This window comes from Mytilus edulis, chromosome 4, assembly GCF_963676685.1.
Source record: "Mytilus edulis chromosome 4, xbMytEdul2.2, whole genome shotgun sequence".
NCBI classification, from domain to species: Eukaryota; Metazoa; Mollusca; class Bivalvia; order Mytilida; family Mytilidae; genus Mytilus; species Mytilus edulis.
Genome location: NC_092347.1, coordinates 75,810,553 through 76,080,855, shown reverse-complemented (window position 1 = coordinate 76,080,855; position 270,303 = coordinate 75,810,553). Strand labels below are relative to the sequence as shown.

The 270,303-nt window shown below is 32.4% G+C and overlaps 6 protein-coding genes across 8 annotated transcripts; 2 read left to right on the top strand and 4 right to left on the bottom strand.

Annotated features, from left to right (window-relative positions):
* Positions 1-53,427: 53,427 nt before the first annotated feature.
* On the top strand, positions 53,428-58,391 carry LOC139520555 (uncharacterized). The gene is made up of 2 exons (XM_071313327.1): positions 53,428-54,516; positions 57,234-58,391. Exons 1-2 carry the CDS (start codon positions 53,598-53,600, stop codon positions 57,797-57,799), a joined length of 1,485 nt encoding a protein of 494 aa, XP_071169428.1. The 5' UTR covers positions 53,428-53,597; the 3' UTR covers positions 57,800-58,391.
* A 29,308-nt stretch (positions 58,392-87,699) lies between these two features.
* LOC139521531 (uncharacterized) lies at positions 87,700-89,361 on the bottom strand. The gene has a single exon (XM_071315007.1). It carries the CDS (start codon positions 89,359-89,361, stop codon positions 87,700-87,702), a length of 1,662 nt encoding a protein of 553 aa, XP_071171108.1.
* Positions 89,362-89,465: 104 nt separating this feature from the next.
* Positions 89,466-90,626, bottom strand: LOC139521530 (uncharacterized). The gene has a single exon (XM_071315006.1). The coding sequence runs from the start codon at positions 90,624-90,626 to the stop codon at positions 89,466-89,468; it is 1,161 nt and encodes a 386-aa protein (XP_071171107.1).
* A 6,602-nt stretch (positions 90,627-97,228) lies between these two features.
* LOC139521529 (uncharacterized) lies at positions 97,229-155,369 on the top strand. The gene is made up of 19 exons (XM_071315005.1): positions 97,229-97,289; positions 97,896-98,078; positions 104,268-104,324; positions 108,197-108,247; positions 108,650-108,949; positions 113,342-113,596; positions 115,081-115,818; positions 117,253-117,383; positions 122,376-123,575; positions 126,506-126,556; positions 127,870-127,942; positions 134,462-135,034; positions 140,264-140,746; positions 141,672-141,865; positions 149,725-150,121; positions 151,612-151,752; positions 153,612-153,763; positions 154,356-154,533; positions 155,080-155,369. Exons 1-19 carry the CDS (start codon positions 97,229-97,231, stop codon positions 155,367-155,369), a joined length of 5,508 nt encoding a protein of 1,835 aa, XP_071171106.1.
* A 15,603-nt stretch (positions 155,370-170,972) lies between these two features.
* On the bottom strand, positions 170,973-203,516 carry LOC139520540 (protein mono-ADP-ribosyltransferase PARP14-like). Of its 3 annotated transcripts, XR_011663914.1 has the most exons (18): positions 203,493-203,516; positions 202,430-202,514; positions 196,861-197,952; positions 195,853-196,027; positions 194,911-195,010; positions 191,650-191,764; positions 189,357-189,953; positions 187,088-187,579; positions 183,847-184,011; positions 183,359-183,430; positions 182,787-182,963; positions 179,734-179,955; positions 178,199-178,392; positions 173,776-174,190; positions 173,151-173,302; positions 172,466-172,643; positions 171,327-172,183; positions 170,973-171,130 (listed from the first exon to the last, which is right to left on the bottom strand). XR_011663914.1 is itself a non-coding variant. In XM_071313271.1 (17 exons), exons 2-17 carry the CDS (start codon positions 202,494-202,496, stop codon positions 171,894-171,896), a joined length of 4,503 nt encoding a protein of 1,500 aa, XP_071169372.1. In that variant the 5' UTR covers positions 202,497-202,514; positions 203,493-203,516; the 3' UTR covers positions 170,973-171,893. The 3 variants fall into 3 exon arrangements, 2 of the variants coding, with proteins under 2 accessions (XP_071169372.1, XP_071169371.1); XM_071313271.1 differs by having other exon boundaries at positions 170,973-172,183; XM_071313270.1 differs by lacking the exon at positions 203,493-203,516 and adding an exon at positions 202,729-203,329 and having other exon boundaries at positions 170,973-172,183.
* Positions 203,517-211,234: 7,718 nt separating this feature from the next.
* Positions 211,235-256,280, bottom strand: LOC139521528 (uncharacterized). The gene is made up of 14 exons (XM_071315004.1): positions 256,203-256,280; positions 249,286-250,377; positions 247,942-248,116; positions 246,047-246,185; positions 240,278-240,392; positions 235,967-237,526; positions 231,911-232,252; positions 228,453-228,508; positions 226,994-227,221; positions 225,100-225,321; positions 221,414-221,447; positions 220,676-220,815; positions 216,868-216,994; positions 211,235-214,045 (listed from the first exon to the last, which is right to left on the bottom strand). The coding sequence occupies exons 1-14, from the start codon at positions 256,267-256,269 to the stop codon at positions 214,035-214,037; spliced, it is 4,308 nt and encodes a 1,435-aa protein (XP_071171105.1). The 5' UTR covers positions 256,270-256,280; the 3' UTR covers positions 211,235-214,034.
* Between the last annotated feature and the right edge of the window lie 14,023 nt (positions 256,281-270,303).

The window sequence follows — 270,303 nt, the reverse complement described above, 5'->3', positions numbered from 1 at the left end:
CAAGGTTTATGAACACAAAAGGAAGGTTGGGCTGATGATTTTGGGAGTTTTGGTCCCAACAGTTGAGGAATAAGGGGCCCAAAGGGTCCAACATTAAACTTTGTTTGAGTTCATCAAAAATTGAATAATTGGGGTTCTTTGATATGCTGAATCTAACTGTGTATGTGGATTCTTAATTTTTGGTCCCATTTTCAAATTGGTCTACATTAAGGTCCAAAGGGTCCAAAATTAAACTAAGTTTGATTTTAACAAAAATTGAATTCTTGAGGTTCTTTGATATGCTGAATCTAAACATGTACTTAGATTTTTTTATTATTGGCCCAGTTTTCAAGTTGGTCCAAATTGGGGACCAAAATTAAACTTTGTTTGATTTCAACAAAAATTGAATTCTTGGGTTTTTTTTATATGCTGAATCTAAACATGTACTTAGATTTTTTATTGTGGGCCCAGTTTTCAAGTTGGCCCAAATCATGGTCCAAAATTAAACTTTGTTTGATTTCAACAAAAATTGAATCCTTGGGGTTCTTTGATATGCTGAATCTAAACATGTGCTTATAATTTTTATTATGGGCCCAGTTTTCAAGTTGGTCCAAATTGTGGTCCAAAATTAAACTTTGTTTGATATCAACAAAAATTGAATCCTTGGGGTTCTTTGATATGCTGAATCTAAACCTGTATTTAGATTTCTGATTATAGGCCCAGTTTTCAAGTTGGTCCAAATTGTGGTCCAAAATTAAACTTTGTTTGATTTCAACAAAAATTGTATATATGGGGTTCTTTGATATATGCTTAATCTAACCATGTATTTATATTTTTGATGTTTGGGCCCGGTTATCAGATTGGTCCAGATTGAGGTCTAAAGGGTCCAAAATTGAACTTTATTTGATTTCATCCAAAATTAAATTCTTGGGATTCTTTGATATGCTGAATTTAACCATGTATTTAGATTTTGGATATTGGACCATAATAGGTAATGTCCAATTTAAAATTTAAAGTTTTTAAGTTTAAGTTTTTAGACCACATTCATTATGTGTCAGAAACCTGTGTTGTGTCAACTATTTAATCACAATCCAAATTCAGAGCTGTATCAAGCTTGAATGTTGTGTCCATACTTGCCCCAATGTTCAGGGTTCGAACTCTGCAGTCGTATAAAGCTGCGCCCTGCGGAGCATCTGGTTAGGAAATTATGACAACTTTATTTTGCTTTTAGAAAGTAATATAAAAGAACTGTGAAAAGTAGCAGAAATCTAATGTGAATTCAAGTCTGAAAAAAATAGGTGGCTGTGTTTTTGCAGACCTAGCTTGATATTTATAATTTTGTAAGCAAAATAATGATTCCAATAGAATAAATGAAATAGACTGAAAATACGAATTTTTCTGCTCGGTTGTGTGTGTTCCTGACCACCGCCTCTCAGCATAAATCCCCCCATTGCCATCCGTTGTCAAATTTCGATACTGATTTTTGTCTAGCCTGCAACTTTTGTCGAAAAAATTACCATTTTAGATTACCATTTATCTTTCGATGTAAACTTCTTAAAATTTCAATTTTCCAAATGTTGACACCTCCAAATGGATAGATGGTCGATAAATGACAGCGACAACTATTACATAAATATACAGACATAGAATAATGTTTATGGTATACATTTATAAGATATGAAGGTATTGAGCTTTCACAAAACCAAAACGATGAGTTGATTATCAACGCTTATATCAATAAATTCAATACGACAATGTTGTCATCAGAGCTAAACATGTCAACGACTTTATTTATCTCAGTTTATTTCACTTATCTAACTTTATTTGATATATTGGCCCTGAGAATGCTGAGTGGTTAACTATTCAGTTGCGCAAACTTCTGTACTAACAGTAACTTTCGTAGGAAAAACAAAGCCATTTTCTCAAATGCTATGCTGTTCCTTAAAGGGGCATTAGCTGTCAAATTCATATTCACCGATTTGATTAATTTTCTCATATATGATTTATAAAATACTTAAATGTACATCAAATTGCCATAAGTCGGAAATAACCAGAAACAATGCATAGAGTCAATAACATATTAGCATTCTGTGTGTATTTTAATCTAGACACTATCTTATTAACAATCAAGATGACCTCCGAAGACTACCGACATTCACATAACCCAAAATAAACATTAATATACATTGAAACTGATTGCGACTTTTCTATGATGGCTTAATTTGATGATTAAGGTTAAAAAATAAATTATTCATCGTATTTACCTGTATCGAATCATTCAATGAATGAGGTCTTTTTAATAACTGGCTTGTAAATGAATCATATATAGTAATTCACCAACAAAGTTTCTTAGCCAAATAAACTCATCATAGATACCAGGATTAAATGTTGTATTTAAGCCAGACGTGCGTTTCGTCTACATAAGACTGACCAGTGAGACTCGAATCCAAAAAGTTAAAAAGGTCAAATACAGAACAAAGTTGAAGAGCATTACGAACAAAAATTCCTAAAGTTTTGCCGAATACAGCTAAGGTAATCCTTTCAAGAAATTTAAATCAACACAACACTGATGTAAACAAAAATGAAAAGTGATGAATATAAACAACTAAATGACTTTTTCTGTGATGGTCAATTCCCTCCAGTGTTTAATAATAATTAAAGAAGATCATTTAGAAGGAAGACCAAGCAATCTGAAATTAAAAACAATGAAATATTTCATATACATGTTGACAAAAAAACCCAGGAGAAAACATTAAAACAGATTAAGAACAAACTAAAACAGGAGTTGTACCTATGCCATAATGAAAGTGGATGCCATCTTGGGCTTAATAAGACCTGTAATCTGGAAAATATTACTTCCCAAGAATCACAGACATTGTCAAGAAATATATATCAGTTTGCAATGAATGTCAGCATTAAAGTAATAAAGCCAAATATGTTATATTTTTTTTGTAAATTAAATCATTTGGTATTAAACAAGACTTTTATGCAATTTGGACATGAATGCACTGTGAAAAAATACCTGACAAAGGTCAAAATAGAATATCTTTTCAAGAGACACTTTTAAACGGAAGTGGACAATATTTTATAATAACACTCTTTCCTGGACAAAATTTCACAGGGCATATCCAGGGCCCAAACATGTCTAGTGTATAACTATTCAAACGAGAAAACCAACGGTCTGGTCTATATAACTAGAGGCTCTAAAGAGCCTGTGTCGCTCACCTTGGTCTATGTGAATATAAACAATGGACACAGATGGATTCATGACAAAATTGTGTTTTGGTGATGGTGATGTGTTTGTAGATCTTACTTTACTAAACATTCTTGCTGCTTACAATTATCTCTGTCTATAACAGTACTTTCTGTGGAAAATGTTATTGAAAATCTTCAAATTTTAAGAAAATTGTTAAAAATTGACTAAGAAGGGCAATAACTCCTTAGGGGGTCAATTGACTATTTGGTCATACTGACTTATTTTTAGTTCTTACTTTGCTGTACATTATTGCTGTTTACAGTTTATCTCTATCTATATAGGGCAGATAGATCGTGAACTGATCATCAATTTTACTTCCTGTCAGATTTGCTCTTAATGCTTTGGTTTTTGAGTTATAAGCCAAAAACTGCATTTTACCCCCATGTTCTATTTTTAGCCATGGCGGCCATCTTGGTTTGTTGGCCGAGTTACCGGACACATTTTTTTTAACTAAATACCCCAATGATGATTTTTGCTAAGTTTGGTTAAATTTGGCCCAGTAGTTTCAGAGAAGATTTTTCTAAAAGATTACTAAGATTTACGAAAAATGGTTAAAAATTGACTATAAAGGGCAATAACTCCTTAAGTGGTCAACTGACCATTTTGGTCATGTTGACTTATTTGTAGATCTTACTTTGCTGAACATTATTGCTGATTACAGTTTATCTCTATCTATAATAATATTCAAGATAATAACCAAAAACAGCAAAATTTCCTTAAAATTACAATTTCAGGGGCAGCAACCCAACAACGGAATGTCCGATTCATCTGAAAATTTTACGGCAGATAGATCTTGACCTGATGAACAATTTTACCCCCATGTCAGATTTGCTCTCAATGCTTTGGTTTTTGAGTTATAAGCCAAAAACTGCATTTTACCCCTATGTTCTATTTTTAACCATGGTGGCCATCTTGGTTGGTTGGGCGGGGCATCGGACACATTTTTTAAACTAGATACCCCAATGATGATTATGGCCAAGTTTGGTTAAATTTGGCCCAGTAGTTTTAAAGGAGAAGATTTTTCTAAAAGATTACTAAGATTTACGAAAAAAAGGTTAAAAATTGACTAAAAAAGGGCAATAACTCCTAAAGTGGTCAATTGACCATTTTGGTCATAATGACTTATTTGTAGATCTTACTTTGCTGAACATTATTGCTGTTTACAGTTTATCTCTATCTATAATAATATTCAAGATAATAACCCAAAACAGCAAAATTTCCTTAAAATTACCATTTCAGGGGCAGCAACCCAACAACGAAATGTCCGATTCATCTGAAAATTTCAGGGCAGATAGATCCTGACCTGATGAAAAATATTACCTCTGTCAGATTTGCTCTAAATGCTTTGGTTTTTGAGTTATAAGCCAAAAACTGCATTTTACCTTCATTTTACCCCTATGTTCTTTTTTTAGCCATGGCGGCCATCTTGGTTGGTTGGCCGGATCACCGGACACATTTTTTAAACAAGATACCCCAATGATGATTGTGGCCAAGTTTGGTTAAATTTGGTCCAGTAGTTTCAGAGGAGAAGATTTTTGTAAAAGTTAACGCAGGACGACGACGGACGACGACGACGCACGACGGACGCCGGACGCCAAGTGATTAGAAAAGCTCACTTGGCCTTTCGGCCAGGTGAGCTAAAAAACGAGAAACACTTATGAACACATAAACAGACGACAACCACTGAACATCAGATTCCTGACTTAGGACAGGTGCAAATAATTGCAGCGGTATTAAACGTTTTAATGATACCAAACCTTCTCCCTTTTCTGTAACAGTAGTATAACATCACAAAATAAAGAGGCACACTATAAAATATCAATTGGAAAGATTTGACTCAATCAAAAATATGTTTGTTTTCAATAATTTGATAACAATTCAATCGATTTCTTTGAAATGGACGTTATTTGATTGTCTCCTTTCAACAGTTTCAAATTAGTAATTTCTTTAAGAATTGAATATTAATGTTGTGTTTAATTTGATCTAGGCATACTGAAATACAAAGTAAATTAACTAGGTTAACTTATAAAAGTATTCAAATTTAAAATCACTTTATAGATTTGACGAATATTTATTTATTAAAACTGTGTTCAATATCATATCGTCAACACATCAATCTGGAAGATGGACTGGAATACTTTATACCAGAGACATTCAGCCAAGTGCGCAGAAAGATAAACCAGATATTTGCAGATTTTAATTTATTCATAAAAACAACCTTCAATACATTTGCTGAAAATCTACAATATAAAAAAATAATAAAAAACTTATAACTAACATTGTTACCAGTTAACTATAATTTTAAAATACAAAAAATTACGATCCAAAACGCTTAGTTCAATAGGTAAAATACAATTGGCAAAAAGGGGGATATATGTACTAAACTGACTTGACTAGAGTCTTTTTTTTTTTTTTATCAAATATAACATATGACGTAGAAATATATGTGATAACACTATTTTCTGATAAAAATACAACATGTACGATAATTCGTTGCATGTAAGATGTTTGGATATGCTTTCTCGCGATTTTTACCACAACCAACATAAATATTTGCCCTAATTAGGATGTATAGGGAGTTAGGGCATAATGACATAATTGATTACAAGGACAAGGAAAATGGTAATGTTCTTTATTGTTTAGTTAAAAGTTCTTTCAGGCCATGCTATAGGAAATATGAAAACAATGTGTAAAACAAAGTCTGCATGCGCGTAGCTACGTTTACTTCAAAACGCCCGGGCGTACACTTGACTTTTGAAAATAAAACAAATATTCGACATAGAATAAGAAAAACTGGTCAAAAGCACATCAGCCTTGTGCTTCTTTTTTTCAATGGATTGTAATTTTGAATAAAAAGGGACTAAATTTACTCAAATAGATCATTTAATATATTTGTTCGAATCTTTTGTAAAAGTCTAAATCTACTATGAATTCTACGTACTTTTCTATTATTTAAAGCAATTCACTATCTGTTCAGATTCGATATGCTGTTTGTATTTTTGTCGAGCCAGTGATTTATGTCCCAAAAGCGAGACAAAGCGGCGTCAACATTTAGGTTCCGAATGTGGATAAAGTCTTTTGAATGAGTCGACTCTCCGTGTTTTACGAAAGTTGGACAGAAACTGTTTATGATCAAAAGAGTATTCAGAGCAATATAATAATGCAATTATATCTTTAATTTTCCCACATTTTAAGGACAAAATGTATTTCTTTCTGCGATTAATAAGTGGTCGCAGTTTGGGCTTACATTTTGTTATTTCTCAATTACATAAACTACTTGTTGAACCTTCATCGAATTTTATGAAAATGCCGAAGAAGCTTTTTCTATTACTTATGTCTAAAGCTAAAATTTTGAAAGCATGTTTTTCGTTCATTTTTCTATTCTTTTCTGATAGACAGCCGGATAGCCGGACTCTTCTTTACGCAATTAATTGTTTTACATGCTCAATTTATAAATCTTCATAGATCATGTAGATTGTCGTGAAATATTCCAGATCAAGAAAAAATATCAAAAATAAATTTATAGATTTTTTTTTAAATCCCTTTAAAGGAACGATAAATTGATTCACTTTTTGTGGGAAGAAATCCTGGGTGTTCCAGAATTTTTTTATATTGCACCTCTTAGAAATATTTTTTTGTGTTCATTAAAAGGTGCTTTTGTGGATTGTATGCTCACTCACGGCACCATTTAAACTTATTTAAAAGTAATATTGGTTTGGACGTTTTCTCTAACACCAGTGACCATTAGGCTAGCTTCCAGTTTAACACGAATAAAAAGTTAACATATTACAAGATTTAACCAAAACAAACAAACAATAGATTCAAAAGTATGTTGCTATCAATGATTGTTGACTGACAGGAATCATTACGGTATCTCATTCTTGATAGCTTTCGGGGGCTTCGTCCCTTTCGAACCCACTACTAGCAGGTGCTTTAACATTGAGCGGTTGGCACCCCTCATATCCCTCGCCAATTTTCGGGCGTACACGTAAAAATGACTCAGCTACGCCACTGGTCTGACTAACTATCTTTGTCAAAAAATGAAGATTGCACACAGACAGGGATAACTCCAATGATATTGTTGGTATAACACTCCACGTCTAATAAGATTAATTCACAAATATAAAATATAACAAAATAAAAAAAAACCAAACTATTTGTCAAAGTTCTCAACAAAAATGTTCACATTCTTATAGTTTACAAGTTATGTACACATACTAAACTACTTTATTAGCAGGTCCAGTTAAAAATTTCCTGTCCTTCTAAAGACTCATCCGAACTACGCGGACGCGACTATCACAACTAGCATATGCCTGTTCAATAACAACAATAGGCCAGTCATTACGGTGCAAGCTAATACCATGCATTAGAACAATGTCACCTTCACTTAAGTTTCCATTTTGGACACACTTGGTAAAGTTGGAAAATATTGAGTCCTCCATCGTTTCCAGAGTGAGTTTGTGAGTTATTGGGTGCATCTCCTCTGAGCTTTTAACAAATCTTTTGTCACAAAAAAAAGATCGGATAGTTTGGTCAGTTTTAAAGATAAGTAGAGTTGAAGAGGTGAGCGGTAATAAACTGTCAGATTGTGTAGTATACGTTTCGCTTTTCCCACCATCATCACCCAACAGTCATCTTTGTGCAATTAGTGGGATGGATTACAAATCTAATTGGTGTTCTTGGTACTGAGTTTGAGTTCACTTAGAGCCCAAATAAAGTTCGTTCCACGTTGCGACAGACGGAGAAGGGCTGTTTCCAGATAAATGTACGGCCATTCTATAATCCACTAAATATTTCTCCATATCATTATCTTCATGCCTTCATATTAAAGATAATCTCTATTGGACATCTGTGGAATATCTGCAGTGATTGCATTTTTTCCTTTCGAAATCTCATTTAAACTCCAAAAGCTGTTGAGCAGGTTTGGTCCTGTCTTCGTTTAGAGAATATCCTTGTTACTAAGCGGACGAGTCAAACAAAACTCTTATACGATCCTTCTTCGGATGGTACGTATACTTCATACAAATAAATATACCACATTTCTTTAGGAGTCTCTGTCTTTGGTGCTCTTTCTGCATGATTTTTAATTTTTTATCAATAATGTTTTATGAAGTCATGTTGCATTTTAACAGTATCTTTACGCATACTTGTATCAAAAGCTTTTGCTCAATTTTAAGCTTGTAGACGAATAATTGGTAGCAACGGACGTGATTGCTTAAAAAGAAGTGAAGCAGTCAAGTTTTGATTTGCACCTTGTTGCATTTCATCAGAAATTAAGCGCATGAACTGTTGTCTTCAATTGACATACATTGGCGGTTATTATCAGGCTTGCTCAAGTTTGAAAAATGACGTTGATAACTTTTCGTTAACATGAATACTATTCGTCATATGGTTCAAATATTGATGGCTTCCCATCTGGTTGTACACAAGCATTTACTGCTTGATTATTCATGACATTTACAGTGCTAGGATAATTCACCCCATCCATCCAAGTCTTGCCTACACTAACCCATCCCAACTTGAACTTCTTGGCAACGGTTGATTATGACTAGTACATTTTGAGTTGCAGTACTCTCTGTCCCTTGGTCATTATTTGTTTTCTGGACCTGATCTTGACTTGCATAAATGTGCCTAGCCGTAGTGTGATCGGTACTTTTGCACTCAGAACATGACACATTCATGTAACCATTACGAAAAATGTGCCTTCCAACACAACATTTAAAGCACTTAACATTTGTCTTCAGTAAAGCGCTCCTGTCTGTCTACAATTATCATGTGTCTAAAAGCACGGCATTCATCCTGTAAATGGTCGTTATTATGTATTGGACATCGGCAGAATTTTCCTTGGTATGATGCTCATGTTTTTCTTGTGAAACATTTGTCTTTTTTAACAGCAGACTATCGTTTCTTAAATGGTTTGTCTTCATGCTCGAATACAACATATGTGTCACTTCCAAACATGAGTCTATGATCGTTTATTAATGACACCATGTCATTGATAAAGTCGCAAAAGTATGGGAATGGTGGATACAGGACGGAATGCTCTTATAGTGTAATCAAATAGCTCTATCTCTCCATTTAGTTTGCAGGTTAATAGGAAGTTTGATAATTGAAGGATTCACACTGACGGATGTGTCGACATAATCTAGCAGTGCTGCATATTCTTGTGTTTCTTTTATGGAACTATTTCGGATAAAACATCACCGGTAAGTTAATTTTTTTCAAATTTTTGTACGTTGATTTCGGGAAAGCATGTGTTTTGTTTCTGCATGGCACTTTCGATAATTTCTGGGTAACCCTAACGTTGAATCAATCTGTTTCAAGCACGTGATTGCGCATTAGTTGAATTTCCTGCATTTGTTTTAGATGTAGATTCGTCGTGATGAATCAGGTCCTAGTCATTTGTTCATTAGGTCAAATTCTTCAGCAGGACTCGCGTCGATTGCTGACATTTTACATTTAAAGTGTCTTGCGATAACAAATAATCCTTTAAACGGTCAACATATTTTAAAAGTATAGACATTGTCAAGACCTTTTTCATCAAAAATTTAAAAAATGTCCTCGCCTTAGTTTAAACTAAATATTCTGTTGTTGTTTGTGTCTGGTAGTTGTTCGGTTGTCTCTTTGTTGCACAACTTGATTTGCTCAATTTGATTTGCACTCGTCAATGTTTTTCTAGTTACCGGTATTGGCAGTTCCTCGTTCATGTGACCATCATTATGTAATGAAGGTTGTGTGCCAAAGTTGTTAACAGCTGGCGCACTGTTGTGTACCTCGTATTGGCTATCAACTTGGACGTTGCTCAATTTATGCTTATCAGTTCGTTTTTCAGGATGCACCAAAACGTGACGTAGCAGTTACATATGCTTTATGTTAACTCAAGTTAATAAGAAAGTGTTAAACGAGACAGGGACACAGAGTTTTGCAAATATTATGTCATTTCTTCAAGTCTTGCTTTTTCTAAAGTAGTGTTTGCTTCTGATTGTGCTTTCAGTTGCATGGGGGTTTCCTTTAAGGTAGCACAATACAAAGATTGTTTTACTTCCAATCACTAACCTTTGAAATGCTGTAACTTTCTTATGAATGCATAGAACATAATTAAAGAGGTATATGTCGTGTACAAGTTACGATTTTGTACAGGTTACAACATGTACAAATATTGTGTACATGTTTTAAACTGTACAATGCAAACATACAAGTAATAACATGTACAAAAGTACTTCGTACATGTTATAACATGTACAAAATATTGCTTAAAAATGTTTTTAACCTGTAAAAAATTTGAAAGTATTTTTAATCAAGATATTGTAATTTATTTAATAATATTAAAAGAACAATAATCAAAAGAACATAAGATGCATTATTTACAGCATGCATTAATTACTATATTTTCATATATTTTAGAAACCAGTTTTTTTTACTTGTTGCTTCAAGACAGAGACATGTGACCCATTGCGTTGCACTATCTATGATTAATATTATATCATTATGTTGACTGTTGTAAACCTATTTTGGTATGTTTACCTATTGCGTCTGTTTGTTTTGAGTTTTGTTCACACATCGTTGTCAATATGATGGCATTGTATGTGACTGTCATACAAGTAAGAGGTTTAGATAGTTATATATAAAACCAGGTTTAAGGTAGCACAATACAAAGATTTTATAACTCCAACTCCCAAGTTTTAAAATGCTGTAACTTTCTTAATAAAGCTTGAAAATTTATAAAAGTGGTAGTTTTGGATAGCTAACAGATTACTCTTTCAAATAAATGCAATGTTAGTATTATGCTTTAATTATGTAACCAATTATAATGTTAACTGTGTCTAAAATATTTTTCACCAAATTTCCACTTTCAAATGAAATTAGCTTCTGCATAGGTATCCCTAGAGGGTTGATTTTATTATATGTTTTTCCTATGGCCATTATCTACAAAAGTGTGTCTCAGATTTTCAGATAGAATGTATAGAACAAATTTTATACCTCATTAATCATTATCTTCTTTTATGTGATTAGGATGTTTACACTAATTAGAGATTTGTGAGAGAATGGAATACCATAGAGACAATCTGAGACACCCTTTTGAAGCCCAAAATGTGTTGATTAAGATTTCGTTAAAATTTTCAGTATAGTTAAAGAGATGATAGAGCTAAATTCATTCAAGTGAACTTACCCAGATTTTGCCACTAATTACATAATAATGGATTACATGATGATTGCATAATAAAAATATTGCATTCATTTAAAAGATACATCTTTTATCTATCTATATATACCTCTTTTATTATTTTCTATGCATTCATAAGAAAGTTACAGCATTTCAAAGGTTAGTGATTGGAAGTAAAAAAATCTTTGTATTGTGCTACCTTAATCCATCATTTTCTACATAAAAAAATGTCTACATTAAGTCAGGAATATTACAGTTGTTATCCATTCGTTCATGTGTTTCCGTTTTGACTTTACCATTTGATAAGGGAATTTCCGTTGTTTGAATCTTCCTTGGAGTTTGGTATTTTTTTCACACTCATATCTTTAATTGGGACTTCAGACACATTTAAAGTTGTATGTGAAAATAATTGAACCTAATTTAACTCAAGTATTCCTTTATTTCTCCAACTTAGCCGCACTGTTTATTCACATTTACCATGATCACACCTTTTCTTTTTCACTCACGGACAGGGCCCTTGTCAATGGATGGAATTCGAATGATAATGTTACCACCTTGGGAGAGAACAGTTAATCTAGTATTTGTGTTTTTGTAAAGGCATCAGCTTGTATCTGTCGCCAATAAACGACCCTCTTTCGTGCACGTTTGGTGTAAATATTTGAAATTTAGAAAGATCCTTACTAGTATTGACACGAGGAATATAACTACCAGAAAGCGCCCTCTTACTAGGAAGTATAAAAGTAGATGTACACACTTACATGAATTGGCAATAACAATGGGCACTAATATAATGATGAAAATATTAATGAGGTTAATAGCATTTGTTGTGATAATAGAAACATATTTCTATTTTCAAATTTTGTACAAGTTAAAACCATTTTTAAGCAAAATTTTGTACATGTTATAACATGTACGAAGTACTTTTGTACATGTAATGACTTGTATTATAGCATTGTACAAATTATAACATGTACAAAATGTTTGTACACGACATATATGTAGATAGATAAAATATTAATCTTTTAAATGAATGCAATATTTTTATTATGAAATCATTATGTAATCAATTATTATGTAATTAGTGGCAAAATCTGGGTAAGTTCACTTGAATGAATTTAGCTCTATCATCTCTTTAACTATACTGAAAATTTTAACGAAATCTTAATCAACACATCATGGGCTTTAAAACGGTGTCTCAGATTGTCTCTATGGAATTCCATTCTCTCATAAATCTCTTATTAGTGTAAACATCCTAACCACAGAAATTAAAGAAGATAATGTTTAATTAGGTGTAAAATTTGTTCTATACATTCTATCTGAAATCTGAGACACCCTTTTGTAGATAATGGCCATAGGAACAACATATAATAAATTCAACCCTCTAGGGATACCTATGCAGAAGCTCATTTCATTTGAAAGTGGAAATTCGGTAAAAAATATTCAAGACACAGTTAATTAACATTATAATTGGTTAATTTAACCTTTTTGGATTCGAGCGTCACTGATGAATCTTTTGTAGACGAAACGCGCGTCTGGCGTATATACAAAATTTAGTCCTGGTATCTATGATGAGTTAATTACATAATTGTAGCATAATACTAACATTGCAATTTGAAAGAGTTATCTGTTAGCTATAAAAAAAACTACCACTTTTATAAATTTTCAAGCATTATTAAGAAAGTTACTGCATTTTAAAACTTGGGAGTTATACAATCTTTGTATTGTGCTACCTTAAATCGACATACTCTAACCGAAGATTTGTATACTATACAAATCCTTGTCCTAACCTGTTTCTGGCTGCCTCTAAATAAGACTTTTATCGAATCATTGTAGAGCTAGCATTGCTAAGCTTTGATTGTCTGATTTTTTGGCTCTTAACTGAGTTGCTGCCATTAGTTTCTTTTTCAGTTCTCGTTTGATTTTAACATTTTTTACGGGAGCAGTGGGGACTTTTTCACCGGTAAGCCATATTTTGTTTCAAAGCTTATTAAAGAATAATTAATTGCAGTTTCAGTTTTATGCATGTTAACACGGCGTATTGGCTGATGTGCTAAAATTTTACATTGACTGTCAAGGGTACATTTTCGTTTCAAGTAATGAATTTATTCATCTATTAAGTTCACCTATTTGTTCATTGTGTGTGTTTCTTCCAGACAGGCAGCTGACCTGGCTGTGTTCTAGTACCTTGATTCCCTGGATAGCATTATAGAGTTAAGTCTGTCATTGTCCCTGCTTACTTTTGCTAAGGTTTGTGATTACTTGTCTACCTGTTTCAAGTATAATATTGTTCATATGTTTTTGGTGTCAGCTGTCCTGTCCTGTTTTCCTTCTCTCCATCGCTCAAGTTGTCGTGCTAATAATGGATCTTTTCACGATTCTATCAAGGTCGCAGATATTCAAACCATATACATTGTGTATGTAGATAATTTGTTCATAAAAACATTCAATGCATCTGGAAGTGACAGATCGCGATGCCACATACATTTGGTGAAAAGCTACAATATATAAAAGTAATAAAAACTAATAACAAAATTGTTACCTACGAACTATAACTATAGAATAACAAAATTTACGATTTAAAACGCTTAGGTCAATGGCAAAAATATAATTGGCCGAAATGGGGGATATCTGTACTCAGCTGAATTGACTAGAGTTTTATAAAAAAATATTGTCCTCATCTAATATTACATATAAATATTTGAGATATCAAAGTATCGGACACAAACAAAATATTACGAAGTTTAAACATGATTATTTTAACAAATGCCGTAGTGTGTTGACTGTTTGGATATGATTTCTTTTGACTTTTACCACAAATAATATAAATAGTTGCTTTAACAAGGATATATAGGGCATAATGGCATAATTACATAATTACTTAGATCGTTATTCACCAAGGGACCAGGAAAATGGAAATGTTACTTGTGTTTTTTTTTATTAAACTATTTCAAGCCATGCTACAGGAAACATGCTCACACCGAAGGTACAGAAAAGATCATGAAGTACTACTGATCGTCCAATTTTTCAATAAAATAAATGTAAAGTTTCAAAAAAGAATAAAAAACCATGTTATGTAACTTATGAGTATACATATGTTCATGGTTACATGTATGATATTAAAAAAAAACAACAAAAAACAAACTCCAAAACAATGACATTTTACTGACTGTCAAACTCGTTTATTGCCCCATGAGTCTTGTGTTCATAAAAAGTCACGACATAAAACTGTGTCAAACTGGTCAATGGTTTAATGTGTAATGTGTGTACAGGAGACTGACGAATCACTGTCAGATTAAGTTGTCCATTGTCACATGTGTCAAATGTAAAGAGGTGACCATGACATGCATGTTACTAACAGTCAATCTATTTCAATAATGTATTGTGTTACTTTGGTTGAATAGACTTTGATACATTTCTTCCAGTATAGTTTGTCTGTGGTCTTGTGTTAAATTTTTATACACTTTAGTTTCACGTGTCAAGTGTACAGAAAAGCATATGGGTACCTTCTCTCATGATGAAATTGGCATACCAAATATCTGTCATGTCAATTAAAGTCAAACTGGACAATAGTTGTATGTTTCATTGTACTATAAGACAGCATGTCATGTCACTTACATGTAATTGGTTCAAGATCTCATGTGTAAAATGCACTAAAGGGACCATGTCGGACATTTAAATAATAAAAAAAACGAACTCTGAGGAAAATTCAAAACGGAAAGTCCCTTATCAAATGGCAAAATCAAAAGCTCAAACACATCAAACGAATGGACAACAACTGCTAGAATGACCAGCGACTGACAGTTTATTGGTCAATGTTCGTATGTTTCGTTGTAGATGTATGCACTTTAATGAAATTCGAACAGGTAAATAGTTCAATAGACTGCAATGACAGTCAATTGTTCCGCAGTGGTATGTTTTATTGTGGTAGTTTAAGGCTTGTGGTAACCTGTAGTGGGTAATGGATGCTATTAGTCGTAGCTTCATATACAACTCTATTCGGTTGTTCAATCTACATACTGAGATAACACATTTCAAAGTTCAGTGGTTGTTGTAAGTGAAAGTGAATAGTCTCGTTTGTGTTTCTGTATTAGTCACGTGATTGAGAACAGATTATGATAACATCTAAAATTGTTTACTGGAGATAAACTAACCCGAATAATCCAGTCGTTATATTACGATCACTTCGATCACTCCATAACCTCGAGAAAAGTAGTGGATAGAGGGCGCTGAATTATTCGAGTTAGAGATAAACCGCCCCATTCTTGACGTATACGACACAAGATTAGGTGAATATTGGTAAATAAACGTTAGAATGAGATTGTTTGAATAATTCTATTGTTTTTTTTAAATATTTTTATATATCTAAACTATTAGGAGAAAAACAGCCTACATTTACGAGTGAGAGTGAAGGGAACAGTTGTTTCAGAAAATTATACTTTCGATTTAGATATCACATCATACAAAGGTTTTAAGGGGTTTTAAAATTTCCTTTGAACATAATTGCAAGACTGAGTGATGGCGCATTTACTTACTACACTTGAACTACACTTGACATCTATCAAGTTAAAGGAGTCGGTTAGAGTTGAGGATCAAAACTGGGGAACTTTGTAAATTCGTTGAAAATGTAATAATTTAGAAAATTGACATTTCTGTTAAAATAATATAGAAGAAAATGTCATTATGTATAACTATAAGAAATTCCCCTGAAAGAGTGTACATTAAAGATGAAAACATCAAATAAATGATTTATCAAAGCGTCTGAAGGAAAAACAAAAGACTTAGATAGGCCTGTACGAGGACAAAACGCTTTGCTAGTACTGAAGTTCTTATTCTACAAATACGCGTAGTATGTACCCTTTTATTTTTGTTTAAAATGATTTCAAAATGCAATGTTTGAATATGGAACGCGGCTGATGCCTTATGATAACAATAACAGTATCATAAAGGGAAGAGTTACATCATGAAGCAAATGTTCCATACTCAAACGACATTTGGCTTTAATACTCTGTCAATTTGCTATATCACTAAGCTACATTTATATACTATAAAGACACTTTGATACATCATGGAGTTGCCTTTTCATACTATTCTGTCTTTCCACTTTGAAGATAATATTTCATACTATGAGTACTTCTTGATATAACATGGAGCTATCTTTTCATACTGATTTGTCATTTTACTAAACTATTATGTGATATTGCTATGTCATAAAGATACATGTTATACTATAAAGACATCTTAATATAACATTAAGCAACTTGTTCATACTATTTTGTCATCTCAATATATTATAATGATGTATACCATACAATCATCTCGATATAACATAGAACCATTTTGTCTTACTATTATGTCATATAGCTATCTTATAAAGACATATTTTAATATCAAGCACACAATTATTAAGACCATTTCATCATACCATAAGACCGTTTCATCATATCATAAGACCATTTCATCATATCATAAGACCATTTCATCATACCATAAGACCATTTCATCATATCATAAGACCATTTCATCATATCATAAGACCATTTCATCATACCATAAGACCATTTCATCATACCATAAGACCATTTCACAATACCATAAGACCATATTGGCCTGAGGCGAAGCCGAAAGCCAATACAGCTGGTCAAGGACCAATAACAAGACCAATACATTAAAGTAGATACATGACATCTGTCAAAAGATTTTCACCTGGACGGACGTGTTTACTATATGTCCTGTAGACCAAGGTGATAAAATGTCGACTACAAATGTACTTAAATTATAAACTGATGAGTTAAGAATGGAAACTTCCGATCAACTACCAGAGGAGATTACAGCAGTCATTTCTCTAGTTGAGAGTCAAACCGTCGATTGGATACTAACCAAACGGAATGGCAAATACTCCATCAAGATAAAATGGCGTCAAATCGAAAGACAGAAAACTGAGACGAAAAAGAGGTCATCAAAAGCACGTCAAGATAGGAATAACCGTCGACGACAAGCTTTCCTCTCCCGCAAAAAACTACAACCATCAGGAGACCAAACTTTAAACACCGAGGAGCTGGAAACAACCGCACCACCCCCAAATGACGAGATCTTGGAAATACCTCCGATCATCACTGATATGGAAACAGGTACACAAGACACGTCTATAGACATCAATCCATCAGCAAGCCAGGACTCGGCTGATGAAACGTTGATTGACACACCGACACGTACAATGGAAATAAGGAAGTCTTCGGAAGAAGATCCCGCCCGAGAGGGTGCCGAGGGTCGATCAACAAAAGAACAAGAAAAAAGATACGGACAAAAAAAAAAGAAAGAAAAAAGAAACAACTTGAAGCGTGCAGCTATACCAGAAGGTTAAGAGTAAAGAAAATCTGCCTAGATCTACCTCAACAGATGTACGTGTTAGATATAGATAGTCTATTAGTAAGAAGCGATGCGCTTCAACTGGACAACTTTATCTATAAAGATCAGAGAGCAGATACGTACAACTACATCAAGAGAAGTTTTGACACCTGGTTAGACGTGCGAAACATCAAGAACTTTCTATATAGGTTAGAAAGAATAAAAGAAATAGAAAAATTTAGTAAAGAATTGAAACTTAAATTATTATAAATAAAGGATGAAATAAACCCCATGGCCCAATTTGTTATACCTTAAAAAAAAAAAAAAAAAAAAAGAGGTAGATTGATGGTATACCGCCATCTTGGATTGTACAATCACAGTACAAAATCGGTCTGGTTATTTGCTCTAATCTGCTATTTTTGAGACAGATTTGCAACATAATGGTTAAAATGTTTGTTTATATAAGGAAAACTTGGTGATTTATTGTATTAACCAAAATATTTGAACAAATACCATTTTCTTTTGTTTTTAGAATCATTTTTTCAAATGAGTAATTTAAGGGGAGATAACTCTTTTAGTAAAAAAATTATACTGGACTAATAGGGAAAATTTTTATTTTTACTTGTAGCAAGAAAACAAGTTCGGTGACCCCCTTTTTTCTTTTTATTTTCTAAAAACATGTAATAAAACCTCTCTTCTCACAATTTATTTCAAAATTCTATTTCATAGAATTTTTTTTATGCATACAAAAATTTTCAACGACTCATAGCTTGAAAAATAGCACGGTGACCCATACATTTTATTATATTTTTGAAAAAAGCATAGTAAAATCTTCATTTTGGCAGATTATAAGAAAATTCTGTCTCAAAAAGTAATACTTATGATCTACCTTAATACGCGTAAGAGTATCTTTATTTATTAAATACAGTGTTATATATATTTTTTTAATTTCATTTCACAAGAAATTCTAATTCACAACACTTAAGATCTACCTTAATACGCGTAAGAGTATCTTTATTTATTAAATACGGTGTTATATATATTTTTTTAATTTCATTTCACAAGAGATAAACATGTTTACCTTGAAGTGGAACTATCCAAATCATAGTTTCTTTATATACGATGCAATATATAATGACCTGGTGCCGTCTCGAGGTGTCTTCAGCATTTTCTCATCTGATGAATTTTTCTACCCTTTCCAGTTACTATAAAGTGTTACAACTAAAATTTAGACGCAACACATAAATAGTAATTTGAAAGGTACGCGTACTGCCATTGCATATAAAAGAGGGACGAAAGATACCAAAGGGACAGTCAAACTCATAAATCTAAAACAAACTGACAACGCCATGGCTAAAAATGAAAAAGACAAACAGAAAAACAATAGTACACATGACACAACATAGAAAACTAAAGAATAAACAACACGAACCCCACCAAAAACTAGGGGTGATCTCAGGTGCTCCGGAAGGGTAAGCAGATCCTGCTCCACATGCGGCACCCGTCGTGTTGCTTATGTGATTACAAATCCGGTAAATAGTCTAATTCGGTAGGTCAAATTCATGAAAGGGAAGGGGATTGTAGTTACGACGTGAGGAACATATCCGATATCATTTGTGAAATGGTTATTCCATAACGGTCAACCAACTCGTGATGGCGTCCGTAAAATTTACGAAGGGATGATTTCAACTTCACCATTTGGAACTCTTGATTTAATAGCTTCCTTGTGAGCAGTAACCCTCTATCAAGAAAATCATGATAGGAAATGCAAGCACGGGAATATCGTATCAATTGAGAGATATATACCCCGTATGCAGGTGCTGCTGGAATGTTGCTACTTAGAAATGGAAAGTTCATATGTTATGCAGAAACAAATTGAATATATTTAAAAAAAAAAATGATGTAGGAGTTGAAAATGATACAACTATCCATGAGCCAAAAAGACCAAAGAACGAAGATTTGCACAATTACAGAATGCATATGCCTGGTTCGGGTTTAAAAATAAGTGACAGTTTACAAAACATGAGTTCTAAGCGAAAGTAAAAAGTAAATCGATTTGTATACACCATGATCGTGAAATTATGAGAGCGTCAAGAAATGAACTTTGTGATAATCTGCTCGTTCCCCAAATCTGAAATAATTCCATCGTCTGCAAAAATTATGGTGAGTAAATGAAAATTGCGTCTTCCAAACAACTGTTTACTTTCAATTTTTATCGTGACTTTCGTTTATCGTGACTTTCGATGAGAACTCGGCCAATACAGAAAAAAAATCTATATTGGCAGAGTTGACACCTTATATTGCAAAGGCAGTTTTCTTCATATGAAGTCCAATAACAGTGTAGTTAATCAATCATGAAATTTATCGGTAATTTGTACATTTTTCTTTTGATGTGTTCCCGCTGATAATGTCAGTATCAGTGGACTGGCCCTGATATAAAAACTATTGGGACAGTACGCTTAAGGATCTTCTTTCCCCTTTCATTCACAAAATTGCGCTTGATTTTTTTGGCGAATGAAATACTTGTCATTGTTTGAAACTTTCACAAAGTTTGTTTAGCCTTTTTGAACGATTGTTGTGAAAATGTGAACAAAAAATGTATGAAAAACCCGACAAACTTTTTAAAAAAGTGCGTTATCTAGACAATCATTGATATATGAAGCTTTCCTTGCTATTCACAAGGACGTACAACTAAAATATCGTCCATGCTGTTACAATCTGAGTTTTTATTCATACAATACCGATACATAGCCTGGTGGTGTTCCAAGTATAGTTTTCTTTTCTGTTTCTTGAGAAGTATTTGTTTTACCTGTTCAGTCACTATAAGTGTTACAATTCATATTTAGACGCAACACTTAAAAAGTGACCAAAAAGGTACCGCTATGATGAGAAGCTAGAAAAAAATGAAATGAACACATTTTTGACATTTTTGTGGGACCATCATATACAATTTTAAAAGATGAGGTATCATTGTCAAAATAAAGACAGATATTCATAGAACAAGAGAACAAAAAAGTGAACATATTCAAATGCCTATCTAGGAAATCTTTTAAAAAGGGGGTAACCGGGGACACCCCACTAGAACCATGAACTTCAAGCAAAAGTCAAAATCTATAACGTCAAATTTACCTTTGACCTTAAATTGAATTTCAAGGTCATAAACCAATGACTTCAAATTAAAATATTCTAGGTTTTTAGTTTTGTATGGTTGATGAGTTCTATCACTATCAACATATTACTTTTAAAATGTAAAAGGGGTTAAAAGTCCCATTTAATGTCTACTCACCATGTCAGCCAACATCTACGAGTTATGTTGCAAATGAAAATATTTTGTCGGTAGCTTGTATGGTTTATGAAAAGAAGAGAGAATAAGCCAAATTCAAAATTTTGAATATGACCTCGACCTTGTTACAAAATCGCATGATCACCAACCACCGACTTTACAACTCCTCAGTGCTAACAAGCGCCTCCAGTCATTGATACTATGAAAGAATTTGATTGAGGATCAATATTTTTAGAAAGGATGATAGGTTTGTTTGATTTAAGATCTTTACCTGTTCTTACAATTTTATTGTATTATATTATGTCGAGAGGAATGAGGTACACTAGTTCTTCTAGCGTCATTCAGGTGTCATTCATGTAGTGGATCTGCTTCAATGATTGTTCGTTTTGTCAAATTTGTCAATTTAAGATGTCAGTGGCATCAAACTCATTTATTATTATCATCATATTTTGAATGATGTTTTCGATTCTGATAATGTGCTAAGCTTACAGTTAGTGTACTAAGACTAAGTATAATAAGTATTTAGTTCAAAGATTAAAATGGTCTTCATAGAAACAAATAAAACTGTAAATGATGATTAAATCCGTCTGATAAACACTTTGTATTTTTGTTCGGTAATTAATTTGGATGAAATAGATGTTTTTATGATACAAATCGTATAAACATGTAAGTACAAATATTTGGTACAATTATTATTTGTATCAAACTCGATGAACTTTTATTTATAAATAAACTCATCATAGATACCACGATACAACAAATTTTATATAGACGCTAGACGCGCGTTTCGTCTACAAAAAATCTCGTCGAATCAAAGAATGTTTGAAAGGCCAAATAAAGTACGAAGTTGAAGAGCATTGAGGACCAAAAATTCCTAAAAGTTTTGCCAAATACAGCTATGGTAATCTATTCCTGAGGTAGTAATATCAAGCGATGCACAAAGTCTTTCGTTTATAAGCTTGAACTAGTAAGAAGTATAATCAGACGTGTAAGTTTTTTTCCGTTTTCCGTTTGTTTCAGTTTAGGAGCATATAATTTTGTGTTGTTGTAGTATTTTTTAAGATTGGAAATTTACACGAGGAAATATCAGCATTTAATCTTTCTTAATTGTGAAATTTTCTACTCCTTACATTAAGTAACTTTTACAGAAACTGTTGAGGAGGGCCAATTTACAGAGCAAAAAGATGATAAAAGTTTCTAACATTCCTCCTGGTTCCTCAGAAGATGCCATTACATTTTTCTTTGAAAACACTCGAAAGTCAGGAGGTGGAAACATTGAGGGTCTTGATTATGATGAAGACAGTCACACTGCTATTATTACATTTGAGGACGAAGATGGTGAGTATATTCAGACATGTAAAGTAAGCATTTTACTGACTATAATACTGGGTGTAGTAAGATACAAGTATACGAATCATAAAATCGTATGACACGGTCCTGTGAGTAAACTTTTTCTTCTAGGGTTTCAACTTAATATTGTGGTAAAAACATGAAAATTTCCTTTTTTTATTTTTTTTTATATTTATTACATGTGTAACCGGAGAGCATATATCTACTCTACAAATTTATATCGTCACTACCGGAATTCGAACCCCGGTCGCCTGCGTGACAGTCAATGCGTTAACCCACTGAGCCAAAGAATCGATTCCCTAGCTCAGTTGATTAAGACTGGTTTTATATGTTCTACCAGTACTAAGGAGGGGAAGTAACCCCGCTACGCATGTACGAAAATAACGCAAGCATATCTTCTTCGCTTTGCCTGTCCGTCCTTTGGAAAACTGCTTGTCTTTCCGTCAGTTCGTTTGTTAACATATTTATCTGTCTTGTGAACAAGACGAAAGGAAACCCCGACATTTTTGTTTTGAAAGGCTAGTGTCAAATAAACCCTTGCAACGATCCTTACAGGGGTCTGTAGGTAGTCGTCCGATGAAAGACAAACCCTTGTCCTTATCTACTATACCCTTTTCTTATTGAGTCTAAATTTCTAAACATTTATCTATGCGATCCCATCTTACAGAACCTACCTAAAGTAATAATTATTACATGTGAATCAGGACCTGATAACCTTCTGGTGCACTCTAGTTTTACCTGGTTTGGTTAAGGTTGGTGTAAATCAGTCTTTTCAAGGCAGTGTATATTTCGTTGACTTGAATTTGTTGTTTGTGTTTTCGTCGTCATTCGTTTTTTTGCCGTGCCATTGTCATTAATTCTTGGCTAAACAATTTTGAGTATCCCCATGGTAACTTTCGCCTCTATTTTAATTATTTTCTTCAATATTTGCATGACCTTATAGCTATTGAAATTAACAAACAACAATCAATCAGTCTTTATTAGATATCAATAATTATGCATACTATATTTATATACAAATACTTTCTTATTAGAAAGATGTGTTTATATGTTGAATATGATTTTAGTTGCTGAACGTGTTCTCAGCCGAACTCGATTGCTGTTTAATTCAAAGGAAATTGATGTTGAATGTGTTTTACCACGTCCACCTAGACCAGATGGACAAGCACCAGCGAAGAAAGATAAAGGTGACATGCCCACTGAGTTTGTGATAGAAGTAAGGGGAATAAGACCAACAACAGTTGAAGAAACCATAAGATACTATTTTGGAAGCCGAAGAGTTGCTAATGCTGACATAGTTAAAATGCAATATTTTCAGGAGAAAGAAATGTACCTGATCTGGTTTCAAGATAGAAGTGGTATGATATTTATTGGTGATAAGGATATAAACAAAAGTTCTCTGAACAGCAAATAATGTGCATGTTTCGATAATAAAAGAAAAAAGAAAAGAAGTCATGTATGTTTAAACGTAAGTTTGCCCACTTGGCGTAATGAATCATTCCCTCAATTATCGTCCATAACTTTTAAAATGATTACTATTTTGAAATTACTGGTCCATTCTCATATATAATTGCTTCTATAAACCAAGGTGACATTGGTATATATATTTTTTTTTAAAGTTTGTGCCTTTATATGTGATACCCCGACATCCAATTCACCACTAATTTTCACCATGACTGAAGATAGTACATAAAGATTATGCTCATATAATATTGCAATACTGTATCAAAACTCACTTATGTTTGCAACCGTGATTTATCTTTTCCAATGTGTTTTAAGTCCTTTAAAGATACCTATTGAATTTTTTAAAAAGTTTCTTTTTATTACCCAAAAGCTACAACACTGCATATCGATATTAGAAAGAATTAATAAACAGCTAAGTGAATAAAAGATCTACGAATGTTACAAAAGTGAGCTAAATTTATGACATATTTCGTCCTCTCAACTCTAATCTTATGATTTTTGTTTCAATTTTATCGTTGTGTTTGTAAACATCATGAAATAATATATAACTTTGTCTTCCTCTGATATGCAGATAATACACTTTACATGAAATGACTGCATGTGAATTGGATTTATTTTTCTATTTGTTTTATATTCAAATGTTTGTTTATTTAAAAAATATCCGCCTAGTCTATATCTTTAGTCTACTAATTGTTCTTTAACGACACCAAACACAATTATCAGAAAGACATGATCAGGTTATTTCAACCGCATTCGGATTTGGCTGTTGACATGTTTCCGTGACATCATCTCATTTTCACGTCATCAACCGGAAGTGTCCTTATTGCTGAATGATTCAGACAGATATTAGGAGCCAGGCTGCAAACATCGGTCATGGCCCTCCTTCTCAGCCAAAATATTTTCTTTGAGAAAACCCACGGTTTCCAGCTGACTAAGGGGAACTGGATTGATTCGTTTAGGGCTTTAACAAATTTGTCAGGATAGTAAGACGTACCTATTCAACCTTGGGCCTGACACTTCCAGGTCTCTTATAGCCCCTAGCGTCTTTATTTTCCGTAATGAGCAGTGAAACTTGGTGTCCAAAACTAACAAACGGATAGAAGAAACTTCAGTCCAACCATAGCTGATCACCACTACCTTATAAACAATGTGTCTCAGGGAAAAGATGATAGAAGGCTTCTGAATCTCCTCCTTCTATCTTCAGATGACTATCTCTTTTATAATATGGGCTTAAGTATCCAATGCCTACTGGTATCTTCAACGGCTTCTTTTCCAAACATATGCTGGTGGACTTAATGTATTGCCCAAAGGAGGTTTTTGATTACCTCAACATCATCTAGAACACGAGAAGAAGAAATGCCATGACATCTCCTGGTCGGCCACCACATCCGCTATCTCTGAAAAAAAAACTACATGTTTCTTTCTCATTCATTCAACACAGTGGGTTGCGTAATCGGCTACCTACAACTGGATGGTTATCTGCTCAGTGACTGTCGCAATACTTATCTGTCTTTGTGCCTTCTTCCATTTTCTATTCCCTCTGAATAAAAGAGGTGGCAATTTACCTATGTCATACTGGTGGCTCCCTTTCCTTAATACGAGATAATGTTCCTGTAAATGTTCATGTGCTGGTATTACTCACATGGGTTCCTTTAATGACTTTAGTATAAATAAAAAGAAATCAATAAAATGTTAACACAATGTTTATAGCCACAAGAATGGTTGGGAATGATTTTGGGGGTTATGGTCCCAAAGGTTTTGGAATAAGGGACAAAAAAAGGACCCAAATACGGATTTTTGTAGGTTTCAGTCAATAACATGTGTTTAGGTATATACATCTCTCTGAAATTATACCACAAGTTTTAAAACAAAACTTTACGACAAAAGAGATGATTTCAGCTTTCAAATTGTGAACTGTCCATTTCTAAGTAGCAACATTCCAGCAGCACCTGCATACGGTGTATGTTGATACGATATTCCCGTGCTTGCATTTCCTATCATGATTTTCTTGATAGAGGGTTGTTGCTCACAAGGAAGCTATTAAATCAAGAGTTCCAAATGGTGAAGTTGAAATCATCTCTTCGTAAATTTTACGGACGCCATCACGAGTTGGTTGACTGTTATGGAATACCCGTTTCACAAATGATATCGGATATGTTCCTTACGTCATAACTACAATTCCCTTCCCTTTCACGAAGGTGACCTACCGAATAAGACGACTTACCGGATTTGTTATAATATAAGCAACGCGACGGGTGCCACATGTGGAGCAGGATCTGCTTACCCTTCCGGGGCATCTGAGATCACCCCTAGTTTTTGGTGGGGTTCGTGTTGTTTATTCTTTAGTTGTCTATGTTGTGTCACGTGTACTATTGTTTGTCTGTTTGTCCTCTTCATTTTTAGCCAATGCGTTGTCAGTTTATTTTCGATTTATAAGTTTGACTGTCCCTCTGGTATCTTTCGTCCCTCTTTTTCCACACTACAAAGGAATGAGTATGCTTGGTTTTGACTTGAATCATTTAGCAATAAGGGGCAAAAATGGGGGAAAACAAGGGTTTTTCTGGTTAAAGGACAATTTTGACAATTTAAAAGCAGTGTAAGGGAGGTAATCCATTTCCATTTAAAGAACACTGTTATGTAATGTTTGATTACTTCCCTTAGAGGGGGGTGGGGGGCTGTATCTTTTTTTTTCATTTCAGATTTCAGAAATTCAAATAAAAATTTCTTCATTGAATAGGCAAAAAAAATAAAATAAGTTCATTAGACCACATTCATTCTGTGTCAGAAACCTATGCTTTGTCAACTATTTAATCACAATCCAAATTCAGAGCTTTATCAAGCTTGAATGTTGTGTCCATACTTGCCCTATAAACGTTAAGCCTTAATTTGACTAAAATTGTTGCATGTGTGCACGATTAATCGTCTACTACGATCTGCTAACTTTTACAACAAATTGATGAAAATGCGCTTTATTACCACAGCCTCGTTTTCACTTGTTCCGAAGGGGTTCAAATAAACCCAGTCAAACAGCAAAGCATGATATCACAAGGAACATAAATCGCGTCGTGATTGAGACGAAGGAAATATAACGAATAATAATGTCAATAACACCGAACGTATTCGTTCTCCAACTATTAACACCATATTATGGTGGCCAGTTAAGTAAGGTGGCCGATTAAGGCCATTTCGCGTTTTCGCCTTTCATATTCTATAAGGCAAAAAAGCGAAAACGCGAAATCGCGAAGTCGAAAACGCGAAATCGCGAAAAGGTGAAGTCGAAAACGCGAAAAGGCGTTTTTGACTTCGCGTTTTCGCGTTTTCGACTTTTCGACTTCGCGTTTTCGACATTGCTTTTCGCGATTCGCGTTTTCGACTTCACGTTTTCGCGAAAACGCGAAAACGCGAAATGGCCTTAACCGGCCACCATAGGTTATTCCTTTGAACGTTTCAATTTTTAACATTTCCCCTTGCACAAACTATATATAACTGATAAGTCTTGATAAAACACAAACCATTATTTTCTTCAATTGTACATTTCAGCCATTGAGGCAGTTATGAATAAAACCTTGATACTTGAGGGGCAGATACTCCATGTAAAACTACATATTCCATCACCTCAAACGAAACCGTGTCCAAAGTATGATAATAAAGTGTTCATTACTTGTATGTGTCCTGAAACCACTAGAATTGGACTGGGAATGTTTTTGGAAGCTAGATCTAGTAGTGTTCCAGAAGAGATTATTTTTGGTGAAACAGTTGGCACAGCATTAGTAACATTTGACCAACCACCAGGTAAAAGGTTTATTCGATTGTTTTTTGGTGATTGCCTCACTCCGCATCGGCACAAACGACTACTTGTCAGCGAGAGCTTTTTAGACTTGGAAATAAAACACCACTTCAATAATATTATGAAAACTTAAAATTATTTAAATTAAAAACAACAAATTAAAAACTTAATATATTCCAATTTCTTTAATAAAAAAAACCCGTAACAACTGTTTCAAGATGAAATTAATTAAATAAATAATACTGTTCTTTACATTGAAATTTTATTTTCCTTATGTCGAAAAGTATATATATTTAATAAGAATATATTATATTGCAAACTTGCAATCGGAAAGTATACACACTCAGTCTGGTTGAATTTCGTTTTTTGAAAGATACTCGAGTTTTATTCCAGCATGACATAAACGGCATGTAGACATATCATACTTATCTTTCCTACATATTAATTTATTGCAATTTATTGTCATTCCTTTTACGCCAAGCATTTTTATATGTATAAACATATTAAATTATATTATGGTATTGATTTAAAATTAGAATATGCTATCATTCGTTGATTCCTTATCTACAACAGTGTGTCTGTAAATGTTTGTATGACTCGGCAACGATAGAAGAATTTTAACTGTATCGAGAATTTTCTAATTTCTCATTACGTAAAGTAATTTTTGAAATAACGAGTTTTTGATTATGGTATTCTGTAAACAAATTTAAGCAAAGTAATGCTTGAAATTGGAGTTTAATTTTATTGTAATACAGTGTATCTGTTGTTCCGTTGGTTTTCTCTTATATTCGATGTGTTTCTCTCGGTTTAGTTTGTAGCCTGGATTTGTTTTCGCTAAACGATTTATGACTATTGAACAGGGGTTTACTACTGTTGACTTTTTCAAGGCATTTTTAACCAAATTTTACCATATAAGAATTGAAAACAAAATATTATTATTTCAAAGCATCCGAATCGCTTTAATGGTCATACCGTCATCAGGGCGCTTTAAGTCAAATATTTTAAAGACGATGATGGATTGAAACCGAAACAGTTGAATATTTATAAGACAAACACGATCTGTACAAATAGCCATAACAGTTCAATAATATGAAAGTTCCCTGTGGGATGCGAAACCTTCTATATAATATTGCAATTAATGAACGGACACTTTTTGGACGGTATGTTATTTATAATGTCAGTACCAAATTACTGACTACTGAGTTGATGAAACGCTAAATTAAAATTGAGCTCTTTTGGAGTTTTTGGAGTAACGTTCAGTCGATTTTGAATTCAAATTATCGTAGTTGTCCTATTAAAATCGAAATAAATCATGCAAGAAATAGATTTATTGTTTCTCTTTTTAATTGGCCGTGAGATATATAACAATTCTATTAAAAAAAGTTCACATATCTATTTAAATGGTTTATTTAAATGGTTCTTGAAAAAAAAAATCTAATTTCAAAATGTATTTACTGCAACTACAGTATAAAGCTATCTTCTATAATGTAAAGGGATACATGCTATAGATGTGCTTGGAACAGCGATGAGATTGTTTTGTACACTTTCCTTGACAACATATATGTACGTTTAGGCGGTTACAGGCATGGTGCGAATTGCATTTTAATGTAATATATTACAATTACTTTAACAAAACAATGCATTAAATTACAATTACAATTACATGCATTTATCAAAGTACTGCATTATATTACAATTTCTTTTGCAAATGATTTATAGTAAGTGAATCAATCATTTTGAAAAAGTCACAAAAGATTCTAGCAGATTCAATAACTGTTCCGTATATTGAATTTAAGAATCAAGTAAAAAGTCTATTCAACTCATCTATTATGTTTGAACATCATAGGGGTTTTAAAGTATATATCTCTGTGTTTTTCTCTACATAAAAATTAAAGGGATGAAGTTTAATATTATTATTGTAACTGATGTAAACTTCACTTTTATATTTGATATACATTTGTTTATTTAATTCCAATCAAAATATTTTCTGAGAATTTCTTTCCTACTCAAATAATAAACAAAGAGCTTAATTTATGACCAAGTGTCAAAATGGTGAAAAGATTGATTGTAAAACAAACTAATTAATGTTTTATGACAGTGGTCAATTTTCTGTTATTTAATCATGACAAGATTATTCATTGCTCTTTTGCCAACAATGAAACACTTTACAGTAATGCTTTTCAATTAAAACAAAAACAATATCAAACAGATTTTGTTCTTAATCAATCGAGAAATCTTAAATTCTGCTTTAGCTAAGTCTCCAACCATTTATTAAAGATATATATGTGAAAAAAGTATTGCCATGTAATGCAAAGTCATGCATGAAATTACACAACTTTTTTCTCAAGTAATGCATTAAATTACCATTTAATACATGAAATGCAAAAATTACTGCATTACACATTACATGCAATTACTAAAAAAAAATGTGAATAAACTCATCATAGATACCACGATTAAATTTTGTACTTTTGCCAGACGCGCGTTTCGTCTACAAAAGACTAATCAGTGACGATCGAATCCAAAAACGTTTAATAGGCCAAAAGGCCAAATAAAGTACGAAGTTGAAGAGCATTGAGGACAAAAATTCCCAAAAGTATGCTGCCGCTGCTGTAGTGGGGCAACATAGAAATTTCTCAATTAGGAATCTAAAATATCTTTATTGTTTTGTTTTCAACCGATTCTCATTGTTGATAGCCATATATATAAGTCACGATATGAGGCAGATTAAACTGTATCTTCTGTATCCTTTATCTCCGATTGGAAAGATGTGTTCAATTTATTCACCAAAGGTTGAATTGTCAGTTACAGAACATCATTTTTATAGATAAAAAGACGATTTGTTTGTCCCCATTTTTCCTTTTCTCGTTTTTTGACGCTGATGTTCCATTTTTTTTAATAAACTGTTGTTCATCCGTAGTTAAAATGATACCACCAAGAAATTTAAGAAAAAAAGATTGACATAGAATTAAGGCTGTTGTCATTTCTGTCATTGCTTGAAACAAGCAATAATTAATTTTATTTAGAAAAATTAAATTTTAATCAAATGATCCCCTTTCCGTGGTATATTTATATATAAATAAATTGATGATGCGTTAATGCCAATTTGACCCCTATTTACAATAGAAAATCATTTGTATATATTTTGGACTCGGAGGTGCGATGGGGACGCTGAAGTGCGATGGTCACGCTGAACTGCGATGGTCCACGCCGAAGCATGATGGTCCTTTCGCTGAAGTGCGATGGTTTAGCATGACGTTCGAATGTTGTGACGTTTTCATATACAACGTAAGAACAAATAAATCATGATAAAATCGCAGAATCGAGAACAAGATTTGTTAGATTAAAGTTTCATGCAATCAAAAGAAATGAAAAAAGTAACGAAGGATTCAAGTCCCGAATAGGTTTGAGTAGTGCTAATATAACAAGAATATTTTTAAAGATATGTCAAACCAAAAAGATAAACTTGGTTTACATATGAGCTAACCAGTATTCTGAAGAATGCCACAAACGTTTTGTACGACAAAAAATAAAATGTCTTGATCTCAATATTAGTTTTGACTTCTCTCAAGTATGCTTTACACGACTTTGTGTGGACAATTTAATTATGAAATAACATACTAGCATTAGCTATGCTTTTGCTATATCATGTTGATTTGTAAGAACTCCGTCACTGTAGACTTATTTTATTGTGGTGACAATGTTTAATTTAATTTTAACAACATGCTAGGCCGAAATTAGCCTGACTGCTCCCTACGTGTACTTCCCTGCATATATACATATTAATCTCGTCAGTGGCTCTAAAACGTGATCAGATCGATTATCACCTGAGATCACCACCAATGTTTGGTGTGGTTCGTGTTGTTTAGTCTATAGTATTCTATGTTGTTTCCTGTGAACTATTGTTTGTCTGTATTTTTCTTTTTTAGCCATGACTTTGTCAGTTTATTTTTGATCTATGAGTTTGATTGTCCCTTTGGTATCTTTCGCCCCTCTTATTTTATATAGATCTACACGCCGTGAATACCATATTTTCTGACTATATACTACTGCGTACTTATATAAGAATTCGTTAATTCAAAATTAGATTAAAACAAAATTTTATGAAGAATTGGAAGTCTTTGTTTTGAACTAAAACAGATATTAAAAGTTCTTTCAAATGCGAGGATATCAGCTATTTTGGTCAAATCTAAATAATATTATTTCATAGAAACGTCTCTTGTACATTGCTTTTTATTCTGTCACAGGCAGACCATCGCACTTCGGCGTAACCACCATAGCACTTCAGCGTAGTAATCAACAAGTTAACGTCATAATGTCACCATCACACTTCAGCGATACCATCGGGGTCCAGAGTACCATCGCAATTCTGAGTCCTTCATATATGCAACTCAATGGTATGTTACGACTGTACAATGTACAAAAGCAGCACCAGTTTTGGTGAAATGAGAATGTATTTCGTACAGTGTGCCCATACACAAGCCTAGTGTATTATTTGAGATATCTGAATTCCACACGAAATCTACGAAAGAGGTCTGGTGGATCGTTGGCTTGCTGAAAATGATATCACATCTAAATAAAATATATTTTCATTAATAAATATCATAATAAAAAAAAAGCCATCGGATTCTAGCAGCAACAAAAATATGACGCATACCTGTAGCAATCAATAACAACAACTGAAAAAACGAGTTCTGATATGGGACATGGACGAGAAAAATATGGTATAGTTTGTGGCATTTGTGGGCCCTCAACCTAGCTGAATACAGTGCTATGTTAGAACATTACAAAAGTAAATTGATCCAAATTAGTCGGGAAGTGTCTTACTCCTCGTATCGGAACGAAACACTCAAATAAAAAAATAAAAAAATAGATTTGAAAAAAATAGGCAACAGTTGTTTGAACGATTAGCCAAAAAAAAAAAAATGAGAAGCTGCAAATAAAAAAAAAACCACCAAGCCAAGGGAACTGCATGAACTCCAAAAGGAGTTTGTCAGTTGCTATTAATGTCTCACCTGCGTCGTATCGGTCAATCGATTCGTGGTGATGAAAATCAATCTTATGTAGTGTTGAGATCAATGGTTCTATCTCTTAACTCATTGAGGGAAGAGGTTAAGTAAAGAGAAGACACCTCGGTTTATTAAATACGGACAGGCAAAAAACGCTATGTGATTGTTTTCTGTCAACATCGCTGGAAAGATTACAAAACAAATTGATAGGGTAGACCTTCTAGTTTCAAACTTCGATTAATAGTCTTTAGTTCATTTGAATAAATTATAAGCAAGAAATCACTGGAAAATAGGTTATTGAGTAACAGAACATCATTTATTCATCTGAAAGTAAAATGAAAGAACTTGTCAAGAAGCTTTTCGTTTATACTTGATTGAACATGCACTGTATGAATTCTGCTTTATTTGATTTAAAACAAATAAGCCTATATAGTTCACTAGGAGTATCAATTGAAATATTAATCTACTGAATTCCAATAAACTAAAAAAAAAAAGTTGAGCATTGTGATGATCTCATCACTGGTGTATTTGTTGTTGAAATCCTTTTAGTTTTTGTTATGACCAAAACATGTATTTCGTATTTACCATTTCAATTCTTTCTGTTTTATACGACGGTAAAGTCGTTCCAAAAATGATTTATAGTGACGTTTAGCATAGAAAAATCAAAAGTTTTAGATTACTGAAAATTGAAAAGATTAAAACATTTAGTGTATTGTTTTCGAATATGAAAGAATCCATATGTGCTTTACACTGTTGTTTAAAATATTCAATACACCATATCGTAAGGTCATCTATTACGGTTAAGGTGGCTAGGGACTCTTAATTAAAGTTGATAGAATTTTTCGATAACTTGTCAAAATGTTGTTTTTATTATGCTTTTTTTTAAAAATATATTAAAAAGCATGGGTCACCGGACTTTTGTTCTCGCTACAGGTTGTGCAAAATTGTCAGATTTTGTATAGATTTTTTTCATTTTTAGCCATGGCGTTGTCAGTTTGTTTTAGATTTATGAGTTCGACTGTCCCTTTGGTATCTTTCGTCCCTCTTTTATGCGTGGAAACTCAAATTAAGTGTGATAAAAAGAAAACGTACTATCAGAACTTTAAGATAAAATGTGAGAAGATTGCTCTTATAACATGCTTTCAGATAAGAAAAAGAAAAAAATAGGGTCACCGAACTTGTTTTCTTGCTACTTATCAAAATTGGTAAATTCAAAACACTTTCTATTATAAAAATTACTTTATCTGAGTTATCTCCCCTTATTTGGCAATGTTGAAAAAAATCTAATCAAACACAAACAAGGTGCCTTTGAGAAATTACAGCTGTAATTATGATAAAACACACAATTTTTTTATATTTATATCAATAGTCTTTTAGATAAATAACACACAACTCTCAAAATTTGCACATTTCATTAAATATCTGGACCAAAGTTATCTGCTTCTTCAAAATCCAAGATGGAGGAAGACACCCGAGCCACCTTAACTGAATGGTGACAAGTAAGAAAGATGTTATGTCGAACACGACGACTTCCAGCTATATATCATTCTAAATAATTTTCGTTGTAAACTTGTAACCAATATAAAGACGATAGGTCTCCATCGGTCGTCGTCGTCTCCTTCCATAGTTTTAAGAACGATCCGACGAGAGATCGCGGAATTAATGAACAACGAGCTTTCGGAAAATGTTCGAAACTTGCCCAACTATATTGAAGCCACTACAAATAAAAAAAAAACCCAAACGCAATGCAAAAGCCATTACCACTCCAGACAACGCAATAATGTATGGGTTGGATGTAAATAAATTGTATCCTAGATTACCATGAAAAGAAGCACGAGAAGTATGTAAAACAGCATTACAAAATCGCTCTGATATATTAACCCCAACTGAAGATGTTTTAAAAAATGATGGACTTAGTCGTTGAAAATAATAATTTCAGATTTAACGGAAAGCATTTTTAAAAACTTAAGAACAGCTATTGGTTCCCATCTAGATTGACAGTGAGAAGAAACAATAATTTCAAAACAGTAATGTACAGCTGTATTCATATTGGAGATATGTTGATGAATCTGGAGAATATTGGAACACAATAAATAATTTAAAAAAATCACGAATTGTCCAATAATTTACATCCGCGAATTGAAACAGAAGTGTGTTACTCAACTGAATAATATAATTACTTGATGTGTTTGTAAACATATAAAACGAAAAGCTTAAAGCAGATCTGTATACAAAATTGACAGATAAACCAGTACCTGTGATTCATTCAATGTTTCAACTGATTTTTGAAACCGGTATCATTCCGTCTGTTTGGAGACTTTGTCCGATTCTAAAAGACAAATCTTCAGATAAAAGAGGGACGAAAGATACCAAAGGGACAGTCAAACTCATAAATCTAAAACAAACTGACAACGCCATGGCCAAAAATAAAAAAGACAAACAGAAAAACAATAGTACACACGACACAACATAGAAAACTAAAGAATAAACAACACGAACCCCACCAAAAACTAGGGGTGATCTCAGGTGCTCCGGAAGGGTAAGCAGATCCTGCTCCACATGTGGCACCCGTCGTGTTGCTTAAGTGATTACAAATCCGGTAAATAGTCTAATTCGGTAGGTCATATTCATGAAAGGGAAGGGGATTGTAGTTACGACGTAAGGAACATATCCGATATCATTTGTGAAACGGTTATTCCATAACGGTCAACCAACTCGTGATGGCGTCCGTAAAATTTACGAAGGGATGATTTCAACTTCACCATTTGGAACTCTTGGTTTAATAGCTTCCTTGTGAGCAGCAAACCTCTATCAAGAAAATCATGATAGGAAATGCAAGCACGGGAATATCGTATCAATTGGGAGATATATACCCCGTATGCAGGTGCTGCTGGAATGTTGCTACTTAGAAATGGAAAGTTCACAATTGGAAAGCTGAAATCATCTCTTTTGTCGTAAAGTTTTGTTTTCAACCGACCCTCATTGTCAATTTCTAGATGTAAGTCAAGATATGAAGCCGACTTAACTGTATCTGTAGTATCCTTTATCTCTAGTTCGATTGGATAGATGCGTTCCACATAGTCACCAAATTTTGAATTGTTTAGTGAAAGAACATCATCTATATAGCGGAAAGTAGAGTTAAAGGATATTGCTAACTTCTTATCTTTCTTCCTAAGAAGTTCCTGCATGAAGTCAGCCTCATAATAATAAAGAAACAAGTCGGCGAGTAGAGGGGCACAGTTTGTTCCCATTGGAATGCCGACAGTCTGTTGAAAAACACGTCCTCCGAACGTAACAAATATGTTGTCAATCAAGAAATCAAGCATCTTGATAATATCAGTTTCAGAGAATTTTTTGTTTGAATCAGAGTGATTCTTTACAAAGTAGGATTTATCCCTCCCTAAGACAAGATACTTGTATCTACGTTGGCCATTCTTTTTTATGAAGCAAAGTAATATCAACTCTTTCAATTTGTCTTTTAGTTTGGAATGTGGAATACTTGTGTACAGGGTAGAAAAGTCAAATGTTTTAATACTGTTACAAGATGAAAGAGAGTTAGATTGTATGTACTCTAAAAGATCTTTTGAATTTTTAAGTATCCACATCTGATTCACGCCACCTCTAGAATATGCAGTTTCACAATAACTTTGAAGCCCGTCTTTGATTGCTGATAAAATAGATGTTAATAATTTAGAAAGAGGTTTCGTGGAGCACTTGGAAGACCCAGCAATATACCGTTGTTTGTAAGGACACTTATGTAGTTTAGGTATCCAATACAGTGATGGAAGATCCAGTTCTTCATCTTTGGTTGAAATTCCAAAGGAACATAGAACAGACCTATGATTATCCAGGATTTCCTCTTTGGTAAGTGTCGTGAGGGTATATGTTGAGTTACCAAGTGAATTGTCAATACCTAATTCGTTTATCAAGCAGTTGATGTAGTGACTTTTACACACAAAAACGATGTTATTTGGGGCTTTATCTGCAGGGACAACAACATATTTGTCATGGAGGTCGGATAGGTGTTTTGCAACATTTGGGTCTTTAAAGATTGACGTAGCATGGTTATTGATGGACCCATTCAGTTTCTTAATTCTGATTTGTATCAACGACCTCACTGCCTTAATCCATTCGGAAAGAGTGTCTACGTCTTCCTTCTCGCGCTTAGCCCATTGCCTGGCATAATCCTTGACTGAATCCATCAAAATTTTAAAGTTGTATTTCCAATTGATGGATTTAGGCTCACGATATTTGGGACCTTTCGATAACACATTTCGTAGAGAAGTGTTATTAACAATGTTAAGGTCACCGGTAATAACGTGGCCAGCAGGATTATATGTGAATTTGGAACTAGCACAAGTGCAATCAGGAGGTTTAGACTTGAAGTCGTCAATATCGAGATCCTGCAAAACGCGTTTGTAATTGAAAATTTTAGTTGCAATAGGTTTGGTATAGGTATAAGAAATTATTGGTACAGACTGGTCTTTGAAATAAGGAGGTATTTTCGATTGCACTAATTTATGATGAAGGATATTGCCTAGGTTGACGCCATCGAGACCTTTGTTGGCAAAGGAAAGATTAAGAAAAGATCTTTTCTCTTTTTCATCTTTTCCAATGTGTACCTCTCCATTACCGAGGAATTAGTTTACTTTCTTGCATATCTAAACTTTACAGTGCATTCATAAACAGTTGATTATCATCATATCTAGAGTCCAACGGTATTTTAGCAGACGAACAAACTGGTTTTCGCTCCGACCGATCGTGTGAGGATCACTGATTGTTTATATCCTATAAACTTTTCATTATAAGTATATGTCTGTTAAAGGATTATGTACCCTTGTGTTGATTCAATGCTAAACATATTGAAATTTTTATAGAAAATCCACACTCTTTATCCTCGTACTCTCATACCTGGCAAATTGATAACTGATGAATATAGGACTATAGTATGCAGTGCTAGCATTGAATTCTTTAAAACAAGTATATTGATGTAGTTATTGGTTAAAACAAATAAAAATTTGGACCAAATCAAGCACACCTTTTAATGTGTGCTCGAATTTAGTGACTCAGCACGAGGTATTTTGGAATTTACAGGTTGGTTAGGACTTTTTTTTTTTAAATTAACACTAACACATTATAGAAAAGAAAGTGAGTAATCTATGTTTAAAATTTTATAACATTATTATTTAATCTATGTATTAAAGGCTGTGGATTTTCTTTAAAAATATTATTTTATTTGCCACAAAGTACTCTTTTTCTATTAAATGCAATGAAACAGTAAATAATCATGCTTTGCATCAAGTTTCCTCTAGATATATGTACAAAAATATGCCTATCTCTATTTTTTATTATATCTGTAGTTTTGATACAATTGAAGTTTGAAAACTTCGTACAAAAATGGCTACATAAGGGGTCATAAACCTTAAATATTATTATATGCACTACTACTGTACAGGACTGACTTTTCTATGGAATCATTCATTGTTATAATTAATGACTTTGTGCTTATAAACATTTTGTATTTAAAAAAAAGTGTTTTGCTTCTCGTCTGTACATTATTATAAACAATGTAAACATTAATTTTAATTAGAACCGAAACATGTAAAAACGAGAACTTCTCGAAATATCAGACCGTATCCGGATTCGTGTTTCTTTTATAATGTAACATTTCCGCAAGGTTGGACGCCCAAGGTCGATTAATATTTACTTTATAGATGCAAGACGAGTGACAGCTAGTTTGAGGTAAGTTAAGTTATTAATATTTTATTCTTTAATGCATAATATCAATAAAACGTTGATGACGTTTGTGAGCATTTCCATTGAACTGATTTTTCACTGAATTTGCAGAAACCGCGCAAACATGCATTTGTCGATGATGTGACATATTCACTTATATTTGAGTCTGTTGCACTTGATTCCTTTAATCATTTCGGTTAATGTTTTCTAAGACTTACCGGATCCTTTAAATACGATTAGGTTTTGTATTGTTTATGTATTTGGGGGAAAAGGGGGGCCCTTTCCCCCACACTGGCCACATAGAAAAAAATGTCATTTATGTTCAGTTCACTACGTAGACATAGACATAGATAATTTGAAATGATTATAATAGCAATAAGTTTCTCTGAAATGGAGTTCACTCTGATAATCAGAGGCATAACCCCCTTTGAATGTGTCGGGAGCTATTTAAGAATTTCTGACTTGGCCGTCGGAACACAGAGTTCAAAAGGAATTAATCAGAGGCGTAGCAGGGAAAGTATTTAATATTTATACCGCAAAATGTCCTTTCTAGAAGGGTTTGTGCCATATCATAAGAATAATTGGTATGGCAATAAGGTGTTCAAAAAAAAAAATTGGTATGGCGATTGTGCTGCAGTAAAAGTTGCTACACTCCTGGCCCCCTAAAATAAATAGCTGTGACACATTATGGCCATTTAGTCTAGATTATTTTGGCTTTAGCCATACATCTTATTACTTCAAAGAAACATTTAAATTTAATAATATGTCTTAAGGATGTATTCTTCTGACGTTTCAATCTCCTTGAAATCTCGTTCTGGAATAATTTCTTAAGTATGTAATACAAGTAGAAAATATCAATGAATTTAAAAAGTCTTATAATTAAATTTAACTCTGTGAAAAAATTTTCAATGAGTAGTTTTTGAGTAATCAATTTTTCAAATTTTATTACCAATCAAGTCAGTCTTCAGCCAAAATTTTGAGAAAATGGACGAGGGATACAACAAATGATTTTACCAGAAATATTTACATCCAACATACTTTTTTCTTTTCAAATTTTTTTTATATGTATTTTTTTCAATCCTTTATAACAAAGAAGTTGAAAAAATATGCAATTTGTACTTAAAACGGAGAAAAATCACAAACTTACAAAATTTACAACATGGTAAATTTGACACAAAAAGGCATCAAAATATGACAAAACTTTCTTATATTAACACCTACCTATAGTTTTTTTTAGTCAAATTTATTCAGAGTGGTCGCCTTCATCTTTATTCAAAGTATGACAAAAGTTTAATTGTGGAATTGGTATTTTTTTCATGATTACAGCGCCCAAAAAGGTAAAAATTGATGAAAAATGGGAAAATCATCAAAATGGGTACTTTCAAAGGGTCGTAGCAAAAAACGAAGTGCACCACCATATGATTTTTTCTACACCAATTATTTTTTTTACAGTCATGTAAACCCACAAATCAGGTTCAGAAAAAGAGTTTGAATTCTAGAAATTTTTGGATCCTCAGAGGTGTACATCCTTAAAAGTGTTTTTAAGACAGACAGCTAGATACCAGAAACATACTATGTATACACATGCCAGAGTCTGAGCTTGATTTGCTATATGATGTAAAAACTAAACTGACGAAAAAAGGTCATTTATTCAAAATCATAAAATGCAAAAAATATATTTTGCAAATAAAACATTTGACATAAAAGTTCATATTTAATATGAAATAATAATACATAATTAATACGAAATTACATCAACTAATATCATATCAATTGAATAAATGACAAAGAATAGCAAAGGTGGGGAGAAAAATCTGCCCCATAAATAAACATATATACATATCTACTTCAAAAGATAACATAAGGGAGGTATGAGGGTGGGAATTTTGAACAAATTGTTTGATAAGAATCACAAGTTGACACATCAAATGCTGATAATAAAAGGAAGTGACCATAATGCACTTACACGTGAACTCGGGCTGACCCGCAAGATCATTGACCAATAAGAAAGATGAAATCCAATCATGCATTGGTCATAAGTGAAATTTCTCTGCACGTGGAAACATGTTATCTAATTTCTACAGTTTATAGTTTAATTAAGTAGGACACTCTGACCCTTTGACCAGACTAGAGACATCATACATTCAGAGTATTAATAGCTCACTCTTTTATTTAAGTCGGTTAGTAATAACATAGATGTAATACATCTATGTTAATAAACCAATTAAAACAGAATTATCTTCTCTGCTGTCTTAAATTATTTTATTCCGCTTAATTTTCAATTAGCAAATAAAATTGGTTTTATTCTTAAGAAAAATAAAAAAAAAAAAAAAATTGACAATACAGAACTTTGTTACCTTATAATGCCATATTGGATAGGGGCAGATTTTCTGGAAAATGGTATGAAAATATGGGAAAACCTATGCATGTTTTGAAGTGGCTGTTCTGTTGCAATGATGTTTTTAGTATTTTTCATACCATTTTCATCTCCAGTATGAAAATCTGCCCCTATTCAATATGGGGTCATTAACCGTGAAGTCCTGTATTACATGGAATAAAATTGTAGCTGTTTTAAGTACATGTATGTACATGAATGCCAAAAATTTATTTGAATTTACAAGTTTTTTTTTATATACATGTATAATATATGTAATGTTTCTGTATTTATTCTAGGAATGAAGGGCAAAAGGATATAGCAGTCTTTATATAAAATAGCTCAGGAATCCAGTTGGAAAGAAGAGCTTTTCAGTATTTCCTGTGCATTAACAGGAACTTCTATACATGTTTTTTTTTCTGGAATAGTTATTCAAAAGGGCAGTGAAGTGAAGGATTACATTAGACAAATATTGCTGAAGTGGTAAATTCAGACCTAAGAGATGTACAACATTTCTACAATACATGTTACAGCTGACTTTAGCTACTTAATCACATTGATATTTGTGTGCTTTTCTTTTTTCTTTACATAATTACTACAGCTCTATTAAAATTAATATTTTTATTCTTTGTCACAATTATTATTAAAACTATACAGCATTTTAATATGGTTTTTCATAGTCTAATTTAAGCTTGCCTTGTACTTAAATAAGTTGTCTGTAGATGTTTACACTAGGTTTTCAGGCATTTCACTTCACTTGATTGAAACAGCATTTAATTTTTTTGTTAAATTATGGCCTGAAAATACATTTAACATTTTACAGCAGTTTTCACAATCAGTGAATGGCTGTTTATCACAGTAATACATGTACATTTCACGTTCTTTTCACAATGGGCACATAATTTATCACGACTTTTTCATGATGTACATTTTTGTTTTTCACAGGGTTTCAACGGTCTCTTTACCCAAGTTTTCAGTTGACACCTCTTCACGGCCGTATCACGACAAATAAAGGCATACTGTACTTCATGTCACGGTCTTTTCACAATGGGCACATAATGCATTATCACGACTTTTTCACGGTGTACATTTTTTTCACAGGGTTTCTACGGTCTTTTCACCCACGTTTTCAGGGGGCACATCTTCACGGCCTTTTCACAAACTTTTCACAGCCTTTTCACGAATTTCATTCCACAGCATTGTCACGGATAAGTTTCACGGCCCATCGTAAATTAACCGTGACAAACATTTTTACGGATATTTTCACGGCCAATATACGGGGCATTAGTCCAGTAGTGACGTTTAATAGTCTAATTCGGTAGGTCACATTCATGAAAGGGAAGGGGTTTGTAGATACGACGTAAGGAACATATCCGATATCATTTGTGAAACGGTTATCCAATAACGGTCAACCTACTCGTGATGGCGTCCGTAAAATTTACGAAGGGATGATTTCAACTGCACCATTTAGAACTCTTGGTTTAATAGCTTCTTTGTGGGCAGCAATCCTCTATCAAGAAAATCATGATAGGAAATACAAGCACGGGAATATCGTATTGATTGTGAGATATATACCCCGTATGCAGGTGCTGCTGGAATGATGCTACTTAGAAATGGAATGTTCACAATTGGAAAGCTGAAATCATCTCTTTTGTCGTAAAGTTTTGTTTTCAACAGAACACTATTTTATCATTTGCTTATTGCACAAGATACAAAATTGTCAAGTTATAAGTGGACCATTGGACAACATTCATATAGCAAAACAAAGGAAGTCATCATTTTATGCTCTTTATTGAATTATATTGTATTTACTAAAAAGTAACAGCCAATTGGTATGAAAGATAATTGGTATTTATACCGCTTGTAAAATTTTATTGTAGGTATAAAGAAGTTACAGACAGAATGTATTAGGAGCCCATTGGACGGCAGCCATCTAAGCATACACACAGTTCCTATAACAGACTGTATTGTTGTTAGCGGACTCAAGAAAAATATATCATCATGTGATTTGTTATCCTACTTTGACAATAAAAAACTTTCAGGGGTCGAAGGTGTCAGAGAAGTTAAGTTAGTTGAAAATGAAAGGAAATGTCTGGTGTACTTCACTGATCCTGACAGTAAGTTTGATAGTAAGCCGCTGTATATAAAATAAATTAAGTCCAATGTTAAAATTTTATTGAACATAGTGACACTAATGTAAACATTATGTAAAATATAGGTCCTAACATTATAATACAAGGTTACTATGAAGTTCTGTACTGGTAAAATATTTACCTGGATGATAGCTTATGTGATTTTAACTATTTACCTCTTTCTGAATGATCAGAACAAAAGTATAGCTGAAGATATTAAATGACTTGTAAGAATGCTTTAGTAATATTAGTTAACCATTTATCAATAAAAAAAAGTATGAACAAGTTCCTCAATGCTATGTATATCTCAAAAATCGTTCTCATGGACGCAGAAAAAATCGCAATCAAAGAAAATTTCGGACCAACCATACAAATATTTCGGACCTAATTTCCATTTCAAAAAACAACGGCAGACATTATCTGTTAACCAAGCTTTGTTCTTTACCTATAAATAAATTAAATAAAATTTTAGAGGATTGCAACACAATTTCATATTACAGTCCTAAGTATGAAATTGTCCAAATAATAATGGCATATTGTTATTCTAAACTGTTTCCAAAAATTGATCGCCCTGAAGATCATAAAAAACATTTTATTAAAATAAAGTATGTCAATAAAGGTTTTGATTTTGTAAATATTTCCGGTATTTTTAACGACCATTCTGTTAAAGACCAAATTCCTGGATATTTTGATAATACTGAACTCCCTCTCATTTGTTATATTTACAAGAAATCTACCCGAAAATATGTGTTTAATTATAGCCAATTGTGTAAAGATGTAAATATCACTGAAAATACACCTATGTCGTGTAATTGCAGTAATTCAGAATACACCTATGGACCAATTTCCCATGTTATAACAGGAGACCTTAACATCGTTCGCGACCGAGAGTTAAAATCATTCCTCAGTAAAGGACCTAAATATCGTCCCCCGTCAACTATTAACTGGAATGAGTGTCGTAATATCATCAACGACTCACTCCGCGCCTACTGTTTGAAATGGGTAAAACGGGAAAAAGCTGACAAAAAATCTTTGGACTCTTTTATTAATTCAGTAATGAAGATAGTTGATATTCGAATACAACATTTTAAAGAACATTTTACCCTCAACAAAAACTATAAAAACCCTATTTCGCGTATCAAAAATAAACTAACAGAACTAGCCAAGGAATTTGTTTTTGTCCCGGCTGATAAAGCTGCTAATAATATCATTATTGTTTGACGTAAATTTTATATAGAGGTTCTGCAAAAGGAAATCACGAATTCACCAACATTCCAACTGACTTCATTTTCAGAAAACGACATCTGTAACAAACATAAACTTTTAGCTACTTCTTTACAAGCAGAACCAAACACAATGAAAGTCCCAACTATGTACTGGCTTCCGAAGCTGCACAAAAAACCTTACAAATATAGATTTATTTCATCTTCCAGCCATTGTTCAACTACTAAATTGTCTGTTTTACTTACTAGTACACTTGGTACAATAAAAAACCTGATAATAAATTGTTCAAATAAGGCCTTTGAAAATAGTGGAATTAATTACTTTTGGAGTGTCAAAAACTCGTTGGAAGTACTTGATAAATTGCATGCATATATTGGTGATTTTGAATCTGTTCAAAGTTTTGATTTTTCTACCCTATATACCACTTTGCCTCATATTCTTATTAAGAAAAAATTCACATCCCTAATTAACTGGGCATTTAAAAAGTCGGAATGCGAGTACATATGTTCAAACTCTTTTAGATCATTTTTTAGTAGCAATAAACAAAAGAACTATGTCAATTGGACATGCTTTGATACTATTTATGCACTTGAATTTTTACTTGATAACATTTTTGTTCGCTTTGGAGATTCCGTATATCGTCAAGTTATTGGAATTCCAATGGGGACTAACTGTGCACCACTTATTGCGGACCTGTTTTTGTATTGTTATGAGTTACAATTTATGACTAAAATTAGCAAAGACCCATCAAAACAACATTTGATACAAAAATTTAACAATACTTTTAGATATTTGGATGCTATATTGGCTCTAAATAATGACGACTTCAGTATGTATACTAAAGAAATTTATCCTGTAGAACTTACTTTAAATAAAGCTAATGATAACAATGACCACTGCCCTTTCCTCGATCTTGATATCTATATCATAAACGGGAAGCTTAATACAAAAATTTATGATAAAAGAGATGATTTTTCATTTCCTATTGTTAATTATCCATTTTTAGATGGTGACGTTCCCTTGTCACCATCTTATGGTGTTTATATATCTCAACTTGTACGATTCGCTCGTGTATGTAACAATGTATTAGATTTTAGCGAGAGAAATTTATGTATTACTGAAAAATTATTACACCAGGGTTTTCGATATCACAAACTGGTCAAAACATTTACTAAATTTTATCACCGGTATAAGGAAATAATTCGTAAATATAACTCAACATGCAGACATCTTATACGTTCAGGTATTTCACATCCAAAATTTTATGGAAATATTCTTTATAAAGCACAAAAATGTCAGTATTCTCCTCAGAAACTAACAAAACCTTTAAATAGACTTATTAAAAGGGGATATAGTTACGATACTGTTGTCAGGTCATTAAAGATTGCATATTTTGGATTTAACATTGATTCACTGATAGGGTCTTTGCATCGGAACTAAACACATTTATTTCTAAATAAAATAGTTGTTGGCATGACACGGGTTATGTTCTTCTCATATATTTTATGATAGTATGATACTAAACCCCTAACGGGAGGGATTGTACCTGATATTCATATGATGAAGACATAATCTTTCAATCAGTTTAATTGAGGTCTGGAGCTGGCATGTCAGTTAACTGCTAGTAGTCTGTTGTTATTTATGTATTATTGTCATTTTATTTATTTTCTTTTGTTACATCTTTTGACATCAGACTCGGACTTCTCTTGAACTGAATTTTAATGTGCGTATTGTTATTCTTTTACTTTTCTACATTGGCTAGAGGTATAGGGGGAGGGTTGAGATCTCATAAACATGTTTAACCCCGCCGCAATTTTGCGCCTGTCCCAAGTCAGGAGCCTCTGGCCTTTGTTAGTCTTGTATGATTTTAAATTTTAGTTTCTTGTGTATAATTCGGAGTTTAGTATGACGTCCATTATCACTGTACTATTATGCATATTTTAGGGGCCAGCTGAAGGACACCTACGGGTGCGGGAATTCTCGCTACATTGAAGACCCATTGGTTGCCTTCGGCTGTTGTTTGCTCTATGGTCGGGTGGTTGTCGCTTTGACATATTCACCATTTCCTTTCTCAATTTTATTCCTGTTTGTTCAACTATATTCTGTTCAAGTTTTCCGTTCAACATAATGCAATAGTTAAAAAAAGATTCTGGAAATATTTCTGATATCAGCAACTTTTGATATAAAGAGTTATTAAACCATGACAGTAAAGTCTAGCAACGAAATAATAAAATTGAGAATTGAAATGGGGAATGTGTCAAAGACACAACAACCCGACCATAGAACAGACAACAGCAGAAGGGCACAAATAGGTCTCAAATAAAGCGAGAAATTCACGCACTCGGAGGTGTCTTTCAGCTGTCCCCTAACAAATATAAATACTAGTTCAGTAATAGTGAACGCCATACAAAACTCTAAATTATTCACAAGAAACTAAAATTAAAAATAATACTAGACTAACAAAGGCCAGAGGCTCCTGACTTGGGACAGGCGCAAAAAATGCTGCGGGGTTTAACATGTTTATGAGATCCCAACCCTCCTCCTATACCTCTAGCCAATGTAAACCTTCTTTTGTTTTGATTTCAAAATATTGATATATTTTTAAGAAATTATCTATGCAAGCCATAGATTTGTTGGAAATTTTCACGGCCATAGACAGGTGAAAAAAAAGCAACAACTCTATGGTTTGGATGATTCATTTCGATTTTAATAGGACAACTATGGTAATTTGAAAAAAAATATAGCAAGGTTGAGTGTGCCGTATTTGTAATATTCTTTTTAATCCCTTATAGATTAAAGCTTAAAAAAAACCAATAAATCTTTTGCGTGTTTGATAGAATAATTTCTATAGGTTGCATTTCTGTAAATATTGTCAATGCATTTCCCATAAAAACTCCCTTTACGGCACAAACTGTATCGCTTTTTTATGAAGTTTTGAAAAAACAATATATCCGAAAATGGAAATTTTATATGCACTAAATTTTTTTCAAAGGTAAAAAAACAGGGCTGTGCGGCATATTTTCAATGTTCATATGCCCTAAACTAAATATTTTAACTACCACTACCTTCACTTTAGAATTACCACAGATTTCAATATCATCAATATGCATATGTATATTTTTCTAATAACACTTCCAAGTGTTGTCTCTATGAGATGAAACCTAGAGATCATAACTGGGAACCAGTACGTATACAAAATTAATTTTCTATGAATATCATATATCTCCCAAAAAGAGACGTGGTTTTAGAAACAGCTGTATTTACAAAGTGCAACCTATAACAAATTGAAAATGTGTTTTATCTTAATAATTTTCAGCTCAAACATTGAAACATTTTTATTTTTTGACTACTATTTCCCCTCCAAATCTACAATTAGAATGTCATAACTAAGGAGTAAACCACCTATTATACTTTTGATTGTTTTTGTTTTAGGTGCTTTTCGTGTATGTAACAGAGACCACGAAGTTGAAGGTCAAATTCTTAAAATACAGTTGTACTATGAATGTCTAGGTCAAGCTGTTTTAGATTGTGATAGATCAAAATCTACATTCCTACCAACACTTAGGGTTCAAAACCTAAATCAATTGAAAATTAAATTCTTACTCCTTTCTGACACACATAAAAAGGATTTTGAAAAACAACTTTTAAGACATCATGCATATGTTGAATGGCCAGATATCAAAGATATACAGAATACACTTGAAGTCAACTGTAGTTTAACTCATGAAATCAAGGACTGCAGAACATTAGCGAATACATGGGCTAAAACAGTGAAAATGGAAGTTGAGAAATTTTTTAGCATCTTGATGGTGAAAGAAATTAAAACATGGCAGCAAGCTTGGGAGGACGTGGTGAAAAAACTTTATGAAGTCAACGTATCTGATCCTAAAAGTCTAGGCGTATTTTTGTGTAAAGAAAACTGTAGGATAGACATTGTAGGCCATACGATTCCTGTTGAAGAGCTATCAAAAAAGATTGACAATATCATTAAATATGTCGCTGCTGAGCATGATAGGCAAAAAATTCAAATTACGGAAGCGGTTAGTTTCAACAAGGTTAACATTCGTTTGTTATTTTTAGATTTTTATTCGCTGCCTAAATTTGAAAAGGAATTTGAAGGGCTTTGTGTTATAAAAGCAAATTACAAAAAAAATATGATGATCCTCACAGGAAAGACATGTCATGTTAATGCAGCTAAGGCTAAGCTATTTGAAATTATACGGCAATGTGCTAGATTAGTGTAATTCCTGGTGGTTAAATAGAATATTTGACAATACCAGAGACATATGTAGGACAGCAAATTAATAAAGAGGAAGGGCGTTTTAAGAGTATACATTTGGATTTTCAAGCCAGGGAACAATATAACAGTGTTTTCATAGTAGTGGTGATTTGAGTGCTCATACTGTATTGAAGAACTATGCTTTGAGATGTACTGATATATGGAATAAGAAAATCAAGACTGTATACATGGATTACATGAAAACTTTAGTTAAAATGATTATTCAAATTATATTTTTGAAGCAGATGCAGAAAATATGAATGAGAAAATCGTTGACCTCTTTACCACAAAAGAAAACATTAGAAAAACGTCACAACTGTTAAGTTCAGAGTTGTTGAAATACATTTGAAATCAATTTTACTTTAACTGAAGAAGTCGATAGACAACAAAAAACGCCAACATCTAAAAAAAGCAACATTTCTAATCCAAAAATTGTAAACGGCACTACCGAACTAGTAATAAAGCACAAAGAACGTCATTGGATATGAATTCTTATATAAGTCTTTGTATAATTAATCAGTCAAAGTGGCATGTCACCTCGTCTATTGACTAATAAAATAAGATAACACTGTATTGTAATGAGGAATTTTTGTGTTGAAGAAATGTTTACGCTCTATGAATTTTTTTTACAAAAAACAAACAGTTTTTAAATCACTTTGATTAGTACATAGAAGTATGTAGTTAAACACTTTGGTTTAAAAAACAATTTTATTATACTACAAATTCTGTGTTTCATGTTCTGAATTCTATATAACGAGAAAACGTTAACCTTGAATAATATAACTAACCTTTACTAATACACGTAATTATCCATGAGGTTACTGACCTGAAGCGATTGATTTTGAGAAACATGTCAGAAAAAAAATGTAAAATCACAACAGTACACAAATTTTCCTCTGTATGGAAATACTATACGAATCCTTAAAAGGATTAAGATACAATAATACTTTGCTAACTATAAAAACAAATTTTGTTACAATAGTTGTTTATTTACCATCTCAACATTTAATATTACGCATGTAGAATGAAATATGTATACAGTATGATCGATTTGTTTAAATAATTAAGAAAATATTTATAAATTTTAGGAATCAACATTTGAACTTATTTACGTTTATATCAACATAACCACATTAATATAACGGAATTTGATGCGACTGTCGTATTAGTGAGATGTTTAGCGCTATAAAACCATGTTCAATCCACCATTTTCGACATTTGAAAATGCCTGTACCAAGTCAATAACAGTTGATGTCCATTCGTTTGATGTGTTTTATCATTTGATTTTGCCATTTGATTATTCCTTGGAGTTCAGTATTTTTGTGATTTTACTTTTTTTGTATTGTTTGCTACATTAAATTTCATAGGCATATCTGTATTTATAAAAATATTCATAAACCTAAATTTTTATTTATTTTATATTAACATACATAACTTTCGTTTTTGTTGTTATAAGTGTAACTTGAAACAACAGTATATTATACGAAGACAAATAAAGATAAAGTTATATCTTGTATTTTTGTCAGGATTTTTAAAACTCAGATTTGTTGAGTAAATTTAAGACACAATTCAAAATGTTCAGAATATATCAAGTCAAATATGTATAACCAGGAAGATTTGGACTATTTGCGATTAGAAATAAATCCAGTTCAGACAATATATTTTAAGTGCTTTAGTGACAATTTATTAATCCGTTTATCAAACCTTTTACATTTCTTTGTGTCTAATTAATTCTATTGTTAAATATGTGTTTGTCGTGATGGAAATCACTCTGACCATGACAGTTAATCCGTTGGACACTAATCCTTTTCTGTAGTAACTGTTTTTTATATATGCTTTTGTATGTTATGTTGTAGTCAGTTTAGGTCTTAGGTCTGGTACTGTCCGGACCTTGCTAATAAAGTTTAAAGTATTGGTATTTCGTCTTTGAATCACTATAACACGGAAACTCCCGGTTATATATTGGTTGAGGTACCCGCGGCACGATCTTGAGCTAGTTCCCCCAAACTAGCAAATAAATAACTTCAGAAGCAGCAATATATATGGAAGGAACCTGGAATTACCAGCCTTGCAGAAATGGACACCCGTTTCCGATGAAAAAAGAAGATACCTGTTTGGACTTTCTGTGCAAATATTGCGGTAAGACATTGAACGTTTTCACCTACCATCGGTGTTATGCAGCTAACACTTACAAGTGCAGACTTCATAGACATTTTGCCCGTATGTGTAGTTTTCACGCTAAGTCATGTGAAAACCCAAAACCAAAGAAGAAGTCGAAATCAAAAATTCAGAGAGACTGTGAACGAATGAGGAAGTTTATTGAGAAGAAACAAATGTCTCAATTTCCATTTCAAGAACTTGAGGACAAGGAACTCTCCGTTTTTAACGTGCTCAAAACAGGACGAATCCGCGAAACAGCACATTAACAAGTTGAAAGTGTCTAACCGAAACTTCATCAAAGAAATCGCTGTACTCAAGTGTGAAAATTCTAAATTGGATACTGTAGTGAAAGAAAACGTGATGTTAAGGAACAGTTTGGACAAATTGAATTCAGATCGTGTACAACATGTTAGGTTAATCCAAAAGATCGAACATGAGTTGGCCGAGCATATCAGTAGAACTGAAAATTTTGAGAGGGAAATAGTGCGGTTGAATGAGGAAAACCGTAATTTAACCAACACCAGACAACGCTTAACAATGGAGTACAAAAATTCTGACAGACAGTACAATCGCTTCTTAAATGATATGGAAGACGAAATTCAGAGACTTAAGGAAGAGAACGTAAATAGTAGACACGAGATTCAACATCTAGACATAAAACATTCAAACCAAGATGTGCGTTCGACCCTTGCAATTTGCTCGCGTGGCAATTCGCAGCAACGTCATCGGCGAGGAGGAGGAAGATACCCACGACGATAACAAAATTCATTCGGCAAACTCGGAGACCGAGTTTAGGCGGAGTAGTGGCGATTATGACCAGGAAGATTTGGACTATTTGCGATTAGAAATAAATCCAGTTCAGACAATGTATTTTAAGTGCTATAGTGACAATTTATTAATCCGTTTATCAAACCTTTTACATTTCTTTGTGTCTAATTAATTCTATTGTTAAATATGTGTTTGTCGTGATGGAAATCACTCTGACCATGACAGGTTAATCCGTTAGACACTAATCCTTTTCTGTAGTAACTGTTTTTTATATATGCTTTTGTATGTTATTTTGTAGTCAGTTTAGGTCTCAGGTCTGGTACTGTCCGGACCTTGCTAATAAAGTTTAAAGTATTGGTATTCCGTATTGGGAATCACTATAACACGGAAAACTCCCGGTTATATATGTACAAAAAAAGAATGTCGAGAATCTGTCAAGACAGTATTCAAAAAGAGGGACGAAAGATACCAAAACGGACAGTCAAATGTCAAGAATTTATTAAGAAATTTTAAGATCATATTCCGAATGTCAAGAATTTGTCGAAGAAATTTCATACAAATTGCAAGAGGTATATGAGAAAAACACCCCAGGTACGCATGCTATATTTGTATAATAATTCTTAAAATTTAAACAAATTACAATATATAATGATAATAGACAGATATGATACCATAAAACGAAGTTTGTCGACGTTTCTAAAATTCTTTGTACAAAATACAAACGCATACGACATGAAGTTGAGAGAAAGTTTGATCCCACGTGTGATTTTTTTTCAAGAATATTTGCATACAAGCTACTCTGTACATAGACAATTCAATTATGCAATAAGATAAAACTTCTTGTGCTTCTTTAAGAGAAAAATTGGATCGAAATTTAGACATTTAATTAAATATTCGTTTATTTAAACAGTTATAATATATGGATAGACATACTTAGTACCTAACTTTTATGTTCCTAAAGATAAACACAAGCAGATTTTTGTGAAAACATTTGTAAATTCTTCTTTATTTAAATGTGTTATAAATTTGTATAAGACTTCTCTGGAAATAAATATTTTTTTATAAATATTCAACTTCTTCATCGGAACAAATAATCTTCTTTAGAATTCAAATCTAATGTTATTTTTGAAAAAAAGTGTAGACATAGACTTGTTTAAATTTTAAATCAGTTTACATAATAATAATCCGACGTAAAATGCACGTCGCGAAAAAATAACAATGTACGTCAGGAACGTCATACTACCATATAACTGTATTTAACGTTGATTACAATTATTATTTTGGGTTAATAATTAAATCTGCTCAAACGGTAACAACTGTCATCCGCCCAGTGGTCAGCAGTTCTGTGCTGACATGAATTTTCATTGATATGGTCATATTCATAAAATAACTGTTCACAAAACTTTTGAATTTTTGAAATACTAAGGCTCTTCTACTTCAGAATTAGAAAAACTTGGCTGTATTTGGCAAAACGTTTAGGATGTTAGGTCCTCAATGCTCTGCACTTTCGTAATTTATTTGGACTTTATAGCTTTTTTGGATTCGAGCGTCACAGATGAGTCTTTTGAAGACATAACGCACGTGTGGCGTAAAAAAAAATTAATCCTGGTATCTATGATAAGTTTATTTACAACCACAGGGTCGATGCCACTGCTTGTGTCGTTTTATTTCCCAAGGTATCACTAGCTCAGTAGTCAGCATTTCTATGATGATATGAATTGTCATTTATATGGTCATATTTTTAAATTGACTGTTTACAAAACTTTTGAATTTTTGAAATACTAAGGCTTTTCTATCTCAGGAATAGAAAACCTTAGCTGTGTTTGGCAAAACCTTTAGGAATTTTGGTCCTCAATGCTCTTCAATTTCGTACTTTATTTGACCTTTTTAACTTTTTTGGATTCGAGCGTCACTGATGAGTCTTTTAAAGACGAAACGCGCGTCTGGCGTTGAAACATAATATAAGTATTAGTTACCCTATGAAAAACTGTTGGTTAGTATGTAGATACACTATGGGTGGGACTAAATGCACGAGAAAGCTCTGCTTTCGAGTGTGTTTTAGTCCTACCCATCGTGTATCTTCATACTGACCAATCGTTTTTCATTAGGGTAAATAATATGTGCCATGGTTGGTTTTAGAAAACAATAGATCCCGTGCATTCGCTGCCCAGTATTTTTTTGTCCTGTCCATGGTGTATCTACATACTGGCCAATCGTTTTTCATATAGGGTAAATAAAATGAGTAAAGGTTATTAGGCCCGTGCATTCGTGGCACTTAACCTACACTATGATGGACGTGACGGAGATAGATTTTTTAGAGGCACACTGGGACAACACTGTCGATGATGTTACTTTGTCGCAAATTTGCAATGATATAGAAAATGAAAACACCGCAGTTGAGAAGCTAGAAGATTTAAGTTTGAGTCAAGTTATGGACATGTATGAGGTCAACGCGGAGATGGATAAAATGATAGACACGCCGGGTAGTTTCGATTTAATGGAGGTTGAAATAACTCCTGAAAATGTTATTGAACAGCTTGAGAAGGCGCTTGATAGTTTACATACTTCGCGGTATTCGTTTGTCGACGATGCAAGTGTTGAAACTTTGATAAAATCTACAGAGAGCAAAAACACACGGAAAAATACCAATTGGAGTATAGCGACTTTTAATGACTGGAGAGGAGAACGGATGATGAAAACAAATTGTGCTATCCCTGAATTGCTGAAGTTCACGGCTATGGATATAAATCAGTGGTTGAGCAAATTTGCAATTGAAACTCGCCGGAAAGATGGAAAACCTTACCCTCCAAGAACACTGTACATCTTATGTGTCGGTTTATTGAGGTGTCTCAGAGAAAATGGTGTCAATTTGAACTTTTTAGATGAACGTGATTCCAGGTTTTATGACTTCAGACGCGCGCTGAGTGCAAGAATGATAGAGCTTACCGCTCAAGGGGTGGGAACTACAACAAAACAAGCCGAGCCCATATCTAAAGAAACAGAAAAACATCTCTGGGATAAGGGCCTTCTAGGGAAGACCACCGCAAAATCCATGACCAATACCATGTTCTACTATAATAGTAAGCTATTTGGATTACGAGGGGTCGACGAGCACAAACATCTAAACACAGACCAGTTCGACCTTGGAGTAGATCAGAGAGGGAAATACATAACTTTCAACGGGAGGGCTAGTAAAACATACAAAGGTAAGACGATTTTCCTATAATTGTGTTGATAAAATGCATTTGATATACCATTGTTTATTCGTTAGGTTACTAATTCGCCGAAGCGAAAGACTTTTCGAACTGTCTGTGTTTATCGGTGCTGATAACAGGAAAATACCGAGAAAACGAAAAATTGAAAAATGAGGGGGGGGGGGGCATGTACATGTATGTTTTTGAAAAATAAGACAAACAAAAAACCCGCCAATTATTGGGAAATAAACTTGAGTAACAAAAAGGTTAAATTTTAAAAAGAAAAAAAAATGAAAAACATCTAATTATCCCCCCTTTCCCCCCCCCCCAAATCACACACATTGTATAGGTTAGATCAGTGGTCGGTCCCTTAAATTTTTTAAATTATAGAGTATGTGGTAAATAAATTATAAGCAGTATTGGTAACTACAAAAATATTCCTAGTGATGATAAAATAACCTCGTACTGTAATTTTAATCGGGTGAATGAGCAAGGGGTGGGGATGGGGGGTCACTTCGGTTAAAAGTAGGTACAGGTGTGCCGGTGGGATTCATATATTTATCTGTTTATGCTAACAATTAGTATCTATAGTGCGTTACAAGATATTATGGTTCACTTAGAGGCTGTTTATCACAATGCCAATTATATAAATGCAGTATTTAAACTAGAATGTTGTTTTTTTTGCTTTATTTTTAGAAATTATCTTGCTATGAATAAATGTAACATTTTTCAAAAAGACACCCTTCATGCCCTTTTAAAAAGACAAAACTTCTGTAAAAAGTCAATAGTTTTGTTGACTTTTGCAGCCCAAACCTTATATTGGATTATACTTAGTACGCTAATGAATGATCTGAAAACTATGTTAAAAAGTTTAATTTGTCAATTATTTTTCGGTTGTTATTACAAAAAAATCATAAAATAAAATACGTCATTATCTCCAAGCCCAATTTACCCCCTAGTACTTATTTTGATTTGGACTGGTCATTGTTATTCAATTTCCCACAGTTCAATTGGACATGGATATAAATTTTCAACTTTACCTATTACATTTCTATTTATTTACACACGTTTATACAGTAATTTAATTGACATCCAGTGAGCACGCGGACGAGTTCATCTTTTTTATGAATGAACACAAGGTTTTGGAAGGATATTACTTTTTCACATATTTTTCGTATTAATACAAAGAATCTTTAAAGTATCAAAATAGCACATTTGTGATTTTAGATATGTATTTTAACAGTGCTTTGCATGTATTTTAATGTGCCTTAAAGTTTGCTGTTATACATCTTGTCTGCATGTTTGTGTGTTTAATGTTGTGTTTATGTTATTTTATATTATGTTTGTATTGTTATATGTAAATCGAAGCAAAATAAAACTTTCTCATTCGTATTCGTTTTCGTCAGAAATGGAAGAAACTTTATAGATTATCCCTTTGTATCCATTTAACGAGTTGCTATTTAGAAGATAAATACTGAAATACATTTTACACAAGTTTACGCAAGGTAAACAGTAAGCTATCAGGAAATGCATTTTTCACTACGATTTTGCTGTTACAATTCCGAATAAAACAATGTTATAAAGGCGATTTGATCATATTAAGACCGAATTCGTCTACCCCCCCCCCCCCACCCGGCAGAATGAGATTGTCATAAAACAAATAAAAATCCTTTATGCATTTTCAAGAAAATTCAATTATAAAACAAACGGTTGTATGCAGGAGGGGCACCAATAATCCATATCCCTTTAATTTATAAAGAAATATCCCATATCTCTAAAAAAAATCATCGTCAAGTTAGTATACATCAAATTTCAGAAGCAAATTGATCAATATCCTTTTAAATAAAATATAAAATAATCTGTATCCCTAAAATAAAAATGGCAAATCATCAATATCCCTTAAACCCCTATACTACCCACAGACACTTGTCTCAGAATTTTGTTTCCCTATATACAATTTACCCAAATCTTATATTAAGGTAGAAAAGGAAACAAATTCTGAGACAAGTGCCTATGATACAATTTTCACAAATAGCTCGACAACAATATTCATTGTTTTTTATTTAGGCCGCATTTCTTTCTAACCCAAATTTTGTAAACGTTGTGTCGCGTTTGTTGTTGTTTTCTAAACGCTACAAAAGTAGAAACAAATACATCGTTTAATTATTCTTTACTGACCCCGTTTGAACTTTCAATAAGGCATGCACATGTTGTTGGTAAACAGACTTTTAAAAACGTAGAAACATCGTTTAATCAGGTTGTAGTACGAAGAAACAAATGTAGCGTTTGTACTGACAAACGACAAACTGCAGACGCATTTTTATCGTTTCATAGTTCGTCAAAGGTTATGCAAACTTTGCAAACGTATGTTTGAAAGAAATGATCAAAACATGTGCGCGCTTAGCCGTTTGCATCGTTTGTGTTAGAAAGAAATGCACTCTTAATTTGTTGGATTTTTTTGTGAATTTAATCGATGACTGCGGTCAGGCGCGGATCCAGAGGGGGGGGGGGGTTCCGGGGGTTGGAACCCCCCTTTTTTTGGACGATCAATGCATTTGAATGGGGACATGTAATTGGACCCCCCCCCCTTTGTCCTGGGTTAGGAACCCCCCTTTTTTAAAATGGCTTGATCCGCCCCTGGTGGTTATAGACTACTGACTTGGAAAGTAGATATATATATCTTAATGAACTATATCAATGTTTACTTTTCTAATTTTTTTTTATTGAAGGTGGACTAAACCAACGCCATTTATCCGCCAAGAACATCAAACACTACTTCCAGAATGATGAGCTTTATGAGATTTACGAATACTACTTCCAGTTGGTCGGCAGTTTAAAAGGAAATTGTTTTTACAGAAGACCGTTAGATTCGAAAAATGGTATAAAATTTGGTGAGCAACCTATTGGTGTAAACAAGCTTTCCTCCATCATGAAAACCATGTGTGCTGACGCAGGCGTTGAGGGATATTTCACCAATCACTCAGGAAAACGTACTTGTGCCACAACGTTGTACCAAGCTGGAATACCCGAGCAAGAAATCATGTACAGAACTGGGCACAGGTCGGTCGAAAGTGTAAGGAAGTACAAAAGGGCTGCTGAGGATATGCTCAAAGATATATCAAATGTTTTGGAACCGGAGGCGATACCCGTTAAAAAAATGAGATGTGAAACCGTGACCTCTCCTTCCGTGACTTCTGAGAATGAAACCGACGTAATATCAAATATTAATATACCATGTCACGGTGCGCACAGTAATTTTAGTGGATGCGTGTTTCACTTTGGAACTCAAAAGTAAATGAAATGCTTATTGTGGGATTAAAATGTGTTTGGGATTATATATTGAGGTGATACTTATGTTTACTATAAATTTATGCTGGTGCCGATTACAAGGAAGTAATTTATTTTGTGTGGTTATTATAAAGTGCGATTTCGTTATATTTTCGAACATGCGTGTGATGATTAAAAACGTATTAATAAAATTGAATAAAAGTCCCACTTTAGTTTCTATTTCATTGTTATTTTCCAATCCTTCAAAGTTGACGGGGGTATATAAAAATCACCGGGTCAGTCTTTATGTCCGTCCGTTAGTCCTTCCTTCCCCCTTTCGTTAGTGAGTCTGTCTGTCTGTCTGTCTGTACGTGAAACTTGTAAGCACCCATAAACAGATGCATGGATCTTAATGAATCTTTAGAAAACAATTCATATATTATACTATGTGAAGATTTGCACGAAGAAATATTAATTCGGAGAAAGAAGCGATCCGGAGTTTGTAAACATTTCGTTTGAAAAAGAATGAGGTATACGTATACACCACTGTTAACAAAACTTTTAATTGGTTAACCAATTGAAGGCTTTGTATAAAACAGTGGGTTTGTATGTAGATACCTCACTGTTTTTTCAAGGGAAATTTGCTGCAACTATGGTACATTCCCTGGTATCTATGTTGAGTTTATTTTCAAAAAGGTCTATTTCTTTCGTAAAGTTATAGACGAATGAATTTACCATTTTCTAAAATAGTCTGAAACGTTAAAAAGACCATGATAGATATAAAAACATTTTAGCTGCATATAAACCTTCAACTTTAGACGAACATTGTACCGTCTCGAGGACAATAACCTATTGTTCTCATAGTCCTATTATTTTATACAAGATTTGAACAGCTAATCAAATTTAGTAACAATAGATTACAATGCCTACTAGTGAAACATTAACTTACAAAACTGTTTTCAATTGGCATGTTTTTTTTTATCAGATTGTTATTTCTTTTCCATATTTCAACTTATTTGTTGGACAAGATTGGTTGTATTTATAGTTGTTTAAGTCGTTATTCCTTAATGCCTGTGATTTATTCAATAAACAAGAGTTTTCAATGTGGTAGATATACATCCCAAATGAATAGCTCTGCGATTTATTTATATAAATATATTCTTAATTCATGTTTTTAAATTGTGTAATTCTTCTGGAACTTATTAGGATTGTTTTTTTGTCGATAACCTTGATTTGGCTGTTCAGTTTAGAACTTTTTTGATCCGACAACCTGAATCCGCCTATGCTATTCTGCACATTGTATAAGGGACGAAGTAACACCAAACATTCAAATTTCAGTGCTTATTATTTAGTTAGGTACACAATATATTATAACTTTTTTTTTAAATATTTTTTTTCTATTTATTCTCATTTTCGTTTAAGGTATAGCAGTAATGCCTGGATACAGTTTTCAGGATTAAAGTTTAAATCCTAGGATTAAAGATTAATGCCACATATTATTAAGACAATAAACTTACTGTCTAGGCCTTAGCGTATTGCCTAAGATTTAAGCTGTATACCTAATTTCACTTATTACCGCTAACATATAGACAATGTATCTAGAAGTTTGGATAATTTCCATTGTTGTCAACGTTAACTAAAGAATTTCTTAAAGAATGCTTATTACAAAGTGTAATTAATCTAAAAAATGAAATCACAAAAATACTGAACTCTGAGGAAAATTCAAAAAGGAAAGTCCCTAATCAAATGGCAAAATCAAAAGCTCATCCCATCAAACGAATGGATAACTATTGTCATATTCCTGACTTGGTAAAGACTTTTTCTAATGTAGAAAACGGTGGATTGAACCTGGTTTTATAGCTAGCTGAACTTTCTATATATTGACAAAGATGCGTGAACAAAACAAACAGACACGATAGGAAAAAATGTCAAAAATAGGAGTACAGCAGTCGTGTTATCATCTTGATCACACAAAAAAAACCAAACAAATGTAACAAAGAAGAACAAAAAGAGATACAACAAATTAAACAACATCATTTGCTTTTTTATCATAAAAATTTATTTATCTATGTTAAATTCACCTATTAAAGATTGAAAGATTTTAAGTACTGGAACCGAATCCTTACCATGACAGACACAGACAGACAGACAGACTAGATTAACTTGAACCCTTGCGTAGAATCTGGCGTTTGAGATCACACAGATAGATATAATATAATTTTGATGTTCAAAGTATGACTGGAAACATAAGTTCACAGTCACGTTAAATAGATATCACCAAAAACAGACTTAACAGTAAAATATTATTAATAAGACAAATAAAAGAATACTATAACATGTTATTAAGATGATAAACAACGTGAGTACGCATAATCTATTCTTCCAGACAATCGTGTATTATTGGTGAAGTTGATACGGAATATTTATTAACAAGGTGTCGGTACTTTCGGGACTTTATCTCAACATTTCTTAAAATCACGAATTTCTGTAATTTTATCATGTTGGGTAAAATTACTATAGTTTCCGGAATCCCTTACCTACTTCGTAATCGGTTTTTGACTGAATATGTTAGTCGATTTCCGTGTACTTAATAGTGCTATAAGAGTAGGATAAATCATAATTAAACGGTTCTATTTCTATCTTAACTTCAGTGTAGCTTAAGTAGATATAAACCCGTGAGAAATTAAGATCAAATCAAACTAAAACATAGTTTTTGAGTTCATTCTATTTAACCCTTTCTAAATAAGGAGTCGCATCGAGAAATTGTAGAAAATCTTCCGAGTCGTGTCAAATCTTCTCAGTCCAGTTAAAATGAAACCCTTTCTATGCTAAAAAGCAAAAACTATCCATTGATTGACACAGATGCATTGACGCAACGTCAGATATTGCTACCATTTAGCGTAACAAAAAAATGACGTTAATTTGGAAACGTGCACTATCAAATGTTTTCTGCTTTCCTAGTTGGGTAAATACAAAGTATAACAGACAAGTAGAAATGCCGTGGTATTCCGATCCAATATGATTTTATAATTAACATAAAATATCATTTTTTACTGCTAGTAATTATGTGTTTTTTGGAAATATTGCTGCATTATATATTCAACCCGAGTATGATTTTATTCAAGCAGTTGTACAAGAGACAATACAATGGCTTAATATTTATGATACTGAAGTGTTCTTACTTTTTGATTGTCTAATAGATGTGTAGTTTGTAATATGTGCATCATTTCGTTTTGTTGAAAGCAGGACATTTACATTAAATGCGGAAGGAACCCGCGAATGCAGTTCATGCCGTCCCTATCATATTACGGCGACGTCAAACACTGTTAACGGACAACCTTGCAAGACATTTTCATTAATCCGTATTTTTAATAGACAACCCTGTCAGGTATTTTCTACACAGAAACTATGTAGTTTAATCAACACTTAAATGAAGATACAGTTTTATTACCGCAGTGTGAAAACGAAAAGATGAAGTTTACAGAAGACTGGTCGATGAATATGAAAAAATAAATGAAAACATCCCATTTGAAAGTACAAAATATCATAAGAGTTGCTATAAATATTTCAAATGTAAGCACAACTTATCGTCTTCTGTTTTGTCTGTACAAGACTTTGTAAAACAAGGACAAATTCTACCGACCAGTCTCTTCTCATATATCAACGGGGGCAGTAGATCAACACAGACTCATTCTGATTTGTCTGTTTGTATATTTTGCAAATGTATAAAGCCTGTAAGCAAGTTACGCAACTTCATAATTTTTTTTAAGGTATCATCTGAGAGTAAACCCAAGCTGTATTAATTGTTGCTACACATATATCCTACAATTATCTGATTTACAAAACAAGTCATGAGAATTTTACCAGCAAAGCTTAATACTATCGAGCTTGAATCACTAAATAATTACTACAAAGTTTGAAATCAGAAAGTAAAAAGCTATTCAGTTCTGAACATGAAACAGCTTTTCTAACATTTCGACGATTAAAAATGACTTGACTATACACAAAAAAAGTATTCTTGTTCAAAACTTTACTTGATCAGTTAACCGGACTTAATTTCTGCCCGAGGATTGCCGCAGAGAAAAAACTACACAACATATCACCTTCAACAAAAACTAAAAATATAATTTTGTCAATTTATAGTTACATGTATACAGCCTCAACAAGGCCAAGGTACGTTCAATTTTGTATACAGTAACTCTATTTAGTTGTGTGATGCCTTAAAGGCGGAAAATTAACCGTTTAAAATGACTGTGATATACAGTCTGACAAATTTAAAGATCTGAGCATGCAGTGACTGCGAAACTGGATGCAAATACTGTATACTGTTAGTATTTTACGGAAGCAGATAGGTATTGTAAAGTTGTAATCAAATCAGATGAATATCCATTATCTAAAGACAGTTAATAAAGAGTACGATATACATATTGACAAAGTTCTTAGATGTATGGTTTTGGCAACACATATAGTAACTATACATAGACATTATTTTTACTCTTTTTCATTTAGTTTATCATTACAAATGCACCATATATATGGACACACCTTTGATAACTATTAACAAGTTTTGCTGATCAGAATATTAGAAATATTGAGATGAAGCATACATACTACATGATGTTATTTCTTCTGGGGGTCAAACCTTATACAATATAATGTCGACCTAACTACAGAAACCATGAAAGTTCTCCGTATGACTTTGGTTGGATAAAAGGCAACATCGGTCCCGCCCGATGCCAATAATATTATTTGGTATGATGTCATACGACTTTATACAAGATTTGATCTGTTCACCCCATAGGTATAGGTATAGGGGGAGGGTTGATATCTCAAAAAACATGTTCAACCCCGCCGCATTTTGCGCATGTCATAATAGGCAACATTCGAGTTCGATGCATTTCCGTCAAAAACTCTGGTTTTAGTGAACATCATTCGTGCGTTTAGGGGCATCGTCACTTCCGTTCCAATATTGAGCGAGTGGTTGGAAACTATAATGCTATATAGCACGAATTTATTGGAAAATCAAATTCTCGTAAATGACAATCAGCACTGCTGTAATTAGGAAATTGTAGTTAAGTAGTTACAAAACAAACATTATTTCTAGTTTATCCTGCATAATGACGATCACTAAGACGCTTGATGTACTTCAATAGTGCAGGGATATGGTAAATGACGTCATAAAGGCGCATAATTGACGAGTTTTTTTCCGGTGAAGGATGAACCCAAAAGTGGTCTATTTAGGAGCGTCTGGTCTGTGTTAGTCTTGTATGATTTTTGATTTTAATTTCTTGTGTAAATTTCGAAGATAAGTATGACATCCATTATCACTTCAAACGAGTATACATTTTGTTTTGGGACCAGCTGAAGAACGCCTCCGGGTGTGGAAGTTTCTCGCTGCAATAAACGGCGGCCAACCAAAGTTAAATCACATATTTTGACGTACAATGAGTGATCATATTTTCCTTGTGATGATTCATAGCAAAATTGTCTATTTGTTGATATTAATATACTACACTACAAACTGATATGGAGGTATTATAAGATTTAAATAATACAAGGGCGACTACAGATACATTTGTGTGACTTCATGATTGATTTTTCAAAATCTGAGAGAAATGTACGAAACAAGGGTTACCGTTAAAATCGTCCAAAGTTAATTAATACTATGATAGTAGTATATTTTCCCGACAGTAATACAGTATTCTTATTGTATTGTTTCGTTTTTGCATTTGTTTTGACTCGATTTTTCTAATGGAAGTATCCGTGAATAGAAATTGCACCTATGACTTTTAACCCCGATTTAAAAAAAAAATGCACCATAATTTCTTTGGACGACAGGGATATTTAGAAAGTACACATTCTAAGCTTTCCAGTGATATATAATTTAGACGTATGTTAATACGGATGTTAGGTAGATGGGTCAATAAAAAAAGTGCAAATTTCGACGAGGTAATATTTTGAAAAATGATGTCATTGTTTAAAACATTTGAATGTTGCCCTCTATTCTATAGTATGGTAACAACGATATTCAGAAATATGAAATGGGGAAAATGAAGAGTTCCTTTAATTTTAACAATTTTAGGTCATCCTTTGATGGAATTGTGTCAATGGTGTTACCAATTTAAAATATACATTTAGGTACTAAATATTATTGTTAAACATCAAACAACTGTTCCAATTTGTTGTTTATGTTTAAATTACGACTTATTGACATTATTCATATAGCTCTGCATTCTATTCAAACATAAATTTCAGAATACATTGTCGTAAAAAAGTTGGCTGTCCTAATTATGGCCGTTGTAAATACTAAAAAATACACTTAAACTGAATATATGTAAAACGTACAAGATTAAAAGATAATAATATACCTAATCCTTCGTATGCTGCTAATAAAGCAACAGTCTTTATAAAATCTGTTAAGCGAAAAAAGCGTAAAAATAAAAACTTCTTTGATACTGACTTAAAAAAAACCCGGGAGAGACTCATTTCTTAAGGGAAGCTCCTATCTAAATTTCCCTTCGACCCAATTGTAAGGGGTCGTACTTCAAATGCTATAGAGAATACAATAAATCTCGGAAACGAAAAAAGAGAGAATTTAAACAAAAGATATTGGACAGTCTTGATGGGTTAAGGGAAGATAATCCAAAAGAATACTGGAATTTAATCAAGTCACTAAAAGATGATAAAAAGGAGGGTCCAGAAAAAACAGTAAATACAAATGTTTGGTATACCTACTTTAAATCACTTATTTAAAAAATACCAGATAAATATAAATCTAGAATCAATCAAATTGACAAGTTACTCAAAAACATGGAATTAATCCACTTGTTTAATGAACTGGATTTTAGGATAACCTCCAAGGAGGTGTTAGACACTATTTGTAAGTTAAAATGTGGAAAGGCAGTCGTTTTAGATGGCCTCCCAAATGGAATACTGAAGAGTGGTGCTAGTATTTTGGCTCCATTATTTCAAAAACTTTTTAATCTTGTATTTTCTTCAGAAATATATCCCAAAAAATGGTCATCAGCATATATTTGTCCAATTTTTAAAGCTGAGGATCCATCTAAACCTGAAAACTACAGAGGTATTGCAATTAATATGTGCAAAGGAAAACTATTCAATTCAATACTAAACAAAAGGCTTGATAAATATATAGAAACAAATAATATCATAAATCCATGTCAGATTGGTTTTTCAAATAAAAGTAGGACATCAGATCACATGTTTGTATTACAAACTATAACGGATAAGTACACTAGTATGAAAGGTGGGAAACTTTATGCTTGCTTTGTTGATTTCAAAAAAGCGTTTGACAAAGTCATTCATTCTGGTTGAAAATATAAGCTATTAAAACATAATATAGGTGGTAACTTTTATGCAATCCTGAGAGACATATACAATAAAAGTGAATTATATGTTAAAATGGGTGATGTGCTTACTCCTAATTTTTATTCTCAAATTGGAGTAAAGCAAGGGGATGTTTTAAGTCCAAATCTTTTCAAGATTTTTATAAATGATTTACCGGATGCATTTAAGGAAAGCCCAGATGCTGTTGATATAAACGGTCGCAGGATTGACTGCCTCATGTATGTAGATGATATTGTTATTTTTTCTAGTTCCGAGGCAGGTCATCAAAAACGACTTGATGATTTATCAAAATTTTGTACTAAATGGTGTTTAGAGGTCAATCTATCTAAAACCAAAGTTATTATATTTAACAAACCTGGTAAACTTTTAAAAGAATATTTTTATTTCTAAAAAGATGCAATAGAATGTGTTAACAATTATAAGTATTTAGGTTTAAAATTTATATCTAGTGTACTTTTTAAGCAAGGAAAGGAAGAATTATACAAAATATTACTAAAAGCTGTATTCAAATTGCAAATATCTTTATCATCTTCCAATCCAAGTATTTCTACTCTATTACATATATATGACCATACAATAAAACGCATTTTAATGTATGGCAGTGAAATTACAGGTATGTTTAAAACTAGCTCTGCAGCATGCCAGAAAGGGAGTGAATATTTATTACAGCACATTTATATGAATGATTTTTTTTTAGATAAATCCAATTCAAGATATATGAAGTATATATTAGGTGTTAACAAAAAGTCTTCTAACCTAGCTGTGCTAGGAGAGCTTGGTAGATTCCCTTTATATTTTTCAGTTATATTATCAATGCTAAAATATTGGTTTAGAATAAAGAATATGAAAGATAGTTTACTGTATGATACCTATATGTGTAACAAAAACATGTTTAATAATAATATTGAATGCTGGTATTCATCCATACATTTCCTTTTTAAAAAGCTGAATATTCATAATTTGGAGGTGAAGCTCAACTTTTTTATCAAGTCAGTTAAGCAAAAACTTTGTAATAGTTTTGTAAAATTTTGGAACACAAAAAGAACAGATACACAGAGTAGTCAATTAGATACATATTTCAAACTTAAAACTTGTTTGTCGAAAGAAATGTATCTATCTATAAACAATTTTCAATTAAGAAGTGCCATATATAAAATAAGAATCAGTGCTCATGATCTCAAAATAGAAAGAGACAGGTATAAACATTATATATAGAAAGAGACCAAAGGCTTTGTAAGAAATGTACTCTAAATCTGGTTAAAGATGAACAACATTTTATAACTAGTTGTTCAGCATACAAAAATGATAGGGAGATATTTTTCAAGGAGATAACCTGTATTTGTCCTAATTTTATACATCTTTTAAATGAGGCAAAATTTGTTTGGTTATTCAATAATGAAAATTTGTCTGTACTTAGGGAGCTACATTATTACATGTTAGACGAAATGTTAATTAATGTATATAATAACAATGATAATTGTAATGATTTTATGGTTCTGATCCTGCCTGGAATTAAATTTATATGATATTATAGAATGAAGATAATAACATCTGTCTGAACTTTTTATTTTTTATTCAATGTTTCATTTTAGTTTATAAAAATGTTTTTCTGTTACAAATCATGATGTATTGTGTTATGTGTACTTGTTATGCTGCCCATCAAGGCATTCTTCTCTTATTCTTATACGATATAAAAACACTTTCATTTATGAATAAAAATTGTTGCATTTTTATATAGTAACACCACTGACCCTTCAGTAACTCCAATGGCATAAAAGTATCATAGTTGACAAAAAGAAAAAAGATAAAAAAATACTTCTTAGGCTAAAACATCTCAAATTATATAACATAACATCCATTTCTAAAAATGTCAATAGTGTTACTAAATAGTGTCATTGGTGTTACAGCATACATCTGTTGTGAAAACTTTGTATATGTAATACATGATATTGTTAAAACATTGTTAAATAAGTATTGTTTTTTCATAAATAATATGATGTTTCGCTTGTTAAACATGAAAGAAACATAAAACATAAAACAATGCTGATTGTCATGATATATTCAGTGGTGTTACTAAACTGTCCAATGGTGTTATTTTATCAAAATAGTCTCACCATTGACAGTACCACCAATGATTTAATGTGTATTTTAAGATTCAGTTACGAAATAAATGCTCCATTCCCCTATTCTATATGTTGTTACTGGTGCATGTTTCTTTAATAAATATATTTCATAATTCAAAGTTAAGGAAATGTTTTCTAAAAATGATTTTTACAAGGGTACACAATTGACATTATTTTCATTTATGATATAGCTTTTACTTACTTTTAAGATTTTTTCGCTAAGTTTTCAACATAATTGTTTGTTTTCTTTTGCATAACATGCTTACAGGTAACATTAATGAGGGAGAAACTGTAAATGCCCAAATCTTGCGAAAGATAACTCTTATCCTACTAATTTGTCCTTTGGTTACACCATTGACTTAAAAAATGTAACATTTTCTTTTGGTGAAAATTATTATTATAAAATCAACATACACCTCCTAAATCATTAAAAATTGTTTGTATGTATCAAAATGCAATAAAAAGTGATAAATCATAATAACAAATGATATGAATAATAGTCCTATTTCAAGTCTGAAAGGATTTATAGTAAAAAAATAACAGTTAATTCTGGCTATCTCCAAGGGTTTAAGAAAACATTAAGGATGTTTTTATAACATTTCATACTGTAAACTGTATATTGTGTATCACAAAACATTCATATCTAACATATGCAAGTGTTATTTTGATATATTTTCATGTCTGTGACTTAAAAAGACCCAACTAACATAGTTTTGCATGTTGTTTTGATAATGACCCAGGTGCATTAAAAATGTAAATTTGGCTCTCATATCACTCGCCTATAATGCACTGATAGTTAATGATAACGTTTGTTTATAATTTACTTTTAGCAGGTCAATTTTAATCAGAAACAAAGATAAATATTTCTCGTTCGATCAAATGGAGTTTCAACGTAGATTGCCTGAGAGACAGTTACTGATCTTACGAAAACAGTTGTCTGCAGTACGTATTCAAATCACTTTGTTATTTGATTTTTTTTATTCATTACTTGTTTAACAAGCATACTGAAGCCGAACGTCGTTTCCCGACCGTTCGGACATTTGATACAAATGAACATAATAGATACCAAAGTACGAGGCGTGATTACAGTCAATCAATCATTTACCTCTTAAACTGAAACTTTTTCGAACATACTACTTGCTAAAATCTAGTTCTTTCATAATCATGTACAAGGTTTTTTTTATAACGCACTAACAAAGTAGTAAAGTCTGGTCACTTTAGTAAGATAATGTAAGTTGCTTTATATGTCACTCGGCGTGCTTCAATTATTTGACCTTAAATGGACACTTAGCACATAGGTTTTTTTTCCGGCACTGCAAATGGTGAAAAACAACGAGGAATTCATACTATTATCTTGCTTTTGATAACATTCATTTAAAAAAGGCGACGAAAACGTCGTATTTTATTGTTTTTAATTGTTTATGTTTCATATATTCCATCACGTCACTGTCACATGATGAATGATTGGCCAGTAAGAGTATATTTGGGCTTAGTTTAAACAATATCATTCACCCGGGTACTGTTGTGTGAATATTAATCGGCCAATTTGATTAAAGCACTACAATTGATGAAACGATACTATCACCTGTTTCTGTAGTAACATGCATATATTTTTCATTTATTTAAATCATTTGTTATTTTCTTAGATTTTAACGTTCGTAAAAAATGTACTTAATGCTCTCTTATTTAATATTAAAGGAGTAGGTCCGGTAAGGGCCTCACATTTCAGGTTAATCTGATGAAAGATTTTGTTCACTTTTTAAACACCTAAGTGGCTACTTAACAGTCGATTCAATTAGTTTGTGTGAAAGATTTAAACTGATTTAGTCATTTCAGATGCTCATATTCAAGCTTAAATATGAAAAATCTACCAAATATGCCATAATATGTCACTTTTCAGATAGTTTTTGTCAAAATGAAAGTGGCCGCATCCGTGTTCACTCTTACCCTTTATATATGTTATGTATTGTCATCAACTACAACCTACATTTAAATATTAAGAATAAACACGAATGCGGCCACTTCCATTCAAGAGGAAAACCGTCTAGAATTCAACTCAGATGCTAAAATTTGAAAGATTTCAGCAATCTATCATTGTCAAAAACAGCCCATATGTATGTAGCAGAAGTATTATACTTTCCAATAAATAGGTTAAAGTTTACAATATAACAATTTTGAAAAACTGATATATTTTGGGGCTAAAAAGTGGTCTTACTGAATCTACTTCTTTGAATTGATAATCTGCCGGTCTTAAGAGTTGTATTGATAACATACATGTGCCTTTTTTTTTCTATTGAATTACTTATCCATGTTATTGGAAAGTCAGCTTTAATTTTCTAATATGCGATATCGTGTATTGTGTATTTGTATGTGTGCAAAACAGTTATGAACGTTTCTATTTCATTCAGATATTAGACCTTGCCATTGGTATGAAAATAACTATTTGTGTTCAACTAAAATATTCAATAGAAGAAAAATGCAATACGGTATAATTATAACATTCGTAACATGTTTTTTACTCCCCATTCCAAAAGGTTGATAATAAATCTAAACCAGACAGGTTTTGTTTTAATATAACATAAAAGTAACAATAGGCAACAGCCCACCAGTATAATAAGCAGTTATAGCAACCATACGACTTTCAGCCACGAGAAAAACCCATACCGCATTGTCGGCTGTAATAGGCTCCAACATGAAAAAAGTAAAACAATTCGAGGGAAAAAATAACGGCCTTATTTATGACAAAATAATGTATGAAAAAGCCCAAATGCAACAAACATGACTTGGGGTAAGCCTATACATAATGTGAAGGGTTCAAACATGCTTTTGAGTGCAATTGCAACGCCAACATGATTGCTAAAAAATGTACCTTTTATGGCATTATATGTTAATCAAATAAAGGCAACAGTAGTATATTGCTGTTCGAAACTCATAAATCGATGGAAAAAAACAAATCCTGGTTACAAACTAAAACTGAGGGAAACGCATTAAATATAAGAGGAGAACTACGACACAACAGAAACACAACATTAAAATGTAACACACACAGAAACGAACTAAGCATTAGACATAATCTGATGAGAATAACAAACATAACATCAAAACTAAATACATGAATTTGGGATAGAAAAGTACCGTTACACGTCTTATAGCAATAAATAAGTATAAAAAGTAAAATCACAAAAATACTGAACTACGAGGAAAATTCAAAACAGAAGGTTTTTAATCAAATGTCAACACTAAATGAAAAAAACGCATCACAGGAATGGACAACAACTTTCATATACCTGACTTTGTACAGGCATTTTCACATATAGAAAATTGTAGATAAAGGGGGAGGGTTGTAGATCTCACAAAACATGTTTAATTCAAGTTTGGAGCATCTGGGCTTTGTAAGTCTTGTGTAATTTTTAATTTTAGTTAATTTGTATATTTCGGAGTTTAGTATGGTGTCCATTATCACTGAACTAGTACACATTTTTGTTTACGGACACATAGCACGCCTCCATGTTCGGCATCTTCTCACATTGTTTGACACATTCCCCGTTCCATTCTCAATTTTTTACTCAATGAGTTTAAGTCTCTCAAACGTGTCTAACCCAAACGTGTCAATTCCCATTTTGCTCAAACTTGTCCTCAAATACATGCATCTCCCGATATTTGTTTAGGGGCCAGTTGAAGGACGCCTTCGGGTGCGGGAATTTCTCGCTACATTGAAGACCTGTTGGTGACCTTCTGCTGTTGTTTTTTTTCTATGGTCGGGTTGTTGTCTCTTTGGCACATTTCCCATTTCCATTCTCAATTTTATCTCCCGAACATGGTCAATTTTACATCCCCCAAAACGTGTCCAATGATTTACCCAACTTAAACTTAATATGTATTTCCTCTTTCAAACGTGTCAGATAATTGTTATCTGACAAAACATATTCACTTTAAAAGACAAACGTCTAATAAGTTTTAGCACTACTATAAAGCCTGCAGCAAAATCAACGACGATGTCATTTTAACTGGTTTTAAAAAGACTAAAACGTATGAAAACCACTTTTCAATGACACTAATGTAGAGCTATTTGAGGCACAATTCCCGGGGAGTATCACGGTTACTGACAAATTAGAAGAAAAAAAATGCCGACCTCGCTAACTTGCGAGATGGTCAAAAGGGTCACAGACTGAAGGATGATAACAAGCATTACAAATTGCATTTTTACGAGGAATTCTGCCCTTATCACCTAAGTCAAACATATTGCAAACAAAGTAAAAAAAGAAGACATGACTGGGCGTTCTTAAAAGGGACTATTTTTTTCTATCTTTCCGCAAGAAGACATATTTGAGAGTTCAGTGATGTTATATAGACACGTTTGATAAATTGGACACAAAATTGGATGAATGGACACAGCTGAACTGAGTGTTACATAATTATATGCTTATTCTTTATATATTTTAGATGACGTACTGAAGTAAACCAAATAAATATAGACATGTTCATCTTGCTGACGGTCCTTCAGGTATGAGTTATTTTGAAATCGCATTAACTTTATTTGAAGAAATAAGTAGCACATGCAGTTGTCGATCAAATTCCACGTTAAGAATCAACCAATGAATGTGTGTACTACGTTAAATACTAGATTTCAACATGTTCGATGGTAGAGTTTTTTTCTTTCATTATATATGATATATAAGACTGCTTCATCGGAAAAGATCGTCAATTACAATCTCTCTTATGACGTAAATTACCAGATATAAGTGGCACGTGTTTTCCTTCACATTTAAACCTTTCATGCATCTTCAGGATTGTCATTCTGCATGGTAGTCTAGCAATAACTTATGTTCAAAAGGTACGTTATCTCAGTGCCCCATATGACTGAACAGAGGTTGATCGAATAAGTTTTTTTTTTTATTTCCCGAATATTCTAGCCGTATAGCATCAAACCTTTTGAGTTGTAACTAATTATTGTATTTTGGAACAGGCTTATTTTGGACCGAATAAATGGTGGATATCCAAAATTTTCAACCGTAAAATGTTATTTGTCCGAAGTCACTGCTTCAAATGGACCACATTTGTTTACTCACACCAAAGGTACTCCGAATGATCGAAAATGAACGTAAAAGAAACTCTGACTGTAGTACTAACAAATCAACAGATTGAACACTTACTGCAGCTAATTTCGTTTGTGACTTACAATACCACATATGCACAAGCAATGAAGACTGATTCTGTAAAATTATTGGTGGCCCTTAAAAGGTCCATTAGTAAAAGCTATCCACGACAAAAGTTAATTTACTGGTGAATAAAAGGGTTATTCATCGCACAACGTTTTGAATTAATATTTAGGGTTATTCGACATTTATTGCAAAACTTTTATACTAATCCTGTATGAGTTTTCATACAGTCATTTTATCCGAAATCAGGTATGGATGATAATTCTTTGTATTTGGTAAATAAAGGTGTTTAAAAATGTTTCTTTTTCATATAAATCCTGTGTTTTGTCTTCGTACATTCGTATTGGGTATCGATCAGCTTTTTAGGGGTTAGAACCGACACAAACGGTCAACCAATTCGTGATAGTACCATACAGATTAAGGGATCAACGAGTTTTTCTTCAGAACTCTGTTTGAGCAGTTGATTGAAAGGAAAACACATCCTATAGTGACGTCGTATGATATTAACTTGCAACAGCGTAAAATATAGATGATATATGAAAATGGCATCGAGAGTACATTGTATGTTAATGCTCGTAAATGATATGCTGACAATAACAATTGTATATTAATCTAAACGTTTGGCATATAATCTAGTAGTTTGAAGTCATCCATCTGTGTCAATATTTAAGAAATAAATCATGGAAGCCATAGATTTTTGGAAATTTACACATGGCCTTGGCCATGATATTCGAATTTTATCCTGAACGTTAGCGAGGGATAAAATTAACGAATATCACGGCCCAGGCCATGTGTACATTTCCAACAATCTATGGCTTCCATGAATTATTTCGATTATCATAGGACAAATACGGTCATTTATATACACTGAAGCGAGGGTCGGTTTGGTGTGTGTGTGGCTGATCTTTTTTACTCCCTGATAGATAAAGCTCAAATATCTTAATAAATTCGTAGCTTGCATGGGTTATTTCGTGAATAACCGCTAGAAAAAAAAACCTGTTAAATTCTTCTAATTCTCAAACCCAATATTTACCATTTTTAATCAACATGATTTTCTAGTAAGCTTCCGTCAAATCCAAAGTAGACATTTCGTTACTATGGATGTTGACTTGTTGAACTTATATATGCAAATAATACAATAGAATAGAAAATAGAACAAAACCTACCACAAAAATCAGTTTTTATACAATATCATACGAATTTCGATGGTTCACGTAACAAAAAGCTTTCGACTTTAGCGGTTTCATTTGTATGACGTCATGTTTTGAAATCAGACTTAAATGCGCCAAAAAAAATTATAGACTTTCTCGGAATTTTATTTTATTTTTATTTTGTTGATTTCTCCGATCTCTTGTGCATTACTGCTTTTTTATTATGCATCCGAATAAAAATAACAGTTATTTTGTCATTTTTTAATTGCACTTTTTAAATCAATAAAATCGGCAAAGGGTCTGCAAATAGGTTCCAATACATGTAGATTTACGTGGGAAGTATATTGTAACAGCCATTATTATGTATATCTCTGAGTCTGCGCTAAGTATAGATATTCAGAGAATTTCATCACAGTGTTGTATACAAACCGAAAGAAGCACGTAATATTAGAATGAAGAACAAGATATGACACATACCGGCTTTTTTCAGTACTTTGTGTAATTCCAATTTCACCAGGCATATAAGAAATAAGTACACATAAGATTGGAAAGAACATCACCAGTAAATCTAAATGTGAATTTAAGAACTTTACAAGATGATTTTTTTGTGAAGAGTATGTATGAATTCTGCTTCATATGAGTACAAAGTAATTCCTAAGTAGTGCATACTTAGTACCAGACTGTCTGCTGAAATATCACCGCACCAAAAAATTATGTTGTTATCTGCGGAGACAACAACAACTTATCATAGCATTGTACATATAATTGCAACATTTTGGTTTTAGAGTTATCGATGTAGCATGTGTTCTCTCAAAAAAATAAATTGATATAATAAAATAAAGATAGATTTGATTAACCTTACCAAAAACATGCCTCATAGAACCTGTATGGTTGCCTTTCTTGCAATACATCTGTCAATTCGTTTTCAATTGTTATATGACGTGCTTCTGTCGTTTTGTGAACAACATCGTGATAACATTCTTGATACGTCTATACTTAGCGCAGAATCAGAGAGATACGTAATAATGGATGTTACAATATACCTTCCACGTAAATTAACATGTATCAGAACCTATTTACAAATGCTATGCCGATATTTTGTTTTAAAAACTGAAATTGAACTACAGAACTTTTATTCTTATTCGAATGCATACCAAAAAGAAATAATTCACAAGAGATCGGAGAAATTTACAAATCAAAATAAAATAAAATTCCGCAAATGTTCATGAATGTTTTTGGCGCATTTAAGTCATTTCAAAACATGACGTCATACAAATGAAAATGCTTATTAAAAAAGCTGAGGGTTTTGCGTTACGTTAACCACTGAAATTGGTATACTTTTACACAACAATGATTCCGTTTGATGTAAGTATTGTTTTATTTTATATTCTAATGCATTATTCGCATATTTACTGATTTAGCAAGACAAAATGGCGTCTTTGAATTTGACATTAGCTTACGAGTAAAACATGTAGATTAAAAATGGAACATGTGTAGTTTGAGAATTAAAAGAATAAAGTACATTTTTCTAGCGGTTATTTCATGTGAGCTACAGATGTATTAGAAAGTTTAATCTTTATCTAACAGGTAGTAAAAAAGAACAACAGCAACTACGGCATTACCCCCCTCGCTTCAGTTCGCTAACGCTCAGGATAAAATTCGAACATCACGGCCAAGGCCATGTGTAAATTTTCAACAAATCTAGTCCGCCTTTTGAAAATATGAGTACGATATTAGGCCAAGCGTTGATAATTTGAACTTAAAACATTAAAGATCAACGGAGGATCTTAATGCTCACCTCAAATCACATATCCTCTTCATGTCGGTCGGCATTTAAGGCCCTTATACATTTTTTCTATTTCACACGGTTTTTAGCTGCTGTTCTTATTGTAGCCCAGCTGTTCTATCCCAGTGATGTTCTACCAGTCTCTACAATTCGTCTCCAGGTGGTTTTTGGACGTCCAAATTTCCTCTTTCCCTTTGGTTTTCATGTCAGTGCAACTGAGCATATATTGTTGGTATCCATCCTTAGTACATGGTCAATCCATCTCCCAACGCCATTCTATTATATAATCACTTAGCTATTTTGTTCCAGCTTTTATGTGGAGGATTTCGCTTGATACAGTATCAGGTCATCTTATTTTTAGTATCTGTCTTAGACATCAGTTTTGGAAGGTGTTCAATTTCTTCTTGTCTTGTTCAGTTGTTTTTAAGGTTTCACTTTCATACAGTAGGACTGATATGACTAAGCTGTTAAATAACCTGACCTTTGTTTTAAATGACAGTACCGATGATCTCCATATTTTTCTTAGCCTGCTAAATTGGCCTTTAGCTTTCTTCAACCTGTTGTCCATGTCATTGCTACAGCCAGCTTTTGTTGTAACTATTCCGCCTAGCTATATATATATAGGTAAGTGACAGTATCAACATCCTCTAGGTCCTTCTCATTTAACTTCACTGGGTTGTTATTTGTGGTGTTCATCGCATTACTTTTGTTTTAGAGGTGTTTATCTTAAGTCCTATTTTGCTGGCATTTTTTTGAAGTTTATGTGTTTTCAGTTTTATGTGTTGGAATTTGGAAGACAGTAGTGCTAGGTCGTCAGCAAAAGCAAGGTCTTCTAGTTGGTGGTAAATTTCCATCTAATTCCTGTTTCATTATCTTTAATCCTTTGTTTCAAGACATAGTCAATGGTTAACAGAAATAAAAAATCAAACATCACGCATCTTTGTTTTACTACTGTTTTTAGATTAAACCATTCTGATTGTATTCATTCGTCTATGACTACACACTCAAATAAATCATAGCAGAGTTTTATAACTGTGATGAGTTTGTCTGGGATGTGGTAAGCTTTTAAGATGGACCATAAGCTTTCTCTGTGGATGGAATCAAACGCTTTTTCAACGTCTACAAATAAACTCATCATAGATACCAGGACAAAGTTGATGTACAAAGGAGCATTCAATTCAGAACATTGTTCTATGATGTTTCTTAAAGTGATAAGTTGTTCGTTGTACTTTTACCCCCTTCTGAAGCCAGCTTGCTCTTGTCTCAGCTCTTCATCTATTCCTTCCTGTATTCTTTGGATAATGATTTTTGTAAATACCTTACTTAGCACAGAAATTAGTGTTATGCCTCTGTAGTTATCACAGCATGTTCGATCTCCTTTCTTTACTATTTTAACTATAAGATCTTTATTCCACTTTTTTGGCATTTCATCTCCAATCCATATCATATTGTAAAGGTTATGTAAATACTTGATGGTTGTTATTGTATCGGCTTTTAGTATCTCAGCTGTTATGCCATCTATGCCTCCTGACTTCCCATTTTCAATGTTTTCAAGACTATTTTAATTTTATTGTTCATGATTAGATAATGGATTTCCAGACTTATCTTGGATGACTTGAGGTGGTTTCTGTTTTTCATTACAAATTGTTCTTGTTACGTCATATACCGTTTTCATCATACCACTGCTTCTTCTATTAAGTTGTCTGTCCATTGCTTTTTGTCATTTCTCATACTTTTCCTCACCTCCTTGTCTTTATCACTATACGTGGCAGTTAAGCTGTTCTTAGATATAGGAAGATGTGGTGTGAGTGCCAATGAGACAACTCTCCATACAAATAACAATTTAAAAAGTAAACCATTATAGGTTAAAGTACGGCCTTCAACACTTAACACGTTTTGATCTACTGTTGTTTGTTCTTTCCTTTAGTTGTCTTCTCTCATCTACAAGTTTCCATGACTCATTGGAGATCAAGTGCTTTTGACCACGTTCTTTGAAACCTAGGGTGTTAGTTGCTGTTTCTTTGTAGCATTTTGTTATACCTTCCCAGAATGTTTCTATGTCCTCTAGTTCGTTTAACAGTTAAAATTTGTTCTTAAGCTCAATTGAGAATGCTTTTCTTACTTCTGGACGTTGTAGTTTGGTGGTATCGAATCTCTTTCTTGAAGTGTCTGTTACTATTTTGTATTTCTTAAGTTTTATTCTTAATTTGCATTTGAGGAGTTCATGATCGCTGCCAATGTCTTCTCCTCTCATTGCCCTTGTGTCCAGTATTGAAGTTCTGTGTTGTCTAGTAACCAGGATTTGATCTGTTTGATTTTCTGTTTTCTTGTTCGGTGATATCCATGTTACTTTGTGTTTGTTTTTATGTGGAAAGATTGTGCCAGTAATGACTAAGTTGTTTCTTTGACAAATATAAAGGAGGTTTTCTCCATTTTCATTTCTCTTCCTATTCCATGTGTTCCCATAATGTTCTCATGACCTTCATTGTGCATCTCCACCTTTGCATTAAAGTCCCCCATTACTAAAAGGATGTCATGTTTATGTAACCGGTGTTTCTGTTATGACTCTATCTAGCTGTTCTATAAAGTTTTCTTTTGGTTCATCTGTAGCATGGTTTGTCGTTGCATATACAGTGATGATACTTATGTTAATGGTAATTGTGTGAAATCTGGCATACATTAATCTCTCAGTGATTGACTTCCATTCAATCAGTGCCTTTTTTGCTCTGTTTGACGGCATCATTCCAGCTCCTGTCTGATGTAATCCATCATGCTTGCCTGAGTATAATAATACTTTACCATTTTGAAGTGTAAGCTTTCGACTGTCTAGCAATCGGACTTCGTTTAAGGCTTATATTTCTATTTTGTATCTGTCCATTTCCCTCTCCACTTATGTAGTTTTACCTGTGGCATACATAATTCTTACATTCCAACTGTCTAGAAGTATATTATCTTTTGGTGTACACAAGGGTGTCAGCTTGTGGACTTCCCGTGGGCTTTCATCCGCCAGCGTCATGTCCCTTAAACCATGTTGTACAGCAGATGTGGTATCCTCATGCTGATTTCTAAATGTATCTTGGGTTTCCGTAATCAGCTTCTTTTTACTATGCCTGGCGATTAGCCATATGAGAAACCTACAACCTGTAGACTGGAGTTTTGTTGTCTAGGTTTTCCTTCCCATAGACGATTGCCTGCAATGGCTGACGAGTTTCATCTTTCCGGCTTTTTTTTTTCTGGCTCTGCTCCGATAGCCTTTTGATCTTCCCAGATCTAACCACAAGGCAGTGGTACTATTTACCCATAGTTGGGACAAGGTTAATGAGAGCAAGGGCGTGTCCACGCGCTGATGGGCCTACACACTGCATCTCCGATATCATCTACAATAATGCCTACGATGCTAGACCTTAGTTACCATGTGCTGTTTCGGGAGACATTGTAGAAGTCTTGAATAGTGTAGAGGCTATGTACTGGCGGATGATCTTAATGCAGTTATTAGAAAATTGAGATTCCTCTACTTACGACCCTTATGTGAGATATTGCATGTTTAAAACTGATGATTGATTGTTGAACAAAATAAATTAAAAAAAAAAAAAAAAATCAAAATTTAAAGTCTGAACACATTATAAAGCCATGTGTTGTTTGTTTAGATATACGTTATTTCCCCATGGATGAAAAAAACTGTTTCCCTGGTTGAAATTTTAACAATTCAAAAACTTCCGAAAGAGTTTCAAAATTGAAATAAGCAACAATGTGTATCAATTTAAACGCACATATAAATAATAGAATCAAAGTAATTGATCAAATGTGCAATTATATCGCATCTTCTTATTTCTATCTACATGATCTTCTTTTTAAAAACTCCGAGAGGAATCACAAATTTTATAACTTTGAGACATTTTCAGTATAGATATTACAAAAATGAAAACTTTTATGAAAACTTAGAATAAGCTGCAATGACTCTTTGATTACATCTATCAAATTTCAACGTGTTGTTAAGGTGAATCATAACGATGCAAGGATTCCCTTCTGACACACACATGTGGATTTTTCATTGTAGTACCGTTGTGGCGAATTTTATGTTAAGATTGAGCTGTGCATTATAGGTAAAATTTTCCAATATCAGTTATAATTTATTATAATCTTATCTTTTCTATAGCTACTGTTCCTGAATGAGGCATTCGACTTCTCATGTCCTTCGCATTCTCAATGGAAACTACGAGCCAAATCTAAATGTATACCTGCAAAGAATTATACTTGCTTATATGACGTAACTTTCCATGTTAATGTGTACAGAGATAGATGTAACAGACCTAGAATTTTAGCTCCTGGTAAAACATTTTTAATTTCTATAAAATCAAAAAATAAAAATTACACGCAAACTTAAGATATTCAATCTTAAAAACAGGATTATTTGATTTATTATACTGAATGTCCAATTATTATTGTTTTTAACATATTTATTTTTAAAGTATTTTCTATGACGTCACGTACAAAACAACACTACGAGTAATAGAAAAAAATAATATTTTGACAGTCATATAATAAAATCTGAACCAACACACAGAACTTAAGCATTGCATTTAATAACTTGATGTTAATTCAATTCATTGCTCTTTTCGTTGTCGATTTTTGAATGGTCAGGACGAGAAGGTAACATTAAAAAAAATTGTCACCCGCTTAGCCACGTGATAGAGTAAATTAACACCCTCGTATTATCCAAACAAAACATGTCATTTTAACGTAAATTATAATAATGTTTAATGTCGATTAACAGAATTGTAGAACAAAATTAAAAAAGATTTGAAGATATAAATATGATCCTAACATGTTTAACCCCGCCACATTATTTATGTATGTGCCTGTCCCAAGCCAGGAGCCTGTAATTAAGTGGTTGTCGTTTGTTTATGTGTTACATATTTGTTTTCAGTTCATTTTTTTTATATAAATAAGGCCGTTAGTTTTCTCGTTTGAATTGTTTTACATTGTCTTATCGGGGCATTTTAAAGCTGACTATTCGGTATGGACTTTGCTCTTTGTCGAAGGCCGTACGGTGACCTATACATGTTAATGTCTGTGTCATTTTGGTCTCTTGTGGACAGTTGTCTCATTGGCAATCATACCACATCTTCCTTTTTATATTAATTCATTGAATAATACCATTTATTATACCTTACATATATTACAAACAATTCTATTGGGTAACATATTATCACGTGACATGAAAAAACTCAGTTAATTTTCATTTCATGGCAAGGAAGGACGAATAACCCTTACAATTACCACCAGCGGTGAATAACCCTATTATTCACAGGCGAATTACCTTTTGTGTGTCTAGATTTGCACTCGAGTTATCTCCCATGAAAATGACGTCACAGACGTAAATTAACAATTTTGGATATTCACCTTTTCAACGGGCCATAATTGTATATTATTCAATGGATTAAAATCATATTTGTATCTTCAAATACATGTATTAATTTTGAACTTTATTGACATATATTTGCAGGTTATAAATACGTCTTCCAACCTAATTTAAACAGAGCAACATGTAGTATCACTCGATACCAACCCTTTATATTTGAGACGACCGGAAATAGCGACTGCATCTTTTTAAAATCACTTTGCAACAGCGAAGGTCAGACGACATATGAAATAGGCAACACATCATCCGACAGAACATGTATTTGTAATACCTATAATGGATATGCTTTTGTGACGAATGAAAGAAACCAAAGCTACTGCAATCCATCACGTGAAGATTGCTCCTGCTATTTGGACATTTCTCCGAACAACGAAACGGTTGTATTGAAAGGTGAGTATATCTTACTTCTTGCAAAACAAAATGAAATAGTTCCGATATCAAATCATGTGTTTTACAGATTAAGATAAATGTCTTTCAAACATACTATGAATTTACTCAGTCATATGTTTATTTGATTCGGGCTATAAGATGCATCATCGTGCAGTTCTAAAATGTAACCTTGTCGTTTGTGGATATCAAATCATTAATCTCAATGAATTATATTTAATCGCAGAGGTTGTCATAAGAAAACAATAAAAAAAAAAATTATAGCAAGCAAATCACTGCAATGTGGAAAGACATATTTTACTTATTACAATTGAGAATGCAAATGGGGAATGTGTCAAGGAGACAACAACTGGACAAAAGAACATTATCTTATTATTGTTCAGATTAAGTTTTAGTCAAATTAAGAACGGAAATGTAGAATTTCCTTTTTTTATCTTAGTTTTTTTTTTTTTTTTATAAAAAGCAATTCTTCATAAGAGTAAAAAGTAACAAAATAACTACAATACACCAAGGAAAATTCAAAACGGAAATTCAATTATAAAGAGCATAATCAAAGGCTCGAACACACCAAACAAACTATGGGATGTATGCGCCAAGACAATATGATATTACCAATTAAACATTCTTACGGTACATAACCTTTCTTTAAATTGCCAATTTTCAATGAATGCATTACAGATTTTCTTCTAAAATATCACTTTGGTTTTCTTAATACCTTAAATGATAATATTATTTGGTACCTCTACCATACAATTATAATGCAAAATCATGGTCAAGAAAATCTATAATAAAATTCATACATGTATTTTAGTTTAGGTTTAGTTTTTAGTAAATCTATTTGTTTCATGAAGCTAAAATGAAAATCATTATTAAAACTTCTGTTTAGTCATATGTTCTTTTCTTCAGCGATACGCTTTTGGTGCTTATTGGTTGAGTTTTTGGATAAACAACTACATAGCGATCTCTGTTTATAAACTAAGAAATATAATGTGTATGCAATTGACCGTTTGATTTCCAGTTGTTTTCGAAAGTTCAGTGGTTCTATCAAGGCACTGCCAGCTCCTCCAGCAATAAAAACTGGTCATTTAAGAATAGTAAAAAACTGGCGTAATTTAACAACAAAAGCAATCATTTTTATACTACTAATATTTTAACTACTTATGAAGTCAATGTTTAACTAGCATCGTTGCGAATATATACGATTTTTAAATTAAAAATTAACTGTAAGTTAATGCAACTGTAACATATAACTTTTTACAAGAAAAATACGTACTTTTGTGTTTTAAATTGGTTTTTAAAATTAGCAAAATCTTTCATAGCACTGAAAGAAATATGTTTTTTAGTTATATGGTGATTTACAAATGAGTGACAGAAAATTACTGTTGTTTCCACTCAATTTGATCATCTTAACCTGCATATCTGGACTAGAATACATCGTTTAAATAACAGACTTTTAACCGCCGTTCTTAAAGTTTTTCATGTTTCATAACATAACATTATTATTTAGAAGAAAGGGAAACTTGTAAAAGTTGTCCATCCTTTACTTTTCAAAGTGCACGTATGAATATTTGACGAGCGAGCAAAAAAGCCAGTACAGATGATATTTTTTTTAATTGTACATTCTATAGCCGTTTTTTAGGTGGATGTATAATACATTTAAATTTACGGTCATTGTCACGCTTCTTTAGATCGCAGTCGGGATCTAACACTCATATATAAAATTACTCAAAGTAGGAGTTGAGTACAGTACTCGTGTAAATTTAGCAATTCATTGCCGAACTATTGACCTATCATTAATTTAAGTTGGCAGATCTATTCAATATCGTTAGTTGTTTACCCTAAAATTCCCAACTAAAAGCTTTATCTGTTCGGACATTTATACTGTCTCATACAAAACTCATGTTAATTTGTTTTCTCCAAATTCAACAATTGAGGGAATAATTTTGCGATCAATAATCCCCATTGTATACTAGTAACTGCTGTAGGTAGTTTGTATATGTTGATATTTATTGTTCGTCATCATTTATTCGTCTTGGTGAAATCATCGATCTAGTTTAAGATTTGAAGAACATTTTTTAAAATCACTTCACAGTAAATATCATACTCTAGTAATGGCTAAAGCCTCGGTCACACCTTGCCGGTTAGTACGAACGAATGACTAACGAATAAAAGTTGTCCGTTCACGAAACTGTTATTCGTTGAATTGTATTGACCAAATAAAACGGACGCATAACAACGAATGCATAACGGACACACATCGAATGTGCAACGAACGAGAAACGGAAACGTACCGGACAGAACGGATGTCGAACGTACATCCAACGGACGAGTACCGCATAAAACGAACATCTAACGGAAGCCTACCGGATAAAACGGATGAACAAGATATACGGAAAAATAAAAAAATAATACATGTTTGTAAATTACATAAATATTCAGAAAGTTTCTGTATAACTGGTTTTGGTTTGTTCTTAAAAATGCCGCCAAAGGGTAGTGTATTGCCTGAATAAGTGCTGCTTGATAGTGAAGACGTGCTCTTACTCTAAGATCTATTATGAATAATAAGAATTCATGACACTAAAGAAATCTGCCATACAAATAATTGGCATTTCTGAAATTTTCAATATGCATTTATCCGTTTAGAATTCGTTAATCATCCGTTTCATCCGTTATACGTCCGGTAGAAGTCCGTTTCACATTCGTTCAACATCAGTTTTATCCCTTTAACGTCCGGTAGAAGTCTGTTGGTGAATTTATTTTCCAGACCTCCAACGGATGTATAACAAACCAGTAACGGATACAAAACGGAAACGAAACGGACGAGTACCGTACAAAACGGACGCCTAACGGATGTTCAACGTACATTTTATCCGTTGGAAGTCCGTTCAAAGTTTTGAGCATGCTAAAAAATTTCACCGGACAGAACGGACGTCGACGGATAAAACGTACGCTCAACGGACATGCAACGGATATGGACGGACGTCTAACGGATAAGAACGGATTGAAAAATGTTATCTGTTAGGCGACCGTTCGAGCTATCCGTAAAGCCTCGGTCACACCTTACCGGATAGCACGAACGGACGACTAATGGATGAAAATAAAAGTTATCCGTTGACAAAATTGTTATCCGTTGGGAGTCCGTTGATGTACTGACCGAATAAAACGGACGTGCAACGAACGTGTAACGGATGCATAACGGACACACACCGGATATGTAACGTACGAGAAACGGACACGTACCGGACAGAACGGATGTCGAATGTTCATCCAACGGACGAGTACCGCATAAAACGGACACATAATGGAAAAGTACCGGATAAAATGGATGAACAAGATATACGGAAAAATCAAAGGCGACAATAATAATACATGTAAATCGCATAAATATTCAAAATGTTTCTGTGTAACTGGTTTTGGTTTGTTCTTCAAAATTCCGCCAAAGGGCAGTGTCTGGCCTGAGTAAGAACTGCTTGATTGTGTTGATGTGCCTATACTCTAAGATCGATTATGAATAATAAGAATTCATGAACCTTAAAAAATCTGACATACCAATAATTGGCATTTCTGACGCGAAATTTTTAATTGGCATTTATCCGTTTCAGATCCGTTCATCATCCGTTTTATTCGTTATATGTACGGTAGAAGTCCGTTTCTCGTCCGTTCAACATCAGTTTTATCCGTTAAACGTCCGGTAGAAGTCCGTTGGTGAATGTATCTTCTAGACCTCACACGGATGTATAACGGACAAATAACGGATACAAAACGGAAACGAAACGGACGAGTACCGTACAAAACGGACATTTTATCCATTGGACGTCTGTTCAAAGTTTTGAACATGCTCAAAATTTTCCTCCGGACAGAACGGACGTCGACGGATAAAACGTACGCTTAACGGACATGCAACGAATATGGACGGACGTCTAACGGATAAGAACGGACGTCTAACGGACATGAACGGATTGAAAAAAAAGTTATCCGTTAGGTGTCCGTTCGAGATATCCGGTAAGGTAAGACCAAGGTAAGGTGTGACCGAGGCTTTAAGGTGTGACCGAGGCTTAACAATTTTTTTATAAAATAGTTTTGATATGCATATTTTATTGGACGAATTGTCTTGTTTATATCTTACTGCATTACAAACTTAATGCAAAAGCTACTTTGAAAAATAACACAATAATAATGTTTAAAAATTGAAAGGAGAGAACAAATTAAAACTATCTAAATGCAAGTTATAGTCACAAACAATGAGACATTTTAAAGATAAAGAGAAAAGTGACAAATAAATAAACTTACAAGACAAACAAAATAAATTATCACATATTCATAGCTATATATTCTTTTCAGACTTGAAATGCCATGATGGAAAAAGCTTTAACAAAAGCTGTTTGCAGGGAGACGCGTGAGTAGTTCTGATTAATAAGTTTTTTTTTTATTATTATCCATTCTTCAGGTTGCACTTTGTAAATACAACTGTTTCTCAAACCTCGCCTCTTTTAAGGAGATTTAGAATATTCATAGGAAATTTATTTTGTTTACATACTGGTTCCCAGTTATTCTCTCTGTGTTCCATCTCATAGAGACATTACTTGGCAATGTTACCAGTAAATATACACGTGCATATTGTTGACATTGAAAAATCTGTGGTAACCCTTCATTCGAGGTATGGGTAGTTAAGAAATTAGTGTTAGTTTAAACTCTGAAAAGTCCAGGGTATATAAACGTTGAAAATATGCCGCACAGCCCTATATTTTTACCTTTGAAAAAAAATTGTAGTGCATATGAACTTTAAATTCTAGGATAAGATTTTTTTCAAAACTTCATAGTAAAAGTGGTTCAGTTTTAGCCGTAAAAGGAGTTTCTATGGGAAATTGCATTGTCAATATTTACAGAAATGCAACCTATATAGGGTAAAAAAAGAGAACATTCAGAATTTAACTTAATTTGCTTTATCTCACAGATTTTAAAGAAATTAACTCAAATATGAAGTTTAATAAATATTTCATGAAGATTGATAGAATCCTGAGCCTTAGATATGACGACTCAGCATAAATTCACAGTTTACAGTGTGCATAGTTTACTTAAAGTCCTGAATACAAAATTAATCCATAATATTTGCATATATGTAAGTCAAATTGTTAAGAAGAGTTTATATTTACTCTTCGCAGTCATTGACACTCATCGATCCTTCCTAAATATTATTTATGGGGTGTTTGTGTCCTGTCAATAACCAAAAATGAAGCCGTAATACATAAATCTGCTTTTTTGTCACTACGGCATAAAAAATACAAGCTAGAAATACAAAAATATCTCAAGAAAACTTACAATAGTGTGTTCTATCCTGAATATGTACTAAATATTCCAAATTGCTAGAAACAGCAGAATAATTTAGGAAATTTGAGGCCCCAGGGTAAAAAACATAGAAAATTGCCTACCCCCTTGGTCATAAAACAAATAATTCAACTTGTAAATGCTATGATTTTATGATTTTTAAGTTCTTGATATAGAAAACAATAACTATGATTGAAAGTTATGCAAAAAACAGATGTAAGCAGTCATCTCTTTAACATTTTAAGTGAATTTATATCTCAGACTGGTATCGGCATACATACAACTATTGCAAATATGGCTTTGTTTGAACAGTTCTAGTATATTGTGTCTATGCTGAGCCGGACTCAAACTAGTTTAACCAGGTGACTGCAATCGCAATCTCGATGAATATATAACGAACACAACTTGTTTGATAAATTGTAATTAATATATTCCACCAGAAAGGTTACAAGTAGTCAGTAGATTGGTAAACTGAAAGAAATAAAAATACAATATTTTACAATGTGTACGAATTAAATATGAAAGTTAAATACAAGATTATTAATCGTGTCAAAAACGAAAGTAGAATTCACAGTTCACTTCTCGGAAATAAACAACTCACAGTTCGTATGTATTTATAAATCACTTATCTAAAAATATCGGAGTTAAACAGAATAATTTATCACAGTTTATGAATGAATCAAACGTACTTGACAGTGGTACGTCTCGATTTCCTCAGAAAGTAGAAAAGTCGTCCATTTTCCATGCGTTGAAATATTGAAGCGGACGGTGTCACATAAATTAAAGGTGGTCGATAAATGCGGTGATTTAAGAAAACGGTCCAGTTCAATTTGTTCCGGATAAAAATGAAAACATGTAATAAACATTAAATGTGGAACAGAATACTCCCCGTCTGATGTCTAACTGATATCACTATTTCAAATATATCACACACTTGAATATCTGATTATTTAAGTCCAAAGTATCACTATAAAATTAATTATACACAGTCATTCTCGATGAGAAGAATCATGTCCACAATCGGTCGTGTGTAGACGGATGCTTTTCCATTTACGATTATACGTACTTCTGCTTTCCGGACATGTTCATCGGAACCTTTAAACGATTTTAGTATAACTCCTATTGGCCATTGAGTACGGCAAAGATTTTTGTCCTTTAGGAGAATAACGTCTCCCTTGATAAGATCACGGCGATCTTCGGTCCATTTTCATCGTGGTTGTAGTAACGGCAGGTACTCTTTCCTCCAACGGGACCAGACAACACTGGCCAGAGCCTGTACACGTCTCCATTCGGCTAGACATAGATCCCGTTTGTCGAATTCTCCAAGCTGATCTGAAGTGAAGATGTAATCGGTCTTTTGTGTCAATAACATAGCTGGTGTTAAGATTAGCGGATTCTCTGGATCTGTTGATACTGGTACCAGAGGTCTTGAATTGATTATTGCTGAAACTTCTGCCATGAATGTATTTAGAACGTCATGCGTAAGACTCCTTCCAGCTGCGTTGATAAGCATAGAATCAAGTATTCTCCTTGCGATACCAATCATTCTTTCCCAGGCTCCACCCATGTGGGATGAATGTGGCGGATTGAAGATCCAAGTTGTACCAGAATTGTACAGAAAGTTCTTGAAGGGTCCATCTTCGACGTTGATTGAGTCAATCTTAAGATCGTCGATTGCGCCAATAAAGTTTGTTCCACGGTCGGATCGGAAAATCTTAACTTGACCTCTGATAGCGGCGAATCTTCTGACGGCGTTTATGAAGGCGGAAGAGCTCATTTCCTCGATTAGTTCGATGTGAACAGCTCTAGTCACTAAGCATGTGAAAAGAATTGCCCAACGTTTTGAGTTTGCGTATCCACCACGTGTTTTACGTGAAACAATTGTCCAAGGTCCAAATGTGTCTATTCCAACGTTGGTAAACGGAGGTGACGGTTCAAGACGGTCCTCTGGAAAATCAGACATGATTTGACACTCAGTTTTTCCTCTTAGTTTGCGGCAAGTCACACATTTGTGAATGAGAGAAGAGATCAAGCGTTTAGCTCCGACGATCCAGAATCCTGCGGAACGAATCGCTCCATCTGTGAAGTGGCGACCTTGATGTTTTATCTTTTCATGGTAGTGTCGGACTAATAATATCGCTATATGATGGCGTCCAGGGACGATTAATGGTTTCTTTTCACGGAGGTTTAAGTCAGATTTGGCAATACGGCCTCCTACTCGTAACAGTCCTCGTTCGTCCAAAAACGGATTAAGGTTAGCTATCGGGCTCCGCTTATGAATTTGTTCCTGACGTTTAATGCAATCTATGTCATCTCCATAACCTTCATATTGAGCGGATATTAAGATGAAATTTTCGGCATTCAAAAAGCCTTCCGGAGAAGTCACTGGTGCTGCCTGTTTTGACCCGTGTAAACGGGAGAAACGTTCTAAAAAGGCTATCGCTCGCACAACTGATGTCCAGTTGGAGAATCTGTTGAATCTATCAGTTCCTATACCTTTACGCTCAGGTGTGGCAAAGGTTTTTGCAACATTAACAATTGCACGTATTTCTCCATCTTCTTCTGGGTCTATTAGCTGATATATGTTCTCAGAATTCTTCTGTTCTGAGAAAAGAAGTTGTCTTGGTCCTAATAACCATTCACTGCTATGAATTTCGTGAGCAGGTACGGACCTAGTTCCCGAATCTGCGGGATTACGGCTAGTTGGTACATAATTCCATTGATTTGGAGAGCTAAATTTTCTTATTTTCTCTACTCGATTGGCGACATAGATGAAGAACCTTCTTGTCTCGTTACTGATGTAGCCTAGGACTACTTTACTGTCTGTGTAGAGTTTTACGGTGTCTATGTGTAAATCTAAATTATCCATGATGGTCTGTGTTATCTCGACTGCTAAAACTGCAGCAGATTGTTCAAGGCGTGGGATAGTATGACCACTTGTTGGTGCCACTTTAGCTTTCCCAAGAATGAATCCTATGTTTGGTTCACCACTACAGTCGTGCGTAGATATGCAACAGCTGCTATGGCTTTTTCTGATGCATCAGAGAAGACATGTAACTCCTTCGTGGCGGTTTTGCTGAGATATGGCACGTAGGTACGTGGAATGCGCAATGTTTCGATAGCAATTAGAGTATCTCTCCAAGATTTCCACTCATCTGCTGTCTCATCAGTGAGAGGTTGGTCCCAATCGACGGTTTCTGGTACTATTTTCCTTAATAGGAGTTTCCCTTGTAAAATCACCGGAGCCAAAAATCCCAGAGGATCGTAGAGACTGTTTATCGTTGATAAAATTCCTCTCCGAGTGATCGGTTTGTTTTCTGATGATAATTGAAATAAGAAGTTATCAGTGTTTACGTCCCAGCTGAGACTAAGACTACGTTGTAGAGGTTTGGTGTCGCATTCTAAGTCTAGATCTTTAAGATTTGAAGCCAAATCACTGGCATGAAATGCAGACATAACTTCCGCACAATTAGAGGCAAACTTGTGAAGACGTAAGTTTCCATATTTTGCTAATGCTTGCTGTGTGTCCTTCATGAGCTTAACAGCTTCCTCTTTAGTAGGACATGATGCAAGACCGTCGTCGACATAGAAGTCTCTTGTGACAAAGCTAGTCACGTGACTGCCAAACTCTTGTTCTGATGCTTGAGCTGCTTTTCTGAGTCCAAGTGTAGCAACGGCAGGTGACGGACTATTTCCAAAAACATGAACTCTCATGCGGTATTCGACAAGGTTCTCTTGTAGGTCGTTGTTTATATGCCACAAAAATCTCAGATAATTTCGGTGGTCTTTCCTTACTACAAAGCAGTGAAACATGTGTTGAACGTCTGCAGTTACAGCTACCATTTCTTTCCTGAAACGCAGCAGTACTCCCAAGAGATCATTGGTCAATTCTGGACCTGTAAGCAGGACGCTGTTAAGTGAAACTCCGTTACATTTGGCTGAAGAATCAAACACACCTCTTATCTGATCAGGTTTCTTCGGATGATAAACACCAAACAATGGCAAATACCAGCACTCCTCAAGTTCGTGCAATGGTGGAGCAAGCTCTGCATGATTGTTGTCTAGGATCTTACTCATAAATGTAAGAAAATGTTCCCGCTTAACTGGGTTTCTATTCAGACTGGTGTCTAACATATTCGCACGATGTAGAGCTTGTTGTCTGTTGCTTGGCAACGGCTGTCTTGGCACTCGGAACGGTAACGGTGCTACCTAACTTCCTTCCGAGTCTCTCACAAATTCGTTGTCCATCTGCTTCATGAACATTTTGTCTTCATATGACATTCCAGGCTTATCATCGTCCTTTGTTTTTTCAAAGAGTGGCGATTGTAAATCTTTCTTAACGGGGTCTGTGTAGTTTTCCCGAATGTCAAATTTGCTTGTACATGGTTGAAACGTTGAAGGTTGTCCTGTAGGTAAAATGTTGGTTATTTTGACATTTAACTCGAGAGGCACATGCTGCTTGTTAATGCAGGTTTCTCCTATCACTACCCAACCAAGTTTCAATTGTTGTGCATATGGAGTTCTGGGTGGTCCTATGCGCTGATCGAGGACATGGCCTTGTATCTTGTAGCCCTTGTGGTCCACTTTTCTTGGAGTCCGTACGGTAATTTTTCAACAATAGGATTTATCCCGGACGAGGAGTCAAAATATGCTAGCAAACATCCCAGCTTGGGATTTTCCTTGTGATATTCTATTTCTGATAGAATGTCAGACAGTTCGTAGAGACGTGCGTTGTCCTTATTTGTTAAGGTAGGGAATTTTGCAAGTTTAATCTTGAGAGAGGCTTCCAACATTTCTGGAGCACCATACCGCTCGTCAAGCCTCTTCCATAATCTTTGTATACCTATGGTAGGATTATTAGCGTTCGACGCTCTTATGCTAATGGCGTGTTTAGCAGACTCTGGACCGAGCCACTTGATCAGTAAATCGATCTGTTCTGAGTCAGAGACTTGTAACTCATCAGTCACGTTCTTGAAGCTTCCTTTCCAAGTATGAAAGGACTCTGCCCGATCGTTAAAGCTTGTTAATCGGGAGAAAAGCAAGTCCTTGCGTAAAAGGAATCTAGTTATCTCTGATGTAAGGTTGATTTGTTGCTGGTGTGAAACAGGGATCTCTTCTATAAAGTCTTGTTTTGTGCGTAAGACAGGGATCACTTCTTTAACACCCTGTTTTTGATGTTCAGTAGGGCTCTCATCTGAAAGGCCTAGTTTTTGTATGCCGGTTACTAATCCCAGATCTGGGATAAAGGTAACTTCCGGTGACTTATTATTGGAAGGCAAGACAGCAGATGTCTGTGACAGCAAGTTGGGTGCCACGGATGGCACGAACGCTGGTGCGTCGTGACTCAGCTCGATCTTAACAGGAATTTGTCTTTTCCTTTGAGGTTCTGTTACTTCCTTTACAACAGTTGATTCAGGAAGTTTATTGACGAAATCTTGCACGCGCTGGAGCGGGTCTTCCGTTTCGTCAGGGAGATCGCTAACTGCTTGGCTGCCGTCGTCTTCCAGGATACGAGCCTCGGCTTCTGCGGCTGCAGCTTCTCTTTTTGCTTCGAGAATGTTCATAGCGGCCTTAAGTTCGGCTTTTTCTCGGACCGCACGTGCGGCTTCCTGTTCCATTTGAGTTTTCATGCGAACGGCCGCCTGTTCTTTTTTAGCTTTGATGTGCTCTTCCTCCTGTTCAATTCGAGCTTTTCTATGTGCGGCCTCTTGTTCCGCTTCGGCTTTTCTATAAGCGGCCTCTTGTTTTGCACGGATAGCTTCTTGTTCCATTTCGGCCTTGATTTCTGTTTGTCTATATAGGGTCTCTTCCTGTAAAACGGCCTCCTGCTTAAGGAGGGCAGCTTCTTGCTCGGCAAAGGCTATCTTTGATATAACGGACTCTGCCTTGGCACGCTTTCTCCTAGCTAGGCTCGACATGTCGGAGGCGTGTGAGCTCCCACTGTGCGAGCTTTTCTTGCCTTTAGATGTCCTCGTTTTTGTTGATTTAGCCTTTGTCAAGGTAAGGCGATGTTCGTGCAAAGCTTCAATTGCCAGGTCAACTTTAGACATTCGGATATCCGTTGATAATTTGCAGGTATCAATGTCTTGAAGGCTGTCTAATGTTTTTGTACTTTTGAGAAATTGCAAGTACTCGTCTGTGAGCCTGCGATAATTAGTACAGGCTTGTACAATTTTATCTTGTGCTGTTAACAATTGCTGGAGGTCGTTAGGAGCCTTGGTTGTTTCTAATAATCTAGATTCTAGGTTTGACCATAGGGCCTCTAAGTCGTTATAGAACTTGTCACGTTTTTCTATAAAGGCTCCCTGTCCCCTTTCGGTAAGTTCACGTACTCGATTAGTCTCGGCGCTTTCACCTAAGTTTGTTGTTTCAGACGGATTTTCTTCTGGTTCTTCAGTGACATCTCCCTCGGGGGGCTGAACTTCTTCTTGTTGTTCCTTGTGACTGAGATCCATGATGTAAATCAACTATTTGTAGGCAGTGTTAGTTCAACGTTGTTGGTTTGCTGCCTAGGACGCACAAGCTGTGTTGCGTAGTCTCAAGGTAACAGCTACGAACGATGCTCCGTTGTATTTCCTGTTCAGGAGATGTGTAGGCAAGTTGTTGTCAATTTACTATGCTGAGCCGGACTCAAACTAGTTTAACCAGGTGACTGCAATCGCAATCTCGATGAATATATAACGAACACAACTTGTTATATAAATTGTAATTAATATATTCCACCAGAAAGGTTACAAGTAGTCAGTAGATTGGTAAACTGAAAGAAATAAAAATACAATATTTTACAATGTGTACGAATTAAATATGAAAGTTAAATACAAGATTATTAATCGTGTCAAAAACGAAAGTAGAATTCACAGTTCACTTCTCGGAAATAAACAACTCACAGTTCGTATGTATTTATAAATCACTTATCTAAAAATATCGGAGTTAAACAGAATAATTTATCACAGTTTATGAATGAATCAAACGTACTTGTATGTCTCGATTTCCTCAGAAAGTAGAAAAGTCGTCCATTTTCCATGCGTTGAAATATTGAAGCGGACGGTGTCACATAAATTAAAGGTGGTCGATAAATGCGGTGATTTAAGAAAACGGTCCAGTTCAATTTGTTCCGGATAAAAATGAAAACATGTAATAAACATTAAATGTGGAACAGAATAGTGTCAGATATATGATTACAGATGATTCTGTTGTGACAAGAATTCTAAATTGACCATTTGAGGTAGAAAATGTGAAATGTTATTGACAAATAGGCATACAGTTAGATGTGGAGTGGAGACAGCGGCTGGATTGGATACTTTATATGATATTGAATGTTGTAATGATTGACTGTTAAACATTACATTTATAGTATTCTGATTTGCTTTCAATATGTTATTAAAACAGTTTTAAACAGGTTCTATGCATTTCATATCAGACAATATGGAAATAGGTGAGCTGGCAATAATTAAAGTCTCCTTTTCAAATACTTTTAAAAATTGAAACAGGGGAGGGGGTATAAAATGTTTCGTAAACAAAAATTAGATTATAAACACGGATTTGTTTCAGGCTATAAATCTGACAAATGAGTATTATTGTGAAAAAAACTGATTTTAAAGAGTTTTCTATTTGAATAAATGTTTGTATAGGTTGCGCTTTGTAAATACAGCTGTTTCTCAAACCACGCCTCTTTTGGGGAGATTTAGAATATTCATAGAAAATTAATTTTGTATGTATGCTCTCTGTGTTCAATCTCATAGAGACATTACTTGGCAATGTTACCAGTAAATATACACGTCCATATTGTTTACATTAAAATCTGTGGTTACCCTTCATTCGAGGTAGGATAGTTAAGAAAATTAGTGTTAGTTTAAACTCTGAAAAGTTCAGGGTATATAAACGTTGAAAATATGCCGCACAGCCCTATATTTTGACCTTTGAAAAAAAATGCAGTGCATATGAACTTTCAATTCTAGAATAAGATTTTTTTTTAAAATTTCATAGTAAAAGTGGTACAGTTTTAGCCGTAAAAGGAGTTCCTATGGGAAATTGCATTGTCAATATTTACAGAAATGCAACCTATAGTTATTTCATATAAAAGATTGTTTGTTCAAATAAGAACTTACATTTTATAAAATTTCATGTAATTGAAAAAACATCTGGATGCTTAAATAAGATACCTTTCCCCGTTACGCAAAATACGATCTACGATTGTAAACAATCAAGAACATAGGGATTACATATTTTGAATGAATCGAAACAAAAAAGTTCCAAACTGAACAGAAGAATAATATATTCATATAGATAAATCTGAAGAGCTCTGTATTCATTTGGGATGTATATCAACGCAGGTTGTGTTGTAATACGTTAAATTTGGGCACCTGTGTAGTTATAGGATTGTTATTGCTCACATTGCACAATAATATTAAGTTTGGATGCACAGATATGCAGGATATTAAGTTGTAAATACCTAAGTTGTATGTTTCATTGGTCTCTCTCTCTTTCTCTCTCTCTAATAACTTTTTTTTGTAATTTTAGGTCCTCAATGCTCTTCAACGTATTAAATTATAAGCCTGGTACCTTTGATAACTATATATATGTTTGTTTATTGATAGGTTGAATAAATCACAGGCATTAAAGAATAACGACTTTGACAACTACAAATACAACCAAGCTTGTCCAACAAGTAAGTCGAAATATGAAAAAGAAATAATTATCTTATAAAACCATGCTTATTGAAAATTGGTTTGTAAGTTTATATTTCACTAGATATTTTTATTATATTTGATTAGCTGTTCAGTCTTGTATCAAATAACAGGACTCTGTGATATAGATTTATATAATAGTTCTTCAAAAACTGGTCATTATCGTGAATGGTTTGTTGTTCATGAATCAACGCTTATCCATTGGATCTATAACAAACTTTTGTGTTAATGTTTTTCAAAAACTAACGCCTGTTCATAATTAGAAGGTATTGTAAGTGAGTTTATTTCATATCGGTTAAGAATAATCTTCTATCACTTGATAAAAAGGGGCCACATGCCATTCATTATTTTTCAGTAATAAATTCAATCGGTCATTAACCGAGCAAAACGGACTAGAAAGCCGGTCGTTAACAAACTTTTACAATATAATGACCGGTTGGGCGTGGTTTCCATCGGATGATTACCGTTGCGACATGGTTTCTTTGTTCAGAAGAGAGATGTACCTTTAATAAAACATTACCTGTTTTCAATATTATATTTAAGTTGTTGAATTGTTTACTATATGTTTTCGTTAATTATAAAATTATAGAGAACTTGATTAAGTATTTATATACTGAACAATTGCACTAAAATGAAAGGTAGTATTACTAAGACTGGTCCTCACTCTTTGTCATAGAAATAATACAATTAATCGAGTTTGCTTTAGGCATTTTGAAATTATGTGAATTTTCCAAAACATGGTTTCTCAATGAAATAAACATAATAGTTCTTGAAAAACTGGTCATTATCGTGATATATGGACTGGAAATGGAAATGGAAAATGTGTTAGAGGATCAACAACCCCGCAAACAACATACAGATAGTGCATATGATAAGTATTATTCCAAAAATTTTAACAAGAAGCCTAATTCTAACATATCACGATTTTCTAGCATAGGAATTTGCGAACTAACATTAGTAAAAGTATGTAGTAAAACAGATGAAATCATATCATATCAATTTATAAAAAAAAATGAACTTAAAGAATGTAATCATTTTTTGTTTCAAATATGTGGAATAACCAACAATAATCCGATAATAAACGACAAAACTCGCTTTTATTACACAAAACATCGACAATAACATACAAAACAAGAACAAACAAAAAGTTGAAAACTAGAGAATAGGGACAACAGAGGATTACAGGGATTTGAACATTAACAGTCAGGTCCTTACCATTAACTCATATAAATTAACCATGAAACCTCGTGGCTACCAACTCATACTATACATTTGTCTGTTATGTATATATAAAGGTACAAGCCTTGTGTGTTTGGTGTACCGATGTATATTATATATTCAATTATATCTATAAAATAGACTTTTAAATCGTAAACGATTGGTAGCCCAGATGTTTTTGTCGATATGTTGATGTTAGTAACACGTATTATAATTCATGGACGGGTTCGATTCCCAATATAGGCATAAAGAAATTACAAAAATTAAAGGTAAGTTTTTAAAATAATTCCGTTAGTGAACAGAAATCAGTCAATTAGTCAATTCAAACTTAATGAAAGAGGAACGAAAGATACCAGAGGGGCAGTCAAACTCAAAACCGAAAATAAACTGACAACGCCATGTCTAAATATGAAAAAGACAAACAGATAAACAATAGTACACATGACACTATCAACGTATATTTGTTCCGAATAATATTTGTTCCTTTGGGAAACAATATTATAATAATATATGTTCTGCGGAAATTCTGTCATGGAATACTTTTTCCATCTGTATTATATTTGTTCCACTGATATTAGGAACTTATATTATACGTTAATGAGAATGATTCAGTATAACAAATGTTCCTGTTATACTGAAGTTTACACCTGATTGATTTATACAGTTTTTAAATGCTGATTAGTGTTTAAATCACAAAAAGTTTTAAATGCTTTTATTCTAAATCAAAACAGGTTTTAAATGCTAATTATATGATTATTATGTAATTTGAAAAGTGTTAATGAGTTAGATTTATAAACCTGTACACAACACCTGAATGTGTCATGCTGAAACATGGAGGCTGAAGAGTACGAAAATATATTTATGTTTCTGAATGATGGAACCTATGTTGAAGGTAAGTTATTAGGTTAACAAGTTCAGCTGTGAAGTATAAATGTAAATTATACTATAAAGACGACATAAATGAAAATATGCATACCTGTAATTGTGTATAATTTGAAATGATTATTTTATGGCTACAACATTGTGAACAATTATTTCCCATTTCATGATACCTGTTCTTATAATTATTGTCAATTCCAATTTACCATTCTGGCATTTGTTATGGATTGAATATAATAATGTTTTTGGGTAGGAAAATATATTACATTATACTTTTATCCAATGGGAATAAATAATACATAATACTTTTTCCAGTCGAAATGAATATTGCATAATTCTTTATCCAATGGGAATAAATAATACATAATACTTTATCCAATCGGAATAAGTAATACCTAATACTTTTTCAATCGGAATAAATATTACATATTACTTGTTCTAATCGGAATAAATACTACATAATACTTTTTCCATTCGGAATAAATAATACATAATACTTTTTCCAATTGGAATACATACTATATAATACTTTTTCCTATCTGAATAAATACTAAAAATGATGTGGGTGACTCTATATTTATAACTAAATCATCATATGATGACAATAACATGATTAAAGAGAATACATTTGATTTAGGCATTGAAGATTTGTTTATGCCATCACCCTCACCCACAAAGGAAAAGGATACCGATGATGAACACATTAAAACTGATGAAGTGAATGAATCCAGCCGTGTATGCAGGCCAAAGAGAAAACTTAAGGATAGGAAAAATAGTATTTACGAATATTTCACTGTTCTCAGTAAAAAATCTAAATAAATAATGGACATCAATTTCAGACTGATTTGTGTTAATTATGTTAATAAAGCAATTTCTCGGGATTACTTTGATTTTAATGAATGATACCAAGTATATTTCAAATTTTCAAAATGTTAAAAGTCAAAATTTTATACCAGTCATAAGATAAAAATTACACCATAATATTTATTCCAAAGATAATTTATTATGTAATAAAACTTTCTATTGGAATCTATTTTATGTGATATAAATTCCGAGGCATCGGTCTTTTTAGTATGCTTCTGAAATAAATATCACATAACATTTATTCCAATTGGAATTTTTGATACATAATAATCTATCTTTGGAATAAATATTATGGCAGAACTTATATTCTGTGACAACACAACATAGAAAACTAAAGAATAAGCAACTCGAACCCCACCAAAAACTAGGGGTAATCTAAGGTGCTCCGGGGAGGTAAGCAGATCCTGCTCTACATGTAGCAATGAAATTAGGCTCACAAAGGAAACCCTAGAATATAATCTGGACGGATTTTGGAAGCAGTGATTCTAGAAAAAAAATCCACAGTAAATTAATTGACTGGTTTAAGAGATAAATAGCTAGGTTATTGTCCTCAAAATGGGAAAATATTCGTCTTCAGTTAAGGTTTATATGCAGCTTATAGTTTTTTGGAACTATCACCAGGTAAATTATTGAACTGATGACAGTTGTTACCGTTTGAGCGGATTTAATTATTAATCCAAAATAATAATTGTGATCAAAGTTTAATACAGTTATAGTGTAGTTTGACGTGTCTGGCGTAAATTGTTTTTTTTTTCGTGACGTCAAAGAGCGATATATCGCGAAGAGATGCATTTTCCGTCTGATCTTATTTAAATTTTAATCAAGTCCATGTCCGATTGTTTTTTAAAATGACGTAGGATTTGACTTCCAATGAAGATTATTTGTATCGATGAATAAGTTTAATAAACATCATAAAAAGTTGATAAAAATAATTTATTTCCAGAGCATTCTTATAAAAATTTAAAATACAATTATATAAAGAAAATTTTACAAATGCTTTTTCAAAAATCTGCTTGTGTTTATCTTCAGGAAACATAAAAGTAAGGTATGTTTATCCATAGAGTATAACTGTCTAAATAAACGAATCTATAATTAAATGTCTCAATTTCGACCCAAAGTTTCTCTTAAGGAAACACAAGAAGGTATATGTTATTACATATTTGAATTGACTAGGTACAGAATAGCTTGTATGCAAATATTATTGAAAAAAAAACAACCCATGGCATCAAAACTGTCTCTTACCTTCGTGTCGTATGCGGTATTATTATTATTATTATTTTTATTTTTTTCTATTTTGTACAAAGAATTTCAGAAAACTTCGCCGAACATTTTATGATCTGTCCATTATCATGATATTAGTTTAAACATATTTATTCATCATCAATACAAATATATAATCATACAAAATACACAATAATAACAGGATTCAGATATTACAATGATATGGAACAAGAATAAATAAGTTACTATGTAACTGAAAAAGAAAGGAGGAAAAAAATAATTCTAAAATAATGAAAATAAATACAACAAAAGAAGAAAAAAAAAGTAAAAAGAAAGAAAAAAGAAAACTACACTGAAATACTATACACATGTTTAGATGAAATGCAACTTTGTGAAAATAGTGAAAATAGTGAATAACAATTTATCTTGTAAATCTCTTGCACTTAAGTAAGAATTTTTGTACTTTTCCAAAAATATCCTTATTTTGGTCTAAATTCAGAGCTTGTGATCCAAATAAAAGTAAATCCGTGTTTAGTGTGACTGGATAATTAATTGAGAAAATAATGTCATTACGCAATTCGTCATATTTTTTACAATGCAATAAGAAATGAGCTGTAGACTCGATCAAACCACACGAGCAGTTTGAAGAATCTACTAGATTTCGTTTGAACAAATGTTCATTTAGAGAACTACAATTCATCCTTAACCTGTCATGCAATACTTGACCCATTCTTGTACCAGTGTAGTAAAAATTAGGGCATTTATTATTTGTTTTTTTATGCGACTTTTAAAAATGCTTAAAGACGTAGAATTTCTCGTTTGGTCTGGTAACTTATTCCACAATTAAATAGACGAAGGAAGGAAATAATCGGAGTATAGATTAGTTCTTGTACGAATTTCCGAAGTATTTTGAGTCTGACGAGTGAAATGGTTATGTAAATTAACTATTTGATTTGGTACCAAGTTTTGTAAATAATCTGGAGTTTCCTTATTCACCATTTTATAAAACATAGTGAGCTTATGTTTTTCCCTTCTTTCCGAAAGTGTTTCCCAACCCGTTTCCTCATAGAGCATCTGTATCGAAGTTAATTTATTCCCACCTGTTACAATTCTCAAAGCTTCAATTTGAACATTTTCCACTTTATTAATCAAGTATTGGGTTTGATTATCCCAAATGACATCCCCGTACTCGATATTGGTCGAATATATGAAAAATACATTTTTTCTAAAGTGAACCTATTCAGTATAAAACGCATCTTCCTAAGGATATTTATTCTATTATATGCACGTTTAACTATATATTCAATATGAATATTCCATAACCCATTATTTGCAAAAATAATACCTAAATGTTTATGAGTAGAAACTTCTTGAAGATCGGTGTCATTCATTTTTAAGATCGGATGACTAGGTTTTATTGATTTTCTTGAAACAATCATGGTGTCTGTTTTTTGTGAGTTAAAGTTTACAAGCCACTTAGAGGACCACATATGAATTTTATTCAGATCTCCATTAAGAATTTCAGCAGTATTATCATGATATTTAGTAACTTGTTTAAATTTTAGGGATCCTTATACAAATATAGCATGCGTACAAATGGTATTTCGGTCAAATACCTCTTGTAAGCATGATATACTTGTATAATTCCACAAAATGTTCTTTGTGTCCATCTTGACATATTTTTTATTTTATCCTGCACTAATATACAGATACGGATACAGCCCTACAGATATCGATATGCTGTACCTCTATACTATACAGATATTGCTTTTAAGCTCCGACCACTGCCGGACCAGTGTTTGATGAACCTGCGTGACCTCAGCATGTGTATTGCTGTCGCATTCCAATGCGAACTTACGATTACTTTTAAACATTCTGTTTATTTTCAACCATTTTTTTTACAGCAATAAGAATTAAACCAATGTTCAGACTAACCTGAACAGCAGTAATTTTTGAGACACTCATCGATTTCAAACTTAAATGTTTAACAAAATCAATCATGTCAATTTCAGTATGCATGTTTAGTGAATGTCAAATTCGGTTCAAAATTCTGAAACGTAGGATAAATTGTACACTTTTGTTGCAAATTGGACAATGTTTTCTTGTTTGTTTTTACTGTTGAAATCAAATGTTATGTTAAAATATATAAATACTCACCTTGGGCGATGAATTATAGTTGACCATTTGAGATACTTTTTTGCGAAACCGTCTTCAGCTGAATGTGTGATTTTAATATTACTACGCGAGCATCAAGGGATTTTAAATCGAAAATAAATGCAAAAAATGCGAGTTTTTGTTTCTTTCAGAGCTCAAACAATATACAGAATTCATTGAAGGATACAGACAATAACTGTTAGTGTCTTTTGATATCAGCTGTATTTGTACTCGACTCGAAACAGGAGCCATAGCTTGCTAAAGCTACCATTTCATCTGTTTCTTAGCCGCGTACAAATACAGCTGATATTTAAAGACACTAAACAGTTCAGTATTGTCTATGTAATCAATTTTAGTTTCTTATGCACAGTAACCCTCCGTATATCGCATTTTCCTGACGTTGATAATGCATTTTCGTGGAGTTTTATATATGACGTCTTTTAAAGTACAATTAGAATACAATTCTATTTCACTCGTCCAATAAAAATACAGTACTGTCACATAAGGTGGAATTTAAAACATAAGTTAAACGTGGTATTTTATGTAGGATAGATTTGTAAGTGTTCTTTGCTTTGATTAGAATAATTTTTTGTCATATTCATTTACATTTATATCCGTAGCGGATTCTGTCGACATTGCACATGTCAAATTTTACCGTTTCCGATTGTTTTCTTGAAAAGCTATTATTCAGAAAAAGACAAGCGCTGCTTACACAATATTTCGAAACGTTGACTTTTATATAAAGCCGTAGTTGTAGTTTGTAGTATTTGCTATTCATTAATGTTTTTATCAAACATAATATTACGATAGTTAGTTTTTACTTTGTAATTAATCATCATGACGTCACGTAAGGACCTTTCAGAGCTCACTAAACGGTATGTTAGCTCATGTTGAAGGCCATACGATTGATAAAATTGCTCATATCTTGATATCAAGTCTCTACCTTTCTAGTAATCAGGGCAAATGTTTAAAATCTGAAATTTCAAATTGATGCAATATAATTAGAATAGAATTAATCTAGAAACAAAATAAGATTGAGTATCGATAGGGTATGAATTTCCTTTTCGAGTTATAAGATATTTTTTTTAAATAAAAAAAGGCTGCGTTTGAATAATACCTTATATGTTGAATTTTCATCATTTGTGTATCAAATTGTTATGAACTTTTATGAGCAATTGAAGTCTTCAATAAAATTAAAGTGGTTGATATTGAGCAAAATATGTACTGGTACCCTGTAGCGAAGGGGAAAAAAGTCCAAACATCTGACAAAAATTCCTAAACCTAAAATCTACCACTTTATAAAGGTATGTTGTTCTTTTTGAAGATGAAAACACTTTTTTATGAAATTATGAAATAAGGAATAATTAAGGATGATTTGTTTAACAAATCCCCAAAAGATCAAAACATTGCCTAAATGCAAGTTTTATTTTCAAATTGTATGCATCGAAATTGATTATATTACCATCTTAGTATTTTAAAACAGAGAGGCGGAAGAAGAAAAAAGACTTACCGACAAACAACAGTACATCAAACACAATAAAGAAAACTAAAGACTCAGCAACACGAATTCCCCCAAAACTGAGGGTGATCTCAGGTTACCCCGGAAGGATATATTAGTTCCTTCTCAACATTTTGTACAAACCCGGTACTAAGTCTAATTTGGAACGGAACATTCGTGAAAAGGGGATAGAATTGTAATTATTTCATCCTCACCATTTGAACTCTTGGTTTGATAGTTTACTGTTGAGCAGGAATTCTCTATCTAAGAAATCATGATAGGTAATATAGCCCTGAAATATTGTATCAATTCAGAGATATATACCTACCCTGTATGCAGTCTTGTTGGAATGTTGTTAAATAGAAATAGAACGTTTACAATTTGGAAGCTCAAATAATCTCTTATGTCGTAAAATTTTGTTTTCAACGAACCCTCATCTTCAATTTCTAAATCTTAGTAAAGATATGAGACAGACTTACTGTATCTATTCACTCTTGTCAACATATTTTGAAATATTTAAAAAAAAAACACCTTCTTTATAGTTGAAAGTGAATAATAGGGACACTAGGGACACTACTAACTTCTTTCATATCATTCTAATAAGTTCTGTATAAAGTAAGCTTCATACTAATAAAGGAACAAGTTCACAAGAAGAAGGCACAGTTGGTTCCAATTGTAATGCATGTACAGTGTCATTATACAGAATTGAAATTATTGTGAATATCTTTGATATTTTTTAAATTATGATTCTGACACTTCAAAACACTCACTTCAATCTCCCCAATACATTAAATCTAGTCTTTATCCTTATGTCTCGTTCGAGATAAATCCGTAATGTATTTGTTGCTATTTTCTGCAATGAAGCAAATTAAAATTATGTCTTGTAATGCTTAAAAGACTACTTTAGGATAAGACATATAATTGTTGAAATAGTGTTTTATTTTTTAAGTTATTGCAATAATTAAATACATATACATATTGTAAGAACGTTCGATTTCCGCTAAACAATTCGTCCGACCAATGAGGTAGCATATAACATTTCTTCCTCCAAAGACAAAGCTAGATGCTGATTACTCAAAACTACAAAGAAAGGGTTTAAGAACCGTAAACCGGGCTCCTGTAACTTAAAAAAGAATTAGTATGTATAATAAACTATTTAATTTAAATCAACCATGAAAACTATGCATTAATATATAATTACATATAATTAATTTTGCAATTTTCACTGTTTTTATGTATTATTTACAATTGCAGATGAGTATCGTACCAAAGCAGCTACTTGTATTTTGATACTTGTTTTGTTGTATCCTGGTAAGTAATGTACATGTATAAATAAAGAGCCTAGAAAATCAACCTAACGATGTTAGAGTAGATCTGATTTGTAACTTCCTCTTCGAGCGGGGATTTAATCTGTACTTTTTATTTCTACCTCCGACGACAACACCGCCTAGCATTGCACAGACACCTTCTTCCATTCACGAGCCGTGTTCAAAATTCAAAACACATTTTATTAATTACACTATTAGTTATTACTTTATGATATGGTATAAAATTCAACAAGAAAAATCGATTCGGTTTGGCCCCAGATGACTTTTAAAATGTTTATATTATTGAAAAAGCTCCCAATTATCTTCCTTTGGTGCAAAAATGCCATTTTTGGGACTTAAAATTGAAATATCTTTTTTTAACTCATCGGTTACCTATTCTTTTTATTATTGTTTTCAAATAAGCTGTACATAAACTAAAAAATTATAAAATTCAAGCGATTTCTGTAATTTCGTTATTTTTTTATTTCGATATTACCTCTATTTCTCCTATTAGTTCAACAGAAAAAAGGGACATTGACAAAAATGTATACTTCTTTCGGAGGCAGATTGTGAGCTTAAATGAACGATGACCTCATTTTTTATTTCATTTTTCTATTAAGGATATGATAAAGTTCATTTATAAAGAAAAATATAGCGAAATCTTATATTAGGAAAAAACAAGTTGTTAAGACCCGCAATCCCCCTTAATGGGCTAAGTGTCAGACCACCCACTTTCCTAATCCAATTAAGTGTTAAACTAACTGACAAAAATACACTGCTGTTGTCATTAATTACTTTTAAAACTAACAAACATATTTCCAAAAATGAAACATTCTCGAAAATAGATCGCACGATATGCATACGCGGGAACCAGTGTGATTACAGGGTAAGCGTCTTTTAGATCTGTTATACCTGTATTACCTGCTGTGCGGAAGCATCCCGTAAAATAGTTCAATCTTTACTAGGACACAATCTATAAAATTGCAGATTATCCGACGTAAGTGATTTAAATATCTACTAACGCGAAGCCTTATCACTAGTGAGTCGATATTTTGACACATCAAAACGCCATTCACGTCTACATAATAGAGGGACGAACGATATCAGAGGGACAGTCAAACTCAAAAATCGAAAATGAACTGACAACCCCATGAACTCATCAGTGACACTCGGATCAAAATAGTAAGAAAACCAAAACAAGAACGAAGTTGAAAAGCATTGGTAATTTATAAAAACAACCATATAATTGAAATTCATGTCGACACCGAATTGCTGACTACTGGGCTGGTGATCCCTGATAATAAGTCCATGTACTGCGCAACTTCACTAGCATACCGTATTAACTGAGAAATTGTAAAACCAATAAATTAGAAGTTGCCAATAGAACAGATGCAATCTTCTCGTTTTATATTAGCAGTCGTTGACTTTACGCTAAGATTATAAGTCTTCGATTAGAGTCGGTAACCTTCCAATAGCAGAAGAAAGACCATCACATTTCAGCGGGCTATGTTTAATACATTTCTTATCGTTTCTTGTAATAAGTGAATTATTTATTATAATTTATTCAACAAAATCAAACTATACAGTTAAGTTATGCTGATCTTAGTAAATTACTGTTTTCATCTGTTAAAAAATTGACACGTAATATTATCAAACCAAGAATGACTGAAATACGTTTGTTCAAATGATTCAAAAGCAATGTTACTTCCACAATTATTAAAATCTTTCAAAGTAAAATATAAAAAAGGTAGTACTTTTTTAACTATGACTTAAAAAACTTCTCTCTTTTATCTTCATGCTAAAATTGAATAACAAAATATACAGCTTTTACCTCTCTGTTGTAAATTTTTCCTTCATAGAGATGTTCTGTTTACTTTTTTGTCTGTTAATTTGTCACAAAGACAGTAATGCAGTTGTTTGCTGTGATTTGATATTTATCAATTAAAACATTTGAAATGCAAATCGTCTTCATTATTGGAAACATCATAGTCATGTGGTTTAATAATTAGGTCAAACTTATAAATATTTAGTCCTTTTAATTAACAGAAACTGTAAATAGATATAAGAAGATGGGACATGAGTGCCAATGAGACAGCTCTCCATTCAAGTCACCATTTGTAAAAAGTAAACCATTAAATTTGAAAGTACGGCCTTCAAAGGAAGCCTTGACAATGTTTTATACGTGAGGATTTAAAGGCTGCATAACATGTATAATATTATGTATGAATCATTTAAGGATGTACTTTGGGGAAATTGATAAAAATCTAGAAACTTAAATCGATACTTTTAGTCAGACGGGCATAAGTTAAAGAACAAAATAAGTCAAAAAATATTGATAGCTTATGGAGCACCGATTCGAGCTTTTTAATTATAAACAATTGGCTAGACTGATTGATTCTGACTTTGACCTTATATTTGCAGTATTATTATTTGAGTCTAAAATTGAACGAAAAATAATATAGAATCTGCTTAAATTTGGATAAATGACTTTTTATGAGATATTGTAGTCTTATACATGTATGGAATATATGGACTTACTTTAAATAAAGCTAATACTAACAATTACCACTGTCCTTTCCTCGATCTTAATATCTATATCATTAACGGGAAGCTTAATACAAAAATTTATGATAAAAGAGATGTTTTTTTCATTTCCTATCGTTAATTATCCATTTTTAGATGGTGACGTTCCCTTGTCACCATCTTATGGTGTTTATATATCTCAACTTGTACGATTCGCTCGTGTATGTAACAACGTATTAGATTTTAGCGAGAGAAATTTATGTATTAGTGAAAAATTATTACACCAGGGTTTTCTATATCACAAACTGGTCAAAACATTTACTTAATTTTATCACCGGTATAAGGAAATAATTCGTAAATATAACTCAACATGCAGACATCTTATACGTTCAGGTATTTCACATCCAATCTTTTATGGTAATATTATTTACAAAGCACAAAAATGTCAGTATTCACCTCAAAAGCTTACAAAACCTTTAAACAGACTTATTAAGAAGGGATATAGTTACGATACTGTTGTCAGGTCATTAAAGATTGCATATTTTGGCTTTAATATTGATTCACTTATTGGGTCTTTGCATCGGAACTAAACACATTTATTTAAAAAAAAAAACAGTTATTGGCATGACACGGGTTATGTTCTTCTCATATATTTTATGATAGTATGATACTAAACCCCTAACGGGAGGGATTGTGCCTGATATTCATATGATGAAGACATAATCTTTCAATCAGTTTAATCGAGGTCTGGAGCTGGCATGTCAGTTAACTGCTAGTAGTCTGTTGTTATTTATGTATTATTGTCATTTTATTTATTTTCTGTTGTTACATCTTTTGACAACGGACTCGGACTTCTCTTGAACTGACTTTTAATGTGCGTATTGTTATGCGTTTAGTTTTCTACATTGGCTAGAGGTATAGGGGGAGGGTTGAGATCTCATAAACATGTTTAACCCCGCCGCAATTTTGCGCCTGTCCCAAGTCAGGAGCCTCTGGTCTTTGTTAGTCTTGTATTATTTTTAATTTTAGTTTCTTGTGTATAATTCGGAGTTTAGTATGACGTCCATTATCACTGTACTAGTATACATATTTTTAGGGGCCAGCTGAAGGACACCTACGGGTGCGGGAATTCTCGCTACATTGAAGACCCATTGATGGCTTTCGACTGTTGTCTGCTCTATGGTCGGGTTGTTGTCGCTTTAACACATTCCCCATTTCCTTTCTCAATTTTATGGAAAGCAAAATTGGTATAATAGGGCAAAATATTTTACCCTGTTTCGTAGGAAATAACCAAAAAGGACTCCGATTATTGGAAATCCATTTATAAATATCACAATGCTTCTCTCTTTTCAGTTATGGTAGGAATTTATATTCTACTAATGATAACAAGACAATGGATGAATAGTAAGTGTCTCTGTCAATGATTCTGCATATTGCAAAAATAACAACGGATATTCAAACTCATCGAACACAAACTCACAAGGCAATGATAAAAATTGAAAAACAATCATTGGCAAAAAATACAAACACAACATAAAAAAAATGAACAACACGAGCACATAAAAAATCTAGGGGAATATCAGGTTCTCTTGAATTGTTGATATATTTTGCTCCACATGTGACATCCATCGTGTTATTCCTATTAAAACAGTTAGAAGTTGCAATACTTATAACAATGTTTCAGAATATAGAAAATTTAATTCTATTTCAATTAATTGATATTTTAAACAAGGCGAAACATATATGGAAAGGTACATGTATCAGGTAATAAGTTGAATTTTGCTTCCATTTATTACATTTCAATAGCTCCTGAGAACTTTGAAATAGCTGAATGTACTGACCTTTCCATAACAATTGAATGGGACATTAATAACTCAGACAACTGCTTGGAATATAAGCTTGTTGAACAATTTAAAGACTCAAATGACTGGAAAACCATATTTCTCTCTACAAAAGATGTCTCTACAAATAGAAATGGACGCTCTGAATATAAACTTCAAAATTTGTCGCCTGATACATGCTATGAATTGAAAATGTGTTCTGTCGATAACTATCAAGTAAAAAGTCAACCTACGAAGTCTAAGACGGCGAAGACAATATCAATGGGTAAGATTATAATTTTGTTTATGTATGGTGTTGCAATTGTTTTTAGAAGATGTGGTACGAGTACCAATGAGACAACTCGCCATCTAAGTCACAATTTGTCAAAGTAGACCTTTATAGGTCGAAGTATGGACATCAACACACAGCCGTGGATCACAGCTACAAAGAAGCCTTAAATGACTTATATAAAACCATTCAAACAGGAAAACAAATATTCTAATATATATATATATAAGAAACGAGTAACGAGAAACATTTGAACAAACGACAACTACTGGAGGTCAGGTTCCTGTCTCAGGACAGGTGCCAACAAATGCAATGGATTTAAACGTTTTAACAGACACCAACTATCACCCTAACCTGAAACAACAGTGTAACAACACAACATAGAGAGACACACTATAAAATACAAAGTTAAATAAGTTTCCTCAATCGAAAGACATATTAACTAAAACAAGTAAACATACGATGAACAAATACATTCGATATATGACATAATGTAAATATAAAAATAATAAGGGGGTTGGGGGGGAGGGTTTGAAATATTGAACCATTTAAAAAACAATAACGCCGCTAAATAAAATGATTTCATTGTAAGGTATATACGGATTACGGGAATATTTTTAACACAATAATTAATTTTGTTGTTCATAGTATGAGGACAGAAGTGAAAATGTATCGTACTCAAACACTTATCAAAGATGGTATCTATTATAAATAGTGAGACAAGATTTACCACAAAAAAAGTAATCACTTGATACCAAAATACATTTCAAATTGTATCAACAGATCAAATTAAATGCAAGTACGATTTTGAAGTACTCGCAGTTACTGAAAGCTAGTTAAAAGCCAAACAATTATGCACCAGAGACTAAAATAAATTAAAACGCATACCAGGGATTTAGTGTCCAGGACAGTCAAATAAAACATAAATTGTGCAATACACCAAAAAAGTATCAACAGGCAGTAGGATAGTTAGAAAGTTTTTTTTAGCAAATCGTTTGTAAAGTAATCTCTAGATAAAAATGAACGTGGATGCATATTTAAAAAAAAAACCGTTTGAAAGCATAAAAATTTAGTTGTGTTTTACTTTGCTGATGAAAACATCGATATTTGTGCCAATGTAAACTATATTCAAAGATCTAATTATGACACAGGTAAAATAATCATTACTTATAAGTTTGTGAAAGGTTCAATGAATTTACAAATCTGCTTTGCGTGAGAATGATTTTTCACAGATAATATAGTACATCATATCAAGCCTTCAAGGGGCACTAGTTGTCAAATTTATGTTGACCGATTTGACTCAAGTTCTCATATTTGTTTTGTTACACTGTAAAATATATATCCAAATCAAATAATTATCTTTGTTTCACTTTTAATGTTGAAATTCTATTTATTTAAATAATTAAACATGCATACAATTTATGCGTTATCCATCAATAGCTAAGAGGTTAAATTGAAGTTGACATGAATACGGATCCAATGAGGTTAAATTATTTACCTGCAAGTGGATAATTCATCATCAATGTTTCTTAGCTTATTTTGACAAAATTGGACCATACTGGCTGCTAAAAGCGAATTATTATATCACTATTTCTATTATATTAAGGACTAAACAAAATAATATCGTAGCTAGTGCCTATTTTTAAAGATCTAAATTTCCTCATTAGGAAAAACACCGAATGTGCCCTTTTCACAAATTATTTAAAGAGTGATTATATTCCTCGTCTACAAGTCGGTTTAAAAGTTCAAGCTTTTAAAGGATTTCGGCTAACTGTAATGCATATTTTTTTGTTATACCATCATGGACAACTAAAGACTAACATGTTTAACCCCGCCACATTATTTATGTATGTGCCTGTCCCAAGTCAGGAACCTGTAATTCAGTGGTTGTCGTTTGTTAATGTGTTATATATATGTTTTTCGTTAATTTTTTAAAAATAAGTGAGGCCGTTAGTTTTCTCGTTTGAATTGGTTTACATTGTTATATTGGGGCCTTTTATAGCTGACTATGCTGTATGGGCTTTGCTCATAGTTGAAGGCCGTGCGGTAACCTTTAGTTGTTACTGCCTGTGTCATTTTGGTCTCTTGTGGACAGTTGTCTCATTGGCAATCATACCACATCCTCTTTTTTATAAATAGATTTTTAATCGATCCCACCTTCAAACTTTTAAGGCAGTTACTTCAAACTACTTGCTGAATTGAACGGCATTGTGAATACAAAAAAAAGGAAAATTGAAAAGACTTTGTTAAGCCCCGTTTAACTAAATATCCAAACTCCAGTAAGACCCTTTTGATCTGCTTGTTGAAATAGCGTTGTGTTTATTTGGTTTACCTCTTTATTTTCACTTACTTGAATTATATATAGTTCAGCTGAATATCATCATTAACTTGTAATATCAACCACAAAATGTCAGCTTTATCATGTTTATTTTTATGCTGGTGAAGGTAGTTTATCGTCAGTTTTGATGTATATCTATCATGTATTTTAATACAATTTCTGCTGATTGATGTCATTTATATTGTTACGTTAACTTTTTATGTCTTATTTGGTTGCTCATACACTTTGATCTAATATTTCTGAACTATAAACAACTGTCATATGAGTAGGCATGGAGTATGCTAATTTGTAATTGTAATGACTAGTAATGCATTACATTTCCCTAAGTAATACCTGTAATGCGTAATGCTCAAATGTTTGCATTACAGTTATAGTCTCTTGTAATTCTGTACAGAATGGCTCTCTTTTTATATTTATATATTTTACATTTAATGTAATGTTGTATTATATATTATTGAGAGATGAGACTGAAATAAAATATTGAATTGAATTGAATTGTAATTGTAATGTAATGCAAAATATTGGCAAAATACACTAAATGCTTGAATTACATGGCATTACATAGCATTGTCTCTTGTCATTAGCGAAATAATTGAAATTAAAAAAAAACAAATCAATGTCTAGTTAAATGATTAACAAAAAGCGTAAATTAGAATTGTTGTTAAGCCGTAATGCTAAATTAAGGCAACGGAAGTATACCGGTGATCAAAGGTCATAAATCGTTTGAGAAAAAACATATCAGGGAAACCCATCAACTGTAAAAGGAAAACAAACCACCACAGGAACACTGAGGTGAAAATAACCCCGCTAAGGTAAATAAGAAACGAACTATTCTAGTAACAAATGTTATACTCTTGACTTGGTACAGAACATTTTAAAAAAAGGTAGTGGATTGAACCTAGTTTAATGGGTAGACAAACCTCCCGCTGTATGCCAATGTCAAAAAATATCGCTGAAATGAAAACACTACAAGACAGAAATACAGCACAAACGCACACAAAAACATTCAACACAGAGAACCGTATACACGAATAATTTTCAAAACAACATGCAAACTTTAAAACAACTACGAATGTACTTTCAATAACGAAAAACACAACAGGATATTAAAAAAACAACACCACAAGACAAAAAGAAATCACAAACACACGCAAGAACATTTATCACAGAAAAACACATAAAAATTAATATTCAACACAACTTGCAAACTTCAGAACAATTACGAATATATTTATCAACTACAAACACCACAGGATATTAAAAAAAGTGACGAGCTTACCTAACTTACATGCAATTTCGAATTCATGCAATTATTTGCAAGATAATCGTCCTAAGAATTTTCATAACAATGATACTATGAAAAGACAACAAGGTAATTTCAAAATTATTTTGACTACACACGATTATTCATAACAGATTTTCTACAGCGAATCCATAACTGAAACAACACAAATGAATATATGAATGTTTGATGAACAATATACTGAGAAACTCCATAAAGTAAAGCAAATTCACACTCGGTATAACAGTCAGATTCGGGAATATGACAATGATGGTATTGATAATTTAATAATTATTTGAACAACAAACGATCAGACATAATACATCTATAAAAAGAAATGCTAACAACTAACACATTTCTATTTCATAAACATAAAAAATAGTATAGTGTTTTGCCATTTTCATAATCATACCATTATAGTGTTTGCAAAACAAATAGATACACATTTCATTATGAAAGACACAAGTTGAATGATTGTTCACTTCCATGTTTCGATAGATATACTGATGATTCATTTACATTCTTGTGTACTATTTTTCAAGGATTAGGGAAAACTTGCATGTTCGTGGATATTTAATGTAGTGATGATTTGATGAAGTCTACATACAAGCCTATTGAATATGTGTCATTCGTTGAACATTTGATTTCGTGGTTCACCTGTATCCACGAAATCCCCTAAAAGTATCACACAATGAACATTAATGAGTCCATATTATAATATATCTTATTGTTTTTAATTTTGACATATATATATTTATATATATTTAAGCTTTACCAGAGGATATAAAAAGACTAAAAAAAGAAGATATAGATACGTATATTAAACTGATGCAAAGTGAAAAACAGGAAAGGAGGTATTATGTTAGAATTATGATCGTAGGAAGGGGTGAGGTAGGAAAGACATGCTTAATGAGGAGATTATTGAAAGAAAGTATTGAAGATGTAACTAGTACAGATGTTCTAGATATCGTTGTTCGTAAATGCAAAATTGACATTGATGATGGGAGTTGGACGATCGATAAAGGTATGTTAATTTGGCTCGATTCAAAATGATACAGCGTACCAGAGATAACCTTTTAGGGCATACTACTAAATAATTGTCTTTGTGGGGGAGGATGAAGTAAACACATTTGGTTAACATTGATTTTATATAATAACATTTTCTTGTTTTACGTTAATTTCATTTTACAGTCAAAGGATAAACCATACTTTAGTCATATAATATCTTAAAGATATGTTCCAATGTAGAATTCGTAAAAATATTTATTTTTCTTTAAGTATTGCAATATTTGGTGTCCGTTTGACAACACAATACTTTCGATTACCAACTTAATGTCTTATTTTAATATTTTTTCACATGGTGAAAAGTGTTACATCAATACCGATACTAAGGGTTAAAATTTGTAATGAAATACAAGAAAATGTCATTAAAGTGCAAGATGACGTGTTTAACTGAATTGTTTGAGCAAGACAATGTTTGTTTTTATTGTAAACTCTTGAAAAAAGTCGAAATATATTTGTTCATGCTGTTTGATAAAATAAGAAATCAAATATATCTTATAAAGAAGATAAAATACATATCTTGGTTTTAACAAGAACTAATGTAATTGCTTACACTCCAAATAGCGAAAAATTATTTATTGATAACAATAGACAGACACTTTCAACTGTGGAAAAATGGGAGGTTAAAAATTATAAAGTATAATACTCTATAGACAAAGATTTAATGTCACAAAAAAAGAATAATAAATATATTTCTCTGTCATATAATATTCTTGTACATATATGTACACGACATTTCACGTTGAATTAATATACTGCAATCATTCCGCAAACTGCTTTGTCTACAATTTTATGATTATGCGAGTCTTCAATCATAGACTTCGCCGCCTGCCAATAACGATAAATGTGTTTGTGTACAAGTTTTTATGAAATTAAAACAAAATTATGAACTGTCCGTTCGTCCGTTACACACTTTTTTGAGTGTACATGATTGTTTACAAGTTGATATGCATCAACGATTATCATTTCTTTGAATTTAAGTTTCAAAAGCTTCTATTGCAATTATCACTAAAAATACTGAACATTAAGCATCGAGGTTTTGCATGTATATCTCTAATAAAACAGTTTAACAAACTAAAAAAACTTTAAAATGTATAACACTATTGTTATCAAAAACAACTTTTGATCAGTGTCGCCACTGGCATTGTTTTATGGTTGATTTTCTCTACTTGTTCTTTTTCATTAGATATCCCACTGTATTGTTGAGATTCTACTTTTAAAATGTATACTTTGGAAAATATTTTTTTTATTTAATGTAATAGAAGTATAAGTAACTGAGACATTGAACATATGGTAACGATAAAACAAACAAATGATTGGATCAATAATATTTGTGTATACAGTTGAATTCGATAAACCTTTTTGTTGACAGAAAGAGGATAATGTTTGTCAATGCATACATATACAAAATTTAAAGAAAATATAGTCTGCTTTATTTGATTACAGATATCTCTGATGACTTGACAAATCGACTTCAGAGAGCAATTTTTCAAAGTGAAATCTTGAAAAAAGAATCATTAACTCAATCTGAAAATATGAAAATGCATTCCAAAGTGGATGTACATACAGAATGTGCTGAAAAAATCCGTATACAATCCGATGCATCTGACACTAAATCATCAAAACACTTTGTAGCAATACATCAAGAAGTTCTACCTGTAAATCGTAATGACATACGTACTACGTATACAAGCGTAACCAATCTATCAAAATTAGAAAACAGTACACCAGGCACATCGAATGCAGATGAGACGGACCGGTATTTCAATAGTCTTGACAATATGCCTACATCAAACAACGACACAAAGCATGCTATTGAAGTATTAGACAATGACACCAACATTGAAAATTTCATTGGAGGTATTGAAAAAGATAATGAGAATTCGACAATGACTGAAAACATTAGCACTTTAAAAGAGAATGAACATACAAATAAATCATCAACTTTTGTAATGCCGAAAAATTTGATGTCTTCCGTGCTATCTACGACTTCAAATTCAAATATTCCGACGAACCATCATGCATTATGTGGATTATGGGATTTTGCAGGCCAAAAGGAGTTCTATGCTACACACCAGGCATTTTTGACAAGTAGTGCAATATATCTCGTTGTCGCCAATATTGCTGACGATATTTCTGAGAAAGCCGTTAAACAGTATTTTGCAGATTTTGATAAGGTTGGAGGTATAAATATTCATGTTACATATAAAAAAAACCTACAAAATGTTTAGAAATTGAGACAAATTTTGAAGTTGAAAATCGTTCAAACCTAAAGCTTTTCGCCAAGCGACATTCAAAATATTCAATATTCCTTTTTATGAATTTGAAAAATATTGCAAAGAAAACCATTTAACGTTGTGTTAATACTAACAAACAAGGGGCGTCTTGCAAAAGACAAGCACAAAAAAGTTACAGTTAATTCAAACAAATTTTATTTAAACTCAATTTCTAGAATTACTTATCACTGAGATCAAGTCCGATCTTCTTGACATGAATACCCTGTTTGATCCTCATTAGTTACAGAAAAAATGGTTAATGTGTATTACTCAGTTTTAATGAAGTCCGAGTCCGATTTAAGGATAGGTAACAAAAGAAACTAAGCAAAATGATAATGATGCATAAATTAACAAAATTCTAAAAGCCGTTACTGACATGCCAGTCCGCTACCTCAGTTAATCCGATTAAAAAGATTAAAAGATAAGTTCGTCATCATATGAAAACCAAGCAAAGTACCTCCCGTTAAGGGTTTAGGAGTATACTAACATAAATGTATGAGAATAACATAACCCGTATCATGCCATTAACTGGTTTTCGAGTACATGTGTTTATTTCCGATGCAAAGACCATATGAAAGTATATATCAGTATTAAAACCAACATATACCGTCTTTAATTTCTGACAACAGTATCGTTACTATAATCCTTGTTAATCAGGCTGTTAAAAGATTTGGATAGCTTTTGACGTGATGCCGAAATTTGTATGCTTTTAAAGAATAGTATCATAAAAGATTGGATGTGAAGTACCTGAACGTTTTAGATTTCTACATGTTGATTTATATTTATGAATCCGGTCCTTGTACCGATGATAAAACTTAGTAAATGTTTTGATTAGTTTGTGATATCGAAAACCCTGATGTGATAATGTTTCAGTAAAACATACTGATTTAGTTCATTAAAATCAATTACGTTGCTACATACACGAGCGAATTGATAAGATGGTGATATGGGAACGTCACCATCTAAAAGTGAAAAATTAACAATAGGAAATGACAAATCACCACCTTAAATTTATCATAAATTTTGGAATAAAGCTTTCGGTTAAAGATATAGATATCAAAATCCAAGAAGGAACAGTGTTCATTGGAAGAATTGACTTTATTTTAAGTCAGTTCAACAGGATACATCTCTTTAGTGCACACACTGAAATCGTCATTATTAATTATTAATAACGATATGTGGCCACTATATGGTTACAAATCCGGTCATATGGATGCTTGTAACATTACACCTAAATATAGCATTTTAAACGTAAATTGATATTATTTTAATTAATATTTGATATATCTTTTGAAAAGAAATAATTGTTCACTTAATCACCTATACAAATTTTATGATACAGAGTATGTTGATTTTTGGTTTGATACTATCCATTGCCATCGAACTGTTGACAAAGGAATAAGCAAACAACATAACAATCACATTGACCCTCCTGTTATTATTGTTTTTACCGGAAAAGATGAATATGAAAAGGTAATAATTATACAGATTCTCAATTACTGTTGATAAGTTTTGTCATCTAGAAATGTGTTATGTTTAAAGTAGGAGCTTTACCTGACTGACTCTTGAATTCAAAAATTTGAAGACAAACCGTTCAGTTACGTTACATAACTGTTTTAAAAATTGTAAAAAAGAATATACGAAAAACCAGTTGCTTGCAGCAATATACGATATAAAAAAAATTACGGTATATGTATTTCTTCATTGACCGACAAGCTGTATTAATATCTGCAAGTCAATATCATAACTTTTATACTTGACAAAAAGAAAAGAAATCTTATTGAATTTGCATTTTCACTTTTAATATATATATCAATGATTTCCTCACCCTCAATAAGCTGAAGTGGTTGTACAAAGTGACTATAATTCACTTATAACTTATAACAGTAATTCATAGTATATGGAATTTGTTTTAATAAAATTGATTGCCTTTGTAGATATGTTAATATAATATCAATCAAACGTTTTCGGATATGAAAATAGTTTTTAAAGAGTGTGTTTATTCATTACGTGTTTGGATAAAAAGGTTGGTCATTCCGTCTTGTTAAATAGTCATCCTCAATTTATCGTCTAATAGTTTCGCACTTCTTGATAAATAATACACACTTTTCATTTACCTTCAATTTTTTATGTGGTATGATTTTCATAAACTTAAACTTAGATTTTTGAATAAAGCTTGTGTATATGATTGTTTCACTTTCGAACCACCTGTTTTGTCGTAAAAATGGGTTGTACCAAGTCAGGAAAATGGCCGTTGTTATATCATAGTTCGTTTCAGTGTGTGTTACATTTTAGTGTTGTGTTTCTGTTGCGTCGTAGTTTTCCTTTTATATTTGGTGTGTTTCCGTCAGTTTAAGTTTGTAACTCGGATTTGTTCTTTTTTCTCAACCGATTTATGAATTTTGAATAAATAGCGGTAAACTACTGTTGCCTCTATTTATCCAATACCGGTAATGATTTATTTTAAAATAGTTTTTCTTTAGTACATTGTTTTTGTGCATTTTTACCAAAACATAAAATAGAGACATAGAAATTAATCTTAATTTTAAAAGACAGGGGGATATTTATTTAAATATTTCAATTTCATTCATATTCAAAAAAAGCTTCTACTCAAAAACACTCCCGCATAGGTTCTACACAGCCCCCTTCCTCCAGCAGTATATTCATCACCATAGTTGAATTTGAATGTCAAATGTGCATTCCAATTTATATCCAAACGGTATATCTATACTGTTCCTTACAAATTAAGACATTCTCAGAAGCTTTATTTTTGTTGAGTTTCAGGTTCAGATTGCAACTCTTTTTACACAAACATGCATTTGATCAATTAGTTTTAGTTACGTATTAACCATTTCGTTAATCAAACATACTAAAACATTGGTTGAGATCTCACAAACATGTTTAACCCCGCCGCATTTTTGCGCCTGTCCCAAGTCAGGAGCCTCTGACCTTTGTTAGTCTTGTATTATTTTAATTTTAGTTTCTTGTGTACAATTTGGAAATTAGTATGGCGTTCATTATCACTGAACTAGTATATATTTGTTTAGGGGCCAGCTGAAGGACGCCTCCGGGTGCGGGAATTTCTCGCTACATTGAAGACCTGTTGGTGACCTTCTGCTGTTGTTTTTTATTTGGTCGGGTTGTTGTCTCTTTGACACATTCCCCATTTCCATTCTCAATTTTATGTTATGGGCTCATTAAGGTAAATACTATATAATGATGTATAAAGTATATAATAAGGATTATGTGGGGTTCTAAAAAGTAAAGTCACAAAAATACTGAGCTCCGAGGAAAATTCAAAACGGAAAGTCTCTAATCGAATGGCAAAATCCAAGGATAAAACACATCAAACGAATGGACAACTGTCATATTCCTGACTTGGTACAGGCATTTTCAAATGTAGAAAATGGTGGATTAAACCTGTCAAACCCCTCACTTTTATGACAGTCGTATCAAATTCCTTTTTTTTTACAACGATGCGTGAACAAAACAGACATTATCTGTAAAATAGTTAAAATATTGTTAAAGCAGTCATCACTGTGTAACAATCTCAAAACGAACAAACATATACAAAAAACACAAAATGCATCTATCAAATTAAAAAACACATTCCTTGTTTCGCGTGTTGGGCTTCAGCAAATGCAAACGTCACAAAAAAGAAATTTTGTCGTTCAATGTCTATTCAAAACAATTATAATTTCACACGGAGAATAGTGGTATTCATACCCCTGGTTCATCAACTTTTCGCTCAGTCACCTAGACTAAATTACATTTTAAGAAGTGTAAATGTTTTTTAAATGATTTAACATAGAATAGCTGGGATGTAAATAGTTATTGGGACTTGGTGTGTCAGTGTATGATCACCCTCTGTCCTCCGGGCATTGGGATGATCTTTCACTGATACACCGCGTCCGCATGGAATGACCATTACTTATTATTGCTATGAGATCCTCAATATGTATCTATGACATCTTACAGTTTTCTGACAGGTAAAGTTATACACATAGGATATGATTGTTAAATTTCAGTCTTAAAGGAAATTAAAAGTAGTGTATACTGATATGGGGCTGACTTGTTAACTATTTAATGTAGAATGTAAATACTCATTTATGTTTAGTATAATATTATAAATATGATCAAATTGAGTGTTGAGCAAAAATGTCTTGAAGTAAACTTACCCCTTTTTTTTTTTAAATCAAATGTTATTTCTAAACGATACAATTTTCATAACTGCAGGACCTAAGTTTATTTGCTGCTTATACTTTACAATATTGTATAAAGAAAATGTCGATTAAATCAAAAACACATTTACAAAAGTATAGATATTTTAATTGTCAGTCAATAAAACAATTGAGAAAATTGAGAAAGGAAATGGTGAATATGTCAAAGCGACAACCACCCGACCATAGAGCAAACAACAGCCGAAGGCAACCAATGGGTCTTCAATTTAGCGAGAATTCCCGCACCCGTAGGTGTCCTTCAGCTGGCCCCTAAAATATGCATAATAGTACAGTGATAATGGACGTCATACTAAACTCCGAATTATACACAAGAAACTAAAATTTAAAATCATACAAGACTAACAAAGGCCAGAGGCTCCTGACTTGGGACAGGCGCAAAATTGCGGCGGGGTTAAACATGTTTATGAGATCTCAACCCTCCCCCTATACCTCTAGCCAATGTAGAAAAGTAAAAGAATAACAATACGCACATTAAAATTCAGTTCAAGAGAAGTCCGAGTCTGATGTCAAAAGAATGGAATGGAAACTGTGATTGTGTCAAAGAGACAACATTCCAAAGCCAGAGAAGGGTTTCACCTGGCACCAACACAGAAAGATTTACTGGTTTAGTCAAAATGAACGAAATCCGATACATATAAATGTACCGGTACAAAAATATAGAATGAGAAGGTTATCTAATACCGGACTTAGGACAGCCACGAAAATGCGACAGGGTAAAATGTTCGTGACATCTCAACTCTTCCCTAGACCTGCAGCCGATGTAGAATAAACAAATATACAGTAAAACTCACTAAATAAGCTACGTATTTTACAGTTTATTTGGTGACTATGTCGAACGCATCTATCCCATTGAACTAGAGATAAAGAATACAACAGATACAGTTAAGTCAGCCTCATAGCTTGACTTACATCTAGAAATTGACAATGAGGGTATATTGAAAACAAAACGTAACGACAAAAGAGATGATTTTAGCTTTCCAATTGTGAACTTTCCATTTCTAAGTAGCAACATTCAAGCAGTACCTGCGAACGGTGTATATGCTCCTATTTGATACGATATTCCCGTGCTTGTATTTCCTATCATGATTTCTTGATAGAGTGTTGTTGCTCACAAGGAAGCTTTTAAATCAAGAGTTCCAAATGGTGAGGTTGAAAACTTCGTAAATTTTACGGACGCCATCACGAGTTGATTGACCGTTATGGAATAACCGTTTCACAAATGGTTTCGAATATGTTCCTTACGCCGTAACTACAATCCCCTTCCCTTTCATAAATGTGACCTACCGAATTAAACTATTTACCGGATTTGTTATCTCATAAGCATCACGACGGGTGCAACATGTGGATCAGGATCTGCTTACCCTTCCGGAGCAACTGAGACCCCCCCTAGTTTTTGGTTGGGTTCGTGTTGTTTATTCTTTAGTTTTCTATGTTGTGTCATGTGTTCTATAGTTTGTCTGTGTGTCATGTTTGTAGACGAAACGCGCGTCTGGCGTATATACTAAATTTAGTCGTGGTATATATGATGAGTTTATTTCATTTTAAGCCATGGCGTTGTCAGTTTATTTTCGATTTATGAGTTTGACTGTCCCTCTGGTATCTTTCGTCCTTCTTATATTGAGAAGTAATCTATTTGATAGTTAAATAATATCCGTTTATAACTACAAGTATCATTCGTGAAATTTATCAGTTAGCAGACCAATTAGATGTTTCAAAATCAAATGCATTCTGGGTTTTTTTACCGAAGCGTACAGAAAACGTTATGATTGTTTGAAAACATACTGAACAACGTAAAGTAACCAATTTCATAACGTTGTTTTAATTTTTGATGTGTGAACAAACGTACTGGTTGTCATGTCTAAATTCTCTTAAAAGTAGGTCGCACAATTCATGGTGTAAACACATTTCATATCTATACAAATGCTAATAGTAATTTAATCTGCAAGGTCGCAACTACCCTTTAACTCTAAGTCCTACGTAGTTTGTGTCAATTGTGGTCACCAAAACTATGCAGATTATATGACATATACCTATGTGCTTGTTCATTAACTACAAAAATGTCCATTCGTATTTCAGAAAGTTTGTTTTTAATTGATATGCCTAGATAATAGAAACTTAACGGATTAAGATATACAAAAATAAAACTCGATTGTGATATATTATCTAATCTATTAATTTGTTATTAAGTTTTCATTAGGCATTACGTCCTTATTAATTATTTCAGATTCATAAGGGGAAGAAAACTGTTGCAGAAAGAATGACGGAACTTCAAAATCAACTAGATGATGTTTTGAAACATCAAAGTAAATACCACCACTTTCGAGATATATTTTGTTTATCAAATACGGACGATCCTGACGAAGAATTCGAAAAATTACGATTGAAAATATCAGCAACCGCGATGAAAATGAAAAATTGGGGTGAATTGATGCCGTTAAAATGGATTCTTTTAGAACACTTAATTGAAATAAATAAAAATGAAGGTAAACACTTCATTAACTTTTCAGACATGGTCAGTTTGGCTAATCATCCTGATATCAAAATGATCAATATTAAAGACGTGGAAGCGTTTCTACGCTTCCAGAATAAGGAAGGAAACATTATTTTCTTTGAAGATATGCAAGATTTCATTATTTTAAATCCACAATGGTTAGTGAATGCCTTTCGATGTTTAGTGTCAGACAAAATTGACGCTAACCTGCAGCACCGTAGTGATTGGGGAGATTTTAAACATAAAGGCAAACTAAGTGAATCTTTGATCAAGCAGTTATTTAAATCGAGAAATGGAGAAAAGTTTATAGGACAAAGTAAACATTTACTTAAAGTTATGGAAAAATTTGACATAATAATTAAAATTGATGGAACAAGTTCATATATAATGCCAAGCATGATGCCGTCTGCTGTTTTTCATGAAGAATGCAGCAAGATTGGTATAGAAGGAGAAGACTGTAAAAGAACTTCCTGGCTTTGTCTTAAATTTGAATTTCTACCACCAGCCTTCTTTAACCATTTTTATGTGTGGTTTATCAAATCAAAGTACACTGTCAATGAAAAACAACTATTGGCATTCTTATTTCGTGGATTTTGTGTATTTGACATTGATGAGACATGTTGTAAAAAGCTGTTGGTTACAATGTCTACTGATACTATAGCTCTTCAGCTATTGTCGTTTTCTAAGAAGGAGGAAGATTTTGGAAACATCTGTAGCAATATCCGTGACGGTTTGATTGAACACACAAACGCCATCAAAAAGAGATATGATTTGGAAATATCGTACGAACTACATTTCAAATGCAGTAAAAGCCAATATGATGAAGATTCAATATCATACCAACAGTTAAAACAATTATCAGAGTATCGCTGTAAAAAACATACACATGAGACTGAAGAACTATATTTGCCTTGGATGAAGAATGCAAATGTTGTGAGTAACCATGATACCGGTCGTACTTTATTAAATGTTCTCTGAATTTTATTTTATGTGTAAAATATTTTGGGTCCTCGAGATTTCCCGCATTTCAGTACTTCTTTGGATGGGGAAAACTTTATATTGAAATTCTTGTCTAATGTTTTAACGGTATTTATGCCACATTTCATTATATTCAAAAAAATTAGCAACTTGTTTTTGCAATCGTTTTTAACTATTGAAGACAATCGCGATTAACTGAATGTATAAAGAAGGAAATGTGGTATGAATGCTAATAAGGTAACTTCACCAAAGTACAAATGAAGTGAATTTAAGCCATTAAAGGCAACCATAACACCTACCACAATGAAAAACGAAACACAAACCATAAGGTTGGCATTTGAGGCCTCCACATGAAAAATATGAAACATTTCAAGTAAAAATACTAAGTTCACATTCCATTAAGCCATGTTTAGATAAAATATACGTATGAAACAGAAAATCTGAAACAAAAAGAGGCGAGATCAAGACTATTTTTTTCTACTTACGAAGTTGGTATTTGGCAATTAAAAGACAGATCTAAATATGTAGTAGAGCTTCTAGTGTCTAGTATCCTGAGTTCAATGAAATATATGAGATGCAAGTCCTCAACAAATTTTTGGCCCGGAAAACTATAGTAATATATAAAAATGTGTTATGATATTTTTCGAAAGCAGAAGACAAAGGGTTAATATTTATTTCAGAATTTATTCCAAACATTCTTACATAAAGGGCTTTTTTCTATTATATACGCTGTTGTTGACAAAGCGAGAACAGAACACCATATAAGAGTTCGGAAAAATTAAATAACTTTCTAATATGACATTCTTCTTTCGTTCTGTAAACAAAGGCTTTTCCTCAGGTTGTACTTGGATACTACTTCAGGGTGTTAAAATACTCATATCTGTGAATATGAACACACAATGAACGTAGATAACCAATCATGGTGCCAAAATTTGAGCTAGATATACAATAAAGTGAAGTTCAAAATAAAGCACAGTAATTGCTCACAATGATTAAAGTACATTTAACAACAACATATATTCACATTTAAACAAAGTATCATATCAACAAAGCTAATTACAATAGCCAATTGGCTGCCCATAAATGACGTCACAATTAAAATTGCAAGGTCATTGGTATTTAAATCAAAAATTGAGATTAAAACGGAATTATTTTATTTCTGTTTATCCCGCTGGGAAAATTTAATAAAATCATTCTAAAAGTTAGTTTACATGAATCTGTTCATTTCTAATCGTGAAATTTTCTATATCGTTTTGGCTTCATAAAATCAAAATAGCTGCCCTTTGAACGAATATTTAAGTCCACTTCGAAGTACAAAAGTTCTTAATTGTTTTATTACAATCTAAATTTATATCTAAATTTATACTTCTATCAATCCATGCTCTGTGCTGATTTTAACATCGACAGGCATTATAGTTGTCAACATATTACAACTCGCTAACGTGGTTATGAGATATTGATGAAAACAATGCCTACCCAAATTAAAAAGAGCATAGAGCATGGTACGAAAGAATTATATCCGAATTTGCAAATGCAGTATGATTGATATTAATATCGCACATATCAATTCTTCAGATTGTTCACACAGTGTTGGCGTGCAATGAAGACTGTAATGTATTGAATGTTGGATAGGAACGCTAATTACTCTAATTTGACTTAAATGAAAACTTACCTATTATTAGCTTTCGGGAATTATAACAAAAACTGTTACGTCTTCCACATTTCTTTGGTAAAGTATAAAAATGAGAATGGAAATGGGTAATGTGTCAAAGCGATAACAACCCGACCCTAGAGCAGACAACAACTCGACCCTAGAGCAGACAACAGCCGAAGGCCACCAATGGGCTTTCAATGTAGCGAAAAACAACCGCAATCTGAGGCGTCTTTCAGAAGGCCCCTAAACAAACATGTTTACTAGTTCAGTGATAATGAAAGACATACTAAACTCCGAATTATATATATAACTAAAATTGAAAAATCATTCAAAACCAACAAAGGCCAGAGGCTCCTGGCTTGGGACAGGCACAAAATTGAGGCGGGGTTCAACATGTCTTTTTGAGATCTCAACCCTCCCCTATGCTTCTAGCCAATGTAGAAAAAACAAAACACTCAACAATACGCACAGTAAAATTCAGTTAAAAAGAAGTCCGAGTTCGATGTCAGAATACGAATCAAAAGATAATAAACAAAATGACAATAATACATAGATAACAACAAACTACTAGCAGTTACTGAAATGCCAGCTCCAGACCTCAACTACACTGATTGAAAGATTATTTCTTCATCATATGAATATCGGACGCAATACCTCCTCTTATGGGTTTAGTATTATACCATCATGAAATATATGAGTAGAACAAAATCCGTGTCATGCCAACAACTGGTTTAAGAATAAATATGTGAATCAATATTAAAGCCAAAATATGCAATCTTTAATGACCTGACAACAGTATTGTGACTATATCCCTTCTTACATGTCTTGATAAATCTGTTTAAAGGTTTTGTTAGCTTTTAAGGTGAATACTGACATTTTTGTGCTTTTTAAAGAATATTACCATAAAAGATTGGATATATAATACCTGAACGTATAAGATGTCTGCATGTTAAGTTATAGTTACGAATGATTTCCTTATACCAATGATCAAATTTAGTAAATGTTTTCACAAGTTTGTGATATCGAAAACCCTGGTGTAATAATTTTTCTGTAGTACATAAATTTCTCTCGCTAAAATCTAATACGTTGTTTCATACACGAGCGAATCGTACAAGTTTAGATGTAAAAATACCATAAGATGGTGACAAGTTAACATCACAATCTAAAAATGGATAATTAACGATAGGAAATGAAAAATCATCTCTTTTATCATATTTTTTTTTCTTTTAAGCTTCCCGTTAATGATATAGATATCAAGAAAGAGGAAAGGGCAGTGGTCATTGTAAGTATAAGCTTCATTCAAACATGATATACATACTGAAGTTGTCATTATTGATAGCCAATATATCATCAAAATATCTAAAAGTATTGTTAAATTTTTGTATCAAATGTTGTTGAGAGTGGTCTTTTCTGATTATAGTCATTTATTGTAACTCATTACAATACAAACACAGGTCTGCAATAAGTGGTGCACAGTTAGTTCCCATTGGAATTCCAATAACTTGACAATATACGGAATCCAAATGAGTAGAAATAACGCTCGATAGTCTGGATTTACCTTCATCTGGAACGCTCAAACACAAACTATTAGCAGTAAGAAAAGTTTTTATATTCAGAAACGTTACAAGTTTTATGACAAACAAAAAATAACTCTGAATATTTTTCTGTCCACTTTGTTGAAAGGAACTGAAATGTTTCGTATTCCTTTCTTTATCTATTAACGTAAAATTCCTCAAAAAAAGATGTACTATAAGTCCAGTCAGAAACAAAACATAGACAGCATAAAATTATACTTTTTTTAGTCTAACATTTATAAATGCTATGGATAGAGTGGTAGTAAACAAACAAAAAACACATTACAGTTTTCTGGATTGGTTCGAAATTTAGTGTTTATCCTTTCAAAAATGTTATTTATTTAACATTTAATTATGTTTTAACAGTCTAGCTACATCAATTTTCATGCAGTTTTCAGGTTCGTTACTGTTCGTTAACTGTATCTATTCATTTAAATTACGTTTTGCTTCACAACACAATGCGGAGCTATTAGTGTCAGTAGACATACACACCATCTTGAAATAATTACTTATCACTGATTGGTTACTTTATGATGTGGCTGAGAATCAGCAACAGCCATTGGTTTAAATCAGATAAAGAATTACAGACTTTTCTTGTTCAGGATAAGTCATTAAAAGCCGGAAAATTAACTAGGTGTATATCAGTTCCGATCAACTGTCATTAATTCATGTTCGTTTTATTATGCATATATTGCACACTGAAATTCAATATTGAAATATCAATTATCAATACACGTTTATTTGCTTTGTCAATCTGCAATATGCACGATTTCTTTTACTAAACAAGGTTCCTATACGACGATTTCAAAAAAGCATATCTGTTTTTTATAACTTCGTTTTATCTAGGCACACCTCCAGAAAGGCACACCCATAACGCACACTCTTAAAGTAAATCCATTTTATATCAATCAACTATCTTAAAATACCATATGCACACATATTCATTAAATTGGAGTAGAGCGAAGTAGTCCACAGCTTTTAAGAAAGCTAAAAATCGTTTGTTTTTTTTTTTTGTTTACAGAGAAATGATGAATTAAACAATAAGTGGAACATGCAACGCGAAGAAGACGAACGTATTCAAAGGAAAACCAATGGTAAAAGATGAATTTAAATTTTTCTCGGAGTTTAGTATTTTTGTGATTTTACTATATGCATATTCATGTTTCATCCAAATTCATATATACCTAGGGTCAAACAGGGTTTCCACTGCAAATTACCTTTAGTTTGTCGGCTAATTGTTACAAAATGTTATAGGCTAATTAAGACCACACAACCAGTAAAAATATGTTAAAAACTATAAACTGTGTTAGTTGAAAGAAACTTCTCTTCGTTTGTTAAATATTAGACTGAAACATTTGATTTAGGTCAATGAAATTTATTCTCCGTCAAATAATCCACTAAATTTCAGACAAAAGTCGATTTTCGGTGTTCAAATTTAATCAATAAAAAAAACCCGGAGTGAACCTAGACCTTTTTCCTAAATAATGTAAACGTTTCCAGCTATACTCCTTCTAAGTGAATCGACTTCAGTCAAAATGTAACATTCAGTAAGAGGACAAAATTGATAAAATCACAAATTAGGTTACTATAAAAAAAAAGAAGATGTGGTATGAATGCCAATGAGACAACTGTCCACAGGAGACCAAAATGACACAGACATTAAGAACTATTCGTCGCCGTACGGCCTTCAACAATGAGCAAAGCCCATACCGCATAGTCAACTTATTAGACATGTCACTATTAAGTTGATACATATATTTATCATATCGGTCAACTTATTTTTTATGGTAACCGTAAAACATATGTAGTATTGATACTGGTCTATTACCACGATAATGTTAAATCTACAAATGACAAAAGAAAAAAAAAACAGTTTTCGGTAAATGAGTACTTTCAGATCTTTGTCTTTTGTGTTTTTTCTTAGTTTTGTATGTGCTTTGAATTAGTCTGATGAGCTCAATCTTTAAGTTGCACTGCAACATCAATGTCACAGGTTAGGTAGAGACTTTGAGCCTGACCAATGCAAGAAACTAGTTATTTAGTGGTTATAGTTTGATGTTGTGTATCTTTTTTTCCCCGTTTGGTTGTAGTTTGTTGCTGTGTATTCATTTGTATATAATAAATCATGCTGTTTGTTTTCTCGTTTTGAATAGTTTTCATATGAAATTTTTGAGCCTTGTAAAGCTTACTTTGCTCGGTAAGCGTTTACTTAATGTTGAAAGCATAGCTATACATAGATGAAGTATATTACGGTGATCTATAATGATCTATAATTGTAAACTTATATGTCATTTGGACTCTGGTGGGTTGACTGTTTTGCTTTGAATGATATGATGCAAAATAATTGATACATCATCACGCTTGAATTTCAATTATTTTTAGTATTCAGGCTATACGTTAACACAATTACATTTAAATTTCTTAGTATACTAGTCAACAAAACACACATTACAAGGCATTGTATTTCACAAAATAATACGCTATTCCGACAGATAACCAATCTATCTATCTGTAGGACTAGTCTACTTCGAAAGGAGGATAGTAATGTACCTAATAATGACTTCTAGGTTCATCTAGCAGGCAAGCTATACAAAGATATTACCATTAGCTACACACTCAATGAAATCTGCTGTATTGTTTTTTCGTTTTTTTCGTCTTGGAAGACTCTTAATGGACTGAAAGAAGTTTATATCTGTATTCGCCACATTATAATGTACTCTGAAACCATAGAACAGTAGCCGTACTAAATCATTATATAAATCCCTTACTTGCGAAGCCGAAGAACAAAAAATATTTGCACTCTGTCCGTCCATTTGTATTTTATCAGCTTTTTGCATGTTTTTATTTTCATTATCGATCATTAGGTATTTGGTTTACACAAAGCAACTTACTGATTGGGATTTAATTCTTTGATGGTAGTGAAGCCATCAGATACATGTATGGTAGAATGAATTTCATAACAGCGTAGACATGAACACGTAGTAAGTTCATGTTAATGTGGCTGTCCACAACAGATACTTTAGCATGTATAGTTTGTAAGGGGACTCGTTACATAATTACTATCTTTACATATACTCGTCATTTAAAAAAAAGTTTATAAAAATTTGTTTTTGATATTTCTATATATAGACAACAGAAAGATTCTGTTGACAGAATCATTATATTCAGAGGTGATAACAAAGTAATCAAGGAAAACAACTTGTGATTTTTTTTCTACCATTTTTGTGTGGTATAAGTCAGAATAAGGGTCATTAATATCGAATCATTCATATCATCATTTAAAGATATGCTTACTTCAGTTACTAGTCCCATCCCATCAAAATCTAATCGTAGATCCCAAAAAGAAATTGTTGACATTCATTGTTAATTTAGTGATTTTATGAAATTAGTGAAATTTGTTAAAACGATCACTGTTCAGTATACGTAAATAATTTTGCACCATTCCATTTCACGTACTCAAAAATGAAAAGAAGGCCGTAACATGACCTATAGTGGTTTACTTTATTTAATTGTTACTTGGATGAAGAGTTGTCTCATTGGCATTCATACCACATCTTCCTATATCTATAAGAATGGTGGTCTGCGCGACGTCCTCTGTTTGACATTTTAAATAAGCATCGACAATTATCTGATCATCAATTAAGTTGCAATATATATATTATTACATGCAGTCCAACCAACTAGTTATGAAAACTAGCTTTACATTAGAGAAAATAATTAATTAATCATACACTAAACTATAATTCAGCATAAGACAAATTCATTTTTACATAAGCTAAATTCATGAAATACAATTATGCTTAAATTCGTTTTTACATAAGCTAAATTCATCAAATATATGCTTAAATTCATTAAATTTATGCTAGAACAATTAAAACATAATATATGCAAAATTTAATATTTATGACCTTGATATCGCGCAAACATTACTGTATAAGGTGAAAAAAATTAGCATATGCTCAAATCATTTAAGTGTATGTTAAAACCAATTGAGCAAATGCCTAAATTAGTTAAGCATACCCATAAAACAAATGATAATTATGAACCTGATTCCTCACCATACTGCTCTTTAAAATAATGAAAACAACACGTTTAATAATTTCTTGCGTCCGAAGCGCTTTTCTGGATTTACCTTCATCAGACACGCTCAAAGCCAAACATTTAAAATCCGAAGATGTATAAGTATCGAAACCGTTGAGGAGCTATATGTCAAAAATACCTTAAAGAACAGCCAAATCCATCTAAAGCCAACTTTGCCTGAGGAAGTTGAAACCTTAGTTTCTTAATAATTTTCAAAATTTATAATCGGACAATTTGAGTAAAGTTTGTTTAATCATGTCAGAACCGAAGTATTGACTACTGAGATAATGATACACTCGGGGTATCGACCAGTGGTGTAAAAAAATGTAAACAACACGTTTAATAATTTTTTGCGTCCGAAGCGCTTTTCTGGATTTACCATCATCAGGAACGGTCAAAGCCAAATATTTAAAATCCGAAGATGTATTAGTACCGAAAAAAAATAAGGAAACATTTAGTCGTAATATTTGGTATGAAGTAAACTATGACAACTTTCATACTAATATTATTTTTGTTGGTAATAAGAACCACAGACCTTCATGGAAAAATCTTTCAGTCCTCTGGACTGCATCATGTTTTGCACGGAACAAATTTGAATTCGTGTCGATAATTCCAACGATCAGATTATCGTGAGGATATAATATCATGCTAATAAAAACAACTCGTGAAAATATGAAAGAAGGCATATGAATCCGGTCTTGTGCGCAAAAATGACGTTGATTGTAGTCACGAGTAGCTTTTGTAGTAACATTGATATTTATTTTAGAGGTTGTTTTACCAGAACATAAATAAAATAAGTAACGAAATCTACATTGTTTTACTACAAATTCAGCAGGTAACATCAACGAATTTATTTTACTCAACTATTTTTTGGTATTTGATAGCACAATATCATATTTTAGACACTTCTGCATAACAGTTTATTTTGCAATTGTACTCATGCTGATTTGAAAAGCCTCTTGCATAGCTACCCTTCCTTTATTTATAACTGAATAAGGAGTGGTTGTCACATTACAGTTTGAAATTGTACTCACTTTTTGTCGGTGTCTATGTTTCAATATCTGTCTATGATTGTGATTATATGTTTACTAACATCTGTTTTGAAACAATAAATAATGTGCACAAGACTAAATTGGTCAACTGTAACACGATACATTTTATTATGTCAACATAACAGTTACAGTAATAATAACCTTTAAACTGGGTGTACTCTAAATTATTCGTGTGCAGATCCTGAAACACAAATTGAAACAAAATACTTTCAATTCGCTATGATCTTTCCAATCGAAATTCAACTGCATTTAACAGGTCGGCACATTTTCTAATAGAGACATGTAGTACTTAACTTACTTATGACTCCGTCAATGCATGTATTGGTGTTAGTGTGAAGCTTTTTGTTTTACGCTTGACCAATCCACTGAATTATTTTCAATGCATGATGGACTACTTGTCTATAACTGACACCCTACTCAATGTTTCACTTATTGCCTGCCAGAAACGAGTTTTTCTTACTTTTTGCTATTGAATACTTTATGATTTCAACTTTGCATATATACTCAATTTTTATTTGAAAAGAAACTTTCAGTTAATAGAAATATTCGAAACAATTTTTTTATAAACTTTCATGCAATACAAAATTATTTTATGAATGGACATACATGCGTTAAATAGAAATTATGTATATTACCCTAAAGAGGCTTCTGAAATACTGTAATTGCTTGAAATCTTTGTTGTCAACAGCTAGTGAACAACAAGATATCATTTAAATTCCAGGTTTTCATGTCCACACTGTTATGAAATTCATTATAATTCATTTTAACGATCAGTGTCTTCACATGCGTTTGTAATAATTAATTAAAAATCATAAGTTATATAGTTATGCCATCAAAAACATAATTGATTGATTGATGTCTAATGGCAAATAACCAATGCATGTTGAGTTAGAGAACACATTATCAATGAATACAATTACATAAATGCAGTGCAACATACTACGTACGAACTACGTACTGATTGATCCTTTACACAGTGTGGGAACGGACCTGCTTTCTAATATTTCGGTCATTCGGCAGACTGTCGAGCGGGGCTCCGAAATTTGAAAAATAACAAGTTGCTTGATAAAAACTTTGATGAATTCTTATGTTACTATATACTTTGAATTGAATTGAATTGAATAAATAACCTTTCTGCTTCAAGTTTCGGTAATTAAAACGTTCAATATGTAAATATGAACCGATAAAATGATAAAAACGACATATGCATTCAAACGTTTTCTTTAGGATGGTGGGGCTCCGAGTAATTCGATCAAAATAGTCACAGAGCAGCGATAAAAAAATTAAATAAACAATGAAAAAATCATCGTTACTACCAGAATGTTCACATGTACCTTTCTTAATATATTGGCTTACTTGTTGGGAAATTCAAAAGTCATTGTCCATTCTGGTACTAACGATGATTATTATTTTCGTTTCTGATTGCTGCTCTGTGACAGTTTTTATCGATTTACTCGGAACCCCACTAGTCTCAGGAAAACTGTTTGTTTTTTATTATTTTATTGCTTCATATTTACATATAGAATGATTTGATTACTAAAATTTGAAACAGAAACGTTATATAGTAACATAAAAGTTCATCAAAGTTACTTTCAAGCAACTTGTTATTTTCCGAATATCGTAGACCCGCTTCAGAGTCTCCCGAATAACCGAAATATAAGAAAACCGTACAGTTCCGTTCCCACACTGTGCTTTCGTTCTTATGTTGTACGGTTATACCACTGTCCCAGGTTAGGGGATGGTTGGAATCCCGCTTACATGTTTAACCTCGACACATTATTTATGTATGTGCTTGTCCCAAGTCAGGAGCCTATAATTCAGTGGTTGTGGTAGTTTATGTGTTACATATTTGTTTTTCGTTCATTTTTGTATACAAATAAGGCCGTTAGTTTTTTCATTTGAATTGTTTTACATTGTCATATCGGGCCCTTTTATAGCTCACTATGCGGTGTGGGCTTTGCTCATTGTTGAAGGCCGTACGGTGACCTATAGTTGTTAATGTCTGTGTCATTTTGGTCTCTTGTGGATAGTTGTCTCATTGGCATTCATTCACATCTTCTTTTTTATATTTACAAGAGTTAGTAAATGTACAGAGATCTTGGCGGCACTTTCTACACGTCTTCATTTTGGCCGCGCTTTACTATGAATTCATAAATCCAAACGGATGCGTCCCTATTTTAGTGATCAAAATGAAGACCAGGAAATACGTACATTGACCTATAATGGTTTATTTTTTATAAATTGTTATTTGGATGGAGAGTTGTCTCATTGGCACTCACACCACATCTTCCTATATCTACATATTTCTACATCCCAGTTAACCCTTTGGAAAAAATATTAACATATATATAAGTTGAGTTTGTGCCGGTTGAACAATGATGGAGAATAGTGTAATCCAGGACAAATTATAGTCAAGGTAATTTTTTTTACTGTTTTCTATACAATACCTAATGTAGACATAATTTTGATCTTTTAATACAGATGAAGCAATAAATATCTTTTACCACCAAGACATTTCCGAGGAAAATATACAGATACCTAGAGCAGAATTAAGAATGTTACAAGAACAGTTTCACGCAGAAATAAGTATTATAAAACAACGATGTGCAAAAGAACATGTGACACTAAACATTGATAATGTTCGTGCTTTAATTCAGGGAAATTCAAAAGGAGTCAAAGACGTTAAGCAGAAGATTGATGCTATACTACGATCTATTTATAGAAAGAAATACACCATGAAAAAAGTTGGTTTTGTGAAACATATAAAAAGTGAACAGGGAAAAAACAAAATCAGAAAAGTGGAGAAAAGGTACAAAGTTGTTATACATCTTCAGACTGGTGAGGAATGTGATGACAAGGATAAGAGAGATCAAGCACAGGCAATCTCACCAAGGAAAACGTACACTGAGAAAGCATTTTGTACCTTACCTTCAGGACAGACCATTGCAGTTGTTTTGGGGGATATAACGGAACTTAATGTCGATGTTATTGTTAATGCAGCCAATAAAGAACTGCAACATGTAGGAGGACTGGCTAAAGTTATTGTTGACAAAGGTAATTTTGCAACATTGGTAGGTAAATTGATTTGTATGATTGAAAATATTAATCATGAAATATGATTACAAATTTGAATATGCAAGGGTATGTTAAGCTTCTACAGTTAATTTGACCTAGAATATGTCCTCTAGTTGATTGTATTCATATTAAAATACATGTGGATTTAGTTAATTATAACAAGGATGTTGGTAACACTAAACTGCAGTGAGGTTAAGATATCATAGATACAATGAATAAGCGTTGATTCCTGAAAAATAACCATGAGCCTGGGGGAATCAACGCTTATCCATTGAATCTCTAATATAAACTACTAAGTAATGTGTTGATATATTTTTTTAAATAAGTGCCTTTTTCATTAAGACGATATTATAAGTGAGTTTGTATAACCATGTTATCATATTCAACGATACATAAATAAATATAAGTTTACAATTGATTGGTTAAAGAAATATAAATATAGCATAATACGTCTGTCTCTTAATTATCGGGTATCCGAATATCACTGTTATTTATAAAATAAGACATATTCGAACTTATTCCTCAGTACACGTTACCAAAATTCTATCAAAAAGCCTAATTCTCGACACATCTCGATTTTCTCGCAAGGGATTTGGGAATTTGTATAATTTTGTAGTAAAACAGAATAAAAGGATACTACTTTTATAAAAAAAAAATGAAAAAAAAGATAAATATTTTCGTTTCAATTATGTGAAATAGACAATAATGATATAAAAAAAACACACAAAAAACGGAAATCCCGCTATTATTACAAAAATATCCACAATTACAATGTCCAAATCCATTTTTCAACCAAGAAAAGCAAAACATTAAATATGTATCAACTATATCGCCGGAGTTAAAGAAATTGTGTCTCCAGCTTGTTGTTATAACTATTTTGATCTTCTGAGTCGTGAGTCTTATGTACACGAAACGAGCGTCTTTCGTATAAAATTAGAACTGGTACCTTTGATAACTATTTAAACCGCTCAGCCGATGCCACTGCTGGTCAAAGTTTCGTCCCCGAAGGTATCACCAACCCAGTAGCACTTCGGAAATGACATGTTTATCAATTGTATAGTGATTTTTATAAATTTCCTTTTTACAAAACTATGAATTTGTCAAAAATTTGCGGATTTGCGGATTTTCTCCTGCCAGGCATAGATTACCTTAGCGGTATTTAGCACAACGTTATAGAATTTTGGGTGCTGCTTTTCAACTTTGTACTTTTTTAGCCTTATATATATTTTTATCTGAACGTCACTGATGAGTCTTAAGTAGACGAAAAGCGCGTCAGGCTTATTGAATTATAATCCTGGAACCTTTGATAACTATATTAATAAAAATTAATTAATACATCAAATATAAAATAGCTTCTCAAACTTTGCTTAGAATAACTCTTGTAAAATCCCGTATCTAAAGTATAACAAAACCCCTCCGAGGCACGCAAAACAAACATTGCTTTGAATTTGGTTGATCAAAGGTAAGACAACTATTCCGGAGATTTAAACACAAACAAACTTTTCCTGCTCTTTAGTACAACCTCGTAAAAGCAAGCAAAAGGGACACAAAAGGGTAATGAATAAAGCATAAAAACAATTTAAAAGAACAGAAGTCAGCAAAAGAATGAGTTCAGTGAGAAATAATTTAAAAAAAAAATATACTGGAAACTTGTTTGAACAACCGTGATGGCACGATACAACCAAATATTGATTCTGAAAGTTTTTTTTTTATATTTTCCAAGGATCTTAAAAAATTAAAGAAAACATAAAATATACAGTAGACACTTTTTAGACGCGCGTCTGGCGTACTAAATTATAATCCTGGTACTTTTGATAACTATTTAAACCACTGGGTCGATGCCACTTCTGGTGGAAGTTTTGTCCCCGCGGGTATCACCAGCCTAGTAGTCAACATTTCGGTGTTGACATGAATATCAATCATGTGGTCATTTTTATAAATTTCCTGTTTACAAAACTTTGATTTTTTTTCGACTTAGGATTTTCTTATTCCAGGCATAGATTACCTTTTTAGAATTTTGGATCCTCAATGCTCTTCAACTTTGTACTTGTTTGGCTTTATTGATATTTCGATTTGAGCGTCACTGATGAGTTTTTTGTAGACGAAACGCGCGTCTGCCGTACTAAATTATAATCCTGGTACTTTTAATAACTATTTAAGTTTATTGCGATTTCGTTAATAACATAAATGAAAGCGTTAATTCCCTAATAAATTAAGATGATATTTTTAAAGTGCGTTGAAAAAAGGAAAACAAGAAAGCCTGTTCAGATGATAAAATAATCACTGAATATTCAAAATCTTCCGTTAGTAAGTATTTTAAGTTAAATATCAAATTATTCAACCTAATCTTTGAATCGGGGACAATTCCTAAATCATGGGTAATTAAGACTAGTAAACTCTTTGGCAAAAAGGGGATAAATACAACCCTTAGAATTATTGTCTGATTTCAATTGTTGGATGTTTTGGAAAACTATTTACTACAATCTTAAATGCAAGACTAATCAAACTTTCGGAAGAAATAATGTTAATTAAGGAAAATCCATGTTGCTTTCGTGAAGGTTATATCACAACTGATTGCATGTTTATTTTGGTTTCATCTTTTAAAATTCTTGACAACAAGAAAACGAAGCTTTTTTGTGCATTTTTTAATTTTGAGAATGCGTTTGACACTTTCGACAGGATGCTCTGTGGTACAAAAATGCAAAGTTGATGTGTTTCTGAAATTGTTTAGCATTTCACAGCAGCATAATACTTTGACTTTAATTATTCATCCCTTATATTAATTAATTTTGTATTAAAATTGTACCATAGATCAATATTTTTTTTTCAGTGTATGTTCATTTGTGTTACTTCGTTTTTTTTTATTGAGTTTAGCCATACAATTTGATATTTTATAGTGTTGTGATGTAACACTATTGTTTCAGACATGGGAGTAGGTTTAGTACCATTTAATCGTTTAATCCCGCTGTCGTTTGTTTATGTGGTTCATAAGTGTTTCTTGTTTCTCGTTTTAGATAAGACCGTTGTTTTTCCCTTTTAAATGGTTTTACACTAGTATGTTTTGTGGTCCTTTATAGCTTGCTGTCAAAGCTCCGTGTTGAAGATCGTACATTGAACACTCATTTTAAAAATTGTGACTTAGATGGAGAGTTGTCTCATTGGCACTCATACCACATCTTCCTATATCTATCAAAACTGTAAATCACAAGCTTCCAGTCAAATCTGGCAGATTGAAAAACATACCTTAAGAAAAACATGTAAATTAGAGATGAATTTTACTTAACTGTGGAACGTACATATTTTTCAGAAAAAAGGAAAGAATGTTAATTTAGAATCGAAATTATGTACCAACATTAACACCCTAAAGTTGAAAGCAGTAATGAATGTTTAAAAACATTCAAAACTCATTACTACCAAGCTGCTGAGCAGAAAGGCAGTCATTTTGTTAGACAGTACATTTTGTTCTTAAGAAATGTGTAATGAAAATTTTAGTTCATTGAGTATATTGCAAAAATGAAAGTCTTAGCAAGCTGGAAGAAGGTGCCTATTTGCTCAGCCGCTTGGCAGTTTAGATTTAACACGAAATATATAGATGTTTATGAATAAATCAGATACTAACTTCCTTTCTTCCCGTACTTTAAGGTATGACTTGTGGTATAGTAGGGATGAGAACACACGTGCGTTTTTGAATTCTAAGATTACAATTCCTTTATTAACATTACAGGTTTTGAGACCCATTTCGATAATGGTTAATTGCATATTTATGTTTGAATTTGACTCTTACTATGGTCATTTGACTTATGCATTATATTTTGGTTTTAAATGAAGTATTCTAATATGACGTGCTTCTTTCGCTTTGTAAACAACACCGTGAATAAATTCTTGATATATCTATACTTAGCGCAGACTCCAAGATGTACACAAGTGGCTGCTTAAATATGCCTCCCACGTAAATCCACATGTATCGTAACCTATGTGTAAACGGTTGTGGATTTCGCTGTGTCAACAATTACAATTGAATAAAACCCTACAGAACATTTATTCTGATTCTGACGCATAACAAAAAGAATTTACACATTAGAGAACGGAAATATGGACAAAAACAAAATAAATTAAAATTCCGCGAAATTCCAGTAATGATTTTGGCGCATTAACGTCATTTAAAAACATGAGGTAATACGAATGAAAACGTCAAAGTTGAAGGTTTTTCTATTGCGTTTACCTTCTAAACTCGGATACAATTGCATTAAAATAAAGTATTGAGGTAGGTGTTGCTTGTTTTTTGTTCTATTGCATTATTCGCACATTTGCTAATTTCAGCAAGTCAACATGGCGGCTCCTTGGTTACAACATGTCAACAGTGAATTTAACGGTAGCTTACGATAAAAAATGTAAATTTAAAATTGCAATTGTTGGGTTTACTGAGAAGTAAAAAAAGTAATCACATTTTTTTTCTAGCGGTTAGTTAAGAAATCATTCATGCAGGTTTATTAGATTTGTTTTACATTTATCGAACAGTGGGTGAAATAGAACAGCCACACACACGGTATACCCATCATCGCTTCAGTTTTTTAATGATCGTATTTTTCCAATTAGAATTGAAATAATTCATGGAAGCCATAGATTTGTTGTAAATTTACACATGGCCTGGGCCGTGATATTCGTTAATTTTATCCCTCGCTAACGCTCAGGATAAAATTCGAATATCACGGCCCAGGCCATGTGTAAATTTCCAACAAATCTATGGCTTCCATGAATTATTTCTTAATTAAAGATTAAACCACATTGTTAAATAAGTAAGAGATGGTACTATATCTGGGTTTTTTTAAATGAGATTATTGGGCATCTATGGTGGTAGTTGTGTTATTTCATTGCAATAAAAAAAATCATTATTAGTTATAACCCCTGTAATGACTATATTCTTTAATGCAAAGATGTAGCATAATTGACATCCTCAAAATGATGCTGGCAGCTGTCTGGAGCTAATTTGTTTTCTCTTTGTTAAAAGTCTCATTGTGGAATTGAGATGTAGAACATCAATAAAAGGTGAAATTCATTATTCAAGAAAATAAATGCAAAGTATAAGCAGATATCCTGTTTAGAAATGTAGATTTTAATTTTGAGTGATTAACTGATATCACCAAATAATAATGATAAAAACAAAATTAGAATATTTAAAATGTTAATGTCAATCTGAAATATTTTCAGGTGGTAAAAGCATACAGAGAGAATGTGATGATTATCTTCGTTCCAAAAAAAGAGACGGGAAAATGTATGAAGGAGAAGTTTTTTGTAGTGCTCCTGGAAACCTCAACTGTAAAATGATTGCTCATGCAGTTGGACCCGTCTGGCAAAAGGGTCGCTCATCAGAAGCTGCATTTTTAAACGAATGTATACAGGCATCTTTAGAGAAAACGGAAGATATAAAGTATAGAAGTATAGCAATACCAGCTTTTTTTACTGGTATTTTGGAGTATCCTCCAAAAGAAGCAACTAAAGTTATTGTAAAGGCTATACATGATTACATGAAAGTAAATAGAGCTACATCACCAGTGCGACAGATCTACTTATGCGATGTCAAAGAATATATTGTAGAACATTTTGTATCTGCTGTGAAGATATATTTTGATAAAGCTAATATTGAATTAGAGAGAGTCTTTGTTAGTGGTCCTCAAGTTGGAACAAGAAAGGGTATGACATTTATTGAACATCGTAACATATCTTTTCTAAGTAGCATTATGTAAAATGTGACTTGGTGGAAAAACTTCTTGCACGATACATTTAGTTTACTTAATTTTAAGAATCACAAGAGGAGATGTAGTATAAATGCAAATGAGGCCAACTATCCATAGAGTTAAAATGAAGTGGAAGTAAACAGTTATAGACCACCTTATCACCTTTAACGCTACAAAATCCCCTTACCGTATAGTCGGATATAAAAGGCCTCGCAATAAATGTTTGAAAACAATTCAAACAAAGGACTAAAAAATTCAAGAAGTTTTATTATTCTTGTATGATATATAAGTTCACGTTTAATTGATTTATTCGCCATTAGCTACAGGTGTAGAGGCATTGGTGTAGAGTTGAAATCTCACAAAACATGCTACAATTTAAGGAGCATCTGGACATTGTTAGTCTTGAGTGTTTTCTGTTTATTTTCGTTCCTTTGAATATTTTTGAGTTGAGCATGACTTTTTTCTCTCATTTTCATTTCTCATAGTATTCATATTTACGGGGCCAGACGAAAACCCGCCTCCGATTATGGGATTTTCTCGCTGTGTTGAAGATCCAAAAGTGGTCTTGTGTTTTTCTTTTTGCTCTCGAGTCGGGTTGTTGTCTCTTTTACACATTCCTCGTATTCATTCTCAGTTTTATAATAGACAACGATCAGCACTGTCTGACATGTTCCTGATTTGTGAAAGACACATAAATACTATTTCAGGGATATAGGGATTGGAAAATAAACACCACAAGATGTGATAGAGGTAGAAACGGTACAATTTTTCTACGATTGAAAATACAATTTAAGGTAGTGGGGTATAAAAAAAGTTTAGTAAAATATTTTCACCTCAAATTACCATAATTAAATATACAAGCATGCAGATTTACTTTTAAGGAGAACGTAAAGCATTACATAATCGGAAATTGATAGCCAGTGAGATACCAGGCTCTGTTGTGAAATTTGTTGTTTATGCCAAGAAACAGAAATATGCAGATTCAGCAGCACGATCATTAGAAGAGAGCTTGCTCAATGATTATAAAGAAAAGGTTATGGAGGATACTGTAATTAAAGAACTAACTTATGAACAAGTGAGATATATGAGAGGCAATGTTTTTTATTTGAAATTGACCTTGAAATAATTGTAATGATTTAGGGTGTTACTGATCTTAATCTATCACGCAACCTCGGCCTGTTAGCTGATAGTTTAGAATTATACAACATTCCTTGAGCTTTTAGAGGCTTTTCTGGAGAGGAATGATCATTCATGCTACCGATAACAATTAATTCCACCAACTGCAGGTAGCGATGCAGGTCCGGACACATTATTGGTTTTGTTACTAAGGTCATTGGTTCAGTTAACCCTCTTGATGCCAGATTTTAAAAAATCAACGTTTCGACGTCGCCAGTGCCGAATTCTTTTGACGTCGTCTTTTTGGCGTTATTTTTTTCATGTTGATTTATACAGTAGTTTTTTCTACGCAAACGGCATTCACAAGGGCGGTGACCTGGTGAACATTTTGATAATGCTATATTTGCTGATTAAAATCTTTTTATACAAATTTGCATCTTAACGTACATGTACCAATCAGATTCATAAATGTAAAGTTAACTGATATTTTTTTTAGATGCTGTCGAATTCGTGCAATTATAAAAAGTTCTTTTTTGAATTGCAAGATAATATTGTAAAGTATTATGCAATACGTATTTGCCGCCTACAATTTTTGGCTATATATTTTTATATCATAACAGTTTTTAAAAAGATATTTTAGAGTATTTATGGGCGGACTTTACCAAACCATGTTTTGAAAGGCACGGAATTGTCGGAAGTACATTTGTTTATTTGGTCACAATTTTATCTTCGATTGTTTTTGTTTTCTACTGATGTAAACATTTATAATAATATTTTGCAAACCAATTTTGGTAAAATATATGCCAAATTTCAGGATAAAAAATGTGTGTTTAAATATCTAGCAACAGATAGTTGTTCAATGATAAATATAACCTGATAAACACAGAGATACGTGTTAAAAAAAATCTATGGGTTGATTGAAATCCAATTAGAAATAACTTCATAAAATATTTAAAAAATGTAATATATAGCCCAAAGTTCGTAAAAAATACTGCCTGCCACTGGATTCGTAAATAATTTCTCTAAAAGGGTAATGAAAGGTCAGTTATAATCATGTGTTTTCCGATGTTCAAGAACTTTTATTTTTCTATAAGTAACACTTTGATATTACAATTACTGAATATACAAAAGGAGGCGAGTAATGTCGCGATATTTTAACCTTGCATCATTGTCCTATGCTGTCTGAATACATGAACCATGTGAGCAGTATTTTTTTTGTGTATTAAATGTACATGTAAGAACATTTGTTTCTTGCATTTAATGTTTAGGGATAAATTCAGAAGACTGGCTTAGATTTGTCCTAACTCGTCTCGACATGACCGGGACTATTTACCTTATGAAGTTATATACATTTCGTATAGATGTGATTGTGTATTGAATGTTTGTCGACCTCTACGTGTATTTTTTTTTAATTTATTGCGTCTTTTGATGTAGGCCAATATCAATTTGTTTTAAATTGAAGGTCACGAGATTCCTTTTGTGAAAATTTCTGTAGAACCACATCAGTTTCAAAAACATAGCAAATACAAAACAGTATGAAAGGAAGTATAATTGCCCGTAACTATTATCGAAAATAATTTTAGTATCTATACTCCTTGTATTCTTCACGTGCAAAACAACTTAATATATTATTACTAAATGGTATATGTTACATCATTAACCGAATTAAAAGATTAAAAATAGGTCCAGATTTTAGAGGCCGTAATAATCGCTGCTGGTTTTGTGTAATAAAAAGTATGCCAGTAGAAGGTGTCTCCTCTTATGTCTCTTTTCGTTTCTCTTCTTACGAATGCCAAAAAATTGGGTGTTCATTTTGGATTTTTTAATGTGAATCATCGCACAGAGAAATAGAGAATACTTTTATCGACATGATCCTTTTCAGTTAAATTACAAAAATGAATGTCGAACACTCGGAGAACATATTGTTTCATCAGTTTATTCTCTATAATTTGGTAATGAATATTTTATGATCTGATCTGTGGTACATGTATCCGTTTAGTGAAATTCAAATCCCTAGCTTCTGTTTAATCCGAAACAGTCAGACTTCAAAAAAAAAAAGACTGGTCTCTTTAAAATTTCAAGGGAGATACAGATGGTGCATACATGGCCAAAAATACCAAAATAATTTCATGAACCGGTATGTAAAAAAATGGATCTGTAAAGGGTCTATATGGACGTTAATTGAGCTAATGCTGAATATAGATGAATAAACCCTGCTCATAACCTAGCAATACCATCTCCTTGAAATCATATTGGAAATAGAAATACAGAACCCGTTGCATCTCCGTAAAGGTTAAAATTCAGTAATTTTTCATTTTGTTTCTCAATTAAATGATTAAACTTATTTGGTATACTTGTACACGAGTATGAATAAGCCAAATATATTATTATGAATTAGGCCATTCACTTTCTCAATTGAATTGTTTCACATTTTACATTTCGGGGTCTTCTGTAGGCGACTATTGTTTTTTTTTTCTTTCTCATTGTTGAAGGCTGTACTATTGCCTGCAATATTGCTAACATCCACTTCATTTCTATCTAGTTGATTGCTGTCTCATCATACTCATTTGCAGTTAAACCACATCCCCTTATTTGTATATTATAAGTATAAAACATTTGTCGCTGAACTAAATGACATGCAATTAATAAATCGTTAATTCAGTTATAAAATAGCTTTAAAATTTAAATTAAATATTTCGTCTATCAACTATGTGAAGCCGACTGAAAGTGTCCGTCAAAAATGCACCATATAATGTTTAATGACACGATTTCATTCCTAAAATGTTTATAAAATATTTCCCCTATGTTTGTAAAAAATGTAATTAACACTTTCCTCCTTAATGGCAGGAACTCAGCTAGCAATAATAAAGAACACTTTAAAACACCAAAAGGATTATATAACATGTAGGTTAAATGCGAAAACTAATAAATATAAAATTGTATTTATAAAATTAAAGTCAAGTATTTGTCCTTATCAATCAAACACAATTTGGATAAAAGGAACTCAATTTAGAAAAGAAAATGTGGCAGGGGCGGATCCAGCCATTTTAAAAAGGGGGGTTCCTAACCCAGGACAAAGGGGGGGGGGGGGTTCCAATTACATGTCCCCATTCAAATGCATTGATCGTCCAAAAAAGGGGGTTTCAAACCCCCGGAACCCCCCCTCTGGATCCGCGCCTGTGTGGGCATTGGCAGTGTGTATTTTATCGACCATTTTAGGGGATTTCTGTTGATTTCCATGCATGTTTCGCATATTACGAATGTTCGGATATAAATGTTTATGTGTTTACCCTCTCAGTCCAAAATGGGAAACCGGTCCACCCATGACGAAATAATTGCCCAAGAGGACTCGGTAATTAATAAAAAAATGTTGAGATTTGGAGTTATGAAAATTTAATAAATTTGCGAAACTTTCTAAAGCATTTTCAGCACACAGTCTGACGAATATGTCGGAAACGCGGTCAATAAAGTGTTTTTTTTTATTATATTATATTATTCTGATAAATAACGATGCAAAAAAAAATCTTTTTCTAGAATCAATGTTTTTTAAACCTGTCGTTGAAATGGACTCACCTATTTATATACAATTATTTCTTTTGTGCGCCTATTTCATTAGCTTGAATTAGATTATTAATTAATGGATGTTCGATAGTGCAATTGATTAAAAAAAACTTACTTTTAACTTTTGTAATTTTATATGCCTTTACTCGAAATTGAACCTATCCTTAAAACGTGTTACTTGTTATTGAAAGATCGGAGCAAGACTTGATGGTTCAGATAGTAATTTTAATAATGGCTACAAAATATTCAATTGGTATCGCCTTAGCGACGTTACGTAACAACTAAATGTCCTGAAGGTTTGTGCGTGACGTTCCCGGAATAATCGCAGATATTACAGTTATTGCCATCAATCAGACAATGCTCTACAACTATTAACTTGTTTGGCTTTATAAATATTTTGACCTGAGCGTCAATGGTGAGTCTTGTGTAGACGAAACGCAGATCTAGCGTATTAAATTACCGTTCAGCGGGTTATTTTCCCGGGTGGATATATTAGCTTATTTTCGCGCATAGGACAAAATCTCTAAAATAGATTCCGTCAATTTCAAATGTTCATGCAAAGGTATTGATAAATATTTTAAATCCGCCAAAATATTACGTAGACCTTATTCGGTGAAAAAATGTAGCCATATTTGGCACACATTTTTTGAGTTTTGGGTCCTCAATGCGCTAAATATTTTGATTCGAGCGTCACTGATGAGTCTTATGAAGGCGAAACGCGTTTGGCGTATTAAATTATAAGCCTATGGTAACTATCAACACATCGGTGAATTCTCTTGTCTACCAATTAGTTGCAATCCAGATGTATAATTTATCAAAAAATACATCGGTACAATGGACACACATGACTTGTACTTTTTATACTGCAATCAGCTATTTTACTATACAGATAAAGCTATACGTATAAACGTTAGCTTTATACGTCAATGACTTCAACTCACCTATAAGCCCCGCCTACTTACAACGTCACGTCACAATCATGACAACGTGTAGTAACAATGGTCAAACTTTTATGAATTTAAACTTGTTATGTCTTCATATTGGTAATTTATATACCATAAAATTGAGAATGGAAATGGGGAATGTGTCAAAGAGACAACAACCCGACCAAAATAAAAAAAAAAAAACACAACAGCAGAAGGTCACCAACAGGTCTTCAATGTAGCGAGAAATTCCCGCACCCGGAGGCGTCCTTCAGCTGGCCCCTAAACAAATATATACTAGTTCAGTGATAATGAACGCCATACTAATTTCCAAATTGTACACAAGAAACTAAAATTTAAATAATACAAGACTAACAAAGGCCAGAGGCTCCTGACTTGGGACAGGCGCAAAAATGCGGCGGGGTTAAACATGTTTGTGAGATCTCAACCCTCCCCCTATACCTCTAACCAGTGTAGAAAAGTAAAAGCATAACAATACGCACATTAAAATTCAGTTCAAGAGAAGTCCGAGTCTGATGTCAGAAGATGTAACCAAAGAAAATAAACAAAATGACAATAATACATAAATAACAACAGACTACTAGCAGTTAACTGACATGCCAGCTCCAGACTTGAATTAAACTGACTGAAAGATTATGATTTCATCATATGAACATCAGGTACAATCCTTCCCGTAAGGGGTTTAGTATCATACCATCATAACATATATGAGAAGAACATAACCCGTGTCATGCCAACAACTGTTTTTAGAATAAATGTGTTTAGTTCCGACGCAAAGACCTTATCAGTGACTCAATATTAACGCCAAAATATGCAATCTTTAATGACTTGACAACAGTATCGTAATTATATCCCTTCTTAATAAGTCTATTCAAAGGTTTTGTAAGTTTATGAGGTGAATATTTATCAAATGTTATTAATTAAATTCATTTTCCCTTTCTAATTCCTTAAATGGTCAATGTCTTACTGCCTAGACTACGCTCATAGAGAAATACCACAAAAAGGGGGAATTCCAAGCACTTTTTTTTTTAAATATTTGTTTTATTTTTTTGTTATTTTTTGTTATTTTTTTTTATCGATTTCAGTATAAAAAAACAATATACGTATAGTGTCTTGAAATATGAAATTTATTTGTATTCGCACGAAACAGGGGAAATGCTCGGTATAACCTCGCATTTCCCCCGTTTCTAAGCCTCATACAAATAAATTTCATATCTCAAGACACTATACGTATATTGTCTAAATATTTACAAAATAAACAATCGTATAGTAAAAGTTGAAAGTCGTGATGTTTAAAATGAGTTATAGAGTCAAGATACAATTAGATACTTGAGGTTCGAATCGATTTTCTCTGTGTAATCCCTATCCATTCAAAAGTTTTCTATTTAATTTTTTTTTTTTGTAGGTCTTTTTTGTTGTCGACATTTTTGTACATATAGCGGGTTTTACTTTTTTTTATTTAAAAAATGGATGCTCGTTTTTGTAGCTTCATTGGGGTGTAAAAACTTTGACCGAAGTACATTTTGTATGAAGCTCGGAAGCTCTTCATTCTAAAAATGTATGCACGGTTAACGCTTTTACAACCCTATGAAGTTACAAAAAGAAGCATTCAATACTTATAAATACATTTTTTAACTATGATCATAAAAAAACGAATACTATATTTTTTTATTTTTAATTCACCTGTGTACTTTATTGTGGGACCACGCGTTATCATGAATGAAAAGTTTTATTGAGTTATGCATTTGCTTAAGGAATAACACGTGATGTGCAGTTAGCTAATCAGAATAAAGTATTGTAATGAAACATACATTTAATGTAATTATTATTATAAACTTTTCAGCTTTTTGAAAAGAAAATGATTACATATAATTTGTCCCTTTTTGTATTATAAATGTAGTATGATTTCAACAATCTTTACAAATGTATATTCGAAATTACAGTAAATCGTGATGTGCCTAGAATTATGTTTCTTGATAGAAATTTCATTAACATACTAATTAGAAACATAGATAAATGGGTTGTTGTGTTGAAGTTCAAATGATCCCGTCGTTAGTATTGCGGATGCCATCACGAAGATGTAGATCGTTATTGAATATCCGTTTCACAGATGATAGTATATATTGTCATCATGTCGTTACAACAATCGCGTCCTCTTTTCCCGAAAATGATCTTTTGATTTAGATTTATAACCAGATTTGTATTAACATGAGCAACTTGACGAGTGCTACATATGAAGCAGGATCTTTCTTCTCTTCCTGAACACCTTAGATCACCCAATTAGTAAGGGTTCGTGTAGATAAGTCTTTAGTTTTCAATGTTGTGTTTGCTGTACCAGTGTTTGTCTGTTGGTATTTATTTTTTTCAGTCTAATGTCTAATGGACTTGACTTCAATTGAATCTTATCTCATCATACTTGTTTTTAACCATTAAATTAAATAAACATTTTTAAAAACAGTTCATCAGCATCTGTATCAATAAAACAAATATTGTTAGTAACATGTAAAACCATCATGTTTTATGAAAAGTAAAAAAGTGAATTATACCAACAAATCCTAAATGAATTATCAGCCAATAAAACAATAACCATGGAATAGTTTGTATAGAATTTAAGTAAAAAGTACATAAAATGCCAAACTCCAAGGAAATTAAACGTAAAGTCAATTTTAAAATGTCAAATTCAAAAGCTCAAACACATCACATGAACAGAAAACAACTGTCGTATTCCTTATTTGGTACAAGCAATTCCTTTTATCGCATCGCGGGTAAATTATCACGTTGTGATTGGTTTAACGCCGTCACGTGGTGTGACCCCCTCTGAGACCGTAGAGGGTTAGTAAATTTCATAGGGGGTTCATGACGCGTTAATAGTGACGTCATCTATTAATGTTATTGTGTTTCATTTTTATTTTTCAACAAAACGCAGCAGAAAAATTCCAGCGTACGATGAATTTGTTATACGGTTAACTACTGACCCCCTACGGATCTATAGAGGGTGATAAAATCCATAGTGGATTCGGGCTCCGGCCTCATCTCCTATGGATTTTACTAACCCTCTATGGATCCGTAGGGGACAGAAGCGAACCATATAACTTATTATGTAGGAGGTATTATATTTAAAGTGTAATGGTTTGTCATTAAAAAGAAAGATAACCTGAACAACAATGAGAAACAATCTTAAGAACTGAAGCTAAGTTGAGTACGATAAAATAAGAAAGGGGATAACTTATTCTCTTTTACATCTGAAACAGAACGGACTGTTAATTTGATATCATTTTGAACATTTTTGAATATTTAATGTTTCTTTTCATAGGAGGCTATAATTAGGAAGTTAGAAGAAACATGTGAAGTAGAAATAGAATTTGATAAGAAAATGGGTCGTATCAAAGTCAGAGGTTTGATAGAAAATCTGTCCGAGGCTGTGGATGAGTTCCACAAAATATTACGTGACGTTGACAGACAAAAGCAGACCCAACAACATGCTATGCTAGTTGCAGACATGGTGCAGTGGTATTTTATTTCTGAACAAAAACAAGAGAAGTATCCACCAGAAGTTAATCTAATTTTAGAACAAGCATTAAAAAACAATGATCGACAGGCGTCTTTCTACGATAACAGTGAAAATAAATATATTGTGGATTTAAATACTTATACAGAGTTTCCTGAAAATGACCCAAATGATATTGTGACTGTTCTCAGAAAGTCTAAAGGTAAATATGTGTACAAGAATAAACATGAGGGTATATTGGGAAAGATCAAATTTGTTTTGCTTGGTTTTTTTTGCGAGTTTACTTTTTAAACAAGTACTAATTGTTTGACCTGTCATATGGAGTGAGGAATATATTGAATTTTGTATTGCTCAACACACGTGTTATTCACACTGATCTCAGAAACAATTAAAAAAAATGACTTTTGATCATATTTCTAAAGTAGCCTGAAAGTGATGACTTGTATATGCTGATATTTATCAAAGGTACTAGACTTTTAATTACGCTGATACTTTTTCAATATACTTGAACAACAATTCACATTCCTCTCAAGAACACTATCTTCATATCTGTTCATGAGCTTGACAGTCACGGCTGGTTATCTACACACGCAAAACAATTCGTGCTGAAATGAAAACCATCAGAGGATTATCCTGTTGTGCTTGAGTGGAGTAATTGTCACCGCTTGGAAAGGTATGTACATTTCTAAATTTCACCTGATTAAAGTATTGAAAATTAAAGAATGCTATGCTGTGGTGAATACCTCAACGAAGAGATACATGTATAATTTATTGTTGTACATGGAGTTACACACCTACAAAATCAGTTGCCTCACGAGAAATAGCCGAAAAAAGTAACATTCAAATTTTGAAATGGTTGTATTAACATACCTACTAGTTCAAATTTTCAGAACCGATACCCTCACGCATGAACTGATGAAAATTTGTAGTTTTTAGATTTATTTAGACGTTTATTAACTTCGGAGAGCGTACATGCCGCCAAAAACACAATTATACCCATTGACCGAAAAAAAAATTGAACTTGTAGGTTTGTTCATAGAACCATTCAAAATTTAACTGTCACTTTTTTCGGCAATTTCTCATGGGGCAATTTCTCGTGGGGCAATTGATTTTGTAGGAGTTTACATGTACAACAATAAATGATACACGTATCTCTTCCTTCATGTATTCACCACAACATAGCATTATCCTCTTTTCAATATTTTAATCAGTTGAATTAGAAAATTGCGATTTAGAAATGTACATACCTTTCGAAGCGGTGACAATTACTCCACTCAAGTACAACCGGAAAATCCTCTCACGGTTTTCATTGCAGAACCAATTGTTCGGCGTGTGTAGATTACCAGCCGTGACAGTGATGATAACTAATGTTGAAGGTTTTCTATAATCTGTAAGTCAGCAACATCCAGTTTTCCAATAATTTTAATTACGAGTAAGGGTATTCTGTGCATGACACTATATTGGCGAATTTTTGGTGAACATCTGCCATCGGTATGTGTCAATGAATTAACTTATTTTATCAAAGAATGCAAAGTTAATTTCAAAGAATCTAGCGAAATGAAAACAAATGTTTTTAGAAGTGAACATCAAAATAGATTATGTTATAATGTGATTAAATGGAAAACAATCTATATTAAGAGGATAAATAATGATTTGAAGTATTGTGTACAATAGGATTTATGTATATTGCAGAATATGCTTTTGACATACCATCGAACACGGCACCCAGAGACACAAATGAGAATTTAAAGACTGTAACATTGCAACCTGCTGTTAGTGAGTACCACGATGGTGTTCCAGATTTGCAGACGACGATGGGAGGACAAAATAACGGTATTAGATCAAAGTGGCTTGAAATTCGTGAATTGTAATATGAGAGCTCTGAATTTGTTACATGCTTTAACTTCCTGTATATTGATTCTTATAAATTAACATTTTTACATAAAAAGGTCACATTTTCTCAAGAGCTACAGATAAGAATATCTTCGTATTTGTCCAGAAGCTTTGCAGTGATAACCTGGGAGGGTTTCTACAATCTGTAAGTCAGGTACATCATGTTTTCTTATAATTTAATTTAAAGTTGGAATATTCTGAGCATGACACTGCATTGCAAATTTTTGGTGAACATCTGGCATTGGTAATTGTAAATGAATTTTATATTAAAGACCGTGTTTCTAATTTAAGGGTACGGAAGCGTAGTATTAGAGCCATCCTGCTTTATTTTTTCTTCATAATTTTACTTTAATATTGGAATTATCAACTTTAATCTTGGAATTTTCAACTTTGATTCTGGAATTATCAACTGCAATCTTAGAACTATCAACATTATTCTTGGAAATTTTAACTTTATTCTTGGAATTATCAATTAATTTTGAAACTATCAAGTTTAATCTTGGAATTTCATACTTTAACCCTCGACTTTCATACATTATTCTTGAAATAATCAAACATTATTCTTTGAATTATCATCTTTAATCTTGGAATTTCAAACTTTAAATTTGATTCTGGATTTAGCAACTTCAATCTTAGAATTATCAACATTATTCTTGGAAATATCAATCAATCTTGGAATTATCAACTTTAATCTTGGAATTTTCAAACATTAATGTTGGAATCATCAACTTTAATCTTGGAGTTTTAAACGTTAATCCTGGAATTTCCAGCGTTATTCTTGTACTATATACAAATAAAGAAATTGACATTTAATTTTTGACATAAGAAACGGGTGTGGGGCAGGGTTATCTTCGACATTTTGGAAAGGATGAGCCATGTTTGCCTTAAAAAATAACTATCCATTTTTATATAACATTCACATATATTTGGTAAAAATTGAGAATGGAATGAAGAATGTGTTAAAGAGACAACAACCCGACCAAAGAGCAGAAAATAACCGTAGAACACCAACGGGTCTTCAATGCAGCGAGAAATTCCCGCACACGGAAGTGTGCTTCAGCTGGCTCTTAAACAAACATGTGTACTGGATCTGTGATAATTGACGTCATACTAAACTCTGAAAGATATAAAGAAACTAAAATTAAAAATCATACAATACATACAAAGGCCAGAGCATCCTGACTTGGGACATATGTGAATGTATACAAAGTATGATCTTTACTCATATACAATATTTTGATATCAAAATGCAAAGATTCACGGATCATATTTTCTGGTAAATATAAAGCGGATAATTGGTTTAAATATCACAATTTATTATTATAATAGAAGATTTTCAATAACATACTTATTTAAGATATGTAAAACATACTCTAAATCTATAAAAGGTTAAAAAAAAAAGAACAATGCATAACAGTATATGATGTCTTCAAAAATAGCGTCAAATATGCATTCTTAGAATCTCAAAATTAGGACAAACCCACGAATACCCCATTATAGGAAGTTACACCCTCTCCTGTTCATGGGTTTAAGGTCCCGTGAATATATACAACACGTTAGATACGCGTCTATATTTTCATGTTAATTGGTGATAGTCCAAAGATTAAAGTTGGAAATTCCAAGAATAAAGATTAAAACAGGAAGGCTCTAATACGCTGCCACAGACATATAAAACATGTTCAGAAATGAACATAACAAATGATAAGATTTAATGGTGTTTAAATGATAAAAATATATATCAAGAGGGACAAAAAATAATTTAAGGTATTATGTATGATAAGTTTTATGTATGATTGCAGGTTATGGTTTTGATATGCCATCTAACTGGGCAGCCATGGATCAAAATGAGAATATAAAGATTGTTACATTACAACCTACTGATAAAGAATACCAAGATGTGGTAAAAGATTTCCAGACGACTATGGCCGGAAACTATAATAGAGTTATTAAGGTATCACGCAGGAACAGAAGCAAATGTTATTTATTCCACCATTTCTTTATCATTGTTTAAGATTATTTTGAGTGTTGTGTTTTAAGTTACATTATAAGAAATGAAACAATATCAAACTGACCCAAAAGGAAAAAGGGAAATAATTGTGATCAATTCTATCTTTTGACTTTTCCATCTGATTTTACATGCAAGTAGACTAAGGAATAGATTTGATATTTCTGTAAAATTCTAGACAAACCAACACTCTGGTATATTTAAATAAAGACAAAGTTTATCAATGAGAGAGCAAACCATCAATACTAAAAAGATAAGAAATCTAGAGGTCATCATTTATTTTAATCAATGTCAAAAATCAGGAATATGGCAGTTGTTGTCTATTCGTTTGATGTGTTTCATCATTTAATTTTGCCATTTTATTAGGAACTTTCCGTTTTGAATATTCCTCGGAGTTCAGTATTAATGTGATTTTCCTTTTTCTATCAATAAAGGACTCTCCGTTCTATATTTGCTTTAAAATGTAGTTTTGTTATTTTATTTTTCTCCTGAATATAACACCTGTCTTCATATTATTGATTTAATTCAATATATTTAGATAGATAAAATACAGAACCGATCTTTATATCAACAATATGTTGTAAAGAAAAATCTGATGGATTCTACAAACGCTAAAGGAACTAGAAATGAGCTAAAGCTTTGGCATGGTACCCACATGCAAACAATCGATAGTATCAATACAAATGGATTCAACAGAAGCTATTGTGGAAAAAATGGTAATTAAAAATAATAACAAGAAATTGATATGAATAATGAAGAGATATAAATACTTTCACTTTTGTAATTAACAGGGTTTTTTTTATCTTTTGAAGATGTGGTATGAGTGCTAATAAAACAATTTTTTATCTAAATCTCAATTTGTTAAAAAAAAAGCCATTTATATGCCCAAGTACGGTATTCAACACGGAGCCTTGGCTCACACCGAACAGTAAACTATGAAGGGCCTCATCAATGACTTGTATAAAACCATTCAAACGGGAAAACAAACGGTCTAATTTATATAAAAAAACGAGAAACACTTACGATCCACATCAACAAACGACAATTACTGAACATCAGGTTACTTGACTTAGGACAGGTTCAAACAAATGCAGCGTAATAAAAAGTACCAACCTTCACCCTTTCCTGAATCAATAGTGTAAAATCACAAAATTTTCAATACTAATTTTTCTTGGGTTTTTGTTTGTCTTAACATGAGCCACTGTAGAAGCTAACAGTTAAATTATCACAATACTGTTTAATAACCACAATCACTTTTTTAGCTTTGGCATATGGCGAAGGAGTATACTTTGCTGTAAATGCCAGGTATGCTTCGCGAGGACCGTATGCCTGTCCAGACCCTAATGGTAACAAGAGGATGTATATGTGTAAAGTTCTGGTGGGGGAATTTACCCAAGGACAAACTGGCATGAAAGTACCACCACCTAAACCAGGAGCTGCTGGTGACCATATTTTATATGACAGTATTGTCGATAATCCTAAAAGTCCTGCCATGTTTGCTATATTCCATGACACACAGGCTTATCCGGAATATCTCATTGTGTTCAAATGATATATGTAATGGTAATTGATTGTAATAAATTACAATTTCTCAAGCAATTAAATGTAATGTGTAATTAAATATTTTTTTCTTTTATTACATGTTAAAGAAAAAAAGGAATCACATAGAGAAAAGTGTCTATAATTGACAATTATAACTCAATTACATTTAAATTTTGGATCAGAAGAATTGATTCTTGTGTCTTCACAAAAATGATTAAAAGCACATGACCTGAGTAAATGTTGTTAGCTGAAAAAGAAAAGAATACACAGTATACTCTTTCGGATTATACAACGATGGTAGATTCTTTATCATGTATTGAATGAACAAAAAATACAGAATGAATAAAAATATTGTAGAAACATGCCACAATTTGTGTTTACAGGAAACATGAGAGGGTTACTGTCTTATACTTTATTTGCTTGTTATCTACATGAATATTCAGATAAATATCATGACCATCAGACATTAATGTAATAAACTCAACTTCAAAGGACATACCTAATCACCAAATATAACATGTATTTTAGTTTATATAATCATGACTGTTTTTACAATAGTTAGGTGTTAACTCAGCCAACAAGAGAGGGATAATTAGTTATACCTTTATGTACATGAATGTTTTAAATCAATTAATTGTGATAAGACTGAAAAAAGTCTGGCTTTCTAAATCTTTTCTTTAAAAAAAATAATTTAAACAAGTTGGGACCAAAAATAGTTCAAAAATATTGAATCTAAGGCTCTCATTTGTATAATTTTCAAGAAAATACACAGAAATATAAAGTTTCAATATGTTATTTTAGAAAGTATGATATTTTCAAAATTTGGTATAACTTAAGGCTTCTTATCATTTAACGCATTAAATTAAAACAGACCTCTGACATCCGGGTAATCTTATCATCTGCTTCTTATCTCTAAGGTAGTTGTGAGCTATTATCCCAATAACTTGGAATCTGTATAGTGTTGTCCTTCAACTGTAGATCATTTACCATTTAACAGATTTGAGGTATCTATTGTCGTTTTAGAGATAATGCAGTTTGAAATTTTGCGAGCGGCGGCATTTATTTCTGAATCAACAACAGCTTACCACTTAAAATGTTTAAGAAATTGAAGAGGTTAACATAGATATATGTTTGACCAAATACCAAAAACATTCCATGGAAAAAAACACCAAAAAATCATTTTGAAATTTTCATGTTTTGCATTGACTTTGTAAGTTTCATAACATCTATTTATATCGTTGATGTTGCATCATTTTTGTCACTTTGTCAAATGGGGTCATCTGATATATCAAGTTGAAAGTCTCAATAAACTCTACTTAAAATTGAAAAATTTAAACCTCTTTTTCATCCCAGGGGGAAAGGTGGGGTCATTTAGTGCAAAAATTCTAATTTCTCAGATGGTAAGGTTGTCGTATATCAAATGAAAGAACATAAAGCGTACATTTCAAATTTCAAATTGACGTCCCCCAAAAATGGGTTGGATGGGGTCATTGAGTGCAAAAAATAAATTTTCTTTTACGATAGGATTGTTGTATATCACATGAAAGGTCATGATGTGTACATTTGATATATCAAATTTCCGACCTCCAAAAATTAGTTGGATGGGGTTATTAAGTGCAAAAATCAAACTTTCCAGAACATGGTGTTGTCACAAATCAAATGAAAGCTCATCTACCTTGTGTTACATATATCATACTTCCGATCTCAAAAATGTAGGCGGATGAGGTCATTAAATGTAAAAAGCGGAAAGTTTCAGAAGGTATGCTTGTCGTATATCAAACGAAAAGTCATACAAAGTACATTACGAAAACATCATTTTTACAGGAAAGACCTTTCAATAGTTTTACAAACAATTGAGATACTAGTTTGTTTTTGTTTTGTTTTGTTTTTCTTTTTTTTCTTCCAACATTTTTTTGACATGCCCGCATCTTGTTCCTTTTGAAGTTATGAATACCAAATATTGACCATCGATAGACCTCACCATGAAGTATTACCAGATGACATTGTTAAGGATTTCATCATCCCCTTAAGAAGTTATCTCCCTTTTATTGATTTTTTTCAACATAGCCCCCCCCCTCGTTGTTTTTGATTATATCATGACCTTTTTTGAACAAAAGGTACATCTCATCATAATGTGTTACCATATGAGGCTGAATAGGATTTCATCGTCCCCTATGAGAGTTATATCCCCTTGAAACAATTTCTTTCCTTTGCATTTTCTCAAAAAGTATTAGAGATATAATCGATTTGAAAACGGCAACATGTACAGGAACTGATGGCAATGTTAATGAACATATAAAATCATTTTGTTATTAACCCTTATAAGGAGTTATTCCCCTTGAACAATTGTACACAATTTTAGAAAAAAATCCATTTCGAGAACCGGAAGTCGTAGAGACTTGGGACCTTCACCAATAATCTTTAATGCATGTGACCTTCAATATGCACCAAAAGTCAAAGGACACAAAGTGCAAAAAACATTACGCTGCAATTTCAAGCTTACATATTAGGAAAACAATAAGACTTTGCTGCCTACATATAGCGTATAAAATGTTCCTCTCGACGAGCTCTACATTTTATATAATAAGCCCAAAAATGTCCGACCGTCTGTTCAAAAGTTTAAACTGGATGATTCTTAAAAGTATAGTATTTTGTGTATATCTTTTTAAAGGTAACAGATTTCAACCTACTACAAACTGCAAAGATGATCAGTAATTCAAGACCTTCAATTTTAGGTCAATGTCAGGTCATGATGAAATTTCACCTTGACCTTCACATTATATTATGACCTTGACCTTATGATATTTGAAAGGTCAAGTGATCCAGAATTGAATGGTGATAGTCCCATGTCTCTACGACTTCCGGTTCTCAAGTTTGTTATTGCATCATATATTTGATGATTAATTGTGACCTTGGTGAACTTTGAAATTGTCCCAGTTCTTTTTCTATAATGTTGTCCTTCAACTGTAGATCATTTACCATTTAACAGATTTGAGATATCTATTGTCGTTTAAGAGATAATGCAGTTTAAAATTTTGCGAGCGGCGGCATGTATTTCTGAATCAACAACAGCTTACCACTTAAAATGTTTAAGAAATTGAAGAGGTTCACATAGTTATATGTTTGACCAAATACCAAAAACATTCCATGGAAAAAAAACACCAAAAAATCATTTTGAAATTTTCATGTTTTGCATTGACTTTGTAGTTTCATAACTTCTTTTTATATCGTTGATATTGCATCATATTTAACACTTCGTCAAATGGGGTCAACTGATATATCAAATTGAAGGTCTCAATAAACTATTCTTACAAATGAATATTTTAAACCTCTTTTTCATCCCAGGGGGAAGGGTGGGGTCATTTAGTGCAAAAATTCAAATTTCTCAGATGGCAAGGTTGTCTCATAACAAATGAAAGAACAGAAAGCGTACATTTCAAATTTCAAATTGACGTCCCCCAAAAATTGGTTGGAAAAAAAATTGGGTGCAAAAAAAAAAAAAAATTTTAATTAAGTGTAAAAAGCGAAAAGTTTCAGAAAGTATGCTTGTCGTATATCAAACGAAAGGTTGTACAAAGTACATTACGAAAACATCACTTTTACAGGAAAGACCTTTCAATTGTTTTACAAACAATTGAGATACTAGTTTTATCTATTTTTGTTAACTGTATGTCTTTTATTAAGAATTGCTGCATAGTTTGATTTTTACCTTCTCTACGTTGATTAATTATATAGATTTTTTGGATAATCTATGGTCATTTATTTTTTAATTTATTTAGTATTTTTAATCTGTTGATTTGTGCGTCACTTATGAGTCTTTTGTAGACGAAACACGAGCCCAGTTGAATGTAAAACAGCTAACTATTTTAGATCTGATTTGTGCTGTCATTTTAAAATAAAGATAGATGTAACACAATGTATAGAAAATTTACAGCAACATTACTATGATCTATATTTGTTGTTTCTTTATTAACATATGAATGATTAAAATATATATATATATATTACTCGATTTATTTCACTTGACTGGGCGGAGTTTAAGAAGTTCGCTCATTTAAGACCAGTCCATCTATAGACAGGTGTTCTGGGATAAGATCATCAATGAAGTGTCCAGTTATTCGCCCCATATCCTACAATCAGTTCTTTTGTATATGCGTTTGGTGACACTGATTAGTGATTAGAATTCAATTAGTCTTGTAACGGCAATCATCCTAATCACACACATCTTCAAATAGACTGTCCTTATGCAAATTATAACATAAGCTCCGCCCGATCAGTTGAAATAACATTGGTAATAACTATAACAAAAATGCTATTTCCAGGTAAATTCGAAGGGAGTAAAACTGACAAAATCATCGGAACGTGTTGAAAAGCTGAGATATTTCTGATTAAAAACTGGTTTTTTTTTATAGCTGTAATATAATATGATGAGCAAATTAACTAGTAAACAAAGGTAAACATTTAATTCATTTGGCCACAAACTTCTTAATATATTGCAAAAGTGTACGTCATAAGGTTCACATCAAATAAAAAAGAATGGAAATCCTTAATTCTGAAGTTGAATTATTCATTGGAAATGATTGGTGAACATTGTAGCCCAATAGTTTAAAATCAGTTAACTTAAACGTCATAGAGAAAAACAAAATGATATCAACTTTCTGTAACAAGAAAACATTATAAAAAATGAAATTCTTCGAAGTCGTTTTACGAATTGATTACAATCATGAATAAGGAGGGCCATCAAATTAAGCAAAAGATTCATGCATGCTTTTTTTCAATAGTCCATGGATGAAATGAAAGATAAACGTAAAACACCGACATATTTAAAAAATACAAAAAAAAATGCAAAAGATATATTTCAAGTTTGAATAGAAAAAAAATGATTATCAATCAGTTATAAGAAAAAAGAAATAAAAAAAAAAACATGTATTCTTTAAAATGGAATCAAAAATAAAAGAATAATAACCTTTTGATTCTGCGTACATTTCTTGTGTAACACCACTCTTTTCAAAAACAGTTTTCTTTGGTAATGGTTTGTTCTGTTGTTGAAAGTCTAAATATTGATCAAGACTATCTTTTATTTTATAGATTCATACCGTTATCAATATCTTATCATTATAAGTTGATTCAACGTTTATTCGTTCAATGTGGCATCTATAACAAATGACAACTATACATTTAAAATCAAAATAAAGACTGAAATAAAGGCAAAACGAAGATATATGAAATATTTGTACAATGGTAAAATAGATACAAATCGTGTGCCTACTCATTATAAAAGGCTAAACGTTTATCTGACTGCGCTTTGTATCCACAACTTCTATGATAATATAGCTATATGTTCACTTTATTTTCTTACCAGGCTGATATTAAGGTTAAGCATAGAAAATCATGAATACTGAAATTCGTTTTTAAGATTATGTAACAGCACAATTATTCCATTTTTATACACAAACTAACTTGTGATTAATTAGTGTTTTTGAAGTTAAGTGTATACATGTATCAAAATATCATAGTGTCTGGCATTGCCTGCAAATAAAAGTAAATACAAAATCAAAACGAGAAAACAAATATTTCACAAAAACAAGGACAATAAAGAAAATAATGACATAATGTACATAGTATACATACGGGTGACACATGTTGGGCAGGATCTGCTTACCCTTCCGTAGCACCTGAGATCACCCCGCTGGGGTTTGTGTTGCTAAGTCTTTAGTTTTCTATGTTATGTCATGTTTACTATTATTTGTTTGTTTGTCTTTTTCTTTTTTAGCCATGGCGTTTCGATCTATGAGTTTCACTATCCCTCTCGTATATTTCGCCTTCTCCGTGATATCTAGAAGTCATTTAATTTGTTTACCTTCGGTCATTATCGTGTATTCTCATTGGGGTTTACATAAATCCAACATGAAAAATTAAAACAAAGCTCATTTATACATACCCTGATTTTCTTGTTTGTATAGAAAATTAGATGACACTGGGTCCTTTTTTAATTTCTGCAGTTAGAATCAAAGAGTTGTAGCTTGCACCAAATTCTTTCGTATTACCACATATAGGAAAACAATATTCATAAAAAGGCAAACGCCATACTATAATGTAGATGTTGTGAAAGATTCACTTAAGAATTAGACGTTAACGTAAATTTAATGGTATACGATACTTACAGATTAACAAACTTTTAAGTGGTGAGTGCATCGGACTACTAACACAAAGGTTCCTGGTTCGATACCCGCTACGGGGAGAAAATTTCAGGGACAGCATTTCCGGCTCTCCCTTAACACCATTTGCGAGTATGGTCTTAAGGAAACGATGATAGTCCGTCGGAAGGGGACGATAAATTGCTGGACGGTGTTAAGAGAGACCCATAACTGTTGCACGTAAAAGACACCCTTGTGGATTTCGTAAAAGAGTAGGCTAATGCCGTTGCAAGGCAGTACTCGCACCCGCAAAGTGGAAAGTGATTAATTAGTTGCAATAACTTGTTTATTAATCTACCAAATAAATATGTTTAAGCTAAAACAAACTTTTGTATACGTAGTTAAGTTAAGGTTCACTTTTCAAATTTGGAAAAAACCAAAAACATTTAATCAAAGGTAAAGCAAATATTGTAATTAAATTATAAAGATTACTTGATGAATTATCTGAAATTCAATCACTTGTGGGTTGGTTTTTATACGACCGCAAAAATTGATAATTTTTTGGTCGTATATTGGTATTACGTTGGCGTCGTCGTCGTCCGTAGTCGTCGTTGTCGTCGGAAGACATTTTGTTTTCGCACTCTAACTTTAGCAAAAGTAAATAGAAATCTATGAAATTTAAACACAAAGTTTATGACCATAAAATGAAGGTTGGGATTGATTTTGGGTGTTTTTGGTCCCAACAGTTTAGGATTTAGGGGCCAAAAAGGGCTCAAATAATCATTTTTCTTGGTTTTCGCACAATAACTTTAGTATAAGTAAACAGAAATCTATGGACTTTTAACATACGGTCTATGACCACATAAAGAAGGTTGGGATTGATTTGGGGAGTTTCAGTCCCAACAGTTTAGGAATTACGGACAAAAAACAGGTCCCAAATAAGCATTTTTCTTGGGTTTTTGCACAATAAGTTTAGTATTAGTTTATAGAAATCTATGAAACTTTAAAACAAGGTTTGTGACCACAAAAGGAAGGTTTGGATTGATTTTGGGAGTTTTGGTCCAAACGAATTAGGAGCCAAAAGGGACCAAAATTAAACTTTGTTTGATTTCATCAAAAAAATTGATAATTGGGGTTCTTTGATATGTCAAATCTAACCGTGTATTCAGATTCTTAATTGTTGGTCCTGTTTTTAAATTGGTCTACATAAAGGTCCAAAGGGTCCAAAATTAAACTTAGCTTGAATTTAACAAAAATTGAAATCTTGGGGTTCTTCGATATGCTGAATCAAAACATGTAATTAGATTTTTGATTATGGGCCCAGTTTTCAAGTTGGTCCAAATCGGGGTCCAACATTATTATATTAAGTATTGTGCAATAGCAAGAAATTTTCAATTGCACAGTATTGAAGAACAGCAAGAAATCTTTAATTGCACAGTATTGTGCAATAGCAAGAAATTTTCAATTGCACAGTATTGTGCGATAGCAAGAAATCTTCGATTGCACAGTATTGTGCAAAAGCAAGTAGTCTTCAATTGCACAGTATTGCGCAATAGCAAGAAATATCTAATTGCACAATATTGCGCAATAGCAAGAAATTTTCAATTGCCCAGTTTTTATGAAATATTCTTTGAAAATTGGAGTTATCTTTCTTTGTCCAGAATAATAATTGAATCAACTTAAATCATTGTTTTATACAATATACAATGTAAATTCACTTTTACTACCAACTTATAAATTAAAACAATCTTTACCCTTCAGTGATAACAAGCACTTTTTTTACATTTTAATATTCTATGATGTACTTAAATGACTGTTATATTTTCTCAATACTTTTTTTCAAACACATATATCGAACGTATTACTTATTGTTGCCTGTGTTTTTTGTGTAATGTGTTTATTTCACCTAACCTTAGTATTGAAACTCAAGTCCCTGTTTCATATTTTCCAAATCGATCAAGTTCAAGGGTGGGAATATTTAATTTACCGATGATTAATTATGCGATTTTTCTGGTTAACATGTGAGGCAATCGACAATCCGCTACTGTGTGATGTCACTTGATATAACATATGATATATGTTACTTATCAACGCACTTTAAAGAAGTAACACGACATATGTCTCATGTGGAGTAGGATATGCTTACCCTTCCAATACACATATCATTCCTGTTTTTTGTTGGGTGAGTCTTTAGTTTTTCTATGTGGTGTTTTGTGAACATTTGTTTGTATTTTTGTCGATTTTCGTCTCGTATCTGTTGTTTTGTCGATTTGTTTTTGACACATAAGTGTGATACACTTCGTCTTTTTTTGACATTGCTGTAATTCCCTTTTTATAATGAATTTGTGATATTGTAACAAATAGATAGCACAACATGTGTGAACAAAGGTATACAGAATGGCATATTCACATGAAGAAGTTTAAAATCAAAAACAACAATTAAATATACAATGATGCTACATTTGGTTGAACATCAATAATTATCAATAAACCAAAATCCGACATATAAAAAATAAGATGTGGTATGTTTGACAATGAGACAACTCCCAACAAGAGACCAAATGACACAGAAATTAACACATATAGGTCACCGTATAACCTTTAACACTAAGCGAAGCCCATACCGCATAGTCAGTTATAAAAGACCCGAAATGACAATGTAAAACAATTCAAACGAGAAAACTAACGGCCTAATGTATGTATTAATTATTCTGTAACGGAGACCAGATGCTCCTTCGTTAGTTATAGTCGTTTACTGAGACATTTTTTGATGAAATTATTTCTCTAAGTTTATTTGTTTCTTCAATTTAAAACACTATAAAGAAGTAAATGTTTGCCATATTTCTTGTAGTTTTGTTTGGTGAATATAGTATTAGTAAGCAGAACATTATTACATTTTAACAAAATTAATTTTAACATTTTTGTAATTGATGGAATAAAATTGATATTCAAAGGCAGTTCTAAAAAGATGTTCTATGGTTTCTGTTTCTTCTTGCAAAATTTCATATGGTGTTACCGTTTATTTCAATCAATCTGTTTTAAAGACGTGCTCGAAAATATAACGGCACCTATCCCCTTCGAAAAATAATGAGTCTTTACTGTAGAACAAATAAAACAGAATTTGAGATAAATAAACGACAAGATGATTTTTCAATTTGTTCTTTATATTTTTGATATCTTACCAATTTTTACCAATCATATTTCTCCATAACTATCCAAATAAGCTGAATTGGTGTGGTGTTTCCTTTAGTCATTTAAATCCACAGTGTTTTACATGAAATTCTCAGTCTATAACGTCGAAGGTGACGTCAAAATCAAGATTTGCAAACTTGCAGATGACAACAAAAGAATAATAAATAAAATCATAATTAAAAAAAAGACAAACTGTAAAAAGTAAAACCAAGGGTTTATACACCCCTGTACAGATAATTTCTTCCATTCGAAATAAGAATCAAAAGGTAACTTCTTATATGTAAGCATGCGTCTTCTCTGAGCAAAAAATATCAGACTTAAAGATTAAAAGGAGCAGGTCCAGTAAGACCACCTTTTGCCCCCAAAATAAAGCAGTTTTACAAAATTGTTAAAATGTGAACTTTTAGTTATTTATTGGACAGTAGAATTCTTCTGCTACATACACATGGGCTGTTTTTGACAATACAATGAATATATATCGGGTACTAGCACAATTTACTCATGCTAAATTACTGAAATCTTCACAATTCTAGCCTTTTTGTTAAATTTTAGACGGTTTCCGTGTAAAATAAAAGTGGCCGCATTCGGGTTCATCCTGAATATTGAAATGTAAGTTGTATTTGATGATAATACATAACATACACAAAGGTTGAGGATGAACACGGATGCTGCAACTTTCATTTTTGTATGTTTGCCAGACGCGTGTTTTCGTCTACAAAAGCCTCATCAGCGACGCTAAAATTAAAAATAAGAATTTAAAGAGGATTTAGGACCAACTATTCCTTTGTTTTTCATGACCCTGTTGAAACACTACGCCATCGTGGCTCGATCTTACTCCATCATTTGTCTCAATAAACCAATATCGAGCTGTTAAGTCGATGAGTACATAAACTGAAAAGTACACTTCCTGTCGACTATTTACAAGCTACGATTTGTATAAAAGATGAAAGAATTCCAAAACGTTGTCGGCAATTTTATGCCCGATATCAAGATATTTTAACCTTTGAATGAGGTCAGATTATTTAATAAACATGTAAAACAAGTATGTAACAAACTGAAAACGCCTGCAATACACCAATCGTATATTAATTTACAGTCATATGAAACGAGTTTCTTGTAATCTGAATATTGTCGAAATTGTTAAACCAATCCAAGCATATATATACTAAACTAAACCCTGTGTGTACGTTTATTTTATATGTTTATTAGCAATCTGTAACGTATCATCCACAAATGATATTTTATTCGTTCATTGTTTATCGCAGGCTTATTTATTATTTTTCTAGTTTTCACAGAATTTGACCGGTTTGTGACATTAATTAACAATAAACATATAGCATCTGGAGCATGGTGATAATAAGTACTTTTTACATTTACGTATATATTTCATGTGTGGTTTGTATACGTGGTATTTTTAAATATTATAATATTGTGTGCAGGGGTGTTTGTAAAACATTTGTAAAACAGATTGGAGTTATGGAAAAATCTGAAAGGTTTCACAAACAAAGAAATTGATGATGAACGATTAAAATGAATGCAGAAAACTCATTAAAAGGTAAAAAAAAATTGCATTTGTTGGCATTTGTTTTTGTAAAGACAGATGGAATTCGTTTCTTTATATTGAAGACTTCAACCTATAGGCCACTAGTCTAATGACACATGTTGTGACAGTCATTAAGATAAGTTCTTAACACAGTGTGCTAGTGATCGAATAAGATATTTATGGGGTCAATAAATTCTATACGGGGTTCGAGCTTTGCTCTTATTTCCTATGGAATTTACCAACTCAGTGTATATCGTATGAGGTAGCTAGCACACTAGCTAACATATAATATCTGAGAATAAGTGTATAAGGACACAATATTTCAACAGAAGTACATTTGGAACGATTTGATAATATAAAGGGATTTTTCTTAACAGGAAAGTTGTTATATAGTAAAACTTGGCCATTCAAGTATTTAATACCCATTCAACGTTGTTTTTTAATTTGAAGTTTAAAATGACCTCAAACCAAAATTAAAAAAAACACGAATTTAAATAATATAAAGGATTTTTCTTAACAGGCAAGTTTACGTGCACTTGTTGTATAGTAAAACTTAGCCATTCAAGTATTTAAAACCCATTAACCTTTTTTTTTAATTTGAAGTTAAAGAAAACCTCAAACCAAAATTAAAAAACATGAATTTAAATATTTACAATGTTCATGGTCATAATTGAATATAAATCGTTGCTTGTCATTCAAAGACATATAATGTTATACTTTTAAGAAACGATTATGAGAATTTAAATAAAAATGTTTGTGTTTTGTCAATTAAAATTGGAAGTAAAAGATAGAAGTAAACAAAAATCTGTCTCCATAATTTCATTTACAGTGCAATCATTGGTTTTTTTCTTATCAAGCTTACATAACGAAATCAAAAATTAAATATATATATAGCATGAAGTATCACTAGTATCTAAAAAAGACAAGAAGTCTTAAAATTATGATATTTATTGATAGTTTTTAATAAAAAAAAATATGATTTTCACAATTAAAGGTAGAAGTAGGCAGGTATGTTTGTTCCAGATTGCCTGTTTAAATGCAATTGGCTACTGTCCTAAATATACACATGGATATATCAGTAAAGTTTGATTGCTAGTCAGAATAACACTGTTTTGCTCGTTTACGAATTTTGTCAATATAACGAATGAGTGTTTTATTGTTCTAAAACAAATGTTATCAGTTATTGTGGTTGTAAAAGTTGTGATAAGCAATGGAAGCTATTTATTATATGAATAGCAGGACCAATAATAAGTTATCTTTATGTCATATACAATTTATATAAATTTACAATGAAGGTAGTGTTCCTCGAAACTATGTTCCCACAAGTACCCATTACTTTTGTCACAACTGATTCAATTGCAGGATTTTGAGAATACATCTATGTTTGCTATGCACTTACTTCACACTGACAGCCATTCAATTATGCAACCAGCTAAACTATCCTATCAATTCATAAGTTTTTGAATAATTCAAACTGAAATTGAGTTACTAGTTAATATTTCATTTTACTGTATTGTAAAATGAAAACGTCTTTCGAATTTGAACAGTTATATTCTAATTCGACACATCAATAAACTCATCACAGATACCAAGGATAAATTTTGTATTTACGTCATGCGACTGGATAAAAATAATGACAGATATTACGAATGGTTTGTTTTATAAGCAAGGATAACGAAAACAAAACTTACTCGAATGGATTAGAACTTGATCAAGTATAAAACGTAAACTGTCATTATAAACTGAACAGTCTAGATAATTCTCCTCAGAATTTATTCAAAGAAAGAATTTGCAAGAACAAATAATTAAGCATGGGTATATCGTTTATTTGATGACATGATAGCAGCTTAAACAAATTGTTTTATATCATACTTACTTTGCCATCTTCAAAGTTCTGTACGTGTCAATTCCAACACACATTAAACTATCAACTAAACTAAGTAACCAACAAAATAGATCTTTATAAACAAATTCTACCCAAAACTGACTCATAATGTATCATCAATCCATTATGTGGTAAGAGGACATTTATATTTAGACCTCTTCAGAACTATAATATTATTTCAGTAAAGTTAGAAACATGATTACGGATATCAATGATTTGAATTGCCATGGCTAGCAACAAACTATTGTGCCTAAAATAAAGTAATAATATTTTGTGATGATTATCAAGTAACTAACTGTCTGATATCATATGTTGTGAAATGTACGATGATTTAAAAACATGTAACCAAAATAAATATACCTTACTAGAGTAAATTTAAATGACGGATTAATTCCTTCAAATAATACAACTTTTTCTAACGTAACCTTTTTACAAATTTCCACGAGATATACATAGATGACAATTGACTCTTTGACAATCAAATGTCTTGCTTTGCAATGATTGTTTTTTGTTTTACACTTCATTCAATTGGCTTGGCACCTGAGAATACCATACATTTTGAAGAAGGAATAAAAGTAATATTTACCTAGCAATTCAATGCTTCAATTAATCAAAAGACATACATTTGTCAAAATACAGTCCTCAATAAATAATAAAAATAGCTTTATCATAAACCGATCTTTCAGTTAACCGTCTATTGTATAAAAAGTTAATGAATTTAACAGAAACAGTCACCGATGAGTCTTTTGTAGACTATTTGCATAATTATATAAAATTTATAACGTGGTATCTTTGATAAGTTTATTTACAACCACTAAATGGATGCCACACCTCTTGAATTTTGTATTCCCCGAGTGTATCACCAGCCCAGTAGTCATCATTTCTGTGATGACATGAATTATCATTGATACGGTCATATTATAAATTTACTGTTTACAAAGCTTTGAATTTTTTGAAATACTAACCCTCAAGAATAGTTTACCTTAGCTTATTTGGCAAAACTTTTAGGAAACTTTGGATCTTAATGCTGTTCAACTTCGTACTTTTATTGACTTTTAAAATTCTCTTTGATTCTAGCGTTACTGATGGGTCTTTTATAGACGACACGCGTGTCTGGAACAAATTTAAAATTTTAATCCTGGTTTCTATGATGAGTTTATTCACATCTCACTCCTGTGACGTCTGATTAAGTCGGAGCCCAAGTGATCCACAGAAAGATTCACCAATGGATCCGACTAGGACTTGTATCCGGAAAGACGGAACCTTAGGAATAGATAAAAATATTTAGAAGTAGTGTAATGGCAGTTCAGTGCTCTTTGCTATGAGCAGGAACATTTTGTAATAATATTATTTTGACTATTTATTTCTTAAATCAGTGTCATTCAATAGTTAAATGGAAACAAGACTCTAGTCGGGAAGAAGTGCATATAATAACATTAAAATCATTTGATGTATACTGGTATTTATGTGATTTTGTAATAGAACATATTAGATATTTATTTGTTTGTCTGTATTCGGCCTTGACTTTAAAGGTGCATATTGTACCTGAGATAACCCCTATTTTTTTGGTGGGGTTCGTGTTGTTTATTCTTTAGTTTTCTATATTGTGTCATGTGTTCTATTGTTTGTCTGGTTGTCTTTGTCATTTTTAGCCATGGCGTTGTCAGTTTATTTTCGATTTATGAGTTTGACTGTCCCTCTGGTATCTTTCGTCCCTCATTTACAATATGGACCTAAAAATCTGTCGATTCTTGCAACACTTACGTTTTATTGGTAAAGAGACAAGCGTCTGACAAACAAAAGAATTGTCCTGGTAGATTTGCTGAATGATTAAGACATTTTCAATTTGAAATAACGTTATGGATCCGATAATGATCAATCTTTGATAAGTTCATGATAATAAATTAACTGTTAATAAAACTTTGAATTTTTGAAATACTAAGGCTTTTCTACCTCAGGAATAGACTACCTTAGCGGTATTTGGCAAAACTTTAAGAAATGTTTGGTCTAAAATGCTCTTTAACTTCGTACTTAATTTGGCCTTTTAACATTTTTTGATTCCAGCGTCACTGATGAGTCTTTTGTAGACGAAACGCGCGTCTGGTGTAAATATAAAATTTCAATCCTGCAATCTATGATGAGTTTATTTCCAAGTATGTTTACTGTTAAATCATCCTTATTAAATCCAGAACATATGTAGTGCAAGGTTGTACATTTATTTTCACAATAAATATTTAGGAATTGAAAGATGTATGTAAATGAATGAAAACATTATCTATAATTAGTTGATCAATATTTATAGCTAAAGGACGGATTAAGATGTGTATGCATGAGGCGCAAACGAGTACATGAACTCAACAAACACATTCCCAGTCTTATAATCTAGATATTTGTCATTGGTTTAAAAGAGGGACGAAAGATACCAAAGGGACAGTCAAACTCATAAATCTGAAATGAACAGACAACGCCATGGCTAAAAATGAAAAAAGACAAACAGACAACCAATAGTACACATGACACAACATAGAAAACTAAAGAATAAGTAACATGAACACAACATAGTTGTATACAACTTAGTTAGAGACAAAGACATTTTATCTATCCCGTTTTTCGTCTATCTATTTGCTGGTTCGTCCCTTTGACAGTTATCAGCGTATTAACATCTATTGTATGCTAAATACACCACTGATTGATCCACAATTTTGAGATGATTAAAAGCAAATGAACGACGAGTATAGTTGCTGATCCAGAAAACTTCAAATATGAGGGGGAGGGGGTCCATTGACTTGCTAATAGGGGACCGCTTTAGTCTTGCCTCAGTGATTTTCTTTATAATCAACCAAATAATCGCAAAAAAACAATATATATATTTTATTTCATATTTCTTTTCAAAACATTGCAGAATCCTTGTTTTGCAAATCTTGATGATACACGTTCACAATTTAATGATGTGTACTCATTTAAATTAAAAATATTTGTGATTCTTGTTATATTTTAATTTACAGTATATCATACTTCAATAATTTCATTGAAATGTTAATGTGAAACAAATGTCTTAACATTCCCGCGCAAATGTGTGTATTTATGGTTAACATAAGTAAAGTAAATGGTTTTGAAATCCTGGTTTCTATGATGAGTTTAATTTTTGATAATTTTTTATGTGTTTTTCAAGCTTCATTAACAGCTTGCATTGCAATTAAAAATTTTTACTTTTTATTAAATAAATGATTATTGTCTCATTTTAAATCATTTGAACAAAAATTATTCGTTGCAATTATTTTTAAATTCATTTATATCGTTTTAGTGTAAGAAAGACACCACTCGATTCTGACGAATTTTAAATCAAAAAAATTGATTTGTTTCTCAAATTTATTGTTTTTAATTTTGAAGAAAAAAATATAGATTGATAATAAAAAGATTTTCATATCTAAGGAGGTAAATATGCAAAATTCCATCAATTTTATCGAAATCATATTCTCGAATGGCATGGTTGTACTCTTTTAACCTCATAATAGGAATGAAAAAATGTAAGAATTTTTTTTTTATGTGTATTGTTTGAGAATGCTTATATTTCTTATTCTTGATAATTTGATGCACAGCTGTTTGGTGATTACGCATTTTAATTCTAAAAACTAATTTTCAGAATGCTAGTATAAATGTCCGAGAGATTATTTATCAAAATTATCAACTTTAATTTGCGTTTGAATTTTTATACATTTTCTTAATTGGCTTACAAACAGTTATTTCTAGAATTTATTTCCACACAGTAAAGATGAATCATTTGAACACAATGAGATATTCAGGATAAGCCTGTGTGTCATGGAATATTACAAAGATGCGAGGACTTAGAGGGTTGTCAACGACACTGTCATATAAAATATGGCCACCACCAGCTACTGGTTTAGGTGGTGGTACATTCATACCACCCTGTCCTTTGGTGAATTCTCCTACTAGAACTTTACACATATACATCCTCTTGTTACCATTGGGATCAGGACGAGCATACTGAGCTTGAGCAGAGTACGTTGGATTGACAGCAAAGTATACACCATTACCATATGCAACCGCTGAAAAAAAGTAATATATTCATTCACTTTGTGGTTACCGTTACTTACCTATTGTATGTAGATATGAAATATGTATCTATTGTAGATCATATGAAAATAAATCAAACAAGATTTGAGTGTTGAATATATACAAGAATGTTTACTGTAGATATTGATACAAAAAACAACATAGAAATTTAGTTGAATAAATCAGCAATAAAATAAAAGAGAGAAAAATCACATAAAAGAAATATGAAAAATTTAATAAGAAGATGTTAATTTGCTTGTAATGTTTTAAATTACCGTTCTTTCCACAATAACTTCTGTTGAATCCATATGTATTAATGCTATCAACTGCCTCCATGGCTGTACAATGCCAAAGTTTAAGTTCGTTATTATTCCTTTTAGCATTTGTAGAATCCATGGACTTTTTCTTAGCTGCGTATTGTTGCTGTAATGTTCTGTTCTGTATTTTCTCTATCTAAAAAAATGTTAAAAGTAAAATCATAAAAATACTGAACTCCGAGGAAAGTTAAAAAAGGAAAGTCCATAATCAAATAGCAAAATTAAAAGCTCAAACACATCAGAATCTTAAACTGATCTCCCCAAGGTGACGACAAATTTCAAATTTGGGTAGACATTGATTACAATAAATGTTAACTCAAATTCCATTTCTTTGCTGTGCGGAGACGTTAATATATACCTATATTTGCCTTTATTTGTGTATATCAAAATGGAGAATATTCATCCATCTATAATTTTAGATTGGGATATGAACAAATCTTTACCTAACTTAATGTAAAAATTACATTAAAAAAAGATAAAATGTCACCTCACAACATAGAATGCATTGGAATAGTGTTCCAATTTCTGGTTATGATCAATTTGATATCATTGAAATGCTTCATTTCTACATTAAACACAACTCTCGACATGATCAAATGGAACATACATATTAATAAAATTTGCTTCTGTTCATTGCTGATACCTTAATAATGCTATTATAATATCCTGCCATGTTCGTCTGGAAATCTTGTACAACGTCTTGGTATTCTTTATCAGCAGGTTGTAATGTAACAATCTTTATATTCTCAGTTTGATCCATTGGTGCCCATTTAGATGGCATATCAAAAGCACCATCTGCAATTAGACATAAATTTATTATACACAAGACATGTAATTACTCTGCTTTTCATCTAAATACGGTTTTTGTTTAAACGATACTTGTATATATTCAAACAACAAACACAATCTTTAAAAAAGTAGAAATGCAAAAACAAATAATTAACAATACCGGGTGATGATTTATATCTTGACCAGGCAGGTTCAGAAAGGACAAAACATTTTTAGGCTATGAATCAACACCAGGAACTGTTCGTCTTAATGTTTTTTTTTTTTAGCTGATATACTATAATAAGTATTAGGCTTGATTCACTTGATTCTATTAAATTGACTCCAAAGTCTTTGAAAGATACTATATTTCATTTACCCTTCGCATGGCGATCTGCTCAACCAGAAGTTACATATGTTGTCATATAAAAGGACATTATAAAACATCAAGCTTAACAGAAAAACTCGACCAATAAGACATGTATTTTACATTCCACATTTACCTGTCAATTTAGACTTTCTGAGGACAGCCACAGTAGCAAATGGATCATCCTCAGGATATTCCTCATAAGTATTAAAATCCACAATATACGTATTTCCACTGATATCAAGGAAGTATCCATGTGGCTCATTGTTTTTTAGTGCTTGTTCTAAAAGAAGATTAACTTCAGCTGAATACTCCTTCAGTTTTTGCCCAGTATCTTCTATAGAAATAAAACACCACTGCACCATATCTGCTACTAACTTAGCATGTTGTTGTTTCTGTTTCTGTCTGTCAATGTCACGTAAGATTTTGTGGACCTCATCCATTGCCTCTGACAGATTTTCTATAAAACCTCTGACTTTGATGCGACCTATTCTCCTGTTAAATTCTATCTCTATTTCACATGTTTCTTCTACCTTCATAATTTTAGCTTCCTACGATAAAAAACAATTTCAAGTTCAATATTATACCCAAATGACAATAGGGGCTGTTCCAGTATTAATCAGAAAATTATATCACCATGCATAAAACTTTTGCTATTTTCTGGAAATCTATCAGGCTTATATTTTAAAATCAGCGTGACACATCAAAATTGAATAAAAGTGCTACCCGACCCCCAATACAATCAATTCTGGAATAGCCACAACAAAGTAATTCTGGATGTTTTTATACATTTTTTTCTTTTTATCAATTACTTTTATTTTAAATTTTCATTAGTGTAAAGAGTCTCTTATTATATAAATGTACACAAAATTCGTTTTGTCTGTCTCTCTACAGTAAAGAAGTATTCCTAACTTAATTAAATAAACAACAGACACGGCTTCCTCCGCCTCATTTTTAGACTTATATCTCGAATTTGACTTACACAGTCATCTCAGTACCAGAATCTATGACAAAAGAGACGATTTTAATTTTGAAATTATAAATTTCTCCCACCTTAGTCGCCTTATACCAACTTCACCTGCATATGGGGTATATATTTCCCAACTTATTCAATATACAAGAGCTTGCAGCTCCTACTCATACTTTGTAAAACGTCATCAGTGTCTAAGTAGAAACTTGATGAACCAGGGGTATGTCAAAGGACATCTCGTCCTTTTTCTAAAAAGGTTCATCGGAAGGTACCAAGACCTTGTTGATAAATATTCCGTATCAACTTCACAAATAATACATGATGGTCTTGATGTATAGATTCTGCGTACTGATGTTGTTTATCATCTTAACAACGTGTTTTATTGTTCTTTCATTTGTCTTTGTTCTATTGTTAATATTACTTGTTGGATTGTTTTATGTGATATCAATTTAACGTGGATCGGTACTTAAACATCCCGTCAATGTGTTTGTATTGTCTTTCATTTTTTGCTGGTGTGTTTTGTATATGCGACTTTTTGTATTTCTTTGGTTCTTATAACGTAACTCTGTACTTTAAAAGATCCCATCAGTATGATATTGTTCTATTTTATGTCATTATGATATATTTCTATTATGAATTACTGAATACGTTGAACCACAAACGTCAAAATTATTCAATCGCGTAGTGGAATGAATTATTTGTTGATTCTTATAAATTCTATATAACTTATTGACTATTTTTAATCTCGGTCTATTTCAAAAATTAATTCTTACATACTTTTGACTTTTTAACCCTGTATGCTAACATTGCCTATGTGAAAATTTTAAAATGGTTTGTATGTACATTGAACGACAAATAGATGTGACGAATAAAATTTTCTGAAGTCAGACACGCGAATCAATGAATGTGTTTTAGATAGATGTTTTTTGTGCTCTGTTAAATTGTTCCTTTTAAAATTGTTACACGATGATGACTGCTGTACCCATATTTTTTTTATTTATTATGTCTGTTTAGTTCACGCATCATTGTAAATATAACGGAATTTGATGAGACTGACATCAAATTGAGAGGGTTAGCGCTATAACACCAGGTTTAATCCACCATTTTCTACATTTTAAAATGCCTGTACCAAGTCAGGAATATGACAGTTCTTGTCCATTCGTTTTTTATGTGTTTTGTTATTTGATTTTGCCATATGATTATGGACTTTCCGATTGGATTTTCCTCTAAGTTCAGTATTTTTGTGATTTTACGTTTTATTGACATATCATATTACTGCCTTGGTACAAACATTTTCTGAAACTACAATTATATGACTAATTACACAATATGCTAGTTTATATATAATTGGCAATGCTTGATGATTTGGAGAAACTCAAATGTATCTAAATATTTCAACATAATTGAATCGATAGCTTATTAGTCTGGTGAGCTTATATTTACACAAATATCGGAGCAAAGTTTATGAGAAAGTTCTTTCTCAAATCAAATGTAAGGTAGCACAATACAAAGATTTGTTCACTCCCAATCAGACAACTTTAAACTGATGTAATTCATTTCATCCTTTTTTATATTTTATAACTGAGGTACCAAAAGAAAGAAGAAAGATTAATCTTTCAAATTGTGATAATTTTATTATGACATAATTATTACATAATCAATTGTTATGTAATTAGTTGTTATATTGCTATATTGTGATGTCCACACTTGAATGAATTTAGCGTCTTTGTTCTTCATAGCATCCCAAAATATTTTATAGATTCTTGTACAACACAGCTTGACCTCCAAAAAAACATCAATAGAACAAATTTTATATCCAATTGAATTTAGTGATCTCTTATGAATTGGTGTTGCAAAACAAGATTTATGGGAGAATGAAATACAATAGGAAAAATCTGATACACAGTTTTGGAGGTCAAACTGTGTTGTGCAAGAAGCTATAAAATATTTTGGGATGCTATGAATAACAAAAAAGCTAAATTTATTCAAGTATGGACATCACAATATAGCAACTAATTACATAATAATTAATTATGTAATAATTATGTCATAATGAAATTATCACAATTTGAAAGATTAATCATTCTTCTTTCTTTTGGTACCTCATTTATAAAATTTAAAGAAGGATGAGTGGAATAACATCAGTTTAAAGATGTCTGATTGGGATGGAAAATCTTTGTTTTGTGCTACCTTAAGATAAAAATATAAAAGATATGGATAGTGAAGGATAGATTTTACAAACGCATTGCACATAAATTCGTCAAGGTTTTCACGGAACCCAATTTCTTGACTGCAATCGCTGCTGTCAGTATAACCTTGTAATGTGCATTATAATTGCAAAAGTATAAATAGATTTGTCAGAAGAACAGAAAAAAAAAGATTTTTCTTCAGATGCTATTTGTTGATTTCAAAGAAGCTTTTTTACAATAAGATTGAGAATGGAAATTGGGAATATGTCAAAGAAACAACAACCTGACAACAACAAGCTTAGTTTAAAAGCATTCAATGAAGGATTAACAAGGTCTAATTTTGTTTTTGAATAAATACAATTCGTTTACCTATATGCAAATAAGGTAAAAACTCAACTCGAACAGTAATTCATAATACTTGATTTGTAAACAAAAATATCAAAAATTACGAGAAAAGAACTGTGCAAACATCTGTTCGGTTTCAAAGAGATAGAAGTAAGGACAACCAATCCTTACATTGGTGTGAAACGTTACTAATATAATATTCCAATCTGTTGATATTTGAACACCTTATTTAATTTACAGTGACTCGCTTTCACTGAGAGTATTTATTATGCTAACTTGTGAATGTTTTTACATTTATTGCATTTACAATCACCGTAATGGAACATTATTTTGGATGATCTTTATTTCATATCATCTGAAACTTCTTGCACAGTTTTATATATCTTAAAACTAGCACTAGCTTAGAACTTTCTTCTTACTGATAGATTCGTCATTCAATTAAAAAATGAATTCTAATGATTTATTTTGTACAAATAGCTGTCAATATTCATGATTGTCCGATCAATATTATTTATTCACAAATTATCAAGCAAAAAATGCCACATACTAGTATCTAAATAAATAAAACGGTTATCATCATTATTTTATCTTGTGAAAATTTGCATGCACTATTTATAGGTAAAATTAACAAAAATTTCATTGTGTAGTTTATTACAGATACTTCGTCTAACCTCAAACTCAATTTAATTTTTTAAACCATATATAATAAGCAGATGTTGTATTATTGGCAATGCGACAAAAAGTTAAAATGATATTGATTCAAGCAACTAAAGGTCGCTGTACACCTTTTAACAATGACTCATATCATAAAATATTAATGCTGTTTTACGTCTATCATTCTGAAGTCGTATACATTTATGAAGAAACGTAAAGAATGTTATGTAATTTTAGATTTTAAAAGTGTTTGATTAAGTCCTAATAACTATAAAATGAATTATTAATAAGCATTTCTTTTAATTTAATTAGGTTTTTAACGGACTTTTTTTCGCTTAAGCAGATCTTAAAAATACACCTTTTTCTCAGTCAGAGTGAATGTCTTCATGCATAAACCTCACCTGATCTTTTGAGAGCTTTTTAATAACAGTATCATCTATTACTTTTTCTCTATAATCATTGATCAAGCTCTCTTCTAACGATCGTAGCACTGAATCCGCATCATTCTGTTTCTTGGCATAAACGACAAGATTTAGAACAGAGCTTGGCATCTTACTGACTTTCCATTGTTTTGTAGATACTGCTCTCTTTTTTCCTAAAACACAAAGTTCAATGTTTGTACTAGATTTAAATTTGATAAGGGTTATTCAAGAGGAAAATGTAAGGGGTTAGAAAACACCTTTTTATACCCCATCATTCCTTAATACTATTTTTATATGTAATATAACTGTTCTATAGTAATTATTTTACTCAGCGATATCATGAAGTTTCCAATCCTCTATTTTTTTTTCGCTTGAATAGTCCTAACGTACTTACAATTAACACACTAGAAACCCACTTTTTCTTAGATTACAGGACGGAGATGATGGTTCTAAAATGTATCTTTGCAAATTGTCTCTAAATGCAAAGAGCATTTCCACAAGTATTTCGTTAAGGTTTTGAAAGTGACTGATACTACCTCTGCATAATTAGTAGAAAACCTGTAAGACCTCAATAGAATTCAACATTTTATGTTTCAGTCCCACTTGACTATGTCGATACTTATTTGGAAAATTGTAATATATTAATTAGCCAGATAATAGAAATCTGATGTAACCATATCCAAAAATTTGTTTAACTTTAAGGTAAATAATACAGATTTTCGATTACCATATCCAAACAATTCCTTAACTTAAAGCTAGAACCTAATGATGATATGACATTGCCATATTAAAACATTCCTTAACTCTGAGATAGATAATAGAGATCTGATATTACCATATTCTGAGCTAGATAATAGAGATCTGACATTACCATATTAAAATATTCCTTAACTCTGAGCTAGATAATAGAGATCTGACATTGCCATATTAAAACATTCCATAACTCTGAGATAGATAATAGAGATCTGTTATTACCATATTCTGAGCTAGATAATAGAGATCTGACATTACCATATTAAAATATTCCTTAACCCTGAGCTAGATAATAGAGATCTGACATTGCCATATTAAAACATTCCTTAACTCTGAGATAGATAATAGAGATCTGATATTACCATATTCTGAGCTAGATAATAGAGATCTGACATTAACATATTAAAATATTCCTTAACTCTGAGCTAGATAATAGAGATCTGACATTACCATATTAAAACATTCCTTTAACTCTGAGCTAGATAATAGAGATCTGACATTACCATATTAAAACATCCCTTAACTCTGAGCTAGATAATAGAGATCTGACATTACCATATTAAATCATTCCTTAACTCTGAGCTAGATAATAGAGATCTGACATTCCCATATATAAACATTTCTTAACTCTAAGCTAGATTATAGAGATCTGACATTACCATATTTAAACATTCCTTACCTCTGAGCTAGAAAATATATATGACATTACCATATTAAAACATTCCTTCACATTAAGTTAGATACTAGAGATTTGACATTACCATATCCGAACATTCCTTTAAAATTACTGAAAAGTTCTTGGGATTGGTTACTCTGTGTCTGTATGCAGTTCTGCATGGCTGCCAGGAATTGAGATAATTTGTCTTTCTCATAAATTACTACATGAACCTCAGAGATATTTGTTGTCATCATCATCTGAAAACTGACCAAAGCTTCAAACAGATACTCTGCAACCTCGTTTACTGAATAGCTTATTCCTGCCCCTGTAAAGTATGTATATTTACTTTAAAATATAATTTAGAAATTACTGAAATCTAAGACGGTTTCAGAAAATTAAATATTTTAACTCACAAGTGACTTGAAACTCTACTGACATTGTATTTCGCAACTGGGTTGTATAATGCTTAGTTCGTTTCTGTTTGTGTTACATTTTAATGTTGTGTTGTCATTCTCTTCTTTTATTTAATGCGTTTCCCTCGGTTTTGGTTTGTGACCTGAATTTGGTGTTTTTTCTATCGAGGAATGAGTTTTGAAAATCGGTATAATACTGTTGCCTTTATTTTGCAATTGGTTCTTTTCGTTATTTTTTTGAATTTTAATATGGCATCTTTATATTGTTCCTGTTTTGCAACATGGCTCCGCATGTTTGAAAGCATATGGAAGCTTCAGTCGTAAACATAAAGCATGATGTATGCCTCTTTTAACGAAAGTGTGGTCTCATAATTTTGCTACATTCCTTTAGTGAATATTGTGTTTATTTTCCATAGTTTGTGGATGCCTCCTTTCTTAGTAAGGCTATAAATGTCTAATCTTCAAATGGAAACGTAAGACACCATATGAAATGAGGAGATTCGGTACGATTGTCAATGCTTCTATTTTCACAACATTTCAAATGAAATTGAAAACGCAATTATAGGCAACAATACATATGGGCCATTAACAATGAAAAAAACCCATATGGTATTGTCGGTTATAGAAGACCCAAGCATAAAATAAAACCAAAGACTAGACATACCATGGTTTTTATACATCCTTTAAAACAAACATTATACAAAAGGCAAATATGTGTACTCAAAGTTGCTTATAGCTTGTTCAAAGGCAATATCAACTCATAATCAAAGCAACATCGATATTGGGATCCAGCCATATTCATAGCTAGATTTTATTTCTGACAATATTTAAAAAAAATCTCTTTTCATTTCCAACTCACTGTAAACTTTCTTTGTTATTGTCCAAAGGTAGGGACTATTTGCAATATAGATATCTATATTGATATTTCAATGTTAGACACTGTCAGATTTTGATTTTATAATTATATGCAATTTAATAGTATTGACAAGAAGGGAAATGGGCATCATCAAACAAGTATGGCATATTTTGATATGTTATTCATAGTGACTGGATTCAGAGCTAAGATATTTCTGATTACTTTTAAATAGCAATATAATGGGATACAAATATAGAACAAACAAATAAATTATATACCAGAAAAAACTCAAATTAGAGTTAAGCAATTTTATTTATTTTTTCAACCACATTTCTGATAATTGTTACTAATTAATTAGTATGTCAGATGATAATGACACTGATTTTACAAGTGAAACACGTTTGGCTTACATTTTTATAATACTGTTTTCATTTTTTTGGGTCTTTTCTTTGAAAAATAACACATCTGATTAATCATTCAGCTAGCTTACACACACTATTAACAGAATATTTTAATGTAGTGTAGATCAAAATGAATAATACAGTAATAGGTTTACTATTGAGGTCAAGAATGTGTGTATTCAATTAGGTGTGTCATGAATTGTGTTATTTAATCATGTAACAGGTCATGAGATATCAACTGTTGTGAATTAAGACTGTGTTTTTCTTCTTCAACTAATACTTACACCGTTGAGTGTAATTATTTGAAAATCATGACAGTTGAAAATCATACTGACTCTTACTTGCCAATGGAAAGAATTGGAGTAATCGCATTTCCAAAAAAATGTGTGGGAATCAACTTTCAAAATTCTTATCAACTGATTTCATTGATGAACAATATTTTTCCAAATTAATTCATAAGTAGTTAGTCATTATACATTTTTATTTACAAAGGAACTATTTGCAGGTGTATATCTAAAATTAAAAGGTGGTTCGACCAATCTTCTCTTAACTCAAATATCATGTCAAAGATAAGCAATTGATTATTTAAATGGTGTTTAAAATTTATGGAAGACAGAAAAAGACATAAGTAGTTTCATGATATGTCTTCAACTTAGTATTCTGCACCATCTCCATAATCAAAGTGATCGCATAAATCCAGCATGTTTAAATAAAAAAAAGCATGTGTCTAAAACTAAAATGTCTATCGGTTTAACATCACATCCAACTGAAAAAGGATTTTGAGGGGGAAAAGACGTCATTAACAGTCAGAAAAAACTTGACCTTTTGCAAAGCTGAATATAACTGTAGACCGATTGTGAATGTGAATGTGCAGATGTGTATGACAATAATATTTAGTATGGTTTTAATTTATTGTATTCATCATAGGGGTCTTAATTCCAGAAAACGGAATGTATATCAGCTAATGAAGCGAGGCGAAATGTTTTGCACGATTTATGCCAAAACATTATATAGTGTTTTCAAGAAAAAGAAGTTCACAGTACGATAAATAAACCTGTGTACTACGTTTTAAGTTAATATAAGTCACAAATTCGTGGTAATTTAACTACCTTGTTATCTTTCAATACCAGGCAAACTAATTAATTTTCAACGTGACATGATTATTTCGCTTTGGAAACAAATGTTCCTATTTTACGCAGTTCTATATTGCACACAGATGATGAGTTAATGAATTACACATTTTTAAGTGTGCACATCTGTTATTGTACAGATTACAATTCAACAGTTTTCAATGTTGGAAATGTAAATACACAGTTTATCAGCAAACAAAGTAAATGTGAAATTGCCTATTATATGGCGTGATTCAGATGTGGATATTAAAAAATTCCAACGATCTTTTAGGGTACATACAAACGACGACCCTTTCATCTTGCAATAGTATTAAAACATTTGACTTTTCTACACTAACTCCTACTGGATACTTTACCTAATGCTGGCAATGCTACTGATGGCTTGTTTAACTCATCAACTTTTTCCAGGACAGTTTTAAATTTATTCTTTAAGTTAACATGACTGTCTTCCATATTGATATGTATGATAAAGTCACAACTTAAATTTCTTCCTGCTATTGTTGTGGCAACACCATCTCTCTTCATTTCTTTCTCTAAAGAAATATTACAAAGCTAAATTATTGAAAATACAGGTTTAACAAATGTTATAACTCCACAATTACAATACATGATAATGAACTTCTGAATAGAATGATTTTGCTGTTTCATTAACCTCAATATTTCATGTTCAGTGTTTCGTGTAACTGTTTAAGACTAATTAGCATGAATGCCTATGTTATTGGACAAAAGATGCGCAGAAAGTGAAAGCAGTAATATTCCCCAGACTCAGCATAATAGACTTGATATACAATCTTTAACCAATCTGGTCATACAACTTTAAGATGTACAGTATTTTATTTGAATTGGCTATACATTGTGTAAGTGCGTGGCAACTGAAAATTTACCAGTGTTAATTCAAAGGGTTAAATATCAACGACCAATAACTTACTAGATGCTGGAATTGACAACAGCTGTGACAGTTCTCTTCCTCCTTTTTTGAGAATAGCTTGAGACACACCACCTGTAAGATATGACAGTAGTCTTTTAAGAGTGGAACGTCCCTCTTTTAAATTGTTTAGGACGGTTAAGACTGTTGCGGACTCAAGTCTGGGACAGCAATTGTTTTTATAAGGATGCTTCATTGCCTAGCACATTATTTATTTCCAAATATGCGAATTGATTGCGTTTTAAACTATATTACAAATAAGCAGATTATCAAATCATATTACCATGAACAGATATTTCCGTGAATACGTTATTCATATATTGCTCTGATAATTTACAGCAATATTTTGACTTGCGGTGAACGTGGAGTATTAGAAAACAGTCACGAAAATCATAGCCGTAAAGTTTCAAGAATATGACAGATGAACAAGCATCAGCAACTTGGTTGAAAAGTGAAAAAAAAAAATTTATTCATCAAGACTTAAGAATCACCTCTTGTCAAATCTAGTTCTCTGTTAGTACCATTAACAATAACATCAACATTGGCCTCAGTTAAGTCCCCTTGGTAAACTTTCAAGGTCAAATCTCCAATGTCAACACTACTTTGTTTATTATCTGCTAAAGCTCTCTGCTGCCATCCACCTGATACTTTTTGATCTATAAATAGATATAAATGAACTGTTTACAAACGACGTATAACATACAGGATTCTCAATTAAAAAGATATTCAGCTAATTTTATGTTTTAAGTTTAATTGATCAGGATTTAGAAATCTACTTCATCTGTTAGTTTCTGTTGTAATTATAAATCTTGAAACCAGATAAAAAAAAATCATATCTGGAAAATATAATGTATACAAAGATAAATATCCACAGAGCGGGGTAAGGGAATGGATTAGGGTGAGGATGTCGTGTTATCTTCACAATGCTTCTGATCATGTTTCATAATATTTCATGATTGTTTGACAAAGCTATTGATGTTAAAAAAAACTTGTGACTTAACCTAATGCCCGCGTCACACTGTCGCGATTTTTACATACGATGGACACCCGAATGCGAAAATAGTTAGGTTCGTACGAAGTTGGTCCTGATCTCGTTAAAATACCAAAAAGTGACCGAAGCAAGTACGATGAATAACGAAGTCTATACGATGGTGCCGAAATTATAAACGATAGCAAAAGATGGACATACGAAGGTTAACCGAAGACGGGTATTTAAGCTTCATATCTCAGCCGAAGCCTACACGATGGATCACGAAGGCTACACGATGGATTACGATGATGGCGCGATGGCCATACGATGTCTAAAAGACGTCGTGTACAGCTTACGATGCATTAAAACTATTTGCCGAAGGCATCACGCGTTTTAAACTGTTTGATCAATATTGAATATATATTATTGACTTTAAAGTTCAAAGGTGAAGGTCACAGTGAAAGTTGTAATACAAGGCAATATCACCCTTGTGCACACTCTAAAACCAATATGCTTCAAAAGATTTTAACCACTTTTGTTATACTGTTCCTCCTTGTAATGATCTGAAATTTTTTTACGTTCAAGGCCAAAGGTCAAGGTCATGCAGATGGACTTGTTTTTTCTCCTTGAAATAGCATAATACACAGGAAATTGGTTGCTCATTTTTTTACCTGCTGGTTCTAAAGACAATGTTAAAGGTATTTCCAGTTACTGAATGTTTTGGTTGATTTCTAAAAAAATAGTTTATAAATATATGCATATTCAATTTACCATTTTCTGCATGTGTCATATACAAATATAGTGCACGGTCCATATTTGTCCCCAATATGTTACATACGAGGGGATGCCACGCTCGGCATTGCCTTGTTTGAACTGTAAAATGTGTGCACTAGTCTGAATAATCACCCATTATTATGCCCATGTTTACTGATCTATCTTAAAGGTAATAATGAGTTCGTTGATCCCTTTTATTCAAAAAGAGCTCTTTCCAGGAGAATATCATAATAATATAGACAAAAGGAAGGATGTGGGGAAAGCAACAAATGCGGCAAAATAAGACATATAGAAAACAAAATGGTTATGGAGTACATTCGTGTGACAACAACTCAGACGATACCTAAAAAATTAGAATAATGAAGAAAAAGTTGGTTTCCCTATATACGTGTACCTGCAGTGTTGGTGTACGAGGCGCGTTTATGATTTTCATTATGTTATTTAATATGAAAAATTGACAAAAAATAATATTTTTCTTGTAAAAGTAAATCCTGAGCCTGTAATAGCTGCTCTTCTTGTTCCATTTGAATTAATAGAAACAACGCTGTCGCCTTTCTTGTTCTCATAGAATCATATGATATGAGCTCCATGTTTTGTGAACGTCTTTCTTAACTGTCGCATTAGACTGACCAGTGCATATCGCGCATGGCACTTTAAATGTATTTTAGCGCGAAAATTAACTTACATTTAGCTGGATTTATTGCCGTCGTAGTTCCATCTTGTCGCCTTCGTACTTTTATTCGATGGCAACACGACTGGATTACGAGGTCTTCACGAAGTCGTGTTGCCATCGTAAGACCTTCTGGTATCTTCGTGATTCATTCGTGTAGACATCGTAATGTCAAAACTGCCCGATGGAAACGATGGAAACACGAATGCAATACGATGTGCAAAGATGCATTCCCGGTGACATTACGATGGTGAGGATGGTCAACCGAACTCAATACGAACCCTCAACATCGGACGCACCTTCGGGGATTTTTTAACATGTTAAAAAATTTAGAACCCTTTCCGAAGTTTTCCCCGAAGGCTAGAAAAAGTGGCCGATGGTTAAAGATGGTTAAAGATGGCACTACGAATAGCCCGATCTGGATACGATCAGTCCCGATTTTGAAAATTTCCATTATCGTGTTGTCATCGGCGTAAAAATCGGGACAGTGTGACGCGGGCATAAGAATCGTCATTAAGGAGACTCGCGGGTACAAAAAAATCAGCAAATTTTTTTCATTACAAATTTTATTTATTACACTATTAGTTATTACTTTATGATATGGTATAAAAAATATTAGTAAATTATTTTATTGTTAATTATTTTAATATCTAACTTCAATTACCATTTACGTCTTTACTTAAAGAGGCTCGAGGGTAGAAAATATCAGCAAAAATGTAAACATTTTTTTTCATCATAAGCTTTATTTACTACACTATTAGTTGTTACTTTATGATATGGTACAAAACTCAACAAAAGCTAATAAAGCTCCAAACTATCTCATTACTGTCTTTTTTTTTTTTGCAGTAAAATTGAAATATCTTTTTTAACTCACTGGTGACCTATATTTTTCATTATTTTTTTTTTCTTCAAAAAAGCTGAACTTAAACTAAACTATTGTTAAAATAAAGCGAATTCTGTAATTTAGTTCTTTTGTTTATTTCAATATTACTTGTTTTATCATATTAGGTAAACAAAAAAATGCACCTTTTACAAAAATGCATGCTTCTTTCGAAGGCAGATTGTAAACTTAAATGATCGATGACCCCATATTTTTATTTCATTTTTCTATTTAGTATAGAATAAAGTTTATCTATAGAAAAAATAGCGAAATCATATATTTAAAAAAAAAAAGTCCCCTAAGAGACAAAAATCTCAGATTGAAAACAATAATACATTTGAGGATGTCGGATGTCGGACGATAGCAAAGTGTTAGCAATAGGTTACACTAGACATTAGGACCAGGTGATTCCAAAGACATAACTTTTAATTATCTTACCAGATATTGATATAAGAGGTGTTATCCCAACAAAACCTGGATTGCATACTTCCATTCTAATATTGGCTTTATCAAAATATCTTACAAGTGCTGATACAAAATGGTCCACAATATCGTCTTTGACATCACATAAGTAGATCTGTCGTACTGATGATGAAACTCCATTCTCTTCCATGTAATCACGGATAGCCTCTACAATAACTTTTGTTGCGTTATTTGCAGGATAGCCAAAAGTACCAGTACATAAAGCTGGAATTGCTATACTTCTATATTTCTTATTTTCTGTTTTCTCTAAAGATGCCTGAATACATTCACTTAAATATTCACCTTCTGAAAAGCGACCATTCTGCCAGACAGGTCCAACCGCATGTGCAATCATTTTACAGTTGAGGTTTCCAGGAGCACTACAGAAAACTTCTCCTTCATACATTCTTTTGTGTTTGTTTTTTGAACGAACATAATCATCACATTCTTTCTGTATGCTATATCCACCTGGAAATGTTTTTGAATGATATTCAAAATGTTTTTGTTCATATATCCTTTATATTTCTAAAATAGTTTTTTTCCTGATCATTCTATTGTGTGAAACTTGAAGAAAGTGAGAAAAAAAGATTTGCCAGTAAAAAAAAACACATAGCAGCAGCTGGCTGATGATATAACACTTTTTTGTAGTTCAAAATCAGATATATCTAAAGCTATGAATATTATGAATAATTTGGTTCTTTCTCAGGGTTGAAGTTAACCCGTAATCAATAGAAGAAATTTTGATTGAGGCGCTGAAAAATAGCGCAGATAAAATTTAGGGCAAACGCTGGACAGCCAAACCCATCAAAGCTTTAGGCATATATCACCGTACATCAAGACTTAGCGTGGCGGGTCATGCATCAAGAGTTCATATTCAGATCACATTTACATGTAAGTCTTGAAAATTAAGTATCAATATTTTCGCGTCCTGAGTATTTAGATTTTACTTAACGCTGAACGTTAAATAGCCATTCATTCCATTCATTATCATTCTATAGAAGGATTCAGAAGTTGGTTTAATTAAAAGTGTAAAAAAAATACATGTTTGTTTTATCGCTCATTTTGGGACTTTAAAAAGTTTATTTACGAAATTAACTTATGATAGATGAACAGCTGAACAGCTAAATAAATCCAAGTCAAAATCGTCATTATAAGAGGGTTTTGATATAAGATTTGTATATCTCATACATTGCTTGCCAAATTCTATACAGGATCCTTCTGTTTTGGATTCCCAGTTAAAAGGAAACAAATCTAATTTTACAGTAAAATTATTTTTACCGCATAGATGCTGTTAAGAATCGTTTTTGGAAAGATTCAGTACATGGGTATATGAGACAAATAACTTCCTTTTACATAAATGTTCTTCTTCGTGTAATAAAGATCATGTTCACTGATCAACAGGGATATACAAAACAAAAATAAATCATACAAAGTTTTTATTCGAAGCGGTAAGGGGCCTGTAATTCAGTGGTTGTCGTTGGTCGCTGTCTATCATTATTTTGTTCGTGTTTATCATTTTATTCATAAATCAGTCAATTGGTTTTATTCGTTTGAGTTGTTATGCATTCAGTCATTTAGAACATTTATGGGTGACTTGGTTATGGCTTAATTCATTGTTAAATATATATAGTTTTAACATTTACGCCATTTAGTGAATAGTTTTCTTATAAAAAAGATAATGAGAAATGATTGCCAAGAAGACAATTATCCACAAGAGACCAAAAAGACACAGACATTAACAACTATAGGTCACCGTACGGCCTTCAACAATGAGCAAAGTCTATACCACATAGTCAGCTATGGCCCCGATATGACAATGTAAAACAACTCAAACGAGAAAACTAACGGCCTTACTTATATAAAAAATGAACGAAAAACAAAAATGTAAGATATAAACAAAGGACAACCACTGAATTGCAGGCTCTTGACTTGGGACAGGCACATACATAAGTAATGTGGCGAGGTTAAACTGCTAGCGGGATCCCAACCCTCCCCTAACCTGGGACAGTGGTATAACAATACAGCATAAGAACGAACTATAAAAATTAGTTGAAAAAGGCTTAACTCATCAGATGGACAAATAAGCATTCATACCCTATCTTCTTATTTATTTCAATAAACGACAAGCAGTGTCCAAATTAATACTTTTTAACAATAAAATACACGGGATGGTAAACTCCAAAAGTAATTGACAGTTATCTAACTGTATTGTAGATCCCTGCTAAAAAGTTTTTAAAAGTATTACCTTTCTCAACAATAACTTTAGCCAGTCCTCCTACATGTTTCAGATCTTTATTGGCACCATTGACAATAACATCGACATCAAGTTCTGTAATATCCCCCACAACCGTGATAATGGTCTGCCCTGAAGGTGTGGTACACATAGCTGTCTGTGTGTATATTTTCCTTGGTGAGATCAGCTGGGCTTGATCTCTATGATCCTCATCATCACTATCCTCACCAGTCTGCAGATGTACTACAACTTTGTTCCTTTTCTCCACTTGACTGATTTTGGTTTGTCCTTGGTCACTTGTCATATGTTTCACAATGCCAGCTTTTTTTAAGATGTATTTATTTTTATAAATAGAATTGACAATACCATCAATCTTCTCCTTTGCATCTTTGACTCCATTTGAATTTCCACGAATGAAAACACGGATATTATCAAAGTTCAGTGTCACACGATTTTTTAAACACTTTTGTTGAAGAGTACTTATTTCTGATTGGTACTGTTCTTGCAAAAATCTCAACTCGGATCTTGTCAGCTGTATATTTTCTTCATAAACTGCATGGCGATAAAAGATGTCGCTGACGTTTTCTTCCACTTTTCCTGCACCTTTTGCTGAAGTTTGGTAAATAACAACAGTTTATCAATCAGTATTATAATTACAGGAATAAACCAGATGCTCCACAGGACGCAGTTTTATACGACCGCAGAGGTCAAACCCTGAACAGTTGGGGCAAGTTTAGACACAACATTTAAGCTTGATACAGCTCTGAATTTGGATTGTAATTAAATAGTTGACACAACATAGGTTTCTGACACCGAATGAATGTGGTCTAAAAACTTAAACTTAAAAACTAAAAAATTTTAAATTTGACATTTACCTTTTATGGTCCAATATCCAAAATCTAAATACATGGTTAGATTCAGTATATCCTAGAACCCCAATAATTCAATTTTTGATGAAATCATATTATGTTCAATTTTAGACCCTTTAGACCTCAATGTGGACCATTTTGATAACCAGGCCGAAATATTTAAAATCTAAATACATGGTTAGATTCAGCATATTGAAGAACCCCATATATTCAATTTTTGTTGTAATCAAACAAAGTTTAATTTTTGACCCTTTGAACCTTAATGTAGACCAATTTGACAACGGGACTTTACTGTGCAATTGAAGATTTCTTGCTACTGCAAAAAAACTGTGCAATTGAAAATTTCTTGCTATTGCGCAATATTGTGCAATTAGATATTTCTTGCTATTGCGCAATACTGTGCAATTGAAGATTTCTTGCTATTGCACAATACTGTTCAATTGAAGATTTCTTGCTATTGCGCAATACTGTGCAATTGAAAATTTCTTGCTATTGCACAATACTGTGCAATGGAAGATTTCTTGCTATTGTGGAATACTGTGCAATTGAAAATTTCTTCCTTTTGCGCATTACTTAATACAATAATTTTAGACCCCGATTTGGACCAACTTGAAAACTGGGCCCATAACAAAAAATCTAAGTACATGTTTATAATCAGCATGTCAAAGAACCCCAAGAATTCAATCTTTGTTAAAATCAAGCTAAGTTTAATTTTGAACCCTTTGGACCTTAATGTAGACCAATTTGAAAACAGGACCAATGCGCATTTCACTCAATATCTTTTTACTAAAAGTGTCAACATGCTTACACACATTTGAATCAACCTTATAAAACTATTCACATAGTAGTATGTTTATTTTTTCGTAGGACGGTAACTCTGTGAAGCAAAAGTTGGCAAAGTTAGTACTTAGGTACTCAATTTTATCGGTAGAATACTTGTTTCGTATAGGAGAATATTCAGAACGAAATGTTTCATCGACTCCTCAGATTTGCATGAATACATTTGACAAATAGGTGTCTCGCACATATTCATTCCATACAAAAGTTGATGGGTAAACAATATGTTCGTGCTAACAATTTTAAAGATGTAGGATCGCTATTTCTCGCTTTTGTGTCAAATGTAGCAGCTCGAATTAATTACCTTTCTTTTTTATTTTGTTTTTTTAATGAGACAGTTTGAAATCAACTACACTTTTTCTCGACAGTTTATAAATCATACTACCTAAACAAAAACTATTGCCGAAGAAGAAAATTATATGAAAGATAGACAACAACACATGATGTGTAATTATGAATAAATTGTATAAAGTGTTACGAAACATTGTAATTTATTGGATTGTAATAAATGACCTTGAATAATGTATTATTGTTATTGGTGATAAGAATAGAGGTGAATCTACTATAAACACTACCTTACATTTAACCAGTCATCTTACTTGGATTTAGAAAATCCGTCTGTTGACATCCTGATGGTTGTGTTCGGCGTTGTCGTGGATTTTTTCTTGGTATGGGTCTACTCGGTGTATCAGGAGAAGCCCATGGATTTTGTTTCTATGAAATAAGGATTGATAATAAAACTACAGTAACATCCTGAAAAATGTTGGTATAACGTGTGAATCATTGTTAAAGATACGAAATTAAATTTAGCAAGCTGTGCCAGTAAAACAAGCATTTATAAAATCTTATACAGAACCTTACCTTAAACTATATAATATTTTCAGCTTTTAATTTCTCCGTTTTTCCTCGACTTTTTCAAATCACCTTATATATGTTATGACATACTATTGAGAATAACATTGATACTTCAATGTCATACGACGTTCTGCTTTAGATATCAAATATAATGGTCCTAAATTTTGAGCTGAAAGAATAAGTTTCATGGATTTTTTTCTGTTACATATTCGTACTTATTTTGAACTGTGTTTGATTATATGTTATGTTGGGTGCATCGGCTAGACGCATTGTGGGAGGTGAGAGATCTAAAAAAAATATGTAATAATCGATTGGCGTATGTTCGAAGTCAGGAACTTCTACCCTTTGTTGCATAGTGTGTTGTTTTTAAATTTTCATTCATTCGTATGGTTTGGAGTTAACTGTCGCTTCCATTTCGATAAACTAGTATTCAGCATGGAAAAATTTGTCGTAAAATTGTCACAAATTATATTTATTTCTAATGCAGTTTTATGACATTACTAAAAAATATATGCAACCCTTTATATATTGACATAAATAACAATGTCATCAATCTTTTCAATTGTGTGTGGTCCAAATAAAGTTTATTTTAACAATTTCTATAATGAGTAATGAAATTTTATTGCGTTGTGGGTATCAGTAAAAATATACAGTTCGTCCTATGATTTAATGGTGATGGCCTTATCATCTTGTATGTAAAAAAAATTATTGGATATTATTTATATATATTATATGAAAAGATAATCTTTCTAAATATGAATTCATGTTTAATTTTCATGAAAATACAAATGAGATATAATCTGAGCTTGGTCCTGAATGTGATTAGTGACTTGTGACTTGTGATCTCTAAAGAAGAGCTATCATTCTTCACCTACCATCATCAATTTAAATATTATGATCAATTTTATTCCCACTTTTCATTCAGTCTCTTCAAGAGTCAAAAAAACATTTGTTCATTTTAAACCATGAAAAAACACGAAATGTTTTCCATTTCACTGAAACCTTTTTGAACAAAAAAAAATCGCATCAAAACTTTAGTTTCCTACCTTCAGTAATGATTATAAGAATAGAATTTGAAATAAACAAAATACAAATAAAATGTGAAAAATATGTAATGGTTACACAAAAAACGGCATAAGATTAATGTATTCAGTATGTATATATAAACTAGAGGCTCTAAAGAGCCTGTGTCGCTCACCTTGGTATATATGAATATTAAACAAAAGAAGCAGATAGATTTATGACAAAATTGTGTTTTGGTGATGGTGATGTGTTTGTACATCTTACTTTACTGAACATTCTTGCTGCTTACAATTATCTCTATCTAAAATGAACTTGGCCCAGTAGTTTCAATGAAAAATGTTAGTAAAAATTTACAAATTTTATGAAAATTGTTACAAATTGACTATAAAGGACAATAACTCCTTAGGGGGTCAATTGACCATTTCAGTCATGTTGACATATTTGTAAATCTTACTTTTCTGAACATTATTGCTGTTTACAGGTTATCTCTATCTATAATAGTATTCAAGATAATAACCAAAAACAGCAAAATTTCCTTAAACTTACCAATTTAGGGGCAGCAACCAAACAACGGGTTGTCCGATTCATCTGAAAATTTAAGGGCAGATAGATCTTGTCCTGATAAACAATTTTACCCCGTCAGATTTGCGCTAAATGCTTTGGTTTTTGAGTTATAAGCCAAAAACTGCATTTTACTTTATGTTCTATTTTTAGCCATGGCGGCCATCTTGGTTGGTTAACCGGGTCACCGGACACATTTTTAAACTAAATACCCCCAAAATAATTGTGGCCAAGTTTGGATTATTTAACCTAGTAGTTTAAGAGGAGAAGATTTTTTGTAAAAGATTACTAAGATTTACGAAAAATGGTTAAAAAATCATTATAAAGGGCAATAACTCCTAAAGGGGTCAACTGACCATTTCGGTCATGTTGACTTATTTGTAAATCTTACTTTGCTGAACATTATTGCTGTTTACAGTTTATCTCTATCTATAATAATATTCAAGATAATAACTCAAAACAGTAAAATTTCCATAAAATTACCAATTCAGGGGCAGCAACCCAACAACGGGTTGTCCGATATATCTGAAAATTTAAGGGCAAATAGATCTTGACCTGATGAACAATTTTACCAATGTAAGATCTGCTCTAAATGCTTTGGTTTTTGAGTAATAAGCCAAAAACTGCATTTTACCCCTATGTTCTATTTTTAGTCATGGCGGCCATCTTGGTTGGTTGACCGAGTCACCGGACACATTTTTTAAACTAGATACCCCAATGATGATTGTGGCCAAGTTTGGATTAATTTGGCCCAGTAGTTTCAGAGGAGAAGATTTTGTAAAAGATTTCTAAGATTTACGAAAAATGGTTAAAAAATGACTATTAAGTTCAATAACTCCTACAGGGGTCAACTGACCATTTTGGTCATGTTGACTTATTTGTAAATCTTACTTTGCTGAACATTATTGCTTTTTACAGTTTATCTCTATCTATAATAATATTCAAGATAATAAACCAAAACAGTAAAATTTCCATAAAATTACCAATTCAGGGGCAGCAACCCAACAACGGGTTGTCTGATTCATCTGAAAATTTAAGAGCAGATAGATCTTGACCTGATGAACAATTTAACTCCGTCAGATTCGCTTTAAATGCTTTGGTTTTTGAGTAATAAGCCAAAAACAGCATTTTACTTTATGTTCTATTTTTAGCCATGGCGGCCATTTTGGTTGGTTGACCGGATCACCGGACACATTTTTTAAACTAGATACCCCAATGATGATTGTGACCAAGTTTGGTAAAATTTGGCCTGGTAGTTTCAGAGGAGAAGATTTTTGTAAAAGTTAACGACGACGGACGCAGGACGACGCCGGACGCCAAGTGATGGGAAAAGCTCTCTTGGCCCTTTGGGCCAGGTGAGCTAATAATAGGCAAAATTAACATAAGTTACTCTGAATTATACTTGAAGAAATAATACGTACCTGTTTGTCGTTCAGTGTTTTTGATTCTTCTAATTGTTTAATGAAATTTGCCTCTTTATCTCTGCTTTCCTTTATTAACATCTCTTTCTCAAGGGTAATTCTGAAATCAATTGTTAGTATAAATCACAGTTCGTATGATTTGAAGAAGAAAAAAATGAGTTACTTTAATAAACTGAAACAAACAAGCGAAGGTTACAGCCTTGTCATAGAGAGACAACAGATATAAAGAAAAACATATCAATCAAAAAGCAAGAGACGCAGATAGACCGATCAAACCATTGTAAACAACAATCCACAAGTTTTCAAAGACAAACAAGTCCACAAATACTTCCATAGAAAATTTGGACACTCTGATAATGAACCTTCTCGATCGTAAATTGAAACAATTACTGTCGTGTTTCATTAAAGGTGTAACACAAGATTATAAAACGAATTCCTTAAACAGAACCGTCATATAAATTCGTGTTCTATATATATATATAATGTCCAAATTATACATTAGTAAACTAAATAATTCCAAGTATAGTGACGATATTGGTCGCATCTATCCTAAAAGAAACAAAAGGATTCAGTTAAGTTTGCTTCATAGCTTACATCTTACATCTAGAAGTTAACAATGTGGGTCGGTTGAGAACAAAATGTTTAGACAAAAGAGATGAGTTAAGCTTAGATGTAAACTTTTAATTTTTTTTCAACATTCCACCTGTATTTACACTTGGTTTTTAGCAGGGTTTGTGTTGCTGAGTCGTTTTTCCTATTGTGTTTTATACTGTCCTTTGTCTTTTGGTCTGTATCTCTTTTTGTCATGGCGTTGTCAGTTTATTTTCTACTCATGAGTTTGAATGCCCCTTTGGTATCTTTCGTCTCTCTTTTATATGTCTTATAAGATAAGTGTTTAAAATCGAATTAATTTAAAGGAACCTTAGACTGATAATCACAAACCTTTTAAGCTTTTCTTCCCCTTCCTTGCATTTTCTTTCTAATAACTGATATTGGTCGTTAGCATTCTTTCTCTTTTGAGTTTCGTCATTCAATTTAACCTCAAGTTCTCTTCTTTCACGATCAATTTTCATTTTCTCATCTTTAATGCTAGCTATCTCGAAGCTTAATGTGTCGACTAACCATAAAGAAATATATATTTTTTGAAGCTGGTAAATGGCAAACAAAATGGTTCTGTGTTAGAAGTTTCAGTAATTCAGAAAAAATATTCAAGACAGCCGCTGTTACATTCGAAAACTTTTTAACTTCTGATATACAGAATTGTACTTTATTCGGCTTTAAAATCTTTTTATTCAAGCTTCACTGATTTTGTCTTTGGAAGACAAAAAGCGCGTCAAACGACCACAATTTTTATCCTGGTATCTATGATGGCTTTCATTACTAATATACAACTTTTAGGTATTGTTTGTCAAAATATTCATATAATTATTTTATCTATACTTTTATTCAAAATGTAAAATAGTTTGACAATGAATGTGATTATAAATATTTCGGTCTAGTACGATTAATCTCTATGTGGATTTATGGGTATTCAAATCGCACATTCATTTTAAATTCTCGATGCATATATAGCAGATGACTTAATATCTCATCTTTGTTTTGTAGGCATTTATTTTAGAAGACACCAACAGAATTTCTATACTTTGAAGTGTTATTTTGTTTTTGGATATTTTTTTATGCAATCAATACTCTCATGTTGTCACCCTACCGCTGTCACAACTGTGTCGTTATGTTTATCAATTTTTTGAAGTCGAGATGACTTCTTTATCACTGATGAGTTCTTCTTCACATGTTTTATCGTTGAACCAGAATTGGAGCATATGTTTCATCTTAGTTCAAGTTGCAGAGTTCAAAACTTAAGACTGTTACATTAAATCAATGTCATTTACATCAATAAACGACAAAAATTAACAAAAAGAGGGAATTTATTTTCGTAGAGAATGCACATACCCTGTATTGCTTTTGTGTTTCCAACATCGTTGTAGAATACCTTCTCTTGATGAAGAAGATACCATATCAGGTGCTTAGTTCCAGCAATATTTACACTTGACATGGTTGTCTCAAGAAAAAGCAACTTATTGTGTTGTTTCTTTGTTATTTCAATAAAACTGTTGCTATTGCAAAACTGATTTCTATGTTGGGTTAATTTGGAAAACCCTGCTGTCAAAAAGTTTTCGTAGACAATAGCTTTTAATGCATCTGTGTCAATTTTTGTTTTGCTGAAGAAATAGAGATGGGTACTGTTAACTGTCCAGACTACTGGTAGATGTTCCTTTTGAAGAATTTCGTTGAAAAATTCGGAAGACTCTTTAGAGATCAACAGTTTTAGAATCAGAGGATCAAAGAGTAATTTCTCGTTGAACAAATCAGATAACAACTTGTGTACTTCTTTTTCTGCTTTGTTTATCGTGATATCTCTCCCTTTTAAATACAGACTGGAACTTTCTTCTTGCAGACGAAAGACAACATCAGAGAAAGTTTTACTGAGTGTTTCTGTAATTCCAAAACACTTGACAGCTTCAATTTTCCACTTATCTCCAAGTTTTACTACTTTGGTGGCAGTAAGTCGATTGATTTCGTCAATTTGTTTAGTGATCAGTGACTTCATGTTCTCAAATCCTACTACAAAAATATTGGTTTCGTCTCGCATAAGGTCAATGCATTGTTCTTTTAATTCTTTTTTGAATAGCTCCTCTACTAAGTCTGATGTAAACTCTAATCTTTGAATAGGTTTCATAACAATATCATCAGTTTCTCTAGCTAGAGCCCTCTCAATTTCAGTAAATATATCTTCACCTTCCAGTGAATGTACCTTTATTTCTAAAAGTTCTTCGGTCGAATTTATGCTTTCAACGATTGAACTTTCCAAATTACGAATTATTTTCTGTACTGTTGACAAATGGTGTGTAATTAAAAACTGCATTTTCAATGGAATAAGAAATCCTGATGTGTTGTCTAAAACTTTGTTGTTTGAACATATTTTTATACGAAAGTTTTTCCATGGGGGTTTCCAAGTAAAATGATACTTATCATCTGTGGAATCTAAAAATATAAATAATCTCGATAAAGTGTTAAATGAAAGTCATGCATTTTTTTTATATAGAAGCCATTGCTGTAAGAAAGGAACCTATAAGTACCCGGCCACGTCCACTTGTATTTTTGTCCATCAGATGAGTTAAGCCTTTTTCAACTGATTTTTATAGTTCGTTCTTATGTTGTACTGTTATACCACTGTCCTAGGTTAGGGGGAGGGTTGGGATCCCGCTAACATGTTTATCCCCGCCACATTATTTATGCATGTGCCTGTCCCAAGTCAGGAGCCTATAATTCAGTGGTTGTCGTTTGTTTATGTGTTACATATTTGTTTTTCATTCATTTTTTACATAAATTGTTTTACATTGTCTTATCGGGGCCTATTATAGCTGACTGTGCGGTATGGGCTTTGCTCATTGTTGAAGGCCGTACGGTGACCTATAGTTGTTTATTTCTGTGTCATTTTGGTTTTTTGTGGATAGTTGTCTCATTGGCAATCATACCACATCTTCTTTTTTATATACTACCTTATAACTGTCTTAGAACTTTAGTAAATAAGTTTGAAATTTTATTGTTTTGTTCTGTCCTGAATGTTTTTTCATTAATTTGTATTGTAGGCCTGTCATGTAAAGTTTTCATTTTAGAGTTATATTTAACATTGCCTTAAAGTAGATGGTTTGGCTAGCCACAAAACCAGGTTCAACCCAACATTTTTGCTTAAAATGTCCTGTACTTAGTCAGGAAAATGACAATTGTTATCAATAGTTCATTTCTACGTGTGTTGCATTGTCGTTTGGTTTTTTATTGTACGTTGGTGTTTCTGTTGTTTTCCTCTTATACTTGATGTGTTTCCCTCGGTTTTGGTTTGTGGCCCGGATTTGTTTTCTCTCAGTCGATTTGCGGTTTTCGAGCAGCGATATGCTACTGTTGCCTTTAATTTGATCTTATTTATTTTTTTACTGTTTTTGTGGGTTTTTTTCAGATTATATTTCAATGTCTTTGTATATAAAAACGAATAGTACCGAATCATTTATAATAACGATAAATTAAAAAAACATTTTTAAGTGTCGTACGTTCGATGTCTTTTAAGGATTTCCTTTATCAGAAACATGCAAAACCTAAACATTTGTAAGCTATGGATTTGTAAATACACTACAAAATTATGAGCTTTATAACGATTATGTTTGATAATGCACATGTTATAATGGGGTTGATCTTTATATAAAAATAGTTCTATATGTAATATCTTTTTTCATTATTGTACGGAATTTAAATCGGGTAGGTCATTTGTTTTTTTTTCTTTTTGCAATTTTAAAAGGTGACCAAGTACTTTTCATGTTCATTTTAAATAGTCCACAAGTATCATTGAACTCAACGCAATGTAGCCCTAACCCTTTTGTGTTAAAGTGATGTTAAGCAATTATAAATCAATCAGTATCATTGGAATGTAACTCTGTATTTTCTTTTACTTTTGTCATATCTATCCTTTACTATGTGTATCTAAATTAGGTCTGGTGTACGATGCAGAAACATTGCAAACAACTAAATATTTAGAAAGTCGACTTACCTGAATTAAAGAACGGCATTTAAGGCTGAACATCAGATTGTCATATACTTTTCTACATTGACTAGAAGTATATAGGGGGAGGGTTGAGATCTCAAAAACATGTTTAACCCCGCCGCATTTTTGCGCTTGTCCCAAGTCAGGAGTCTCTGGACTTTGTTAGTCTTGTGTTATTTTTAATTTTAGTTTTTTGTGTACAATTTGGAGTTTAGTATGGCGTTCATTATCACTGAACTAGTATATATATTTGTTTGGGGTCCAGCTAAAGGTCGCCTCCCGGTGCGGAAATTTCTCGCTGCATTGTAGACCTGTTGCTGACCTTCTGCTGTTGTTTGTTCTATTCTCGGGTTGTTGTCTCTTTGACACATTCCCCATTTCCATTCTCAATTTTAATGTTATATCTAATTTTTAAGAACTATCGAAAAGAAAATTTATGATCATCTTCGCTAGCTATAAATATATATGTCGTTTATTAAGAATGTGTAACAAAAAAAGACATTGAAGCAAGGAAATAAAAAATCCCATTTAGGGATAGGCACATCTAAAGAGATAGAAAGACATGGTTACTCCTTGAATCAGATTGAGAAAATGGCAAACTGATAGGATGCTCTTGTTGAAACTTTATGTCTTCAATAATAAGAAAACGGCTGGGAAAATAAGCAAATTTTAAAATTGTTTTAAGAGCTCCTTCTTAATTAACTTGAAAATAATGCCTTTAGATATTTACTCCCTCATCAGATGGAACTCTAGCTACTGCCACTGTTTGGCCATTAAGAATTTAAATTCAAAATGTTTGTCAAGCTAACAATTAACCTCATGGACGTATATGCCAGAATTGATCTTTCAGATATGATCAATCGAGTTTTAAGTCATCATTGATTGCTTCCTATATATATGTTATCTTTTGTCTAAACATATTTGCACATGATACAATAGATACAGTTTTTTAAAAGTCGGCCTCATATCTTGACCTACATTTAGAAATTGACAATGAGGGTCGATTGAAAACAAAACTTGACGACAAAAGAGATGATTTCAGCTTTCCAATTGGAACTTTCCATTTCTAGGTAGAAAAATTCCAGCAGCACCTGAATTGAATTTTTCGAAAAACTAAGGATTTTCTTGTCCCAGGAATAGATTACCTTAGCTGTTTTGGCACAACTTTTGGGAATTTTGGATCCTCAATGCTCTCCGACTTTGTACTTGTTCGGCTTTATAACTATTTTGATATGACCGTCACTGATAAATTATAATCCCGGTACTTTTGATAACTATTTACACCACTGGGTCGATGGCACTGCTGATGGACGTTTTGTCTCCGGGGTATCACCAGCCCAGTAGTCAGCACTTCGGTGTTGACATGAATATCAATTATGTGGTAATTTTTATAAATTTCCTGTTTACAAAACTTTGAATTTTTCAAAAAACTAAGGATTTTCTTGTCCAAGGAATAGATTACCTTAGCCGTATTTGGCACAACTTTTGGGAATTTTCGATCCTCAATGCTCTTCAACTTTGTACTTGTTCGGCTTTATAACTTTTTTGATATGACCGTCACTAATGAGTCTTATGTAGACGAAACGCTTGTCTGGCGTACTAAATTATAATCCTGGTACTTTTGATAACTATTTACACAACTGGGTCGATGGCACTGCTGGTGGACGTTTTGTCTCCGGGGTATCACCAGCCCAGTAGTCAGCACTTCGGTGTTGACATGAATATCAATTATGTGGTAATTTTTATAAATTTCCTGTTTACAAAACTTTGAATTTTTCAAAAAACTAAGGATTTTCTTGTCCAAGAAATATATTACCTTAGCCGTATTTGGCACAACTTTTGGGAATTTTGGATCCTCAATGCTCTTCAACTTTGTACTTGTTCGGCTTTATAACTTTCTTGATATGACCGTCACTAATGAGTCTTATGTAGACGAAACGCGTGTCTGGCGTACTAAATTATAATCCTGGTACTTTTGATAACTATTTACACCACTGGGTCGATGCCACTGCTTGTGGACGTTTTGTCCCCGGGGTAATCACCAGCCCAGTAGTCCGCACTTCGGTGTTGACATGCAAATCAATTATGTGGTCATTTTTATACATTTCCTGTTTACAAAACTTTGAATTTTTCGAAAAACTAAGGATTTTCTTGTCCCAGAAATATAGATTACCTTAGCCGTATTTGGGACAAATTTTAGGAATTTCGGATCCTCAATGCTCTCCAACTTTGTACTTGTTCGGCTTTATAACTATTTTGATATGACCGTCACTGATGAGTCTTATGTAGACGAAACGCGCGTCTGGCGTACTAAATTATAATCCTGGTACTTTTGATAACTAATTACGGACGCCATCATGAGTTGGTTGATCGTTATGTAATAACCGTTTCACAAAAGATATCGGATATGATCCTTACGTCGTAACTACAATCCCCTCCCTTTCATAAATGTGACCTAACGAATTAGACTATTTACCGGATTTGTTATCTCATAAGCAACACGACGTGGAGCAGGATCTGCTTACCCTTTCGGAGCACCTGAGATCACCCCTAGTTTTTTGTGGTGTTCGTGTTGTTTATTCTTTAGTTTTCTATGTTGTGTCATGTGTACTATTGTTTGTCTGATTGTCCTTTTCATTTTAAGCCATGGCGTTGTTAGTTTATTTTCGATTTTTGAGTTTGACTGTTCCTCTGGTATCTGTTGTCCCTCTTTTATCCACAAAAAAATTTCAAACGATTGTAAAATGTATCTTAAAAACAAAAGAATAGGTCCATCTATATTTTGGAATAATTAGATCTAGAAATGCTTAAATGGACATTTTAGATTTGATACTGAAAAAGAGCAAATAATAAACATAATATTTTTTAATGTTAGAAACGTACATCCCTGAAACATATATATAATTTCTATAGCTTTTGTCTTACCGATCTGAGGGATCCATTTTTCCCAATCCGTGCCACATGCATCATTGTCGGTGACAGATCCTGACATTATCTTTGTATGATTGTTCTATGTTAAAAGAAGAATAATGAATCAAATTATTCATTAACTTACACTTAATGTATTTATCAGATTTCAACAATACTGAATCCATTCGTTGACAATATTTTTCTCTTTTGAAAACTTTTCAAGGGAACAATTTCTAGTTATACAAATTTACAAAAACTACTCTTACTATTACACTAGCAAAATTCAAGTTTTAAAGTATATTTATTAATTATACCGGACAGGAGGATCATATGTCTGTGCTGTTTAGTCCAACAATTGCTGCTCAGCACATGGTTGCATACCTAATTCTTTACTGTTGCTGCAAGGCAGTTATTCTTCCGGTAGAGAGTAGGTTCGTAATTCGCGTGCGCAGTCTTAGATAAAATGTCATTCGAAGTTCACCTTCATTGAGTAGCATATATTTCGTATCGTTATTCGTGTACTCCAGGTTTTATTTTTCATTGCTGAAAAGTTTGTGATGTACATTTTTTTTTCAATATAAAGAAATTAAAGAAAAATGGTGATACTATATATAAAATATACACGTGTCACTGTTTATTGAATAAAAAGGTATGCTTGGATAAATTTTCCAAATATGAACATAATGTTGTGGAATTTCAAACGATTTTACAATATTCATCTATCAAAATCCCATATATAAAGTTGAGCCCCAAGAGTATCCAGCATTCAGTTTCATCATCTTCATGTTGCGACTCACCACACCCTACACATATCAGTATTTACCAATTGTTTCACTGTGATGTCTATTGATCAATTATGAAAGCATAATCAATAACTTTGTATGGTGATATACCTAAACCGAAAGTACATTTTCTAAAACTATCATTCTCTCCGTTAAATCTAAATATTTACTGTGGTCAGTGTTCTTTTGATAGTTAAAAAAATATATAAAGATATAAGGAAGTAATACAAATCCCAATAGCTAAAACAATGCTTAGCCTTTTATCATTTAAAATTCAATAGTACTCACGTATTTACCTTTTATCGTAAATGTCATTAAAGGGAGATAATCAAGATTGAGTTTTGCTTACAATACAGTTTCAATCAGTGTGAGATAGATGGTGTGTCATGATGTCTTTCTTTTAGTTCGAGTTTTATTTTCGACTTTAATTTAAACAATCTACTGTATTATATCAACTTATTTGCTTCCACTTTCAAGAGATTTTTTCGTTAGATGAAATCTTTATATTTGTCAGTCGATGACAATAACAATACTTCTATACTACTAAATGGAGAGAACGATTTCATTGTGCCGCATCACCTCTGAGACCATACAAAGTCAGAAATATTTCGTACTATGGTGTATAATTGAAGTTGAAGGGTTTTGTATTTCAAAAATGTGTCTTTGAAACAATCTTTTTCTACATAAGAATAAGCTGTTCCAAGTCAGGAATATGATTTGTTTGATGTGTTTGTGCTTTGATTTTGCCATTTGATTAGGGACTTTCCGTTTTGAATTTTCCTCGGAGTTTAGTATTTTTGTGATTTTACTTTATTCCACAGAAAACGTAAACTTTTGAGAAAATAACCCTATTAGGTGTAGGTACCAGTCTTGTATTACAACTCAAGTTTCCGGTGCATGTCAAAACATGGAGGGAAACAAAATAGTGCACTTTTTTCTGAATTTTTTTCTGAACTCAATTTTTTCTGTTTGATTATAGGTTTATGCTGAATTGAAACATATATATAGACTTTAAAAAAATCTTGCATCTTTTGGAGGATATCAATCCAGGAAAGTGGAAGGATATCATGTTTACTGGAAGTGGTGCGGCCTAGTAAAAATAGCAAACAGAAAGTAGAAAAAAAAATGTTTTGACTTCAGGATTACGTAACTTTTTATTCTTCGTGGCAAGACCCTCTTTTTTTTTGATTAAATCACAATTTCACATTAGTACATACATGATATGAACATGAAAAAAAATTTCTATGTAGCATTTTTTATTTTTTTATTTTCAAAGATCAGCTGTTTTGCATGTAAGTCTATGGAGCAGTCAATTACAAGACTGCAACCTGTATTTTATACTCTTTTGTGCATGTTCAGTTGAAGTACTGCAATTTATAAAATTTGAATGTCCCATTTAAATTCACGCACATTTGAATGTTCTAAGTGTATTGTTTACGTCTTTGATACTTTTTGTTTGTTTGCTGCAAAAGCCATGTCTGACAATTGAGAAGAAAATCGATTTATTTTGGACTAAGTTTTATTTATGAATTGTATATACATTTTTAAATCATAATACATCCATGTAGCTTTCATAGTATCTTTCAATAAAGAAAGACATTAAGTTTTAAGAAAGAAAAAGATGATTTTTTTTTAAATCATACTAAAAAACAGATATTTGGATTTTTAGCAACAGCAAGCATATTTCTCAATAGCGTCTAACTAATTTGGTAAAACTAATTATGAAAAATAAATGTAGTTATAATCACTAACAATACAAATAAAGATTAAACGAATCATAATAGAAAATATATAACATACATGATGCTGTGGATAAGGTTTAATGAATTATATGGTCCGAGTACACAGTTATTTCGTAGTGCATTTCTTTTAGACAATAAATGAAAATTAAAAAAAACCCACCTGCGCTTTCTCAATAATATTTTTACAGTGTGTTGTACTACTTTTGGGACAAATTATATCAAAATTATAGAAAACTTCATCAGCTCTAACTCAAAATATGGACAATCTTATGTTAAGGGGGTCTTGAAATCTTTTGACAGCTTCCGAAGTGCTAATTTTTGACCTTTTTCAGCTGGACCTAATCACTACTTTACATTAATATTTATGACCCAACTTTTTTTACAGTGTCATTTCACCCCCCAACTTGCTATATGAGGCATAAAACATGGAGAAATAAATTTGGAAGGGGTATAACAAAAATTGGCAAGTAACACACTGTCCACACTAAGGACTATATTCGTGGACAACGAAAATCAAAGGACGATAACTGTGTACTCGGACCTAATAGGATAGAAACAGTTGACCAATCTTAATAAAACTTGGTATGACTAAAGCTTAATATATTTCAAGACTGCTTACAAAGTTTCATAGCAATAGGATATATATTATAGACAATATGATTAATTCTATATTCAACTTTGCGTGTTAAATTTAGACGTTAAAATTGAGAAATTTCAACTATCAACATTTGGGGCTTATAAAATTTAAATATTGCAAAAAAATACTTTTAAAATGCCTTAATATATAATATATCATGTATTTAAAGCAATAGAGTACTCATTTGTTATATCAGACTTAGCATAATTTTTCAAAAGTCAAATTTATATGAGCCTGTGCCTAAAAATGGAGGTTTTCCAATGAAGCGGGCCTTACATGAAGATGTAATATTTTCCAGCAATTTTAAGTTTGTGAAGCTTTTTGATTATAAATAATCCTTACATATGTACTTAATGTACTTTAAATGGAAAGAAAACTTACAAATAACATATCATATTAGTTTAAAAGGGTCTTAGGCCAAGTAAGACTAAAATTAATTTAGGGTCAATTTAGGCCGTAGCACATATTTACATTTAAAAATGCATATTGAAGCTATAGGAAATAAAAATTTGTGTCTTTTCTATCATTTCTATACTCAGGTGACATGATACAATAAATCTGAGCACAAAAAGGCTCTTACATTCAACTTTTTTAGTAGACAGTATGGTCTGATACAAAGATTTTTCACTTTTTAGTGAAAAACTTGCATGCAATTTTAGTCTCAACAGGCTTATATTTGAACCACATGCTATCCTACAGAGGTAAAGAAAGATATTATGTGAAATGAAACAGGTACAAAAGACATTGTTAAGTGCTTTTTATACAAATTTATTGAGGTATTTATTATGGACTTCAACTTTTATGTGCCATGCTCCTCACATTTAACTTGATCCAAACAGGGCGTTAGACGAGGGTCATTTATACAACACATTTTGCTCATATTTTCTGAGATAATCTTCTTTTCTGTAGATTCAGAGTTCACAAATGAGTAATAAAACTGGATTAAAGCATAGAAACACAAAAATTGACACATGAAAACATGTCAGATAGAAAGTCAGAATGCCACTTATGCATCAAAATTGAAAAAGCTATGAAATGCTTATTTTGACCATATAATGCCAAAATTGGTCATTTTTGCAGAAATTCTATCAAATAAAAGTTTAAATCCTTTAGTTTTATGCTATTTGACAAATTGGCACCATCAAATCATTCAGGGAAGTTGCCAAAGTACAGATTCTATATTTCCTGATTTCACCTCTTAGGTCCGAGTACACAGTTATTTCGTAGTGCATTTCTTTTAGACAATAAATGAAAATTAAAAAAAACCCACCTGCGCTTTCTCAATAATATTTTTACAGTGTGTTGTACTACTTTTGGGACAAATTATATCAAAATTATAGAAAACTTCATCAGCTCTAACTCAAAATATGGACAATCTTATGTTAAGGGGGTCTTGAAATCTTTTGACAGCTTCCGAAGTGCTAATTTTTGACCTTTTTCAGCTGGACCTAATCACTACTTTACATTAATATTTATGACCCAACTTTTTTTACAGTGTCATTTCACCCCCCAACTTGCTATATGAGGCATACAACATGGAGAAATAAATTTGGAAGGGGTATAACAAAAATTGGCAAGTAACACACTGTCCACACTAAGGACTATATTCGTGGACAACGAAAATCAAAGGACGATAACTGTGTACTCGGACCTAATAGGATAGAAACAGTTGACCAATCTTAATAAAACTTGGTATGACTAAAGCTTAATATATTTCAAGACTGCTTACAAAGTTTCATAGCAATAGGATATATATTATAGACAATATGATTAATTCTATATTCAACTTTGCGTGTTAAATTTAGACGTTAAAATTGAGAAATTTCAACTATCAACATTTGGGGCTTATAAAATTTAAATATTGCAAAAAAATACTTTTAAAATGCCTTAATATATAATATATCATGTATTTAAAGCAATAGAGTACTCATTTGTTATATCAGACTTAGCATAATTTTTCAAAAGTCAAATTTATATGAGCCTGTGCCTAAAAATGGAGGTTTTCCAATGAAGCGGGCCTTACATGAAGATGTAATATTTTCCAGCAATTTTAAGTTTGTGAAGCTTTTTGATTATAAATAATCCTTACATATGTACTTAATGTACTTTAAATGGAAAGAAAACTTACAAATAACATATCATATTAGTTTAAAAGGGTCTTAGGCCAAGTAAGACTAAAATTAATTTAGGGTCAATTTAGGCCGTAGCACATATTTACATTTAAAAATGCATATTGAAGCTATAGGAAATAAAAATTTGTGTCTTTTCTATCATTTCTATACTCAGGTGACATGATACAATAAATCTGAGCACAAAAAGGCTCTTACATTCAACTTTTTTAGTAGACAGTATGGTCTGATACAAAGATTTTTCACTTTTTAGTGAAAAACTTGCATGCAATTTTAGTCTCAACAGGCTTATATTTGAACCACATGCTATCCTACAGAGGTAAAGAAAGATATTATGTGAAATGAAACAGGTACAAAAGACATTGTTAAGTGCTTTTTATACAAATTTATTGAGGTATTTATTATGGACTTCAACTTTTATGTGCCATGCTCCTCACATTTAACTTGATCCAAACAGGGCGTTAGACGAGGGTCATTTATACAACACATTTTGCTCATATTTTCTGAGATAATCTTCTTTTCTGTAGATTCAGAGTTCACAAATGAGTAATAAAACTGGATTAAAGCATAGAAACACAAAAATTGACACATGAAAACATGTCAGATAGAAAGTCAGAATGCCACTTATGCATCAAAATTGAAAAAGCTATGAAATGCTTATTTTGACCATATAATGCCAAAATTGGTCATTTTTGCAGAAATTCTATCAAATAAAAGTTTAAATCCTTTAGTTTTATGCTATTTGACAAATTGGCACCATCAAATCATTCAGGGAAGTTGCCAAAGTACAGATTCTATATTTCCTGATTTCACCTCTTAGGTCCGAGTACACAGTTATTTCGTAGTGCATTTCTTTTAGACAATAAATGAAAATTAAAAAAAACCCACCTGCGCTTTCTCAATAATATTTTTACAGTGTGTTGTACTACTTTTGGGACAAATTATATCAAAATTATAGAAAACTTCATCAGCTCTAACTCAAAATATGGACAATCTTATGTTAAGGGGGTCTTGAAATCTTTTGACAGCTTCCGAAGTGCTAATTTTTGACCTTTTTCAGCTGGACCTAATCACTACTTTACATTAATATTTATGACCCAACTTTTTTTACAGTGTCATTTCACCCCCCAACTTGCTATATGAGGCATACAACATGGAGAAATAAATTTGGAAGGGGTATAACAAAAATTGGCAAGTAACACACTGTCCACACTAAGGACTATATTCGTGGACAACGAAAATCAAAGGACGATAACTGTGTACTCGGACCTAATAGGATAGAAACAGTTGACCAATCTTAATAAAACTTGGTATGACTAAAGCTTAATATATTTCAAGACTGCTTACAAAGTTTCATAGCAATAGGATATATATTATAGACAATATGATTAATTCTATATTCAACTTTGCGTGTTAAATTTAGACGTTAAAATTGAGAAATTTCAACTATCAACATTTGGGGCTTATAAAATTTAAATATTGCAAAAAAATACTTTTAAAATGCCTTAATATATAATATATCATGTATTTAAAGCAATAGAGTACTCATTTGTTATATCAGACTTAGCATAATTTTTCAAAAGTCAAATTTATATGAGCCTGTGCCTAAAAATGGAGGTTTTCCAATGAAGCGGGCCTTACATGAAGATGTAATATTTTCCAGCAATTTTAAGTTTGTGAAGCTTTTTGATTATAAATAATCCTTACATATGTACTTAATGTACTTTAAATGGAAAGAAAACTTACAAATAACATATCATATTAGTTTAAAAGGGTCTTAGGCCAAGTAAGACTAAAATTAATTTAGGGTCAATTTAGGCCGTAGCACATATTTACATTTAAAAATGCATATTGAAGCTATAGGAAATAAAAATTTGTGTCTTTTCTATCATTTCTATACTCAGGTGACATGATACAATAAATCTGAGCACAAAAAGGCTCTTACATTCAACTTTTTTAGTAGACAGTATGGTCTGATACAAAGATTTTTCACTTTTTAGTGAAAAACTTGCATGCAATTTTAGTCTCAACAGGCTTATATTTGAACCACATGCTATCCTACAGAGGTAAAGAAAGATATTATGTGAAATGAAACAGGTACAAAAGACATTGTTAAGTGCTTTTTATACAAATTTATTGAGGTATTTATTATGGACTTCAACTTTTATGTGCCATGCTCCTCACATTTAACTTGATCCAAACAGGGCGTTAGACGAGGGTCATTTATACAACACATTTTGCTCATATTTTCTGAGATAATCTTCTTTTCTGTAGATTCAGAGTTCACAAATGAGTAATAAAACTGGATTAAAGCATAGAAACACAAAAATTGACACATGAAAACATGTCAGATAGAAAGTCAGAATGCCACTTATGCATCAAAATTGAAAAAGCTATGAAATGCTTATTTTGACCATATAATGCCAAAATTGGTCATTTTTGCAGAAATTCTATCAAATAAAAGTTTAAATCCTTTAGTTTTATGCTATTTGACAAATTGGCACCATCAAATCATTCAGGGAAGTTGCCAAAGTACAGATTCTATATTTCCTGATTTCACCTCTTAGGTCCGAGTACACAGTTATTTCGTAGTGCATTTCTTTTAGACAATAAATGAAAATTAAAAAAAACCCACCTGCGCTTTCTCAATAATATTTTTACAGTGTGTTGTACTACTTTTGGGACAAATTATATCAAAATTATAGAAAACTTCATCAGCTCTAACTCAAAATATGGACAATCTTATGTTAAGGGGGTCTTGAAATCTTTTGACAGCTTCCGAAGTGCTAATTTTTGACCTTTTTCAGCTGGACCTAATCACTACTTTACATTAATATTTATGACCCAACTTTTTTTACAGTGTCATTTCACCCCCCAACTTGCTATATGAGGCATAAAACATGGAGAAATAAATTTGGAAGGGGTATAACAAAAATTGGCAAGTAACACACTGTCCACACTAAGGACTATATTCGTGGACAACGAAAATCAAAGGACGATAACTGTGTACTCGGACCATATGCCAATTTTGACTAACTACGGAAAAAAACTACCTAGTTTTTATAATAACACTTGCCATAGTGAAAACGGTATACATTTTCAATTCCTCAAAATATATCTTATTTTATTACGTTATATCACCTTTCTTTCTGTATATATAACCTTTCCTTAATGGACTAACCTGCACAGTGTTTATACTGCCACTGGTAGAGTACCCTTGTTTATATTAAAGTACTTGTTATTTAGATCTATTCATTTTTATTCTAATGCACTTTATATGAAACTAAGATTTCAAAACAGACACAAAAGTAAATATATTGTATAAGTTTTGTAATTTAATAATTGTCAACACAATTGAAATACCAACAAAAAAATATCGCTACTTTTATTTTGATCCTGGGTCATAATGAAACACATGTTTTCTTTGTTTAAACATCTGTACGTCCTACTAAAGAGTCCAAAGTTTAAAATGGTCATTCATATATACGTCGTGTCTGAACACTGTATTTTCAAATTATTAAAAAAATTATATCTTTCTCCACTATATAAAAGATTGGAAACAACATATTTCTGTAGTACTTATTTTCGTTTGTAATCCAGTCAAATATTATAGTAACTATTTCATATTTCTTTCTGTCTATACATTTGATAGTAAGTTACCTATCTTCGAACTCAAGAAACATACACAAATAGATTAAATTAAACCATCTTATTAAAACAGTAAAATTATCTTTTTGTAAGATTTTCCTTTATGTAACTTCCACCTGGCCTTTAGAAACTAAGAATAAAAAATAACACAGAAACGTTTCCAAAGAAAAACCAAAGATCCTTTAGTATTTAGAGTCGTGTTAATTTCGAGTGTTATTCTTCTTATCTTAATAAACTGTGATGGATATCACCGTGGAACACAGTATACAGACAAAGAAAAGGCAACATCTGGGTTATTAAATCAATCCTGAAAAATGTGTATTATGTGACAGGTTTAATTTATCTAAGTTAGTCGAAAATATCTCACCCCTTCTCCTTTGAATTGTAACCTTTACAGTTGCTTTAATCATTTTGTTTTACCATTATTACTCAGATCAAAACGACATCATACCCAACTATACAAGTCCTACTCAGGACCGATAACTCTGTCATTAAATGCTGGCGGGTATAAAATGTTGTTGAAATCAAAGCAATTGTAATATATGTCTCTGTTAAGTCAGAGTTCTACTTCGTCAAAATTATCTCCCCATTGCGCCATTTCATTTTTACAATCGTAGAAATTGAAGCCATTGTAGGGATGACGCGATGCCAATTTAGCCCTAAAAAACCGATAAATTAATCCACATAGCACCATTATCTACTAGCTAATGCGCATCAGTTAATGTTCGTGTATGCATTGAGTCAACTTAAAACTATTGTCTGATTGGTTGTCAGGTGGAATTTTCGAAAATTCATAAACATTTAAAAAAAAAATAATAAATATTTCATGGAAGGGCAGACTAAACAATTTCAGTGGTTGTATACTATTAACCTTCTTTATCACACACAAAAAAATGTTTTTTCGAAGATATGCATTTTTACCATCCAACTTAAAAGACTGTCACCAAGTACTTTTAGTAAAAATTAGCTGTTCGAACAAACTTCTCTGTTTTTGTGATTCATTTAAAAAGTATTTCACTTGACCCATATATATCATCTTGTAGTACTGTGAATTCCTTATGTCATAAAGTCAACCTGTAGACTTGATATATAAATATGATAGAATCTGAAGCGAGATGATGTATCAAATACTCTTACTTTATACGTTAAACTTTTCAAGAAGAAATATTCAACTCAAACACGCCCAAACTTAAAAAGGTACACTCGATTTTCCCTTTTCGATACAATTGTAACCCATTTTTTTTTTAGTCACATAATGGGAGGGCAGACACGAAAATTACTGAACTTATAGATTGATACGTTCTCCTTCCGTGGTATTTTTTTTTAAATCGAAGGTTATGCTTTTTCTACATCCAACTTGATAGACACCCATGTCGTCGACTTGATATCTAATTGTTCTGCTTAACTTTGTAATAGATAAATTGAAAGCTTATGCAAATGGTGTTTTTAAAATAAAATACTTCGTAATTGAGCAGAAAAATCTCATTTATTTTGTTTCTATTAACTTTTAATTTATTTTTTTCTGTTGTTAACATTACAGTAAGCATTAATCGCATTCTCTAACAAAGAGCTTTGATTATGTTGTTCTATTTCAACCGGGTTTCCGCCTGTGTTGAAATGTATACAATAACATCTAATGGCAAACAAGTTAAACTTTCAATATCGATTTATTTAGTACCTGGATTTTGCTTAAAATATTGAATGTATAAAAATAAATGACAAAATCATATGCAATGAAATCTCGTTTAATTTTCTAGAACATTAAAAAAAATCTGTTTAATATAAAATTTGAATCAGAATAATTCTTTAAAACATTTATCGAAACATCAACATTAAGTCAACGGGGAAATAACGAGCAAAAGTACGATTTTTAAGAATCTCCACGGACGTAATTTAATCAAAAATCAAATTGTCAGAGCTGACATTTTTAGATATAATCATGCTCGAATACAAAGGATTTATTTGCAAAAGTTAAGAAATGGGTCAAGTTGATGAGAAAATTTAACTATAATGAAGCAACTATGCAATTTAAATGGGACAAAAAATTCAAAATAGCCGCTCGTCATACATCATCAAAGTCACGTGATGTCTTACTTAGTTGGATATGTTACATTTTAAGCAGAACGATAACTTTAGATTAGGTAAACGTATTTTTTTGTCTTGATTGGTTTAAAACCTTTGTATCAGATAGTGATTGATGTATCTGACTTCTTCTGTCATGTCTGCATTACTTTCAAGCTGTAACCTTAAATGCATCAAAAGTGCTACACAATAAATATACAGTAGAAATTAAAAGAAACATAAAAAATAAAAGATAATTTGAGATCACAATGCAATCAAGGAATATGCCAGAAATAAAAAAAAAACTATGAAGAGTAACTTAAATATCCAATTATGTTCAATACTGTGTATAATAAAATATTACTCTATTTGTATATTGAAGCAAAAACAATTATCTCCCTTGTATAATGTTAAGCAAATACATGTTATTACTGAAGGTTTCACTAGCCCAGTAGTCAGCACTTCGGTGTTGACAGTAATATCATTTATATAGTTATAAAAAGATGTGATATGAGTGTCAATGAGACAACCCTCCATCCAAGTCACCTTTTATAAAAGTAAACCACTATAGGTCAAAGTACGGTCTGCAGCACGGAGCCTTGGATCGCCCCGAAATGCTATCTATAAAAGGCCTGAAAAATAACAAGTGTAAAACGATTCAAACGGGAAAAACAATGGTCTAATTTATATAAAAAACGGGAAACACTTATAAACCACATCAAAAAACGACAACTACTGAACATCAGATTACTGGGCATGTGCAAACAATTGCAGCGATTTTAAACGTTTTAATGGTCCAAACCTCCACCTTTATCTGAAATATAGTGTAACATCACTACATAGAAAGACACACTGTTAAATATCATTTGAAATGGCTTAACTCAATCAAAAGACATTAACACAAGTGAACATACACAGAACGAATAAATTTGATCTATGATACAATGTATATAAATATCAATAAATTAAGCGATGAATAATTAAAGTAACAGTTTTATACCGCTGTGAAATGTTTAACAATTAAAAAAAAAACCTTGAACAAAAATCCGCCATCAACAATAATTTGATGCACAGGTAAATAAAAATTAATTTTGTTGTTAAGTATACATTTAAATGGAGAAAAGAAGTATTTTTAAAAAATAAATAATTTTGATGTTCATAGCACGAAGAAGTGAAAATGCAAAGTAGTACCAAACACTTATCAAGTATACAGACCAGACATATCCCTGACTAAGTAAACATTAAATAACAAAAAAGCATCACAAATAGTATCAACAGATTTAATTAACATAAAACTACGATTTTCGAGTACTTGCAGTTACTGACAGCTAATTGAAAGCCAAAGAAAGAGACTAAAACACATCCCAGGGATTAAGTATTTGAACATCACGAACAGTCAATTTGAAAGAAGACATGACTTATGCAATGCCAAAACTAAGTATGGGTTTTTATAAACTTCCGGCTTACTAAAGTATAAATGTTTCGAAGTACTAAGTTTTTTTTTTTATCCCATGCATAGATTACCTTAGAATCTTTGGCACAATTTTTTGGAATGTTTGGTTCTCTATTCTCTTCAACTTCGAACTTGTTTGACTTTATAACTATCTTGATCTGAGCGTCACTGATGAGTCTTACATAGACGTAAAGATGGTACCTTTGATAACTATTTTCACCATTGGGTCGATGTCACTGCTGGTTGAAGTTTCGCCCCGAGGGTATTACCAGCCCAGTAGTCAGCATTTTTTATAAATTTCCGGTTTACAAAGTATAAATGTTTCAAATTACTAAGGATTTTCTTATCCAAAGCATAAATTACCGTAGCAAATCTTTTTGAAATTTTTGGTACTCAATGCTCTTCAAGTTTGTACTTGTTAGGCTTTATAACTATTTGACCTGAGCGTCATTGATAAGTCTTATGTAGACGAAACGGGCTTCTAACGTATTAAATTATAAGTCTGGTACTTTATTCATGATAACAGTAATTTGTAATTGTATCAATTTCAAATAATTTTTAAATGACATGAGCAAATCAGCTCTTAAACGGATAAAACAGCCTGTGCAATAATGAAAACGTTCCACGGTCGATATAAATCAACAATTTATATTGCTTTTCAAACAAAGCCAATGCGGAAAAAACAGGGCCAATACGGTAAAGCCGTATTTGCCAATGGGCTTATCTAAAACTTTTAATATATATACTATATATACGACAAAAGAGTTGATTTCAGCTTTCCAAATGTGAACTTTCCATTTCTAAGTAGCAACATTCAAGTAGCACATGCATACGGGGTATATATCTCCCAATTGATACAATATTCCCGTGCTTGCATTTCCTATCATGATTTTTCTTGATAGAGGGTTGCTGCTCACAAGGAACTATTAAACCAAGAGTTACGAATGGTGTAGTTGAAATCATCCCTTCGTCAATTTTAAGGACGCCATCACGAGTTGGTTGACCGTTATGGAATAACTATTTCACAAATGATATCGGATATGTTCCTAACGTCGTAACTACAATCCCCTTCCCTTTCATGAATGTGACCTACCGAATTAGACTATTTACCGGATTTGTAATCACATAAGCAACACGACGGATGCTTACCCTTCCGGAGAACCTGAGATCACCTCTAGTTTTTGGTGGGGTTCGTGTTGGTTATTCTTTAGTTTTCTATGTTGTGTCATGTGTACTATTGTTTTTCTGTTTGTCTTTTTCATTTTTAGCCATGGCGTTGTCAGTTTGTTTTAGATTTATGAGTTTGACTGTCCCTTTGGTATCTTTCGTCCCTCCTTTGTTTACTCCTTATTTTTGATTGTAATTGTCTTTACGGTGAATGCTAACCTTGAAATGTTCTTACAAATCTTCTGAGTAAAAGATAAAGGTAAGTTCAATCTAAAAACTGCTAAGAAGTTTTCTTGTTTTGGAATTACACTGTTATAAAAATATTTGATTCCGAAAGAGAATTTTGTTCGTTTGTATTTTAATTCAAACGTGTTCTAGATCTAAAATGATAGGAAATTAACTAAAATATTTATTTAAGATTAGCTAGCGGAATAAAAAGAAAGAAAGAAAAAATTATTTTGATAGTATGATTGTTCTGAAACAGGTTTTGATATTGAAATTGCTTCTTATATTGACAAACGTTTAATAATAGTTTTATTCCAGTTACTGCTCCTTTTGTTTGTTGATAATGCGTTGTAAATATATGTACTTTGTTGTACGCAAACTAGCAGGTGTATTTGATTGTTTTCTGATGTTCACCATTTGAATGATTTCAGATTTTAATTTTCTATCACTGATGAAAAATGATCTAAATGTATTTATTTCTGAAAACTTGGATATATATCATGTATATGTTCATATTGATGATCAAATACGCACACAATCATTATATATGATTATGATTTTGGTATAGAAAATAAAGGAAATTCAAATAGTTAATAATAAACACATTACCTGACCATTGCTTCAAATCTGTATATTCTGCCTTTTCTTCTTCAGTCAAAGACTCACTATGGTACGTTTTGGTTTCTATATCTGTTCCCCGAATCGTTTGAGAATAAGGTTCGTCAGGATTCAGTACCTAAGATGTTAAGAAACAAACATAATGGCTGTATATTCAACGGATGTTTAAGTCTAATAAGTAACATTGGTTGAGGGACAAGCTGTGGTCTAATTGTTCACAATATAAAGACAAGATTTGGTATAATTATTCACATTATCTTAGTTCATTGAATCACGATAAGAACATAGAAAGCTGAAAAATTTACCAACCCCTATCTCAACAAATGAAACACACACAATCAAAAGCCAAGAGCTTATAGTGACTATTTCCATAGGTTTTTATCTTTCGAGTAGACAGAAAGATTCTAAAAAGTAACATTTAATAAGGGATTTACTCCTAAAAAGGTGTTACATAAAAATTGAATTCCACATCAAATTTAGAACACCTGCATTACTCTTTACCACTTAATTTCTTGATGTTAGTTAGATTTGTTTTTAATTTGATGTAACTTGGTTGGGTTTTTCATATTCAACCTATTTATTATGATTTAAAGACATATTTTGCATGTTTTATGGACTAAGTTAACGTTAGTTGACTTCGTCCATGCATGCATGGAATAAGCTTAGTTCTCAAGTTTTCATGTTTACATAATATGAAAAGGTTTAGTCGTACTATCAAGTGTTTGCAAATTATTTCTTAAGGTAAATTATAATGCACATTATGTCTTAAAATGATAATAAATAGGTTGAATATGTAAAAATCAACTAAGTAGAAAAAAAATGATAGTACATCAATTCAAAAAATAATCTAACTAACATCATGAAATTAAACTGTTAAAAGTAATGCAGGTTTTCTATTACCTTGTTTCCTCCAGAATAAATAGTGCCTGTTTCACAAGTTCCTAATTATCAATCTCTTCTAGTGTGATTTTTAAAATTTGATGGTAAAAAAGGCAAAAGATATCAAAGTCGAAACTAAACTGACAACACCATGGCCAAAACGAAAAACACAAGCAACAGTACACAACACAGAACATACAAAACTAAAGACTGAGCAACACTAACCCCACAAAAAGCAGTAATTTAATCTCTTGGTCGGTAGGTCAAACTTTGGGGACGACAATTGGAACATATCCGTCGTTGTCTGAAGCAGAAATTCCATAACGATCATTTAACTCGTTATGGCGTCCGTTCAATTTACGAAGGAATGATATCAACTTCACCACTTAGAACTCTTGATTTACGAGCAGCAACCCTCTGTCAAGAAAATTCACGAGAAACTGATTGCAAAATTAATGCGCTCCTTATACGACAAAAAGTAAAATTAGACAGTTTCCTAATAACCCTTTAAAAGTTGCCACATTTTGCTAATATTACGAGTTTTCGATTAGTGGAAATTTGTAAATGTTCCAAAACAAATAAAGGCTCAATAATAGCAATAAATTTTATGATGACGGACTGGTTATATGAAAACAACAGGAAAACAACATTTTATTTCATTTTAATCTTAATTATTTCTAAAATTGGTACGGAACCCCACTGCGGACACATATAAAATATATATATTGTATGTGCACAATCAAAATATATTGCGCACACAAAATGATATCTTGTGGACACAAAATAATATATTGTGACCAGTGGTAGTAAATAAACTCATCATAGATACCAGTACTAAATTTTGTATATACGCCATACGCGCGTTTCGTCTACAAAAGACTCATCAGTGACGCTCGAATACAAAAAAGTTAAAAAGGCCAAATAAAGAACGAAGTTGAAGAGCATTGAGGACCAAAATTTCTAAATGTTTTGCCAAATCCAGCCAAGGCAATCTACGCCTGAGGTAAAAAAGCCTTAGTATTTCAAAAATTCTTATTTTTTTAAACAGATAATTCATAAATATAACCATATCAATGATAAATCATGCCAGCACAAAAAGTGCTGACTACTGGGCTGGCATCGATCCAGTGGTAGTAAATAAACTCATCATAGATACCAGGACTAAATTTTGTATATACGCCATACGCGCGTTTCGTCTACAAAAGACTCATCAGTTACGTATGAATCCAAAAAAGTTAAAAAGGCCAAATAAAGTACGAAGTTGAAGAGCATTGAGGACCAAAATTTCTAAAAGTTTTGCCAAATCCAGCCAAGGCAATCTACGCCCCTTTCATTATCTTTTGATTACTGTAACGTTATTACAGTTGGCATCCATCGACAATCAGTTAATGAACTAGTATTAATTGTGGTACTCATTCTGAAACTCAAGCAGAATTGCTCTTGCTACAAATGTACAATATATAAAGTATGTCAATTTTGCAAAGTATCATGAAAGCTGTTCATAGCCGTGATCGTCTAGTCGTTGGCATGGTAAGAAATAACTGTGATGTTAACAGTGCCAAGTTCAAGCCTAGTATCCGGAAAGAATTTGTAATATTTTTCTCTACTAAAATATTGTTTTTTAATCTTAGAGGTATCTTTATTTCATTTTTACTATAAAGTTGACGATTTTCTAGTTTTACCGTCAAAGAAGTAGTTTAACAGTCGTAGCTTATAACTCTTTATTCACATGAGAGTCAGTTAAATGTTGATGTATATAATCAAACAAAGAAAAACTAAGTGATCATGGTATGATATCATTTTAATACTAAAACCAAAAGTAAGCATTTGCTATGATGAAAGGGGAAAGGCCTTGTACGTTAGAAGTGATAAGTGTAATGCGTACATGGATGTTTATTTTATCAAGGAATTGTACTACTAGTATTAAGTAATATTTACAATTCCTTGATTTTGTAATCACCTGTGTATATATTTTATTAGATAACAAAAAGACTGAAATACATTTTTTGACATGCATTGACAGATATACGATATAAGATTAATATTTAATTAAAAATCTATATCAGTACTCGTGGTCTAGTGGTATCATGCATAGACTACAGACTTAATTGACGAAAATACGCGCGAGTTGGAACCTTTCATTAGTCACTCGTTTTTGAGAAGATAACATATCGTAAGTTAACATGGTGGTCAGTGGATTCTTGACTGACGTCAGAAAAATGGGTTAAAGGTGGTTAAATGATCCGAAAGAAAAGGGTTATTTTATGTTCGAATGCTATTGGTAATAAAAATACCATTCCTTATTCGAAAGTAAATAATTTCAGAAATCAACATAGGCCATAGAAATGTGTAAAATAGCCCAGCACAGAAAAAAATGAAAAGATTACTATCAGTTAGTACAATTATTTCTGTCTCGCTTGGTTCTCCTTCTGGTCATGACTTGTGTTCCCACTATTCTCTAATCTGTGAACCACTTTCATATAGACGATGTGTTTCCATCGGTATTAGTATGCAACCGGGATTTGTTTTCTCTCGGTCGATTTATGACTTTTGAACAGCGGTATACTACTGTTGCCTTTATTATTCATACCCACAGACACGGAAAATTTAAAAACAAATTCTGTGTTCCATTGAAAAATTGAATAAAAAGAAAATATGGCATTTTGTTGAAAAAAATGTTCATGTATGTTATTGAAATAAATGGTTTGTTGTTTAAAAAAGTAAGAAAAGACCCAATAGAAGGAAAACTTTCACAAGAAACCGTAATGTGAGTGGTTTGTCATAACGTATACTCTTTATTCATATTCCTATTCATCCGACTTTGGAGTGGGGGACATGTGACCACTGTCCCCCTAAACCCACCACTGATTTATTGTAAAGTTTGATATCTGTATTTTCAAATTATCAATGATTTACTTACCCCGATTTTAGTGTTTGTCTTCAGGTTTTTTTCAATCATATCAAATGTCTTACTAACTGTAGATTCACTTTCCGCAGTGACCGTAACTTTAACAGTGTAAGGATTTGGGCATTTCAACCACTTTTCGTCTTTGACAATTCCTATTAGACATAAAACTAAACATTTCAACTGTCTATATATGTAAAATGTAAACATTTCTTAAAATGTGTAAAGAATTATAAAAAATGCACTGTCGACAAAGAAAATTTTTATTATTTATTCTAATATTTCCAACTAAAACTGTGATTCGCATACCTACCTGTGTCATTTTATTTTTTTATATTGGGCTGACAGGTTCTTCTTTTTTTGTCGTCGAATATTACATCTAATTACAGAAATTAAGGGCGACTCACCATTATATGTTTATTTTCCCATTATATGTTTATGGAAAATAAATTGTAGTAACGTAGCTACTTCTACCTAATAATCTGACAACGAAGACACAAGTGGGTGTTTTCATGAGATTTTCAATGTCTACATGTAGGTAACCGGATCATATTAAAAGTATGTCAACCATCTTGAACTCACATGACGTGTAGTCACTGTTTTATAATTATTTTATTATTGGAAGGTAAGGTTATCCGCTAATTAAGACTAATTTGAAGCCTAAACAGTTGACGAACAAAGACTGACTTGCAACATTGCAAATAACTCACATTGGACCTTTAAGTCATGTCAGCTGTAAAATGAATATTTTACCTTTTTTGAATCTGTCTTCAGCCGTTTTGAAAGCCTGTGAAATAATAAAATATTAAATTATAACAATTAAACGGTGAATTTGTCCAAAGGACACACACAATGTCCTCGCTTACATATTACGTTAAACAGGGACATCAGAAAGAACAGTTAACATGCTGTTATGTACCGATTATCAGGTTGTCTGCATTTTGATATCGTAAAATATCAGCTGCGAGACATAATATGAAGCTTTTTGTCGAGTATGTGCAGCGAACGAGATCAAAAAGCCTTCATATTATGTCGAGCAGCTGATATTTTACAATATTAATATGCCGATAACCTGATAATCGATTTATCGGGCTGTATTTGCGTCTTTTGGAAGTATTGTCTTAGTTTCACTAGCAACCGGAAGTTGACTTGATAAGTTCGGGTTAAAGTTATCAACGTCGGTTCAAACATGACGTCGCTGATATGTCCAGGTCAAAGTTATTAAGGCCAGGTCAACGTATTTGACGTCACAAAGCCGTGATATGGAGTTTTATTAAGAGCTGAGCCGATTAATATAGACAGTTGGACGACCGATAAAACCAAATATCGTTCTTGATCTGAGATTTGCTGTTATAAGTATTGTGTAGTCTTGACATTTGGTTGAGGCAAATCTAAATTAGAGAATGGAAATAAAAAATCAGCATTGTTTCCATTTGTAAAGAGACAAAACTTTGGAACAGTAAAAGTTACTCCACTAAAACCAAAGTTAGTCTGTTTTTTGTGATAATAAGCATTGTGTATCAGATTCATAATATTTGCTTGAGGCAAACTTCCGTTAGAGAACGGAAACAAAAATTAAGCACGTGTTCAAATAATTAAGAAACACAAGTCTAAAAAGGTAAAAGTGACGCAGCACAAATTAAGATTTGATCTGTGTCTAGTGTTACTAAGCATTGTGTATTACTTTTATAACATTTGGTTGAGGCAAACTAGAGTCAGAGAACGGAAACACGCTGTGAAAAGTACAGACGTACGGACAAACGTACAGACGGACAAAGGAAAATCTTTATGCCTCCTCCGCTAGGGGTCTTCAACATGGCGAGAACATCCCGAATCCGGAGGCAGACTTCAGCTAGACCTTAAATAAAATGAGTACTGGTTCAGTGAAATGGACGTCACACTAAACTCTAAAACATACAAATAAACTAAAATAAAAAAACGCGTACAAGACTAACAAATGCCATAGGCTTTTGACATGAGACAGGCGCAAACATGCGGCGGGGTTAAACATTTTTGTGAAATCTTAGACGTCCCCCTATACCTTTGGCCAATGTAGAAAAATCTAAACACAGCAATACCCACAGTAAACCCAGGTTAAAAGAAGTTCGATTCCGATCCCAGAATAAGTAACAGGAGAAATTAATCAAAATGATAATGATACATAAATTTATAAAGGACTACTAGCAGTTACTCACATGCCAACTTCAGATATCCATTTAACTGATTGAAAGATCATGCTTTCATCATATGAAAATAAAGCACACTCAACCCTTGGAAATTGTCGAAACAAAACAAAGCAAGCAAAGTGTAAATCAAGTTGAACGTTTAAACATGTTATGAAACCAGTAGCAACCACAATCTGTTTTAATACTTAAATTCTAGAAAAAGATGAAATTACCATGACTCATTCAAAACAAGTCATATTAAAATTAAAGTATAAGGAATAGTATGTCCATAATGGACAATTTAAACCTTATAACATAGAAATGTAGTTAACCGGAATAAAGTATCGATGAAGTAGCTTTTACAAGTTGTAAACATATTTATAGTCCCATGAGTACAACCAATTTTGAAAATCAATAAAACTACTTGTTGTGTGTTTAACTGCAATATCATAATAAAAAATGCTTAATAGTCTGACAGCTTTCACACAAAAGGAGTAGTGTTTACATCATGGGATGTAGCATCGCAATTCCATAGCTCTCATATGTCTCCAACATACGGATTCAACATTGTATGGTTGTCAAAAGGTATATTATGTAGGGTTTTTTTCTAAGACAATTTAAAGAGAGAATGACACCGGAGATACATTTATATGCGAAGCAAATTCTTTCTTTAAATTCTAAAATAAATGTCTGTCAATCATATAATTTATTTGTTGAAGCCATAGTTTACTTTATATTTTTTTTGACGAAACGCGCGTCTGGCGCAGAAACAAAATATCGTTCCTGGTATACATAAACTAGAGGCTCATAAGAGCCTGTGTCGTTAACTTGTATTTACTGATGCTTTAGTAATCATGTAAAATAAGGTTTACATCATAATAAATAGTATTAGATATTAGATATTATATTGATATCTAATGTAATAACAAACTAGAGACTCCAAGGAGCCTGTGTCGCTCACATGATATTTTTATTTACAATTGAAATAATGCAATCATGATACTTTTGCTCTAGTTTCAGAGATAGAAGTCAAAAACTGCATTTTTCCCCTATGTTCTTTTTTTAGCCATGTCTGCCATATTGGTTGACAGACAGGTTCACTGGACACATTTTTAAAAACTAAATCCTCTTATGCTTATTTGTAGACAGGTTTTGTTAAATTTGTCTCAGTTGTTTCAGGCGAAGAATTTGTAAACGATTACAAAAAATTACGAAAAATTTACTATAAGGGCAATAACTTCTAAATGGATCGAATGACAATTTTCTTCATTCGACTTATTTGTATATCTTACTTTCCTGAACATTATTGCTGTTTACAGTTTATCTCTATCTATAATAATATTCATGATAATAACCAAAAACTGCAAAATTTCATTAAAAATACCAATTCAGGGGCAACAAACCACCAAGGGATTGTTAGATTCGTCTGAAAATTTAAGGGCGGATAGATCTCTACCTGATGAATATTTTCACCCCCTGTCAAATTTGCCTTTAATGCTTTAGTTTCAGTATAAGCCAAAATATTTTTTTATCCCTATGTTCTATTTTAGCCATGTCGTCCATGTTGGTTGGCAGGCGGGGTCATCGGACACATTTATAAACTAGATACCCTAGTAATGATTGTGGCTAAGTTTGGTTAAATTTGAGCCATTAGTTACAGAGAAAAAGATTATTGTAAAATTCAATAGACGACAATTGATATCTTATGTAAAACAAATATTAAAGAACTTAACTATATACTTAACATTAGCTGATAAACTACGATGCCTATTTTGAACATTTATATGAATGTCATACTCTGCATTTTATCTAATATTGTACTATGTATAAGAGTGATAAGTGTAGTTAAATATAGTTGAATGTAGTTATATGTCTATTCGTGTGCTATGGTGCATATAAAACTAATTTGTCACACTTTGTATATATCCCATAAGCTGTACTTGCTTTGGGACTAACGCATAAATATTATCATTGATGATGAAACGAAAAGCCATCCATAACTCTTATATAATTATCGGTTTCGTTAAATCAACTACATACATTGTTGTATGATAAAACAATCTAGATTTATTTTGAGTAGAATTTCTGAATATATTGTACATGTATTGGATGAGTAAAATTCACTAAGTATTTAGCTAAAATAATCATGAATTGTACAGTACAAAATGTAAAACTGAAATGGCGGTTTATTGATGTTACCCGAGCAAACGGTCCAATAAAGGCTTAATTGAAAATATATGTTAAACACTTCAAGCTAAAATATATAATGTTTACCTTTAAAACTTTGCAGTCTTTTTCGTAAATGACAAAATCCACCTCTTTTAGATTGTGTAAATTTCTCTCGATGTCATACTTATGTACAATTTGGAACATAATTGCAGCTACAACATCAGGTGGATACAAATTCTTTCCCGTCCCAAGAGATGGAAAGGATATCGATGATAATTCTCTCAAATCCGCTTCTCGGAGACACCTATAGACGAATTCAGCTAATGTCTACAACATATAAAATTAGGTTTGCTATATCTCTATACTACACCTTATTTCAAAGAATTATGCTAGTGCGAAGTTATTTTATTAAATGATAAAGTATTGTTGAAGTTGTTTGTAATTAGTTGCATAAACTACTCTGGTGTTAAGTTTCTGACATCTGTTAGATATTTTACTGTAAGTGTTCAATTTAAAATAAACATTGGACTCGAATCACTGAATAATTTTGATTTTATACGAATATGCAAAAGTTGAAGTTTAAACATTTCTCTGCATGAAAAATCAAATGTAACCTGCAGGTAGGTTGGTCCATTTAAGTTAAACATTTGTTGGCTTGGTCACTCAACTATAAGTGTCATTTTCGTCTGTTGACACCTTTACGATTTTTTCTCAGTACCCTTTTGTTTTTATAAAGGGACGTAACACCACTACTAACCGTGTATGAAATAAGCCCCGCCTCCCTTACTTTATATGGAATATTAAGGGACGACACTCCACTACAAACTTGTATGTGATAAGCCCGCCTCCCTACTAACCTAATATGAAATATACACGGTCTCCACGAGGGTTTTTTTAACCACATTCATTCCCAGAAATGTATAGGATTGGGGTGGTGCCTGTTAAAAATACGGATGTGTTCAAGTTTCAATTTACCAGCTTAACCGTATTGTTGTACCGTATATGACAAGTGTGAGTCTGTGTGACCAACTTGTTAGGTACATAATTGTACCAAGAGAACGAGCGACGTATTGGACAAGTGTGTTAACTTGAAGGGTGCATAAATGTTCCGGGAGACAAGTTTGTTCCTGACCCAGTACTATTTGTACCAGTTGTATATATTAAAAGAAGAATAGTTTATAGATAGTTTATTATAGATCGCAGTTGTATATATCTTAGTTCATTGATGTAAATTAATGAATACAGTTTACTTGTTATATATTTTGTGAATAGAACAATTTTGGAACTACATTGTAGTATCAAAATGCTAACGAACTCGTTCTAAAATAGAAATAGACACGCTTACCCTGTGTACACGTAACACTGTTATGGTTTATATAAATCTGTAACTACACTGTATAGTTAATTTTCAGGATAAATTTAGCCATGCTTAAAATGATACACCCCTTCAGTAGACGGAGCAAAAAGTACAAAACATATTTCCCTTTCTTAATGTCTTTAGCTTTTAATATATGCGACATTTGGTCCGAATACGCTTTTTGTAGTCCAAACCTGCCTGTTATTTTTTTATGTTCAAATTATGCATATGGATAACAGCAACCACATCAAAAATAACATAATTCGACAACAACTTAATTTTGAACGTAGAATGCAGTCATTTGCTTTAAATTTTAAAATCTGCGCATCCGAATTTACCTTCACTATAGATAGGAACGTTCAAAAACTCAAATTTTGAAATTCAATGATGAACAAATATGAAGAAAAATAGACCTAAAAGGAATAGTCAAAATAAGCTTAAGTCATCTTTACATGTTCGAGTTGATACCTCAGTTAAAATATATATATTTGATTTGATTATGAATTAATTCAACAAAGGCCTTACACTTAGTGTGTAAATTGTCAGCAAGATTTAACTATATATGTGAAAACAATAGTTACAACTACACATGGTCTAAGACTTACAACAAGTAGCTCACTGTTGAAAGCTAGAAAGGCTTACCTGATTTCCCCAGGACGCAAGTGAACCGTGAAAGACAAATTTACACTTTAAGTTATATCCCCTTGAAACAACTACTTCCTTAGAATTCAGTTGTGTGTGCCGTCGCTGTCCCATAATCTCCGTACACTCATCCTGAATGTTTTGACCAGCTGCAAGCAGTATTGACTTGGACACCACTCCATTAATTAGTGTAAGATTTTCATTCGCACTATTGACAATTGCATCCCTCTGCGAATAAATTTTAAATTTTGTTATGAAAACTCATTGCTTTTTTTTTCTTTCTTTTGTTAACGTTATACATGTATACTTTCCTTCAGTTTGTTGTCAATCATTAGACATTTCACAGAGGAACATCCCAACTTACTCTTAATTTTTTTTCGTAACCATATTTTGACCTATTTATTATAATTTCTCAGCGATTTTAATTTTAATGCATATGTTTATGACAAAAAACCACCACTGTTTACTTAAAAAAGTTAATTTGGATTTCTCAGTTGTAAATTTCCTTTGACTCTAAATATTTAGAGTGCATTTTCAGTACGTCAAATAAGAACATCTTTGTTTTTTTATCTTATTCCATATCTTTTAGCATTTCATTCTTAAAACTTTTATAGCATTGATATCAATTTTAAACTAGAGGCTCTCAAAAACTTTTGTCGCTCACCTGATTCTTCTTTGGTTTTGAAAATCATGATAATTTATATTAAAACCAAAACAGATACCCTAACGATGATTGAGGCAAACTTGGTTAAGTTTGGGTTATTAGTTTAATCAAAAGCAGAAGTCTTTTGTAAAGTTTACAGCAATTAACAACAAATTTATTAATATTGTAGAAAATGACTTCATAAGGAAAATGACAAATCAGCTACTTAATAACAACATTTGGTCAGCACATAGAATGAAGAAAAAAGTGTTGAAAACTGATTACTTTAGTGAATTTTCTGTAAGAACCATAACTTTGCACAAATTTATTAGACAAGAGAAAACTTGATAGGTACTGTCATGATCAAACAATATTCAAATAAAAAATCAATATCTTCAAGCCTGAAGAAAAAAAAGTGGTAAAATGATTTGCCGTACAGACAAACAGTCAGTGAAAACACATATTTTGGTTTTAGTGTTAAGTAACTCTCTCACTGTCTAAGGCATTTAAAAGTTTTTCACCTTTACTTTAATGAGTTAAATTTAAAACAAAATAGTATTATGCAATATATTTCGCAGAAATGCGACAGTCTTATTATTACCATCTTCGCTAGCCAAGTCTTCCGATCCACTCTCCTCCTCTCCACAGAGGAGGGGAATGTATAATAACCCTTGACTAGCGAAGATGTATTATTACATGTTTACTTTTATTTCAAGTTGATGAGACCCCGCCTTCATGGAAATCTAAATTTACAGAAAATGTATACTTTCTGTCGTAATGGTTTTTATTTGATTTGAAAAGCAGAGACAAACCTACCTTCATTTTTGCCATTTCTCCAGTTTTAACAGTTATTTTTATCCTAGGTGGACGACCTAACAAATTCAATAAATAGTCATTACAAAGCCAAAAGTCAAGTCGACAAGATCTAACATATTAACTTTATCATGTTTATTCATCTTCGCTAGCCTAGCTTTACGATGTAGTCACCTCCGAAAATGTGAAGTGGAGGAAACTGGATTGTAATCCCTGGCTTTCGGAGATGATCACTATTATATAAAAGTAAAACTGATACCAACATTTTAGAATAGAAATAATAAAATATACGGAGTAAACTCAAACGTTTCATACGTATGTCATCGTAGCAACTAAAATGTTGATGTGGTTCATACATGTTTCTTGTTTCTCGTTGGTTGTCTCGTTTGAATGGTTTTACACTATTTATTTTGTGTGGCCCTGTGTAGCTAGCTGTTCGGTGTGAGCCAAGGCCCCGTGTTTGAAGACCATACTTTCACCTATAATGGTACACGTTTACAAATTATGACATGAATGGGGAGTTGTCTTATTGGCACCCATGCCACATTTTCATATATCTATTGACAACATTTCATATAATTAATATTTAAAATGAGCAATATTTTCAAGAGCGCTCTTCAGGCAATTTTCAATATAATTAATATTTTCAAGAAACAAAACTCATTGAAAATAATTGAACTGCACAGATGTCGAACTCGACCAAGACATTGCTGATATAAAGTTATGGCAATAATTGTACACTTACGAGCGCTGACGATGCAATTTTCCATATAGTTAATGTTTCAGGGGCATAAATCGTTTAAAATAAATAATCGGTACTGATTTTCAAATTAAGCGAAGACATCTCTGATATAAACCTATGATATAATAATAATTTATATGATAAACCTATAAAAAAAAATCGGGCAATAATTGTTCACATGTGAGCGCTGAGAAAACCGGACGGCATTTCTATGACCCCGGTTTGGATTATCCAAGAAATTGGGGCTTAAAGACATGTTTATATTCAGCATGGCTAATACCCTTTACATTACATTTTTGTTAAGTTAAAATCAAAATATGTTTATCATTGAACCCTTCGGACCTGCATGTGATCCCATTTTTAAACCGGTTCCCAAATCAAGTCTAAATACACGGTGTGTTCAGCGTAACAAAAACCGCCCAATTTAAAAAAAATTTTTAAATTAAACAAAGTTTAATTTTTGATACTTTTGACCTTAATGTGAACCACGTCGACAACGGTCGAAAATTATAAATCTATAAACATTGTTATATTCGGCATATTAACGAATACAAAAATGAAATCAAACAAAGCTTATTTTTGGACACTTTGGATCTCAATGTGCACCAATTTGATAACAGGATCCCAAAATCAAAATCTAAATACATGGTTAGATTCAATATATTAAAGAACGTGAAGTATTCAAGAGATTTTAAACAAGTGAAACTGCGAGCTACTGCCTACTGATGATACCCCAGACGCAATTGTGTATTTTTGATAGTGTAAAAATATGTAAAAAGTAAAATCACAAAAATACTGAACTTAGAGGAAAATCAATTCAGAAAGTCCATAATCACATGGCAAAATCAAATAACAAAACGCATCAAAAAGGAATGGACAAGAACTGTCATATTCCTGACTTGGTACAAGCATTTTCAAATGTAGAAAATGGTGAATTAAACCTGGTTTGATAGCGCTAATCTTCTCACTTTGATGACAGTCTCATCAAATTCCGTTATATTTACATTGATGCGTTAACTAAACAGACACAATAAATAGAATAGTCAGAATATGGGTACATCAGTTACGTATAACAATTTTAAAAGGAACAATTTAACAGAACACAAAAACATCTATCTACAAACACATTCATTGATTTGTGTGTCTGACGTCAGAAAATTTTATACGTCACATAGATTTGTCGTTCAATGTGCATACAAACAATTTTAAAATTCTCCTAGGCAATGTTAGCATACAGGGTTAAAAAAAAACAAAAGTATGTAAGAATAAATTTCAGAAATAGACCGAAATTTAAACTAGTCCAAAAGTTATATATAGAATTTATAAGAATCCACAAATAGCTAATTCCACTACGCGATTGAATGATTTTTACGTTTGTGGTTCAACGTATGTTGTAATTCATAATAGAAATATATCATAATGACATAAAATAGAACAATATCATACTGACGGGATCTTTTAAAGTACAGAGTCACGTTATAAGAACCAAAGAAATACAAAAAGTCGCATATACAAAACACACCACCAACAAATGAAAGACAATACAAACACATTGACGAGATGGATAAGTACCGAGCCACGCCAAACGGATATCACATAAAACTATTCAACAGTAAAAGTAATATTATAAATAGAGCAAAAACAAGTGTTCAGCATCACCACGGTATAGCCGACTTATATAAACACTGAAACATGAAAAATGATGTTGTTCCTTAAAAAGATGCGATGATTATATTAATATGACGGATGAATGGACTGTCGAACCGAATAAGGAATAAGCAATGTATACAATGTATCAAAAAAAATGTTGTGAGCCCCTTTTACCTAAACTTAACCCCAAAACTCAATCATAAGCTTCCTTTTTAATATAAATGAAAATCATTGATAAAAAAATTATTCACCTGTACAATAGGATACTCCTTGGGTCTAAAAAGTAAAACTACTTTAATTAATAACGGAAATTTTGCTGTCTAGATAATATTATAAATCTATTTAAAATCCATTGTGACAAATGTATGATTGCAGTAATCTTAATACAGAATAATGTTGGTCTTAGCTTTGCTACACAATTGCTTCACCAAGTATTAAGTGCATATATCTGCATGTTTTTTTTTCCTTCTAAATCACAATAATTAAACTGGTATTGTTGTTAATACTTAACAATCGCAATAATAATAGACAAATTGATTTCTCAATTTACAAAAGTTTTACGCAAAGTCGGAGTGCAATTGTCAAATACTGGCAAAAATATGACCAAACATTTGGAATTGAAGGTTTTGTATCAAACCGGACAGGTATAATGGAAATTAGATAAATTGAAAATCATATAATTATTTCAGTTTTATTTAAAAGTGGTTACTTCATGGAGTAAGAACCAGGGTTATATAATCGAATGTAAAAAAGATATTCTTGAGAAGAACATTTATTATTTCATGTATTAACAATAATGTCGAATGGAATTGGAAATCATTATTCTTTGCTTCCTCTGCAAAATTTCACATCGTCAAATTTAATGATGTTTAGAATAACAAAACAGAACCAAATATGTCCTTCAAAATCACCAGACTTGATTACATCTTTTCTATACTAGTTTCTTACTAAGATGTCAACATCAATTATACATATACATGTAACCGATATAAAGATTTGTAAATCTTCTGTTGTAAACATCTACACGATCATTAGGAATTGATGTTATCAACACTACATATACACTTACTTGTTTGTTCGGCAACTTTATGTACAACCTTAGAAGCTCTTTCAAATGTCTCTCGATTAGGTTCAAGAATGTAAAGTGGGGATGAAACACAGTTCCTGCTCCAAGCCATCAAAAACTCTTTCAAGAATTTCTGACATGGCCATCCTTGCTTGGTAAGTTCATTTAAGAACAGAACAAGTGGCATGTCCGACTTTGGTTTCTCCGACGGTTTTTTCTTATAAAACGTGTCTAGGATGGAGAAAACAGTATGTTTTTCTTTCCCATCACTTTTCCAGGCAGGTATGTAAAGTATTACACCATAACTTTCTTGATGATAGAAACAATCACCCAACGATGACTCATCTATAATATGTGAAAGGAAAATAGTAATCATCGAAGTGTTTAATTAATAAGCACTAATCAAAGAACACTTGGAACACAAGGAAGTTATTAACGACCTTGACTGGCAATACAGCCATCGCACAGTCGGTTATCAATAGAACGTCTTTTCAATACTATTTAGGTAACACGTGTCAACTCTGCAAAGCATTTAACATGATCTCAAATTTCGTCAAAGTAATTGGTTTATTTGTTTTCAAAATGTAATGACATTCCGAAAGTAGACTAAATATTTTATACATGCTACAGGTTTGTGATTGCCGAATTTATGAGCTGAGCGTGAACCCTTGCTTGGAAGGTTTTCTTCCGAATGTGTCTGACGTCTTTATTGAATGAGCACTGTTTCATATTAAGTCTTAGATATATAAATGACTTTATAAGTTATTATATACTCTTGGCTTTGAACTAACTTTCATCAACTGCGAGTCCTCTCAGATCTGTACGTGTGTCTTCAGTGTTTTTGTAAAAGAGGGACGAAAGATACCAAAGGGACAGTCAAACTCATAAATCAAAAACAAACTGACAACGCCATGGCTAAAAATGAAAAAGACAAACAGAAAAACAATAGTACACATGACACAACATAGAAAACTAAAGAATAAACAACACGAACCCCACCAAAAACAAGGGGTGATCCGGAAGGGTAAGGAGATCCTGCTCCACATGTGACACCCGTCGTGTTGCTTATGTGATTACAAATCCGGTAAATAGTCTAATTCGGTAGGTCACATTCATGAAAGGGAAGGGGATTGTAGTTACGACGTAAGGAACATATCCGATATCATTTGTGAAACGGTTATTCCATAACGGTCAACCAACTCGTAATTGCGTCCGTAAAATTTACGAAGGGATGATTTCAACTTCACCATTTGGAACTCTTGGTTTCATAGCTTCCTTGTGAGTAGTAACCCTCTATCAAGAAAATCATGATAGGAAATGCAAGCACGGGAATATCGTATCAATTGGGAGATATATACCCCGTATGGAGGTACTGCTGGAATATTGCTACTTAGAAATGGAAAGTTCACAATTGGAAAGTTGAAATCATCTCTTTTGTCGTAAAGTTTTGTTTTCAACCGACACTCATTGTCAATTTCTAGATGTAAGTCAAGATATGAAGCCGACTTAACTGTATCTGTAGTATCCTTTATCTCCAATTCGATGGGATAGATGCGTTCCACATAGTCACCAAATTTTGAATTGTTTAGTGAAAGAACGTCATCTATATAGCGGAAAGTAGAGTTAAAGGATCTTGCTAACTTCTTATCTTTCTTCTTGAGAAGTTCCTGCATGAAGTCAGCCTCATAATAATAAAGAAACAAGTCGGCAAGTAGAGGGGCACAATTTGTTCCCATTGGGATGCCGACAGTCTGTTGAAAAACACGTCCTCCGAACGTTACAAATATGTTGTCAATCAAGAAATCAAGCATCTTGATAATATCGGTTTCAGAGAATTTTTTGTTTGAATCAGAGTGATTCTTTACAAAGTATGATTTATCCCTCCCTAAGACAAGATACTTGTATCTACGTTGGCCATTCTTTTTTATGAAGCAAAGTAATACCAACTCTTTCAATTTGTCTTTTAGTTTGGAATGTGGAATACTTGTGTAAAGAGTAGAAAAGTCAAATGTTTTAATACTGTTACACGATGAAAGAGAGTTAGATTGTATGTACTCTAAAAGATCTTTGGATTTTTTAAGTATCCACATCTGATTCACGCCACCTCTAGAATAGGCAGTTTCACAATAACTTTGAAGCCTGTCCTTGATTGCTGATAAAATAGATGTTAATAATTAAGAAAGAGGTTTCGTGGAGCACTTGGAAGACCCAGCAATATACCGTTGTTTGTAAGGACACTTATGTAGTTTAGGTATCCAATACAGTGATGGAAGATCCAGTTCTTCATCTTTGGTTGAAATACTGGTTTGAAATATTGGTTTGTAAGTTGTCTTTGCGCTTGTAATCAATCTCGCAGGTAAGCTCTTTCCAACTGATTTTGAAACATCTTATGTTGTGCTGTTACACCGCTGTTCCATACAAGGGGCTTGTTGGGCGTCAGAAAATATGTTTTACCATGCATTATTTTGCATTTGCCTGTCCCAAGAAATGAGCCTGTAATTCATTGGTTGTCGTTTGTTGCCACGTTTATTTTTCACTCATTGTCTTGTTCACAAATTAAGCTAAGGCCTATTGTTTTCTAGTTTGAAAAGTTTTACGTTCGTCATGTCGTAACCTTTTATAGCTTCCTACACGATATATATTTGCTCATAATTGAAGGTCGTACTACGAAATATAGTTGCTTACTTCTACGTCATTTGGGTTGGTGTAAAACTTGTCTCATTGGTAATCAGATAGCATTATGGATTGGAGTTATTTAGTGTTGAAACATTCTGTGTACCTAATTCAAGTCATTTGCTGTGTCCTAACAATATGGACATTTATTTTTTTTTAAATGCAAACTCTCCGCAAGAGGCTACGAACTTACAATATTTTGAACATCAAACATGTTTGGTCCAAACAATGGATATTTGTAATTTAAATCATAAGAAAAAGGGAACTAAGTATCAAGTGCTCACATATTATTAGTTAAACAGTGTGCAATTGTCCTAATACGAGATTTTATCGACCCGATAAATTCCGTATTAGGACAATCAACACTGTGTAACGAATTTATACTAATTTTGTTATATTACATATTATTATATTCAAATTCAATAAAAGGACAATATCAACCAAATATATTTTAGATATTTAATCTAAAACTGTAAAAATAAATAAAATATTTGGACTATTTAAAGCAACTCAAGTTAATTGTTTTTTTATTAGATCAGCGGTATAAGGGAGATAATTTCAATTGACGTAATAAATAACGGAGATAATTCCAATTGACGTGATAACAAATTGTACTGAAATTTGTAAGGACAGTATCAGCCAATCAAATTGCGAGAAATTACTCTAAATCAGGATAATCACTGTCAAGCTACTTACAAAAATATAGTTATCTTCTTCAGTAGTTTTTAAGAGGATCAAATGACAAATATGTTTTCATTCAACAAGTTAAAGATCCAAGTATCGGCAAGCAAGAAGTGCATGGCTGTCCAACAGATCAAAATACGCTCACAGGTTACTATTCACCAAGTCATTTTGCACACGTTTACATCTACTGGAGAAAGCAGTGACTCAAATTTTCATCCTAATTCAAATCATAGAATAATTAAAGTTTCGGCGAACTAGAAGTAAAGTGCCCGACAGATTTAAACATGTCACCATTCACCACTGTCAAAATGTTGAACAAAAATTGATGTTTTTTTAGACTGTGGTTTCTTAGAAGTGTGCCTAAAATATTTGTTGGAAAACGAACGAACGGAAAGGTGACACTGTTAAATAGTCATAATGTTAAGAGTTGATAGGGGTATAATTTCATTCGGATAAGGGTAAAGTCCTACCCTACAGATTATTGAGAGGAACCAATACAACCACGACTAACACGTTAGAAGACGGTTCTTCTACTTACCTCGAAAATGATAATTCAGAGAAAACAAATTATTTTGCCAGAAACCACAAAAAAATGTTTTGTGTTTGTGAAATCCTTTCTGAAAAAAACCTATAACATGAATTAAATTATATTGTTTAATAGTTAATTTAGTTGCATCATTAAATAATAGATACATGTATTACCTTTGACTTGTATATGAAACACAACAGACTCTTTCCACAACAATCGGCCATCTTCTGCGTTTATTATCTGAATAAAATTACTGCTTGGAAATTTCCATTCATAGCAAAGCATTTCTCTTCTCAGGTCTAAGTCGGCACTTTTCCATGGGGTTTTAATTTCTTCTGTATTCACACTGCACGATATATTCTTGGTCAGATGCTCGACATGTTCTTGTATGGTTTTTCTTCTGTCATCTGTTTGATATGTCTTCACTTTTGTACAAACATTTTTTACCAAATAGCATAGTTCTTTAACAGCTGCTTGGACATCTTCGGGATCACCTTTTACAATCCACCCATATCTGCCACCTTGATTTTCCTTTTCGGTAAAACTAACAGCATACGCATTTTCAATAGTATGATGGATCACTGTAAAATAATGTTTGCAAAACTCACGGTTTTTATAGTCAAAAATCTCGACAGCTTTTGTTATGGGCAAGATTTTCTTGATGTCTTTTGAAAATTGAAACTGCTTATCAAAAGTATATGTACAATGAAGCATGGTACCGGATGGATCCAACCTAATGTCAAGCTTTTGTTCACACACAGAAAGTAAATTCGAAATTTTGTGTTTGGTCTTCAGGGAAGAAAAGTACTTTTCAGGTAGGGCGGGAAACGATTCTGTTTTGATAACTCTTTTGAACGTTTCACAGCTGCAAAGAAGATTGACTTCAGATTTGGAATATATTTTCACAGATTTTTTACTATTGCAAATGTACCATGCACATCGAATATTCGATAGGTTATAGTTAAGCTCTTTATTCACATATCTATAAACAGGCTCCCTACATAGAAACTCAAACTCTTCGGAATTGAAAAGGAACTCTGATGAAAACAATTCTGATTTTCGTTTTTCAATCAACTGCCTAATATCGCTCTCAAACTGTATCTTTCTACTTGCCTCTACGAAGTGTAGGTGAATAGAAATTCCATATTGCGGCTCCTTCTTTAAAGTGATATGTTCATTTTTTAAAATTTCCCGGTCAAACATCCTGTGTAAATATATTAATGACTGCTCTTCTTGGGATAACAGGATTTTAGTGGTAGTAAGTTTAACCCAGGAACGGGATAAGTCGGTCTTTGAATCTTTTTGTCTAGTATCAATTGTAGTTTGACTCATTTTCTGTTCAATTTCTAGACAAATTTTGGTGACGATCTGATCAGTTCCTACAATCCAAATTCCATCATTATTTTCTGCACGATAAAATTTTATTTCACTCGAACTATATGTTGAGTAATAAGGTTCAGGATATTGAGCTTTAATGGATTTACAACCGAAGGTAAACCCTAACAAAGATCCGTAGATCTTTGATTCAAACTCACCAAACACGCACCCACGTTTTGCAAAGTAATTTATTTCACCATTTTCAGCAGGGACGTTATAAACATAAATGTTCTCTTTCTCAAGATTTTTTTTAACCGCATCAAATTTTGTTTCCAGTATGTATCTTACACAAATTCTTGTCTCTTCGTCTTCTAGAAATTCGTTTGGTAGGATATTGACAATGGGCGTCCTAGAATCTGTAAAACAGAAGTATTGCACTTTACTGGTTACACATATAAAGTTGCTGGTGTGTTTTGTATATGCGACTTTTTGTGTTTCGTTGGTTCGTATAACGTGACTCTGTACCTTAAAATAGTAGCCTTTTAGCATGTTATTGTTCTAATTATATGTCATTATATTATTTTTCTATTATAAATTTAAAAAAAGTGGAACCACAAACGTCAATTGTTTTAATTACGTAGTGGAATGAACCATTAATGGATTCTTATAAATTCTATAGAACTTTTGGACTATTTTAAATCTCGGCCTATTTCTGAAACTAGTTATTACATTCATTTGATTGTTTAACCCTGTATGCTTACATTTTCCATGTTGTTTGTATAAACATTGAACGACAAAAATATGTGACGTATAAATTTTCTGACGTCAGACACGCGAAATTTTTCTTTTAAAATTGTATCACGATGATGACTGCTGTACCCATATTTTGACTATTTGATTTATTATGTCTGTTTAGTTCAAGTGACATTGAAAATTAAACAGAATTTGATGACATTGTCTTACAAAGTGAGAGGTTTGGCGTTTTAAAACCAGGTTTAATCCACTATTTTCTACATTTGAAAATGCCTGTACCAAGTCAGGAATATGACAGTTGGTGTCCATTCGTTTTTGATGTGTTTTGTCATTTGATTTTACCATTTGATTAGGGACTTTCCGATTTGATTTTCCCCTGAGTTCAGTATTTTTGTAGTTTTCCTTTTTTTTCATGCTATAGTTCACTAAAAGCAAATTTATTAACGCATACGCCTTAAATATGGGAAATAAGTTTATTTTTTAGAACGATCATGACTTAGACCATCTCAAGAAACCTTAGTTTAAATTGTAAAAGACAAAATATGCACGTAACTACATGTATTCACATTACTTTTAAAAACGTTATTTTTAGCAGGCATCTACGATCTGTGATGGCACTGAAAAAAGAGTAACTTTTATTTTCTGAAAAACGTCCTTATACGGAAGCGTATTAGCCCCACACTACTTTTTTATTTAATATTTCTTCCTATGGTTGCGTTTAACAAAAACCTTTGCAAAATATGATAACACAAACCTTTGCGATATAACGGAAACATTTGTTTTATTTTATTTCTGATTTAAACTTCAAAGGAAGCAGCAGTTATTAATGGAGGAGGCTGCATATACTAAAATGCATCTCCCTTTGAACCTTCTGCAAAGTAAAATGCTTGATCATGTTATTGACTAGTAATGAGCAGGATATTAGATATAAGAAAATGTGGTCTGAGTGTCAATCAGACAACTCTCCATTCAAGTCACAATTTGTAAAAGTAAACCATAATAGGTTAAATTAGGGTCTTCAACACGGAGCCTTGGGCTAACACCAAACATCAAGCTGTTTAGGGCCCCCAAAATCATATACATGATAATGCATGTATATCTTATGCAAAGAAAATTGAGTAAATTAAGTTATACCGAAGAAAATAAAAAAAATCAACCCTGCTGATATAGCTATAGCAAAATATAAATTCACTTCCAAAGTAAATATGCGTTTGAACATTGTGTTAGGTTGGTTAGATTCTAAAAAGCTACTCTTTAGCAATAAATGTATAAAATTAAAATGTTTTATTATTAAAACTTTGTTCTATCCATTCAAATTGCTACCCAAGCATCTTAAAGTTACCTCACTAGATTGAAATGAAAATTCCCTTTTTCTTTCATCTACGGAAGCGTATAGCTATGATATAAGGCAACAAGTCAAAAGCACCAACAACAAAAAGATATATTTTCGCTTCCATATCTACCAAGGAATCTCTATCGCATTCTGAGATTTAAGATTTCAAACTACGTAAGATTTAATATATCATCGACTTTTTAGTTTAGTATTAATATGACAGATCTCGTCATTCGATGTAAAATGTGACCGCTATATCCCATACTACTTGTTTGTTTGTTATGTTTTGCCTATAAACTAATTCTTTGATTAAATCGTAGCAATTGTCGATCGGTTGTCAACTGATAAGCCAGTTTATATATACAGTTTCTGCATATAAATAAATCAAAATACCACATTTTTTCTTAATTTCATATTTTGCCAATAAAGGTATGATTTGATAAACATTTCTTCTTCCTTGAAATACAACAATTTTCAGAATGTACATCACTTTATTTTGAATAACGGATAATTTCGTAGAAATCTTGTTATTCGAGTAATATAAAATATCACGAATGTCAATTTACAGTAAAATATAGAACAAATAATATAAACGATATCAACAGAGACATTGTGACTGCTGTTTTGGTGGTAAAAATTTAAAGTATTGTCATCCAACAGTTTTTGTATAGCTTGACCTTACGATAGCTATTATATTCTCCTCTTTTTTTATTATCTTAACCATTGTTAAAACTCTTGGTCAGTCAAGACGTTTTTCATCATATATAATAATGGGTTTTAGCCAATAAACGAACAAAACATTTTTTCAAACTTTACAAATTTACTAGTCTCCGATGGTGTATTGTTGTATAAACACATAGAAACGCTAGAAACTATACGATCAAAAGAAACAAGACAATCATAGCCAAATTCATCAATGGTTAACTACCTTTTTCTAATGATGGGAAATTATAAATAAGTGGTTAAAAGTGTTACGAAAGATTGTAATTTATTGGATTGTAACAAATAACATAAAATATTTTCTAATTTTTAATGTTGAATCTACTATGAAAATGACTTTACATTTAACCTGTAATCTTACCAGGTTTTGGAAATTGTAGCTGTTGAGATCCTGATGGTTGGATTGGGCATTGCTGCAAAAATTGTCCTGGTATGAGTCTACTCTTTGTGTCAGAAGAAGCCCTGGATGTTTTTCCCTGTGAAATAAAGAATTAAAAATAAAACTACTCAAAAAGTCTTAAAAATGTGAGTGCTACATTTGAATCATTGTTAAAGTAACGAAATTAAATTACATCAGTAAAATAAACATTAATGAAATCTTATGCAGAGCCTTTCCTTAAACTAAGTATTGTCATCAGCTTGTGCGTGTCTCTGATTCTCCACACCTTTTTTGACACTTTTTGAATCTAAAATTGATACTTTAATGTCATACTTATTACTTATTTCTGCTGTAGTATTTCAGATATCTATCAAATATAATTGTCCTTAGTTGAAGCTGAAAGTATTGTTTCCATGGATTTCTTATGTAACATAATCGGACTCTGATTTCTTTTGAACTGTGTTTTACCATATGTTTTGTTGGGTGCTTGTTTGATATGCATGGGCTAGAAGTATAGTGGGAGGTTAGAGATCTCACAAAATATGTTTAAACCCACTTCTGGTCTAAGCCAGGAACTCCTACCATTTGTTAGTCTTGTGTGTTGTTATTAGATTGTCATTCAGTCGTATGTTTTGTAGTTTAAAGTCGCTTCCATTTCGATAAACTAGTATGCATGATAGATAGGAGACCACAACAGCAACTTCCGCATGCAGTCCGGAATGCGGTTCGATAAAATTGCTCTCCTTGTTTATTTCGCTATTCTGTCAAATCATGTAATTTTGCTACCTCCAATGGTAGACGCTACAACGATGGGTGTTGTCAAGAATGGAACGATTAAAGGAATCAGCTAGGAATTAGACGATCACCATTGGTATAGGTGAGTTGTTTAATAGTTGTTGCTTTGGGATAAATGCATGTTTTGGATTTATTTATAATCAGAAAAAGCTGGAAAGGAAAGAAACGTGTTGCTACGTGAACCCGGAAAGGCCGGGACGAATTTAAAAATAAAATCTAGAGACGATCGTTCTGAGTGTGCCACCTACACATTCAAACGTGTACACAAGCACATTATTCCCTATCTATGTGTTTTCATAATTATGTGATAGAGGCCAAAAAAGGTAGCAGCTTTTTGCATCTTGTTGTTAAGCATTTCCAGTGGAGATAATGTTATTTTTCACGGTGTGTTCGATAGGTTTGTTACATTGTAACATTATATAATACACACGCATAAAGTGGATTAAAATAGCCTCCCACACTCAATTAACTGAATTTCAATTATTCTATTTACCGTAGTGCTATTATATAAGACTGCGGAGGTTCATATCACTTATATTCAACCTCTTAATATCGGATTTTTTTTTACTATTGATGTTGAACGATTCATAGTAAAAAAAAAATCCGATAAAACCGTTGAATGTAAATGATATGAATCTCAGAAGTCTTATATATTGTCCTTTACTATAAGACGGAGGTTTATATCATTTACATTCAACATTTTTTATCGAATTTTTGTTTACTATCAATGTTGAACGGTTCAACGGTTCGACATTGGAAGTTAAAAAAAAATCCGAGAAAAAATAACGGTTCAACAATGATAGTAAAAAAAATCCGATAAACATGTTGAATGTAAATGAAGTGAAACTCTGAAGCCTTACATTATAGGACTATCGTTTGTTAGTTCTTTATCCTAACTAAATGTTTTTTGTGGTGTATATTACAAAAAAAAAGGGTGGGGTGGGGGGCTTTTAAAAACACCAAAATACCAGTCCTACAATATCTGTTTACAGAATGAGATATATTTCGTATTCTAAAACTAATTTTTTCTCACATGTTTGTTAGATATGTTGAAAATACAGACAAATGTTTAGTACGTATATCCATCCCCTCTTTTTAAATTCATTAGTTCAAGATACAGCTCTGAAGAATATGCAATAACCTACATTTTTCTACCATGTGAAGACCAATGAAAACATTGGATATGATTTGAAAACATGGCAAATTAAATACATGTAGGAACTTTGGGTTTCGTAGACATAAATTATAATTCAACATTTTCGATTTATATTTTTCTTTATTTCATATTCTAGTATATTTAATAACATGTTTATATTTTGTGATGCATCTGACATCTGGCAGTGGCAGATCCGGGAAAGAGCTTTTAGTTCCGATCCGTTTGTACGGTGAACATGTGGTTGCAACCCCCTTTTTAATTGCCTGTTCGATTTTTATGTTTGCAGTGTCGAAAAGGGAGATAGACAGCAGTTTTATCAAAAAGTTATGTGAAAAGTCTGCTATACATCTGACAGTCAGGAATTATTCTGAAGTACACATGTCGACCAGAGGCCTGGACTAGAGAGGAGAGGTTTTAAAGTACCAGATGCTCATCTGAGATTCCAATTTGAACTAAAGAAAGCAATATATAAAGAAATAATCTATATGAATAAAGGTATGCCACAAAAGGAACTTTTTTTTATATACAGAATTTGTCAAACGTATCCATTACAGAAGAGATGTGAATGCATCCTTCATAGCCTTGTAATACTGATGGTAATAATTTATATAATTTTTTAGATGATATAGCAGTGCCATTGGTTTCCCCTTTCTCCTTCTTCAAAGAACTTGATCATCTGAACCCTTCTTTTTTTTTTAAATTGAAGTCCTGTTCAAGAACAGTTAAAAGGACATATGCTTTATTATCTTTTAGAATCATCATTTTTTTATTAAAATAAAACAGGTTTTACATTCTACATTAAATATGCTAGTCAACCGTAAATGTTTTAAAACACACAAAAAAGGTCTTTAAATTAGTATATTCATTTTTCAACTTACAAAATATGTCAAAGGTTTAAGCATCCCAAACATTACCATGTGACTTGAATTTTTGATTTGTCAATATCAAGCAAGCTCGATATTTCCCATAACATCATACTAGTTCCATTTTTATTATTAAAACAACAAAGGTCTAACTCTTGTACAAAACTGTAACAGATTATAAAAAACTGTCTTAGCAACGGCTTGGTTGATTGTAAGTGTTTGGTGCAAAGACTGAAGACTTGAGACAATAACATGGAGGTAAGTATGTATAAGAACAACGTTTTCAAGAATATAGGCGAATTCGGGGGGGGGAGGGGGCTGGGCTTTCGTCGAAAAAATATGCTTGATTAAACATAGGGAATCACTGAATCATGACTGGAGCGAGCTCCCCTTAGCTCAGTCAGCCCCCCCCCCACCCTAAATGTAAAATTCTGGATCCGTCACTGGATATTGGTTTGAACAGTGCGATTGAAGTCTTCAAATGTATAAAAAAAAAATGAAAGTCTTTGTGCTGGTTATTTACATACGGGAACGAAAATTTATCATCAAATTGTAAAAAAGAGTGAGGGGTAATATTCATTCAAAAAAAATATTGTCTGATCCAAAATTTGTTCGAAAAAATATTGTTGTCAGGCAAAATTTAAAACCAGAAAAATTATTATGAATTCTGATCTTCTAAAACCTTATAGTGTTAAGTTTTGAAAGAAACAAATATTTGCTTGGTGGAGGCGGACAATAAATGGTCGCGCTCAGACAAGAAAACCACACCCCTTTAAAGTCAAATGATTAACTTACTTCCTTGATGATGGATTGTTTCCTGGCTTGCTTTGGTAGAGTATTGTTGCATGTTTCACATTCGAGTAATATATATACGCATGTGAAGAACATGAAATATGAAGACACCGGTGTACTACTATAGTACTTGACTTGTAATAGTGAGCATGTATGAGAAAAATAGAGTGAGCCAATTGTAAGATGCTATAAGATAGATTAACAAGAATATGTCCATAGTACACGGATGCCCCACTCGCACTATCATTTTACATGTTCAGTGGACCGTGAAATTGGGGTCAATTCTTTAATTTGGCGTTAAAATTAGAAAGATCATATCATAGGAAACATGTGTACTAAGTTTCAAGTTGATTGGACTTCAACTTCATCAAAAACTACCTTGACCAAAAACTTTAACCTGAAGCGGGACGAACGGACGCACAGACGAACGAACGAACGAACGGACCCACAGACCAGAAGAAAATGATGCCTCTCTACTATCGTGGGGCAATAAAAATGCATCGAAAATATAGCACAAAAGAAATCATGAAATAACTCAGTGCAATCCCAATCTAAGATGCAAACACATCAAAAGAAAAACAAAATCACACCATATCTCCACATGACACAAAACAAAAAACCAACTGCAATCAACAAATAAGACAAACTAAATTACAAGAAAATTTGCAAGATCAATAATGATGTATAAAAAATAATTCCGAACGACAATTGGTTAACACAAACAAAAGGAATACAACGATATAAATATATGCAACTTCACAATGATCAACCAATCCAGGTTACTGTATGACCAAGATGTAACAAAATGTGTAACAAAACTTTTTAAAATAATACAGAAATTATGACTGTCGGTGTAAATGTAATTTTTTAGAAAAAAACAGGTCAAACAGGCAAATATTATTCAAAAAAAATAGTTTTTATCACTTAAAAGTCATGTGATGTTACATATATAGGACGTGTGTTTAATGCGTAAATTAATTAACAAAACCCAGTCATATAACATCCAACTTTGAAATTGCGTCCAAATGTCAATTTTAGGTGTGCCACTTTGGGAATGGTCTTAAACGATTCACAATTCAATTCTTAATTTTTGTAATTTTCCCCAGATTTTTTTTATGTCGGGCAAAAAAAAGTAGCAATTTTTGAGGAGACCCCCTAAATGACGTAACAGATTGACTTGTGGTCGTTTTGAAAACGATTGTTTGCAAGTTGCATTGTTAACAATTGTACAACATGAAAATTAAACAACGTGAATGCAAATATTTATAATGACTTTACGGAAAGTAACTTTTATGACATCTTGACAACCGTATACAAAGTTTATTTTACTTTTCTACCTTCTAAACACAAGAGGTTGAATTCGTTTGTTCTATTTTAACCGCATATCGGACTGAATGGGAACGTTTGTCGTAAAGTTGTTGCAAATCATATTTGTCCTAATGCAGTTTTAGTACATTAATACAAAAAACATGCAACCCTCTATATATTAAGATAAATCACAATGTCACCAATCTTTTCAATAGTGTGTGGTCTAGACAAAGTTTGTTTTACCTTTTTTTATAATGAGTTATACAAAGTAATGGCATTGTGGGTAGGAGCATAAATGTACACTTCGTCCTATGATTTAGTGATAAAACAATCAACTTGTATTATATATAAATAACTTTTCAGTTTAGAAGTTTTAATTAGCAATTGCATGACATCTTTTTTTCAAGTTATTGAAACATTTTAGCATATCTCGCGAAAAGATAAAATTTCTACATTTTTTGAACTATTGAAAAAAGTCGCACTAAAGAAAAATTCAATTTGCTTGATAAAAAGTAAAATCACAAAAATACTGAACTCAGAGGAAAATCAATTCGGAAAGTCCATAATCACATGGCAAAATCAAATAACAAAACGCATAAAAAATGAATGGACAAGAACTGTCATATTCCTGACTTGGTACAGGCATTTTCAAATGTAGAAAATGGTGGATTGAACCTGGTTTTATAGCTAGCTAAACCTCTCACTTGTATGACATAAAGTATTATATGACTATAATTTGAAACAAAATTGAAGCGAAAAAATATGTGAAGGGTCAACAAATATGAAACGTGGCTGATTTTTGTTTTTAGATAAATGAGCAAAGTTGAAATAGCTTACTTTAAATAAGTCTTCGTTGTGTGAACAAATTAAATGTTCCTGTTTGTCATTAATTTTTGTCAGTTCTTCCAATTGTGTAAAAAGATTCACTTCTTTACTTCTGCCTTCCTTCTGTAACAACTCTTTCTCAAGGGTAATTCTAAAATCAATTGATAGTATAAATCAACAGGCACATGTCTTAGAAAAAAATCCTATAGAATATACGTTGGTCCTCAATGTTCATCAACTTTGTACTTGTTTGGCATAATATCTATTTTGATCTGATCGTCACACATCAGCGTATGTCACCGACGTAAACCGTGCGTGGTCAAAATCTATGTACGCTGCTAATACTCAAGTAATTTGGGACGCATTCAATTTGTCAATCATATCTGTATCGTGTGCACAACGAGCTTTTAGCGTTTTAAGGCGTACGAGAAGCGTACATTAGCGTTTATCAGGCGACCAAGTGGCTTATGTTGGTGTTTGTCTAACGTAGATAAAATGTCGTGCTTTCGGCGTGTCTGAGACGTGTTATAATTGGTTGTTAATTACAAATACGCACCTCATACTTCCAGATAAAAGTTCAATGGCCTTGAGGCGTATATAACGTGCCCAAAACGTTTCTCAAACTTTTCTGTAGCGTTTCCAACCTGCTTGTCACGTTTGTATAACTTGCGTGTAGCGAACAGATATACGCTTGACAAATGCTAGAGCTAGATGAAAATTGTTATGATGCATAAAATTATTTTTGAATTATGACGTTCACCAAGCGTCTTTTGCATTTCGACATACTTCAAACTTATGCAACGCTTCCCTAACGGAATTTTCTCTACACGTCTGGACCACGTCATCTATGCGCCAATGTGTGCCGCCGGCATAACATAGACGTAACATCTGGCAAAATGTGAGTGGTATCTTTTTGAATCATTGTCAAAGTTACGAAATCAAATTTATCAAAATTCACCAGTAAAACTAACGTAAATAAAATCTTATACAGAGCCTTTCCTTAAACTGAGTATTTTCATCAGCTTGGGAGTGTCTCCGTTTCTGCACAACTTTTTTCAGAGCACCGTGTTTTAAAATACTTTTGAAACTAAAACTGATACTTTAATGTCATACTTATTTCTGCTGTAGTATTACCATGTGTTTTTTTGGGTGCTTGTTTAATATGCATGGGCTAGAAGTATAGTGGGAGGTTAGAGATCTCACAAAAAAGCACGTCGTCAATACGCTAATGCGTGCCGCCGGCATAATGTAGACAAAACGCGAGTCTGGCGTATAAAATTATAATCCTGGTACCTTTGATATCCAATTTATATAACACAAAGTGATAAACTCGCATTTTTGAAAAATGTCGTACGGTCATGTTACACGGGAGTAAAAAAATGAATTCCTTAAAACAAATGACATAAAGTCATGTTTTATATGTATGATGTCTGCAATATAAATGATATTATCTCACTTAATAATTCAACGTCTTGTGACTATGTTGAACGCATCTACCCTATCAAACTATAAAAAAAGAATTCAATAGATACAGTTAAGGGTGGTCATATATTGAACAAAATTTTACGACTAAAAAGATGATTTAATAGATATAAGATATAGTATAAGTGCCAATGAGACTAGTTGTGAACTTAACTATGCACTTTACTATGTAGCAACATTCCAGAAGCGCACAAATACGGAGTTTATATCTCCCGTTCACACACGGGTTTTGGTAGGTTTGTGTCGTAATTTATTCGTTTTCTATGTTGTTTATTTCAAACTGTTGTTTGTTTTTTGGGTTTTTTTTTATCTTTTTTTGACATGGTGTTGCCTTTTTCTACTAACAAGTTTGAATGTCCCTTTAATATATTTCATCTCACTTCTAGATGTCATTACAAGATATGATTTATAATCGAATTAGGAACCTTTTAAGCTTTTCTTCCACTTCCTTGTATTTTCTTTCCAATAACTGATACTGATCGTTAGCATTCTTTCTCTTACGAGTTTCTTCATCCAATTTCACCTCAAGTGCATTTTTTTCACGATCAATTTTCATTTTCTCATCTTTAATGCTAGCTACCTCGAAGCTTAATGTGTCGACTGAAATGAACGAAAAATATGTAAATCAGAAATCATATATAGGCAGTTGATGTCACTTTAAGAATGTTTGGTTCATAAAGCTCTTTAATGTCTAATTGTATTTGTTTTTTGGTTTTTGTTTTACTTTTTATTATTTGAACTTCACTGATTTATCTTTTGTAGACAAATTGCGCGTCTAGCACGCATGCTTGTGTCCTGATGAGTTAGTTTACTAGTATGCAAAGGTATCGTAGACAAAATATTCAGAGTTGTTTTGAAATAGTTTTACTAATACTTTTATTCAGAATGCAAAATAAAATTATTGTGACAATATGAATTAGGTGATTTAGGTCTAACATAGAAAACATTACATAGATATATGGGTATAAACATCGCACATTCATTTCAAATTTCTTATACATATAAAGAAGCCGACTAAATCACACATATGTAATTGATATATGCATTATGTTAGAAGATATCAACGGACTTTTTATGCTTTTGAGTTTTGATTGTGTTTGATATTTTTTTCATCGAATCCTCAGTTTGTCTTCCTATCACTGTCAAACCCGTATCATAGAATATTTTTTTCAATTTTGGGAAGACGACTTCTATATTAATGATAAGTTCTTTCAATATGTTATCTTTCAATCAGAATTGGTGCATGTTTCGTCGTATTTTAAGATTGACAATTATAACCTTAAGACGTTTAAAGTCATAAGAAACCTCAAATTAAAAAAAATAATGCATGTGTTTTTTTATAACTCAATGGATAGTTTTCATTATAAAAACTTATTTACATATACTTTTTTCTGAAGAAAGTTCTTTAATATGTTCATATGCAAAGTGACTTCAGTGTGACCCATCTCGTAAAAATCCGGTGATCGCAATTTTTTGTTTCTTGTTGACAAACAGGTGACAATCGGTAAACTTCAGCTTCAAAACACGAACTTTAATTATCTGCCATATTTTCACCGTGACAGTGACCGATTGAAAAAAAATTGACGATTATACGAAATTTAGTAAAAAGATAAAATCGTGTACAGAAGACTAAGTTTATGATGTTTGTAGGCATTGTTCAAGAATTAGAATAACGTTATTGTTCATCGGGCACTCGTTTATTATGACTTTTTAGTCAATAAATGAAAAACAAAATATGGACATTTCCTTTTCGTTTGAAAACAACATACCCTGTATTTCTTTTGTGTTCCCATCATCGTTGTAGAATAACTTCTCTTGATGAAGAAGATAAAATATCAGGTTCTTTGTTCCAGCAATATTTACACCTGACTTGGTTGTCTCAAGAAAAAGCAATTTATTGTGCTGTTTCTTTGTTATTTCAATAAAGGTGTTGCTAATGCAAAATTGCTTTCTATGTTGGGGTAATTTTGAAAACCCTGCTGTCAAAAAGTTTTCGTAGACAATTGCTTTTACTGCATCTGTGTCAATTTTGGTTTTGCTGAAAAAATACAGATGAGTACTGTCAACTGTCCAGACTACTGAAACATGTTCCTTTTGAAGAACTTCGTTGAAAAATTCGGAAGTCTTGTTCGAGTTTAACAGTTTCAGAATCAGGGGATCAAAGAGTAATTTTTCGTTGAACAAATCTGACAACAATTTGTGAACTTCTTTTTCAGCTTTGGTTATCGTGACATCTCTCCCTTTTAAATACACACTAGAATTTTCTTCTTGCAGACGAACGACAACATCAACGAACGTTTTACTGAGTGTTTCAGTAATTCCAAAACACTTGACAGCTTCAATTTTCCACTTATCTCCAAGTTTTACTACTTTAGTGGCAGTAAGTCGATTGATCTCGTCAATATGTTTAGCGATCAAAGACTTCATATGATCAAATCCTACTATGAATATATTGGTTTCGTCTCGCATAAGGTCAATGCATTGTTCTTTTAATTCCTTCTTGAATAACTCCTCTACTAAGCTTGATGTAAACTTTAATCTTTGAATAGGTTTCATAACAATATCATCAGTTTCCCTAGCTAAAGCTCTCTCAATTTCAGTAAATATATCTTCATTTCCCAGTGACTTTACTTTTATTTCTAGAAGTTCTTCGGTCGAGTTTATGCTTTCAACGATTGCACTTTCCAAATTGCGAATTATTTTGTGTACTGTTGATACATGGTGTGTAATTAAAAACTGCACTTTTAATGGAATAAGGAATCCTGAAGTGTTGTCAAATATTTCGTTGTTGGAACATACTTTGATACGAAAGTTTTTCCATGGAGGTTTCCAAGTAAAATGATACTTATCATCTGTGGAATCTAAAAAAAATAAAGAAATTCGTTATAAATATGTTAGACTTTTGTAAATAGACTTAAAACTTTATTGTTTTGCTCTGTCCTGAATTGTTTTCCATTTTTTTTAATTGTAGTCCTGTCATGTAAAGTTGTCATTTTAGTTTTATATAAACATTACCTTAAAGCGGGAGGTTTGGCTAGCCACAAAACCAAGTTCAACATACCATTTTTTTTCTTAAAATATCCTGTACCAAGTCAGGAAAACGACATTGTTATCTGATCGTTCGTTTCTGCGTGTGTTGCATTGTCGTTTTGTTTTTTATTGCACTTTGGTGTTTCTGTTGTTTTGTTGTTTCCTCTTATAATTAATGTGTTTCCCTCGGTTTTGGTTTGTGTTCTCTTCATCGATTTGTGGCTTTCGAGCAGCAGTATGCTACTGTTGCCTTAAATTGATCTTATTTATTTATATACTGTTCTTGGTTTTTTTAACTAAAAAAAGATATTAACATTGTATTTGTAATAAACAAATAGTACCGAATAATTTACAATAACGATAAATGAAATAAACATTTCTAAGTGTCATACGTTCGATGCCTTTTCAGGATAACCTTTATCCAAAACACTTAAATCCTAAACATTTGAAAGCTAGGGATTCGTAAATACGTTGCAATATTATGAGCTTTATAACGATTATGTTTGATACTGCACATGTTATAAAGTGTTTATATTTATATCAAAATAGTTATATGTAATAGTGTTAACATTATTGTACGGAATTTAAATCGGGTGAGCCATTTGTGTTTTTCCTTTTTCAATTAAGGTGACCAAGTACTTTACATGTTCATTTTGTGGTAAAGTGCCGTAAGGCAATTATAAACCAACCAGTATCATTGGATGCTAACTCTACAAATTTTTCAGTTTTGTGATATCTATTCTATACCAGGTGTATCTATACTATGTTTGTTGGGCGATGCAGAAACATAGCGAATAACTTAACAATCGGAAAGTCGACTTAGCTGAGTAAAAAGACGATTTTTAAGGCTAGTTATGAGCATCAGAGGGTCATACCTAGTTTAAAATTATCGAAAAGAACAGTCGTATGATCATCTTCTCTAGATGGACACAAAATTGGACATTGCAGCCAGGAAACAAAACATGCACTTTCAGAATAGGCACATATAATGAGATACAAAAAAAACATGGTCAAACCTTGAATCAGATGGAGAAAATGGCAAACATAGATCTGGTATGATGCTCTTGTTGAAAAAAAGAAAGTAAATTTCAAGAAAGTTTTATAAGCTCCTCTAAAGGTGGCTCGAGGGTTCAAAAATTTCAGAAAATATTTAAACATTTTTTTTCGTTATAAATTTTATTTATTACACTATTAGTTACACAGTTTGCAACTGTCCTAATACAGGAATTTTATTGACCCGATAAATTCCGTATTAGGACAATTGCACACTGTGTAACGAATTTATCCTGATTTTGTTATTACACCACTTGCTTATGTGTTTTTCCATTATTAACTATGTATCAGCACACTGTGTAACAAATTTAACCTGATATCTATATAAAATCTATCGTTTTTCCATATCAGCATGATCAGTATGGTAAATTTATGACAAGTTGAAATCCAAAATACATGTATATCTTACATATCTTAATTTTGGTTTTGTTTCATATTGAGAGGCAATATTACTTTATGATGAAGAACAGCAATACAAAACTAACATTATGCCAGTTTGATTCATATATTTATATTTACCCAGCACTGTAGTGAAAAGTACCTAAGTAATAAGTGTCAAAATAGTTTGTTTTGTGTCTGTTTTGTCTATTGAATACTGTTTTTTGATAGAAATATACTGCCAATAAATAAAACCATTTAACATTAACAATTACATTTAATAACAATTGTATATGAATGTTTCAAATATTCTTGTATGCAAAAGATGATTACTAAAAAATTAAAATGTTAAATATCACAAACTCTTAAAACAGTTTTATCAACAAATTAATTCAGTTAACAAAGTGTATTTTCCACCATGATATTTAAGTGTCATTTGTTGACTGTTAAATTGTTGATTATTGTAAATTTGCAGTCATTAAGTACGGCAGGATTTGACTGCATACATGTACGTGTTTCAGACTTAACATTGTTTTGAACACATCTGTTTTCTTTATATTCACCGAAATCATCAGCAGGGTGAAGTCCATTTAGATATTTCAAAAGGTCAATTCTACCTCCTTCCCTTTGAATATTTTCATTTGCATTTGCACTGCTTTCTGTGATAGGCAATGCCAGCTGATTACATGAAACTGGTTCAGGAGCTGGCAATGCAAGAATTTCTGTAGAAGAAATTGCTGGCATTGGACTATTTTTCTTGACTAAATTGTCCGACAATGTCTGACCCATTTCAATTTTCTCTGAATTACCAACCCGTTGATACACAGTTAGCGATTGGACACTGTTATGTCCAGTGACGGCTACAATCTGGGCTGGACCATACATATTCTTTGATAAAATTGTAGCACATGTAGCTCTAATAGAATGATTTGTATAAATCTGTGATAGGTTAGCACTTTCACTAAGATCGGACATGAAAACGGTTAACTTCTTTTCTCCGACTGGTTCATTGCAGTACCAGATATCATCTACACTGTAAAACTGGACCGAGGTCTCTGTCATAATCTGTTGTTTTCTGGATTAAGCTTTGACACATACAATATAAATGAGCTCACAGGGCAATAAGGTGCATCTGCAAATTAAAGGGGTACATGTATTTTATAGTCCTTATATATTTTTATTTTTTTATTTTAGATAATAAGATTTAATATTTTTGGTTAATATTGTGATATTTATTAATCTTAATAAATGTGAATGATTTTTGTGTTTTGTTTGAAATTATCATTATGCATGTTCTCGTACTGGTTTGTGTTTATTATTCAATTGCAGTATATATATGTCATGTATGTATATGTTGAAATTAAATAATGATCATTATGAACACCATGACAAATAACGTACATAGATATAGGAAGATATGGTGTGGGTGCCAATGAGAGACAACTCTCCATTCAAATAACAACTTATAAAAGTAAACGTACATGTATGTTTAACTTTTTAACCTGTAAGCTATTCCTTCAGGTAAATAATTATTTATCGGCCCAATTTTCTGATGTTGTAAATGTGAATGACACGATACTTATCTTCTGTATTAAGAAAATCATTGCCTATATAATTAATTACACCCAATAATGGCAATATGTTTTATTTTAATATTAAAAATGAGGTTAAATTTATTTACCTTTCACTTCTGGCATGACTCCAGAACTCTCTTCTTTGTCAGTTTCCCTGTGGTTTTTTGTCATCTCATCCTCCAACTTTCTTTTCAGTTCGGAAGTCGCTGCTTTGAAATTTACATTTGTATCGTTAAACGCAGCGTCCTTTATTATGCTAAATGTTTTGTTGTAAGGGGGTGACCTTTAATATCTATTCAATAAAATTGAGAATGGAAATGGGTAATGTGCCAAAGAGACAACAACCCAACCATAGAAAAAAACCAGCTGAAGGTCAACCAACAGGTCCTCAATGTAGCGAGAAATTCCCGCACCCGGAGGCGTCCTTCAGCTGGCCCCTTAACAAATATATACTAGTTCAGTGATAATGAACGACATACTTATTTCAAAATTGTACACAAGAAACTAAAATTAAAATAATACAAGACTAACAAAGGCCAGAGGCTCCTGACTTGGGACAGGCGCAAAAATGCGGCGGGGTTAAACATGTTTGTGAGATCTCAACCCTCCCCCTACCCCCTATACCTCTAGTCCAAATAATTATGACTTCTAGCGTTGTAGGAAGGCGTCCCAGAAAAAAATAAAATATAGCCTTGCCAGACGTCATAATTATTTGGACTACTATACCTCTAGCCAATGTAGAAAAGTAAACGCATAACAATCCATATCTTATGTATTCAAGTGACGAAATCTTGTAGTGGTTACCGTCTGGTTTTCTTGCATTTATATAAAATTGCCCCAATATTTCATTCAGGTGAACTTCATCCGATATGCCTCAAATCTTATGTCCAGTTCTGATTCTCTCAAATTGCCCTGAGGTTCTGCCCTGCCTTTTAGTTTGATCTTATTGTGTTTGCTGCATTTATCTTAAGCCGTGTGTCCATCATCTCTTCATCAGTCGTCTGCCCAAAACGTTTTAAGCTTCCAGTCGCAATTCAAACTCCCCGGCAGTTCCAGTTCCGATCCGCATACGGGCCCGAATACTACTCGACACTCAAGGTGATGGAGTAAAGAAAAACAGTTCCGGAACGGAAACGATCACTGTCCGGAGTTTGGTCGCCATTTTGCAGACGTAAATAAACAAAGGGGAAGCAACTCCAAATTGCTTTTTTTTTATTAAGTCAATGGTACAAGGGAGATAATTCAAATTGACGTAATAAAAAATTGTACTAAAATTTATTAGGACAATATCAACCAATCAAATTGCGAGAAATTACTCTAAATCAGGATAATATTAATTATTACTCTATGATATGGTACAAAAATCAACCAAGACAATTGATTCGATTTGGCCCCAGACAACTCTAAAAATAATTATGTCATTGAAAAAGCTTCAAATTATCTCCCTTTGGTGCGAAAATCCCATTTGTTAGCATTCAAATTGATAAATCTTTTTGAACTCATCCGTTACCTATGTTTTTCATTTTTATTTTCAAATAAGCTGTACTCAGACTGAACAACTGTAAAATTTAAGCGATTTCTGTAATTTAGCTCTTTTTTTATTTCGATATTACCTATATTTCTCCTATTAGTTCAACAGAAAAAAAGAACCTTAACAAAAATGCATGCTTCTTTCGAAGGCTAAAATGAACGGTGACCCCATTTTTTTAAATTTTATTTCTTTATTAACTATATGATAAAGTTCATTTATAGAAACAAAATGTATACCCGCCAGCCCCCTTAACTAGAAAAGGTTGTATGCTATTAAATATTTACTCCCTTTATTAGATGGAACATAAGTTATTGCCACTGTTTAGTAATAAAAAATTGAAATTATTTCGAAGGCTAAAATGAACGGTGACCCCATTTTTTAAAATTTTATTTCTCTATTAACTATATGATAAAGTTCATTTATAGAAAAAATAGCGAAATCCTACATTTGAAAAAAAATTGATGCATACCCGCGAGCCCCCTTAACTAGAAAAGCTTGTATGCTATTAAATATTTACTCCCTTCATTAGATGGAACATAAGTTATTGCCACTGTTTAGCAATAACGAATTGAAATTCAAAGTTTTTGTCAAGCTATCAAATAACCCCATGCACTCATGTGCAAGAATTGATCTTACAAATATCAATTGAGTTTTGTGCGATCATTGCTTCCAATATATATTTTTTTTATTTTTGGTCTAAACATATTTGCACATCTGTGTCAACCAAAAGTTTCCTAACTATTGAATCTCAAAAACAAACACATAGGCTTACCTATATAATTGGAATAATTAAATCTAAAAATGTTTAAATGGAATTTTCAGATTTGATACTGGAAACATAGATATAGGAAGATGTGCTGTGAGTGCCAATGAGACAACTCTCTATCCAAAAAAAAACAATTTATAAAAGTAAACCATTATATGTACGACCTTCAACACGGAGCCTTGGCTTACACAGAACAACAAGCTATAAAGGACCCCAAAATTACTAGTGTAAAACCATTCAAATTGAAAAACCAACGGTCTTTTAAACATAATATTTTTAATGTTATCATCGTCCATCGGGATCCCTTCAAACATTTATACAATTTCTAAAAAAAAAAATAAACTTTTGTCTTACCGATCTGAGGTATCCATTTTTCCCAATCCGTGCCAGATGCATCATTGTCCGTGACAGATCCTGACATTATCTCTGTATGAGTGTACTATGTTGAAAAAAAGAATCTAAGTATTCATTAACTTACACTAATTGTATTTATTAGCTTGTTGTACTTAAATTCTTACATTTAAGTGTGTGTGTTGCAAATATATGCTCGTTGTCACCCAATTCACGTAATTTGTATTCAAAAAGTTTTCGATATAACCAATCCATAAAGAGTAAAGGCCAATTTTTCCAGTATTGATTTTATTCGTAAGGTCAAAATCAGAAAGGTGGTACAATCATATGCAATTCTACTGGTAAATAGTCTGTAAATGATACTTTATGTTCCTTGTTGTGTCTATTTTTCAGCTCATTTCCAAATATGTATCAAATTAATCTTTTGAAATATTTTTTTTTAACAATGAACGTTAAACGTGTGGTCTGTTGTATTATAAAAGATTATGATCAAATCATTATTCAAAGTTAAACATAAATAAATCATTTCTGTGAAAATATTTTGTTTTTATTGAACACTTTTCAAGGGGACATGTTCTAGTACTATATTACAATAGCAAAAATGAAAGTTTTCAAATATATTTATTAATAGTACATGAAGCGCATATCTCTCTTTGTGTTGTTTATGTTCAATACGTGCTGCTAAGCACACGGATGTATACCTTATTCTTTATTGTTTGTCGCAATGCAGGAGTTCTTCCCGTAGAGACTTGGTTCGTGATTCGCGTGCATAGTCTCTTATAACATTCATTCGAAGTTCCGCTTTACTGAGTAGCATACGTTTCGTTTCGTAATACATGCCTAAGGTTTTATTTTTTATTGGTAAAAGGTTTGTGATATACATCTTATGAAATAGAAAGACATTTACAGGAAAATGGAAAAAGACAAACGTTCACGTAAATTGTCCCAGTCAATGGACGATTTTAATGTGTCAATCAATGGCCACAGCTACACTGTTTTGAATTTCATTCTATCAATATTTATCAATTGTTTCACTGTGATGTCTATCGAATAATTATGAAATGAAGAGTCAAAGGATAACCAAAAACTTTGTACGGTGATATACCTAAAACGAAAGTACATTTTGTAAAACTATTATTCTCTCCGTTCTAAATAGTAACTGTGGTCAGTGTTCTTTTGATTTCTAAATAACATACAAAATATAAGATAACCCGATTACTAAAACAATACTTTAAAAATTCAAAATTCAATAATACTCACGTATTAACCTTATATCGAACATGCAATTAAAGCTAGGTTATCAATATAGAACTTTGCTTACAATCTTGTTCTAATATCTTATCAGTTTGAGATAATTTTGTGTCGTGGATGAATACCCGATATCCTATCTGTTCTATTAACTCGCGATCCGAGGTAAAGTTTCACTTAAATACAAAATAAAATATTGTTTTGTATTTACTTTTTTTATTCCATTTTCAAGAGATTTTTTGTTTGATGTAATCTTTATATTTGTCAGTCAATAACTATAACAATATATATATTATTATTTTAAGGGGCATTATATATGATTCGAAAGCATGACACATGTTTTAGGACATATATAAGAACCGAAAATAAAGTGGTGAACATTTTGTTATAAGCATTCAGTTTGGTACAAACTGGTTATACAAGACAATATAGTTCGATCTCACTTAGATTCTTATGAATGCACACGTATAATTAACCTCAGTTAGACATTATATCAAGTTCAAGTAATGAAAAGAGGGTAATCTGCGAAAGGGAAAAGGGAATATGATAAGAAGACCGACTACGGTCGGATGTAGGAAAGGAGTAGGTCCGGTAAGAGCCGATTTTGGCCTCAATTTTCAAGTTCATCTAACGAAATATTTTAGACACTTTTTAAACACTTAAATGTCTATTCAATTGATTCAATTAGTTTATGTGAAAGATTTTAATTGATAAAATAATTAAAAACGCTACGATTCAAGCTTAAGGGGGCTCGCGGGTCTAAATGAATTTTTTTATTTAATATAGGATTTCTCTATATTTTTCTATAAATGAACTTTATCTTATACTTAATAGAAAAATGAAATAAAACAATGGGGTCACCGTTCATTTACGCTCACAATCTGCCTTCGAAAGGAGCATACATTTTTGTTAATGTCCTTTTTTTCTGTTGAACTAATAGGAGAAATAGCGGCAATATCGAAATAAAAAAAAAAACTAAATTACAGAAATCGCTAAAATTTTACAATTATTTAGTCTATGTACAGCTTATTCGAAAACAAAAATAAAAAATATAGGTCACCGATGAGTTAAAAAAGATATTTCAATTTTTATGCCAAAAAATGGCATTTTTGCACCAAAGGGGAGATAATTTGAAGCTTTTTCAATGACATCTACATTTTAAAAGTCCGCTGGGGCCAACACGAATTGATTTTTTCGAATGATTTTTGTACCATATGATAAAGTAACAGCTACTTAAGGTAAACAATAAAATTTGTAATGAAAAATTAATGTTTAATTTTTTTCTGAAAATCTTATACCCGCGATCCTCCTTAAGGTAGATAGGGTGTCTTCCTCCATCTTGGATTTTGAAATACTAGAAAACCAGGTCTAGATCTTTGATGAAATGTGCAAATTTTGATAGTAGTAGGTAATTCATGTGTAAGAATTTTCATTAGAATATAGAAAATGCCATGTTTGATCATATTTATTATTGTATTTTACAAAAAAAGGAATTCTTTTATTTGATTCATTTTTTCCCAAATTTGTCAAATAAGGGGAGGCAACTCAAATGCAAGGGCAGATAATTCAACCTATTGTGTGAAAATAAGTCCGGTGACCCATTCTTTTTATTAATGTTTTTAAACAAGCTGGATATGAACTACATTTTGGCAAATTATTAAAAGATTCTATGGATTATAATTTAGACACCCCATCTACCTTAATTATGAAAAATCTATGAAATATGCCAAAAATCGTCCCTTTTCAGATGGTTTTTGTCAAAAATGAAAGTGGCCGCATCGGTGTTCATCCTCAATCTGTATATATTATGTATTATCACCAAATACAACTTTCGTTTCAATATTATATATTATGAATGAACACGAATACGGCCACTTTCATCTAAGACGGAAACCGTCTGAAATTTAACTAAAATGTGAAAATTCTGAAGATTTCAGTAATTTAGCATGACTTAATGATGCTAGTACCCGATATATGTGCATTGTATTGTCCAAAACAGCTCATATTTATGTAGCAGGAGCATTTTACTTTCCAATAAATAGCTCAATGATTACATTTTCACAATTTTGTAAAACTTCTCTATTTTGGGGACAAAAAGGGGTCTTACTGAACCTACTCCTTTATAAAATTGTCATTCTTTATCACTAGATCGATATCATTGCATGTATATTGTTAAACACTGCAAGTATCATAGGCTCACAAGTCAGTGTTCAGATAATAATATGATGATGATTCATAAAAAATACTTCAAAGTTACATGTTTATCAGCTAAAACAATTAAGAAACTATGGCTCCAAATCCCTAAGATACAATTGATATTCGATACATTAGGTTATTCCTTTTAGGTCCCTTTTTGTCTTAGATTTCTTTCGTTTCTATGAATTTATTCACAGTTTTTAGAATATTAGTTTTGGGCGGTCCTAAGGGAGGTAATGAAAATAATGACTTTGTAGCTCCATTTTATTTTATTTGCATTCATCCATGGAGATTTCAAGAAATGTATGTTTATACTCATATCAATACGGAATAACTCACAAACAAACGGATGATATTCCCGAGATAAACCAGCAGAATAATTCATTGCCATTTGAAATATACCAGTATTATTAAAATGCATGTCATTGAGCGACTTACTGAATTGATATTTTAAAACCAGCGTACAAGTAGAGATATCTATCAAATATTTAAGCCTTCGAGGCTGGAAATGCTTTGTGTCAACGTGAATTTTGACATTCAAATTTCACAATTTACAGTATTTTCTATTTTGTGAAAAGTTGACTTGCAAGGTTGAAGAGAGGGTTTGGCGCCAGCAAACATGTTAACCCCGCACTATTCTGCATGTGCCTGTTAGGAACCTGTAACTCAGTGGTTGTCGTTTGTTATATATCTTTTTAGTATTGTTTCGTATATAAATCAGGTCGTTGGATTTCTCGTTTTAATTGTTAACACTTGTCAGGTCGCTTTTTTTGCCTTTTGTAGCTTACTGTGCGGAAAGGGTTTCGGTCATTGTCGAATGCCACACAGTGATCCATAGTTCTTAACGCTGCTTCAATTTGTTTCTTTTATCTCAATGACAATCCTACCACATCTTTGTATTTGTATATTTATCATGATTCATGATGTATAGTATATATCCAGATTGGCTGATATCATAGAATATAATTATTAAAAAAAGTGGTGTGGTGTTCTTTTCGAAACAAGCTTGTATCGATATTAAAGTAGGACGATACATATCTGCTGTCCTATTGACAAAGGGAAGATAGCCATATTTGTTCCAATTAAACTGAATTTTTGGTTTCAGTGCTCAACTTTGTAATTATTATACTCTACTGATTCACGCGCTACTGATGATATTTTACGGAAGACAATACATCCGTCTTGCGAATTGAATCATAAGAACTGATACTTTTTACGACTAAGGTTTTGAATGAGGAAGTCAGAGAGCCCGCACAAAACCACCGATAACACAGTCCTTATAAACAATAAAGATTGAATTTGAACGCACCTGTCACACACGGGTCCAAACTCACGACCACAGAGTTAACAGAATGGTAGGACATCAGTTGAACTACTCTGTATCTCACTTTACTGCTTATAGCACCCGGAAACCAAGGTAGCTGCCTTTTTTTTATTCGAGCGTCACTAAAGGCTTATCTATCCCAAGAATAGTTTATCTTAGCTGTATTCGGCATACATATTCGGAATTTTTGGTCCATAATGCTCAACTTTGTACTATTTTTGGCATTTTTTACTGTATTTTTTTTTTCGAGCGTCACTGATGAGTCTTTTTTAGACGAGACACGCGTTTGGCGCAAATATAAAATTTCAATCCTGGTATCTATGATGAGTTTATTTATAACCACTGGGTCGATGCCACTGCTGGTGGAGTTCTTATTCCCCTGAGGGTATCACCGGCCCAGTAGTCCGCACTCTTGTTTTGACATGAATAATCATTGATATGGTCATAATTAAAAATCAACTGTTTACAAAATTAGAAATTTTGAAATACTAAGGCTTTTCTAACTCAGGTATAGATTACATAAGCTGTATTTTGCAAAATTCATTGGAATTTTTGGTCCTCAATGCTCTTCAACTTTGTATTAAATTCTTGCCTTTTAAACTATTTTTTATTCGAGTGTCACTGATGAGTCTTATAGTACTGCAACTGACATCGAAAAAGACGCTTAGTTAACGAGTTTAATGGTCCGGAATAACACACGGCTGCAAATTGTTTTAAATGATAGAATAATATCTATATTTTAATTTCCGTCGGGTCGTAAAAAGTTTCTATGGTCACATTTTTGTATGTTATCCCTTTAATGGGGGTACCCCTCAATTTACGGTTTTGGGTAGTTACCTTAAAATCCCAAAATATATTTTTTGGTTAAATTTCCCGCTATTTTCGTAAACTTTTTCTATGCGCATATCATCAAGGATCATCAGAATGATGAAGACATACATATAATACCATCTCCAAGGAAAACTTTCAAACTTAAAGTTGGCTGTTTTTTAGATAGAAATTTAACGCGTTTTTCTTTGAAAACGAGAGAACATATGATTCAAAAATAGTATTTGACATTTGAGAGGACAAAACATATTATTGCAATACTACATGCAAATTTTTTGGGCAAATTCCAAACAATTTTGTCAAAAACTCAAAAATAAAAACATCATTTGTACCTTTTTTAATTACGGAAATTTCCTATCCGTCAATCAGCTCCACCATTTATTTTTTTCCTTCACCATCAATTTGATAGTTTCAATGTGATTATGTAGATTTTGTAGGAGAAGTTAATTTATTTTTGTTTGATTTAAATATATATAGTAGTTCTTTCGTGTATTTTCTGTAAATAAGTTATACTTTTGTTAATAAAACTTTGACTTTATATAAAAGTTAACCAAATCCTTCGGATAAGAGGGTTTTCCGGATAATGACTATAGTTGACATTGTGTGAATATACATTGTATGTCAATGTTTAACCTCAGAGCAATTAATATGCATGCAAGTGGTCTGGGGAAAAGTACTATTGAAGTTTCGCAGAGATTTGGTGTGTGACAAGGATATGCTAAAACCAACTTCTCTTAATATTCTGCTTTCCGTGGGCGAATCATCAGTGATGTTATGAGACTTGCACCAGAAAGTAAAATTGGTGTGTCTTTAAATTAGAATGATTGATTGATTGTTGTTTACTTAACGTCCAGTGGCAAATATTTCATGCATGTTCAGGACGAGAAAAAGTTAACAATAAAAACAATAGGTAGGTTTTGTCATAATAGAGGCCATTCGGGATGATGATCGGAAAAATTTACACTGCCACTGGAAAATGATGGTATATTAGATTAGGACAGAAATTTTCCATTGCAACATGCCACCTACGGACTCCTCAAAGAGTTGATGCAAGGGGTTTTAACATACAAAGAACATGACACTCCCTTTACACGGGGCATCGGATTTAACGTCCCCATTCTGACCGGACGTGACTGTGAACTTGATACCTCCCGCACAGCCAAACGGACGCCCCACTTCGTTTTTTTCTGCCGGTCGGGAGAAGACCAAGTGACCATATTTCGTTTCCCCAGTCACCCTTGGGGAACTTTAAATTAGAAACAACAGAAATCAATATAAGTGATCAAACTGATCGACATGTATCCTCACAACCTGACACTTTTATACGATCTCGCGCTCAGTTTCTTCCTTGTAGTTTGGATATAAAAACAAGGTTTTTGTGTACAAGAAAAACCTTTAAAAAAAAACAGAAAACTACGCAAAACTGAGTCCTCTAAACGTGTTGACAGTCTTTTAAGTTGTGCTTATTAATGTGAGTAATCATTTATCCATGCATAACCAAGTACTTATTGAAGTCAACACCTGTGCAATTAAGTAAAACAGTTACTGAAAAATTAGAATTTGAACTTGCTGTCAGTTCATTAATAACGATTGTTAGTGATGTGATTTGTTCTTCCATAAGAAAAAGCCTTTCTCATGTAGAACATCCTCTATACATACCGATCAATTTTACCCAAGATTGTCTCTGATGCTTACCAAACTGCCAAACTCCAGAACTGAATAGATATTGTGACACCTTACAATTCAGACACAGTGGAGGCAAGGGATATGAAATATAGAGTTTAGCTCTGAACTCAATTTAGGGGATGCCATATCTGCTGCAGGAAAATTGAAGTCTATGTTAAGACTTTCAGAATTACACCAAGGTGTGTCTTAAAATATCAAGGATACATTTAAAGAAGAACAATTACTTCACCCTGCCACCAGTGCTCTTATGAGCTATGTCCTCGTTTTGTTATTTCTATGGAAATTATGCCCGCATAGCTTGTTAATAGATATAGGAAGATGTGGCATGAGTGCCAATGATACAACACACCATCCAAGTCACAATTTATAAAAGTAAACCATTATAGGTCACGGTCCGGTCTTCAACACGGAGCCTAGGCTCAAAAGTTCATTTGTTAGTTCAATGATGAAAAATAACACAAAGGCGCTTCTGAACCGTATAGTGTCCCTAAAGATAACAAAAATTCGTAAAAGTATAGCTATTACAAAATCAATCGTTTCTGTAGCAACACTCGCCCCATTACATTTGGGATTGGCAGTGCAGATACATCATGCATATGCATATGGGAATATTGGTCACGAACATTAATCGAAACTTTGTACTCACATTTCTTTTGTGTTTCCTATGCAAATGTAAGACTATATCTGACGAGTTTGACCGAATCATGACGGTATTTACGCTCCAGATAGTATTTGTACTCAAAAACTGTGTTTGCTTTGAACAAACTCTGTCCTGCGCCGAACTTGTTCTTATAAAAAAGGGAAGTGTCTTGTAAATAAATGCTAATACGCGTACTGAATCCGCATATGATGACTAAGAGATTGATTCATTTTATGAATACTTGAGCTATTGTGTGTCGCTTTTAAAAGTTATATAAGGATCATGACTGATTTTGAATTACAACATTAGAAAAGTGGCATTGCATTGTAGAATTTTTCATCCTTCCCTTAAAAAATTAATGAGTTAACTTTTTTACCAGGATTATCCCACTAAGAATGTTCATGCACCAAACTGACTTTGTTTTACACTCAATTTTTTTTTAAACCTCGCATTCGCCTCGGTCGACTTTAGTATATTTTGTGTTATAACTGCTCTGTCCAGACTTTGCAAATACACAATATGTATTTATCTATAACTAGATACTAATTTTCACAAAATACACAACCTTTAAGATGCAAAATTAAAAACACTGTTTCAGCGCTTGAATTTTATTTTTTTCAAAGATAGAAAAAATTTAGAAATAATTTGATAAACTGGTGTTTTATACTTTAGAAAATAATTCTGTAATATACTATAGTGAAATACTATACACAATATGAAAGTTTATGGATGTGAAAAGGTCAAGGCCACTTCTTCTTTTGCTATGTCTTAAATGAAAAAAAAATGAGAAGGTTCCAAATCAACCAAAATCAATCATTTTGTAATGGCAGCTTTTCATATAAGTAGTCAAATTTGTCGTTTTAACATCGTTTATAGCATATGCTTATGATTGAATCGTTTTTGTAGCATTCTATTGAATAAATATCAGAATATTTCTCCTTTTTGTCCTTGTGGTTGAAATATTGATATTTTTAGGTCTGACCTTTGACCTCAATTTCACAAAATTGTGACCACTCTGGATTTTTACGACCCAACTTTTCTTATTGTACACGTTTTCCTCTTTCCATCGATATATAATTTAGGTGTGTGTTCTTCCGGACCATTAAAGTTTTAAAAAATGAACTCTGTTTGCAGTACTATTAATATAGACAGTCTAGTAAAAAGGATAACAGAAATGTCAAAACAACAACTAATACGCACTATAATTTACGGATGATACATATCTATAATCTATGTTTGAAGAGAGGGGGGACAGATTTAATCTTAGTAGGCCAAAACACAATAAATCAATTTATCTAGGGCCAGAGTGAATTTCAACGACTCTCCTCCTATGTTATTCTGGTAAAACTCGAATATATAGACTAACTTTTCAGACCGACAAGTAATTTGAAGAAAAGGTTTGACAGATATTATTCTAAAACATGCATCATACCATTTTTAACTTACGTCTGATAATACTGTTTTGGATTTATTATTGCCAAATTTGAACATTGATTAAGCAGATACGTTTGCAATAATCGTCCGTGTGTTTGCGATAATCATACACTTATCATAGATACCAGGATTAAGATTTTGTATTTTCACCAGAGGCGTGTTTTGTCTCTACAAATGCTTTATCTCTCCCTCAATTGTGACATCACCGACTTGGAGTAATCATCGAATTTGTACGTTCATGAATAACACTAAATAAGCCAGACGAGGACCATTTTCTGCTTGATCTTCCAGAACACTCAGAATCAACCCAAGTTTTGAAGGGATTCATGTAATTTTTGGTTCTCTATGTTTGTGTTTTATAGTCTAATGTTTGTCTGCTTCATTTTAGCCACTTCGTTGTCTATTTGTCTTCCTTTATATGAGTTTTTTCTCCAAATTGTAAAAATTAGTAATGTATAACTCTTTCCAAAAACTCAAATCCGAAATCATAAATTGATTTCGAAAAATAATAATTAGGTATATGACGAGTTTGAAGTTGGTACAATGATTATCAACTCAAGAGATATACTATCACCAATAACCAAGGATTGGTAACAAAACTGTGGGGTGATAAAAAGTAAAATAACAAAAATACAGAACTCCTACGAAAATTCAAAAGTACTTTAACAAATGGCAAAATCAAAAGCTCAAATACATCAAACGAATGGAAACAACCGCTTGTATTTATCTGCTGTGGTAGTTCCTCACACTAAAATCAGTCGAAAAAATCGATAAATAGAGGCAACAGTAGTATAACGCTTTTCAAAAGTCATAAATCGATTGAGAGATAACAAACCGGGATACAAACTAAAACCGAGGGAAATACATTATATATAAGAGGAAAACAATATATGAACATTCACAAAAAAAAGAAAAGAAACAAAAAAAAAGAAGAGGAATGAAATTTGTATGACGTTATCAGATTACGTCATCGACGTTGCTTCGCAAAATAACTATTTACGTGCACGTAAGCTGTTCCAAATCTCAATACATTCTCAATATTTTTCCAGCGGTTAATATAATGTTTAATCACAGAAGATTCCCTATGCTTTTAGCCAAAGAGAAAAGAGAAATTTTATAGTCATAAAATCAATAAAATAACACAAACATAATAACTAGCCTAGGTTAATACAAAATTCAAAACAAAACAAACTGATTACCCCAAAGACAGTTTTATAAATGAAACCACTGTTTGAGTTTAGATTGAGATGTGGGGTTTAATAGTAATTTCAGTTGATTTATTTCATCGTTTGATTAAAAACAAAGTTTTACAATCAATCAATTCACCAGTAAAGTTAACTGTTGTAATAAGCTTAGATGTTTTACATGTATTCTTTCCCAGGTAGTTTTTGTGTAAGTATTTTGACAAAATGTGTGCTTGTAATTACTGTTTAATCTTAACTCCCCAAAAACGCAGACCAAATGACATAAATATAGGTGAAGAAGTTCAAAACAATGATTTAAATGAAACAAAACGAAATATTTTAGTAAATCCTTTCATATATATGTATTATAATGTTTGATTAGATTAAAGTCATATGAAACGAGTGAGTGGTGAAAAATAATGTTTATCCAATTCTTGAAATAATGCATGTATATATCATAAACTTAGTCCTCTGTGCACGATTTTATCATTTTTTAAGCAAGTATATCGTATAATAGTCAATTTATTTTTCTCTCTGTCTGTTGTGATTTAACAAATATGGCTGCTCATTAAATGCCGTGTTTTGAAGCCGAAGTTTACCGATTGTCACCTTATAGTAAACAAATAACAAAAAGCATTGGTATTGAGTACGTGTTTAACATGTACAAGCAGATAATTGTTTATTTTAATAACAGATCCATGCGTATTGCAATCACCGGATTTTTACGAGAAGAGTTACGCTCAGGTCACTACGCATACGGAAATATGTCGGCGAATTGCTTCCTGGAAGCAAGCAATTAAAAATAAGTAAACTTCTTCTAAATGTGGACAAATTAAAGAATGTTCCTCAGAAAAAAGTATATGTACATAAGTTTTATAATGAAAACGATCAATTTAGTTATAAAAAACACATGCACAATTTTTTTTAATTTTAGGTTTCTTATGACTTTAAGGAAAAATTACTGGATTCATTTTCTATTCGCAGAATATACATAAGATCAAATAAAAATATACATTTTGCTCTTTAGGGTTTACTTCTACCAGATTTGTCTTCTTTTTCTTGTGACTTTTTCACATTTACTTTTACGCTTATATATGAACTTCTAGTTTCTAAACTCATGAGAAATTATAAGACCTCTATTTCTACAAGAAAAAATTATCATATAGATATAGGATGATATGATATGACTATCAATGAGACAACTCTCCATCCAAGTGACAATTTATAAAAGTAAACCATTATAGATCAAGGGATGGTCTTCAACACGGATCCTAGCCTCACACCGAAAAGTAAGCTATAAAGGGCCCCAAAAATTACTGGTGTAAAACCATTCAAACGGGAAAACCAACGGTCTAACCTATATAAAATACAAGAAACATGGATATACAAGTATTTGAAAAGATATCAGAACAATTTACATGTAGAGGTACACGCTAGAACATGCTTTGTGACCAAATTTAATTTTCAACATCCTATCCTATTCTATAACGAAATGTTTTTTACACCCTTACATATGTATAAATGTATAATTTTTTTTTTTATCTTTTTGTATCTTCCTCTCAACTCTTGCAATTTTAAATACATACAATTGGTATCATCACTTGATTAAACAAATCCTTTCGGGATTTTGGGTCATCAATGCATTTTAATTTTGGGCATTATTTGGCATGATTGGTTTTTATGAGATATTTCTTTGTATAGCATGTTGTAAATTTCTGTTGACTTTTGCTTAAACGTTTTTTTCTATTTTGAATGTACAAGTTTGATTAACGACAATGGGTGAAAATTCTCGTGGCAAAATGTTTTATGTTAGAAAATGTTTTTTTTTACCTCAATATTTTAATACATCCTCCTATGATTCCTGCCAGTTTTTGTATTTTAATCAGAATCAACATTTGGAAAAAAATCTCATCTTCCTATGATTATAGGCTTTCCTCTAAGCTCAGTATTTTTGTGATTTTACTTTTTGAATGTTTGAACCGACGTCTAGGACAGTTTTAGATAGTTTGAGACCTCCTTAGTTAGAGAAGAGATGATTGTAAGTGTATCATTTACGTCTTTGTTACCTTTTTAATCAACTACCGAATAGTGACGTATAAGGTGTTTTTTGTTTTGTTTTTGCAAAAGCCATGTGTGATAACTGAGATGAAAATCGATATATTTTGGATTAAGGTTTTATTGATGAATTGTATATAAATTTCTTAAACATTATACATCCATATAGCTTTCATAGTATCTTTCAATAAAGAAAGACATTTATCTTTGGGAAAGAAACAGGAAAAATTTCAGACCTCAGAAAAAAACATATATTTGGAGTTTTGGCAACAGCAAACCTATTTCTCAATAACGGCACAAGCACAATTGCATATACTTATGAAAATAAATGTAGTTATAAATTAAACACTAACACTACCACATATATAAGAAATGAATCACAACAGAAAATAAATTTAAATAGATATGTTGATTTGGATAATGTTTTATTAATTATATGCCAAGTGAGACATGATACGGTTAATATATACCTTGTTTTCATAAAAAAAATTGTCATGGTCAAAACGGTATACTACATTTCCCATTCCTCAAAACAAATGTTATTTTACTACGTTATACCATACATTATTTCCATCTAACCCTTACTGCATCAACTAACCTGTGTAGTGATCGCAGTGACACTTGTAAAGCACTCTGTTTTAAATTCATTATACTTAGCATTTAGCTCTGGTTATCTTTATTCAAATGCACAATGTATGAGATTAAGATTTTAAAACAGACAACACAAACGTTGATATGGTCATATCGGAGAATGTTTTTGGATATAAATTTCGTTTATTAATATCTGTCAGCACAGTGTCTTTTTAGCAATAAATAAGATGTAAAGGGATAATAAGGCATTTTTCCAGTTTTTTGGAAGGCAGCCAAATAAAAGGACATGACCGCAAATTTTATTCATTGATTTCAACTTCACCACTTGGAACTCTTGGTTTAATAACTTCCTTGTTAGCAGCAACCCTCTATCAAGAAAATCATGGTAGGAAATAAAAGCTCTAGAATCTCGACTCAACTAGGAGATATATTTTCAATAACTTGAAAAAGGGGTTGTTAAAATGTTTCTTCATAGAAATGAAACAATCACAATTGGATAGCTGAAATCGTCTTTTGTGTCGTAAAGTTTTGTTTTTCAATCGATCCTCGTTGACAATATTTATATGCTTATGTTGTACTGTTATACCACTGTCCCAGGTTAGAGGGAGGGTTGGGATCCCGCAGACATTTTTAACCCCGCCACATTATTTATGTATGTGCCTGTCCCAAGTCAGGAGCCTGTAATTCAGTGGTTGTCGTTTGTTTATGTGTTACATATTTGTTTTTCGTTCATTTTTTTTTTACATAAATAAGGCCGTTAGTTTTCTCGTTTGAATTGTTTTACATTGTCTCATCGGGGCCTATTATAGCTGACTATGCGGTATGGGCTTTGCTCATTGTTGAAGGCCGTACGGTGACCTATAGTTGTTAAGTCTGTGTCATTTTGGTCTTTTGTGGATAGTTGCCTCATTGGAAATC

What these genes read in the sequence shown, in the direction of transcription:
- LOC139520555 (XM_071313327.1), top strand. Translation starts at nt 53,598, where the DNA reads ATGATGGACGTGACGGAGATAGATTTTTTAGAGGCACACTGGGACAAC. An exon ending in GGCTAGTAAAACATACAAAG is followed by an intron (nt 54,517 to 57,233) that starts GTAAGACGATTT and finishes TTTTTATTGAAG; the next exon opens with GTGGACTAAACCAACGCCAT.
- LOC139521528 (XM_071315004.1), bottom strand. Translation starts at nt 256,269, where the DNA reads ATGTCAGGATCTGTCACGGACAATGATGCATCTGGCACGGATTGGGAA. An exon ending in ACAACGAAGACTTATTTAAA is followed by an intron (nt 240,393 to 246,046) that starts GTAAGCTATTTC and finishes TTTATTTCACAG; the next exon opens with GGAAAAACATCCAGGGCTTC. An exon ending in GAGAAATGGCAAAAATGAAG is followed by an intron (nt 227,222 to 228,452) that starts GTAGGTTTGTCT and finishes ATTTATTCGCAG; the next exon opens with AGGGATGCAATTGTCAATAG.
- LOC139521529 (XM_071315005.1), top strand. Translation starts at nt 97,229, where the DNA reads ATGGAGGCTGAAGAGTACGAAAATATATTTATGTTTCTGAATGATGGA. An exon ending in AGATTTTGATAAGGTTGGAG is followed by an intron (nt 115,819 to 117,252) that starts GTATAAATATTC and finishes TTTATGATACAG; the next exon opens with AGTATGTTGATTTTTGGTTT. An exon ending in AGGAAAGGGCAGTGGTCATT is followed by an intron (nt 126,557 to 127,869) that starts GTAAGTATAAGC and finishes TTTTGTTTACAG; the next exon opens with AGAAATGATGAATTAAACAA.
- LOC139520540 (XM_071313271.1), bottom strand. Translation starts at nt 202,496, where the DNA reads ATGTCAGGATCTGTCACCGACAATGATGCATGTGGCACGGATTGGGAA. An exon ending in TAAAGTTATTGTTGAGAAAG is followed by an intron (nt 187,580 to 189,356) that starts GTAATACTTTTA and finishes AAACATTTCCAG; the next exon opens with GTGGATATAGCATACAGAAA. An exon ending in AGTAGCATTGCCAGCATTAG is followed by an intron (nt 179,956 to 182,786) that starts GTAAAGTATCCA and finishes CATACTTTACAG; the next exon opens with GGGCAGGAATAAGCTATTCA.
- LOC139521531 (XM_071315007.1), bottom strand. Translation starts at nt 89,361, where the DNA reads ATGGATAATTTAGATTTACACATAGACACCGTAAAACTCTACACAGAC.
- LOC139521530 (XM_071315006.1), bottom strand. Translation starts at nt 90,626, where the DNA reads ATGTTAGACACCAGTCTGAATAGAAACCCAGTTAAGCGGGAACATTTT.